General features: G+C 34.1%; 1 pseudogene; it reads right to left on the reverse strand.

Moving 5' to 3' along the window:
- Positions 1–47,141: 47,141 nt before the first annotated feature.
- On the reverse strand, positions 47,142–193,994 carry LOC149542167 (protein CTR9 homolog pseudogene; annotated as a pseudogene).
- Between the last annotated feature and the right edge of the window lie 94,364 nt (positions 193,995–288,358).

Raw genomic sequence — 288,358 nt, forward strand, 5'->3', positions numbered from 1 at the left:
TTTTGGCAGCCAAGGTTGGATTTATTGGTCTTTTCTTTTGGCTAAAAGGCTTGGCATCTAGTTTCAAAGGGATTTCATGTTGAAATAGATCTTCCCTATAGGCCTTTAGGTCATCATATGACCATGCAAACATAGGTCTATACTTCCTTAGCAGACCTATCAAACCCTGTCTTATCTTAGGAGACAATTTTTTACCAATATACACCTTCTTAGGGGTTTCCTTAGTTCCCAAATTTATCTCCTCCAAATCCTTAGCATTATATTCACTAGTATCCTTTTGAGATCTATCATGATTATCAAAGATAGTTTCTAGGACAACTAAACCTTTTGGTATTTTGTTTGTTTTCAATTGCACAACTTCTTGTCCAAAAATAGTGTCGCTTCCGTCTATGTTTTCTACATATGCTGCATAATCAATCTCTTGCCCTGATAACATATACTCACAATTCAAAAACCTTAAAATATCTTTATCATCCTCAAATACTTGTCAATTTTGGACATTTTCAAGCAGAAAGGGTCAGGTCTAAGCCTCAATTTTAGATATACAAACAAATGTGATATCATCAGGTTTTATGGCTATATTTTCTAGTAGATCAGCCATCTTATTATTAGATCCATCCTTCCAAATTATCCCAAATGCATCAAAGCACTCAATCATATCCCATACTACATTTCTATATTGTTTTAACCATTTATTCTTTAACACATAAATATTTCTCACCTGAGATACAACTAACTCAAAATCCCCTATCACATGTATACATTTTACCCCATGCTTATGAGCTAGTCTAAGTCCTAACAACAAAGCCTCATATTCTGCTATGTTATTAGTATAGGGGAAATTTAATGTGAAAGAAAATTTGTAGGTTACCCAAGCAGGAGAGATTAATAAAATACTTGCACTTGCTCCATCTTTACAATAAGCACCGTCAAAGAACATGGCCCATAAGTCACTTTTATCTATCTTTGTATCAACTTCCATCTCTATCTGAGATCTTTGCTTTCTTTTCTTTAGAGTTAAGGCCTTAGCTCTGAATGCATTGACACCTGTATCCACAAAATTTGTCATATCATCCTCAACTTCCTCTACTATCATATATATGTTTTTTGTCTCTCTACTGATCTTTACAAAATTTCCATCAATATTAAAAGTAGCAAATGATAAGTCACATTGTAAACTTCATCCCATGACAGCACTCCATTTTCTATATAATAACATGCCATATTGAGGATGTATGTCAACAAACAATACACTCATAGTGAGTTCTTTATTTGGACAAGCTGTCAATCTATAGGGTAGGGCACTAATAGTGCCTATGACTATAACTTCCCTCTTATCCATGGCACAACATCTTCCTTGAGTAATGTCAACCTTTAGACCTAATTCTTTCATTATTTCAAAAGGCATAATAGTACTAGAAGCACTAGAGTCAATCATACAATTCTTCAATGTCTTACCATTCACCAAAATGTCATTAATAGAGTTATGCTTAACAAAAATGGCTTAACATTTACCAAAAACATCTGAGGAATCTAAGACACAACCACTTCAGTGTCCTGTTCCTTCATCTTTTTCTTCTTTATTTTCTTAGGAACATGATTTTCATTACACTCCTAATTTTCTTTTACCTTAGTGTTCCCCAACCATGCTATGGATTTATCTCAATGCTCTGGGATTCTCAGTAATTCAGACAGAGGAACCTTAATATTAATCTGAGACAAAATAGTTACATATCTATACTAGAATTTGAAAGGTTATCATTCTTCATATTCCCTTTTTCATCATGCTTACCCAATGTAATCAATGGATTATGATGAATTTTATCATGATCAGTGACATTCTATGATACCTTTCCATCCCTTTTCTTGGAGATATCATTTGAGCACTCTGTACTCTCTGGGTTGCCCCCTTTCCTTGGTTCCCATTTTTTATTTGTAAACTTACCCTTCACAATAGGGGACTCTTTAGGTTTCACAATTTCCCCTTTCTTATGGTTAGCCCCCTTTATAAAAATACTAGCCACATTGTTTCCCTCACTTCCTTGAGCCATACTTCTAGTTTGAACCTCAGCCACCATATTAGCAGTGATTAGGTCAATTTCTTCCCAGAGGGCTTTCTCAGGGTCACTTCTTCCTTTGAACCTACCATGTTACACACATTATCATCAACATCACTTTCATCAGAAAATACTTGTTGCTGATTGACACCATGAAAATATCTATGATCATTTACATCTCTGTCACAACCTTCATTGTTAGAAAAATGTGACTCAAACATGTTACATCCTACATCATCATTGGTTTCCTCCTATTCTTGACATTCTTCCACTATGTTCTAATTTCAAGAAAGTGACAAAGCTACTACACAATATTCAAGGGCATGAGTTAGTTGACAAGTAGAACACCATATGGGTTCAGCAGTGAATTTAGGATCATCTACCAAATTTACAAATTTTTTGGATAAAGGATCAATGGTCACTTTGTTATTAGTGTTCTTGGGGGAAGGAATATTAGGCTAATCATCCTTCCAAGTAGTACCATAAGGGAAATTCTGCAATCTATTTTGCCTACTAAAATTTGATTGGTAAGGGACCCTATTTTTAGTGGGGTTCCTATCATTCTTTATCCGAGGAAGACTCAAACCTTTTATAGCATTTAAAATTTGACTCATTTTACTAGACTCTTACTTTTTCCCTCCAATAACCTTTTGTTCTTCCCTTTTATTTCCCTTATTTCCAAACAACCTACGATCATCTCTTTTTCTTTCTAATCTCCATAAAATCCTTAAGTTATTTTCTATATTAATAGCAATTCTGAAAGCATCTCTTAAAGTCCTAGGCTCCTTATCCCTAAGATGATATGCCATTTTACCATCAAAAGAATTTAGATAAATAATCAAACATACCTTGTCATCAATTTGCATGGCTTGCATCAGCTTGTACATCCTTTTCTAGAATCTAGTGTTAAATTCGGTGATAGATTCATTAGGCAACCTCCTAATATTATTGAACTCACTCAGAATATAACTCTAATTTTTCTTATCACCATATTGCTCTTTGAAACAATACTCAATATCTTTCCAATCAATAATAGATAATTCAAAGAGTCTCTTGAATCACTCTCTAGCATCTTTGGTTAGTGACTAAACAAACAACTTCATAATAACATCTTCAGCCTCAACCTCATAATCACTCATCATATCAAGAAAACTCCTCAAATGGTCCTCAAGAGATAGCATTATTTCCAGAAAATCTAAGCAATCTTTTTCTCATTTCTTGTGGTATATGATTAGGAAAACTAGGAATTCCATCAAAACATATATGCCTATATCCTTCTAAATGGACAGGTCTTCTTTGCAAATAAATCCTAGGATGGGAGGGGACATTTCCTTTGACATTATCATTAGCATTTCTAGTATTAGCATCACCATGAGATTTATTTTGATCTACCCTTTGTGAAATAGGAGATAAAAGAGGAAAAGGTACCTGAGAAGTATCATGATCTACCTTATTACATCCACCATCTACATTACCCTTAGGCATAGCTACAAATTGTTTCTTAGCAATTTCTAGGAACTTGATCTTATTCTTCATCTTAGCTATAGTGGCCTCATTTTTTGCAATCTCCAATTTCTTAGCTAAAGCATCTCTCTCTTTTCTTTTAATTTATAGCTCAATATCTAAAGGTGATAGAGAATCATGAATTTGGACAACTTGTATTGGTTCATTGATCCTAATTCTAGCTTCCTTCTATTTTCCTTTGTCCTTAGCCCCTACAACTAGTTCCACATTTTTTACTCTATTGTTATCAACTTCTAGAGTAGGGTAATTCTTGATTTTCTATACTATAGGTCCTTATAAGTTCATTTTCTGAGTTTCTAGAAATTTTTGTTCCTACCTCTTAAGTTGTTCAACTTGTCCTACAATCTTAGGCTGCCAGGCAGTAGTTGCTATCTCATTTTTCTTTTTTAGAGTAGCAATTCTCCTCACTAATTCTTGTTTTTCTTCATAATCACTTCTTCCCTCTCCTTCTGAAATCTCCTATTAATAGCTTCTTGCTTAGCAAGCTATGCTCTCAACATTTCATTCTCATCAGGATTAGGGATAGTGAATTTAGACCCAAATGTTTCCTCATTAAAAATTTCAGGCTCTAAGTGCCTAGGTCTAACCTTCTCAAGGGAATAATCTGACGTGAAAGGGTTTGTGCTATGCTAGCAGAGATTGTTGCTAGTCCTACCCTCTAGACTAAATATAGGTGGTTGCACAACCTTTTCCTAACATATCATTTAAGGGGTATTATAGAAATCATCAGCAGATAAAGTTGGATGAGATCTCAAAACTTTGGAGAAAGGCACTTTTTCAACAGCAGAATGGTGACCACTATTTTTATCTACTGCTTGTTCCTATGAATAGCTCCCCTTCTGCATCTAATTTCCCTTCATAGCCCAATTCTATCTTCCTCTAGGAGGGAGATTAGTTTGGAGTTTGATGGCTAGATTTTTCTTCACAATTTCCTGTGTATTTCTCTTATCCTCCATAATTTGGGACAACAATTTTCTTAATTTTGACACTAGTTAAAACCATTTGAGTTGCCACCCACTCTATCAGACTAGGAAAAGAACTAAACAAATAATAAATCTTTTAGTAACAATCTTGGGAAAAATGTATACCACTTCAAAATCCATGGGAAAATTCAGTATAAAAACCTGCAACTCTACCCAAGGGGACACAGATCTATAATAATTCACTATTTATGACAATACTAAGTGTAACTCCCTAGCAGAGTTGTCATTTTGTTGGTGTTTTAAAACTACTAAACAAAAAAATGTTCAATACCAGAATGATAACACTCATATGACCTAAGGATTAGCTAATTCTCATGATCAGCTACATGAGTAAACCATTTGGACTCAACTTCAACAAAATGAAAGGATGGTTTCCTACTCTTTTGGCTCTGCTAAACCAAGATGGGCGTACCTAGGGATAATTTTAATGTAAACTGCTATGTAGAGACTCTTTTAGTTTCATTCTGATTATCATCTATTACCCACTAACACATGTGGAGTTTACTTCAATTCTTTCAATATTTTCAAACTTGTATAAATCCCTTATTTGCAGATTTGGTCCTAACTCTCCTAATATTTACAAATATTCCTGGAAATAGAAGCTACCTAAGACTCAGAGAATAGATATAAATGAGTATTGACCAGCATTTATAACTTTAACAAAAGGGAATTATGATTTTGATTTTATAAATTGATTTGGTATGCAACAGAAGAATTCATCCTTCTTACTTCTAACTCATGAGACTAGTGCCTTATACATTGGGCAAAGAATTAACTATTGGTGGGAGATCTAATTCAGATAACTTGTAAATGAATTAATCAATTACAATCACCCATCTCCATTCTTATGAAATATCCCTTTATGAATCCACAAACCCTACTAATTTACTTAAGCATTTATATAATTTTTTGAATTAAGAGCAGCAATGAAATCAGTCTACAACGCATCCAAATTGCATTCAGCCAATTACACCTTATTTAAATGACTTCAAAGTATACAAACCCATAAACTAGAGACAAAAATTGATGACACAAATATAGTGTAAATACCCCTTTGTATTATCCTTTTCATATGACTAATACAATTACCAATAGAAAACCAATTGAAAGCCTAGAATAGATTGCTATTTCTATCATTCAATATGTTATCAAAAAGTACAATGGAAACAAACTCAAATAATCTACACTCTATTAGACTGATTGAATGCACTTTTCTTGAGGGAAAAGTGAAAACAAAAATTATACAAGTCTCGAACCCTCACAATGCCTTGAAAACTCATTTATATAGGTATTAGTTGCAACAAGCAAAGGGAAATTGTGATTGATAGGTGTCCTTTTACAAAAATAGGTATATCAACCTTTTACAAAATATTTGGACACCTTCATTGAAAAAGAAATAGAAAATAGTTGCAGATGATAGTTGGAGCATAAGATCTTCAATTTTGTCCTTTTCTCTAACTACTCCCTGATGGCAAAGCTTTGATTTCTGCGATTGCAGATGACAGTTGGAGCATAAGATGAATATTTCTCTTTTGGTGGGCCATTCACACTCCTTGACTATTGTTAATTCACTAACAATTTTCTGCCACCTGGCATTAATAATCACTTTCCCCTCTATGATAAACCTATTCATTTTAGTTTCAACTTTAAATAAGTATCAATTACTTCATTGAAAACACACTCATCAATATCTCCCGAGAAAATAGATGCCACCTATGGCAAGTCTACAATATGATCAAAAGAACTGGACCATTCATTGAAATTTTTTAGTTTTTGATCTAGACTAATAACAGAAAGAATTAAAGAATAAAAATCATTTGTTAATACTTTCATTTTACTTTGGATTAGTGCTAACTTCCCTATGAAAATTTGTAGTAGGTCTTTCACCTTATGCATGCCCTCCTTCATAGTAATAACTTTATCTGGGAGATCTAGCTTCTTGGCTAACAAAGGTATCAGTCTATCAAAGAATTGTATATACAACCCCCATTATTGAAAGATTGGCTCAAGCCACCCAATTTCATCCTTACATACCTACTCTAGAGATTGTAGATTTATGAATGTATTATAAGCATCTTGAGATATACTTTTTAAAATACTTATTCTATGGTTTAATACATTCATCAAAACATCTTTCTTAGGGGAACTGCCTGATTGAGAAAATCCTAATTCCATACTGACCATAGGCACTATCATTGTCACCCCTACAGGTATTTCTTCTATTTGGGCTTTTGCTTCTACACTGTGCCTTCTTTCTGCCTCTTTCCTTGGTGCATGTTTTTCTTCTACTGCTACTTTGAGTTGTTCTTTAAGGGATATTATTTTTGTTTCTAGCTTTTTAATTTTCTCCTCCAACTCTTCTATTCTTTGCTTCTATACATGGCTCATTTAGAGCTCTTCTTCATATATTTTCCTAATATCAAGGCACTCATTGCACATTGTAGCTAGCTTATCCTCAATTTCATCTACTTTCTCTTCATTCATAAGAGCAAAATGTTTAACCAAGCTAGAGATCTCTTTCCCAGTAGGACTCTCTAATGTGCACATAATCATATTGCCCTACGCAGTCTCCTCTATATCCACCATTTTGGGCTTTTTAGTGTCAGGGGCTACACTCCATACTACTAGGGTTTTTTTGTCTATATTAAACCCTAACCCTCTCTTAAAACCTTCACTACTAGTGGCTTCATAACTGATAGCCTTCTCTTGTCTTCTCATCTAATCCAGAACAAAGGCCCTCTTTATATCCCAATGTGGTATTAGAACCATACCACTCCTATGTACCAGCTCCTTGGCTTCTGCAGAGGGCATTGTTTCACTCTCAGGATCATAAGCCAATAGTTTTTCAACTAATTCCTTATTTTTCTCTAGATCCTCTCCTAGCATGAGATCCAATGTGAGCTCATTTTGTTTGATTTTATAAATAAAACTTTTAAACTCTGATGATTTAATGAAATCATCATCTTCCATGATCTTCTCAGATTGAATGAGCCTGTCGTCCAATCTCGATGTTGTAACGTGAAGATCAGTAGAGGCCTTCCTTGCTTCTATAGCCCTTTGGTGACAATAATTTTGCCTAATATCAAAAAAATATTCACTACTCCCTGACATTACATTTAGGGCTCTGCTTACCACCATTTTAGGGATGTGCATTGTTTTTTGTCTTTTATTTCCTTGTGGTACCCAAGTTTAAATGATGGTTACTCCTCTTCTAATTCAATCTCCAATTGTGTGTCTGGCTCAAGGGATTCTCTATTTATAATGGCTTCCTCTCCCTCTGGCTCATGTGACATTTGTGACATAATATAATCAAAATTATTCACCATTCTTCTCAAGTTATTAGGATATTGAATCTCTATATAAAAACCCTTAAAATCATGGTTTTTCCTCTTCAAAGCCTCCTCCTCTCTCCTTGTCTCCTTATATTTCCTTAATAACTCATCAGCCTCCCCTAGTGCTACTATGTTGGCAATTAAGTCCTATATAGGGATTGGCTTGCTTGGGGGTAGAATGTATCTCCTAATGGTCTTGACCTCATTGGTAATGTAATTTTCAAGGTCATACATCCAATAGGGCCAAGTAGCAAATTTATACTAGCCTAAATACTCACTTAACTCCTCAAATGCATTATTGCCTATTTCAAAATATCCTACTTTAAAGGTTCTACAAACAAAAGTAGGCTTGTGCAGAGGAGGGATCATTTCTTTATTCATCAAAAAAATTTCCAGAAGAATTCATAATGGCCAATCTAGGGGACAAATATTTAGGCAGAAGATGAGGAGGCTGCAGGCATGCAAACACTCTAACTAAAGTGTACTCCTTAAACAAAAAGATACTCCTCCAGTTATGATCTAGTTTGGTTTTTTCATCCAAGAATGAGGGCCTAAGAAAAACCTTCAAAAAAATTGGCACCCTAAAGAAAGTATGATCTAATTGGCTCATGATAACTGAACTAAATAAATTGGAAAATACAAGGGCATTTGAATAATAGAAATTCTTATGCCAAATACGAGTCCAAAATCACACGAGTAACAGACCAAATTCATCAAAAGTCTAATCAATGAATTCCTTGCTGATATATCCAATGTTGCTATATAGAATAAGGTGCATCAGCAATGAATAATGGAGGAATTTGAAGTCTTTCATTTCCCCCTTCTTAGCATCACAAATCTGCATGTGCATACTATCAATGATGAAGGCCACATAATCATACTCCTTATGTTGGAATGGGTCTTGTATATCACATGCCATAAGAAAAAGGGAACCATACACACAATCCTGTGCACCATCACTTCCCAACACTTTGTGCAACCCATACATTGTGTTTTTGAAATAATTCTTAAACCTACTCAAAGGTAGAAAATCCCCCACCTTTTTCAGAAGTAACCCTACCCTTTTCACCCTGTGAGGAATATGTGGTAGCATAACATTGTTCACAAAATAAGTTTTACTTCTCTCAAACTTTCCCTGCAAGTATGCAATGTCAATAGGTACATCCATTTGTCCCATTAATCCAAAGGCATCAACGAAAGAAGTTTTGTCTAATGTACATAATACACACCCATTATGCCTATGGAAAGTCCTAGTTACTAAATTGTAGGAGTTTATTAGGGCCTTTAACAAATCAACATCAATGAATACTTCTTGAAATATCAAATTTTCCATATTTTTGTTCCAAGGGTTACATACTAGCACATTCTCTTTTCTTTTCTGATAAAAATACATGAAAAGATCATAACCAATCACTTTAGGGCATTTAAAATCTCAAACAAAAACATATGGATCTCAAAAAATATCGTCATTTGCAGAAATTACATTTGATGACCCTAGAAGGAGTTTCAGCCAATCTTTTGCATGCTTGTTTGGCTTCCTGATCCTTGTCTTCTTCTCAGTTTGGCACATTCTCTTTTCTTTTTTGATAAAAATACATAAAAAGATCATAACCAGTCACTCTAGGGCATATAGCATGTCAAAAAAAAACATATGGGTCTCAAAAAATATGGTCATTTGCAAAAATTGCATTTGACGACCTTGGAAGGAGTTTCAGCCAATCTTCTGCATGCTTGTTTGGTTTCCTGATGCTTGTCTTCTTCTCAGTCTTAGCAGCAGATTTTTTCCTTTTTCCTTCAGGTGTGACCTCTACAACATCGTCACCCTTGTCTTTGACCTCAACTTCTTCTTCATGCATTTATTCAACTTCTTTGTCAACCATGTTTGTCTTCAAATTATATTTTGAAATCTTTTATAATAGTACAAAACACACAAAGCTCTAAAACTTTCAAATTTCAGAATAGAACAGAAACAAGCTTCTTCATAGTAGAAAATATACTGACATTCAATCAATCTTTTATGTTTCAATCATACATCTACCAGTGTTTTCAATAAATTTAGCATGCATGAGATTCAAAACTATTAACACAAGTTGTCATCAGGGTATATCAGTCACAAAATTTGATTTTGATGTACTTTTCATGTTGGAATATTCAAATATGGAAAGAATACTTATGAGAGGTGCGGGGGGTGGATCAGAAGTATCACACTTTAAGCAATAAAAATTTTAACTGAAAGTAAATTGCATGCATGAGGGGGGGGTGAATCAGAAGTATCACACTTTAAGTAATAAAACTTTTAAATGAAAGTAAATTGCATGCATGTAAACACATCAAGTAAACATGAAACTAATACGTGCATCATTAACACATAATACTAGAATTTGGCAACCCAAAAACCCTCTAGAAATAAGAAGGTAAAACTGGGGTGGGGATGATACCCACAAAAATCACTGCAATAATATTGTTCAACCACTTCTAATGGTCTACCCTGTTAAAGGCTTTACACTGTGTCAATAGTGACCTGGTTAAAGGATTTACAAACACTTAACATGAAGTGTCACCCTATTAAAGGATTTAATCACCTTTTGATAAGGATCTACAAATAGTTGTTAAGCCAACCTATCTACATAGGATTTCCTTTCTAATACAATGGTTAAAGAGTATTAGGTATTATAAACCTGATAGTTTGCAATCCTTGATTGCTAAATGCAGACACTTGTTCTGGCTTTATCTCTAATTTTGATCTTTTGAGATTGGATTTTTGTTCATCTCCTTTGCTTTGTTATGAACAACTGAATAATAAATTGGTACTCTTACTCTCTATATCTCCTTTTACTAAATTCCATTCTATTTTTCCCTTAACACTATTCTCCTTCTCTCATCCCTCTTAAAATGAAACTTTCATCTTCCTTAAAAGGACTTTGTAGACTTAGGGTTAGATATGGATCTACGATTCACATTGAATCTCAATTTCCTGCTCAATACTAATGCAGGCACATCTCATTACTAAATCATTTCAAAGGTCCAAGATTCTCCATATATTTTAAATGGTCAATTTTAATAATTTAGGATTATGTCTTAGTGGATAGAATTAGGTGTTTTATTAAATAAATGTTATAGTTTTTAGTCAGATATGTTAGAGAGTTAGAGGAAAGGCTTAATGATGTTAGTGTCGGTTTTAGAAAGGATAAAATTAGTAATAGAAATGCCATGTGGTCAATAATTAAAATAATCTCATTAGAAAGTTGGTGGCAATTTTAAGAGTGTTCATAATGACGAAAAAATGGCTATGGAATAAAAGAAACCGTTTCATATTCCTTCTATTTGGAGGAAAGTCGGTTCTTTAAAAAGCCAATCCTATTCTTAGCAGTTACAAGAATATCCATGATTGCTGCATGGTATTGATGGTAAAGCATCTTTCAGATTCCTATTCTTAGCAATTACAAGAATATCCATGATTGTTGCATGGTATTGATGGTAAAGCATCTTTCAGATTCCTATTCTTAGCAATTACAAGAATATCCATGATTGCTGCATGGTATTGATGGTAAAGCATCTTTTAGATTCCTATTCTTAGCAGTTACAAGAATATCCATGATTGCTACATGGTATTGATGGTAAAGCATCTTTCAGATTCCTATTCTTAGATGGAAAAGAAAACATTTTTATTACTACTAGACAGCAAGGCCAGTCAGACTTTGGTTATTAAAAAGCCAATCTTTTATGTTAAAAAAAGGATCCGAACTTGGGGAGGAATGGGAAGTTTTATGTCTCCTTTGGTCTCCTATATTTTTTTTTAAAGATTATGGTTCGACTGTTATGCTTCATATATTTCTTATGGCAATCAGTTTAGGGAATAACAATTGCAGAAAAATGTACTCTGATGCAGGGTCAATATCTCAGATTTGAACTGTTGGATTTCTCTCAAATTTTTATATGTTGTTTGAAACCTAGTTACACCAAATATCAATGGTTCGATTGAGTAAATCTTTTTTGGTTCAAAAGTTATTCATGTCTGAGTGCGGGTCTATCCGAAGGCAGCAAGAAGATATTTTGGGGGATTTTATTTTCAAAGTTTTGTTTATTGAAACTGATTTTAGTGGGTGATCCTGAAGGTTGTAGATGCCCCTTGAAGCAACTCAGTTGAGTGACTTATTCCTCCTAAGTTTTCCAAGGTGTGGCTCTACATCAAATACTTCCCTTTTTGCTGATTGGTTGCATGCCTTTCCAATTTTCCAATTGGTTGCATGTAGTTTGCATAGGAAGTGTAAAAGATTCATTCTTATCTCTAGATCTTTCAAGATTTACCTTGTGTCAGCTACAAAGATGGTTTACATCATAGTTTGTGCAATTACAAACTCTTATTTTGATATTCTGAGTTACTTGGCTCATGAAGCATTATTGATGCTCGACACATGTTGTTTCCTGGATAGCTCAACACCTAAACAAAACTATATTACTCAGAACCTTATGTTACTCAGCACTTAATATTACTCGGAACTTGATATCACTTGGCACTTGATATCACTCAACACTTGATATCACTCGACACTTGATATCACTCGGCATGTATAGTGAAAAATGGTTAAGTGTATTGACACTCAGCTGTCAAAATTATTCTTTAAACCAACACTTTTCAAAGCTTTATTTTACTTGGATATAGTGATTTTTTCTTTCTTTCTTACCTGGCATGACACATCAGCTATTTTCTCTCAAATGATTATCTTCGGTTCTTACATTGAGTCGAACCTTCAATCTTTGTAATGTAAAAAATACCCTAATCGTAAGAACATAATGATGCCTTGGCACTATTTTTAAAATCCATTTTACATTCTTACAATGCCTTTTACCCCATAGGATCTCAAACCTTTTCACTGCATAGTTCTTTTTTTACGATTCAACTTTTTGTCATATAAGCATAAAACCCTTATCCTAGCCTTCTTCAAATTTTATATTTATACACAACCCTTCACACCGTAGGATCATAAGATTTTTTACCATCTCCTTCAATCTCACAATTCATTACTCTTTGTATGAGCATAATAACCCTTGCTAAGGTTTTCCTATTTTCCCTTTACGCTCACACATCCTCGTACCGACGAAAACCTTGAAAATTTCTCCTATGCTGCTTTGCTTACTTCATTTCTTGAGACACCGTAAGACTTAAAATTTTATCTTGCGCTCCTATGCTCTTAACTTTACCCATACCATTGAATTACCTTATGGCTCTCTTTTATTAATTTGTTATGCCTTTATGAGTTCCCTTTACCTCGTATGCTTGAAGAACCTTCTCAACTGACATCTTGCTCTTACGTTTACCTTTTCTCATAAAAGCATAAAGCCTTCTCTTTTATCTTCCCTTACCATTTTACACTTACATGTTAAGACTAAACTCATAACCATAGAGACAAGATAAAATAGCCCTTCATTCATACGCTTACCTTACAAGGGTAAGGGCGTAATGACAAAAACTGCCCTTCTCAAATATCAATGACCTAGATTTGATCTCTGAAAATTTAAAAATAACATCACTGTTGATTTCGTGCACATGCAAAATTCATACCTTAAGTTATATGCCACACAGGCTGGGCCCATCCGATGTAGAGGTCGTGTCTTCACCTGATTCACCACACCAGGGCCCATTTGACACTTCAACAAGTCCCACTTGACACCTTACTGGTAGAAAAGGGCTTTATAGTTGTTCGTGAACTCAAAAGCATATGCACATAAACATATCTAAACATTACTTTCGTTCTTACGAAATGCTTTTACCCGTAGAATTGTAGCACCCTTCAAGCACCCTTTTAGATCAAGGTTCATGCCATGTCAGGGTATTATGCCCTTACACTATCCAATTAAACCTATATGCATAGATCATATCTCAATACCTCTCTGCCCCTTTGCTTAATCTGCTTACTAATAACCCCATAACAAGATTTTCCAAAGTGCAACAAACCTTTATGCTTCTTCTCTTATAAAACCATTCATATGATTGGGAAGCCTCTTGACACACCATTCTGCTATTATGAAAAACAAAAGCATATCCCTGTAGAACATGAAACTCTTTATACTACTACGCTGCATACTGAAACATGACCTCAGAAACAAAAGGGAAATGGTACTCCATTCTTACGTGGAACCCCACATTGTAAGATCATAAAGGATGGAATTTAAGCACTTTGCGAATCCTTTTCAAAAAATTGAAAGGAAACCTAGGTTTTTCGCATTTAGGGTAATTTCATGTTTGTGTTAAGGGACAAACCTTGATAATTTAATAGAGTTTGATAGCACATAAAACAGGGCATGAGTAGGGCAACCCTAAAATTTTTAAAAATATGAGGAATGAAAATCCTAACCTGCTTAATTCAAAAGCTTAAATGATTTTTTACCAAAATTTTCAAAGAATTTTCTATACTATGAAAAATCTGAGCAACAACTACTACTAAATCATCACCAAAAAAAACTCTTGGAATAATAAATTTTCCAATATTGAATTCCCTAACATTATTTAGAGGAGTGTCTAATTTACTTTCTACAAATTATTTCCAAAAAAGCTCTAACCCTCCAATAGACACTTCTTCATCCCTTAACTAGTTTGTTTTATCATAGAAACCCTCACCAACCAAAAATCTAGGGTTTTTTGGAATGAGCTCTCTGTTGCCAACTAATTCATTCATTGATTATGGTATTTGTTCAAGAAAATCATCATCAATCACTCTCTTTAGATAATCAAATTTTCCCAAAAAATCCTTTTGTAGAGGCATTTTTTCTAGTTTACTCTAGTACAATTATAATTTCTCAATTTTTTAGAAGTTCATATGACTTACCTACTTTTTCTTACATTTTCCTCTCTACAAATCACTATACAATGTATTGAAAACCTTGAAAAATTTTTCTCTTAGCCCTAGAAATCATTGTGCTATGCAAATTTCATAATCTTTTTACTCAATAATGGAGAATTGAGAATTTTATTACAGCATAAAGCTCACACAAAACAACATTGATAAAATTTAATGCTTCAATAGTCAGATTTTACATCGTGTCATGAAGTTTAAAACTTAATCATTGATTATGAAGAATTAGATGGCTTGATTTAAGCTCAAATGGCTACATTAACCATTTTTGGAAATTTCCATGTGTCAACATGGCACATTCCCAGATTTCATAATATTTGAGCACTTTCATGATGTGGTGAAGCGCTAATCGTTGATCTTCCAAAGATCGATGATTGCTAAAAAACCTTCAATCTTCATAATTTTGGCTTCAAAGTGACACACCCACTAGTAAAATCACTTTCTATCTTAGCAAATAGATAGATCATCTTACAATCATCATGTACCATGTCACTATGCTTTTCCACCTTGGTGTGACTAGGAAACCCTCTGAGTAACCGACCCCACTTGTCCACATTGCAAGCAAGTGCTTCCTCACATTAGTTAAAGTTTAGTCATTTTAATATTGTGGGGATGTACCTTTCATTTATCTTTGCAATATTCATGGAACACACATATCATTCCCTTTATGACCAAGTTAGCAAGAGCAACCAATGGAATGATGTATTTTATCTAGCGTGTTGGACAATTGCTAACTATTGATTGTACTATAACCCTTTTCAAACCATGGGTAGATGACCTCATCCAAGTACACATGGAAATTTGATGCTTCCCTACTTCATCTAAACTTTGAGTATGTTTATATTGTAGGAATGCACTATTTTTTGGTCTTCCAAAGATCGATGGTGCATATATCTCATGCTTTTAAAAATACTTCAACATCTCTTTTAACTGAGAGGCATGCCATCACTGAATACATGTGTTGTTAGGGTGCTTTATCACATTATTTAAACTTCACAAATATCCACCAAGTGGTAATACACCTATCGTTGATCTTCCCAAGATCAACAGTGCAATGATATAATACCGAAAGATGACCCCACTACTTAGCTTGACCAACAAATTTTCTTGAAATCCTTAATGTGCTCTGACAACTCTAAGAATGTTCTAACACCTCCATTTCTTTGTGGTACATTAAAAGGGTATCATCAAAAAAACCTACATGGAAAGTAGGTTCTTTTGTACATTTCATAAATGTTGAGAAACTCCATATTGTGGGCAAGAATTGTCCCTTGATCTTTAAAAGATCGGCCGTTATCAAACATAAACCTTGTAGTGGTTAAAATTCCTAGGGAAAATATTAAGGACATGATGAAGGTAAAACCATAGTTTAAAAAAAAAGGTTCACATCAAAGGATAATTGAATTTAAGAAGAGTAACTTAAAATTAATTATGAAAAAATGTAAGAGATAAAACCTTAGAGTAACAAGTTTCCCATGCCAAAATTTAAAACACTATTTTTCAAAATTTAAATAAAATCAAGGCACTTAATAATGGTGTCATGAATTTTTTAATAATTTTATCTAGGGTTTAGGACACCTCAAAAAATTTAGACTTAGGGCTATCAGTTTTCACTATAAGTGTAGCATAATTAGACAAGGTGAAAAACCAGGTCAACGGTATTGATATTTAGATTGTTAAGGATGTATGTGTTAGAAACAATAGTCCACCAAGATAACTCCAGGGGGGGGGTCATTAGTTATCCAACAATTAAAACATTTATCTTCCTTATATAAACTTAACCATTCAACCAAAGTAAAAGAGAACCATAATAAGATGCACATAGACAATTACACTAGATATGTTAACTAGGGAAACCCTTGATCAGAGGGAAAACCTCGATCAAAATGATGTCCACAAGATGATGTACTAATATAAATATTTGTTATTAGAGGATGGACCCTATTATGAGTCTATTAAAACATTTAGTACAAATGAGTCCCTATTAGGAGACTTTGAACCCTTGCTAGGAGATTTCAACCTTGTTAGGAGTTGTACTACAATGTATACAAGAAGAGCCCACTACCCAAACATGCAACTTCAACTACAAGAAGAGATCACTGCTCATACATAAAAATTACTATTATGTTCCTCTTTCCTCTATTCTATCAAATAAACCAATCATTGTCAGACCTTGTAGACCAAGTCGTGAACCTTGGATCCAAATATCAGACCTCAGACCACATAATAGAACCTCAAAAATGAAGCTTCCTTCACTTCTGGTCTTCTCTTCTCAACTTCGCATTATGCTCTCTTTTTTGCTTATAATCACTTCTCCATTTTACATATCCACACTAAATGATAAAGGGAAATGTCCTTCCTTTATACTAATTCTTTAAAAAAAATCATTGAGTTGGCTATTAGACCTTCTCAATTAATCAATTTAGGTCAACATTAAGAACACATTACACATAGTGATAACATTAATCTTTCACCCTGCAACTTGGATATCTTTTTGTATATGTATTATTATTATGAGTGAACTTAGCCATGTCATCATGAACATGTCTTCTTCATTACTCGACCTCAATTCTCATAATAACAAGTTTGCTAAGAGATATAACAAGTTTACCTAAACATGCCTCTGTAAACTCTATCTTAGAACAGACATAAAAAAAAACTAACATAACCTCTTCTGGACTTATCATTTCTTCATCCAATATTAACTATATATTTGGTTGTCAATATCTCAATGTTGTCAAACCTACCTTTGCTCCCAACTAAAAAATTCTTGCTAGCTAGGTATAATCATTTAGAGTGTCACTCACTTGCATTCAAAATTCTACAACTTATAACCTATGTTCAAAATGGCATGGGCTCAATGATTTACTAGAGAAATGAGCTCGGTCCCTTCTCTAGCACCTATGACTTATTAGATCGTAGTGAAAATCAAACCTTGCACACACTTTTCTCTTTCTTTTTTTGTTTATAACCCATTTTGGTCACAATTTAAACAAAAAAAAACTCATGCTAGTCATATTTTCAACCAACATCGGATCTTAAGAAACAAAAAAGTTAAAATCAAATGGAAAATGACATAAGTTTGAAAATTAACTCCAAATCTACTAGTGGGGAATAACCCCTAGCTTACCTTTTAGATACAAAAATGCATCCTTAGGTAAAGGCTTGGTGAATATATCTACAATTTGTTCTTTAGTATTCACATATTCTAATCTCACCTCTTTATCTTGCACTAATTGTCTCAGAAATTGATATTTTATTGCTAATTGTTTTATCTTGGTATGCATCATAAGGTTCTTTGATATATTAATTTACTAGTGTTATCATAGAAGATAACCACTAGATTCTTGATTTCTACCTTCATACCTACCAATAGTTGTTTGAAACAAATAATATTGGAACAAGTGACTATGGATACATCATAATCTAGTTCAATTTTAGATTGAGAGATGCAATTTTTCTTCTTACTTGTCCAAGACACTAATCTCTTACCAAAAAATAATACCACACCAGTGGTGCTCCTCCTATCATCAATGCTTCCTACCCAATATGCATCAGTGAAGGATTTCAAATCAAAGTTACCTACTTTCTTGTACCATAAGCCATAATCTTTAGTACCCTTTAGATACCTCATAATTCTCTTTATTTTCATCATATGATTTTCTTTTAGATTAGTTGAAAATCTTACCACCATAAGAACTCCAAGAAAGATATTAGGCCTAGTATGTACTACATACTAAAGTTTTCAAATCATAGATATATACATGTGGTCTAATCTACATCCTTGGAATTCCCATTTTTGGAAATCTTATGTCCAGTAGACATAGGTGTTCCAACCGGTCTTGAGTCCTCTACTCCAAACTTTGTTAGTATCTCATTGATATACTTTGATTAAGTAATATAGGTACCATCTTTCTTCTCTTGAATTTGGAAGCTAATAAATAATTTTATCTCTCCAAACATTGACATCTCAAATTCCTTACTCGTTTATTTAGAAAACCATTTACATAAGTCCTCATAACCAGTAAACATTATATCATCTAAAAATATTTTTTCTAGCAATATCTCCTTCTCTTGTCCTTCTTTGATGTAAAGGCTGTAGTTATTATTTGTCCTTTGAAAACCAATCTTCATCAAACAAATGTGAAGTCTTTCATACCAAGCTCTAAAATATTTATTAGGACATATAATGCTTTTTGTAGTTTATAGACCATATCCTTTTTGCTAGAATCTACTAAACCTTCAAGTTTCTCTATGTAGACTTCCTCTTCTAGAATTTCATTCAAGAATGAATATTTTACATGCATCTGATACACTTTAAATCATTTATGTGCAACATAAGCAAGTGAAGTCCCAACACCTCTTAATATTGCAATAGGAGTAAAGTTTTCACCATAATCAATTGTCATGCCCAAAATTTACAAGGAAAAAACACAACTATTTTATTTTTTATTTTTTTAAAGATAACTTAGTAAAAATAGTAAATTAGTTTATTTCATAATTATGAGTTTAGAATGTCTAACAACTATGATTATAAGGTTGCAACATGCTAACATGATAACCAAAGTAATCTTTAATCACGTTGGGTAAAAGTTCTATTCGAGATGTCATCATGAATCAAAAGACAATTTGATGATACAACATCAAGAGCTTGTGGAAGAAAAACTTGATTCTAGAATCCCCTTAGCACTAGCATTTGTTAGGGTTTTATAGGTTGTCACTTATCTTAGAATACTAGGTACCAATGTTTCTGTACTTGGATAGGTTCAAATGGGTGTACACGACAATACCAATAATGATGTCTAATCTCAATATCTGCATTTAAGGAATGGTCACTTGATAGAATAATAGGAAGGCGATGCAAGTGAATTCACCTCTTTTTTTCTTGATATAATTACTTATGTATACTAGTGTCCTAGGTGCTCACTAAATAATGTACATGTATGTCGTAACATTACAAAAGGGTGTTATGGTTCAAAATCATTAACTATTTGCACTCCTCAAGCTAACATATTACAAAATCTTTCTTTGAACAAGGGTTCTTAAAATGAATTAGATTAAATTGAGATATATAGGGAGCATTATGTATCCATACCCAACTCTAGATTTATTTAATTACATTTTTATTATATCATATATTTCTAGTATTTACAAATAAAAACCTTGCTTCATTTCCTTCCATCTAGATTTTGTATCTCTATATACAAAGCGATTTAATGCATGGATTCATACATCTTTAAAAGCACCTCTTAGCACATCCATAAGAAAAAATGCATAGATAGCTCACTAAGTAATATGTCATATGCATATGAAATTTTTACTAACATACATAGGTGTGAGACTAAATTAGACTCATTTGAAATATGTTACATATGTACCCTTCTAAAATTTACTTGACACTATAAACACTACCTAATATGATATGATCTCATTTCAACTAAATTATTTTGATTCTCTATAGAAAACACACACATATATATAATTTCCTACTAACTATCTATCAGCATAAATAAATTCGCATCTAGTATTATCTAACTATGAACTACCACTAATGATCCAAATTAAATAACAAGAAACTAACTTACCATCAATAGCTATGATTGATCGAACTATATTATATCTAAGTTAACAATTTACCCTTGAAATTCCCCAATCATTTTATATTACATACTATACTACTACTAAACAAACATTCTAAATTACTCATATTTTCCATATTACTAACAAATCTTAAATAATCGATTTATCATATACTATCCCCTTGCTATGTGGGTGAATGCACAAAGTTGGGTCACAATTTCGTGGAACTCAATTCCACAAAATAAGACCTCTTATGAAATGGGTAATTAATTTTAAAAAATGTGCACCCATTTAAAAAAAAATAGGCTTCCCGTTTTTTATTTTCAAAAAATGGGTGCCCATTTTTGAAAAATAAAAAATTTGAATTTTTTAGAAATGGATAGCCATTTTCTAAAAGTAAAAAATGGGTACACATTTTTAAAAAATTGGTTACCCATTTCTAAAAAAAATAAAAATTAATTTTTTAGGGGATTGTCAATATTGCTTTTAGTTTTTCAAAATGGGTACCCATATTTTGAATTTTAAACAATGGGTGCTTTTTTCTTACAGCATATGCCAACAATTTTTTTCTTGCCTCAGATTTTGGATCGAGATAGGCTTGGTGAGACCAAGCGTATGCCTTGACCTCTCAAGATTTGGCTAAAGAATTGAACTGGAAAATTCATACCTTGCCATAATATTTAGAGGGTCTTCCTAATCAAGTTCTTTTACAAAAAAAAAACCCATTAGAGATCTCATTGTTTTGATTTCAGAAACATAAATTTTATAGTGTTATGATTTTATTTACTATTTTTGTATTAATTTTAAATCAAAGGTGGTAACTAAATGTAAAATAAAAATCTCCACTAAAACTTTAATTTCTTTTTTATTTTCTCATTTAAAACATAATAATTTATATGTCATCAATCTACATTCTATTATTTTGAAGATTAAAAAACATTAAAAAGTGAAAAAAGTGAAATTTTGATAAAATTATGGTGTCTATACACAAGAGGTTTTGAAATTTACCTTAATAGCCAATTAAAAATTACTAATCAAAGAATTATTCAATTAAAATTAAGGAAAAATGTTAACATCAATCTTTGGTGTGTTAGGTAACCTAATTTAAAAGGATTCACAAAAAATCATTTATTTGTATCAAATTATGGTACACAAATAAATTACATATTCAAAAGTTATATTCTAAGCACTACAATTTTTATTACTAAATTTTTTTAATATTCAATCTCTAAATTAGTCAAATTTTGACATCAATTGACAATAAATTTCAAAAATAGGAAAAACAGTTCCACTTTTTGCCCAAAAGTGAGACCCAACTTCTTGCACTTACCGATGTAACCCATGTATAAAATCCACCTTCCATCAATTATTAAATTTACTAGATGACTTTATCAATCACAATCTTACCAACTTATTTACTAATTGTATGATGCCATGTACCTATACTCTTAAGTTGCCAAATATAAAAACATTAACTTAATATTTGTATATCTAAACACATACTAATTGTAATATTTACAATATATATCGTGTTACTTAATATATACCAACTAATAAATATACTATTCTAGCTATAACAAGAAAATTCATTTGATACTTATTTTACTATATTTAAAATTATCACGTGTCACTTTCTAACCTTAACTAAACCATTAACACCTAGCCAAACCAACTCCTAACTCCTAATGACATGACTCTCCTCTTCCCAAATACTACTATAGTCTAACTTGTAATTTAACCATGTAACAATGAAATAAATATATAATGATCCTAACTACACCCTCATTCACCACCTCCTAGCCATGTGTCCTTATGCTCCATCATATTCATGGACTAAATTACTTTTCCCTAAGCTTAATTTCTATTTACACACTCCTAAGTTCTTATTTCTTTTTAACTATCTAAACTTCCTCTCCATTTCTAAGCACCATTTTTATGTGCTACCTTCAAGGTCGCCACTCACTTGCTTAAGTGCATTTTGACATGTGGGGGCACTCCCAAGCCACTTCTTCCTAAGAAGATTGTGCATGCACTATTGTTTGCACTAAAACACAAGCGTCTTCTCCTCTATCTCTCATGCAAGTCATAGGAAAACATCAGCTTGGTTGGACTGTGTGATGGCGATGTGTGATGGGAGGTGTGGAAGGGACCACCAACCTAGAGGGGTTGTTGGAATAATGATACATTTGTCATTAGTTACAACACTTATTTGACTCTGAATGCTTACCGAGTTCATCACTCAATTTATAGTTCATATCGAGCATTCGTTGGTTACCAAGTATGTTCAGCAGTGTTTACCAAGTCAGGAAGGTAAACAAAGGTTTTAGTGTTTACCGAGTCAGAAAGGTAAACAAAGGTTTTAGTGTTTACCGAGTCAGAAAGGTAAACAAAGGTTTTGGTGTTTACCGAGTCAAGAAGGTAAACGAAGGTTTTAATGTTTACCGAGTCAGAAAGGTAAACGAAGGATTTAGTATTTACCGAGTCAGGAAGGTAAATGAAGGTTTCAGTGATTACCAAGATAGAAAGGTAAAAGAAGTATTCAGTGCTTACCAAGTGAATCGAAGGAGTTAGTTTCTATTGAGTGACACAATGTTTATCGAGTCACCAGTGGTTACCAAGTTCCAAGCTACTCAGAGTGATTAGTATGGACCAAGCCCCTACCTCTACCGAGTGCATGATGATGCCGTATAATGTAGTGGATGCCAAGTGTTAGAAGGTCACCGAGTGAGTTTGAGGAACCTGAGTTTTCTACTATCTGGCCGACTCAGTAATGTTTTGTCCACTTGTGTTTGGCCGACTTTGTTGCTGTAAATATTGGAATGGTATATATGTAATGTATTGTGCCATTTTCAATATAGAAATGAAAAAGAGAAGTAACAGTGAAGTAAGAGCGAATTGAAAGAGAATCAGTAGCGGAGTATTCAACAAGGTTATCAAGGAGCAGAAAAGATATATCCATCACATCAAGTGATCAATACATAAGATCTAATCAGCAAACTAGTTGCAAGAAGATCCACTGCTTCATCCTAATAGGTGAATCAGTTTTGTAAATCCTTTAACAGGGTAGACTTAACAGTCTTTTGTAAATCTCTTAACAGAGTGCATACTTCATTGTATGTTTGTAAATCCTCTAACAAGATGGATCTAGCAGTCCTACTTGCTCCTAACAGGGCAGATCACCAGAAGTGATCATTGTAAGCCTTAACTGGCCAACTTTATACTGCAGTATTGAAGTTTCATGGGCATCATCCCCACCCCAATTTTACTTTCAAATTGAAAGGTTTCTAGGTCACCAAATCAGTGTGTTAATCTTTTCATGCATACAGTAAAGTAGGTGAATGAATGGTGAATTTATTATACTGAATTGGTTTAAATTTTAAAGTTTACTGATTCATCCCTTCCCTCTTAGTAACCTTGTCTGAATATTTCCAACAATTGGTATCAAAGCTTTGTGGTTCTTAGGATAAAGCTTGACAGCTTGAGCGAAGATCAAGGACAATGGAGATATTTAGACTTGACAAAACTATTGAGAATGAGAAGCTAGATTTGGAGATGGCCATGTTTCAACTCAAAGAAGCAAAGGAACATCTTTCTCAATCCCTAAAAAGAAGAAAGAAACTTGCAAGACAAATAAATGACCATTTTTATGTTGAAGAAAGGATTGAAGATTTGTTACCATCAAGTAATTTAGAAGAAGCTGACAAAGCAATCAAAGAACTTTTAGAAAAGAATGGATCTCTGCAAGAAGAGGTAAGAAAGCTTAAAAGAGAGCAAGAAATACAGTCAATTAGGCTATGTGAAGTTTTGGAACAAAGAAACAAAGCACAAGAAGAAATGGAAGATAGAAGTCATGAAACTCAAAATCAATCCCTTGAACATGAAGATCTAGCAGATCAACTATACAATGCAAATGAAGAAATCAGGATTCTCAGAGCACAAAATGAAAGTCTACAGAATGACTTAAGAACTGAGAGACAAACCAATGAAATCCTGGAAAATGATCTAAAAATTGAAAAACAAGTCAATGAAAGGATGATGAAATCTCAAGCAGACATGAATCAATTGAATCAGCAAAATGAGCAAAATTTTTATAAGCAAAAGGGTAAAGCTGGTCTTGGATACAAGGAAGAAGGTGAATCTTCTGAACAAGTTACCCAAAGGAATCAAAGACCCACTTGTAATCATTGTGACAAGATAGGTCATACATCTTGTTGGTGTTTGAAAATGTTACCCATTTCCAATTACCCTAATGAGAACAAGATGCATCTAGGGGCAGCTAACTCCCATTATCAACACATCCATTCAGACACCAGGCTAACTATAAGGCATGACCCTTCTTCTACTTCAGGCTCTGCAAAACCTAGGCGGGTAGACCTGTAGATTCTTTATATGGTACCAATTGTAAAAGCATACACTGAATCTAATATGAAGCAGATAAAACCCTTATTTCTTCTATACTCAACCAAGAATCATAAGCATGAAATAGCTAAGAACATAACTCATGAAATTGGCAAGCTAAGTGTGGGTTAACATTGAGTAGCTCTCAACATAAAAGGGAAAATTGATTTAATATGTTGATAATAGCAAGACCCAAGTATGAACAACAGAACTTAATGATCCTATCTCTGACTAGTGCCTTATCTATTGGGCAATTAAATGAATCATAACCATACATCTCCTGGAAACCTCAAACGTAGCTCTACGTTAAGATCCTTGATCTATCTTTCACCTTGTGAATAGACATCTGCTACAGAATGAATCTCATACTCAGAAAATCCTATCATGAAATCTGCAAACCCTGTGACAAATATCAAGCAATTACATGGTTCTTTGTTCCATAAGCAAGACATTTTAACCACATACATTTCAAAATGTAATGCAACCTAATTCATGCTCTTTGATCACAAATTAGAAGAAATAACAGAGCCATAATCAAGAGACAAGATTCAAACTGAACTTCAAACTTTTGTTGCACTTTATTTGTTTTCCTTGAAATCAAATACATGAAATGTACAGAAAATAACTCATAGATCACCCAACAGAAAAGAACTATCTGTAAAACTTAAAATGTTGTTCAATACAAGAAGAAATGCTAAAGAATGGTTTCTCAGTGCAAAAACAGGAACCCTTACAAAGTATCAGAGAAAGAAAGATATAGAAGAGAAAGAATTCTCGGATCTGTTCTCAAGATGACAAGTGTCCACTTGAAATTCAATCCTCTCTAACTGAATAACTTCTTCCTTACATCTCCCATTTTGATTTGATTTTGTTTCATCATTAATCTATAACAAACTTGCAAAATATCCTTGCCTAATGATGAAAACCCTTTACTTGCCAAAATATCTGATTTCCCCATGAAAAAGCCAGTGAAAATGAGTTTTTACTGAGTAAATCAGAAAAAATTCAACCCTAACTACATTTCCATTGCCTTCTACTGATATTTAGGTCATTATCTTGACAAAAAACAAATCTGAACTTCCTGGTCTGAATATAATTGTAATTCAGGTACCTGATGGAAAACCTCGTGTAGCTCAAACTGACTGATACCTGTGCAAAAACTGACTCCAGAATCAGAAAGTTCGTCTTCTCCCGATTCTGGCGATATATAACACTTCATATTTTGGTTACCGGAAGCGCCTAAAATTGCCATTTGAAAAATGACTCCCCTGCTAAGAGTGTTCAGGTCTGTAACTTTGATTTGTTATAAAATTTTAAAAATTCTAAAGTATAAACTTTAGAAAATGTTTCTCTTTGCAAATTTTGAACGTGACCCACTGCCCAGAAAAGATAAAAAATTACCTTTTATTTTCTACAAATTTTTCCTTGCCCTTTTAATCTAGGGTCAAACTAACTTTGACCAGCTGCCACGTGTCATCTTTTAACTAGTTCGAGCTTTGCACAGCTGGGCGCCACATCATCATCTTGCTCGTTGTCATGTCATCTCCACATCACCCCTGCCACATCAGCCTCACTATCTCGCTATAGTTAACTGGCGAGCATTTTCGCATGGTGAGGTAACGATGGCCGCATGATCAAGACACGTGTCACAATCTCCTTTCCCAAATCCACCTCAGCACACATGCGTCTTTCCTCAAAATTCAACCTTTTTCATTTAGGGTCGGATTGGATGGTGAGCCCTACCACACGGGCTTGGCTTTCCAAAAGCCTTTTATCTTAAGACATTATGTTTATTGTTTAAAATTGTATTTAAACCATTTTGGAAGGCACCACATCCCTAATGTGGGATTAATCATGTTTTATCCGTATTTTATGCTGCTGCGTCTCCTTTATATCACGGCAGCTAGTGGCTTCAGAAGGAGTTTCGGTGCCAATTTCATACCCAGGTAAAGTATCTCATCCAGAGATAGAATCGGTACAGCGCGTCATCTTTGGCGAATTTCTGCTTTCAGACCTTGCACCGGACCTACCCTGCTACTGATGAATTTCGTTAATTTCCTGGGGTAGAGAAGAGTCAAAATTGCTTGTTTCATCCCCTATTCGGCCCAGTGGGTTAAGAAGAGACTGCTTGATAACTTTCAAAAACAAAGATGTCCCCTGATCGACATTGAAAATGGATTACCTTGATTCCAGAGCTCCTGTTAAAATAATGGCTCCACTCAATGTTTTTCTTTTTGATTTCAATTATGCTCTCCTACGTGAGAGTCCTTTGGTCTTTCTTCAAATGGTTGGCACCTTTTCATGCGTAATCTTCTTCATGTGTGTGTTGTTTGCTCTTCATGAAAACGTGGCTTGCTCTATTTTAATGGCGTGAGAGAGAGCATTTTTTCAACATTGCCCTTGCTTTAGCCGCCCACTTACCTTCTTGGTCTTGCTCTCTTGTTTGCATCTTGTGCTGGGTGAAAATCCTCAGTCGGATACTCCTTTTAGCTGCCTGCATGGATTTCTTTGTTATAAGACATTGTCATATTCAAGTGAAGATTCAATGTCCACTGCATGCTTCAAGCAATCGGCTGCTGCGAGAAACAATGATATTTCCAAACCTTGTGCTAAGGCAATCCTTCTAATAGGATGATGAAATTTGTTCATCACATAGGAATGAAACTGCTCTACCATCTTCACAACTTCACCCGAAAATTTCATAGCATTGCATAGTTGTAATATCTCTGGCTTTGTTCTCAAATGAATATTTTGATGCGGGAAAACTAACATACAGCCATCCCCACTTTCACGAGCTGTGAAACTTGTCATAGTTTTCAAACAAGTGTGCCACACCCCATCTAAGCATCTGTTGGCAAATAGTGGTATTAAAGTTCTCCAAATTGGTGTCATATTCAATGTCTAGTTTGGCAGCAATTAGAGATCTCTCCTCCACTATGTAAGGGGAATAAAATCGGAAACTTTAAGGAAATCAACTTTTGTATCAATGTGTGTTCTCTGTAAAGCCCACAGATCATTCAGTGGCATCCAATCACTATCAAATATCATAACAATTTTCCAAACAAGGGCCCCCTGGTTCTAAGCCAATATCTATGCAATCAGGCGAACTTAGTCGGGTCCCAAAGCGGGTCCGACTAGAAAAAAAAATTTATGTTCAAACAACTGATATTCTCAAACCGATCTGTTGACCTTTTAATATCCACTAGAATTGATTTCGATCATCAATTGATCATTAAAATCTTATTTTATCATTTTCTGCTGACTGTCAACTTTTGCGCCAAGAGGTCCGTTGACTGGCTTTGAAAATTGACCAAATCAACTGATCGGGCTCTGAAAACTAGCACACTGAATCTCTATTCCACACACTCTCAGCCTGTCGAATCTCATCTCATGACGAATTCAGGGTCAAAAGATATTCTTTGTCAAAGTTGCCTTCTCAGATTTACCTGCAAGAAAACATGTCAGAAAAACAACAAACAAGGTTCGGATTTGGCTTGGAAAACTGGGCAAATGAGCACATGGGGAGATGAAAACTGGGGCGCTAAAGCTCTTTCATGAGGTGAGTATGACTATGAAATTTTGGCTCATGACGAATAACCAGGGTGCAAATGGCGATCAGTCAAAATGGGCTACACAAAATTTTGCAAACTGGACATGCTGACAGAAAGCATTTTTGCGAATGGAAATGACTTGGAAAAGTGTGCAAATGGATTCGTCATGACTTGCAAACAGACACACCTGGCGTATTTTTGGAGGACAACACAGTGGTAGAATCCATTTGATATCACCAATCATGGATTAGGAGTTACAATCCCACGAACAAGGGTACTGATACATTTGCAAATGCTGACACTAGTAAAAAGTCATAAATTGCGTTTGGAATCGCGTTTGAAAACTGATCAAACGGATTTGTCAAGACCTAAAAATTTAAACATAGGAAGTCTCTGATGTCTACCATGCAATGCAACAAGAAATTTAGCATTTTAGTAAACTGGGTCAAAGTTATAGCACGTCAAACAGGGCTTCCCAGAAATGTGTGCAAAGTGCAAAAGCCTAAAAACAGTAACTGACCAACTTTGAGGGATTCAAAACCTAGTCAAACGGACTCGAAATGACTCGAAATCTGAAACATAGGTTTTTGGATATGGATATTAGGTACTCTCAAAATGGAAAGTTATGATACAATTTTGGACAAAAGATATTCGGGTTCAAACACAGCCTCCTGTCGCTGTTTGACACTAGGGCAGAATTGTAAATTTGACAAATGCTTGAAACAGGACTTTGCCAAAAGACTCAGAAAGTCAATCTAACTTTACGAAATTCTTAGGCATGCTGAATGGATGTGCCAGAAGTGTTAAACACCTTAGGGGTCTCAACTGGACAGCCAGGTACAACCAAGCACATGCATTTTAAAAGTGTTTAAGGGCCTGATTTTTCAATGGTGCTCAAAATCGGGAAGGCAATTTTGAGCGCCAACACATCTAACAAATGTTGGAGTAATGGTAAAGGTAAATTCAATGGCAAATGTTTCAATTGCAATCAACATGGTCACAAAGCCAATGAATGCAAGGAGAAACCAAAGTTTGAAGGCAAGTGTCACAAATGCAAGAAACAAGGACATAAGGCATCTAAATGTAGATCAAAATCACTCAATCCAGCAGAACAAATTGTCAAAGCAATATTTGGTTGGGATTACAATACTTGGTGTAGATGTCACTATTGTGGAGAATATGGACACATAGGAACAAACTGTAGAAGGCATCACCTAAGGAAGAAAGATACAACCATAAGATGCTATACTTGTACTGAAATTGGTCATATAGCCAAGAATTGCATGAATATAGGAAAGGTTGAAGATGAAAAGAAAACTAGAGCTGATAATATTCAAAAGCAAATAAAACAACAGTGGATTCCTAAGTCTACCGAGCAAGAAAATTCAAATGATGGAAATGTCACTCTAAGAATGGGTGACTCCACCATTCCTAATTAGACTTATCAAGAAGGATAAGGGACTACATCTTCAAGCCATATCCTAGGCAGTTCCAAAAAGAAGAAGTGGAAATGATAAATCAGTATTGCAGATACAAGTCATAATTCACAGTGTCACATTTACCGAGTAAGGTTGATTTTCAGACTTTACCGAGCTTGGTCAGGAAAATAAGAAAGGTTTTGTGTGTTCACCGAGTTGCAAGGTTTACCGAGTAAGTCGATGACTATTTATAAAACCCTAATTCTCAGCTACCTTTGTACCCAAGCATTAATGATAGGATTTTGATCAAAAGGGCAGAATTTGATCTCATTCTTCACCATGAATTCAGAATTCACAGAGCAAATATATTTTCAAGTGCATCCAAGCGAGTTCAAGTGATTTGAGGTGATTTTTCAGCAAAGAATTTGTGTTACAAAATCGTTCTCTCACCGAGCAGCAATGGCATCCGCAAGCACTAGTGGTAGTAAGGCAAAGAGAGGTTCTAAAATGCTTGTGAAGGGAGTCGAATGGGAGGCGCCCAATTTCAAAATTGTTCCTGCCATCACTAAATCACTCGACCCGCATGGAGCTTAATTGTAGATCCCTCCAAAGGTACTTCTTATCAATGATATTCATACTCATTTCAAGTGTACTGTGCAAGAAATAGGGACACTAGATATGGATAGTACTCTAGCTGAGTTATGCGTGGATGGAACCCTAAAACTTGAGTTTAAACATTTGGAAACCAAAGGTTTAACCCATATCCTGCATCTGCCAAGAAGTTTCCAAGTGAAATGGGTGAGATATATCTTAAGCCGTGTGCATAATGGACAATTATGGTTAGAGCAACCCATCCTCATAACAAAGAAGATGATCCACAAGATCACGAGTTTACCAATGTTGACCAAAGCCAAAACCACCAAAACCCTAGGTCGAGATGAACTTTAGAAATTAACTCAAGCCGAATGGGATGGCAGAGGATTAAAGCTCAACAATGTTTCAGATATAGAACTAAAATTTGGTATTTGTGTTATTGCATACAAACTGTATAGTTCCAGCAGGCTGAATAGTGTACCCTGTGAGGCTGTAGATTTGGCATATAAAATTGTAAAGAAAAATATGGAGTTTGACCTAGCTAATGTGCTATTAAAACAATTGAACAAAAACATGGATAACATAAGGACTGCAAAGAAAAACCCTTGTAAATTTGGCTCTTTGCTAGTTTGTTTATTTTTCTATGTATAGAAATTCTTTCCATCTAAGGGTGCAGTTGTATGGAGGAAAGATACTCCAATTTCGTATCAAATAAATGAATTCATAGCAGAAAAGGGTATGAATTTTGATAAGGTAATGGATAATTATTTTGAAGATTTCAAGGAAAGGATGAACAATAGGTTCAGGATACCTCCAAAACTTGTTGAAGAGTATAAGGATGATGTCTGTTTCATGGTTGACTGTGACAGAGTCTACATCCAAGCAGTTAAACCCCGAGTGGCATGGGTAAAACCATTGCCCTATGAGCTAAATATTGATGATGCTAGAGATATCATTGAGGCACTAGTAAATGAACCAGTGGATCCCAAGTTGCCTACATTTGGAACCTATGAAGAGGCAAAGGTTAGAATAGAGCTTGAAATCAAGCTTCCTTAAGAAATCTCTAAAGGTAGGAGAAAGATAGAAAAGCTAAAAGCTGATACTGGACCTCTCATGGTAATAGAAGGGAGAGGAGAAGATGAAGAAAGGTAAGAAGAAGAAGAAGAGCCTCAACGAAAGAAAGGTAAGGTGACTATCACCAAACCTACAAAGCAAACCACTACAGTATTTCCAGGAGAACAAGATAGGGAAAGAAGGAACCTGTATTTGTTAAGCCTCCACTCACCTTTGAAGCAAGACTAAAGCAATTAGATGAAGGAGGTAGCTTCACAAACTTCAAAGCATTAAAGTTCGAAACCAGAATAGAACAGGAGAAAATGCAGATTGAGGATCTAGTACTGAACAAAATGGGTAAATGGAAATAATCCCCAGACTAGATAGCCTCTCAGATCTCCAAAGAGCTATTGGAAAGATTATAACCAAGATGGGAAGCTGCAACCAAGACTGTCAAAGACATTTATGAGCAGACCCTGAGGAATCTCTTGCCAAGTCTCTCTAATGCTGAAGCAAAGAAATCACTGAAAGATCACGAAGGTAATATGATGATTAGATTCTACACTTGTTTGATACTTGTCAAAGACATTGAGCATGTAGTAAATGATGCAACAAACATATGGAAAAAATATCTATCATCTACACAAACCCAATGAGGATACTGTTGAAATCACAGACAATGATAGCAGTGATGATAATGATGATGATGATGAGGGTGATGACATTGAAGACATACCAGAAGACCTGCAATCATTAATGTTAGAAATTGAGGAAGAAGCTGAAAGAGAAATGGAGGAAGAAGCAACCTCTACTGGTGAGATTGTGAGCTCAATAGCCTCATCAATTGATCAATCGCCACCTGTCTCCTCTCAGCTCCAAGTTTGTGCAATGCAAGTGCCAAGCACTTCAACTACCGAGCTAGCAGTCACTTCTTCAGTTGTCAAGCTTCCAAGCACATCATCAGCCACTGAGTCATCCACTGCAGTAGTCACTTCACCGAGTGTATCTCTTCCACTTGCAGCTTGTACAGTAAGTCTTCCAAGTTTCTTACCAATTTTGTCTTCCTCAGCCACATTGGCCCCAGTTTTTGCTCCAGTCAGTTCTCCAACTGTAAATATACTTAGTATGTACATCATTTTTGAGTAGTACATTATTTTTGGGAAGTATATCAAGTTTTGATATAGCCAGCACTTCTCTTAGTTTACCTTTAGTTGGTCCCATTCCAGTTTTGACAGCTAGTCCAGCATCATCAACTATTGTTTCAATTTCAAAGGGAAAAGGTGTAGTCACTGCAGAAAAACCAAAGAGATACATGTTTTCCAGTAAGGCAGTAGATGAAGAAATAGATCTGGATAAGGACATTGTCATTCCTAAGATAGATCTAGATACTGCATCAGTTGATGAAATGAGAATGATCAGTTAGCTATTAGAGAAAAAGGCACGGCAAAAACAACTTAGGCATGAAAGAGACCAGGAATATAGCATTATTGAAAGTGCTAAAAATATAATAACAGAGGCTATAGGTGTTGAAGTAGATTCTACTCAACACATTTTGATTCAGTTGGAAGAGGCTGTATATAAATTCAATGAGGATACCTCTGGCCAATAAAAATTGATTGAAAAGGCAGAGAAGAAATTTGACAATAAGGTGCTTGAGCACATTGCTCAGCATATTGCATTAAAACAGGTATAATTGTCTACAATTCTGAGTAATTTTGAGAATTCTTTTAATAATGTAACTTCACTTTTTGGCAAACTTTGTGATGTTACCGAGTATACCAAAGAAATCAAAGAAAAGTTGAATAAAATTGATGCAGATATAAAGGTCAGTGCCCAAATGCTACAATCTGACCACAGTGCAAGTTCATCCCATCATTTGAGAATCAAATTTTTGTCAGAAAAATAGGCAGAATTGCTGAGAGAGGAAGCAAGGATCAGGTCTACTCTGATTGACATCCAGAATATGATCCTTCCTGTCATGAACATAATGCAGAAGCACATTGCATATTCAAAAACATTGATCCATGAAAATAATTTCTCTGTTGCAGACCATGTGATTGAACTTTCTGCAGAAGTTCAAGTAGTTCTCTCCACATGTAAAATCCTGCAAGACAATTGGGATAGAACTCTGCAACTAATTCTTCAGGTACATGCTGAGTTTATCACACATTTTGGTGTCTCCATGGAAATACATTCTTGATTCTTTGGCATTATTGTCAAAAAGGGGGAGAAAGCAATATATAGAGGAAAATAAGGAAATCAGACACAAAAGGGGAGAAGGTAATAAAGTAATAAAGAATAAAGTCATACAACTCATGTAAAAACATTGTGTATATTGTATGGGGGAGTTATATGTAAGGTAGCCCATGTATATTCAGCACACAGCACAACAGAATCAAAATAGTTTTGTCAGATCTTGTATATAAATTTTGGCTCATAAGTGTTTTTGTCACTAATGCTAAAGGGGGAGATTGTTGGAATAATGATACATTTTTCATTAGTTACAACACTTATTTGATTCTGAATGCTTACTGAGTTCATCACTTAGTTTACAGTTCATACCAAGCATTCGTTGGTTACCAAGTATGTTCAGCAGTGTTTACCGAGTCAGGAAGGTAAACAAAGGTTTTAGTGTTTATAGAGTCAAAAAGGTAAACAAAGGTTTTAGTGTTTACCGAGTTAGAAAGGTAAATGAAGGTTTTGGTGTTTGCTGAGTCAAGAAGGTAAACGAAGGTTTTAATGTTTACCAAGTCAAAAAGGTAAATGAAGGATTTAGTATTTACCGAGTCAGGAAGGTAAATGAAGGTTTTAGTGATTACCAAGACAGAAAGGTAAAAGAAGTATTCAGTGCTTACCAAGTGAATCAAAGGAGTTAGTTTCTATTGAGTGACACAATGTTTACCAAGTCACCAGTGGTTACCAAGTTCCAAGATACTCAGAGTGATTAGTATGGACCGAGCCCCTACCTCTACCAAGTGCATGATGATGCCATATAATGTAGTGGATGCCGAGTGTCAGAAGGTCACCGAGTGAGTTTGAGGAACCTGAGTTTTCTACTATCTGGTCGACTCAGTAATGTTTTATCCACTTGTGTTTGGCCGACCTTGTTGCTGTAAATATTGGAATGGTATATATGTAATGTATTGTGCCATTTTCAATATAGAAATGAAAAAGAGAAGTAACAGTGAAGTAAGAGCGAATTGAAAGAGAATCAGCAGCAGAGTATTCAACAAGGTTATCAAGGAGAAGAAAAGATATATCCATCACATCAAGTGATCAGTACATAAGATCTAATCAGCAAACCAGTTACAAGTAGATCCACTACTTCATCCTAACAAGTGAATCAGTTTTGTAAATCTTTTAATAGGGTTGACTTAATAGTCTTTTGTAAATCTCCTAACAGAGTGCATACTTCATTGTATGTTTGTAAATCCTCTAACAAGGTGGATCTAGCAGTCCTACTTGCTCCTAACAGGGAAGATCACCAGAAGTGATCATTGTAAGCCTTAACCGGCCAACTTTATACTACAGTATTGAAGTTTCGTGGGCATCATCCCCACCCCAGTTTTACTTTCAAATTGAAAGGTTTTTGGGTCACCAAATTAGTGTGTTAATCTTTTCATGCATACAGTAAAGTAGATGAATGAATGGTGAATTTATTATACTGAATTGGTTTAAATTTTAAAGTTTACTGATTCACCCCTCCCCTCTCAGTAACCTTGTTAGACCTGAATATTTCCAACAGGGGTCCCTTCCAAGCTTATATATATTTTTTTTTTTTTGAAATTCACTTTTGTATATAGGTTAGTCGAGGGTTTTTAGAACTTAAATGGGTTTGAAAAAAACATTATCATATTTGTTGAGTATCTAGCTAGGTGATGAGGACTCTTGGAATTTTTTAAATTTTTTTTTGAAAGTGCTGATGTGATCAAGGGTCACGTAAATCTCAAGGAGTGTTCACATGTATCTAATTGTTTTCTATTTGATCTCATAAGATATAAGACTTAAAATTTTCAATTATTTTACTGCTAGAAGATTATTAGGAATGTTCTTTGATTATTTTATTATTTTATAATTAGGGAGTGGATTATTTTCACTTCTCGTACATTTTCCAGAGAGTGCAAGTGCATGTACAGGCCTATTTCCTCTTGGTAGTTTATACTTTGTAACCTATTTTATTTAGATGAATATATAGTTTATATTGCTTTCATGTCTTTGGTCACAAGTTTGAGATGAAGGTTAGCACTAACTTCATATTAACATTTTTGACTAATGACATCAATAGAGTCACTCTTTGAATGCTATTGTGAATATTGGGACTATCTCATACTCATAGGGAATTCCAAATCCTATGTTGGAACATGGACCTACAAGGGATCAGATTGTTCACTTATTCACCATTATCATGGAGCTATTGGTACATTTTAGCATCATTTACAACATCATAAATTTATCAATATCTCATAATCAAAAAGGACATTGTTCAACATATACTTATTTACACTCTATTATTCACTGCATCTACAACACTATTTCAAATTACCAATTTTATTTCATACTAATACATGTTATAATTACACATACTTTCTTCACATTTTTTAAAATGAAGCCATTGTTTTCATTCCTATATAGCTTATGAACATAAAATAATTTTTTTGTTACATTAAAAACCCTATTCATAACATCACATAGCATCTTCCACCTTCACAATATTATATAATAGGATGCAAATATTTTATACCTTACATAAAACAAAAATGGAGATTTCCCCCACCCTAACATAGTATAAACTGAACTTTGACAGTGCTGCAAATGGAGGAATAGGAGCAGCCGGAGGAGTGCCATAGGATAGAAATGGTGATGTGATGTTGGTGTATGTAGGAAATCGTGGAAATGGAAGCAATAATTTGGCTAAACCCATGGCACTATTATGGGGCATTTAGCTAACTAGGGAAATGCAAATTAAGGAGTTAACAATCAAGGGGGACTCCAAATTAATCATTGACCTGGTTAAGGGAGTGGCCATACTAGGTTGGAATATTTGAAACACCATTATGGATATCAAGAAAGTCTTGAACGGAATGGAAAATGTCCACCTATAGCACATCTACAAGGAAGGAAACAAGGTGGCAAAAACAATGGCTACCATGGGGTTTAATGCAATGGTAATCACGTGCTGATGAATTGGGTTGATCTCAATGAAGATATTAAGTCATTGATAATCACGAAAAGATGTGGGAATAATATATGATGATGACTATAAATTTTAAAAGTAGGGCCAAATTTGGCAACATGGTGATAATGTTTGCTAAATTTAACAATAGCTTTTTGGAAATAATGGGAAGATGTGGTTGTACAAATAGTAATTAGAGTGATTATGAATTAAGAGAGATATGACCTCATAATTATGGTAAACCATTGCGAGTTTCAAATTGCTTCTCAATTGGAAGTATGAAAGATATCATTAATCAGGATGTTAGAAAACATCAGGGTGTGAAAATTATGATTTTATACATTCACGAATCCCATAATAATCTCACATGGGATTTTGGAGCTTATCAAGCACAGGTCTACAAATTTTATTTGCTCATTGTTAAAGGGTTTAAGGTGGAGAGTAATTGTCAAGAGATTGTTGTTGAGAAAGTTTAGATGCGTATTACTGAAGAAGGGGAGTAGGAAATTGGTGAAATAGAGATGGGTGGGGACTTGAATAGTTTGTAACCCACAAAAATGGAGAATTTTAAAGATAGGACGGCCACCTGGTTTCTTCTAAAGGAAGGGGTTTTTTCTCCCTACATGGAATCGATGGCAAGGTACGATGAAAACTATGTGCTCCAATTTGTTAATGGATGGAATGAGAGGAAGGTCACTATTAATGGTATCACATTCCAATTTACTAAGGAATTGATTGTCATGGTGACTGGCCTCTCAATGAAGGGGAAAAAATGGAGAAAGGTTACCAAAATTACTAATGAGGCTAGTATGAATAGCTTCTTCGCAGAAGGTGAGGAGCTGAGTCATCACAGACGAGGGTTTAAAAGAGACAAGCTATTTGCCCCATGGGATGATGCGTGTCTGGTTCTTATGAGGTATCTAACATTGGAGGGTAGGTTTGGTGTCTATTATTACTATCATTTCCCTTTGTTAAACAATTTTAGAAATAGGGATTTCATTTCTATCCCCTTTTATCTTCTGCATTCCCTTGAGGATATGGTTGGACATAGGCTTTGATCTGTATTCAAATGCTCTATGTCTAAACTTCTTACAATTATGACAATGTCCATCAAATCTTTGTGTTCTTGTAACTTCGGATCTGCAATCTTGTGTCATATGTCCTTGTATGTTGCACTTGTGATAGTAACTTTTTTTTTTTGGGTGTGTTTTTCTGATTGATTCTTCTACTCTTGCAAACATTAGCAGTATGCCCCCTTTTAGTAGGTTTAGAATTCTTACCTTTGTCACCTGTTTGTTCAATTCTCTTTGATGATTCTCCAATTTTAGTGCTATTTTATCCAAGTCCTGATGTATCATGGGTTGATCTTGGAAATTTCATCAATTGTTCAAAGTACTTGATGGCTTCACTTGATTTTTTTAGATTCTCTGTTGTCTCTTTTTCTCTGTTCAATTCATTTTTCAATTGTTCAGTCTGCATCTTCAAAGTAGAGATCTCAATATGTTTCATATTGAGTTCATGATAAAGATTCATCATTTGGGCGAGTATCCATTTGCATGTTTGTGATCCTTGTTAATTCAGTACATTTTACTTCAAGTCTGTTTGCAAGATTTCTTTTGTCATCTTCCATCATGACTTTATCCTCAACTACTCTTTTCTTTTGTTTAGTGATTTCACATAACATTATGGCCTGAGATTCATGTTCCATCTTGAGAGATCTTATCTCATCTATTTGAACTTTGTTTTTCTCCATCAATTCTGCTATTGCTGCATCAAACTCTTTAGTTTGTCCATTGGTACACAGTTTTGTGGTATCAATCTCCTTATAGTTTATATCATTTTCAGCTATAGCTATATCCTTTCTTCTCTTCAAGGATTTTTTTAATTCCTCCCTTGCTTCCTCTACTTTGTGTAGAGCCAATTGTACATCAATCACTTGATTGTCAATAATCTTCCCAAGTTTGAAGACTTCCATCTTTAGATCTTTTTCTCCAAGTTATTAGACTTTTCTTGTGAGAACCTTGAAGCTCTGATACCAATTATTGGAATATTCACATAGGAATAATACTTCTAAGAAGTGGCAGGGGGGGGGGGAGGGGGTGAATCAGAAGTACTATTCTTTGACCATTAAAACTTTTCTTTAACTAAAAGTAAATTGCATGCATATAAACATATCAAACAGTTATGAAAAACACATAAACATCACCACATAACACTTGAGATTTTGGTAACCTAGAAACCCTCCAAGAATAAGAAGGTAAAACTAGGGTGGGGATGATACCCACAAAAATTACTGCAGCAATAAGGTTTAACCACTTCTAATGGTCTGCCTTGTTAAAGGTCTGCCCTGTTAGAAGCTTTACACTGTATCAGTAGTGACTTGATTAAAGGATTTCAAACACTTAACAAGAAGTGTTACCCTGCTAAAGGATTTCATCACCTATTTATAGGATTTACAAAATAGCTACTAAGCTAACCTATTACCATAGGATTTTCTTTCTAATACAATTGTTGGAGAGTATTAGGTATAATAAACCTAATAACTTACAATCCTTTGATTGCTGAATACAGGCACTTGTTTTGCTTTTTCTAATCTTGATCCTCTATGATCTGATGCTCTTCACTCCGAGAATTAGTTTTCCTTGCACACCCTCATCCATCCACCATAGGGTTCATTGTGATTTTTTCTTCCTTATAAAGACATTCAAAGACTTAGGGTTAGGTATGGATCTATGATCCATATTGAATTGCTATTTCTTGCTTATTCCTTGCACATTTAGAATTGGCAGCATGCCTTCTCCATTTTTCTTATTAGCTACATGTTGATTGCATAGAAAATACAAAAGATTCGATCTTTATCTTTTAATCCTTTGAGATTGATCATATGTCGGCCATAAAATGATTTACATCTAAATTTGTAATGTTACAAACTCATGTGTGCATTTTGTGTTGCTCGGCACTTACTGGTCTCTAATGCTTGGCACTTATATTAAACTAGCTTACTCAACACTTGTTGTATTTCTATATTGCTCGACATCATCTATGACTCGACACTCAAATGTCACTTGGCACATTATCATGCTTAGTACCTAATCTTCACTCGGCACCTAAAGGCTACTTGGCACTTGAAGATCACTCGGCATCTAAAGGCTTCCCTAACTCAGCTCATGTTGTGGCTTGACATACATGGTGTACTCGGCTCCAATGTAGAATGTGATTAAGTGTGTTGGCACCCAAGTGTCAAAACCATTTTGAGACTAACAGTAACAATGGTAATCACTACATTACAACACAATCTTTATGCTACCATTGCAACTCCTTGAGCATGGTTACCAGCTAAGAGCTAGTAACTCCTCCCTTTTTTTCAACAAAATCTTGACCCCTATTTTCTAGCTCAACTTGGGTTTTACTCTTTGCACGTGTAGAATAAAATCTCATTTGGAGAGAAGAATGGAGAGAATAAGATTTGTTCTAAGTCAAATTCAACCATATAAATTCATCCTGCTAGTTTGAAACCAATCCATTAACTCTAAGCAGAGATGAAAAAGATGAAGCTTGTCTTTTAAACATATTGGGTTGGTTTTCTTTTCTTTCCTTTTCTTTAGGTTTTCAATTACCCTAATGAGAAAAAAACACATCTAGGGGCAGCTAACTCCCATTTTCAACATGCCCATTCAAACACCAGGCCAAATATGAGGCATGACGCTTCTTCTTCTTCAAGCTCTGCAAAACCTAGGCAAGCAAACCTCTTTAGATCTGACATATGGAACCAATGTAATAAACATAATTAGGATCTATGATAGTAGATGAAACCCCTAATTCTTCTATGCTTAGCTAGGAGATCACAAGCATGAAATAGCTAAGAACATGAGTCATGAAACTGGAAAGCTAAGTGCAGGTTTTACTTTGAATACCTTTCAACATAAAATGAAAATGATTTAAAAGATTGATGAAAACATGCAAGATATAAATCTAGTCATTCATTTTCCCATTGATGATTTGCATTGTGTTGAAATCATGATGAATCAGGAAGAGGAAAGGAATTTATCTCAGTATGAGGATGAAGAACCTAGAAGTGATGTATCAAGTGATAAAGATGAAATTGTTAACCCGACATATTGTGAAGAAGCATCATGTGAAGACAATGGTGAGACTTGTTGCTCAAGTCAAGAAGAGGATTGTGATTGGGAAGAAAAAAGTAATGATGAAAGTGAGTACTCTTTTTCTAGTAAAGGTATGAATATTATTTCTAAATCTGAAAGTGAGTGTCCATTTTAGAATTCTGTAAATTAGTTTGAGATTGAAAGTTATGAAGAAAATGTGTCTACACAATATGAAGACAAAGAGGTTATCCATAGAGACATATTACCTAATTGTGTAGAAGAATGTCTTGAGGATGAGTGTAGTGATGATTAGTACATGATTGATCCTAAGATTAATGCATCAGCACCTATTGGTAACATAAGTTATGATTTTCTTGCAAGACATTTGAATTACCTATATGGAGACAATGAAAGTAACTTTGATTTATATTCTACATGCTTCATTGACAGAGTGGATGTTGAGTCTTCATATGATTCTGATTTTTCTTCTTCATTTGTTGAAAGTATCCATGACACTGATGTTAGAAATGGTTTTAAAGTTTTCACTAATCTGTTATATGGTGAGGAGTTTGATGTTGATCAAAACATCACTTGTCCTAATGTCTATGAAGGCACTTTGCATGGAATTATCAATCCTCTTTTTGAAGAGCACATGGACAGTTCAGATTTAGCAGAGAATAAATTTAATGATGATACTTTGTCTTACTACTGTAAGAGGTTAGACTATTCTTCTTCCAAATATGACATTGAATATGATCATGATATTGCATTTGAATATGATAACAAGGTGTTTGATGAGACGGTAATTGAAAATCTGCCTATACCTTGCAATGATTTTTATGATGAATATTTTAATGTGATGACTACTCCACTTGCTGATTTCAAAAAATCATTCAAAGATCCCAGATTAGTTTTAGATTCTGATGTGGATGACATATGTGAGTATCAGTTCGATTTTTCATTTGATTCCTATCTGGTTATACAAAAGGATACACATTTTGAAGGTATGAGTGGTCTTTTTCCCCAAGTTGAATATGAAGCATTCATATTCAAGAATGATAGCATCCATGAGCCATTAAATGAAGAGAGTTTTCAGTTTTAGTCTGATATGTTTAAGCATGCTGATCAGTATTTTCATAATGAGCTATGGTTGAAGATGAAGTAAGTTTTTATATGCATTATGAAAGTAAGAGTGATGATTTTGTTTTGCCAAGTGATTTGTTATATGATGATAATATGATTGGTGAAACGGATAGGAGAATAAATTTCAGTTTACCTCATGAAATTTTAGATGAAAATCATGTTTATGATAGAGGTAAACAATTTTGTTGAAGTTTAGTGGCCCGAGGCCATCGTGTGTACATAATCTTGGTAGTTGTAGTAGTTTCCTAGTTTTAAATAAAGTTGTTCGAGAGGAAGCTTTTGAAGTCAAGTGTGTGGTTTGCTTCTCCCATAGATCTAAAATCTTTCCATGCCCACAAGGGGCATGCATCCCTAGATAGATTCATTGTTGGTGCTCAAAATTGTAGTCCAAATTTTGAGCACTTTTGAGAAAATTTAAGCCTCATAAATGCATGTGTACCTGATTGTACTTGATCATACCTTTGAGGCCCCTAAGGTGTTTAATGTTTCTAACACCCTTCATTCAGTGTGTTTAAGTGTTCCGTGGGGATAATTTGTTGTTCTGAGCCATTCTGTAAAGTCTTGTTTTGAGCAAATCCCAAATTTTCATTTTACCCTAAGTGTCAAACAATGACAGGAGCATGTGTTTGCCATTGAATATCTCACATCCAAAAAGGTTTTGCGAATTTCCAATTTGGGAGTGCCTAGTGTCCATACCTAAGAACATATGTTTCAGATTTTGAGTTGTTTTGAGTCCATCTGACTAGGTTTTGAATCCCTCAAAGTTGGTCAGTTACTATTTTCATGCTTTTGCAAGTTACACATTTCTAGGAAGCCCTGTTTGACATGTTATAAATTTTGACCAGTTGACCTAAATGCTTAAATTCCTTTTACGTTATATTCTAGAGGTCAGAGACTTATTATGTTTCAAGTTTCAGCTTATGACAAATCCATTTGATAAGTTTTCAAACGTGATTCCAAATGGAATTTCTAAAGTTTTACTAGTGTTAGTATTTGCAGATTGATTGGAACCCCTATTCATGACATCATATCTCCTGATTCATGATAGGTGAGATTGAATGGTTTGTTTCCCTATGTTCTATACTAAAAATACTCCAAGTGTGCCAGTTTTTAAGTCTTGACGAATCTGTTTGCACACTTTTCCAGGTCATTCCATTTGCAAAAAATCATTATCTTGTCATTGTTTCTTGTCTGCAAATCCAAGTACCCTACTTTGAACGTCTGCCATTTGCACCCAGTTATTCATTATGAGCCTAAATTGTAGATCCAGAATGTCCTCATGATAGAGAATGAGTTCTCCAATTTTTGTTTCCCCATGTGCTCATTTGCCCAGTTTTCAAAGCCAAATCGAAACCCAACTTATTTCTTTCTAACGTGTTTACTTGCAGGTAGTTCTGAAAGGTCAAATTTGACAATGAATATATTTTGACCATGAACTCATCATGAGATGAGACCTGACTGAGTGAAAGTATATAAAACAGAGATTCAGTGTGTCAGGTTTCAGAGTCTGGTCAGTAATCCGGGTCAGTTTTTAAGGCAAGTCAACGGACCTCCTGGCACAAAGTTGACAATTTGCAAGAAAGGATAAAATGAGTTTCAAATGCTAATTCAGTGATCGAATTTTTTTTGAATCAATATCAGGTAGTGAATGGGTCAGTTTTACAATTCAGGTGTTTAGAAGAATTTTTTTTTTTTTTAGTCGGACCCACTTTGGGGCCCGACTAAACTTCTCTAGACCATGAGTTGAGGGGGTGTCAGATATGAAACTTGGAGTGCACTATCTTCTTATCAACATATTTATATTCTGGAAATGGAATGAAGAGGTGTTTCAATTTGTATTGCAAATGTCAAGTTTTGAGAAACTTCAAGATGTTGTTCTTGCGTCATTATAAGCAATGCATAAACAATGGATAGATGCTATGAATATGTTTAAAAGAAAAGCTTCATCTTTTTCATCTTTTCTTAGAGTCACTAGTGGATTTAACCCTAAATGGCAACCAAAATTTGTGACCAAGTTTTTAAAATGCTTTGGTTGGTCACGTTATAAAGCAATTTTTTTTTTTTTTTTTAATAACTAGCCTGTGTTGGTCGCAATTGTGACAAATTACTTTGGTTGGAATTGCGACCAAAATGGCAGCATAAAAGAAAAAGAAAAAGGCAAAAATGTAATTCACATTTCATTTGCGCTGGAGTCTGCGTCAACATTTGCACGAAAAGGGCATAAGGGCACAAGGGCACAAGGGCACGGGTGCATTAAACTTTGTTGCAAGTTATTGCTATGTATTGATCATTCATGTTATGGGCATTTTTGCTCTTCTCTTTGACTTCCCATTTAGAAAAGGTGTTTAAACTTTTTGTCGGCTACTCTTTGCTACGGAAATGCCTCCCCTAGCTAGCTTGTTTCTCCCTTTCAATGCCTGCTACATTCTTAACGCGGCTTCTCTTTGTTGGCACCTTGAAATCTCCCACAATGGCCATAGCTTTCTATCACTTGCATGAATTTCTTCATTGGCCTACTCTCTGTCTTTAATCTATGCGTGAGATGGGAACCTCTTCAATAAGCTTCATCTCTATTTGTTGTATGGGTAGCTTTCACTACATTTCTCTTGTATTTAGCTGCTCGTCTGCTCCTTTAATCAACTTTGAGTGTAGCTGGGTGCACTTAGCAATTGAGGCATTTTCTAAGGACATAAAATTAAGACCCCACTAAACACCCACAGTTTGTGTTATTAACATGGACTTGGAAAAAATAAAATCCCATCAATGCACTCAAACTCCTAAATTTATGAAAAAGGAATTAAGGAGCATTTATGTTGTGTTTTTTCAACCCTAAATGAATCATTTTCACCATTCAATATTTTGGAATATGAAAACTTCAAATACAAAGAGCCTCTCCTTAGGGTTTGAACATAATCACTGATTCTTTTACTGAGCCTTCATGCCGTTTCCTAGAATTTTTTTTGGATGATTTTGCCACTATTTTTTAGAGCTTTTCGCCATATTCTCCATAATTTTTATATGAAGGTAACTATGTTTGAGTAATGAGAATATGGTATCCTGTTACTTTCAGACCTTTATAATAACAAACCCCTTATCATCTTCCTGTAGCATTTCATTTTTATGTTTGGAGTAGAATCCGCGGCTTTTCCTACTAAACATTTGGGCATTCTTCACCATTTTAAAGGTATATAGTGGGTTATTTCCTCCATAGAAAAAGTTATGTCTTTCCTTTCTATTCTTTGCATATAATTCTTCCATCTTCATTGTAGGAGTTGGAAGAAAATCATGGGGTTCTGAAAATTTGTTATTATTGTTGAACCTAACTTTTTTTTCCTATAGAAGATTTCAATTTGTAACTCACATGCAAGTATCTCAAATGTTAGAAATCAAGTTTCATTTTCTTAGAGACTTCTCACTAGATATTTTTGTTGGCATTTCATGAGTATAGCTATTTAGGTCTGGTTACTATCATGTATGTCTGCAAGTGTTTGAAAACTCATACACTTTTTTTTTTAGTTATTCATGTAATATCTCCAATATGTGGTTCTCTTTTACTTCTTCTCCTATATTTTAGACCCCGTTCTTGTAGGATTGCACTTTGAAACAAGACTTCGACTTATCTCTATGAGTGACAAAAAAAAATGAAATCTACATGAACAAAATTTCTTTCATTCTTGCTACGATCGTGCACATAGAAGCTTAAACTCCTTCTAATCTTGCCTTCTTTCTGTTGTATAAAATCGGAATGTATATATGTTGCTTAATTGTTAGAATTAAATCTTCTGTTGAAGCTCTAACTCATACATTGTGTTAAAAATCTTTTGTCTTGCTGATTCAGAACTTTGGATTCATAGAATTTTTTTTATGAAACTAATTAGATGGAAGCAATTGAAAACTTTTGAAGAGTATGAATATGTTTACATTTTTATTCTGCAATGCATTTGGTGATTCTTGTGGATCACCATGAAAAGTGCTGGTATGAAAATTGTAATTTTTAATTTATTTTTTCAGTCTTATTCTATTATGGTATGATTAATATCGCTACAATTGATGAATTAGATAAAAGTCTTGTAGGTTCAAACTGTATGTACTAATTTGATCAAAGTTTAGTTTCTATTTATATCTACCGATTTATCACATCAAGAAAAAGTGCTTGAAAAAATAGATTATGGTCTTCTTCCTTTGAAATGGATGTCATTTGAATTGACACTGAGTTTCTTATCAAACACAATTGGCTACTTTGCATAATTCACACTAATAGAAACAACAACACCAACTACTTGTTACTCTGATAAAAAGATAAAGCATATACATTGAAGTACGCAAAAAATGATAAAAAAAAAAAGGACAAGTATAGGCTGCCATAAAAACAATAAATAGAAAAAATGTAAAGATGCCCTACAAATGATTCGTTTGAGGCTTTTTGAATAGATCTCATTTAATTACGTCAAACAGATTTGGAGGGGACAAAGCATATTTGATTGACTAAACTTTGAGGTATCTTATCCATCGTCATCGTATGCATCATCTTATCTTGGAATCTGTTAGGTTAAACCTCAATAAAATAGATAATCTATTTTCAATTGTGTGTTCTTCTAATCTAGAATCTGATAGGAAGATAAAGCATATACATTGAAGAACACAGAAAATGTTCTAGAATAAGGACAAGAATAGGTTGCCCATATAAAACAATAAATGGAAAAAAAGAAAAGATTCCATACAGATGATTCAATTGATGTTTTTGACTTGGAACAATGTCAAATAGATTCGAAAGGGACAAGGCATGTTTGATTGACTAAATGTTTAGGTAGCTTATCCATCATCACTCTATGCATCATCTTCTCTTGGAATCTATTTAGTTAATCCTCAGGAAGCCTAGAAATCATCATCAAAAGTATTTTCTTCTCTCAAACTCTATTTCTATAAGGGTTCTTCATCTTCAGGATTAGTGTATGCACGTCTCCTTCGTGATTTTGCTGAAACTAGAGAATTTGTCTCACCATCATTAGAGTCTTCTAGACCTACACCTGCAAGAAGATCTTGGGCATTTTTCGTATCAGCTTCTGCCTTATCACTCATATAATTTGCCTCATTTTCCATGGCAATATCAGGTTCCTCCATATTAGAATCATAAGCCTTGTGATCCTTATCCTTCTTCTTTTTCTTCTTTTCCTTCTTTCTTTTCTTTTCAAACTGACCAGCCTCATAATCATCATCATCCCTGTCCTTACACTCACTCTTCCATAATTCTTTCACACGTTCAAATTGCTCCTCTTGTTGCATCACCCACCACAATTCTTCTTCTTTCTTTCTCCTTTCCATTTTGCCTCATCAGCTAGGACAAGTTGGCATGTTACTTCTAGCTTTTGACGGCTTTGCTAGTCTTCGCGTTCTGTTGCTTCTCTATGAACTTTGATAGTATCAAGCAAGTGTTTACAGTAGTCCACATGCAAATCTATCTTCTTCTCATCAAAGCCATGTGTATGAGGGCTTGGCACTACTGATAGTTGTCTAAACATATGGAGTGCATTCTTTAATTCAGACACTGCTTGATGAACCTCATCAGTAGTATGTTTTTTCTTTTGAAGTGTTGAACTTGAAAACTTCTGCATGGAAACACCAACATCAAAGCGTAACATGTAATTTGAGGGTGCCAAATGTATTTCTCTTAATAATGTTCTTTTACAATCTTGCCACTGTTCTGCTTCATAATGTGATCAAGCTAAATATAATAAATTTGGGTGTCAGTGCCAAAATAGAATTTCCTCAAACAATTTTGATACATTTTCACTGCAAGCCCAAACTGTCCTTGTGCAAAGTAAACATGTGCTAGATTCACCCACACATTAGGCATCTGAACAAAGATTTTTCCTACTGTAGCTTCTTGAACCTGTGTGAAAATTTCCTTTGCAATATCAAAATGACACCTTTCGGCTAGCACAATGCCTGCCCCATTTGCAGCATAGACATTTCTAGGTCTCTAAGCCAACACTTTACAATACAGTTCCCTAGCCTTATCAAGATGTATTCCCTCCGCATCTGGATCCTTCTTCTCATTGTGTGAAGCTACAAAATAATTCTAATTTCCAAGAGAATTAATGTCAGCATAAGCATCCATACCATCTAATACATTTTGTGCAGCTTTAATTGTTTCTTTTTCTTTAAACCAGTCATCTATTTTCAGTTCCAGGTTTCCAAGCATGGTAATAGCATTTACTGAGGTTTTATCCACCTTAAGTGCCTCCCCAATCAATTCTAGGCTTAGTTGGATCTCATTTCAAGCCTGGGCCATGGCTGCAAGTCATAGATATGCATCCACATAATCAGGAAACTTGAACAATATTAGCCTGTACAAAAGATTTTCTTTTTCAGTGTCATGTAGATGTGGCAAGATTAAATAGTATGGTCTAATGATTTGAGAGAAAGAGTTGAGAGACAGATGGAGAGAGAGACAATACAAGTGATAGAAAGACTCCTAGATAATATTCTTGAGGACAATGTGTATTATAGTCCTTACCATGTTTTCCTTTGATCTACCAAAAGGATGGTGGCATCCTACAAATGGAATGGCTCTTTCTACAACTTTTATTATCTCTCTCTCCATTTGTCTATCCATTCTTTCTCTCAGATCATCTGACCAACATTCCCAAATCAAATCTTGACCCTATTTAGTGGATTCAGAGCATAAACTTCAAATGCTTCTCCTATCAAATATGTAGATTTCACAATAGCTAAGAAACATAATTGTAGGCATCATGGTCACATTTTTTTGGAAACGTAATTGGGTTGTGTACCCAAGCAATGCAAAGGAACTTCCACACCTTTGATTCCAAGTCTAATTCATCTGTAAGAATGATCGCTTGCCAACAGTTGCCGAATACATCTGTAGCTAATGAATACAAGGTCCTCCAACAAATGTATTCAACAACTATTGGCAGGCAATCATTCCTAGCTAATGAATACAAGGTCCTCCCACAAATCTTTTTAATAGATATTGGCAAGTGATCATTCCTAGTTGCTTTTGTTTTATAAGGTTTGTCTCAATCCTAATAGGTTGTAGTTTCATTTTCTAGATGCACTTCGTCGCTTGGGTATACAACTCAATTACATTGATTCCAAAAAAATGTGACCATGATGCTTACAATTATATTTCTTAGTTGTTGTGTCCTAAGATCTCTTATGACCCTTTACAACCATTTACGATCCCTAAGAATAAATCTTAGAGATCTTAAGATGTCGTAAAGGGTCATAAGAGACTCCTAGGAGGGGCCATGACGAGCTTCCACCTTCTTGTGGTTGGCCCTATTAAGTAGAGAATGCTATAGTTTTCACAAAACAAAGAGAAGCTCAATAATTTAAGGTCTTAGTCCATAGACAAATTAAATTAGACTTATTATCCAAAACACATAAAAAACATGCACATAAACATGATAGGCACTAAATAGAAATAGTTGGAAGAGAATTAAAAAAAAGATTAAGGATTATGTTATTTTAAGAAATATTTAAATAACAATTATAAATTGAGTTAAATCAATAACTATTCATTTCTAGCTTTTCCAATATAAATATAAATATTTAATTTTAAAAAATAAATTGTTGACTCTAAACCAACAAAAGAGTAAGTTTAAAGAACAATATTAGTTTTACAAATTTTAAAAGCGATACTGATTAAGTGACACTAGAATAAGTAACATATGTACAAGATGTCATAACCGACATCTATCTAAGTAACATTTATTTGCATAGGTGACATTTTCATAACCTCATCAGCAGTACATTTTTGCTTTTGAAGTGTTGAAGTTGAAAACTTCTGAATGGCAACACCAACATGAAAGCGTAACATGTAATTTGAGGGTGCCAAATAGTAGTAGCGGCCAGCAATTTCATAATCACCTTTGCTATGATAAGATCATGCAAGATTACAATATGAATGAGATTTCATGAGAGAGTGGTCTGTCAAAACAAGAGCTATCTCAGTCAACTGTTCATTTGGATCTCCACATTGCTAATCACTTGGATCAATGCTTTTCTCTTTCTTCAAAAAATAGGTTTGGTCCCAGAGTTCAGCAAGTCAAGAAAGTGAACCATTTAGGTTAGTGTCTCCCCTCCCAAATGATTTCCTCAAAATCAATATAGATGGGTTTTGAAGGAGTAATCCACGTCCAATAGGAATGGGTGGTACTAGTAGTGGAACTTTAAGCCTTGTTTAGTTTTTCTTTTCTACTTCATTAAGTACTCATTCTAAAAATTAGATGGAAGCTTGGGCTATTGTCTATACCCTTGAGAAAGCCTATGTATCGATCTGGAAAATGATTTTTGCAAGATGTACTATGATTCTTGTCACCCTTCTGAATAATGGAAATTTTCTAGATTGCTCTTGGAGGCTAGCCTTGGTGGCTATGCTGATGTACAATTTAATATGTTTGAGAATGAATATGAACCTTTTTGTTAATATGATTCTAGATGTTAAGTAGTTAGCTATAGATGCACCCTTATGTGTGATCTTTTTTCTTAAATCAATATAAAAAGGTGTGGCCCCTTAGGCCACAATTTACGTGGAAATGAAAAAATGTAAAATAAACATAGATATGAGATAAGAAAAATAATAAACAATGGAATAATAACAAAAGAAATAGCCATTGCTAAAGTTTACCCTTCTCATACTTTGTCACTTGCATAAGCTCAAAAAAAGAGATGATATAAGCCCTAGAAAAGACATAGCTGTTGAACCTAGGAATTCTCATAAAACTTTTTAATGTGGAAATTGTTTCTGATCATGCATCTGAAAAATAAGTCTCGCCATAGATTTTTCTTAAAATCACAGTCAATGAATTTAAGGCCCCAATAACATTTGTTTTTGTTCAAAAGTGGCACCATACTAGACTATTTGCAAACAACCATGCAGATAGGCATTCTATAGATAGACTTGGGAACATCTTGCCAAGTCTTCAGTACATAATAAAGCAACTAAATTTCATAAATTGTTTTTTTGATAGTCGATTTGTTTAAATATTGCCCATCAAAAATTACTTAGTACATCTCATCTTTTTTTTGCATAGGAGCTTGTAGTTCTGAAGAATCTGATAGTGAAGAATTTGAAGAAGATGTTGTAGGAAAGGTATATTTGGTGTTCTTTTTTAAGTGAAAATGTGATTGGAAATTTTGTATATTGTCATATTTCACTTGCAGAAAGGTCAAATTGTAAATAGAGGTGAAGTTGTATGGATTTAAGTTTCTTCTTCATTATTTATAATGCTCTCGATTCCTCCTTTGTAGCTGTAAAAATACTTTTTTTAATGAATTTATGTGTTAAAATACTTGTTTTAATGTTGTGTGTTTATGAATTTTATGTGTTAATGAATGTTATCATGTGATTATAATGATTGAATGTTCTATTTCAAAAATGGATGAATTGAATGTTATTAAATGTTAATGGGGAATTTAGAGTGATGTTGGGGGGGGGGGGAGGGGTCAAATGAGCTTCCACCTTCACGTGGTTGGCCCTGTTAAGTAGAGAATATTTAACTATTCTCGAAACCAAGTGAAGCTCAAAATTTAAAGATAAGCTTATAGTTAATAGTGACAGCCAATTAGCAAGTCAAAATAAAGTTCTTCGTTACAGGTACCTTTTTAGTTTTTAAAGCACGATATCATGTTTTAATATTGTATAGTTTTTTTCTCTCAAGTTAAAGTATTCTTTTACTATAACAACATAATTTATGACCATTTTAGTAACTATTCTAACATCTCTTTATGACAAATCCTGTTTCTCAAATGTTGAGCATGGCTACAATTGTGCAATTGGCATTTCAGAGTATTGGTGTGGTTTATGGGGACATAGGAACATCACCACTTTATGTGTATGTGAGTACTTTTCCTGATGGCATCAAACATCCTGATGATGTTCTTGGGGCTTTTTCTTTGATCATATATTCTCTCACTCTTTTGCCCCTCATCAAATATGTCTTCATTGTATTGTGGGCCAATGATAATTGAGATGGTAAGATTATAACAACTCTAGTTTCACTTTGTTTTTAGGTCAAAGTTTGATCTTTTTGATCTAAAAACATGTGTTCTAAGTTTAAAGGGACGGTTTCTTTTGCAGGTGGAATATTTTCTCTTTATTCTTTGATTTGCCACCATGCAAATGTCAGCATGATACCCAATCGCCAGGAAGAAGATAGGAAACTCTCCTCATATACACTTGAAGTTGCAGGTATACAACCCAATAGAGCCATTAGGATAAAGGAAGCTCTTGAACAAAGTAACTTTGCCAAGAGATGTTTTTTAATACTAGCCCTTGTGGGGACTTGTATGGTTATAGGAGATGGCATCCTCATCCCTTGTATCTCTGGTACATATTATTGTTTTTACAATATGTAATGCTTTTTGTTGTTATTTTTCAATATATTGTATGCTTGTTATATCAATGTTTCAATAGTGTGATCTATTATCATATGTTAGAAATCAAATGATCTCAAAGTCTACTTAATTCACAATAAATCCCTTAGATTGTACAAAATTTGTTAACTTTTCCCTTTCATTTGTTCAAGTAGTTTCACTAACACTTAATTTGTTGATATATCTTAGTTCTTTCAACAGTGGAGGGAATAAAAAGGGTGGACAAGTTGCTCAACCAAGGTGAGTTTTTGGCATTTTCTCACATTATAATATTTGAGATGGGTAGGAAGGTTATGGTGAGCAGAAAACATGAACACGAAATTAGATTGATAAACTAATGACATTTCATTCTTTGTCCTATTCCTCAATTTCATGCTTGGGTTTTATAACCCCAATTGATCTTCCTTAAAACATTATTCCATTTCTTTTATGAATTTTGAAGTCAGGAATCTCTGAAATTGTAATGACTTTGCAAGGTATCCCAGCAAATCTCAAATTCACATTCTTTTTTTTTCTATCTTAAAGTCTTGCCTGTAGGAAATTGTGATCTTGTGTTGAATACACATGTTAACTTGCGAATTTATCTGAATTTCTCTTTGGACCTACTTTTGGTGTAATCTTAGAACCCATATTGTTGTACTCAAATTTGGAAGGTGCACTGGAGATGGCATAGTTGTGAAATGCCTGTGTTTGGAAAGCTGTTTGGTTTTTATCTTGATTGATGAATAGTTTGTTGTCATTATGTGGATAATGGCTTTGGTTATGGGCAACTTATCTTTCCAAAAGCTGTCATACCTAATGACCTAAGAACATACTAAAATTTTGACATGTTATATATGATTTGGAGGAGGAAGAAGTACAAACGATTCAAAAGTTTGTCTAGAATGAGAGTGTAGTGTGCTTCCATAGTTTTCATCTGTCTTATTTTTGTATATTGGAATGACTTGAATATTTTTAAATGCAGGAAGAACTGTGCCAAAAAGAACATAAAAACTGGGATGAATTTCAAAGATTGCTGGAGGATCATAAAGCAACTGGCCTGCTTATAGCAAAGACACACTTCATTTGAAGCAGGCTCTTTGCTTTATGATCCTCTAGTTCTTTGATAAAGCAACGAACTGGAGGATCATAAAGCAAAGCGCCTACTTCAAATACATTTGGTTCACCACCCAAGGATTTTTTTGAAGATGTTGTAGAAGGGATGAAAAAGCAGGTAAGAAAGTTGCATATATTTTAATAATTTGATTGCAGGATTTAATTGCACTTTCACAATCAGGCTTGCAATCATTATTACTCAAGGCAATGTATGTCTGATTCCTTTGATGTAACCATTTTTTGAATATGTATCTTTGGCAGTACTAGGAGGACAAATCAAACATAAAAGATGCTATGAAGTCAGGAAAGGTGTGCCTTTTGTGCTTTAATATTTTCCATTGGATGTAAAATATATTATAATCTTTTTGATGTAATGATTGTAGCTCGCAGTAACATCAGCATGGACTCTTGACAAGTTTGAAGCCTCCATTGGGGAACTATATGAATTGGCTACTGCATCTGAAACAAATCTTAAGTTTTGTTCTAGTTACATTTTTAGATTTTTTGTCTCAGCTACAGAAGACTTCACAATAAAAGTATTTGATATCTGCATTTGAACAATGTTGTTACATATTGTTATGTTCCTAGTAACTACTATTTATACAAACAAGGATCTTATCCTTATGTTCCATATGACTCTGGTTCCTAACTGATTCGATCATTGCATCAACTATATTATGTTTTGACTCATTTGCACTGGTAAGTAGTTGCTGGAAGTTAATCGCTATCACAAATGCATTAGTCTGTTCTCATTAGTGGATAATGGATTTTTATTAGGTTAAACTGAAGCAATTGCAAATGTTGAAAGCAATGCAAGTTTTTTTGGGATATATGATTTTGTTAGGTCTTACTGACATCCTGTGTATTGCTTACAGCTTGTGTTTGAAGAAGTGATTGAACAAGTAAAGGAAAAGGAAGATAAAGAAGCAAAAAGGAGGGAAAGGCTGGCAAATGATTTCATGGCTTTGCTTTATTCTCTGAAGGTTTACATTATTCATTTTGGAAAAAATCCTTCTAATGCAGTCTCTTTTTCCTCTACTACTTTTACACCTAGAGTAAAATTTCACAGAGTTTTGTACATTAAAAATCCTGAATATGAATGAATTTCTATTCTTATCATAAATGAATTTCTATCTATGTAACAATAAATTAGTTATATATTGTTTTTCCATTTTAGGAAATCATTGCTTCCTCAGAATGGGAGGATTGCACACCTTTTCTCAAAGATGTGGAAGCATACAGGTAAAAGAGCCACTATCAGGAATTAATCTTATTGTGAGTAATTAAAGGTAGTTATCATGTACCTTACACTTGTAGTAGCTATAAATATAATGGATATGAATATTCAAAGCAATTAGTGATGAAAGCTTCTATTGGGAGATATTTGATAAGTACATTGCAAATCTTCACGAAAAATTTAAGGAAAACAAGCACAAACGAGATGAAGAAGAGCTACATGACCTGATTATCATTTCCACTTTCATATCTAATTTTTTCAAGATCTAATTGTTGCTTAAATACCTTTTGAAAGCATATTTGGGTGAGTGTTGTACTGAGAATGCAAATTAGACCTCCTTATGAAGATAATTGTATTACTAACAAGTTATTTTAACTACTTTTACAAACTAGCTATTAGAAGTTAAATTGCTGCAAACTAGCCTTTATCAAGATCTGATATGACCTAGATGAGATGAGTTAGGGTTAATAGACTAACCAACATGAAAGGTCATTCCATGAGTGCATCACCTAGATCCAATGAGTGCTAAGTGTTCCATTTATTCTCATGAGAGATGGATTCATGTTGAATCACTACTCATGAAACATGGGTCATCGAGTTTGACTCAAAAATCACACAGTTAAATCCTGATATTCACATCACAATTTGACTAGCTGTGGAAATCATCTCCTACTTATCAATTGATGAGCTTAAGGGGCTTTCTAATGAATGGTTCATAAGGCACAACACTTGGTGAAGGTTTTGCAAATGGGGTTGCAAGCTTTGGGTTTAACTGTGGAGGAAACTCCGTAGTTAAGCGCGCTCAGGCTGGAGTAGTACTGGGATGGGTGACCTCCCGGGAAGTCCCGGTGCTTCACCCCTGTGAGCATCACCTAGATCCAATGAGTGCTAAGTGTTCCATTTATTCTCATGAGAGATGGATTCATGTTGAATCACTACTCATGAAACATGGGTCATCGAGTTTGACTCAAAAATCACACAGTTAAATCCTGATATTCACATCACAATTTGACTAGCTGTGGAAATCATCTCCTACTTATCAATTGATGAGCTTAAGGGGCTTTCTAATGAATGGTTCATAAGGCACAACACTTGGTGAAGGTTTTGCAAATGGGGTTGCAAGCTTTGGGTTTAACTGTGGAGGAAACTCCGTAGTTAAGCGCGCTCAGGCTGGAGTAGTACTGGGATGGGTGACCTCCCGGGAAGTCCCGGTGCTTCACCCCTGTGAGCATCACCTAGATCCAATGAGTGCTAAGTGTTCCATTTATTCTCATGAGAGATGGATTCATGTTGAATCACTACTCATGAAACATGGGTCATCGAGTTTGACTCAAAAATCACACAGTTAAATCCTGATATTCACATCACAATTTGACTAGCTGTGGAAATCATCTCCTACTTATCAATTGATGAGCTTAAGGGGCTTTCTAATGAATGGTTCATAAGGCACAACACTTGGTGAAGGTTTTGCAAATGGGGTTGCAAGCTTTGGGTTTAACTGTGGAGGAAACTCCGTAGTTAAGCGCGCTCAGGCTGGAGTAGTACTGGGATGGGTGACCTCCCGGGAAGTCCCGGTGCTTCACCCCTGTGAGCATCACCTAGATCCAATGAGTGCTAATTGTTCCATTTATTCTCATGAGAGATGGATTCATGTTGAATCACTACTCATGAAACATGGGTCATCGAGTTTGACTCAAAAATCACACAGTTAAATCCTGATATTCACATCACAATTTGACTAGCTGTGGAAATCATCTCCTACTTATCAATTGATGAGCTTAAGGGGCTTTCTAATGAATGGTTCATAAGGCACAACACTTGGTGAAGGTTTTGCAAATGGGGTTGCAAGCTTTGGGTTTAACTGTGGAGGAAACTCCGTAGTTAAGCGCGCTCAGGCTGGAGTAGTACTGGGATGGGTGACCTCCCGGGAAGTCCCGGTGCTTCACCCCTGTGAGCATCACCTAGATCCAATGAGTGCTAAGTGTTCCATTTATTCTCATGAGAGATGGATTCATGTTGAATCACTACTCATGAAACATGGGTCATCGAGTTTGACTCAAAAATCACACAGTTAAATCCTGATATTCACATCACAATTTGACTAGCTGTGGAAATCATCTCCTACTTATCAATTGATGAGCTTAAGGGGCTTTCTAATGAATGGTTCATAAGGCACAACACTTGGTGAAGGTTTTGCAAATGGGGTTGCAAGCTTTGGGTTTAACTGTGGAGGAAACTCCGTAGTTAAGCGCGCTCAGGCTAGAGTAGTACTGGGATGGGTGACCTCCCGGGAAGTCCCGGTGCTTCACCCCTGTGAGCATCACCTAGATCCAATGAGTGCTAATTGTTCCATTTATTCTCATGAGAGATGGATTCATGTTGAATCACTACTCATGAAACATGGGTCATCGAGTTTGACTCAAAAATCACATAGTTAAATCCTGATATTCACATCACAATTTGACTAGCTGTGGAAATCATCTCCTACTTATCAGGTCATTCCATGTTGAACTAGAAAACAATAATTTTAAAATTTAATATGAGAGGCACCCACCAGATAAGATTTGGATGTTTTCTACAAGCACAACTCTTAACTATGAAATTGTTATAATATAATGTGTTAAGATTTGGATGCCTTAGTTCAATTTCCTCTTGGTAGAGTTTCAAACATTAGCTCAATGCAATCCTTTTGGTTTAAAATTTGACAAAAAAAGTTTCTTAAAATTCTTATAAATGAAAAGAAGTTTGTAAAAGAAGCCCTCATATTTCCATACAGTGAAATTTCTTTTTAATTACAAATTACATTAATTGAAATTGTGAACTTCACTGTACTATGACCATTTCTGCCACTTAGGATAGCCCATACATTGCAACCAATCTTTTTCTTGTATTTGCTGCTTAAGTAGTTCACCACCAACAATTTTTCTCTTCAGTTTTGCTACTATTAAGTTAATCCATATGACTAATTTATTTTATCCGAGCTTCTCTTCAAGGCTCTCATACATGAGGAAAATGGGGCAAAATTAGTGCCTTGGTTGTATTGATGTTTTCACATATTATTCACCAGACCTGATTAGAACTAACCTATGAGAACTTTCTACAGCAGCAACTTTAGTAAGCACATTATTTGTGGAGTAGATACAAGGTTCTGTCTCTAGCATTGAATGCCTCGTAGATGGAGAAGAAGTCTAGTGCCAAGGTTTGTACATTCCATAGAGATTTTTTCTATCTTGATCACATGGCACCATCATTTTTTTGTTTGAGGTATAATACAAAATGGCAACGTACAAAATGTAAGGTTGCTCAATCAAATTATATTAAGTTCCTCATTTGCAAGAATAATTTAAACAATTAATACTACAATATATTGCATTATTATTGATCAGTTTTGGAAGATGATGAAAGAATTTTAGGATAAGCAATCCATGGTTCAGAACATTTTGTTGTGCCATCATAAAAAAATCAACTCTTCAATGGGCAAGTGAACTACAACAGTTGTCATCCTGACTATAATGATTACAAATATATGTATACATTATGGTTAACTTCAACAAAATTCATTCTATTGGCACAAGATTCATATACATCGGCCATTTGTGAAGCAAACATTAGCCCAAAATAGTTGGAACACAGTCATCAATGTTAAAGCCAAAAGAAATACAAAAGTTGTCAACAACACTCTTGACATTCTCTATGTATATCCTAAACAAATGTGCTATCATCAAATGCACTTAATGATGATGTCAGCCATTCCAATATGCATGCAGCTTTAATGTTAAATGAAGATAATTCTAATGCAACAATCAATCATTCTAGCGATTCTTTTGGCCACAACTTCTTCCAAGCTAAAATCTCTTCCTTTGTAATTAACTTCCGAATGCCTCCATAAAATTCTTCAACCTCACCTCCTACTTCATGATGATGTTTCCTATTGATTGGAGCATGTCTCCATCGAGAACCAGAGGTATATTGATGAAGAGATATTGAATCTTATTAATATAACAACTAACTTGATAGCATTAATATACATTATGGATGAAGAGATATTGAATCTTATTATGGACCTTATCCTTGGTGGCTATGAAATGACATCTAACTTGATAGCATTAATTTTGAAGTTTTTAACTGAATGCCCTAAGGCATTGGAGCATTATTAAAGAAAACATCAAGGGATAATATTTTAATTGTGGATATTTGTAAATTATGTTGGTTTTAGACAGTTATAGTTATAGTTATATATGCACTCTTATGATGATGTGATTGGGACTCTAAGTTTTTTTGTCACGTTTATCTATTTGAAAAATAGATGGAATTATTGGATTTCATTCCTAATAAATAATTATTTCCTAATTTTATTCTTCCTTGCAGGAACCAAAATTTAGACGTGCTTTGCCAATTATTGCAAAGCCTTTGCTCTCATAGGAGCCTTCTAAACTCCACAAAATTTGAGTTGTAAAGCATAATTTCTTAGTGGAAATAGGATATTGTGCACATTTCTTCCTCCTTCCCATTGTTTTGTATAAAATAAATCATTTGACAAATGAAACAATGGTGTGGAGCAAGAAATGTGCATGATACCTTGACTCTCATGCATCAAGCAATTACGCTTTATAATCAAGTTTTGTGTAGTTTTGAATGCTCCTATGAGAGCAAAGCTTTAAAAAAACATGGGACAACGCATCTCAATTGTGACATATGTTGGTCTCAATTGCGACCAATCTTCATTGCAATTGAGACACCAAACTGGCACCATTTGCATTATGAGTATGGCTCCGACATCGAAAGCTAAAGGTTTGTCATCAGAATTCCAACTCAAAATTGGACAAGTTTATGTCGAAATTGGGAAAATAACAGTTTAGGATGGATAGAGAAATGGACGAAATTTGTGTCGGTAAATCGATGTTTATGTAGTCAAAATTCTGACGCGCAATGAATGTGGCAAAAAATCGACCAAATTTGTCTGACGATGACTTTGGTGGCTTTAGTGACCAACTTGTGTTGAAATTGAGACCTTTTCGCATCACAAATTAGGCCTAAATTTACTAGTGAGTTAACGGATTGGTTTCAAACTAGTAGGATTAATTTATATGCTTGAATTCAACTTAGAAAAAATCTTATTCTCTCCATTCTTCTCTCCAAATGAGATTTTATTCTACACGTGCAAAGAGTAAAACCCAAGTTGAGCTAGAAAATAGGGTTCAAAATTTTGTTTAAAAAAAGGGAGTTACTAGCTCTTAGTTGGTAACCATGCTCAAGGAGTTGCAATGGTAGCATAAAGACTATGTTGTAATGTAGTGATTACAATTGTTACTACTCTTGAAATGAAGTGAAAATCAGTAAAATGGCATGGAGCAATTGTAGTTCTTATTGGAGATTGACATGATGAAGCTTGAGCATATGTTAAACATCAAAGTAAAAATAAAGAATGCACACACCCCCAGGTGTCGGCATGTATAAAGAAGTAGAGTAGCTGGCTAGTAAAGAGGGTCTTCCATGTTTTAAGAAAAGAACTCCACATCCAAAGTCCCCAAGGAAAGGAAGTTGTTCACAAAGGAGAGTCACGTGAAGGATGAAGAAAAGGGGTTTGCCAGGAAGTGAAGCCATAGATGTTGAACAAACATAAGACATCTAAGGAAACACAAATGTTAAAAGGAGTAGCCCACATTTTGCAAAAAGAGAGAACTTGTGTGAGGACAGGGGAGGCATGAAGAACAAGCAGATTAGACATTAGAAAAGATGCCAGTTAAGAGAAAATAAGAAACTCCATGCTATTAAAGAAGATAGTCCATGCTAAAACAATGAAAGATGCCTTACAAGGAAGAACAAAGGATAGCCCCACTCAAAAGCTCAGGCATCATGTGGATGGCAGCTCTACATCTGAGAACAGAGGTAAATCGATAAAGAGGTGAATAGGATAGCATCTCTAGGTTCTTGGCAAGAGGGGTCAATGTCAATTATCCCACATTCCTCCGAGGGTTACTTTTCATATTGTTTAAATGCCATTGCAAACATACCCTTAGTTGTCTCGAAGAAAGGCCTTTCTTAAAAGGTAAAGCTCTGTGGTGGGTCCTAATACACATGTGATGACAGCCAGTAGACATGGAGAAAGTAAGAGTTTTAAACAAGCAAACAACTGTGATGATGTGGTAGAATCAAAGGAAGGACCACAGGATTGTGCCATGTGGCACATCTTGTGGTCCTTACTTTCTCGCATTATCAAGTTGCTCACTGGTTAAAACCACACATGGTAGCGGGCCTGCCTAGTAATGATGTGGCAGATGCATGTTCAAGCAACCAATCAGACAGTGATATGTGGCATCAGAGGAACAAGTTTGGATGTAAGGCATAGGATGCTGCCACGTCGCAGATCCTACGGTGCCCACATTCTCACAAAAAGAAGATGCAAGGAAGATAAATAATCTGGGAAAGAAAGATTGCGACATGTGGCATGAGTCCCAATGGTGCTGATGTGGTATCTAATGTAGAGGTGGACCAATCAAATAGCACCACATGGCATCGGTCAAATAGAGGGTTGACCACATATTGGAAGGATGAGAAAAAGGTTGAAGAGTAAAAAATAATAATATTTTATTATTTTCTTAGAGAAATGAAGTCACGTTCAAAATTTTAAATTTTAAAAGGGCTTTATAATAAAGTTTGAACTTTAGAAATTTTATTTTTTTGAATTTTCAAAGGTGCATCAGACCTGAACTTTTATAGGCAGAAGAGCATTTATCAAATTTAGATTTTGGGCATTTCCTGAAGGCTAGATATGTGCTCCAATATACCATTGGAACCAAGAAGAGCTGAATTTTCTATTTCTGGAGTCATATTCTACATAGGTGTTCACCAATTTGTGCTATAGGCCATTTTGTGGAATCTAGGATATTGGGAGTAGAATATGCAAAACTCTTCATTGATCATTAAGAGTAGTTAAAAGATAGATGTGGAGGCTTGTTGAATCTTGGGTATGGAGGAAAGCTAATCCAAAAATTTTATTTTTCCTTTGAGGTCTTATAACTAATTTTCACCTTTCACTTTGAGTTAAATTTTGACATCAGAAGTCAGTTACCTTTCCAAATCAAAATATCCAAGATTCTTTATGCCTTTGAGAGCAAAAATGATGAGATTTGATTTTCAATTAGAAGGAGAAGTTAGAGAGAAGTTTTTGATCTTCTTGGGAAGGATTTCCAAAGGGATAGATGTCAGTCATAATTTCAATCCGGGAATTGTCTTCTCCATATTTATTATTTCTTCTTCTCTGAAAAGGGGTTGTTGGTTGGTTTTCTATTTCTAGTTCTTAGAGCTCTGCTCAGGCTGTGAAACACACACACCCATCATTTCTCTATTGTATTGAATAGAATTTCATGTTTTATGTAGATAGTTCTATTCTATTAGATAATTTATGAGTTAGTTTCTATACATCTCTCATGTATTCATTTTCAAGGAGAATGAATAAATCAAGTAAAGGTTTCCAAATTCAATTTGAATCTTGTCTCCTATTTATGGATCTGTATGGTTTTCTAGTCTATGATCAAAGACCATAGATTAGGTTGCATTCCATTTAGGAATGTATTTGATTGAAATATCTTGCTGATGGAACAAAGACCCATGTAATTGGTTGGTGTTTATCAAAGATTTTACAGATTTCATGAAAGGATTGTTTGAGTATTAGATTCATTTTTGATGCAGATTGTCTATTCACAAGGTGAAAGATAGATCAAGGATCTTGATGTAGGGATTATGTCATAGATTTCAATGAGATGTACGATTGAAATTCATTTAATTACCCAATAGATAAGGTATTGATCACAGATAGGATCATTAAATTTTGTTGCTCATACTTGGGTCTTGCTGTCATCAATCTTTTAAATCATTTTCATTTTATGTTGAAAGGTATTCAAAGTAAAACCTACACTTAGCTTTCCAATTTCATGAGTCATGTTCTTAGCTATTTCATGCTTGTGATCTCTTGGCTAAGCATAGAAGAATTAGGGGTTTCATTTGCTATCATAGATCCTGATTATATTTATTACATTGGCTCCATATGTCAGATCTAAAGAGGTTCACCCACCTAGGTTTTGCAGAGCCTGAAGAAGAAGAAGTGTCATGCCTTATAGTTGGCATGGTGTTTGAATGGGCATGTTGAAAATGGGAGTTAGCTGCCCCAAGATGTGTTTTGTTCTCATCAAGGTAATTGAAAACTTGTAACGTTTTCAAACACCAACACACAAGATTGTATTGTGACTCACATAAGAGAATTTTGCAATATAAGTTGATAGTATTTCGTGTCCCATCATAGAATTCACATATTAAAAAAGGTATTAAAAATATATGATCCAATGTTGAAATTTTATTAGACTTAATTTTAGTACCCATAAAGCATACTATGAGAAACAAGGCAATAAACTCCATTTAGGAACCAAGTGTTATAGTTGCATATCCACTCTCTAGAAAATGTATGAGAAAAAAACAATTAAATCCTCTTGCCATTACAGGTCAATAAAATAATGGGTCTTAAATAAGATAATAATAACTTGAAAACTATAGAATAAAAATAAATAATTTACAAACTACCCCCATTAATAAGATGTCAGTTTGAGCTATGATTATGATAGGACCTTGTAATAAAAAAAAAATCAATATAAATATACTCTTTTAAGAGGTGACAGGGGTATTGACTATTTTCTACTCCTTAAAATATATATAATAAAATGGGAGGTGGTCCCACCACCCCACTCATCCTATAAATACTATCACGCTTAGGAGGAGTAAAGGACTGAGTTTTGGTAAATAATAAACAAGCCATACATGGTATTTCCTTAAGCCCAAACATGAAATCTATATTTGCCCTTGCCATAATGTTACTAGGCAACCTGTCTTGGGCTAGCCAAAAAGGTAGATTTGATGACTCATCATAAGCATAGTATGTTGTCACATAAACTTAGCAAAAAAATTAAAAATATATAATAATTTAATAGTAAGAAGCCAAGGGAGACTCCCAAGACCGAGAACCTTGGAAGCCTCTTGAATCTTTCCTAAATCTCCCCCCCATCCACTCACGTGGGGCTGCCTTGGGTTTGTATAAACAAAGATTGCTTCTTTTTGAATAAAAATAGTTTTACCTTTCTAAACCAATTCATGCAGCAAATTTGCACCAAGCAAATTTTTCAGCCCATGTCACTTGGGCCTAGGAAGGAGGTAGGAAAAGTTAGTGGGAAGCCTTGGGAATGGGAATTAGGCACTAGATTTGGAAGGGAAGAGGTAGTATGGTGTTGGGTAGAATTAAGGGTTGAGTTTAGTAAGATATTTAGTGATAAAATTTAGTATAGTTCAGATTTAAAATAAGCTAGATTAATTTCATGTGTAGGTAAAATGTAGGTGCCTAGGGGTAGTTAAAAAATTATGGATGTTATATTTTAATTATTCTTTTAATTATTTTTATATTGAAGAGGTACAAGTTGGGTAAGATCTTAAGTAAGAATAATATCTTGTGTGGATTTAGGATTAGTGCTTTGGATAAGTTAATGTAGAGTGTTAGGGTGGAATTAGATGTAATAGATGGTGATAAAAAGAGAGAGTAGATAATTAGTAGTTACTATGATGTGTGTGTGTGTGTGTGTGTGTGTGTGTGTGTGTGTGTGTGTGTGTGTGTGTGTATGTGTGTCATTTAAGGTGTTATGCAAAGCAAAAGAGATATATACTTATCATTTTTTAATTTATCATATAAATTAAAAATAAAATAAATTATATATATATATATATATAGTGTTTTAAGAAATAAGATATGTCGATAATATATGAACCTTCCATGGCTAATAAAATGTAGGTTAAATTTATATGTATGTATGTTTCATTTAAGGTGTTATGCAAAGCAAAAGAGATATATACTTATCATTTTTTTAATTTATCATATAAATTAAAAATAAAATAAATTTTATATATAGTGTTTTAAGAAATAAGATATGTCAATAATATATGAACCTTCCATGCCTAATAAAATGTGGGTTAAATTTTGTAGATGAAAGTGGTAAAAATTATGAGACATATGTAGGCTTAGTTTAGTTCTCTAGGAGGGTTACTGCACACAATATTAATTATTTCTTTAAGAAATTAAAATATTTAAAAAAAAAAAAACTATAATAGTAATAATGATTTACTATTAAATGAGTTCATAAATGTGTATTTGTATTGTGTAGTGCATAGGTCACACACATCTAATTATGCAGCTTAAGGAGCTATATGAACAAGTAAATGAAAACTTAGCCTGTAAATAATCATTCTATAAATAATAATGACCAAGAATAATAATAATTTAATAATAATAAATAAATAAATAAATAGCAGTAGATTGTAGAATGAAATTGATTGAAAGGTAGATAATATTAATAATTCTAGAAGTAGAGATAGTTAGGATTAAGTAGATTATGATACATGTATATGTCTATATTTTAGTGGACCTTAGTAATTACTATTCAAGAATCTTACTCAAGCTCCTCATATTGATATACAAATATCATCTAATATAAATGTGAGTATATCTAGGGGGTCATGGTTGCATGTGTACAGTTAGAAATTACATTGATAAAATACTCAACCAAGGATTTAGATACATACCTAGATATAATCCTTCTTAAGTCAGAGACCCTTAGTTATCTATAATGTTCCACAACTAATATTGTGGTGTACAATATTAAGTAGATTACAGCTAAAAACTTTAATTTATGAAGCATTAGAAAATGAATGATAAACCTACTATTACTTACCTAAAGTTGGTGAAATTAGTAAGTTAGTAGAATGATTGTCAATGTACAAACTTATCCCCTCTAGGAATAGATTCAAAGATACCATATGAGACTTACCCCATTTTCATGATCATATTCAATGTAAGAGTTGGATGGTTCAGTGGTGTATTGACAAGTCCCTTGCCATCTTGATATATATATATATATATATATATATAAGATGATTATAATTCTCGAAGGGAAGTCAATCAATGGCCGATGAGTCCTTGAAAACTTGATAGCTGCACTTTTAGTCGTGCCAATTAGACTTATAAGAAAACCTTACCCTAATGCCAATATAACTCCTTAACAAATTTTCATTGTTAATGGAGAATCTCTCTCAGGTATATTTAAATGTTGTCAACAAAAGAAAAAAAAATTCTAGTTTTGTTTTGCCCTATAAGTTTGGGCATGATAGTGAAGACATGAAGGTGGACTCAGTAGAGATTTTCTATTATGCAAGGTATAAGTAAAGATCTTATATTCTACAATAGAAAAGGAAGTCGTATGATATGTGAACTATTGTACAAATTATGTGAAATTTATGCAAGCCCTATGTTTTATGATACCTAATGTATGATCAAAAGAAGTGTGATTTATAGTAGTGAGAAATTATTGTATGTATATCTACTCTTGTGAAGAACTAAATTGTATAATTGCATGTTAGGGTAGTGGGCTCTTCTTGCATACATTTCATTTGATCTATCAACTCCTAACACTATTGAAACCACTCCGAATAGGGTTGAGACTTCTAACAAGGCATAATCATCTAGCAAGGACTTGAGACATTATATGTATTTCATAAACTCTTTATAGGATCAATATCCTTAACATGATTCTATTGTTTAGTGAATCATGTAGTGGGTATCATCCCCACCAAGATTTTCCCTTGGCTAGGGTCTCCCTAGCTAACAAATAATACTGTGATTAATAAGGGAAAAGTTCTTTATATGCATGGTTTTATTAAATGTTCATCATTGTTGGTTTACTTTCAAATGCAAGTTATGAAGTAATTAACAATATTCATTATGGTAAAAGTTTTGTAGAATATTGATTCACCCTCCTCTCAGCATTATCTATTTATAACAATTGGTATTGGATCTTAGTTACTTTGAAGAGGTTTAACTTAAGTAAGATCCTTGTTAATATGGAACAATTGAAGAAAAATCTCAATGAAGTTGTTAAACTAATTTTCCTTCTTACTAAAGAAATAGATAACATGAAAGATAGGAATGAAGATGCAAAAGTTTACATTGACTAGAACTGAAGGATAAGATTGATGATATAAAATCTAGAAAAAAATTGATTATATGGAATAGTGAAAATGATGAAGTAGAAAATCATAAGAAAGAAAATGAGATCTTAAAACATGAGTTGATAATTTCTAAACTTAAGTTGAGTCTTAAGTCTAATGACAGTAAAAGTGAGTCTAATCTAAAATCTAAGAATGCAGACCTTAGATCCCATTTGAGTCAAGTGACATCTAAACTAGATTCTACTAAGATAGAAAATGCTAAGTTGGAGAAGTACAACACTATTATGAAAGGATAGATGACACAAGCCAAGCAATAGTTAGAGAAACCTTACACAAGTTCTAATAATATTGATGAACATATATTTTACCAGAGACTATTTTATAACAAGAAAGGTCTTGGATACCTTATTGGAGGAAAATTAGTAAAGAAAGTTGATATTAGGAAATAACCAAATCATATTGTAGAAATGCCTAAGGAAACTAATTAGAATATGATCTAGTCATCTAAAGAAGCTGAGATAGTTGGTTTGTTTGAGAAATCTAATGAACCTAAGAGAACAGAGCAAGTTGATCATCCTAAGGAAGAAGATTCACCCAAGGAAGTTAGAGGTGAATTCAGAGGTAGATATTTCATATGTAATAAAGTTGGACATATGACGAGAGAGTGTACAAGTATTTTAAACCTATTACTAATTTATATTGTTATAATTGTGATGGTTATGAAAATAAAGCAATAGAATATAACAAACCTAAATTTGATGGTAATAATGGGAATAGTAGAGTGTTTAGGAATACCAACCTTGTAGGTAATGAAAGAGGTAGATTCCAATCATGAAAGGAAATAGATTGTATGTTACAAGTGTATCAATCCTTAACATATTGCAAGGAATTCTAGAGCACTTGAGAATCAAAATGGAACCAACTAGAGGAGAAATGCACATGTAGGCTAGTTATGCAATAACTTTGGACACACACCATCATTTCGTAGAATGGATAGAAGGAACTTTAAGAGGAATCCTAATAATAGGAGGAACAACAATAGGAATGGTAGAAGAAGTGAGAATGAAAATGACAATAGTTAGAAGGAAGAAATTAAGGAACATGTTGATGAATTCAAGGAAGAATTTATGAATTCTTATAATCCAAAGAACTCTTGTATATTTTTGGAAGACAAATTCTTTGATGAATCTAAAGGGCATTTGAAGTCACAGATTTCTTGTGACTCATCCTACCTAAATTAAGTTATACTTGTAGTAGTAGAGTATCAATGGGATAGAATAAATGTTAGAAAGAGAGTTTGTAGTTGTGCAGTTAAGAGAAGGTAAAGGACATAGAGAGGAAGTTATGGTCAAGTACACGAGACTAGATATAATTACATTGATAAGCTATTGAGAAATCAAGCATACTGGTAAACAAAGATAGTATTTAAATTTGTGGTAGGTACACATTTAATGTGTAGTGCAATTTGAAATGATTAGAGAATTACAAACTAGATTGTGTGTACATTTATTCATGTGAAGTGTCTTGAGTGAATTGAAGAGCTTTTACATCAAATTGAAGTGCGAAGAGAAGTGTCTAAAGTAGAAACTTTTAGAAACCTTTAGTCATGATTTTAAGGTATTTTGTGAAGTTTGAATCCATTTTTTAGTGTCTATAGCTATAATTCAATGGCTAGTTAGAATGTATATGATGTAAGTGATAGACCATGATATGTATTCAATAAAAATCTATTTGTTTCACTTTTGGATGACCTATTGGGATTATTTGTTCTTGTGTTGGAGAATGTATTACATGTTGAGCATATTAGAAGTTATATCCACTATGAGATTGAGAGCATATGTGATGCAACAATTCCTAAGGAATTGGGAACCATGTGTAATAGTTACCTAACTTTGAAATCCATGTATGTGAACCAAAGTGAGTTGAATTTAGTGAAGTATATGTTCTATACAAAGTTTGATAATCATGATTAGACTTGAATTATTCTAGGTAGGGTACATGTTGATATGTTATGAATAAGTGATGTGTTGACTGTTATTGATAATGAACCTAATTCATAAGGTCACATATTGACTAATGAGGGATACAATAGTGTTAATGTGAAAAATGTCAAGAATATGGTGGAGACAAACTTGAATACAAGGTTTGACAAAAGAAAGATGAAGGTGGACTCCATTCAACACAAATGAGTAAAGCTACTAAGCAATATATTAAGGTACAAGTTCAACCATGGATGAATGGTTAACTTAGTACTAGCTAGATTTTTGCATGAAGCCTACATAATGGTAGTACAAGAAATAAATGTTAATCTATGTGAGATTATCAAATTGCAATTGTTGGATAACATTGGAAAGTTGAAGAAAACAAAGAGTACAATTTTTGAATTTGAGTCCCTATTGACGCATTTATTTTTCTATGCTATAAAGAAGTTTCTTAGAATGAAAAATTGGGATAGCAACAAGTGTACAATGAAGATAGTGACTCAATGCTATAGATCAAAGCTAGAGAATATAATAGATGATGACATTGGGGAAATGATGAAGAGTTTCTAGTTAGGATTAAAATAGAGGCATAGAATACCTTCATCTATGGTAGAGAAATATAAGGACAAAATATGCTTTATTGGAGACATATAATGCCTATATGGAAGATATGGTACGAAAGGTTAGATTTATAGAAACCATAGAATATGAGATGATTTTTGTGCTCATAGAAGGGTATGCATAGATCACACTCCAATTAGAAAAGGAAATAGAATGCCCTCGATGGAGAAAATATGAGGAGAACATAAGAATGGATAAATCAGAACTACACAACAAGGAGAGAAAGAAGAAAGTAGATAAAGTAATTGATTCCATCCTTAAGAAATCAATAATGACCCAAGAATAATTCAATTAGGTAAAAGGCATATCACTAGAGATGAAGGAAAGTGGATAGTCTAAAGTTACACCAATAACCCCAATTATTGTTGTAGGACCTTCAAAATATGTAACCATTACAAAATAAAGAACACAAGTACCTTATGTTGTAGTTTCACAAGTGCAACTAATGAGGACAAGAAGTGAGTAGCCAAGAAGGGAACACAAGGTGGAAGCACCTATTACACAAAGAAAATTAGAGAGATTGGTGAATGTAAAGTAAGAACCTACACCATTACCAAAGAAAAGGGTCAAGTAGACCACTAGTGGACCTGACAAAAGAAGGAAAATGATGCAAGTAAGAAAATATAAGATTAATGAAGATGAAGCTAAAGATAGGATAGTAGTGCAAGATGCACGGGAAGGAAAAACATGTTGGAATTCTTTTCAAAATAACTGAGAGTGGGTGTAAATCTATTATTCAAGGTCTAGATGTACAAATTAAAACTTTTCACAATTTAGTGAACCCTTAAAACTCTCTCAACCATGCATGCATTCATTGTGTGTTAACCTAAATTGATATGTTACTATAATATTAACATGCATAGCATAAAACACAACATATCCATCAGTACACTTGACATAATGATTTAACATGGAAACACAATTTGGAATAAACCACCAGTAATGTGCTTCTCCTTTTTCACTCTTCTAAAGTGATGTCCTATTAAAGGCCAACCCTATTAAAGGTTACAACACATACTGTTAAATGTGACTTGGTTAAGGAATTTCAATCAACCTATTAAAAGTGAGCCTTGTTAGAGGACTTTAGGCCATTCACTTGGAATGCCACCCTATTAAAGGATTTTCTAATGATTGTTAAGTCAATTTTTCTCCAAAGGATATACCCTAATCTAATACAATTTTTAGAAAGTAACAATAGAGTTTTGATCTGATACAACTTACAACTTTACTTGTAGATTATAGATCACTATTTAATCCTTAACTCTAATTTTCTTCCAATCTTTGTAGATCTGACAACTTGTTCACCCTTTAAGCATTCATCCTTTTGAAGCCTTTTTACTTAGTTTTCCTTTACAGACTTCTTCTATTGGGTCACTTGATAAAGCAAACCCTCTTCCTTCTCCTTGTTAGATTTGCATTTCCAAAACTCTTTGACCTCAATCCAACATTGCCTCATGACTAGACATCCCTACATATAGGAAATTAGAACTCTTTTCCCACTCATTATCCATCTCAAAATCTGTGATTTTTGATGGATTAGGTAGGATACAATGTATCTACCCCATATCTTGTCTTCTTTAGAAATTTCTCCTAGAATTCACTTTAATTTGACTCCAAAATGGTTTACATAAGATTTTGTGCCTCTAGCTTATCAATCTTATCTTCCTCTTGATTCACAAGTTGCAAGAAAAAAAAATTTGTTGGCTTTTAATTGGAAAATCTTTGACCTTTTTCATAATGCAATATCTTGGCATTATCAATTTACTAATTGTCAGCACATACTATGTTACTCGAAATCTACTATAAAATCACTCAGCTTATACTAACTTGCTTGGCATCCACTATAAATTTCTTTCACTCGATTTCAACTAACTTTTTGGTTGGCTTGCACTAAGTTTGCTCGGCACCTTCTACCAACTTGGTCACGCTTAGCAAATGAACTTTGTCCAATCTTTTTCTTCTAAACTTTATTAGTGCAGCCAACCATTTCACAACCTCAAAGTAGATCATAAATACATTATGTTATCATAGTCTTAACTAATTCTTACACTTCAATACATAATCATAACTCAACCTTTCCTCTAGGAACTTTTGTTACATCTTGTTGATCAAATCCTCCTCATCAATCAACTAAGTGATAGTGCTTGAAACGTATAAGCAATTATCTTACCAACATGTAGTAGGTTTGATGTCAGTGACAAAATAATGGTTTATCTTCAATAGTTCTCTTACTCAAATGACCTTTTGAATCATATATCAACAATCTCCCTCTTTGGAATTGATGGCAAACCAAACTAATCAACCAGTCAAACAAATGATGAACACATTACTCTATCAAACTAACTAGGTTAAAATAGTAAGGCAATACCAAAAATAAATCTTGTGAATAACACTTCTCCCTCTATCAACAACTCCTTCTTAGGTTACAAAATATAACTCAAGACTTCTCCCTCTGAGTTCCTTCTTATCTAATTTTCTTCTGTCATAGACCAATAGAATATATGAATATCTCCCTTTTTCTTTCTACTTTCTCCCTCTTTATTGCTTTTAGTCTTTTGTTCTTCTAATGATGAACTCTTCTTTCCCCCTTGATTATCTACTTTAATCATCCCTCTCTTGATCAAGATCAGTTTACTATACATTCTCCCTCTTTGACAATAATGCCAAAGATAAATACTCAACACTTGACATCTTTTTATATCAGATATAAGCTTTTGTAGGATCTTCAATTTTACTCCCTATGTCACCTTACTTATGACTGATTTGAGATTCCAACTCTTGTGATTACTTTAGGCAATTTCCTTAAGTAAGATCAACTACACAAATTTTTATGAAATGAATATTAGCTTGTTTGATGTAGGGTACTCCCTCTATCTTTTACACAAACTTTGATAGGGGTATGACCCCTAATTTACCCCTCATATACTCATAAGCATCCTTAGGTAATGCTTTGGTGAAGATATCAACAATTTTCTCCTTTGTTTTTAATATATTCTATCTTCACCTCTTTGTCTTGAATGAACTCCCTTACATAATGATACTTTATTGCAATATACTTTTTTATTGTATTCATTATAGGATTATTTGATATGTTTATAGCACTTGTATTATCACAATAAAGTGTCAATGGTTTATTGATTTCTTCCTTCATTCCCTTTAGTAACTATTTGATCCATATAATGCTTGTGCAATTGATAGCAGTAGAAACATACTCTACTTTAGCAGTAGATTGGGAAGTAGAACTCTACTTCTTGCTTGTCCATGTAACAAGTGTTCTACCTAAGAAAATGCACCTCCACTAGTGCTTTTTTTTTCATCAATATTTCTTGCACAATCAACATTAGTGTAGGCTTTCAGTTCAAACTTTTCATTCTTCTTATAGTATAAAGCATACTCTAGTGTTCCTTTCAAGTATCTCATTATTCTTTTCATAGCCATCAAATGATTCTCTCTAGGATTAGTAGAGAATCTAGCAACTATCCCCACAACTAATGCAATATCAGGTCTACTATGTACTACATATTGTAATTTACCAATCATTATTCTATATAATTTTTGATTGACCTCAACTGAATCATCATTCTTTGATAGCTTTAATGTTGTTACCATAGGTGTACTTACTAATTTTGAATTGTCAAGTCCAAATTTCTTCAATATCTCCTTGACATAATTTGATTGAGTGATATATACACCATATTTCATTTGATAGAGTTGTAATCCTACAAAGAATTTGATTTAACCAAATCTTGACATTTCAAACTCCTATTTGATCTGATTTGCAAAATATTTACATAGAGCGTCCTGTCCTCCAAATATGATGTCATCAACAAATATTTCAAATAATAGTATACCTTTTTCTTGGTCTATCTTCATATACAAATTTATGTTATCATCTGTCCTTTCAAATCTAATCTTAACAAGATAAGTTTGAAGTCTATCATACCATGGTCTTGGTGCTTATTTCAATCCATATAGGGCTTTGTCTAGTTTACATACCATGTCTTTTATTGTTTCTTTCCACAAATCCTTTTGTCTATTCTATGTAGACCTCTTCTTCTAATATGCCATTCAAAAAAGTAGACTTAACATCCATCTGATAGACTTTAAAACCTTTGTATGCAGCATTAATAATTATAATTCATACTCCTTCCATTCTTGCAATAGGGGAAAATGTTTGACCATAGTCAATTCCTTCTTCTTATGCATAGCCTTTGTAAAGTAGTCTTGCTTTCTTTCTTGTCACTTCACCATTCCCATCTAGCTTGTTCCTGAATACCCATTTTGTGCCAATCATATTCTTGTCTTCTAGTCTAGGAACTAGGATCCAAGTCTTGTTCTTTTCTATCTACAGAATTTCCTCTTCCATAGCCTTGTACCATTCATCATCTTCTAATTCATCTCTTACTATCTTAGGTTCCTTCATGCTTAAAAAAAATGCTTCACCTCTTAACCTATTTCTTATCATTGGCCTTACATCTTTGTCTCCAATGATTTGATCTATAGGATGGTGGATTTTGACATATTTGGATAACCTTGGCTCAGTTCTTGTGGCTACATTCTATCCCTCAACTTCAATATCACTATGTGCATCTATGTTAGGTGTTTCAACATCTCTTTCATGTGTGCTAATCTCAGAGTCAGATTGTGTGTTCTCCTCATTCTGTAGGTTGACATCTCAATGCAACTCAACATTCAGAGGATGTGACTTGATAGTTGTTGAAACTTGTTTTGACTTGTTGCATGATTTGCAGTATCTTCTTTAGTAGGCATTCCTTCATAATAGTATGAAAATGTCTTGTAATCTTCTAATTCTCTTGTTGTTTCAGCCTCATGTGCTTTTGTAAACTCATCAAAATTTACATTTGCACTTTCCACAATTTTATTAGTGTTAGTAATTAAACACTTGTAAGCTTTACTTCTTGTGGAGTAACCAAGGAATATACTTTCTTCCCTCTTTACATCAAGCTTTCCACTCCTAACATCTTTAAGAATATAGCATTTTCTTCCAAATACCTTAAATATTTCACATTAGGTGGATGATCATACCATAGTTCAAAATGTGTTCAATGTGTACCTTTCTTTACTTACACATGGTTCAAAGTTTATACTATAGTACTCACAAATTCTCTCTAGTATTTTAGAGCAACATTTTTCTCCATCATGAGTATTCTAGCATAGTCCATTATTGACCTGTTTCTTCTTTCAACAATTCCATTTTGTGGAGGGGTCCTATGTGCTAATGTCTATCTCTTGATACCTCTATCAACACAAAACATCTCAAATTTATGTGAAGTGAATTCACCTCCTCTGTCTAATCTCAAACATTTCAAGCTCTTATCTTTTTCTTTCTCAAGTCCTACCAAGTGCCATTTAAACATTTGAAAAGCATCTAATTTTTGTTTTAGAAACATGACTATCATCATCCTAGAGTAATCATCAACAAGTAGCATTATACACCTATCTCCTTTGTAGCTTTACACTTCAATAGGTCCACACAAGTCAGTATAAACAATTTCAACTATTTCCTTAGAGGTATAGGCTTTAATTTTAAAGCTTGACTTTGTCGTCTTGCCTAGCTAACATTGTTTGCACATTACATTTTTTGGTTTCTTCAACCTAGGCAAACCTCTAACTCTTTTCATGTTATCAATACTAATCAGATTATCAAAGTTAACATGACATAATCTCTTGTTCCAAAGCCATACATCATCAAATTTTGCAATAAGACAAGTAGCATCTTCTATATCCAAATAGAATAGTTTATTGCTCGTTTGATAACCTTTTCCAATAAAGTTTCCATTTGGATCATATATCTTGACTGATTTGTTTTCAAACTCAACTTTGCACCCCAAATTATTCAATTGTGGCACACATAACAAGTTATAATTCAATCCTTCAACATAATAAACATTATCACATGAAATCTTGTCTATGATTTTGACAGATCCTTTTGTTGGCATAAAGTTATTTGCCATTAGTGACAATACTCACAGTTCAGACCGAGTAATATAGTGAAGACTGAATGATGGCAACACAGTTCAAATTGAGCACTGGGAACACAGTTCAAACTGAGCACTGAAGACACAGTTCAAACCGAGCATTAAAGATGCACTCAGTTTTAATTGAGTGAAGTTGCACCTAGTGTCAACCGAGTAAAGATGCACTCAGTATTAACTGAGTGAAGATTGCACTTAGTGTCAACTGAGTAAAGATGCACTCAGTATTAACTGAGTGAAGTTGCACTTAGTGTCAACCGAGTAAAGATGCACTCAATATTAACTGAGTGAGGAAGCACTTAGTGATAACCGAGCTTAGGAGGTTAACGAAGAAGTTAGTTTCTACCGAGTGACACTATATCTATCGAGTCACCAATGGTTACCGAGTTCCAAGAAATGTTGTATGACTAGCATGAACCAAGCCCCTACCTCTATCAAGTGCATGACAATGCCGAGTAATGCAGTGGATGTCATATATCAAAAGGTCATCAAGTCTATCTAAAGAACTCCAGTTTATTTTACTATTTGGCCAACTCAGTTATATTTTGTTTACTTGTGTTTGGTTGACCTTGCATGAATAATTATTGGAATGGTATATATATGTAATGTATTATATCATTCAACATAGAAGAAAAAGAGATACAAGAGATAGATAGATACAAGAAAGACATACAAGATATAGAATATTCCAAAAGGAGGGACATAAGATATGATATGTGAATTCATTAGCAGAAAAGAATACTCAGCAAGGTCTACCAAGAGCAGAAATGATTTAATCAATCATAGAAGGTGATCTATAATAAAGAACTCAGTCAAGTTCTAAGTTGATCTATTGGTTCATCCTAACAGGTGAATCATTTTTGTAAATCCTTTAATAGGGTAGACTTAACCGTCTTTATTCAAATCTCCTAACAGAGTGCATACTTATCAAGTATGTTTGTAAATCCTCTAACAAGGTGGATCTAGCAATCCTCTGTGCTCCTAACAGGGCAGATCACCAAAAATGATCATTGTAAGCCTTAACCGGCCAACTTCATACTGCAGTAATGAAGCTTTGTGGGTATCATTCCCACCGCAGTTTTACTTTCTGTTTGGAAGGTTTCTGGGTCACCAAATCTCTGTGCATATATGGTTTAAATGTTTAAGTGTTCTTTTATGCAGTAGACTAGATGAGTAAAAGTTATATATGGTTATTCTGAATTGACTTAAAATTTTTATGGTTACTGATTCACCCCTCCCCTCTCAGTAACCTATTATATCTTGAATATTTCCAACAATTGGTATTAGAGCCTTTTGGTTCTTAGGAAAAAGTTTGATAGCTTGAGCAAAGATCTAAGTTATGGAGATATTCAGACTGGAAAAAGTTATTGAAAATGAAAAGTTAGATCTAGAAATGGCCATGGCTCAACTCAAAGAAGCAAAGGAGCATCTTTCTCAATCCCTAAAATGAAGAAAGGAACTTGCAAGACAAATGAATGACCATCACTATGCTGAAGAAAAGATTGAAGATTTGTTACCATCAAGTAGTTTAGAAGAAGCTGACAAAGCAATCAAAGAACTTCTAGAAAAGAATGGATCTCTGCAAGAAGAGGTAAGAAAGCTTAAAAGAGAGCAAGAAATACAGTCAATTAGGCTATGTGAAGTTTTGGAACAAAGAAACAAAGCACAAGAAGAATTGGAAGATAAAAGCCATAATCAATCCCATCAGCATGAAGACCTTATAGATCAACTCTCTAATGCAAATGAAGAAATCAGGATTCTCAGAGTACAAAATGAAAGTCTATAGAATGATTTAAGAACTGAGAGACAAATCAATGAAATCTTGGAAATTGATCTAATCTCTAAAAGGCAAGTCAATGAAAGAATGATGAAATCCCAAGCAGATATGAATCAATTAAATCAACAAAATGAGGAAAATCTTTATAGATATAAAGGTAAAGCTGGTCTTGGATACAAAGAAGAAGGTGAATCCTCCTAACAAGGTGAACAAAGGAATAAAAAACCCACTTGTAATCACTGTGGCAAGTTAGGTCATACATCAAACAAATGCTGGAGCAATGGAAAAGAAAAATTCAATGGTAAATGCTTCAATTGCAATCAGCATGATCACAAAGCAAATGAGTGCAAGGAAAAACAAAAATTTGAAGGCAACTGTCACAAATACAAAAAACATGGTCACAGGGCATTCCAATGCAGATCCAAATCATTCAATCCAGCTAAACAACTTGTCAAAGCCATATTTGGATGGGACTACAACACCTGGTGTAGATGTCACTATTGTGGAGAATATGGACATACTGGCATAAATTGTGCAAGACATCACCTAAGGAAGAAGGACACTACTATAAGGTGCTACACATGTAGAGAACTTGGTCATATAGCTAGAAATTGCATGAATATAGAAAGAACTGAAGATGAGAAGAAAATCAAAGTAGACAACATTCGGAAGCAAATGAAGCAACAATGGATTCCAAAATCTACTGAACAAGATAAGTCAAGCAATGGCAATATCACTCAAGAAAGTATGGAACTGCATCCTCCAATAATTATCCTAAACAATTCTACAAGAAGAAAGATGATCAGAACAATATTTAGATACACTTTGATCCTAGTCTTAACCGATTTCGATCAGGTGCAATAAAGTTTCATTTACTGAGTTATATCAACCGAGCAAGGTAGATTCATGAGCTCACCAAGTTAGGTCGGTACATCAATTTTTTCTCTTGGTTACCGAGTTGATAATATCTACTGAGCAAGTGGATGACAACCTATCATTTCATCTACCATTGTACCAAGCATTTATGATGAATGTTTTGTCAAAAAGGACAAAAATTTGATCTCATTCTTCACTACAAACTTTGAGCTAAGTTATCTTCTATGATTTTAGAGCAAGCTTAAAGTAATTTTGAGCAAATTTTAAAGGGCGGAAGAATTTTTTCAGAATTTCTCTTCACTTATCGAGCAACAATGGCATCTGGAAGTAGCAGCTCCAAGGCAAAGAGAGGCTTAGAAATACTGGTTAAAGGTGTGGAATGGAAGGCGTTGAACTTCAAATTGGCACCAGCAATTACAGAATCACTTGACCCTAATGGTGCTCAGTCTCAAATTCCTCCAAAGGTACTCCTTATAAATGACATTCGCTCTCATTTCAAATGTTCCATTCAAGAACTTGGAAACCTAGAAATTGATAATGCCCTAGGAGAAATGAGCGTAGATGGAAATTTTAAACTCGAGCATAAGCATCTTGAAACAAAAGGGTTAACCCACATTTCACATTTGCCAAGAAATTTTCAAATTAAATGGGTTAGGTATGTACTCAGTTGAGTTTACAACGGGCAATTGTGGTTAGAACAAGCAGTGCTTATCACAAAGAAAACGATTAACAAGATTACTGGCCTTCCCATATTGAGCAAAGCTAAGACTACCAAAACCCTAGGTTGGGAAGAATTGCAAAGGCTAACCCAAGAAGAATGGGATGGTAGAGGACTTAAGATCAGTACAATAGTTGATGCTGAATTAAGATTTGGTATTCACGTCATTACTCATAAAATTTATAGTTCCAGCTGTCCAAATAGTGTACCTTGTGAAGCAGTAGATTTAGCATATAAGGTAGTAAAGAAGAATGTTGAGTTTGATCTATGTGAATTGCTTTTGTCTCAATTTAAAAAAAATATGGAAAGCATAAGGACTTCAAAGAACAATTCCTGCAAATTTGGTTCACTTTTGATCTGTTTATTTTTCTATGTTCAAAAGTATTTTCCATCAAAAGGATCAATAGTATGGAGAAAAGATATTCCCGTTCTTTATCAAATAAATGAGTTCATTATAGAGTTAGGTGAAAATTTTGACAGTGTTTTGGATAATTACTTTGAAGATTTTAAGGAAAGAATGAACAATAGGTTTCGGATTCCACCTAAACTGGTTGAGGAATATAAAGATGATGTATGCTTTATGGTAGATTGTGACAAAGTATACATATAGGTAGTTAGGCCCCAAGTTACATGGGTGAAACCTCTTCCTTATGAGGTTAATATTGATGAAACCAGAGATATCATAGAAGCACTGGTGAATGAACCAGTAGACCCAAAGCAACCAGTCTTTGGAACTTATGATGAAGCTAAAGCTAGAATTGAGCTTTCAATCAAAATCCCTCAGGTCATTAGCAAAGGAAAGAGGAAGATTGCAAAGCTAAAAATAGAACTTGAACCTTTGATGATTACTGAAGGGAAAGGAGAAGATGATGAAGAAGAAGAGCAAACCAAGTCAGAAAAAGAAGAGGAGCCTCAACGGAAGAAAGGTAAGGTGATTATCACCAAACCTAAAAAGCAAGCTATTGCAGTCTTCTCTAGGAGAACAAGATAGGGGAAGAAGGAACCTATATTTTTCAAGCCTCCACTAACATTTGAGGCAAGGTTGAAGCAATTAGAAGAAGGTACTAGCTTCACAAACTTCAAAACATTGAAGTTAGAGACAAGAAAAAGACAGGAGAAAATGTAGATTGAGGAGTTGGTATTGAATTAAATGGGAAGATGGAAATACTCTCTGAACGAGATTGCCTCTTAGATCCCTAAAGAACTATTGGAGAGGTTGCAACCAAGATGGAAAATTGCAACCAAAACTATCAAAGATATCTTTGAGCAAACCCTAAAAAATCTCTTGTCGAGTCTCACTGATACAGAAGTGAAGAAATCACTGAAAGATCATGAAGGTAATATGATGATTAGATTCCACACTTGTTTGATACTAATCAATGATATTGAGCATGTTGTCAATGATGCAAAAAACATGTGGAAACATGTCTATCATCTACATAAATCCAATGAGGATATTGTTGAAGTCAAGGGCAATGACAGTAGTGATGATGATGATATTGAAGATATTCTAGGGGAACTGCATTCAATGATGATAAATATGGAGGAAGAAGACAAGGAAGATGAAATGGAGGAAGAAGACAAGGAAGATTGAATAGAGGAAGAAGAAGCTAAACAAGCCAAGGAGGAAGATGATCCTATAAAAATTGCAGCCAAAGTCATTGCATCTCTTCCTCACTCTCCACCTAAAGTAGCTACATCAACTGTAGAGATAGCCTCTACTAGTGAGATTGTGTGCACAACAGCTTCATCAATTGCTCAATCTTCACATGTCTCCTCTCAGCTCTGGGCACCATCTATGCTAGTGTCTACCACTTCATCAACTGAGTTGTAGCCATCTTCATTGATAGAGGCATCATCAACTACAGTAGTAAGTTCATCAGGCATATCAACTTCTACTGTAGAGTGTACATTAAGTGTACCCACTGGTACTTCAATTTTGACAACTTCATCTACTCCAATTTTTGCATCTGTTAGTTCTTCCATACCAACCTATACATCAATCTTGGGAAGAACATCAATTTTTTATACTATTAGCACTTCTCTCAGTTTTCCTCTAGCTAGTCCTATTCCAATTTTGTCAGCCAGTCCAGCCTCATCAACTATTGTTTCAGATTCAAAGGGAAGAGATGAAGTAACTATAGGAAAAGCAAAAAGATACATGATTTCCAACAAGGCAGTGGATGAGGAAATAGATTTGGATAGGGACATTATCATTCCTAAGATAGATCTAAATAATGCATCAGTTGATGAAATGAGAATGATCAATCAGCTATTAGATCAGAAGGCAAGGCAAAAACAACTAAGGCATGAGAGAGACCAGGAATATAGTATTATTGAAAGTTCTAAGAATATTCTAAGAAAAGCTATTGGTGTTGAAGTAGATTCTACTCAACACATTTTGAATCAGTTAGAAGAGGCTATATATAAATTCAATGAGGATACCTCCGGCCAAGAAAAATTGATTGAAAAGGCAGAGAAGAAATTTGACAATAAGGTGCTTGAGCACATTGCTCAGCATATTGCATTAAAATAGGTAGAACTGTCTACAATTTTGAGTAATTTTGAACATTCTTTTAACAATGTAACTTCACTTTTTGGCAAACTTTGTGATGTTACCGAATACACTAAGGAAACCAAAGAAAAGTTGAATAAAATTGATGAGGATATGAAGGTTAGTGCACAAATGTTGCAGCTTGACCACAGTTCAAGTTCATCCCATCATCTCAGAATAAGATTTTTGTCAGAGAAATAGGTAGAATTGTTGAGAGAGGAAGCAAGGATTAGGTGTACTCTGATTGACATCCAAAATATGATCCTTCCTATTATGGACACAATGCAGAAGCATATTGCCCATTCCAAAACATTGATTCATGACAAAAACTTCTCAATTGTAGATCATATGATTGAAGTCTCAGCAAAAGTTCAAATAGCACTCTCCACCAGAAAACTTTTGGAAGAAAATTGGGATAAGACATTGGCTCTTATTCTCAAGGTACATTCTAAGTTTATCTCTCATTTTGGACTCTGTGTGTAAATACATATTGTTTAATTTGGCATTATTGTCAAAAAGGGGGAGATAGCGCACTCCAAGAGATAAAGAAATAATTGTGCAAGAAATATGTCTAATGACTTGTAAATACTATGCATATTGTATGGGGGAGATACATGTAAGAAAAATATGTGTAAATAAGACTTGCAAAGAGCAATTTTGAAAATTCAGAACTGTATATTTTTTTTTTTGCACGTAAACTTTGAATCATAATTGTTTTTGTCACTAATGCCAAAGGGGGAGATTGTTGGCATAAAGTTATTTTCCATTAGTGATAATACTCACAGTTCAAACTGAGTAATACAGTGCAAACTGAATGATGGCAACACAGTTCAAACCAAGCACTAGAAACACAGTTCAAACCGAGCACTGAAGACACTATTCAAATCGAGCATTAAAGATGCACTTAGTTTTAACCAAGTGAAGTTGCACTTAGTGTCAAACAAGTAAAGATGCACTCAGTATTAACCAAGTGAATATTGCACTTAGTGTCAACTGAGTAAAGATGCACTCAGTATTAACCGAGTGAAGTTGCACTTAGCGTCAACTGAGTAAAGATGCACTCAGTATTAACCGAGTGAGGAAGCACTTAGTGATAACCGAGATCAAGAGGTTAATGAAGAAGTTATTTTCTACTGAGTGACACTATATCTACTGCATCACCAATGGTTTCCGAGTTCCAAGCAATGTTGTATGACTAGTATGAACTGAGCCCCTACCTCTATCGAGTGTATGACAATGCCGAGTAATATAGTGGATGCCGCGTATCAAAAGGTCATCAAGTCTGTCTAAAGAACCTGAGTTTATTTTACTATTTGGTTGACTTAGTTATATGTTCTTTACTTCTGTTTGGCTAACCTTGCATGAATAATTATTGGAATGGTATATATATGTAATGTATTATATCATTCAACATAGAAAAAAAAGAGATACAAGAGATAGATAGATACAAGAAAGACATACAAGATATAGAATATTGCAAAAAGGAGGGACATAAGATATGATATGTGAATTCATCAGTAGAAAAGAATACTCAGCAAGGTCTACTAGGAGCAGAAATGATTTTATCAATCACAGAAGTTGATCTACAATAAAGAACTCAGTCAAGTTGTAAGTTGATCTGTTGGTTCATCCTAACAGGTGAATCATTTTTGTAAATCCTTTAATAGGGTAGACTTAACCGTCTTTATTCAAATCTCCTAATAGAGTGCATACTTATAAAGTATGTTTGTAAATCCTCTAACAAGGTGGATCTAGCAATCCTCTATGCTCCTAACAGGGTAGATCACCAGAAGTGATCATTGTAAGCCTTAACTGGCCAACTTCATACTGTAGTAACGAAGCTTTGTGGGTATCATCCCCACCCCAGTTTTACTTTCTATTTGGAAGTTTTCTGGGTCAACAAATCTCTGTGCATATATGGTTTAAATGTTTAAGTGTTCTTTTATGCAGCAGGCTAGATGAGTAAAAGTTGTATATGGTTATTTTGAATTGACTTAAAAGTTTTATGGTTACTGATTCACCCCTCCCCTCTCAGTAACTTATTATATCTTGAATATTTCCAACACCTTTTCCTTTTATTAAACATGGTGCATGATTACCAAATCTTACACTATTTCCATCACAAAAAGTTAAGGTAATGAACTTACTCTTGTCTCTAGTCATGTGACATGAGCATCCACTGGCAATGATCCATTTGTCATTCTTGTTCACACAAGTCATAAGTGCAGTACTTAGCTTCATTGTTAATTGATTCATCCTTCATTATAACTTATACCACTTCATCATCATTGTCATCATAGTCATGTTCATCAACAATGTAGCATGAATTTTTTCCTTTATCTTTGTAGTCTCTTCCATCATCTTCTATTCTATTTTTGTCCTTGTTCCCTTCTCTAAAATTCTTCCTTTGTGTACATTTTTTTATGATATGGCTTACTTCATTGCAATTAAAACAAATGATAGGTAGCTTACCTTTGAATTTTCCTTTTCCTTTGCAAAATCTTCTGGCTAGCAGTGTGTCCAATTGTTCAATGTCTTCCCCATCTCTACTATTGTCTCTGGATGCATACTTTATCTTTCTTTTCTTCTTCTTTGGCCTTACCTCCTCAAAATCCTTCAATAACACTTTTTCTTTGAAAGCTGATTCAATACTTTTTGGTCTATAGTTGTCAAAGTTAGATAACTTTAAAGTGGTGAGTCTTCCTACCAAACCTTCAAGGGTTAGATCATTTCCTAACATATATCTTAACTCTTGGATTTTAGAAATCTAATGGCATACATAGGCAAAAATGTTCTCAAGATTTTACTTAGCATATTATCATCATCTATTTTATCAGTAGCACCTTTTAGTGCACTAACAAATTCATTTGTTCTAGCAACACATTGACCAATATTTTCATCTTCTTCCATTCTCATGTCATAAAACTTACCTCTTATGCTCTCTAACTTGGCTCTTTGAACATTTTTGTCTCCTGCCAAGATAGTGTCTAGGGCATCCCACATTTGCTTTGCAGTTTTAAGGCCTTTGATATCATCAAACTCAACATAGCTTAGGGAAGAGGGAATCTCTAACATCGCCTGATTATGCTCTTTTTTTCCTCCAAATCTTCACTAGTTAGAGCTCTTGCTGGATCAACATGTTCTACTGTAATGCAACTTTGTGCATAATTTACATTTCATCCAAGGTGTAGCTTCATCAAACTTTTCCATGTAGAAAATTATCTCTGTTGAGATTGGGTACTTCTCTTTTTGACATCCTGATCTTTATGCTTTTAATACCTTGAAACTAATCATCTTAGGTAATTGCGCTCTAATACCAATTATTGGAATTATTTTTAGAATAACTTAGAAGGGGGATGAATTAGTTATTCAAGGTCCAGATGTACAAATTAAAACTTTTCACAATTCAGTGAACCCTTAAAACTCTCTCAAACATGCATGCAATCATTATGTGTTAACCTAAACTGATATGTTACTATAACATTAACATGTAGAGCATAAAATACAACATATTTGTTAGACTAAGAATGGTTTTGACACTTGAGTGCCAACACACTTAACCACTTTTTACATTAAAGCCGAGTACACTATGTATGCCAAGCCATAGGTTGTGTCGAGTCAGGAAAGCCATCAGGTGTCGAGCGATCTTCAGGTGCCTAGTAGCCTTCAAGTGCCGAGTGAAGATCAAGTCTCAAGTGACTACATATTTTGAGTCATAAACAATGTCGAGCAAGATAGGAATGATACAGGAGACAAGTTACAGAAGGTGTCAAGAATTAGGAAGTAGTAAGTCCGAAGTAACTCAAAATTAGCATATGAGTTTGTAACTTCACAAACTCAGATGTAAACCATTTTCATGGCCAACATATGATGAATCTCGAAGGATTTAAGTGATAAGATCAAATCATTTAAATTTCCTATGTAATCTACATGTAGCCAATAAGGAAAATGGAGAAGGCATGCAACCAATGATAGAAGTATAAGGAATGAGTAGAAACAGAGATTCAATATGGATCGTAGATCCACATCTAATCCTAAGTCTTCAAATGTCTTTATAAGGAAGACCAAGTCTCATTTTATGAAGAGGGACAAAGGTGTGGAAGGAAAAATATTTTCAGAGTGAAGTATAAAAAGACTTAGAGGAAGAGATCAACAGAAAAATATTCAGTTAATCAGAACAAAAGTAGTGGATACAAATGAATATCAGATCTCAAAGGATCAAGATCATAAGTAAATAGATCAACAATCAAGAATTGTAAGCTATTAGGTTTATTATATCTAATACTCTTTAGCCATTGTATTAGAAAGGAAATCTTATGATGATAAATTAGCTTAATAGCTATTTTCTAGATCTGTTAAATAGGTGATTAAATCCTTTTACAGGGTAGCACTTCATGTAAAGTGTTTGTAAATCCTCTAACTAGGTCATTATTGATATAGTGTAAAGCCTTTAATAGGGCAAGCCTTTAACAGGGCAGACCATTAGAAGGGGTTAAACATTATCACTACAGTAATTTTTGTGGGTATCATCCCCACCCCAATTTTACCTTCTTCCTGGAGGGTTTTTAGGTTACCAAAATCTCAAGTGTTATGTGGTGATGCATACTTGTTTCTCATGATTTCTTAATGTTTATATGCATGGATGTTCATTTCAAAGATATGTTATTAAGGACTTAAGATAGGTTAAAAGCTAGTACTTCTGATTCACACCCCCCCCCCCCCCCCCCAAATCTCTTAGAAGCATTCTTTCCAATAAGATATTATAAAAATTGGTATCAGAGCAGTAGTTCTCTGAAGAAGGAGCCAACAACTTCGAGGAAAAGATCTAAAGATGGAAGTTTTCAAACTTGGAAAGATCATTAAGAACCAGGTGATAGATGTGCATCTCACTCTACAAAAAGTGGAGGAAGCTAGACTACAATTAAGAAAATCATTGAAAATGAGAAAGGAGATAGCCATAGCTTAAAATGATATACACTACAAGGAAATTGATATCACACAAGTGTTTTCCAATGGAGATACTAAATAATTTGATGTAGCAATAGCAGAACTGATGGAGAAAAACAAAGTTCAAGAATAAGAGATAAGATCTCTCAAGATGGAACATGAATCATAGGCCATAATGTTATGTGAAATCACTAAACAAAAGAAAAGAACAGTCGAGGATAGAGTCATGATGGAAGATGACAAAAGGAATCTTGCAAACAGACTAGAAGAAAAATGTACTGAATTAACAAGGATCTCAAACATGCAGATGGATACACTTTCCCAATAATGAACCTTCATCATGAACTTAATATGAAAGATATTGAGATCTCTACTTTGAGGATGCAGAATAAACAACTAGAGAATGAATTGAACAAAGAAAAAGAAATGGCAGAGAATCAAAACAAGTCAAGCGAAGCCATAAAGTACTTTGAACAGTTGCTAAAATCCCCAAGATCTACCCAAGATACATCAGGACTTGGATACAACAGCACTAAAGTTGGTGAATCATCAAAGAGTGTTCAGAAAAGAAGTGACAAAGGTAAGGATTCTAAACCCATTTGTCATTACTATAATAAAAAGGGACATACTACTAATATTTATAGGAGTAGAAGATTCAATCAGAAAAAAACACCCAAGAGCAAGAATTACTATCACAAGTGCAACATGCAAGGACATATGACACAAGATTGTAGATCCAAAGTCCCAAGGACACAAAGATTTAATGGAAATTGTCATAATTGAAAGAAATATGGACATAGGGTATTTGAATGCAGATCAAAGCCTCTGTGGACAGAAAATCAACCAGCAAAAGAGAATGAAGGTCACTATCACTAGGATTATAACACCAAGTACAGTTGTCACTATTGTTAAGAGTATGGACATATACCCTAGAATTGCATAAGAACACATTTCAATGGGAACTATAAAAGATGGTTGATCCAGAATACTTCCTTCAGTTGCTTGAAAATTGGACGTGTTAGCAGAAACTATCCAACAAAGGCCAAGGCACCTAAGACTGAAGTAAATAAGGCCAAAGAAAATATTGATGTGGAACACATAAGAACAAACATGAGGAAGACATGGCAGAAAAAGGATGGATCAAGTACATCCTATGAAATGGTCACTTCAACATGAGGTGAAGTGATCATTTCTTATCTAACTAATCATAAGATAAGCCTATAGGGCTGATACATAAGGAAGTATCAAACATCAGCCCTAAACCATGAAGAAGCACTACAAAGTATAAATTTGCATGAGAAAAGGTGCTAAGACTAAACTTGAAAGATGATACCGAGTTGTCTTTGGATGACAAATTTTTAAAAAAATAAGTAGATGTCGAGTAAGTATAGTTCTCAAGTGGATGCCAAGTTGAAAAAAATTTGGAAGCCGAGTGATAGGTGCAGGTACTAAAATGCATTAAATCAAAGTTTCTTTTGTCACTTAAAAGTAAAAATTGATTCATTTTTGAGACATTCAAATGAAGAGCGATTACCTTGAGCACAATTGAGTGATTTTCAAGCTTTCAACCAGTGATTCAACATCTACTCAAGCAACCTAAGCATTTATCTAGGTATTTTCCTCAGGTGTCAAGTTTTATAGTTTGAGAAGTTTGCTTTAATTGTTAAACCATAGTTTAGATATAAATGGCGTCTAGTTCAAAAATGACCCAAGAGATAGTGAGCCATGAGATTCAACGTGTCAGCAACAAGGTTAAGAAACTTGAGTTTAGACCTATACCAGAAGTTGCATACAAAAATGATCCCACTGGTGCCCTATCTGTCGTCCTTGAAAAAGTCGTTATGGTTTAGGATGTGCGAAAGTTCTATAATTGTAAAATAGGAGCCATAGGATATTTGGACATCTTTAATGCCTATAAAGAACTCTCTGAAAATGGTATCCTAAAAGATGAGTTTTTTGTTATAGAAAAGAAGGGTTTAACCAAAGCCCTATTTATTTCAATCGTATTCGAAAATGAGTGGATACGCATAATACTCAATAGAATCCATGATGGATCACTCTAGTTAGAACAAGAACTAGTCAAAATTACTAAGAAAATGGTTCATAGGGTTACAGGTTTTCCAACCCTAGATCGGCCAAAGACATTAACAAGTCAAAAGAAGGAGACAATTGAGAAGAACACAGGTGCAAAATGGAACAATAGAGGCATGACTATAGACACCATAACTGATCCCCTTCTAGAATTTTCTATAAGGATCATATCACATAAGTTTTATCAATCCAATAGGTTAAATAGTGTACCCTACATAGCACAGCTCTTGTTGCAACAAATCAATGAAAATCTCAAAGCTATTAGAAAGTCCAAGGGAGCATAGTGTAAATTTGGTTCAGTGTTGGTTTGTATGTTCTTCTATGCAATGAAGGAATTCCCTTCATTTGGAAAAATTAATTGGAATTAGAATAGAACCATTGTTTAACATTATTAGATTTCCACAATCCATTTGTAAATAATTGGTCTTCTGGATTTGATTGTGTGCGCTTTGTTTACCATCAACGTTTCGAATCATACTACATGATCCATCATCAGGATGAGAAAGAGCAGGAGTAGAGATATTGCAAACTGTGCCTTCCTCTAGAGGTATAAAAATAGCATGGGAGAGCACATAAATTCGTACAAAGAACAAAGGGGTTTGTATGTTCTTCTATGCAATGAAGGAATTCCCTTCATTTGGAAAAGTTAATTGGAATTAGAATAGAACCATTTTTTAACATTATTAGATTTCCACAATCCATTTGTAAATAATTGGTCTTCTAGATTTGATTGTGTGCGCTTTGTTTACCATCAACATTTTGAATCATACTACATGATCCATCATCAAGATGAGAAAGAGAAGGAGTAGAGATATTGCAAACTGTGCCTTCCTCTAGAGGTATAAAAATAGCATGGGAGAGCATGTAAATTTGTGCAAAGAACAAAGGGGTTTGTATGTTCTTCTATGCAATGAAGGAATTCCCTTCATTTGGAAAAATTAATTGGAATTAGAATAGAACCATTGTTTAACATTATGAGATTTCCACAATCCATTTGTAAATAATTGGTCTTCTGGATTTGATTGTGTGCGCTTTGTTTACCATCAACGTTTCGAATCATACTACATGATCCATCATCAGGATGAGAAAGAGCAGGAGTAGAGATATTGCAAACTGTGCCTTCCTCTAGAGGTATAAAAATAGCATGGGAGAGCACATAAATTCGTACAAAGAACAAAGGGGTTTGTATGTTCTTCTATGCAATGAAGGAATTCCCTTCATTTGGAAAAGTTAATTGGAATTAGAATAGAGCCATTGTTTAACATTATCAGATTTCCATAATCCATTTGTAAATAATTGGTCTTCTAGATTTGATTGTGTGCGCTTTGTTTACCATCAACATTTCGAATCATACTACATGATCCATCATCAGGATGAGAAAGAGTAGGAGTAGAGATATTGCAAACTGTGCCTTCCTCTAGAGGTATAAAAACAGCATGGGAGAGCACGTAAATTCGTGCAAAGAACAAAGGAGTATAACATAATGAAATAAATGAGACAAGAAGAGCATAAAGAAATTAAAACTATAGAATTTAAAACAAAAGAATGGCAATAAAATAAAAAATAAAAGAAAGTCCAAACCAAAAAAGACATAAACCACAAGCACTAAGAGTAAGAAAAAAGAATTAAACAAAAGTGAGCAAGTATATATATATATATATATATATATATATATATACATATATATATATATATTAATAAATATATTAATAAATATATTTATATATACTTATATAGAGCATATAAATATATAAAGATATATATTAATATATATAAAAACACAAAAACAACCAAGGAAGCCTATGTAAAAAATAAACAAATAAAAAATTAAATAACACGAGAAATAAAATTTAATTTTTTTTATATAAAAATAAAAATATAAAAATAAAAAATTGAAAAATAAAAATTAAATACCAAGAATGAAAAAAACAAATAAAAATAAAACATAAGAGTATATATAAATACATGAATGCACCTATATAGGCAAGTATACATGCGGATATATATATATATATATATATATATATATATATATATATATATATATATATATATATATATATTTATTTATATTCATACAAGAATGGATCTATATATATATATGTATATATATGTATATATATATATATATATTAATAAATATATTTATATATACTTATATAGAGTATATAAATATATAAAGATATATATTAATATATCTTTATTAATATATATAAAAACACAAAAACAACCAAGGAAGCCTATGTAAAAAATAAACAAATAAAAAATAAAAAACCAAAAATGAAAAAAACAAATAAAAATAAAACATAAGAGTATATAAAAATACATGAATGAACCTATATAGGAAAGTATACATGCGGATATATATATATATATAAAATACAAGCCGCAAAATACAAAAGGAAACAACAACAACAAGAAACCGCCAAGTCAAAAGAGGAAAGAAAAAGAACCTAGAAGACCATCATAACAAAGACCAGACCCAAACAACTCAAGGCTAGAATCATTGTTGATCAAATTAATGATTTCATTGCACAAATGGGAGATAGCTTTGATGATCAAATGTCTATCTATTTTGAGGATTTTAAAAATGCAATGAAGAAAAGAATGAGAATACCAGTTTCACTAGTAGAAAAACACGTAAATGACATAAGTTTTCTTGTTGATATTGATTATACTTACATTCAAGCATTCTTTTCAAGAACAAGATGGATTAGACCATTGGGACATGAGCTTGATGTTGAGAAAGCTTCTACATCCATCACAACATTACTTGCAGAGGAAATGGACAAATCTACCAAGGCATTTGGAACATTTGACACTGTCAAATCAAGAGTTGTTACAAAACTCAAGACATCCCTTGTAGTCAAGAAGAAGGACAAGCTGGTAAAGCAGATAAAGAAGAAATTTGGTGTTGAAGAATATAGTGTAGTAGGTGAAGTAGAATAGATTAGTGAAGGAGAAGAAGAAGGTGAGCTAGAAAAAAAGCCACTTGAAGAGAAAGATGAGAGTGCCAAGGAAGAAAAAACCAAGAAGGTACCCATAAAATGTAGAGTCATCAAAAGAAAGATAGAGACACCGCCTACTTCTCAACCTTCACCAAAGAAATTTTTCATGCAAACACCCAAGAAGCCAACAACCAGAGCTACAAGAAGGGCCTCTACCCAAAAGGCCAAAGAGGAAGCCACAAAGAAGAAGAACACAAAGGCACATGAAGAGCCAAAGAAAAGGAAAAGATATGTGGCCCAACCTGATACTGATGAAGAAGATCAGACTAAAAGGGTAAGTCATCCTCCTAAATCTTCAATTGATATATTATGTGAGAAGATTAGGAATGGAGACTTAAGTGAAATGGAAAAAGATTGATTTCAATAAGTTCAGTAGAGAGGAGAAAAATAGCATAGAAGAATCAGTCTATGCATTAATGGTATAGTTCAAGTATACACCTCTTGAACTAGATGGACAATTGCCAAAGGAATTTTCTAAAACTATAGAAGACAGATGGCATTTCTATCTAATGATGGAGAAAGAGATGAGGGAATCAACCCTAGCAAACCTACTGCCTAATTTAACAAAGGAACAGGTAACTCAAGCAGTCAAAAGGCATAGTAAAAGGTTTACACCTAAATATAGGGCATTCTCCATCCTACAAAACAAAATTGAAGAAGTTGTATAGAGAACTAAAAGAGTTTGGAAAAACTTATACAAGATAATTGAAGATCTCCTTGAAGAGGTACACAAAGAGGAAGCTACTGCTAAACCTGAAGAAAAAAGGAAGAGGAGAGAAGAGAAGATGGAAGAAGAGAAAAAGGTTGAAGAATAGGAAAACAAGAAAGAAAGAGAGGAGGAAGGAAAAGATGAAGACAAAGGTACTAATGAACAACAAAGTGTGCAAGACACACAACTTTCACCTCCTACCTTGCCTCACTCTACTACCACACCTGCAGAGATCATAAAGATTAAGGATGTTGTTGACACCACATGTCAAAACATCAATCCATTAACTATAGAGGATCTTACTAAGACCCTTGACCAAACAAATCTACAAGCACAACTGTGTACGAGTCCTATATTGGTCAGTGTGGATAATCTTCAAAAGTCAGTAGACAAACTCAAAGAAGCCAAGGTGTCACCACAAGAACCACCTCAAACCATTCAAACTACTGGGCTTACATTTCTACCACCTCCATCACCACCAAGAATAGCCACTCAAGCTCATCAGGAGCCGAGTGCAACAATAGAGGTAGTCACAGGGATAACACGTTAGACAGTGAGTACACCTCAAACATCAGTGACACAAGAAGAAGCCAAGCAAGAAGAAGAGGACAACAAAGAAACACAAGATAAAGAGGAGTCTGCAATACAATCCTTGGTTGAATTACCAAAAATAGGAACTCCCACCAAACCCAATCATAAGTTGAGTACTGAAACAATGACCCTACATGTCAGTACACCAAGTTCAAGTTCTATTAGGGTAGCTAGGACCATTCAATATGGTATTCCTGAGCTTGATGAAGAAATTAAAATACCCTATTATGATTCAAGCACTCTAAATGAGGAAAAGATGAATGAAATATAGAGTGCATTGGATAAGAGAAGGAGGCAAGAGGCAATGAATGGGATAAAATATATATTCATGGATGCTTTTAGTCTTCAACCTCTAGATGCAAATAGGCCAATACTTGAGCAACTCTCTGATATAGTTGACCAAGTGAATAATGAAGACCATGATACTAATGTTAAACTAATGGAATGGTTAGAAAAGAAGTTTGTAGAGAAAGTCATCTAGAAAATAGCTAATAATATAATTTTAGGACAAGTTCGCCTACCTAAGAAATTGGAAAATGTAAAGAGTGTATCAGGGAACATATTTTTCCTTTATAGCAAATTGTGTGATTTTTCTAGGTTCGCACAAGAAATAAATCCAAAATTTTTGAACCTTGAGAGTAAATTAAAGCTCTCCAGCATGAAACTACCCTCAAATCCTACACAGAGTGAAAAGCAATTTTCTCAAACACTTCACACTCAGAGGGAATTAGCTGCATTATCAATAGAAGAGGCCACAATCAAAGAAAAGCTGATGCAAATCCAAGCCTCCACCACTCCTCACTTGGAAGTATTACCCAAGGAGCAAATGTCTATAGAAATAGTTCTAAAGAAGGATCTAAATATTTCTACACATGAAGGACTTGTTTATCTAGCAATAGAGCTTGCAATCCAACAAAAGTCATTAGATATTGCCTTAAAGAACTGGGATGTAGCTCTCCAAATACTCCTCGAGGTAAATAAGACATTTTTGGCCAAGCATGGCATTACTATTTAGGACCCTTTGACATCCGTATCAAAAAGGGGAAGATAATATTGTGAAGATATATTAAAGAGAACATTAGACATAATAGCACAAGACATCAGAATTCACATGATAATGCATGATCAACTCAGGGTAAGTTATAATAATTTTTGAGGTATATATTGTAAGTTACAACATTTTGATCCAAGTTTTTTTTTAAAAGCTCTATATATACATCAAGCAGATTAGTGAACGTACTCATAAGATCAGATAAATAATGCTTAGTTAATTATTTTTGACACTCATGTCAAATGGGGAAATTTTTAGACTAAGAATGGTTTTGACACTTGAGTTCCAACACACTTAACCACTTTCTACATTGAAGCCAATTACACTATGTATGCTGAGCCATAGGTTGTGCTGAGTCAGGAAAGCCATCAGGTGCCAAGTGATCTTTAGGTTCTGAGCAACCTTCAGGTGCTGAGTCAAGATCAAGTGCCGAGTGACTACAGGTGCTGAGTCATAAACAATGCTGAGCAAGATAGGCATGATACAGGAGTCAAGTCATAGAAGGTGTCAAGCATTAGGAAGCAATAAGTGTTGAGTAACTCAGAATTAGCATATGAGTTTGTAACTTCACAAACTCAAATGTAAACCATTTTCATGGCTGACATATGATGAATCTTGAAGGATTTAAGTGATAAGATCAAATAATTTAAATTTCCTATGCAATCTACATGTAGCCAATAAGAAAAATGAAGAAGGCATGCAAACAATGATAGAAGTATAAGGAATGAGTAGAAATAGAGATTCAATATGGATTGTAGATCCACATCTAACCCTAAGTCTTCGAATTTCTTTATAAGGAAGACTAAGTCTCATTGTATGAAGAGGGACAAAGGTGTGGAAGGTAAAATATTTTTCAAAGTGAAGTATAAAAAGACTTAGAGGAAGAGATCAACAAAAATATATTTAGTTAATCAAAACAAAAGTAGTGGATACAAACAAGTATCAAATCTTAGAGGATCAAGATCAAAAGAAAGTAGATCAAGTGCCTGTATTTAGCAATCAAGGATTGTAAGTTATTAGGTTTATTATATCTAATACTCTTTAGCCATTGTATTAGAAAGAAAATCCTATGATGATAGGTTAGCTTAACAACTATTTTGTAGATCCTTTAAACAGGTGATTAAATCCTTTGATAGGGTAGCACTTCATGTAAAGTATTTTTAAATCCTCTAACTAGGTCACTATTAATACAGTGTAAAGCCTTTAACAGGGTAGACTATCAGAAGTGGTTAAACATTATTGTTGTAATAATTTTTGTGGGTATCATCCCCACCCCAATTTTACCTTCTTCTTGGAGGTTTTTTAGGTTACCAAAATCTCAAGTGTTATGTGGTGATGCATAGTTGTTTCTCATGATTGCTTAATGTTTATATGCATGCATGTTCATTTCAAAGATATGTTATTAAGGATTTAAAATAGGTCAAAAGATAGTACTTCTAATTCACACCCCCCCCACCCCCCCTCTTAGAAGCATTCTTTCCAATAAGATATTATAACAATATCCATTAGTACACTTGACACAATGATTTAATGTGGAAACCCAATTTGGGAAAAACAACCAGTAACGTGCTATTCCTTTTTCACTCTTCTGAAGTGATGCCCTATTAAAGACCAACCTTGTTAAAGGTTACAACATACACTATTAAATGTGACCTAATTAAGGGATTTCAATCACCCTATTAAAAGTGAACCTTGTTAGAGGACTTTAGGCCATTCACTTGGACTGCCACCATGTTAAAGGATTTTCCAATGACTATTGAGTCAACCTTTCTCCAAAGGATTTACCCTATTCTGATACAATTTTCAAGAGTTTTGATCTGATACAACTCACAACCTTACTTGCAAATTAAAAATCACTATTCAATCCTTAGTTATGCTTGGCTTCCAATCTTTGCAACTCTAACAGCTTATTCACCCTTTAAGTATTCATTCATTTTAGGCCTTCTTTCTTAGTTTGCCATTGCAAACTTCTTCTCTTGGGTCACTTGATGAAGTGAATCCTCTTCCTTCTCCTTGTTATTTTTTCACTTCCAAAAATTTATAACCTTAATCCAACATTCCTTCATGACCAAACATCCCTACATATAGGAAATTAGAACTCTTTTCCTACTCATAATCCATCTCAAAAATTAGGGTTTTTGATGGATTAGGTAGGATACAATGTATCTACCCCATATCTTGTCTTCTATAGAAACTTCTCCTAGAATCCACTTGAATTCAACTCCAAAATAGTTTACATAAGATTCTGTGCCTCTACCTTATCAATCTTATCTTCCTCTTGATTCACAAGTTCCAATAAAATAAACTTCTCTACTTTTAATTGGCGAATCTTCGATCTTTTTCATAATGCAGTAGCTCTACATTATCAATTTACTGATGCCCAACACATACTATATTACTTATCATCTACTATAAAATCACTTGGCTTCTACTAACTTGTTTCACATCCACTAGAAATTTCTTTCACTCGTGACACCTTCTATCAACTTGGTCAAGCTTAGCAAATGAACTTTGTCCAATCTTTTTCTTCTAAACTTTCTAAATGTAGCCAACCATTTTGCAACCTCAAAGGAGATCATCAATACATTATTTTATCATAATCTTAACTAATTCTTACACTTCAATACATAATCGTAACACAGTCTTTCCTCTAGGTGCTTTTGTTACATCTTGTTGATCAAATCCTTCTTATCAATCAACAAAGTGATAGTGCTTGAAACATATAAGCAATTGTCTTACTAGCGTGTAGCATGTTTGACATTAGTAACAAAACAATGATTGAAAACACTTCTTCAATAGTTCTCTTACTCAAATGATCTTTTCAATCATATATCAACAAAATAATAGTTGGAAGGAGATTATGGAAACCTAAGGTAGAAAACCTAACCATGCAAATAATTAATGATGACAATTTTGTACAGTTATATAAGTATTATTATTTGTATAGTAATATGGATAGAAGGGAGCTAGAAATTGCATGTGTGAGAAACATGATTTTTAGGTATTAGAAGTTTGAGAATATTTATAACAAGATCCCTGAAGACCTATACAATAGGCTAATAAGTAGGAAGAAGAGAGTATTGAAAGAAGATTTAAATACGAGGATCTCAAAGATAATAAATTGTGTGAGGTTGATTCTAAGGAGTTAGATAGAATTTTAAAGGGTATTGAGTCCTTGTTAAGGAAAAAAAGAAGAACAATTATTCTAATGGGAGAAAATTATGAGGATATAATGAAACCAATAGTGGATGTAATTGTGAAATTCATGACCTCAGTACCAAAGGTGATTACATAGTCAAATCCTACAATCTAGTGTATGTGCAAGTTAGTACACCTTCTAGTAATGAGTACGAAGCAAAGGAGACACATTAAGAACTCTAACAACTATATATTATTATAGGTATTGAATCCATACAAGTGGATAGCACAAATCCTTTTGTAGGATATAGAGAAAATATTGTTGGCAATATCAATAATATTATAGCATATTCTAGCTTTGATGATGATAAGTAAGAAGAAAAGAAGAAATAGGAAGAGAAAAGGAAAGAAGAAGAGGACAAGAAGAAAGAAGAAAGAAATAGAAAGGATAGTAGATGAAAAGGGAATAAATGAAAAGGAAGAGAAGAAAAGGAAAGTAGAAGAAAAGGAGAAAAAGAAAAAGGAAGAATAAGAAAAGAGAAAGAAAAGAAGAATAAATAAGAGGAAAGGAAGAAAGTTAAAGAAAATGCAAGGAAAGAAGAGAGATTGCAACAAGAGAAGAAGGCAGAAAAAGAAGAAGTTACGCTTATTCCTATAGTAACTCTAATAGTAGTAGCAACAACAATAGTATTTATACCATGAGATGATGAAGATCAGAAACGATTGATGAGCTCACTAAGCAAGTTATTTGAAAAGAATAAATTAGTAAAGACTTTGGAGAAGACACTTACTGAAGTCTTGGAGAGAATGTACAAGATAGTTACTACAACTCTAGTAAATCCAAACATGTAGGTAAAGGCCAAAGTGTTGGTGAAAACCTTTGATGAGGAATTCACAATTTTAGTAGAAGTAGCTTTAGCACAAGCACATGCAAAACATGATGCAACACTATTTGATGTAGTATGAAGCAATGTGAGAAATGACTTAAAGGCACTCAATGGAAACATAAAGGAATTAAGAAAACTCATTGATGAAGGGAAAAGGTTGTATGGAAAGTGTTCATTGTCATACAAGTACCCGATAGAATTCGAGAATTAAATAAAAGTTAATTGAGTGAACTTGAATCACTCAATGTGAGGTTACAACTCCTAGAGAGCATAATTGAATACTGTTGTACTAAAGTGAAGAAGATTCATAGTGTGATTAAAAGATTGGAATCTAACAACGAGAAGGAAGCAAAGAGATTCTCTAGTCTTAGAGAAAATTTTTCAGCAAAGATTAAAATTTTGTAGAGGCAATTGGTTGATTGTCTTGCAACAAAGACTTCCTATGAAAAATTTGCCTATACTAAATTGAGCACAGTTGAAGTGGCATCTTATGCACTATGTACACTAATCATTATTTCTAATATAGTGAAGGAGAAATGGAAGAAGGAAGTGGAAGGATTGAAACTTGTATACATAGATTTCTTTTGCAAAATATCAAGTTAATTAGCAACAGGCAAAATTAGCAATAGGCGACCCAATTTTGTTGAGAGTTTTTGACACCATTTCCATTGATGTCAAAGGGGGAGTAATATGTAAAGAAAAATTGTATAGTTGTAAATTATATATGTATGGGGGATTACACTTATTTATAAATGTAAAGGAATGATAAGGAATCTAATGATCCATCAAAACATAAACAAAATTGTTATATTTTGAAGGCAATATTGTATAGTTACTTTTATTTGTTTTGATTCTGAATGACATCATTTTGGGACTTAGCCAATTTTTGAAATGTTGCCATCAATGCCAAAGGGGGAGATTGTTAGAAATATGGTCAAGTAGATGTCTTGATAGTTTTCATTTATGGCAACATGTATTCAACATTTTATTTAGGCATTTAGATTTAGAAAATTGTCTAAGTCTTAGACAAGTTGTAGCATTATAGAGGGAAATGAGATGTGAACAGATGACTCATTGAGAGTTAGTTTATGCACAGTTAAGGAAATTTCTATTACAATGTCATGATGACATGTGAAACTATAGATATTTGTATGAACTATATAATGTGAGTTAAATTTGAAATACTAGTGTAGGTATTTAACAGAGTAGAAAAGAGAATAGTAGTAATCAGAGTTGTATAGATTAAGGAATTATTTTAGTAACAAAATATTAACTATGGCATAATGAGATGATGATGTGGATATTATTCCATAAGTTATTTTCTATTATGTCAAGAATGTGAAGACATGAAGGTGAACAGAGTAGAGATTTTCTATTATATAAGGTATAAGTAAACATCTTATCTTGTGCAATACAAGAGGAAGTTGTATGATATGCAAAATATTGTACAACCTTTCTAAAGGTTATGTGAGCTTTATATGATGTGAGATGTTATGTATGATTAACGTGAAAATTAAAATAGTAAGAAATTATCATATGCATATCTACTCTTGTGAAGAATTGAATTGTATAACTACACGTTAGGGTAGTGGGCTCTTTTTGCACACATTATATTTGATCTATCAAATCCTAATAGGGTTGAAATAACTACTAACAAGGACTTGAGAAACTATATGTATTTCATATTAGAGATAACTTTAAGAAAAACCCCTTTGGAAAAATGTATAAATTTATGGTGAATCAAACATTATTTGAGGGGACAAATTAATTTCACTTGCTGAAGTTTTTTCTTTCAACTAGGAATTTTTTAAATTTTATTAGCGGTTTTTTTTTCAATCGCATGAAAATTCTATAAAATTCTTAGGAATCTTATATTATTTAATAAAATCATTGATAGAGGTACACATACCTAGAAACCATGCTTTTATTGTTATTATTATATAGAGCTAGATGAATTATAAAACTTGAACCTTAAACTTAGCCCAATTTTATATTTACAATTTCCCTCCAAATTATTGAATAGTGGTTTAGGTGTACAACCCCTATTATTTAAAATTTTTGGATGGTCCTAAATCAATGGCTTATATCCTATTTCAGGCTAAACATTTAAAAGAATACCAATTTTTAAGGAAAGTCCCAAAAATAAAGACACGTGTCTCCAATCAAATCTATTTTGGGCCAAAGTGAGAAAGGATAAAATTTTTCAAGGAAAGTCTTTAGGATAGAGACATATGTCAAATCTACTAATTAACCTATAACCTAACTTAAATTAATATCAAATATTGGCGAATATGACAAACACTTAAGAACAACCTTATAAAGTATAGGTGAAAATATATATAATTTACCACATGGAAAAATTAGATTCCATTGGAAAAGTCATCAGTAAAAACCAAATACTTATGTATTATTATTCGCAATTGACCTAAGCATGAGATATATTTTTTGTAAATTGAAGGCAACATGGCTACCCTAAAACTACAAAAAGTTAGCCAAATTTGGTGTCTCTTATGAGTGAGATTAGCAAATTGGTAAATATTAGCCACTAAATTTATCCTTGTTTCATAGATGCCTAAAAGGATTAATATCCTTAATATGATCCTATTTTTTATTGAATAATCTAGTGTGTATCATCACCACTAGAGTTTTCCCTTGGCTAGGGTTTCCCTAGTTAACAAATAATGGTGTTATGATTTCTCTATGTTCACAGTTATATTTACTATTCATCATTGTTGGTTTACTTTCATATGAAAGTTATAAGGTAACCAAAATCATTTAGTTATGGGAAAATGTTTTTAGAATACTGATTCACACCCCCCTCTCATTGTTATCTATTTCTAACAATCTCATCTCTTGAAGTTATTTCAAATATATATATGATAGGCTAAATTAGGAAGAGGGGAGGGTTGAATCAGTATCCAATAAAACTTAATATTTAATCCTTCATGTGTATTTTGATCTAATTACATGCATGAAAAACTAAAATCATTTTCACATAATATGGTGACCTAGAAACCTTCGAAATAGAAAGTTTAAATAAGGTGGGAATGATACTCACAAGCTTTATCACTACAATATAAAGTTGTCCTATTAAGGTTTGTAATGATCACTTTTGATGATCTGCCCTATTAGGAGCAATAAGGAGTACTAGGTCCACCTTGCAAAAATATTTACAAACATACAATGAAGTATGCACTCAATAAAGAGATTTACAAAAGACTGTTATGTCTACCTTGTGAAAGGATTTAACTATTCCACCTATTAGAATGAACTAGTGGCTGATCTCTGATCTACAACTTGGTTTACTGAATGAGATTTCTTTGAGTGTAATGATCACCTTGTTGTGATAGATAAATATTTTCTAATCCTTATACTAGTGTGGCCTTTTACTTTGCACTTTTTCTCTTTTCTTCTTGTTTCATATATCTCCTCATCATATATGGATGTGATACAATACATTACATATATACCAATCCAATTTACAAATAATCAAAGTCAGGTATAGTACAAGTTTACACAAAATATGCAAAGTCTACCCAACTATAGGAACTTAGGTTATGAAGACTAGCTTGGTAAGGTTCTAATACTTGGCATCCATTATTAATGCTTGACATCATCATGCATTTGGTAGATGTAGATTCTTGGTCCATACTGATCACTTCCAAGTAGTTTGAACTTAGTTTGCACTAGTGACTTAAAGAATACTATGAGACTCAACATATAAATTAAATCACTTTATTCATACTACATATCTCGGTCAATGCTATGACTACAAGCTCAATATAAACTAAATCACTTAGTTGATATTGTGTGGCTTGGTCAACACTAGATTCACATCACTATATCTGTGAACTTAGTAACCATTGTATAATTTGGCTTGCACTAAGAAACATGGAAAACACTGAGAAGCTTGGTTTACAATGATAATCACCATCCTAGTAGAAACTACTTGACACAAATTGAATACTATTTCTTGAATTTTATATCAAGTGTAGAACTTAGTAGAGTCTAAATTACACTATTAACTATACAATAAGCTTGGTAGATACTTACTATCTGAATTAGTGTGTGTCACTAATAAAAAACTTAACTAAAATGTCAACAATCTCCCCCTTTGGAATTAGTGAAAAAAACACTTATCAGTCAAAACTAAATTCTCAAAAAGTTCCAAAAACAATCTTTATTCTTCATTCTTGTCTTGAACTCAGCAGAGTACTTTATTTTTGAGATTTTTCAAAAATTTCTTTTGTAAGAGATTTTTCAAAAATATCTATACATACATACATGCATACATACATACATACATATATAATATGATGGTGCTCCCCCATACATATATTCAATGTACTTTAAATATCATATACATCCTTCTTCCCCTTTTTGACATAAATGCCAAAGGTTTATTTTATATAGTAATGACAAAATGTTACAAGAAATCAAAATTTACCTTTAAAATTAGTGCCATTGTCTTGTCCCAATTTTCTTGCAACACCTTGCTTGTGTGCAATGCAATTTGCACTTCTACTAATAGTTCTATCATGTGGTAAAAAATAGAGAACTTGTTATCATGGATGAGTATTTTAGCATGTGCAATATGTTTCTACAATGCATCCATTTTTGGGAGAATCATGCCTTGTATATCTACAAGTGTAGCTCAAGTATCTTGGCTTCCTCCCTTAGTAATTTTGCTTGCATATTAGTTAGAAATCTACTCTTTTTATAGTGAGCAGAACTATAACTTAGATTAAGTTACAACTATTGTGCACTTCTCTTTAGATATTCATCAACTTTGGAGAGTTTTTCTCTAATTTCCTGAGTGACAATTGATGTGTCATAGAGTTTACCGAATAAAAAAGTTACATTGTTGCAAGAGGTCTCCAATGAGCTTAGAACAGTAGACAAGTCTATTTGATGTATGTCAATATTTTGTGCTACTAGCTCCAATACTTTATTTTCAAATTTGTTCTTTGCTATCTGCCACAATTTCTCTTGTCTAGTCAAATCTTTGTTGAATTTATGAACCACTTCTACTAACTAAGACAAAATTGTTTTAGAAGTGTTAACCTTAATGTTGAGTGCCTCTGCAAGAATGTTCTTTACATCTTCAAGGACTTCAAATTATTTATTCATTTCCTCTCTAAGACTTTACTACTTAACCTTCTTCTGTAGTAGCTCTCCAACTATATGTATCTAATCAAGATTTAGATTGGAGGTACTCGAATTTAGGATAACTATATCTACATCTAGACCAATTGTGTCTTCCTTATTCTTGCCTTTGCTAGGCATTATAGTACTTTGTTGAGGCTTGGTCTCAACCATCTTCATACTTATTATTTTCATGCTTGGAATAGAAACAATGGTAGAAATAGTAGGATTGGTAGAAAAAGTAGATACTTTACTTATTAAAGAAATACCTTATGTGACCAAAATTGATGGTGGAGGAACTACTGACTGCTGGGTAGATGAAGTGCTTGTCACTTATGTCAATAAAATAATGAGATGAATAGGTGTAGAGATTGGTTGAGTTCTTGGGTTTACAATCTTTGACACAACCAACTTAGTAGTAGCTTTCTTTGAGCTTGATGTCTTCAATGTTTCACTCAAAGAATGAGGAAGTGAGGCTATGACCACTGTTATAATCTTCTCAAGGTTTGTCTCCTCAATGTTCTAAACCTTAGGGAGATATTCCTCAGTAGCTTCACATTCCTATTCTTGTTCATCATCATCTATATTGTCATAAAGTGTTACCTCTTCATCAACAATTTCCTCTTCCTTGTCACTGACATTAACAAAAAAATCACTCTTCTTATGAAAATCATAAATGTTTTCCTATGTGTTGATGACATTCCTTACCACATGTTTAATGTCATTAATCAATATCAAACAAGTGTTAAACCTCAAAGTAAGTTTTTCTTCATTCTTCTTTATGGATTATTTCACCTCTTTATCACTTAGACTCAGCATGAGTTGCCTCAGAGTCTGCTCATAAATGTCTTCTATAGTTTTCCTTGTATGCTCCCATCTTGGCTTAATTTTCTCCATTAACTCATTGGGAATCCATTGTGCAAGTTGACTTGGAAAGTATTTCCATTTTTCTAGCTTAGACATGACCATGTCTTCAACTTGCTACTTCTCCTCTATAGTTATAGTTTCATATCTTAATGCTTTGAAATTTTCTATGCCAACATCAAAATCAATTTCTTTCAAGCATTTCTGAAAGGTGGGTGGAGGCTTCTCAAAAATTATATCCTCTAATTCTTCACCCAATTTTAGTTACTTTCTAGATATCCTCCTTGTAAACACACTAGTAGATGCTTTTATAGGTTTGGTTATAATAACTTTAGCTTTCTTCTTTATAGACTCTTAATCTTCTGACTTCTTTTCATCTTCTACATCTTCTTCTTCTATGTCATCTCCTTTTGCTTCTATCAATAGGAGAGTGGAGTTGGTTTGTTTCAATTTTTCTATCCTCTTTTTCCCTTTGTTGACCACCTGAGGGAGTTTTATCTCAAGTTCAATTCCTACTTTAGCTTCCTGCCAAAATATGTAGCTTTTGGATCAATTGGCTCATTTAAAAATGCTTCAATAATATCCTTGGTTTCATCAATATTATCCTCATAACCTAGAGGTTTGACCCATACAATTCTTGCTCTTACTACTTGTATATACACTTTATCACAATTAGCCATGAAACAAATATCATTTTTGTAATCTTCTACAAGTTTCTTTCATAGCCTAAATTTTTTATTCATGTTGTCCTTAAATTCATCAAAATAGTTGTCCATGATACTAGCATGGTTTTCTCCAATTTCTAATACTCATTTATTTGATAAAGAATAGGTTCATCTTTTCTCCATACAACTGTACCTTTAGATGGGAAGAACTTCTACATAAAGAAAAATAAATAAGTTAAGAGTAAACCAAACATAAAAGGGTTAGTCTTTGAAGTTCTTATGCTTTCCATATTCATGTTGATCTAGTTCAACATCAACTTAGCAAGGTCAAATGGCATGTTCTTCTTGACCACTTTGAATGCAAGATCCACTGCTTCACAAAATACATGGTTTAGATGACTTCAGTTGTATATCTTATGTGCAATTAAATGTATACCAAGCTTCAACTCCATATCAATTACACAACTGACCTTCATACCCCTTCCATTCCATTTGGCAAGGGTTTTCTTCTCCAATTCAACCTAGCTTAGGGTTTTAGTCATTTTAGCCTCCACTAGCATTGGAAGACAAGTGATCCTATGGATCATTTTCTTTATTATGGGAATAGGATGCTCCAATCATATGTTCCTAATATGCACATGCCTAAGGATAGACCTTATCCATTTAATCTGAAAATCTTGAGGCATGTGTGGAATGTGAGTCAAACGCTTCACTTCAAGGTGTTGATGCTTCATTTTTAACACACCATTCACACACAATTTCTCCAACATTTCATCCATTTCCAAGGCTCCTATATCTTGAATAGAACATAAAAAATTTGGGTTAATATCATTTATCAAAAGTATTTTTGATGGAATAGATAATATTATGCTCTACTAGGATCAAGGGTTTCTGCATTAGTTGGACTAAGCTTAAAATCAAGTGCATTACATTCACTGCCTTGAACCAACATCTCTAACCCTTTCTTTGTCTTGCTATTGGAGGATGACATTGCTTGGTAAGCTTTTGAAAATACATGGAAATATTCAATAGTAATTCACATAGATCACTTGGATGCACTAAAATCATTCTACATAAATAGCTCTTGAAAATTCATTGTATTAAATGAATGAGATTTGACCTTTTTATTAGATTTTGCCTTTCAATCACCATAAATTCACTATGATCATTTGGTTGATGACAACCTTCCTTCCACTTGGCTCAAATTAAATGCTCAATAGGAAAATTAATGACTCAATGTCCACACAATAGTTTAGCAATTCTTGACCTTGCTTGGTAGGGTCGTACAACCTAACCTTGCTCTATAATGACTAGAATTTCTCAAATGCTCAAAGATCCCTTTGCATCTTGCATGTTGATTTGGATCTTTCCTTCTAGATGACTAGACCTAATGTAAGATTTCTACTTTAGAATCCTAGCTCTAGTTTTTCTTGTGAGAGATCAAGTGGAAATGTTTGAGTCACTTAATTCTTGATTGACATGTTCTTCATTGCTCAAACTTGCATTCTTAGAGGATTTTGGAATTCATTATTGTCTCATCTACTTTCTAATGTTTTCATCCTTGGCTTTCTTTTCATCTTCAATTTTTCTAGTATTCATACATTTCTTGGCAAGATGACCAAGTTCTATACAAATAAAACATCTCCTAGTTGTGTCTCTTGTCCTCATGTGATGTTTTATAGAGTTCATTCCGATGTGTCCAAATTCTCCACAATAATGACATCTACACCAAGTGTTGTAGGCCCAACCAAATATAGCTTTTACAATCTATTCTATTGGATTCAATATCTTATTTTTGCATTCATAGGAATTGTGCCCATTCTTCTTTCATTTGTGACATTTTCCCTCAAATTTAGGTTTCTCTCTACATTCATTTTCTCTATAACCATGTTGATTACAATCGTAGCATTTTCCATTGAATTTAGCTTTTCCATTACTCCAAAATTTGTTTGATGCATGATATTTCTTACCACAATGATTGCAAGTAGGTCTTTGATTCTTTTGAGCTCCCTTCTTGAAATATTCAACTTCTTCTATATATCCAATTCTTGATTTTCTATTTTGTTTATATTGGCTTTGCTCATTCAATTCATTCATGTCTACTTGAGATTTTATCATCCTCTCAGTGGTTTGTTTTTCAATGTTTAGATTATTCTGCAATCTTTCATTCTCTAATCTTAGATTCATTATTTATCCATTTCCATTAGTAAGCTAATCAATGAAATATATCTATTGAAGGGATAGATGTCAAATTTAATTATTTTGTCCTTCTAACTCTTCTCTTATCTTTTTTTTCTCTACCATGACTTCACACAATCTTTCTGACTGAATTTCTTGCTCTCTTTTTAACTTTCCTACTTCTTCTTGAAGTGTGTCATTATTTTCTAATAGCTCTCTAATTGCCTCATTTTCTTTATCTAAATTACTTTCTAAATGGATTTCTTCAATTCTTTCTTCAATGTAGAGATTGTCATTCATCTGAATTGTAAATTTTTTTTCTTTATTTCAAGGACCAAGAGAGTTGCAACTTTTCTTTCTTGAGTTTCCCAATAGCTAGTTACTTAGAGGAGAGGGGTGAATTTGTAACCAATACAACTTAATAATTAATCTTCATGTGTATTCTGATCTAATTGCATGCATGAAAAATTGAAATCATCAAAAAATTCATAACACTTTGACACACAATACAGTGACCCAGAAACCATCAAAATAGAAAGTAAAAATAAGGTGGGGATGATACCCACATGCTTTAGTACGATAGTATAAAGTTGGCCTATTAAGGGTTACAATGATCACTTATGATTATTTGTTAGAGCAATAAGGACTGCTAGGTCTACCTTGCAAAAGGATTTACAAACATACAATGAAGTATGCACTCAGTAAAGAGATTTAAAAATGACTATTAAGTCTACCTTGTGAAATGATTTAACTATTCCACCTATTGGAATGAAGCGATACCTGATCTACAACTTGGTTTTCTAAATGAGATTCCTTTGAGTAGAATGATCACCTTGTTGTGATAGATAAATCTTTGTTGCTCCTTATACTATTGCAGCCTTTTATTTTGCACTTCTATTCTTTTTTGATTCCTTCATATATCTCCTCATAATATATGGATGTGATATAATATATCTACTCAGGTTCTAAAGACTAGCTCAGTGAGGTTTGGATACTCATAATCAACTGTCAATGATCGATATCATCATGCATAGATGTAGAAGCTTGGTCAATACTAATCACTTCCAAGTATTATGAACTTAGTCTACATTGGTGACTTGATAAATATTGTGAAACTCAACATATAAACTAAATCACTTGATTCATACTACATAGCTTAGTCAATGCTATCACTACGGACTTGGAATAAACTAACTTACTTGGTTGACACTATGTGGCTTGGTCAACACTAGATTCACACCACTATAACTGGAAACCCGATAACCACTGTAGAAGTTGATTTGCACTGAGAAACTTGGTAAATACTAAGAGGCTTAGTTTACACTTATAATCACCATCTTGGTAGAAGTTTCTTGGTGCAAACTGAATACTATTCCTTGAATTCAATAGAAATTGTAGAACTCAGTAGAGTCTAAATTACACTCTAAATTATACAATAATCTTAGTAGATACTTAATATCTAAGTAAGTGTATGTCACCAATAAAAAAACTTGACTACAATGTCAATAGATCTACATATAGTCTAATTGCATAAATAGGAAGAAGGGTTTTGAGTACCTTTTTCACCACTATTCTGTCACTAATTTCCCCTCTAGAGGCTCTGGATGTACTTACACTTGCTTTTTTTGGATATAATTTTTCTATTGTGTGTTGTCTTTGATGTCACAAAAATTTCATATCAGTCATCAGATAGAGTCTACCAAGCTTAGAAGGTTGGCAAGGAAAAGGATAGTGTCTACTGAGCTTAGAAGGTCAGCAAGGCAAAGGACAGAGTCCACCAAGCTCAGATGGTTAGTGAGGCAAAAGGATAGAATCTACCAAGCCTAGAAGGTTAGTAAATAAAATTTGTAGTGTCTAATGAGTAAATAGTTCTTACCGAGCTCACTTGATCATCAAAGGAAATGTGCCAGAAATAGTTCTTAACGAGCTCACTTGGTCATCAAAGGAAATGTGGTAGAAGCAGTTCTTACCAAGCTCTCATGAAGGAATTCAGTTCTTATTGAATAAACTCAAAAGCTAAAGGATTTTAAAGATATTGTAATGTTAATCGAGTCAAGAAGGTTAACTTAGGAAATTTTGGGAAGTAGTATTTACTAAGCAGGGTCAGCCAGTAAAGGATTTCATTATTTTATGAAATAATGTTTATTTGTTTAGAGTAATATTTGTAGCCTACTGATGTATGTTTTATTGGTAAATGTAACATGTAAATGGGCTGACTTGATAATCTGAATGGTATAATTAAGAGGTCAAGTTGTGAATTCTAAGTATGTGATGTAGAATTAATTTGATATGAAGACTCATTATTGTGGAAGCAAATTTGAAGGATGATCAGAGATCATTGAGTAGCAGAAAAGCTTTATTTGATCAAGGAGGATCTAATGATGCTGAACAGAGACCTATAGTCAGCAAATTTAGTTGCATCTTGTTTAGGTCAATTGATTGTTTCTTTCTAACCATTGTAGCAGTGATTTCAAATCTCTTAATAGAGTTGGTTTAATAGCCATTTTGTAAATCCTCTAACAAGGTGACAATTCAGTTGAATTTTTCTAAAAACCTCTACCAAGGCCACTCCTAATAGGGTGATTAAATCCTCTAATAGGGTCACACCTAACAGTGTGTATTGTAACCTTTAACAAGGTAGGCTCCTAATAGGGATCACTTCAAAAGAGTGAAAAATTGGTGACTAGTTACTTGGTGGTTTTTTCCATATTGGGTATTCATGTTAAATCTGGTGTCTTTTGTGTTCATTTTGTTTTCAGTTACATGCATGCTTGAAGATAAGTAATAGTTCAATTTACCGAGTTACAACATTTTTTTATTGAGTATCAGTAGTAACTAGATCTTCAAGACATCTAAAGGATCTATGGATTAATTTTTGTTAGTAACTGATTCACCCCCCCACCCCCCCCCCCCCCCCCCCCCCCCCCCCCCTCTCAGTTACTCTATCTTTAATCCCAATAATTGGTATCAGAGCTTTTGGTGGTTATAGGAAAAGATTTTAGGGATCTAAGCTAAAGATCAGGATGTCTTACAAAAGGGAAATTCCAAAACTTAATAGGGACAACTTCTCAGCATGGCAAGGATTAATGAGGCTTCATCTGGCTTCTATTTGTGATGCAAGGCTAAAATACCTCGATGAAAAATATGAAGAACCTTTTGGTACATTATCTATCAATGATATTGTTGAAAAGAAGACTCACAACAACATGATGATATATATAGCATCTTCTCTAAGTTATGAAGAATTTGATGACATCAAGGATTGCAAAACTACCTTGGAAATATGGAACAAGGTGAAAGAGATCTATGGAGGAGATGATAATTTGAGAAGAGCTAGAGTAGAAAGTTTGAGAGGACAGTTTGATCAAATGAGGATGAGAGAGGATGAAAACATTGCAAAGTATGTTAAAAGAGTTAAAGCATGTGTTAGTGCAATCAAAGCATCTGGAGGAGATATAAATGATGAGATAGTTATAAGTAAAGTTCTTAGAACTCTACTTCTCATTTATACAATCAGCTTCTCTGCAATTCAAGAAAGAAGATGTGAGGAAAATCATAAAATAAATTTAGAGGCCATAGTTGGAAGATTGACTACATTTGAGCTAGACAACTATGACAATTATGTTCCAGCTGCCAAGAACATTGAATCAACATTTGAAGCTAAGCTTTCACTCAAAGAAAAAGGGAAAAAGATGAAGTATCCACAATCTAACAGTGATGAAGAATCAGAAAAAATTTTAGATAGTAATCTTGAGGTGGTTGAAGCTCTACTAGCAAGAAAATACTCAAGAGGCAAAGGGAAATACAAAGGTAAGGTTCCTTTAATATCCTTTTCTTGTGAAAAAATTGGACATATTGCTACTAGCTGCCCAAATAAGTAGAACAAGGATGAGAAGAAAGGTCACAAGTACAATGGCAAGAAAGACTTCAAATCATTTAAGGATAAAGGTAAGAAAACATGTTTCATGGCTAAAGATTATAATTATTCTGATGATGAAGAAGAAGATGAAATTGTCTACATTCTTGTGAAAGATGAGTCTGATACTGATGAAGAAATGGCACTCATTTCTCATATGAGAAGAAATGATACATGGATCATAGATAGTGGTTGTTCTCATCACATGACTGGTGATAAAATTAAGTTTGAATACTTTGAAGACTATGATGGTGGTAGTATAAGATTTGGTAACAATGAACCTTGTTGTATAAGAGGAAAAGGAAGAATCTCACTAACCAAGGAACTTGTATGTGATAATGCATATTGGGTAGAAGGACTAAAGCATAATTTATTTAGTGTGGCATAGCTACTCAATAATGGATTCAAAGTGAAATTTATGCATAGAAAAGAGAGATTGCTAGATGGAAAAGAAAAGCTGATTGGATTAGACACTCAAACAAAAGGTAACTTATTTTATCTTGAACTTGGTGAATGTTCATGTTTCATTGCTCAAATTGAAGAAAGTTAGTTATGGCATAGGAGGTTATGTCATGTAAACATTGACAACTTAATAAAGATCAGTAAATTCAGGAAAGTAAGAGGTATTCCTAACATAAAGAAACTTGAGGTTGGTCTATGCAAGAACTGTCAAATTGGTAAAATGGGAAAGAATAGTTTTAACAGCAAGAACTATCAGGCTAAAGAAGTTCTAGAAATTGTGAATACTAATTTGTGTGGACCTATTAGCACTGAAATTTATGCTGGTGAAAAATTCTTCATTCTGTTTGTTGATGATTATTCAAGAATGATGACTCTCATGTACCTAAGAGAGAAATTAGAAGCATTTGAAAAGTTCAAATGGTATTTGGCCAGAGTAGAAAAAGAAACAAGCAAAAGACTGAAATGCTTAAGGTCTGACAAAGCTAATGAACTCATTTCACTTGAGTTCAATAACTTTTTCATTAAAAGGGGAATCAAAAGATAGGTTTTAACACCTGAAACTCCAGAACAAAATGGAATAGCAGAAAGAAGGAATAGATCTAACATGGATTGTGCAATAACCTTAATGATTGAGAAAGGCATTTCCATCAAATACTAGAAGGAAGCTATCTGCACTATAGTTCATACCTTGAATTGAGTACAGCTGAAAAATGACTCATTCAAAACACCCTATGAGTTATGGTATGGCTACAAACCCAATGTAAGTTATCTAAAAGTATTTGGAAGAAAATGTTACATTTCGAAAGAATCTAGAAAAGGTAAATTTGATGTAAAAAGTGATGAAGGAATTTTTTTGGGATACTCTTGCAAAAGAAAAGCATATAGATGTTTGAACATATCTACTCACAAAGTCATAGAAAGTGCACATGTGAAAGTTGATGAGTTTGCAGAAAGAACAGAAGAAGAAAGCAAAAAGGAACCTAAAGACTACACAAGATTTGATTACATTGAACCTAATACAATGCCAATTATAGCTATTAATTAGTAATCCTCAACTCTAGAGTCTTCATTAACCGAGTCATAAGAAGTTCAAACCAAGTCAGTACCTATCGAGCTGCAAGAACCCGAGTTGCAAATAGAAGCTACTGTGTTAGCATTTACCGAGCTTGAGCAACTAGAATCAAAACCAAAAGTTGAGACACAAAAGGATAAAAATGCAAGTCATTCAAAAGGAAAGAAGCTCATGTTAGCCAAGTATGTCAGAAGGCATCATGCCCTAGATCAAATCATTGGAGATAAATCAGAATGAACAATGACAAAAATTAAGTTGAAAGGCAGTTGTTTACTTGCTGATTTTGAACCTAGAAATGTCAAAGATGCACTAGACAATGAAAGTTGGATTGAAGCTATGAATGAAGAGATAGAAAAGATAGAGAAAAATAAAACATGGACTCTTGTACCTAGACCCAAAGACAAAAATGTGATTGGAACAAAGTGGGTATTCAGAAACAAACTAAATGAAGGTGGTAAGGTATCAAGGAACAAAGCTAAACTGGTATGCAAAGGATACTCTCAAGAAGAAGCTGTAGACTATGGAGAGACTTTTTCTCCTATTGCAAGATTAGAAGGTGTCAGAACCTTACTTGCATATGTTGCATTTAAAGGATTCAAAGTTTATCAGATGGATGTCAAGTTAGCATTTCTCAATAGCATATTGGATGAAGAGGTTTACATTAAACAACCTGAAGGTTTTGTTGATCCAGACAAGAAGGACTTGGTTTGAAAATAGCATAAAGCATTATATGGTCTGAAACAAGCCCCTAGAGCATGGTATGAAAGATTGCATAACTATCTTATTCAAACTAGTTTTCAAAGAACTAATGACAATAGTAGTTTTTGCATAAAGGAAGGACCAAATAATAGGATTGTTTTGGCACAAATATTTGTAGATGATACTTTTTTCACAAGAAATGATGATAGGAATTTGAAATGTCAATGTTTGGTGAAATCAAATTCTTTGTTGGTCTTCAAATTCAATAGAGTAAGAATGGCATCTACATCACTCAATCTAAATACATCAAGGAGATACTAAAAAGGTTTTTTATGGAAGACTGTAAACCAATTGGGACTCATATGTGTACTAGATTAAAATTGACCAAGCATGATGAATCAAAAGAAATGGATTAGACATTGTATAGATCTATGATTGGAAAGTTGCAATATGCAGTGTACACAAGACCAGACATTGCCCTTGCAGTAGGAATTGTAGCAAGATTCTCAACAAAACCAAAAGAAAATCACATGATGGCAATCAAAAGGATCATGAGATACCTAAAAGGAACTAAAGATTATGGATTATGGTATAAACTTGGAGGAAATCTAGATTTAAAGGTGTTAACTAATGTAGATTGGGTAGGAAATATTGATGATAGAAAGAGCACAAGTGGAGGAGCTTTCTTTCTTGAAAAAAAAAGTTGGTTTCTTGGACAAGTAAAAAGCAGAAGTGTACATCTCAATCCATAGTAGAGGCTAAATATGTTGCAACAGTAGTAAACTGCTCAAACATATTGTGTGGTTGAAATAATTATTGGAAGGTATGAAGCAAGAAATCAAAGAACCTATTGTTATGTTTTGTGATAAAAAAAGTGCAATTAACATCTCCAAGAATCCAGTGATGCATTAAAAAACCAAGCATATTTCCATAAAGTATCACTTTGTTAGAGAATTAGTTCAAGAAAAGGAAATAAGATTGGAATATGTCCATACAAAGGAAAAAAATGTTGACATATTCACAGATCCTTTTCCTAAGGATGCATTCTTGTATCTAAGAAGTAAGTTAGGGGTCATTCCCTGATCTTAAGCTCACTAAAATACAATTATAGTGATGCATCAACAAGAACAGAATTGAAGATCTATTAGTTGATATAGCAAACCAATGAAGACATTGCATATGAATCAGTACATTAGGTACAATGCTATTCAGTTGTTTTGAGTTGTCTTTGACATGTGTTGTCAAAGAGGGAGAGTATACTATCGTATCTTTCTGAAATTTACAAAATAATAAGAGTTTGTGTAAGGAGAGATTATTATGAAAGAGGGAGTTTGTTGTATTTAAAGAAGAAAGTGAATTATTCTATCAGTAAAAGACTTGTTTTCAAATTTTATTCTACTATGACATGTTGTGTTGCCATCAATTCCAAAGAGCGAGATGTTTGGATACAATTGTTCAATTGTGTGTTGTCTTTGATGTCACACAAATCTCATATCAGCCATAAGATGTAGTTTACCAAGCTCAGAAGGTTAGCAAGGCAAAGGACAATGTCTATCAAGCTCAGAAGGTTAGCAAGGAAAAGGACAAAGTCCACTAAGCTCAGATGGTTAGCAAGGAAAAAGGATAGAATCTACTAAGCCCAAAAGGTTAGTAAAGAAAACTTGTAGTATCTACCAAGTAAACAGTTCTTATCGAGCTCACTTGGTCATCAAAGAAAATGTGCCAAAAATAGTTCTTACCGAGCTCACTTGGTCATCAAAGGAAATGTTGTAGAAGCAATTCTTACCAAGCTCTCAAGAAGGAACTCAGTTCTTACCAAATAAACTTGGCAACCAAAGGATTTTATAGATATTGCAATGTTACTTGAGTCAAGAAGGTTAACTTAGGAAATTTATGGAAGTATTATTTACTGAGCAGGGTTAGCCAGTAAAGGATTTTATTTTTTTATGAAACAACATTTATTTGTTTGGAGTAATATTTGTAGCCGACTGATGTATGGTTTATTGGTAAATGTAACATGTAAATGGGCTTACTTGACAATCTGAATGGTATAATTAAGAGGTCAAGTTGAAAATTCTAAGTATGTGATGTGGAATTAATGTGATATGAAGACTGATTATTATTGAAGCAAATTTGAAGGATGATCAGAGATCATTAAGGAGCAACAAAGCTATATTTGATCAAGGAGGATCTAATGATGCTAAACAGAGACCTATAGTCAAAAAATTTAGTTGCATTTGGTTTAGGTCAATTCATTGTTTCCTTCTAACCATTGTAGTAGTGATTTCAAATCTCTTAATAGAGTTGGTTTAACAACCATTTTGTAAATCCTCTAACAAGGTGACAATTTAGTTGAATTGTTCTAAAGACCTCTTGCAAGGCCACTCCTAACAAGGTGATTAAATCCTCTAAGAGGGTCACACCTAATAGTGTGTATTGTAACCTTTAACAGGGTAGGCTCCTAATAGGGATCACTTCAGAAGAGTAAAAAATTGGTGACTATTTACTTGGTGGTTTTTCCCATATTGGGTTTCCATGTTAAATCTAGTGTCTCTTGTGTTCATTTTGTTTTTAGTTACATGCATGCTTGAAGATAAGTAATAGTTTAATTTACCAAGTTATAGCATTTTTTTACCGAGTATCAGTAGTAACTAGATCTTCAAGACATCTAAAAGATCTATGGATTAATTTTTGTTAGTAGCTAATTCACCCTCACCTCTCAGTTACTCTATCTTTAATCCCAACAGCTTTGAGTCTTTCAACATATTTTGTGATGTTTTCGTCCTCTCTCATTTTCATCTGATCAAACTAGCCTCTAAATTTCTTTTCTTTTCCTCTCCTAACATTGTCATCTACTCCATAGATATCCTTCAATTTGACCCACATGTCATGAGTAGTAGCACAATCTTTGACCTCATAAAATTTAGCATAATTGAGACTAGATGAAATTTCAATCATGATGATCTTATGGCTCTTCTTTTGAGAAATCTCTTCCACACACAAAGTTCTAGTAGGATCTTTATAATTTGCATTCAAATATTTGAAACTTGAGTCACTAATGGTTTCCAAATGTAGCTTCATAATTTCCTTCCATGCCTTGAAGTTATCTTTGTTCAACTTGGGAATCTTTCTTCTAGAAGTCATCTCAATCTTTAGCTTAGGTCCTTGAAACCTTCTCTGCAAGCACCAAAATCTCTAAAACCAATTGTTCAAAATATAAGAGGAGTAACTAAGAGTGGAGGGATGCATCAATTACCAAAACAATACATCCCTGATCCCTTAGATGTCAATACAAGTTAAAACACAAACTTTGCTAAGATTGAATTCTATTGTAACTTAGTTAACACACAGGTAGTCTATTAACACTAGCAATTATTGTTGATTGGCAAGAACTAAAATATCAACAATAAATTGGTAATTTTTGAACATTAATATATTAATATATTAAGTGTGATTATCCTTAATTAACTTAGTTGCATACACACTAAAGAAATAACATGAACACAAGTTACACCAATATTAAAGTGGAAAACTAATTTGAGAAAAACCACCAATTGCAACTAGCTAATATTTTTCACTCTTTTGAAGAAAGCCCTATTAGGAGAAAACCTTTTTAAAATATTTAATCACCCTATTAGGAGTGTCCTTGTTAGATATCTTTAGACACTTCAATCTAGAAATGTCACCCTATTAGAGGATTTACAAATAGTTATTAGGCTAACTCTGTTAAGAGACTTTATTAACCGGTACAATGGTTAGAGAGTAATAATGACTTGAATTGATTTATGATGCAACTTTCTTTGCTAATTCAAATTTCAATTTTATCTTTGATACTTAATCCTTCTTGATCATATAAATCTTTGCATCCCAACAAGGATATTTTGCTTATCCTTCCAATTTTCATCCTCTAAGAATCTTCTTATCTTCACACTCATATACATTTAATCCCTTAAGATGACCTTATATTTATATCATATACATCATCAATTCAGCCTGAATACAACTTTAAAAAATTAATATTCATCCCTTTAGTCACCCAAAACCAATGAAAAAATTCATTAAACTCAATATACAAAAACAAGAAAATCCTTTGTTAGTCGATCTTTCTTGATAGACACTAACCCAAAATATATTTTCCTATGTTAACCAAGTGATCTCGGTTAACATTGTAACTTTGTAAACTTCCTTTGGTAGCTGAGTGAACTCGATTAGCACTGGTTCCCTACCAACATTACATTGTCTCTTGAGTGAACTTGATAAACACTATCTTATATCAATACTCTTTATAAATTGAGTGAGCTTGATTAACACATGTTACTTTCCATATTTCCTTTTTCTCCCAAGTGAACTTGGTAGATGTTGTCATCTTAAATTAGAAAACACTAGAAGGCTTGATAGACATAGGAAACTATCTTCATCAACCAAGTGATCTCAATATATACTCACTGGTGAATATATGACATTTTGTGTAACATCAAAGACAACACACAAATGAACAATTGTTTTCAGCAAGTTGTATTATATTATTTGAATTTGGTAAGGTCTTAACAATCTTGTATGAAATTTTTATTTACATTCATGAAATTTTGAGTCATTTATAATGTCCAATCTCCTTGTTAAAAATTCTAGGTTTGGTGTGCTTATCATGTCATATTTTCCTGTATTGCTAAATCATTTTTGTATTGAGTAAGGATTTTGATATGATTTCATCCAACCCATTTATTTTTTTAATTCTCTCTTCCTCTTCTTTATTAAGTTGAATTCTAATGTCTATTTCCATCTTGAAATTTTTATACTTAAACTCGATATGTATAACTATTTTTTTAGGTCATAAACTAGTTCATATGGAGAAAAATTGGTAGTTTATTTCCACGTTGTCTTATAGGTCCATACTGCTTCATCTAACTAGTCTAACCCATCCTACTTATTTGATGAAATTTATTTGGTCAAAATATTTTCAAGTTCCTAGTTTGTCACATCTACCTAACCATTAGTTTTAGCATGGTAGGGAGATGATTTATTGTGGATTATATGACATTTGTTCATAAATGCACCCATCATATTTGATACAACTTGAGAACCTTTTTAAAAAATAATAACTCTTCATGAATTAAACCTTTAGAATATATATTTGTTAAGAAAATATATAATTCCATCCTCTTGAACCACTACAAGTTCTTTCACTTCTACCCATTTGGTTATATAGTTTGTGGTCATCAAGATATGTTGATTTCATCTAGAGTGTGGATCTATTGGTCCTATGAGGTCAATATCCCATTTTTCACATGGATCCAAAGCCATCTGAGTCTGAAAAAAATCTACATTTTTGAAGTAGGTCAACCCATCCACTAAGGTTGATCAAATTGCTTCACACATAATGAGACATCCTTGGTCAAGGTTGGTGTGAACTATCCCAATGGAAAAATATTTTTAAGATTTTTTATTACCAAAAAATGGTCTACCTCCAAAGCCTTCTAACAAGAATAAATAATATAATATCATTTATTCTATTAAGCATATCAATGAAGAACATGATCAGGATAGTGGTTAAATAATAGTACCTCTACACATACATATGTGGAGCTTTGGTGAATTAACTTATTTTTCTACAATGGTGTAAAATGAGTTGAAAGTCTCCATGTCATGAAATCATTTTAAGATCTGTGAACCATGGAGAATGTTTGGAAATGGAAAAAAATTTCCATCGAGAAAGGCATCATTAACTAGTTCATGTGTTCCCTACAAAATAATATCTAATAGGTTATCTACAACAACATTATCTATTCTTTCTTTATTAATGATTCTTATATGAAATTCCTAAAATAAAAAGTCATCCAATAATCCTACCTCCAATAACTTCCTTGTTCATCATATATCTTATAGAAAAATGGTCAATGTGTATAATTTTTTTTAATCCTATTATATAATGCTTGAACTTAATAATAGCATATACTACAACAAGAAATTTATTTGTAGTTGGGGTCGTAAATTACTCAGCAATACTTAAGTTTTTCTAATGTAATATGTCACACATGTAGATTACCTTTCTCATTCTCTTCTCCCAAAAAGATCTTATTGCATAATTTGATGCATTCGTATGAATATCAAATGGTTCATTCCAATTTGGTTCTTTAATAACTTGACTCATTGCTAAAGATTCTTCAACTTTTTCAAAAGCATTTTGACAAGCCTCTGTCCATTCAAAAACTGATTTTTTCTTTAACAAATTATATTGAGGGCCAACCTTTTTTTTGAATCATTCTATAAATCATATATATTATCCTTCATGTCCTAGGAAACTTCTTACATTAGTATGATAAGTAAGTGTGACAATTTTTTGGAATATTTCTATCCTACCATGCTCAAATTATATCTCTTCCTTTGACATATGATGTTCTATACATTCTTGTGTCATCAAAGACCACTTCTCATGCTTAAGAGATAATCTATGATGCTCACATTTTTGTAATAATTTCTCCATACTTCCCAGGTTTCCTCAAAATTCTCACCATGGATTATGAGATCATCCATTTAAATTTCAACACAAGAATCTTTTAGGTATGCACAAATTGCAAGAACTACCCTTTGAAATGTGGCTAATGAATTGCACATCCCAAATGGCTGAACTCTATAATCATACATACCCTAGTGGTACATAAATTTAGTTTTATCTTGATATTTCAGAGCTATCTATATCTTATCATAGCCAACCAACCCATCAAAAAATGAAACTTAATTACTAGCAACAAGATTATCAAAAAATTGGTTAATGAAAGGTAATGTAAAGTAATCCTTTCTAGTAGTGTTTTAAATCTCTCTATAATCAACACATACTCTACATGTCTCATTCTTCTTAGGAACAATAACTAGTAGGAAGACCCATTGGGTATTAGATATTGGATAAATAAATCCTACTTTTAGTAACTTTTCAATTTCTTGTTTAACCAATTCCCACAAGGTTTGATCTATCCTTTTCTATCCTTGTTCTATTGGTTTAACATCCCCATTGTAAATATGATGTATACAAAAATAAGGATATATGCCACACATATCCTTATAATCACAAGCAAAGAGATGATTATGTTTTGTCAATAATTGTTAAAGCTTTTTATCTTGAGTCCAGGTCAATGATGAGTTTACAATAAGAGGTTTTTCCTTTGGTTTAAAATTTATGTTGTCCCTTTGTTATCATCTTAAACCTCCTTCATGGGTTTTGGACATAATAACCCGGCCAAAAAAACCCTGGACACAATAACCCTACCATAGTAACCCAAGGACACAATAACCCAAGGTCGCAATAACCCATGTTCAAAATAACCCATGGACAAAATAACCCATAATCATTCTAGATCAAGTTAGTATGCTTAAAAAGGGATTTTGAGGGCCCATAGAGGATATTTATGTCATTTTTAGACCATATATCCATTATATACCCCTAAAATAGCGTTAAAACATCTTTAATATGCTTAAATAACTTATAAAATGGTAAATAATTATAAATATAAAGACATATTAGTGGAATAAGCTAAATAAGAGTTATTATGAGAAGATGTAAGTCAAAAGGCATTATGAAGAGGCATTAAGAGGATATATAAAGTGGTAAAATTAAGAGCTTAGAGAAGTAAAGGAAGGAAGAAGGGGAGTAGAATGAAGAGTGTGTAGAGTGATAAGAAAAAGAGAAATCAAAATTCATCAAAAAAAATATTTTTTAATATAATTTTTAAAACATTATATTAAACTTTTCTAGGGGTTTCTATAAAGTATAAAAAAATTAATATACTTTTAAGGAATCAAGAAATTCTTCATAATTATTAATATATACAATGCCTCTTCAATTTTTAACAAGTCAAAAAAATAAGAAATTACTCATTTTAAATGGTTACACATATTTGTTTCATCAAGAAGGTGTCAATAAAATGATCTAGCATTGTGTAGAATATTTTACAAATAAATGTTCAAGTCAGTGCTATACTACAACACAAATAGAATTTGGTGATGTGATTAGCAGTATAGGACATAGTCATGCTCCAAAAATTGAGATGATAACTATCAAACAAAAGTTGAATGAAATGAAAGACATGGCGTGCTTGACTCAAGACTCTACAAGAAATATCATTTCTACTACATGTTCTAATATTTCATTACTAGTAGTAGGAGCAATACCATCAACCAATGCATTATCATAAATGATTCAAAGGAAATGAATAAGATTTGAAGCACCACCACCAAATCCTCAGACATCAAGAGATCTTATCTTACAGATTGAATGTACAATTACCAATAGAGGGGAAAAGCTTCTTTATCATGATAGTAATGATGAGAATCATTTTTTAATATTCACCAACACACAAAATTTGCAACTACTAAAAGAATCTAAAAATTGGTTTAGTGATGGTATATTTAAAACAATACCAAGTATTTTTTAGTAGTTGTACACAATTCATGGCTTGAAAAATTGATGTAATATTTCAACTGGTCTATATTCTTATGATCAACAAAACAAGATCTAGTTATATAGAAGTACTTGTAAAATTAAAACAACTACAACTTGATCTAAACCCAAAAACTATACTTATTGATTTTGAATTAGGTTTCGAGGGAGCTATTTCTAAATTTTTTCCAAATATCACTATTTGAGAATGTCTTTTCCATTTCTCTCAGTGCTTGTGGAGGAAAGTTCAAGAAGTAGGTCTACAAACACATTATAGTGTCAATGAAGTATTTTCATTTGAGATCAACAAACTGGTTACATTAGCTTTTGTGCCTCAAATATATATAATCAATGCATTTGAAATACTTCTACAATCTCCTTATTATATAGAACATGAGGTGACTTTGCAACCCATAATTGATTATTTTCAAGACACATGGATTGGAAGACTAACTAGAAGGGGAAATAGATGGTCACCCAAGTTTCCAATCACAGTGTGGAACTACTATTCAACTATTCAAGATGATCTTCCCAAAACTAATAATTCTATTGAGGGATGGCATAGAGGATCTAGTGAATCACTTCAATCATCATATAGCTCAATCTGGAGATTCATCAAAGTAGTGAAAAAAGAATAGGGTCACCAAGAGAGTAAAATAGTTGGTGGTTTTGACAATAGTAATATTTTAGATTATATAAGAGGCATTGCTCATAATTTGACACTTTAATTGGAAATTTGAATAATTTTTTTTCTTTGGAATATACTTGTAAGTTACAAATTTTGGTTTCCTTTCTCTATAATCTTATGGGGTTATTTTTTCCATGGGTTATTTTGAGTCCAGGTTAGTTTGGATTGGGTTATTATGACCCTAGGTTATTTTTTCCTTGGATTATTATGGCTAGGTTATTTTGTCCAAGGTTATTTTGGCTGAATTATTATGTCTTGTAATCAAGTCTACCTTGTGAAATGTTTTTGACTAGTACACCTATTAGGATGAAATAGCAGATCTCTAACTTACAACTAGATTTTTGATAGAGATTCCTTGAATGTACTGATCACCTTTCAATGATGAATATGTCACTACTACTACTCTTTTGATATGGTCTTCACAATTTACTCTTTATCTACTACTTAGCTTCAACAATTCACATTCACATTCTTACATGTTCATTATCATCCATATGGATGTGATACAATGCATTACATATATATACCAATTTATATTAAAAAATTACAAAGTCAACCATCATACAAGTTAGCACAAATATTACAAAGTCAGCCCAAATGAAGACACTTGAGTTCTAAAGACTAACTTGGTGAAGTTTTGATACTTAGCACCCGCTATCATTACTCATCATCATCATGCACTTAGTAGATGTAGAGGCTCGATCCATACTGATCACTTCAAAGTAGTTTTAAACTCAATCTACACTGGTGACTTGATAGATACTATGTAACTTGACATAAACTAAATTGCTCGGTAAACACATAAGATCAGTTTACACTAGCTTCGAATTACATGAAGTACAAACTCAATAGAAACTACAATGCTCAGTAACCACTAAACTGCTCGAGTTGAACTGCTAGACAATCTATTTGGTTTGAACTGATGGGCTTCACACTAACTAAATATACTTGGTAACCACTAAAATGCTCAATAGCTACTAGAATTAGTCCAAAAAACTCAATAGCACTTGCAGAGCTCAATAGCCATAAAAAATCTAAATAATTATATGTCACTAATAACAAACTTGAATGATATGTCAACAATCTTCCCCTTTGGCATTAGTGACAAAACCACTTTTCAACCAAAATCTTATATACATCACCTTGTGATACAAGCTCGGTAGAATATATTCTTTTGAGATTTTTCAAAATTTATCTTTGTAAGGTATATTGTATATCATATATTATATACATTCTTCTCATAACATGTTTCTCCCCCATACTATGTGTCTCTATATATAGCATACCGTCTGTCTCAATAATAATCTCCCCCTTTTTGACATTAATGCCAAAGATTTATTCAAAACTTATCCACATGGAGACACCAATACAAGATAAAAAATAAAAAATGTACCTTAACAATAAGTACCAGGGTTGTATCCCAATTTTCTTGTAAAATCTTGCATGTATGTAGAGCAATGTATACTTCTACAGAGACTACTATCATGTGATCTACAATAGAGAAGTTATTGTCATGGATCAAGGTTTTTGAGTAAACAATATGTTTCTCCATTGTATACATGATAGGAAGGATCATATTTTAAATATCAATCAGTGATGACTGGATCGTTGCTTCTTCTCTTAACAACTCTGCCTCCATGTCTAACAAAAATATGATCTTCATGTGATGTGTAGAGCTTGAACTATGGTTAAGTTGCAACTGCTAAGCATTAGCTTTCAAATCATCATCAATTTTTGATAGTTTTCTCTTTATTTCATTTGTGAACTAGAAAACATCATACAAATTCACAAAAAGTGATCTCACATTGGTGCAAGATGATTCAAGATTTTTCAAAATTGACAAAAGCTCAACTTGATGAATAGCAATTTTCTGAGCAATGTACTCAAGGACTTTATTGTCAAATTTCTTTTCAGCTTTCTCAATAACTTATACTATCCACTAGTGTCCTTATTGAACTTTTGGACTACTTTTTCTAATTGCAACAAAATAGGTTGAGAAGAATCTACCTCAATTCCTATTGCCTCAAACAAAATGTTTTTGGCATCATCTATATTTTTATACTCTCTATCTCTTTCTTCTCTCAATTTATGTTGTTTTGCCTTCTTCTGCAAAAGTTCACCAACTATGTGCATATGGTCCAAAATAAGATTATCAATTTCCCATTTGGGAATTTCTATTTTCTCATCTAAGTCTATGTTTTCCTCTATCTCCTTTCCTCTACTCAAAAATCTTGTACTCAATTGAGACTTAGGTTCAACTATTCTTGTACTTAATGCCTTTGTATTTGGGATGGAAACAATTATAGATATACTGGGACTTGTAGTGAAAATTAACATAGTATTAACTGATGGAATACTAATAGGAATGCTTGTTGAATCTAACACTAAATAAGTCAAAACTGAAGTACTTACTACTGCAAAGCTCAAAATTTTAGAAGACATTGTATTCATGAATGATGACTTAGTAACTAAAGAAGTGAAAGGTTGCATCTTTGTAGATGAAGTGAAAGTCACTTCTCCTATAGATACATTGAGATGAGTGGGGGCGAAGAGTGATTGGACATTTGAAGTGTCTATGGTTATCACAATCAAACTTGCTGAAGCTATCTCTGAGCTTGATATAGTTACTAGTTTGCTTGGAGAGTTAGGAAGTGAGGAAATGACTGTAGCTACTATCTTCATTGAGTAAGTCTCCTCATCATCTTCTTTATCTTCCTTGGTAGATTACTCCTCTTTATCTTATTCATCTTCCTTATTGTCAAAATGTGTGGGCTTGTTATAAGTTTCTTCTTCTTCATCATCATTGTCATCATCATTATCCTTAACATCTATTGGGAAGTCAATTGGTTTATGCAGATGATAAACATTCTTCCGCATGCTTCTGGAATTCTTAACTACATGCTCTATATCTTTGATCAAAATTTAACATGTATTAAACCTAAGAGTCAATTTTATCTTCATTTTTCTTCAAAGACTCTTTTACCTCAGCATCTGTCATGCTTGGTAGCAATTGCCTTAGGGTTTGTGCATAAATTTCTTTTATTGTTTGCATTGCAAAGTCCCATCTTGGCTATGTTTTCTCTAATAATTCATTAGAGATTTGAGGGGCTATTTGATCTAGTGAATACTTCCATTTTCCATTTTGGACAACACTAGTTCTTCAACCTATTTCTTCTATGCCTCTATCCTAGTTTCATACTTTTGATATGTGATTTGATATCCTATTTGGGACTGTATACGATCTCCTCAGCGTGGTGGGAGTCAGCCATTTAGGTTCCATATGCTCGGGTGGTAGTGGTTTTTACTCTTACCATTGAGATCCATCCATAGTCACCATGGCTACAGTATTCCTTGTTGGCATTTACTTTCATTCTATCTATAAATCATTTTGATGGATGGTTATACTTTATGATGGATGTTTATATCTTTTATGATGGATGGATATATCATGTATGGTCGATGATTTCATTTATTTTATTGTACTTGTATTGTGGATCCAAAGAGGATGATGTATTTCTCTTCCTACACATGTATATTCTTTTAAGCCTTTCATACCCTGTGACATGTACATTGGATGATTGAGCATTTTGAATTTAATTTCCCAAGAGGCATTTGAAACAAATGTATATTATTTATATGGATAGTGGATTTTTTCTTATTCTTTCATATGAATGTGGTAGTTATTAGACCTAGTATTAATTAAATCTAAATATATCTCAACGTCTTGGGATCCTTAAGGAATGTAACTTGTTATGTATGCTTTTAGTTGATTGCATGCTATTTCTTCCACTACTATGTGTTTGATGTGTATGATTTATCTTCCTTGTTTCAAAAAAAATAAAAATTCTTGGCAAACCTAGTAAAACTTTAAGTTAATTCTTTTGGATCCCTTGGAAAGGTGTTACATTTGGAGGATTCACCTTCTTCTTTTTATCCAATTCTTGGTTTACCCTTTTGTCTATAGAGATTCTACTCATTCAGTTGAACCATGTCTAATTGAGATTTCATCATTTTTTCACTGATTTGATTTTTAGTGTTTAGGTCATTTTTCAATCTTTCACTAATTGGATTTTAAAACCTCATCTCATTTCTTATTCCTTCATTGATTTGTCTTTCCAAATTTAGATTATTTCTTAATCTTTCATTGATCTGGCTTTGGCTCATGATTTCTTCATTTGCATTGGACATTTGATCCATAAGATTTGCATGCTAAAGGGTTTGGTTTTGGATCTCATTCTTTCTTCCATCCATTTCTTCTTTTATCTTTTTCCTTTGTTCCAGTATTTCACATAGCCTCACTAACTAAATTTCTTGTTCCCTTTTGAGCTTTCTTACTTCTTGCAGAGAATAATTCTTCTCTAGGAGTTATTTGATTTCATCATTTTATTCATCTAAATTGTTTGAAGGGAAAATTTCTTCAATTTTTTCTTCAATATAGAGATGTTCATTCATTTGATTTGCAAGGTCCTCTCTTATTTTCAAAGATTGGGAAAGTTTCTCCTTAGCTTTCTTGAGTTGTGCAATGGCCATTTCAAGATCCAACTTTTCATTGTCAATTACCTTATCAAGTTTGAATATCTCCATATCCTTGATCTTTTCTCAAGCTATTAAACTTTCTCTTGAGAACCAAAAAGCTTTGATACCAATTGTTAGAAATATTCAAGACTATGCTAAGTTACTAAGAGGGGAAGGGTGAATTAGTAACTTCTAAAATTTCTACACCAATTCTAATTTTGAATCCAATAAATAATTTGACAATTAAGTTATCACATCTAATTTAATTGCATTCATGTGAAACTAAAAAATATAAAAGCATCCACAACACTTGAACACAATGATTTGGTAACCCATAAACCTTCCAAATAGAAAGTAAAACTAGGGTAGGGATGAAACCCACAAAACTTCAATACTGTAGCATAAAGTTGGCCTGTTAAGAATTACACTGATCACTTCTGATGATCTACCCTATTAGGAGCAATTAGGATAGTTAGTTCCACCTTCTTAGAGGTTTTACAAACACATAATGCATTATGCAGTCTATTAAGAGATTTAAGAAAGACTATTAAGTCTACCTTGTGAAAGCATTTTGACTAGTTCACCTATTAGGATGAAATAGTAGATCTTTGACTTACAAAAAGATTGCTGATAGAAATTCCTTGAATGTACTGATCACCTTTCTATGATGAATATATTTCTACTTTTTCTCTTTTGATATGGCCTTTACAATTTACCTTTTATATACTACTTAGCTTCAACTATTCACATTCGCATTCTTACATGCTCATTATCATCCATATGGATGTGTTACAATACATTACATATATATACCAATTCAAATTACAAAATTACAAAGTTGGCCATCATACAAGTTAACACCAATATTACAACGTTGGCCCAAATGAAGACACTCAGATTCTGAAGACTGACTTGGTAAAATTTTGATACTTGGCACCCACTATCATTACTCAACATCATCATGCACTTAGTAGATGTAGAGGCTCAGTCCATACTAATTATTTTAAAGTAGTCTTGAACTTAGTTTGCACTAGTGACTCAGTAGATACTATATAACTTGACATAAACTAAATCACTGAATAAACACATAAGATCAATTTACACTAGCTTTGTATTACATGAATTGCAAACTCAGTAGAAATTGCAATACTTAGTAGAAACTACAATGTTGGGTAACCACTAAACTACTTGGGTTGAACTACTAAACTAAATCTACTTAGTTTGAATAGTAGGACTTCACAATAGCTAAATATACTTGGTAACCACTTAAATACTCAGTAGCGACTGGAATTAGTGTAGAAAACTTGGTAGCAACTGTAGAGCTCAGTGGCTACTAAATTACATGGTAAACATTGTAGACTATTCAATGAGCTTGGTAGCCATACAAAATCTAAATAAGTTTGTGTCACTAATAATAAAATTGACTAATATGTCAATAAGTTGGGCAAAGTTCATTTTCTAATAGGTTGATAGAAGGTGCCGAGAAAAGTTAGTGCAAGCTAAGAAAAAAGCTAGTTCGAGTCGAGTGAAAGTAATTTCTAGTGGATGTTGAGTAAATTAGTAGGTGCCAAGAAAGATAGTAGAAGCTAAGTGATTTTCAATTGATGTCAAGCACCAGGAAAATCTAGTTGATGCTGAGTGATTTTACAGTTGATGTTGAGTAACACAGTTTGTGCTGAGCATCAGTAAATTGATAATGCCAAGCTACTACATTATGAAAAAGATTGAAGATTTGCCAAATAAAAGCCAACAAGATTATTTTCTCAAAACTTGTGAATCGGGAGGAAGATAAGATTGATGAGTTCAAGGAAATGAATCTTATGTAAACCATTTTGGAAGTGAATTCAAGTGGATTCTAGGAGAATTTTTTTAGAAAAGACAAGATAAGGGGTAGATACATTGTATTTACCTAATCCATTGAAAACCCTAATTTTTAAGATGGATAATGAGCAAGAAAAGACTTCTAATTCCCTATATGTAGAGATGTCTAGTCATGAAGCAAAGTTAGATGAAGGTTAGAGAGTTTTGGATGCAAAATATCTAACAAGGAGAAGGAAAGGGTTTGCTTCATCAAGTGACCCAAGAGAAGAAGTCTACAATGGAAAACTAAGTAAGAAGGCCTAAAAAGGATGAATTCTTGAATGGTGAACAAGTTGTCAGAGCTATAAAGATTGAAATTCAAGCAAAGTTGAGGATTGAATAGTGATCTATAATCTAGAAGTAAGGTTGTAAGTTGTATCAGATCAAAACTCTAATGTTACTTTCTAACAATTTTATCACATTAGGGAAAATCCTTTGGAGAAAGGTAGAATTAATAGTCATTGGAAAGTCCTTTAACTAGGTGTCATTTCAAGTGAATGGCCTAAAGTCCTCTAACAAGGCTCACTTTTAACAGGGTGGTTGAAATCCCTTAACTGGGTCACATTTAATAGTGCATGTTATAACCTTTAATAGGGTTGGCATTTAACAAGGCATTACTTCAAAAGAGTGGAAAAGGAGTAGCATGTTACTGGTGGCTTTTCCCAAATTGGGTTTCCACGTTAAATCATTGTGTCAAGTTTACTAATGGATATGTTGTGTTTTATGCTTTACATTTTTGCATGTTAATGTTATAGTAATATATCAATTTTCGTTAACACACTATGAATGCATGCATGGTTAAGAATTTTATATGGGTTCATTGAATTTTGAAAAGTTTTATATGTACATCTAGATCTTGAATAACTAATTCACCCACCACTTTCAGTTATTCTAAGAGAATTCTAACAATAAAATGAGCCATTTTAGAAAATCTATCCACAACAACAAGTATGGAATCATACCCCTTTGTTGTTTTTGGAAAACCAAGAACAAAATCTATACTGCTATCACTCCAAGGTTTCTTAGGAATAGAAATAGGTGTATACAATCTAGTATTTTGACTTACTCCTTTTGCAACTTGAGAAACCCCACAACTCTGCACAATTTTCTAAACATCCTTATACATGTGTGGTCAATAATACTTCTATTTTAGCAAACTCAATGTCTTATCAATTCCAAATGTATAGCCAATCCACCACTATGCTTTTCCTTAATCAAATTCAACCTCATAGAACTTCCAAGGATACACAATTGAATACCTTTGAATAACATACTTTTTTGAATGAAATATTCATTATACTTACTTATGTGATCTATTAGATTTGGTGCTCTGCACTCTCTCCATACCTCAAAAAAATCAAGATCAATGTCATACAACTCTTTCATTTCATCAAACCCAAGAACTTCAACATTCATCTCTATTAAAAAAGAATGTCTTCTAATCAATGCATCAAGAACTCTATTAGTAACTCCATTCTTATGCTTAATCACAAATGTAAAACTTTGCAAATACTCAACCCACTTCATATGTCTCTAATTTAATTCGTGTTGACTTCCCAAGTACTGTAAAGCTTTATGATTAGTATAAAACACAAACTCCTTAGGAATCAAATAATATCTCCACTTCTTCAATGCTTGAACAATAGCATAAAATTCATGATCATACACAAAATAATTCCTTTTAGCATCATTCAACTTCTCACTAAAGAAAGCAACGGGTTTACCTTCTTGACTTAATACAGCTCCTATTGCACTGCCACTTGCATCACATTCAACTTGAAATACCTTATTGAAATTAGGCAAAGCCAATACAAGTAATTTAGCAACCTTTTTTTAAAAATTTTCAAAACTCATGCCAATATAGGAAATTCAACACCCTTTTGTTTTAAAGTTTCAAAACTCATATAAGCTCCATGTGTCCACTTGAATTCCTTTTGATCTGCTCTTGTTGTCTTGGTCATAGCATTACAAATAATATTGAAATTCTTTATAAACGTTTTGTAAAAACTAGCCAAACCATGAAATGATCTTACCTCACCCACATTCCTAGGTGTAGGCCATTCCAATATTGCTTTAACCTTTTCTGGATCCATCCTCAAACCAACAATTGAAATAATAAATCCCAAATACACAATCCCCTCTTGCATAAAAGAACACCTTTTTATATTAATCAACAACTTCTCCTCTTTCAATCTCTAAAATAATTGCCTAACATGCTCAAGATGTTCTTCCTTAGTCTTGTTGAATATTTGAATATCATCTAAATAAAAAATCACAAACTTACCCAAGAATTTTTTAGAACTTCATTCATCAACCCCATGAAATTACTATGTGCATTAGTCAAACTAAAAGCCATAACTAACCATTCATACAAACCATCTTTTATCTTGAAAGAAATCTTCCATTCATTGCCTTCCCTAATTTTGATATGATGATAGCCACTCTTCAAATCAATCTTCATAAAATACTTTTCTCCACTCAAACAATCCATTATGTTATCCATCCTTAGCATAGGAAACCTATACTTCATTGAGATCTTGTTAATAGCTATGGAATTAGTACACATTCTCCATTCTCCATTTTTCTTTGGTGCTAATATAATAGGTACAAGACATGGACCCAAAACTTCTCGAGTAAACCCTTCTCTAGTAATTTATTCACTTACCTATTAAGTTCTTCATTCTCTATAGGTGTCAATCTATATGGTTCTTTGTTTGGAAAACTAACCCTAATAATCAAATCCATATAATGAAATATACTTCTTACTCATGATAAACCATCAAGAATATCTTCAGCAACAATCTCTTTATACTTATTCAACAATTTTGTATTATCCTCTGGTACTCGACTACCACTATCTACTACTTGGCCATTACTACCAACACTTGGTCCTCTAGGAACTACATCAAAATAGACTTGATTCTTCTTTGCTTCTTTTTCAAATTGTTTCCCATTAACCATGCAAACTTTAATTGCATCAAAATTAACCTCATTTGGACTTTCAATCAAAGGCAACAAAATTTGTTTCTTCCCATTTACCCAAAGAGTATATCAATTCAATCTGCCATCATGTACAACATTCCAAGGTCTACCCAAAAAAATATGATAACAATCCATAGGGATAATATCACACAATACTTCATCAAAGTAATGTCCAATCTTGAAGTTCACAACACATGGTTCACTTACCAATATCTTATGCTCATATTTGATCCAAGAAACATGATAGGGTTTGGGATGTTTCACCCTTTGCAACTAAAACTTTATAACTAGCTCCTTTGATGCCAAATTTGTAGAACTTACACTATCAATGATAACCTTGCAACATTTTTCAGCCATCTTATATCTATTATTGAAAAGACTTCTTCTAAGAATATATTCCTCATCACTTCCCTTATTACATAAGGTTCTTATCACCATTAGATTTTCTCCAGCCTCAAGTCCACTTGGTGAACTCTCAATATCCTCTTAAATCACAACATTTCTATTATTTTGCCCAATTTTTGAAGATTTGCATTCAAAGGATCTATGCCCCTCTTTACCACATTTGGAACAATTACTATAGAAACCACCTATGGAATAATAACTACCTCTTCCTTGGTAAGAACCAATACCTCCTTGATATGAACTACCACCTTTCCACTCTATCTTGTCTTTGACATCATTCTTCCATTCAAATTTTCATTTATCTTCCACAGAACTATTAGATATACAACCTTCACCATAAGATCTACCTCTACCTCTTTGGAATCTACCACCTCTACGTCTTTGTCTTTGTTCATGCTTCTTTATCAAGATTTCCATAGCTTTCAATGCATATTAATATGCTTCTTCCACACTTTCCAATTTCACAAAATTTATTTCATCTTGAATTCTACATCTCAATCCATTTATGTACCTTGCAATTTTCTCAACATCATGATCCACATGTCTAGATCTAATGTCCAATCTATAGAATTCCTCAATATACTTTTCCATAGTTATGTCTTTTTGCTTCAAATTTTGCATCTTTCTCAACAAGCTAACTTGGCAATCAGTAGGAAGCAAATTTATATTTACCTTGCTCACTATTTTTGACTAATTCTTGATCTTCTCCTTATCTATGCTTTGTCTATTAGTTTGCAAATGCTCCCACCATAGGTAAGCATGACCTTTCAGCCCAGTAACCACAATAATCACCTTCTTATTTTCAAGATTGTTTTCATACTCAAAGAACTTCTCCATATCAGAGATCCAATCCAACATGGCATTGGTTACCAAATTTCCATCATATGAAACAACTTCTACATCAAGCTTCGAATGTGCCCTAGAAAATAGGCTTAGCAATCTTTACTCATCTTGATCTTCTTCTAGTTCTAGATTAGATTTTAGTGCTACTACTTCATCATCACTCACATCCTCAAGATGTGCTCCTCTCCTTTAGGCTATCTCCACAACATCTAATCTAGCTACAATTTTCCTCAATTGATCCACTATAGAATTATCAACATTTCCTCTACCATGAACCATGTTTACAAATCTGGTTCCTACAACATCATAACCCTCTACAAGTTATAGGTCAAATCCACAGATCTACAAGCCTACAACAAAATTTTAATCAAGGTTATACATGATCTAATCTCCACAAGGACAAACATTAAGCTTTGATACCACCTAACCCAATGAGGGAATGGAAATAACTAGGGTCAAAGGCACACCCAGCAATCCTAACCAACCTTACAATGTTAACGCAATGAAAGAAAACACACAAAGAGAACAACACCACAAAGAGAGAACAATATTCTTTATTGATTCATGAAATAATCAGCACATACACCTAGCTATAAGGCCTTTTGGGTTATGACCAAATACAAGTATACATTCAATAACAAAGATCTAGCATCAAATTTTCATCTCTAAACATGTATGCAACAAACTTTCTAAATTTTCACATTCTGATCTTAACTCCTTCTAATGTGTCTAACTCTAAGCCTAAATACTCTATTTATACTTGCCAAAATGGCTTACAAATCATTTTAGAACATTACATAATAGCAAGGCTGACCCAATAACAGTCTAGAAAAATCACAAGATAAGATAGCATAAATGTCACGAATGAAATAAATCTCATAATTTAGCTCACATATAAATCATGTCCAAAAAGCTAACACTTGGCATAAATAGGATAACTCGGCACATGAAGAGTCACTTGGTATACACTAGGTAACTTGGTGCATGAAGAGCAACTCAACACACACACTACAGAGATGTGATAACACATGAACCCAAGTGGTAACATGATGTGCGATAACCTGAACTTAGCTTAAACTACAAAATTATTGGCACTGTGCAATTGCTACAACTTGACAATGTTTGAAACTTGACAACAACTAGAAAAATGGGCAAAAAAATGAGAGCAGAATAACACATCAAAATAGGATTCTCTTACATCACTTATCCATTGGTAAAGAGAAAATCACACCAACAAAATTAGATCTATTAAATTGCCTTACAATTGAAACTATCAACAGTTAACTCTAAATTCTCTTATTATGAATATCCTCCCATACACTTCAAAAACCTATGAATTCAATGAAAGAATTTATTGAACTCTTTAAATTAAGAGAAATCAATAAACATGCATACAACCTATCCAAGTTGCATTGAAATGAAAGAATGTTATTCATTCATTCTCAAATCTTCAGATATATGAAATAGGAGATAAAATTTAGAGTCATAGATGTTCATAGAACTTCTCTTTGTGCTTATTTTCCTTGAAAACAATACATCATTGGCATCACATTTGAAATAACCCAAGACTAAACACTTAGTCCTTCCATGTTATCTTTACTCTTAGACATGCAAAGATAAATCCATCAAAAATTCACACAGAGACTACTAGACTAACTTAAAAAAATATCCTAAGACTCAAAATTATATAGAATTTAGACCTCTTCTCTAGTCTTGGGATCTCATTTATATAGCATGAGATGTAACAAGCTTTAGTCTTATAGAAGAATGGTAGCTATCCTTGAGATAGAAAGATATTACAAACTAAAAGGTTTTTCTCATAATAAGGCAAAAAATTGTTCATATTTTTCTTGCAATTCTAATTTTTGTCTTTTCTCCTTTTTGATAGTCACTAATATGAGGTTAGTTGTTTCAACATTGAATTTTGTGGCCTCATCATTTGGCTCATATCTTCTACCCTGTTAACAATCAAATTTCTAACCAATCTAGTATCACCAAATTGAGAAAAATTGGCCCTAGATCCTCTTTTTAGAAACTAAATTGCTAAAATAGCATGATCTTCACTAAGCTTAGCACCTCTAAGTTCTCATTTCACTTTTTCTTTAGCATTTAGCTTCTTGGTGATAGTATTAAAAACCATGGCATCTAAAACATCCCAATTTGGAAAAAGTAGGAGGACTCTAGATAATGTAACCATTCTTTTTCCTTCTTTCAGAGTCAAAATTTTAGATATTTGCATCATTTCATCCTTTATTTCATCTTGTATAAATTCATCCTCCTTTTTTGGATGCTTGTTCTTCCTCTTGTCATATATTTCTTCAAAATTTTCAATATTAGTTCTCCAAGAAAATTTGTAGAAAGATCTTGATTTGACAAAATTCTCATCTGATAGAAATTCATGATTGACTTGTTATACTATAGTGTCTAATTCTTTCCCTCTATAATTAGGAATAGTTAGTTCAAGGCAACACATGGGAGGTTGCTAAGGATTTCCTTCCTCTAATTCTATAGTAGTAATGAACAATCCCCCTTTAGATCCTAATGTTCAATTTTCTCTCTAGTAAGTTGTTCCTTTCCTATGTGCAAGGGAGATTGAGAAGACATATAATCTTCTACTTGTGACATCTACTTCTCTTCTATCTTATACCTCTTAGGCCTTTCTCCCAAAATAACACTAGTTGATCCAACTTTTCTTTCCTATATCATCTGAATACTCTCTATTTCTGATTATGTTATAACCATACTTCTTTTGGATAACCAATTATCTCGATCCTATTGCAGGAGTAAAAGACAACTTCTTCATTACTTCCCTTCCTTTGTTAGGATAAGTATTGATGAGAAGAGACTTCTTTTCATTCATTGCATCCATGATCTCTGAGAAGGTGACCATCAGTTTTCTTACTCTATCTGTTGATGTATTTGCATCTTTTAATGGACTATAATATTTCTCAAAATAATTAATGAATTCTAGAACCTAAGAATAGACTCTCCACTTTCCTTTCTTTATTTCTTGTTCTTGGAAATAAAATTAATTCCTTATTACATCCTCAGGGAAATAGAATTGATTCTTATGAGCACTAGTCCTAGCCCTATGTCTGAATATCTCAAAGAATCCCTCACTATCATTAAATATAGCATTCAAGACTACCATTTTGTATGGGTCTAGAAACATGTACAAAAATAATCAACCACCCTTTGTGATTATAAATTGATGAGCTACTATTCAAGATGGGAAAATAGAGCCTCTTGATCTATGAGTTAGTTCTATTTCTTCCAAACCACCTAGTTGCCACAACATTTCAGCTATTCCTACCTTAATAAGTACCTAGTAGGGAAGCACATGTGGAGTTACTTGGAATCCATATACTCTAAATATTTTTGACACTGGATATGGTATAATATCTACCCAATTATAAGAAGCTTTCAAATTTGTAGCATTATCCATAGGCCTAATGAAGTCCAGCAATGCCTTAGGTATCCTGGGATTTTCTTTCAATAACAAGCTCCTTAGTCTAGATGCAAAATATATATTAAATCTTAAAAAACTTGCCTCCTTTGCATCCCAAGTTATATTTGCACTCCATTATTGGATTGGTAGAGATTGTCCATCATGTTCTCTTGTTTGGCCCCCTTATACATAAACATGTGAATTAACAAAGAGTAAAAACCAAAAGTTTTCTCAATTTTCCCTTTAGCAATTCCAATCAAACCTACATGAATTTCTTTTGCTAGAAAATATGTGAAATAAAAAATAATATCCAATCCAAAGGAAGAAATTTGCACCATCATATACATAAAATTTATTGGCATAAATTCTTGTTCATCTTCACCGAAAATCTCTCTCTCTCTCTCTCTCTCTCTCCCCTCCCCCCCCCCCCCCCCCTCTCTCTCTCTCTCTCACACACACACACACACACACACACACACATATTGATGAATTGTTTCTTAAAAGTCTCTTTGGTTGAAGTTGTGACAAAAGTTAGATTTCCAATTATGGCCAAGTTTCCTCTCAATGCTCCCTGCCTAATTTGATCCTTGTAGGATAGATATTCTTTTTCCAATCCCTAAAAATCAATAAACTTGTGATAATTAGTTGTAGGATCCATTCCAAAGAGTCCTTGAATTTCTTTAGTAATAATATTCAACATGAATTTCCCATTTATTCCCCTCACCATCCTAACTATCGGAGCATAATTTTGGGATACAATAGTCAAGAGATCTGAATCCATGAATACTCTAGGAACTACTAACTTGCCTAGGTCAAAATTCTTGATATTTCCATGGGGGGAAAATAACTTATGCTCTAAAAACCATTTTATGAATAATTGCGACCCCATTTTAGAAGTCCTAGCTTCCCAAATCCAATTCCCTTTGTCAAATAGACCATCTACAACTCAAAGCCTAGGATTTACGAGAACTAATTTATTCATCTAGATAGCCTCATTGGTAGGTTCACTTAATTTTTATAAAATATCATCATGAATATATCTATTGGCATATTCAACCTTCCTATAATAACCCTTCTTTAGAAACAAATTGAAATGATAATGAGGAAATTACTACAATTCTTTAATTATATGTAGATGAAGATACTTGGCCTTTTTTCTTCTTCTCCAAACTTTGCAATGGATTATTGATACAGAAAATTTAATAGCTTAACAAGGAAAACTACTAGGATTTTCAATAGGTCCAAGCTCTAGGAATTTAGAAAATCTATTTGTAGGATAAAATTCTCAACCTTCTCCATTACAGTCCTTGTATTAGCTTGCACAAGAAGCTTTTAATTTCCATAAATGACTTTTAGAGAAGAAATAGAGTGGCATTCACTTTTGAGTTTGAAAATGGGTAGCCGATTTACAAAAATTTGACGATAAAAAAATAAAACATAATCTAACTCAACTTCAAACTTCCAATCTAGTTGTCAACCCAATTAAAACTTGATAGATGTACCTTTCTCCACCTTGTTGGAAACTTGTGTATGACTCATACATGTAACTAGACATGTGTTATCTCTCACTATGTCTCTATAGATAAAAATTCAATAGTTTCTCTTAGCAACATAACGACAACCTTTGATCCATTGTGTATTTGACAATAAAGGATAATTCTTTTTAAAAACTTTGAAAGTGGGCCACTATACTACATGTCAATCTCTCACTATGTTTCCAATGATAAACAGCATGCAACCTCCCTTGGTGAAAACATGACATCCATTAATTAAAATTTAATCATAACATAACAACCATATTATAACATGGATGGGCTCGGCGGACCCATGTGTTCATGTCACTATGTCACCAAGGGTAAAAACCATGTAACTTTTTATGGGAACAAAGTGACCTCTGTCGATCTTGAAAATATCTGATGATGCAAACCAAACATTTTTCCTTCATAAAGGTTTACCTCCATGGCAAATGAAAATGTGATAGCTAGAAACTCATTGATGACTAGATCCTATGGCCACTTTCTACAAGGGTTGGTCCACCATATTCCATGTGTCATGCTCTTGCTATGTCAAAAAGGATAAAGAATGAGCAATTCTAGATAACGATATAGTGACAACTCAAGATTTAATTTGAGATCAATGGTGGACATAAGTACATTGAGAGACTAGCCTTCTATTAGAAAGCACAAATAGGACACCTATAGTTGTCATCTCATTCTAACATACCCATTAGCCACAAGGAAAAATGACCCATGTAACCAAACATACTTGTGTCACTATGTCATAAGAATAAAGAACAAGCAACATTTATTAGTGATATAATATGCTTTGTTGATCTACCATTTGATCTATGGTGATGATTGTGCTTTTCAAACCTTGCCTTCTTACTAGGTCCTATAGATAGATGTGACCTTGTTGGTATGTCACCAAGGATAGAAACCTTGCAACTTTCTTTAGTGATAAAGTGACAACCCTTGATCTTAAGGAAGATCAAGGACCATCATGATTTGCTTGATTTTCACACATAACATGTAACCCACATAATATTAAAAACAAAAGATTGGGTTATAATTGCGGATGAAGACTTAAATTAATGTAAAGTAACTTAGTAAATTTAAAGGGGTGCCTGAGAAAAAATAAAAAGGGTTTTCAAAAGATTTTTAGAAATTTCTTGAGCATTTCCTCAAAATTCATACCATGTAAACCTAGCTTAAGGATAATTTGGGGCAAAATTTAAAATTTGAACAACACAAAATTAAGGATTATTTAGGGAAAACAAAGATTCAAAATCACACAACTCCAACCTTTAACCTAAACTATATTTTCACTAGAATATTTCAGATATTTTTAATACGTGAAAAACTAGGCCAACAGTGGCTCTTTCTAGGGATGATGGATGACTTGAATCCATGCAATAATGTAGAATGTTTAGTAGAAGAAGACCACATACATGAAACACAAAATGAAAACTTATTTAGAGATTAGTAAAGAAATACAAACATTGTACAAGGTCTTTACGAAGACTCACAAGAATTTATAGAATATATAGAAACTTCCAAGGAACCCTAAACTACTATTCATGGAAAAACCAAGTATTTTTAGGAAAAATACCTCTTCAAAAACTATCCATGAACTAGTAGTTCAAAAATATCACCTGATAATTCTTTCAAAATTTATGAATCCTATCCCCATGTAGATTGAACTAAATAAGGACCAAGGCATATAGGATCAAATTTTTCATGTTTTTCTCTATCTTCAATCTAATCTTTCCATGTCATAACTAGGTCTTCAGGTCCAAACTTTTTAACTAGTTTCTTTGTATCATACAATGGCTTGATCTCTAACTGTAACTTTTCATTCTTGATAAAGGGTTTTTTTACGGTCTCTATTAGTCCTACTAACTCATCCATTATTTCTTGCATATCATTAATCAAATATTCATTATACATCTAAATGTAGTTGTATAGGCCTATTAAATTGTTTTGAGGGATTCTAGCCTAGATTCCACATACAAGACCAAAAGGTGCAACACCTATTACTTTCTTCTTTGTTACCCTATTATCCCAAACTGCCAATTGTAACCTAGTATCCCATGCTTTTTGTTCTCATCCAAAGTTCTTTTTATGACTTTTAATAAGCTCTTATTGGTAGATTCAGCCTATCCATTCCCTTGCGGATGATAAGGTGAGGATGTTTATCTAGTTATGCCATATTTATCACAAAATTCAACAAATTCTTCTAATCTAAGGAACATTGCATTATCAAGCACAATCCTTTGAGGGAATCCAAACATTTTTATAATATTTTAAAAAAGGAAATTATTAACTACATTGTTTGTAGCTTTTCTTGTAGGAATGGCTTCCATCCATTTTGTAAACTAATCTATAGCTACTAGGATCCAAGAGTAACTAACACTTGACTTGGGGGAGATCTCACTTATGAAGTCCATATCCCATTGCTAAAAAGGTGGTTCAATTTCAACTTGTTTCAAAGGGGTATTTCTAGAAAACTTTAACTTACCTACAAACCTTTGACACACATCACATTTTCTGATAAGTAGTTGTGCATCTTTGAAAAGAGTAGGCCACCAAAATCCATCTTTCATTGTCTTGTGAGAAGTAGTCTTAGCCATATAATGTCATCCACATAATCATGAATACATATCATTTAATATCTCCTCAAATTTTTCTTGATCAATGCACTTCAATAATATTAGACTTCAAAATTTCTCCACCACAGACTACTATTAGCAATGATGTACCTAATTGCATGCAATTTTGTGCCTCTCTTTTTATTTTATGTTAGGTGGGGTGGGGTTTCCAATTTTTGTAAGTAGAATATAACATTTGTATCACTCATAATGATACATATCACAAATGCCTAACCTTAAATATTCTACTACCATGCTTATTTGGTTAGCATCCAAGTTTGAATGAACCATTAATTTTTCTAATCATTGACCCCTTATTAATTTGGTAATTTGGATGTCAATATTAAACTCATGGATTATGTTAATCCACCTACACCTCCTACCTAATAAATCCTACTAAGAGAAAATATCCTTAATAGCTACACTTGGTACAAATGCTATAACAATGGCACCTACAAGATAACATCTGAAGGATTTGACAACTTTTACTAAAGCATAAGCCTACCTTTTATTTATATCATATTTTAACTGTGTAGGCTGAAGAGACTTACTAAAAAAAGCAATGGGTTGTACATATCCTTCCTCATTTTTCTGCAATAGGATTGTGCTATAGTATGAAAGGAAGCAAAGGAAAAAAAATGCATTCTCTTTGCATAATCTAGAGCCCTAAGGACTGGTGCATTTTTAATGGTAGTTTCAATTTCCTAAAATTCTTTTGAAGGCTCACTATTGTAACTAAAAACAACTCATTTCTTGAGAATTTTAGATATTTGCCTGCTCATTTTAGTGAAATTAGTAACAAATATTCTTAGAAAATTTACATGCCTAAAAAATGATTGTATTCCTTTTACATTTTTTATCTTGGGAGCTTTATCAATTGTAACCACTCTTTCAAGGTCAATCTTTACCTCATCTTCTAAAACTATGTGACACAATAGCTTTCCTTCTATAACTCCAAATATCCAGTTCCTTGGGTTTAGAGAGATTACATATTCTAAAGCTTTAATAAAAATCTTTTCCAAGTGTTTACAGTGGCCCTCGATTTTTTTTGAATATTTTGTACAATCATCTTGGTACACTACCATAAACTTATGAATGTATTCATGGAAAGATACATCCATAGCCTTTTGAAAAGATAACCAAAGAGCATTCTCAATAAACATATGTGCCTTACAGTGTAGTAAAGGTTATTTTAAACAACTCTATTTCATTCACAAGAACTTGGTTGTAACTTGAAAATCCATCCATCATGGACAATAATTCTAAACAAGTCATCATTGCATCATGACATCCATATTAGGAAAACTATAGTTATCTTTTAGAGAAGAAATATTTAATTTTTTGAAATCAACACAAAGCCTTATATCTCCATTTTTCTTCTTGGCAGGAACTAAGTTTGATACCCAAGTAGAATGTCTAATTTGTTTAATTATTCCTCCATCCCTTAGCTTCATTAGTTCTTCTTGTATTTTGGGAGCTAAGGTGGGGTTTACAGTCCTTTATTTTTGTCTGAAAAGTTTGACATTGTCCTTAAGTAGTATGACATGTTGAAACAAGTCTTTTCTAAAGGCTTTGAGGTCATCACATGACCTTCCAAAGACATCTCTATATTTTCTTTAAGTAGATCAATTAGAGGATTCCTAATTTTAGCAGATAAATTTTTACAAATATATGCTTTCTTTGGAGCTTCAGAGCTACCAAGATTTATTTCTTCAAGCTATTGTGGCTTATGATCCTTGATCTTTGACTTTGCTCTATCTTGGTTTTCAAACATGCTTTATAAAACTACCAATCCCTTGGGTACTTTTTTTGTTTTTAATTGCAAAATTTTTTGGCCAAAGATTGTCTATTGGTCATTTGTTGTCTTAATTAAAGTACTGTAGTCAAGTTCTTGACCATGATATTTTTCTTCTTTTGACAAGAAATTCATAATATCTTTATCATCATCAAAAACTTGCCAGCATTCTATATTATTATAAATTAATGGGCTATGTTGTACTTCAATATGTAATATACCAGTAAACAATATATCTTTAGGATTAATGGCTACATTTTCTAACAAAATGAAAATCTTGTTATTACTTCTTTCCATCCAAGAGATTCCAAAGGCATCAAACAATTCAATTTGGTCCTATATAGTACTCTTGTACTACTTTAACCTTTTATTCTTGGATGCATGCATCTCTCTTACTTCAAAGACTACTAACTCAAAATCACTGATAACATGCAACTTGATTAGATGAAATTATTAATCCCAATAAGAGTGCTTCATATTTAGCTATGCTATTGGTACATGAAAAATTTACTATAAATGAATATCCAAAATTATTCTTCTCTACAGATACAAAAACTACCCCAACTCATGAACCTTCCCTAGAGCTTGCCCCATCAAAGTAAATGGTCAACAATATCTTTGAATCCATGCAATATTCTACAACATGTGCAATTATCGATGCAAGATTCTCAACTTCTTGAATAATCAATTCTGTTCTAAATGCATTTACATTAGTGTCCACAAAACAAATAGAATCCTTCTCAATATTATCCCAAAAAGTATGGTTAACCCTTGGATCCCTGTCAAATTTGATAGCATTATCACCTATATAAAATGAGGCATAGGACAAGTCACATTGTAGGCCACCTCCCATTGCAACACTCTACTTTCTAGATGTTAGCATTCCATAGTGAGGAGGAATATCAACTATAAGAACTAACATGGTTAGCTCTACATTAGGATAAGAAACTAGTTTGAAAGGTAACACATTAATGGTACCTATAATAGGCACTTCTCTTGCATCCATGGCCCTACACCTATCTTTTTTGGTGTCTACTTCTAAACCTAGGGCTTCCATGACTTTAAAAGGCATTATGGTGTTCTAGGTTCCTAAATCTATCATGCTATCTTTTAGAGTTCTACCTTTTATAATTAGATTGAGGGAAAAAGGATCAATATCCTACAAATAGGATACAAATGAATTATCTAAAAACATTTGAGAAATTTTAGACATAAAACGAATATCCTCTACTACAATAGGGGTTTTTTGTATGGGCTTTTGTTCAACAATATTGATGTTACCTATCCCATTCAACCATGACAAAGCCTTATTCTTATGATCCTCTATTTTAAAAAATTCAAATAAAGAAACTTTTACAATTATTTGAGACAACACAAATTAGCTTGCTATCACAAAGTACAAATGGGACATGGAAAACTATCATCTCATTCTAACATACCCATTAGCTACAAGGAAAAATGACCCACATAACTATGTGTCATCATGTCAACATGGAACTAAGAATAAAGAACAAGGAACTTTCCTTGGTGATATAATAACCTTCATTGATCTACCATCTAATCTATGGTGACAATCTTTCTTTTGAAACCTTCCCTTCTTACTAGGTCCCATAGATAAATGTCACCTTGTCACTGTGTCACCAAGGATAAAAAGCTTGGTTGATTTTCACACACAAAATGTAACCTGCATAATATGAAAAACAAAAGCTTAGGTTATAATTGTAGATTGAGACTTAAAGTAAGGTACAGTAACCCAACAAAATTTAAAGGGGTTCCTAGGAAAAACTAAAAAGGGTTTTCAAAAGATTTTTAGAAATTTCATGTGCATTTCTTCAAAATGCATACCGTGTAAACCTAGCTTAAGGATAATTTGGGGTAAAATTTAATATTTGAACAACAATAAAAAATTAGAGATTAATTAGGGAAAAAAAAGATGCAAAACTACACAACCCCAACCATGAATGTAAACTGGATTTTCACTAGAATCTTTTAGAGATTTCTAATACATGAAAAATGAGGCCAACATGCACGAGTAAATATCTTGTCTAGAATTGGAAGATGGTCTTGATAGGTATGACACTTTGCTAGAATTTCATCTACATAATCCTCCATAAATGTGTGCATCATGTCATCAAATATTGAGGTCATAGCTCATTGATATGTAGCTCCTGCATTCTTCAGGCTAAAGGGAATGACATTCCAATAGAATGTTCCCCATGCACAAGTGAAGTTTTCTTTCTCTGAGTCTCATGTGTTATCCTAATTTTGTTATCACTAGAGAAACATATTTTAAGAGAGAACATAGAAAGTCTTATTGTTAAGTCTACAATGACATCAATTCTTGGTAAGGAAAAGTCATCTTTGGGACACAACCATGGAAATTAATGTAGATCTATATAATTCCACTCTTCTTTAAAATAGGCACAATGTTTGACATTCATGAAGCATAGGCCAATGATCAGATGAAGTTGGTATGAAGTAACTTCTCAATCTCTATTTTGACTAATAGTTTTATATGCAAATATATTTTTCTATGTTTTTCTTTGTCTAGTTTAGCCTCTAGAGAAATAATGAGGCAAGGAAGAATCAAATTAGGATCTAAACTTGGTATGTCATCATAGGACCATGTAAAATTTATTTTCCTTTTCTTGGAGAAGTGAATGAATTCACTTCTTTCAAATGAAGTTAATGACTATTCTAAGTGAATAATTATAGGTTTTTCTTCTATCCCAATATTGACTTTCTCAGTTTTCTCTAATAGAATATATGATCTCTCTTCTAAATACCTAGGTAAGAATCAACTATTTCATTATTAGGTGCCACAATCTAGTTCATCATCACCAAGTGATGGGAGATCATGTGGTTTTTCTATAGCTTCTTCCAAACTATTTTAGTGGGAATTGACTCTATGTAGTGAAGAGGCGTTTGAACTAGAAACATATTCTTGTGTTGTGGAAATTCTCTATGTAGAAATGTGAATTATATCACATTATTTATCATGACTGAATTCCTTAGATAAAGAATCAAATTTTCACTTGGTGGAATCATCGTCATCTTTATTATTACTGGCATTCATAAATGGTTCTTTTGCAAAGTGTAGATTAGGGACAAATAATTTTAGACTCTTTCCATTTGATGCCCTTTGATCTATGATGTTCTTATCTTGTTTTGAATAGCCTACTCTTGTCTCCAACTTATTGTCCTTGAATTGTACTCCTGGTAGTTCAATAATATATGTTCCTCTTCACAAGGACCTTCACCTAGATAACACATTTTCTTCATTAAGTCATAACCCTTGGTAAAAAGGTGCAATGAATATTGACATTTTGTATCCTTTTGTTTGCCTCTTCCTTGATTTGAAAAGATATCTTACTTTCTTTAACAAAATGTTCATTCTAGGGTCTAGGAAGAGAATATGAAGTTGGTTTCCCATGATGTTTAGGAGATATTAGTAGGTCAAATAGATAAATTGAATACTCACTTACCCCTTTGAGTTGAATTTTGAACTTTTATTCAAAATCTTTCATTAAATAACTCATTTTTTCATGAGGTTTTTTTTTGGATTCTTTTGGAGGAAGAGGTGATGGGATGGAAGAAATAGAATAACTCACTCTCTTTTGTTTTTGAGTCTATGTGGAAAAGTAGTTATTGTATTGACCACTAGAGGTTGAAACCTCTTCTAGTATAGACTAGTGGGCATTGCTTATCATAATGGTGATCGATTTCTTGCCTATTATGAAGGACAAAGGAATTGCAATATTGTGTATAGTTTAGGTCCCCGGGTATGGTTACCTCTTGACCCATAAATGGAAATTTCAAAAATTCATGATAAGTATAGGGAAATTATTACATTTCATGGATGCATGGTCAATCTAATGAGATGTTGTAAGTTAACTTTAGGTCCAAGACTTGACCAACAATTTCTTTCATGACCATGCCAACTCTTATTGGAAAAATGACCATGTCCTTAGAGGATCTTTCCTCATCATCGTAAGCATTAATTAGATGTTTTTTCTTGGGGTTGAAGACATCTTCTACACATCCTAGTACGTTTACAATATTTAATGTGTAAATTTTTTAACTTTCTCTACCATCAACCAAAGCTCTATTTACTCTATTTTTGTGTACAAAGACTTCAATATGTAATGGGGAGTTTTGTGGATGGGTGTTGGACATGTGATCTTGTGCTAAGAAGGATACATAGTGGGGTGTAATGAAGTTTTTTTACCATATTTTGGAACCTATTTACATCAAGATCATTTGGCACTAAGGCTTTGGTTAGGATCTCTTTGTGCTCTAATAACATTTGTAGCAATTCAAATATGGAGATATGGGTGGGAGTTTTGAATAGCTAATTAATGAAACTATATTTTGAAATGGTACTACTTGTGGTTGTTGAATCTTAGCTAGTGGCTACCCTTAACAAGACAACTTTAGAGGCTAGAGCTTGGGTGATAGTATTCAAGGGTTGTTTCATGTGTTTATCTTTGAAAATGATAATGTTGATGACATCATGAAAGTGAGAGATCATGTTGATTATATTATCATAATTGTGAGCATAATTGATCTTGTCAATGGAAAATTTTTCTTATTTATTTTTGGAGGATTCAACCTTTTCATGGCTCATGAAGGGATTTTTAAAGGTTGTATACTTCTCATTGGTAAAAAGAGTTTGAAATTTGATGGCTTTGTTTTCAATCAATTTTCGAATGGTTTTGTTAAGGGCATAGCAGTAATTTGTGAGGTTCCCCTAGTTTTGATGATGAGTGCCAAAAAAAATCATTCCACCACAATGTTGACTTTTGTTTAATAGGGATTGTTGGAGTTGAGGAAAGCCAACTCCGAAGATGCCAAGATCACCTAAATGCGAAACCTATCAAAGAGAAGCCATAGAAGGGGAGGAGCATGGAGCACGGGCAAAGCCTTAAACGGACATGAGAGACACCATGAATGCAAACACAAGAAGAAATGTATTTACAGTAAGAAATGATGTGATGTTGTTGTGATAATACAAAGAGGAGAGCTTGAATATAAAGAGCTCATGGAAGCTTGTAGAACAAGCTGGAAAGTGGTAGAAGATAAGTGTGACAACTAGAAGGGAACAAACTCCCGTGTTGTCAACAACTAACCACTACATGCATTAAATATGAAATATTAAATAAATGCATGACCTAAGTAAGCTTAAGCAATAGAATAAATAATTAAATATTAATTATTTACTCTAACACCCCCCCTTAAGTGCAACTTAGGGAAATGCCTTAAGCTCACAAAGCTAAGATGAATGCATAATGGGTCTCGGCAATGTGGCCATGTTAGGTACCCATGTACAATGCAAGAAGAAATGCAACCTCTGTAAGTGAGGAAAGAGAGAAAACCACATGGGAAAAACCCTCCCCCAAAAAGAGGTAAGAACCTAGTGAAGAATAGAAGAAGTCTCCAACTAGGTAAATTGTCCCCTAAAATAGGAACAAGGAATGATCATGAAGAAGCAGCATCACTGAAGCATGAAGAAGCCGCAAAATTTGCCAAACTGCTGATCTGAAGAACCTCCATGGAAGAAGAAGGCACGAACTGAGCATGTCTATATGGTAGATGATCCATCTCACCGAAATGCATAGGTAGCCAACCACTGCAATCGCCTTGTATATAGGATCAACCACTGAATACATAGTTCACACTATCGAACCATCAAACCATGGATGCATTAAAACACAGCATAACCCCCCTTAATCCAAACAGGGTGTGATGACAGGCAACTGAGAAGGTGAGAAAAAATCTCCTGTAAATGAACCAAGAACGAGGAGAGAGGAAAAGAGGTAAAGACACCGATAAAGACACGGTCTAACTGACTCTGCATGAGGCTAATGTTGTGGAAGGGACACTCACTTGACAAAGGGAGAATGCCTAAAATAGCAAACAAAGATCCCCCCATGGTGCTTTATGAAATAGTGCAAGTACAACTGACTCAAAACAACGTTCATGACACCCAAAATGCAAAAGTGACAGTGTATCTCAGTGTGAAATAGAAAGTGCTTCAAAATGATAGCTAAAATGATCAGAACTAAAAAAGAGCTGCAACAAAAGAAAGTACAGCAAAAAAGAAAGCAAACCATGCCAAGAAAATGATCCTCGAGCCTAAAACAGTCAAAATATCCACCATATAGCTAAAATGCCAAAACTATGATAGAAAGAGTAGAGGCCAAAAATGAAGAAAAAGGACTATATTTCTGAAAAGAACACAGAACTAGCTTTCCAAAAATATAAAGTTTTCAAAAAATTGACATGGGACGCAAAAGATATTCATGCCGGAGTCAAAAATAGGACTTCGGACTTCAACAAAAAAAAAGGGCAACAAAAATGCATCAAAACCAAAAAATACCTACACCAATGTCTCTGTCTCAGAACCAACTTTTTGACGCTTCTTTTGGATTGGAAAAATACCTCCGTATGCAAAAGTTATGGCCAAAAAATGAAAGGTAGGTATAAAATCAAATCAGGAGAGTGCAAGCAAGGATGATGACACATGATGACATCATGCTGACGTTAGCAGAACGCCGATTAAAATTGACGGCCTGTCAGACGTCGCTGCAAAAAAGGATGCCACGTGGCAGTACGGATGATGTGGCAGGTTACGTGGCAGTGTCCACATGGCAAAGTGCCATGTGGCACCCAGGCCACGTGTCACCGCCACAGCTGCTGACGCGGCGCTGAGTGTGCAGATCGGTGGCGGGCGGAGAGGACGGAGAAGACCAACCGGCAGAGGAGATGGCGCAAAGGGAGGCGCCGACCAGCCGCGGCGGCCGATGGGTGGCCCATCGGCGGCGGCTGGTGGGGAGGAGAAAATAGGAGGTGTCGCTGGATGAGCGGACCGCGGGCGGCCCCGCTGTGGCGCGCAAGCGCTGCTGCGGTGGTGCGGCCCGAAAATATTTTTTTTAAATTTTTTTTTTTTGATGCCGAAATCGTCCGTACGATCCGTACGGAAGCCCTGCAACCAAAAAATAATTTGCCTCCCAGAGCTCTGTCTCCAAAATTGAAAAGCTTTATATGAATCCTGACTGCAAACGGCCTTCCGGATCCAATGGTGATGTCCGTTTGGGCTGAAAGTGCTCCAAAAATTCACTGACCCCATGATTTGAAGAAAAAATGCACAAACAAACTAGGGTTTGTGACTTCAAATCATAGCTTCAAAATTTCTTCAACGAAGCAGCAGCAGGAAGGCTCTGATACCATGTTGGAGTTGAGGAAAGCCAACTTCAAAGACGCCAAGATCACCTGCATGCGAAACCTGTCAAAGAGAAGCCATAGAAGGGGAGGAGCATGGAGCATGGGCAAAGCCCTAAACGGACATGAGAGACACCATGAATGCAAACACAAGAAGAAATGTATTTACAGTAAGAAATGATGTGATGTTGTTGTGATAATACAAAGAGGAGAGCTCGAATATAAAGAGCTCATGGAAGCTTGTAGAACAAGTTGGAAAGTGGTAGAAGATAAGTGTGACAACTAGAAGGGAACAAACTCCCATGTTGTCAACAACTAACCACTACATGCATTAAATATGAAATATTAAATAAATGCATGACCTAAGTAAGCTTAAGCAATAGAATAAATAATTAAATATTAATTATTTACTCTAACAGGGATTAGCTTCTAGTAATATGATAAGCTCATTAGCTAAGAGTGTTTACAAGGTTCTTTCATAAGTTTCACCTATAGGATTGTATACTCTAGGTGGGTGGGCAGACTTATACCCTTTTGGTGGCAGGGCTTTGTTGTATGCCACCTATTGATTGTAAGTAGTTTGTGTTATAGTAGTAGCTGTGTTTCATTAGTAGAACAGATGAGCATTATCTTGCTTTAGTGGGTTTTGATGAGTAGGTACATTGGTCTTGTTGACATTTGTATATTATTGATTTTGATAGGGGTAATCCTATGTTTCGATGTTATTTTCTTCTACCATTCCATCATTTACCATGTTTTTTTTGTTATATTTCCACCATAATTTTTTTTTATCATTCAATCGATTAGATGAGTGTGGTTGTTGTGAAGAAATATTAGTGAAACCTTTGCCATCTTTTAATAGTTTAATGATATCATTTCTTAGTAAGGTTTCTTCAACCTTGGTTAAAAATTTTAATGTTGTTTTAAAATCCTTTGGACCTTGAAGTTGCATCCAATAATTCATAGGTTTTGAGAGGCTATTGAAAAATATATCATTTTATTTATTTAGTTGGGATGTCTCAAAGATATTTGGAAAAAGTATGATACCATCTCTGTAAGAGAATTTTAATAGATTTTCTTAGAAGTTGTCTTGTGTTGTGTAAAATGATCATGGTGACTTCTCTCTTGATGTTATAGGAGTATTGTGCAATGATGATGGAGATAAGCTTTTCACATGATCTAATACTCATGGAGATTCATTAGGACTACTCAATGGCTTGTCCTCCAAAACTTTTAGGGAATAGGTCCATAAGATATTTTGTGTCCTACACAAATTTAATACTTAAAGTATAAAACTGGTGAAGATGGTCCTAGGGATCGGATGTACAAAAAATTTGTTATTTTTTGGTATTTGCATATTTTTGGGGAAAAGGTGTCAATCTAAAACTTCTATCAAAGGGAAGCTCTCTAGACTTAATTTAGCTAGATGGAGTTTCTCTCTTTTCATCTTTTCCATTTCTATTTGTAGGTCTTGGAGTTTTTGGGTAATGACCTCGAAGGGTGAATCTTCTTGATTCCTTTTGAGGTTGGATATTTCAAAATCAAAAACTAATTTTGCACCTTGTTGTGCCAGAGATAGAAACTAACACTCTTTATGTCATTCTAATAGTTCATCCATTATGTCAACAAGTTTTTAGTTTTGTTGGAAGTCTTCAATCTTCAACTCAACATTATTATCATCCTAGATTTTGGATGAACCCATTTTGTCAGTGAGTCTTGTATTCTATTGTTTGGAAAAAGGGGATTCTTTGGCAATGGTGGTGAATCAGTAGTTAATCGGTACTATGGGATTAATAGTGTTTAAAGATTGTGCAGATTTTGTGGATTCTTTTAATATTCTTGCACTTACTCATATAGGCAGTCTATTCAATTCCTTTTGTTGACTACTTACACTGGTTTTGTGTAGTGGCATGAGATGTAAATGAAAACCTTTTAATCTTCATAGACTTTCATGATGCGAGGATGATTTTAAGAACAAGTTATAATAAAGTATCAAGCTCTCTTTTGAACATGTTTTAGCAATGCCAATGGTGATAGGATCTAGCTCCATTAAGTTAGGTGATGAAAGGATTTGTGTGTCCTTACCTTTTTCACTTGATGTATGATGCTAGAATAATGATGTTGGTTGGATAAAATCCTTTAGGTAGGATCAATTAAGTGGCCAGAATATGGGAAATTACTTTCTTGATCTTAAAGATATTAGTTTTTTCCAAAGTTCCTTGGGCTTACAAAGTATTAATGGAGGAAAAGGGTATTAACAAATGCTCTCTATTTTGGGTTATTTTGTGCACAAATAGCCACTATTTTACAAAATCTCTCAAATGTGCAATGGAAAGGCTTGTATTCACTGTTTAACTATTTAAATACACCATTTCATTATGTACCAAGCATTGTTCTATAGTGCAAAAGTGTTGTTTTAAATGCAAATGCATTATTTAAGGTTCCACATGTATTAAAATAGTAAACATAAGCAATGCTCAAGGTTTTAAATGTGTATGCATTAGTATGCATGAGACTCAACAATGCAAGATGTTTACTCATGAGTATGCATGAGACTAAAGATAAGAATATGAAAATGCTAAGTATGTGTATGCATGAGACTCAAAAATGCTAAATAATGCTAAACAAATGTTAAAATGATGCTAAAATGACACGAAATCTCTATAGAATTGACGCTAAATAGATGATCAAAATGGTAGCTCTAATACACCTATAGTATACACTACTATATTTGGACCCTAATTGCAATAGAAGGCCATCACAATTATGATGGTTGATTGTCACCCAACTGACATTACCAAGAATTTTCTCCCATCAGATAGGCGTCAAACTTTTGATGTCACCAATTACAATGACAAGCTTGTCCATCACAACTTGGTAGAAGGCAAGGCCAAGAGATCATTGCCACATTGTTGTAATTGCAATAGGTCTCTTGGTTGTTGTTGACCTACTGTTATGTCAAGTCTGCAATAAAATAATGTTACACACAAAATGTATGTTGAATCCATGCCTTCTTGTATGGAGAAATAATCTTGATGTTGGGCTTCTTATCCACAGTAATATAAAAAGGAAATGGAAAGGAAACACTATGTGTGAAATGCTTGAGCAAAAGTAGTATCAATCAAACAACTTAGAAGAATGTCAAACATAATCTCCATGAGAGGAGCTAAAGAGGAAACTACATGTGTGATAAACATAGTAAAATGTATTTGCAACAAAGAACTTTTTTTTAACATGCTCCTTAGATGTTTTCCTTGTGGTATCATTTAATGTTTTTTATGTCTCATGTATTGACACATGATGAAATATTATGTTGTATTTACTTATCTACACATCTCCCAAGAGATTTACCACACCCTTTTATTGCTTAAAATTGCTCTATAAGGTCCTTTCAATATGGTGCAAAATCATTCATGTAGCACAAATCTCCTCCTTCTGAAGCACACTCCATTTTTTATCCCTTAAGTCTACCTAATATTACAAACATCCTCAATTGAAAAAGGTATACTTTAACTAGTTTCTTCTAAATATATTTGTCTTTTATTATCTTTTTCTAATAGCTGACTTCAATGGGGGATGATATTTCTACTCTGCTTGTTGGTGTTTCAATGGGGAATGTATGTCTTCCTTTCTTGTCTCTTGCTCGGGGGTTCCTTTTTCTCATATGGTTTTGGTTGAAACATTTATTGGTGTAGTTGTCCCTATAGTTGCTAATATCTAAACTTTGAAAGCATATATATTCAATCTGTAAATTAGTATGTTGTGACAAGGCTCATTTAATAGAACACAAATCAAACTATTATTCAACTGAGGTTAATTGAAATTAGATCACAAAAATTAATCAGAATGAAATACTCTTATTTCAGTACTTAGCCAATAGAGACAGTGGTATCCCAAGGACTAAAAATATCTAAATTATCATATGGAAAGGGGACAAGTACAATTTTGTGCCTCTTTTCTTCAAGCTTATACATATATTTTGTACTAAAGTTAAATATTTTCTAAAAATTAGTCATCTATTATAAGATATTAAAAAGACATATTAATTATATAACACATAACTAAATCTTCTTTACATCTCATACTCTAGTTATTAATTTCAATAAAAGTATATCCATGAAAGACACTATGATACCAAATATTTATAGTTTCCCAAGTAAAATTATTTTACTTCCATGCTTATGATAATCACACCTACTTGTATCCATACTTCATTTTGTTGAAAGGTTATTTCTTCCTCACATAGGTAGATATATTTATTGTTGATTTGTTCATTATTAGTTGTAAATGACTAATATAGTCATGCATGTGGTTAAGAAGATTACATAGAACTCCACAAAATTTGTTAGAAAAGGAATGATTGTCAATGCTCTAATACTAAATTTCTTAGAACTATTTTTATCTAAACTCTACACACTTTACCACTTTTTAAAAAAAAATCCACACCATTTTACTTAGTTGTTGACTCAAACTACTTGAGTGGACAATGAGATATATTTCATACTATACACAACTCGGTCTAATTTTCATTCTTTAATTTTTCTATATGATGTCATGACATGAGAAAAATCCTTGAAAATCATGGAAAAATTGACCAGTATATTTTAAAACTATAGCACTGGGTCTACTAAATATGGTTCTATAGTAGTAGAAAAAAATACAATCCTCTATAGTTTTCAAATCTGAACATGCCATGCTATCTAAGAATGGAGCTTCAGTCACATTTAATATTTAGAGAAACCCCATAAATGTACTTTGGGAGGGGATCAAAATATTACCGATTGCTATCCTTTATTTGTAATCATATGTTCAAGTATAAATGATCAACTATTGCTAGTGGGTGTTCATTTATATTGGGAATGACATTTCTTTCCATTTTTCATGTTTGCACAAGTTTGTTATATCTTTATGTTGAATAGTCATGTTTTAGTGATCAATAGTCTTTAATGTGTTTTCAGCTCTATTATGGAAGTTTTATATATAGCAGAATGGTTATTCTAAATATATAAGTACTCCAAAATATGTTATGAAAATAAAAAGTTCAATTTCATTAAGAAATTTTTAAGATTATGTAATCGAAAAGAAAACTCTTGGTCCCATGAGACATTTGCAGTTAGAGAGGTGTAGATATTTCTCTAAAAAAAAATTTGATCATAGTTTTGTCATTTGTTTGGGTCATACATTGTGTTTATTTTCATGCATTTGTTTTCTTATACACTGTGATCAAATTACATGCATTTTAGTTATGGTGATTTAATGGCCAACTTTCTCCAATTGCTATATGCTATTGGCAAAATGTGATTTTCATGGATACAACATCCTCATTCAAGGCTATATGGTCATCATAGTTTTACAAAAATTAGCAATCATGCCTCTTACAAATGTGATTGATCTATGCCTAGTAAATATTTTTAGGAAAGTATGGCTTTAAAGCTCTTTTGTTTCAAATTGTCTTCATTTTTTGCTTGCAATAGAGATAATAACTACATTTATCTCTTTGTTGTGACTACTACATACATGATTATAGTATTGTTACACAATTTTTAGTAGGGAAAATCTATTAATAAAATTGAATATTATATATATATATATAAGTACAAAATGTTTTTGGTCTATTGAATATAGTTAATGTAATCCTTTGTTTGAAATTTTTCTTCCTTCTCTGATTCTTTGAAGGATAATCACTTATTGAGTTTGTGAAAAAAAATTCTAGATAAAGCTAGATAAATATTCTCTAGAGATGTTTAAAATGATGTTCTACTTATATAGATTATATTTCATCCTTTTAATTGTCATTTTTTTCCTAGTTATATAATATAAACACTAGTTATAGCCTTTTATTGATTAAAAAATCTTCATTACTTCATGAAGGTGACAAGATATAAAAGAAATTGTGATCTTGGCAAGAACATGGGTTGTGAATAAGGAAGCACACACAATATTAATGCAGATCTATTAGAAAAGATAATGTGTAGAATTATTAAGGCTTCTATGGACATATTTATGAGTATATAGAGGACAATGCAAATTTACAAAGAATTTTGAAGAGAGTATTGTGAGAAGCTTCTATAGAGGATTCATGAGACTTGAAATAAGTTTGGGGGAAAAAAATTTGTCATTATAATAGGAATTTGAGGAAGAGAGATCATGGAGAATAGATTATCCATCGTCTATAGGAGAAGCAACATTTCAGACAATTTCATGGCACCTCTTTAGGATTGTATCTAAACAAGTTGAACTTTGTGTTGGTCTGATTTTCACTATGCAGAGGTTAAGGGAAAATCTTCTAAAAAATCATTTAAGTCTTGAAATTTTGAAAGTTAGGGTTTTGTTCATTTTGTTTTTCAAATCATTAGGTTGCCCTAGTTTTAGAATACCCTGAAAGTTATTTTTAGAAAAAAAATTTCAATGTATATTTTTCCCTAAGGGAGGGCTTGCATAAGCATGAGGTCATTATAATTATGTTTAATCCTATGTGACTATGCTTAGCATACAAATTGCTTAATCATTCTATTAACAATTACCTCTGATGACGCAAAGTCTTTTTAATCCTTGATCCTATTCAGATCAATGACTATCACATGCCCACAATTTCAAGATGCAAGGTATTCAAATAATGTGGGTATGTGACTTGGTGACACATAGACTTTACATTCCTAAATTCCAGAGAATCATAAATTGTCAGGAACTTTTGTAGTTTTGTCAATACTTTTGCACACATCCTAATTTTCCCACGATATCATTGGTGGATTTGCCAGTAGAGATATGTAGTTTATCACCAAGAAATGTCAGCCATTGATTTCATCTTAATCAAGGGCTAGTGCTTTCTCGCAAGAAGGTGATGCTCATAAGATAAATAATGCGAGGAAGTGAAAGTTGGACAAGTGGCACGGTCTGACAAAATGGGCCTACTATTCTCAAGAATAAAAAATAATAATGGTGAGATGTCCTCTGTGGTCTGTGTCAGATGATTTGGAATAGGTGGAGGAACATCACTCATCACTATTAGCCAATATGCTACTCAAACGAAAAAGTTTCTATAACCGTTGATCTATCAGAGATCAAAGGCCAGTGCATGCTCATAGTTTGAAACTGCAAGTCAAATAAGAAAAGCAGGAATGTGCCTTTGCAATGCTTGTCACAGTGGGGCCAGACTATGGAAAAATGCAGAAGTCATGCGATAGGATCTACTAATTATGCTTAGTTGGAGCTACTTATGATGTGGGCCAAAAATGTGACAGAAATCAATACAATAGTTAGAACATGCTGGTTAAAAGTAGTCATGTCATTGGCCCAAGTGGGTAATGCGAGCATAAAATGAAGAGTTGTTTCTAATCATTGATCCTTATCCTGATCAACGAAAGGCACTTCCCTGCATTTTGAATTTGAGTGAAGTTTAAACAAAGAAAGAATGTGTCTTGCAGAAAGGTGTCCATGGTGATGTCAACAATTTTTGCTTGGATGCCTTGTAGGGTAGAATTAGTATCGTTGTTGATCTTTCAAAGATCAACAATTGGTACAAGCCCACAATTTGAAGATGCTCATTAGATAAAGAAAGCAAGAATGTGCTAGCATGACACGTGGACTAAATGATGCATAGTACTTGCTCGCTCTGAAGAAGATATGTGATCTACTAGCATGGAATTTTGTCAGATGACATGAGCTCATATGGTGGTTTCTTATTGATCAGTACAACTAACTAGTTTTTATTAGAAAATGGATTAATCTAATCGTTGATCTTGTCTTGATCAACGAACGATGCTTCCCCGCAATTCTAAGATGCAAGGAATTTAAGTAATGTAGGGAAGTAGATTTGTGAGATGTAGCATTGTTTTAAAAGTTGTAAAGCTTGTTACCTTTTAAATCAAAACCGTTTGATCTGGTAAAATCTATGGATGAGATTCAAACTTGAGTGCAAATTGCAAGTAGTGGTTACTAAGAGTAAATATGATTCAGACCTTGTGCATGTGATTTTAATGTATGAGAAGAGCCCATGATTTCACCATTAATGAACCACCAAAGAACAGAGAGAACATAAGGGCATACAAAAATTTTGGAGCTAGGGCATGAAAATTCTTGTTTAACACTCCAGTAAAATTGCAGAAGATATCACATAGTGTAGAAGTGTGAATTCTGGCAGGTAAGTACTCTGTGACTTTCTAAGTAAATTTAAAGTATCTGTTGTTGTGAAATTCCTAGGGTTCATTCAAAATGCCTCCCCAAAAAAGTTCACTGGGTGAACAGATTATTTGAAATGTTCTATGCATGATGACTTTCTTGAACAATTCCCCTTATTAGCGCATGAAATAACTAAGGGGAGGGAACTCATTCTAAAACATCCCAAAGTAGTTGTAGCAAAAGGTTTTTATGATAAAGCTAATTGGGTAAGAGATGCCCAGGTTTCCATGGGCGGTCTAGAGTTGTTTGAAAAATGGTTTTCAGAGTGAAAACTGGACACTCCTATGAGTAATGTTTGGGAGTTTGATATTGGTAAATTAATAGTCCCCACAGTTTTCTTTGATAGTGATTTATTGATGGACTTGGCAAAGAAATATGATCCTATTATGGGATGGGTAAAAAATCATTATGGAGTCAATCATTTTAGGGTTTTCCTTGAGCTGTTCAGTGAGGTTTTCAACCTTAACCCTAACCACACTATGCATGAAATCATTGATATGGATGATTTACAAGCCAAATATGATGCACAAAAAATTTACCTAAGAATAGGGCCACTACAAGAGCATGCTGCTAAAATTGGCACTTTGCCTGTGATTACAGCCAGTACCCCAGAGCCATTGTTGAGAAGCCATTTCAACTTGAGAGCTCAAGCACTATATTTTTCTCTTTGCAAGATTTTTGGGATAGATGAAGGTGATCAAATTCTAGGTTCTATTGTCCTTATAATGGCTCAAACCCTGCAATTTGGAATGAGTACCATTCTAGATTTTTCCACTTTTCTAGCAAAATAAATTCACAATGGTTTGGTCAGAATAGCAAAAGGAAAAGTGAACAAACCATTATGTTGGTATTCATTTCTGATGCATGTATGCTTGTACAAGGGATACACTTTCTTCTCCAAGGGTATGGAGTTGGAAACAACCAAGGATGGAGAGAGGAATCTAGTGCAGTTGTGGAGTGTGGATATGACTTCAGAATCCATAGATGCTAGTTATGTAAGATTTGACAGATATTTCGCATCTAGGTTGAGATTGCTTTTGAGAGGTGATAGCCCCAAAATTTGACAAGCATTGTTGGAATTGGTTAGACCTAAAGACCGTGCACAAGGACTGTTGGTTAGTCATAATTGGGGGGATATAATCCCTTATAATGTTTCAACTATGATAAGGGTATATGGTTTTGTAGGAAAGCCACATGTGTTTCCTTTTCATGTGCCCTTGAAGATAGGGATTTCTGAGCTCTTATGGTAGATAGGTACTATAGATGAGAGAGAATTGATTAATAAGGGAATTTTCTTTCCAATTGTTACTATAGTGCATGATTTTGTCTTTGTCAGAAAAGGGTGGAAGCACTTGAATTTTTTTTTGGATAGATATAACATGGCAGAGTCTCACACCAGATTCTATAACCTTTTAAAAGAAAGGGTGAGAGATTCTCATATGGTACATCAAGTTTACTATCCAGAAGATATAGTCAGAAATATCTTCACATTACAAGAACAAGAATTGAGAAAAGAGAAATGGATAATTTTTAGTAAGACCTTGGAATTCATTAATGCTTTTAAACCCCAGTATGACCCATTGAAAGATAAGAAATAGTGGGGAGCTAAAATACAAGCACTAATGAACAATTTTTCCATAACAATTCAAACCATGAATGAAAAGAAAGCTATGTATGTTGAGACACATCCAGACAAGGCTATAGAAGTACAAAGAGAGAATAAGTAGTAGAAATGTGGTAGCTCTTGGCCAATATACATTGTAGAAAAGGGTAGGTTATGTCATGATTCAAAATGTGCAACAAGCACCCCCTCATCAGAAGCCAAGGTCAAGAAGTCCATCTGCAGCCAGCTCTCCAAAAAGGAAAAAATTAGAGTACGGGTCTTCTTCTTCTCAAGAGGAACAATACTCCCCAAGCCAGTCCCCAATCTAGATAGATGATGAAGCATCTCTAAGGGAACATCTCAGACAAATGATGGAGAAGGGGATGTGATTGTCACTTCTATAGACCTAGATGTTGGACAGCCACAAGAACCTCCTACACCTTCCTTGGACCTAACCATTGCTGATTACCAAGGTAAGGAAATTGACCCAATAGTTGCCCAGGCTTCTAAAAGATTTATTAATGATGAAAATTTTGTAAGATCTAGGGCTTTTGTTCAGTTTTTGTGGAGATTAAATATGGGAAATTTTGAGAAATCCTGTGAGAAAATCAAGGCTAAGCAACTAGATAAACCTGACCCAGTTATTAAGGGAGAGGTGAAATCAAAATTTTTGAATGATTTTTCCCAGTTTACTCTTGAACCTAGGAGGAAAATAGTTAGATAGTCAGGAGTCCTCCTTCTGCCAGAATGGGATATAGAAAATGCTATTGTTTTTGATTTAGTTAAGGAAGTAGAAGGATGTTCAACTAAAAACTGCTAAAGAAATATTATAGGCTCATAGAGGAGTAAAATTTAGTGATGACCACCAAGCCCTTGTTATATGGTCCATGGAAAAGAGGGAAAATACTAGGATGCATGAGTTTCCCACTACAGAGCATATTAGTACATTGATAGTATACAGGCCTGGTGAAGTGAGTAGTAAGAAAATAATGGAAATGGCCTCAGAAGTGCTAAAATTTGGTGGTGTTGTATCTGGCCAAGAAGAAGATATATTTATCCAACTCAATGCTAGCTTTGAAGAAGTTTTGAAAGCATATCAGGAAAGGGGTGTACAAATATAGTCACTAGAAAACAAAGTGTCTCAAATGGAGAAGGTATTGGGGAAAAGAAAAATGGGAGAAACTAGCAAACCCAGGATTGCCTACCCCCCAAGGCCACCTATTGAACCCTTCAAGTATACTCCAATAGTTGAGATACCTGATACTCTAGAAAGACCTCAGTTCTATACTGCAGATGATTTTGAAGAACAGAAGAATAAGTTGTATGCCATGCATGTAGAGCTTAACAATTAGCATGAAGAAAAATTGAGGCACGGTATTATGTATTTAATAGACAGAATAGAGTGGCCCACATTCTTTCATCAATTGTCAAAGATTTCAGCAATCAGGGATGAATTAAAGAAAAATGAAGATATATTCAAACCAATTGTACAGAAGTGGATAGAGAGGTGCTCAAATATCACTACTATGTGTATATCTATTATTCATTTAACATATCATCAGATAGAAGGAATTTTTGACTTACTAAATAAGTTGTAGGATTTTGATGATAAACAAGATTATTTCTATAGAAGATTAACCAATTGCCTTTCCAAGTATTTTGAAAAAGAATTTGATGTATTCCCTTGTGCTCTAAAGTCAGTTGATAAAATAAAAGAAAAGGAAGAATGGAAGAAGGAGCTAGATGAAGCTTTTTGTGAGAGAATAAATAGGGTTATAAATGAAGCTGGCCATCTATTGTGGGCAATAAAAAATGAGGAGTTGGTTAAAGTGCAGATATTTTTCAACTCTATCCGAAAAGAATTGGTTAATATGGAGACAATTGCAAATTCCCTTTTAACTGTACAAAGAGAAGTTTTGAGTTTTGATTGGCCAGATGATGTTGTCTATAATAAGTGGAAGGACAAATTCATGTCTACAGAGTAGATGTTAGAAGATGATGAGGTAGAAGATCATGCAAATGTAACTATTACTTTAACAATCAATGAAAAAGACAGAGAAAATCCCCAAGTTAAAGTAAACTTACAGATAAATGAAGGAGACACATCACTTTCAAGCCTCATGGCCACTTATTCCAAAAAATTAGATAGATAAAAGAATCAAATCATTATCCCAATTCTAGAGGATGTAATAGAAAGGGCCCACAAAAGGAATGTTTGATGTAAAACTTTTTCTGTTACTTACATTTTTGTCATCTTGTGATAAGTGTATCCAAATTTTTCTTGTAAAAGACACCTGTCACTTTCTCTTAGCCTGAAGCTTGTTGCATCTCACACTATTTAAGTGAGATTCCAAGGCAAAAGAATGGTCTGAATTCTATTTTTCTAAGTGATATGCTTAGTCTATCTTTGGTACAAATTTTTGAAAGCAAGTTTATGATGTATGTTCTCTGTCAATTCTCTAAGAATACATGAATATAGAATGAGCTATGTTTCTTTCTAAAGGTCATTTTGAGTCTATTGTAAAGGGTATATAATTTTCAAAGAAAATGAAAACAAATTGTAAACTATCCCCATATCAATTCTTTCTTAATCTTGTCTCCTTTTAATTACTTGGGTATCTTGATATTGTATAAGTAAAGGCTTGTGCAATTGAAAGCAATCTAGTTAGGTTGTATATCAGTTTATCACTGTTGTTAATTCAATGGATTAAGTAAAAGCTTTGGTGAATGTGATAAGGTTGCTTTAGTAGTTGAAAGGGTTTTGAATGATAAATTCTCATAAGAATTTCTGATAAAATTTGTTGTAAGGCAAAATATTAGATCTATAAATTTGTAATAGACTCTATGCTCCAATGGATTAGGCACTGATCAAATTTGACCCAGCTGAAAGAGGAACATGTCACAAATGGTTATCAAAAATACAAAATTAAATCAATTTTACTTTTATTTCCTATAGATCTTCAAGGTTTGCCAGTACTTGTCTGAATGGAATGTTTTAGCTTTAGTTAGCCACTATAGATTGGGAACATCTTTAGATCTATTGAAGAATTTTTGGCCATATCTGTTATATGGGATGTGTTTATCAAGTTATCAAGAATTGTGTATGTATTTGAGGATTTGAGATGAGAATCAGACTGAAACTAAAAATAATCCTCATACATTTTTCCCAGTCTTGAATCATCCCTAAGTATACACACCTTGGTTTTGCAGAGCCAGAAGAGTAGAAAACCACTCTTGGTTTTGTTGAAGTTGGGCCCATATGCTTTGCACATGCAATTGTTAACAAGAATTGGCTAGTCTTTAGATTGTATGAGTACTATCATCTTGGTATTAAGCAATTAATTTCTTAGTAGTTTTAGTTCATTTTAAGACTCCAACACTTTGCGCTATATTGAGCAACTCTACATATTAGTGGATATAAGACTAATTTCATGTGTCATTTAAAAGCATGTGCATTTAAGAAAGGAAATGACCTATTACATTTTTTACATTTTTTACAAATTGCACTAGACATTCTTCAATTATAGCATAAATAGACGTGTTCAGTTCTTTTATATCATCACTAAGTTTGGAAGCCTCCAAGTACAATGCATGCTCTTGTGCAAATTCCTTAGCAGACCAAAAATGACACCAACCATTGCTACAAAAGAATGCGATTTTGGTTGTTCTACAATGATAGCAGAAATTTCAATGATATTAATCTGCATTTGACATTACTGCACAACATTCTTGTGATCAAGATGTTTAATGGGCATGAATAATATCAAATTAGTAGAATGTGCTACAAATTGACTAGCATAAAAGCATTAAATTTAATAAAATATTGAAATGAAAAAGATGAACTTGACATTTGGAAATAGTAACTAAAATATTCATGCATAAATTATAATTTAAACAACGTATTTTGAAAGTAAAATTCAAAATTCAAATTAGTAGATATCATTTATAAACCTAGTTAGAGATACAACCAATGAGGTTTGACTTTTGCATATTGTTATTTGTAACAAGTATTATATATTGTGAAATTATAAATGTTACCTACTTTCTCCATTAACTGTTGCATGTCATATACATGTTATGATCCTCTACTTCCTCCCTATAATATTATTCAACATATGAAAACACTAAAAAGAAATAATGAGAATAGTCTATCAATCAATGTATACTTTAGAATGATCTAATATTATTTGTTTCCACTATTCAAATTCTTCCTCATGTCTCCCAATTTATGAAAAGAGTTATCAAATGAATTCAAACATGATTGCAGATAAATAAAAACAAAAGAATACTTTAGAGAGGAATAATTTTAGGCAATCACATAGAAATCCATTCTTAGGAAAACTTCATACACTACAACTAAATTTCACATATAAATGATTTTGACAATGGCATCCTTTTGCATTACCTGAAACCAAGAGATTGACACAGTTAGTTGTCATGTAATCATAGGTTAATGTTGAGCTTCACTTAGTTTTGAGAATAGTTTAATATTTTCTACAAATTAGAGCCAACCATGTGAAGTTGGAAGCTCATCCCCCACCCCAACATTTGGATTCCCCGTTAACATCCAAAATTCATTCATTGTATTAATAAAATGTAACATTCATGAATTATCACATGATAAAATTTATTAACACATTATTTTCATTAGAACATTCACATTAACATTGAAACATAAGGTTCATTAGAACATGAACATGAACATTCAATAGAACATAAATAAAACATCTATACATAAACATCAATCATTATCAAATAAGTTACATAAGTTCACATGAGGATTATTTTTCTCTCTCTTTTTTTTCCCCTTTTTTTGTCCTTCCCTATATTTTTGCAAAGGAATATCTAGGACCACATCATCTTGCCCACTCATTGGCTTGGATCCCAATGCCCTCATTAGGAACAACCTCTAGATCCCCTGCAACTGCAATACAAGATGTTTTCTTAATCCAAACACATATTATAGTTAAATTTCTATTACTACACAAAATTCAATTTAAAATGTTTACTTGTATTAATAATTTTGAAATAAGAAATTGAATAGAAAATGTTTACCTATATATACATTGATATTATTCTTCATCCATCTCATCACCATGATGATTTTCATCATCGACATTATCACTGCCACTATTCTGCTTGTTTTCATGGTCATCATCATCATTGCCATTGACATCATCATCATCACCATCATCAATAGTAGCATCATTTTCTTTAGGAGCATCATCTACTAACTTTTAATCATGGTTCACATCTTCCTCTTCCTCTATATCTTCTTCTTCCATCACATTATCCTTTATCAAACATCCTCTTGGATCATGTCTAACAACAAATGACCACCCTAGTTTATGTGAAACATCTTAGTAAAATACCTTCTCACATTGACTTGGAAGAACATACGGCTTATCCCTAACTGGCTCAAACAACCTTATATTAATCATTGGAAATCCATTCTCATGATCAATAATAGTTCTATTAGGATCATTTTGATTGGATCATAGTCTCTACCATTAGATGAAAAATATAAATAATTTGAAGGAACTAAAGTCACAATCTCATATATCAACCTAAATGCTATAGTATTGATTTTGAGATTGTCGAGGATGTAAGTCATTTCTAGATGAAATATTAGTCACCTGGAAGATTATACTTATCCCAAGATCACAAGTTCTCTTCTTGTCATCTAAATCTTTGATTAAAAACTTATAACCATTTTAGAACATTGTCTTGTGGTGTTTCACCTACAATAATTTAAAACATGTATAAATTATTCCATCACGAGTTCAAAAACATATGGCTGACTAACAGACTTATAATAACATGGAGATCTCTTAAACCATATGCTAAATCCATTTCCTTTTGTGTGACATTGGAATCTCAATTAAAATGAAATTCTCTAACCAATGAAGACATAGATTTTCATTTTAATCCTTGACTAGAATGTTGACATTGTTCAATCCACACCATCATCCAATCTTGATTTCTTCCAATAAACAAATGTATTGCATCCCACTCATTAGAAGCTATAAAAAATTAAATAGATGACTTTGAACATATTTATTTTGAAGATTTTAAGAATTAATTAACTACAATAACATCACAAAATTTATTACCTTTTAATTTCCTAAATCTACCTTTCCCCACCAAGTACTCCCCTTCAAAATTTGTAATGGAGTTGAGATCCCAAATGTAATCTAAATGGGTATTTTTTGTAATATTAGGAAGATATTGAGTGACATACACCGTCATTTAGTATGCCATATATCCCTCAATCATAGAATCCTCAAGATGTGCTCTTTGTCAAACCAAACCCTTCAAAAATTTCAAGTGTCTCTCAACCATCTATACTAACCTAGGTTGTACAAGTCCACACAATTAAATCTCCTCAAATTGGTGTATAAGGTAGTGTTCTTGTGCATTGAAGATTTTGAATGTAAACAATTTTGCATTTCACACATTAGTATACAATTCTTTTCTTTCAATATTTTTTATATTTTTTAGAGATTTTTTTAGATGACAACCACTTACAAGGGATTCAAGACATAGAAACATATAAATATGAGGCTTTACAATAAATTACTTATTTTATATATTGAAGAAATATCATTACTTACCACATGCATTTTCCAAGATCATATATCACTTGTCTTATAATAATGTCAAAGTTGTTTGAGATTGATAGGGGTATCACATACTGTAACAATTATCAACTAATCATTTCACTCTTTTCTATTATAATATAATAAAAATTGAATTTGGTTTCATAGATATATTATAAATACAAAATGTCATAAATTACCTTGACGAAGGTATGACAATCATGGGTTTCTAGCCTTGCGATAAATTCAATTTTCTTTGATATAAAATTTCTTATATTCACAGCAAATCCTATAGGAAATCTCATATTTTGCATGATTTATTTTATTGAATTACTTTTCTACTCCATTAATAACCAAGGAAGGGAACTTGCATTAATTCAATCTCCACTATTATTTGATTCAATGATATTTTTTATTGCATGATTGGAATCATGAATATCACTACAAATATTGGCAAGTTTTTCTTTTTAATGCCTTCCATTCAATATTTTCCATAGTGTCTTCGTTACATTCTTTCCAATATGCATGGTATGAAATAAATGCACAATTTTTAGCTAATTGTAGTAGGATAGCCTACTAAATTCACTAAGATAAAATTTTAGTCACTTTGGAAGGTGGTCAGTACTAATGGCTTGATGACCTCAAATTCTATTGTGTTCCAGCTACCATAAGTAAGGTATCAGTCTTCATGCCTTTGATGTAGTCTCTTCTTTCCCATTGAAGAGATTTTTTTGACATTTCAATACTTATGTTTTTTTTTGTGGAGAAAGTTCCTATTCTCATCAAACACTTTCTTTCTTAAACTTTTGGAATCATGAGGCTTCATCATTGGACCATACATTGTACATGCAAATGTTCCCTTTGTTTGAAGGCCTACAAGATAATGATAAAATTAGATTATTATGTTCATTTTTGGAATTAGTATTATTGTGTACAACTAGATTTTAATATAACAAACCTAAGAAATGTGTCAACCTTGGGGCATCATGAATTGTCCACAAGCATTGCATGAAATTGAAATTGTTATTTTCCAATTGGTCTAGAGATATTATACATAGTGAAACCATTCTATAACACTAGCAACTTGTTGATAAGAGTTGCATTATATACATTCATATCTCTCACTTGGTACTTACCTAGTTGAATGAACAACATTAGATAATTATTGTGGTCATTTCACTCCAAGACTTATAATTGCATGTAGGTAACAATAAAATAATTAAATACTTGGAACAATCATTGCCAACATAATGTTCTTGCTCTTTATTGACATTCATGGGCGAAGGTTGTTGTCACTTAAAAAGGCTAGACCGAGTTAATGGATCACATCTCTCCATATGGATTGACATCATCAGTTGCTAGAGAAAGCTTGAGATATTGAGGTTCTTATTTAAAGTGTGTTCACTTTTCCTCTATTTTCTTAAATGATGAACCATCCACAGGAATTTGAATAATGTCATCTTGACTTTTATTATGTGCATGGTATTCAATAAATTATGCCAAGCTATTGCACATGAATAATCTTTTAAGAAGCAAAATAATGGGGATGTAATGAACCACATTTCAAGACACATTTTCTCCACTTGATCATCTCAATATTTTCTTGTATGGCATTTGGGGCATTTTGTTACATCTTCATGATCTTTATGATAAATTATATGATGTTGAGGATAAGCATCTATTTGTTGATACTCCAATCCAATATGTTTCATAGTGGCACATAATTCTCAATACAAGGGAGGGAAAATATTTTATGGTGGTATATAATTGTTACCTATCAATCTACGAAAAAACAAATTATTCATTAGTATTGATGTAGGAGCATCTAGTGGTGTAAAGGCAATCCTATCTCACCCAAAATATGCTTAGAGATAGTTTCTATTTAATGTGTTTTTATTTCTAGATACCCATTTGGGTCAAATAAAGGTTGCAACTCTCACAGTTCCACTATTAGTTTTTTGGGTTAGAGTTTTTAAGCACCTTGGGATATGTGTAAATGCAGACAATGGGTTATTTTTTAATAGAGCCAAAATTATGATGAGTTAGAGGGTGTAAGTTGGAGGGATGATTATACATGTAATTTAAAACACTCCCAAAAAAAGAATCATGTCAAAAGGCTTTATGGTTAGAAATTTATTACAATTTTAATTTTCCTAGAGACCTCCTAAGAGCACTTCAAAGTAAGATATGGGGCACTAAATGGCCTCATACAGGGCCAAAAAATGGGGGATGAAAAAATCTAGTCCATAGGGTTGTAGAGCACTTCAAGAGCTTTTTGAAAGTGTAAATGATTCATCAATTGGATTCACGATTCAAAAGTTAAGCCTCCCGGAAGTTGGACTACCATTTTTGGATTCTTCTAATTTTACACTAACTTCTAACATGACTTCTGGAACCTTCTATTTTGGTGGTGTATGCCAACTAGCATATTCTAGAATGTATTCCTAACCCTAAATGAATTGGGGTCTATTTAAGAACATTTCTGGCATTGTAAAGGCAGTTCTCAGTGGAGTTAGAGAGAGGGTACTGTGTGGAGGATTTCTTTCTCCATAGTCATACTATTGTAAGCCCATAGGGCATTTTTATTGATAATAATATTTTCCTTTTCATGTGTGTTCATTCTAGTATTTGGCTATGTCTCCATCAGGTATAAACCATATTAATGGTACATATTACACCTTTTATAGACTATAATGACATATATCATAAACCTTAGCATATGTGACATTGTTAAATAAGATAAATCATTCATAACCTTCAAATTCACCAACAACAATACAAAAGATAGAAGGGTTGATTCAGATCCTTTGTAGCAGGTCATGTTTTTCTACTTAGGTAGAGGTATATCATGGATGACCTAATGTCATCATCATCACCATCATCATCATTAACAGCAGGAGTAGCAACGACACTACTACCAAATGTGTCATGGATCAGTACATTTGTACCATCATCTACAATTGTGTTTGTTGGCACATGACTGTCATATTCCATGGGATCATGATCTTCTCCTTCGGTACTCACACCTCCATGTTTCTCCATAGTTATACCTCCATGTTCCTACATATTCACACCTTAATGTTCCTCCAAGATGTTTTGATCCATATCATGTACTACCGGGGGCTAGGGAGATTGACCTATATAAAAATGATGATAATCAAATCCCTATTCTATGGTTCATATGTATATTATTTGTGAAAAGAATATAACAAAAAACTTACCAATAGATGATAATCAAACCCCCCTTCAGTGTTACCATTCTTCGAATAATGTCTCTTCGTTGTTTTTATTTTGATTCTTCTTGTATTTAAGTCGTTATAATGCTTGCAAGGACAATAAATTTATCATCACCTACTCTTTAAAAGTTAGACAATAATCTAGCAATTATCTCCTTATTTTGATCAAACTCCCTTATATTATTTGACATGATCCTTCTTCACAATATATTTGCACATATGGTTTTGAAAGAAACATTTGATGTAACTAATGTGTATATCTACAAAAATATTGGACATTTTTTACTTAATGTTTATATCAACATGTATGGTTCCAAAAGAAAAATTTTGTGTAATTAATGTGTATATCTACAAAAATATTGAACATGTACTTAATGTGTATATCATCACATATGGTTTTGAAAGAAACATTTGGTGTAAGTAATATATATATATCTGCAAAAATATTGGACATGTTGTACTGAACATTTACATCTTCTCATACAGTTTTGAAAGAAAAATTTGGTGTAATTAGTGTGTATATCTACAAAAATATTGGACATGTTGTAGTTCATGTTTATATCTGCACATATAGTTTTGCAAGAAACATTTGGTGTAATTAATGTGTATATTGGTAACAATATTAGACATGGTACAATTAATGTTTATATCTACACATATGGTTTTGAAAGAAACATTTGGTGTTGAAATAGTACATAAAGTTTTACAAAATTATTGCTTTAACATAAAATGCACTTGAATAACTATTAGGTTACAATCAAGAACATGATGTTGAAAAAGTAAAGAAAGTGCTTGACATGAGAGGTCTGCAAGTGAGGGTGTTGACCAATCTTGAAAGCATAAATGTTGAAATGAAAGCTATTAAGGATCAAACATGTATTGCAAAGTTACAACACAATGTGGAGTTGAAAGCTATAAAGGATCAAACACCTAGGCCCATTTTCCTCTATTCACTTCCTCTTCAATCCTCTTGTTTGTAACTCCTTATCACTCCCTCCATTCTTCTTCTTATTTTCTTGAATACTCAGGGAGTTGTTTGCATGATTCCTCATCAATTCATATTTCAATCAAATTCCTTTTTCCTTCAACTTAACCTTCTATTGGTTGATCTATGTGCATGTAAATGGTGTTAACTATGAGTCATTACTGTGTCAAAACATCATCTTTATTTGACCAAAATATAGCAGCAATTATATTCTTTTTTGTTCTATCATGATCACCTTGGAAATAGCATCTACATTTTATTAAACTAGCATATCCTAATATCTTAAATGCTAGTTTCTTAGATTTTTTTGTTTCAAAAATTTTTGATGGTTTTTGTGTATGTTCTTTATCTTCTTTCTCCTTTAAATTTAATATATTAAGGTATGAGGATTTTTCATGATCACCTTGGAATTTATCATGTATTTCATCTACATTTTCTTTTCCATTACTTAAAAGAGTGTTTCAAGGTTGAAAACCACTTCAAAATCCTTTGCATGGTTCAAAGGTAATGTCATCATGGAATGGGCCTCATGATTATGGCATTTACACAAAGTAGAACTTTTTTTATTGAACTCCTTTCACTCAACTCTTCACTGAAGTTATTCTTCCAACAATGAGAATAGATGCTACAAATTCCTAGGAGCCAAGGTACCCTGAACCTATGCTACATTTTTTTGAGACATGGGAGAAGTTACTACTAGATTTAGTACTTCATAACATTTTGGATCATATAGTGCTGCCCAAATTAACAACACAAATAGATACTTTGGATCCTTGTAGGGAGACTATGCCAATACATGCATGACTACATCCTTTGTTTTCATTGTTAAGCCAGCATATTGAACCCTTATATCCAACCATTCATTATAAGTTGGGGAATTTACTTCATGCCTGGCATGCAAGTGATGCATCAACATATACAATTTAATCCCCTTGAAAATATGTATTTGATCTTACTAGCTAGGAACAACTACTTGTTTAATTTATTTTCAATTTAAAAATTATTTCTTCATCTTCAAGTAACCTAAATCCTTGGTTCTCCTAGCTATATTATTTCTCTATTGTTATATATTCTATAGTAGATTTTCAATATCTTTCTCCATGTTTTAATTATGTATAATAAATCCCATATCATCTTTGGATAACACTAAGAAAAGTGGTTGCAAATATATGAATAAAGAACTTAAAAAGGATTTCAATTAAATAAATAATTTGTGTGTCTGATGCTATTTAATGAAATACTAAACCACCCAATAATCATATATTTATATTGATCAAAGTATGCATAGAGTAAGATCTTGGTACATAAAATTTCAGCAAAAAATAGAGGGAACAAAATTCAAATAGGGTGTCACATAGTATCTAACTATAACTATGAATTAAATATAATAGATCATTACTTGTATTTTGTTAGTCCACATAAAAATCAATAACCTTTTTTTTACTATACAAACTTTTGATTAGTCAATAATATTTTCCTTTTTTTTTTCTTTGGGAAGTAATCGCCTTGAATTGTGCATACCATTTTTTCTATCCAAGTAGTATTAGGACTAGCACAAATAGCTCCTAGAATTGTTGTTCATAGACCCAATGGATATTCATGCACACCCAATTTTGAAAGTTTCTACCATTAGATCTCTTTATTTTAGATAATCATATAAGAATTTGGGTTATTATGCTCAACCCATTAGCACTCTAAGCCTTATCTTATCTCATATGTTAGCCAAGTACATTATATTTCTCCTTCGATTAAATCAACAAAAGGCCTTAATCCTCACATGCCTTTCAAGAATCAATTACAATCAGCATTGAGATCATTCCAATTCTTTTCATTAATGGTGTAATTTAGTTTTTATGATTACAAAGGAAACTGTTCAAGTGGATGTGTTTCTTGTTAGAGAAAAAAATTAATTTAATTTCATTTATTAAATTACATTTTCTTACTTATCAAAATTTCACTTTATGCACATTTGCATTCAAATTTAACAATTAAATAGTAATTAATAAATGGCTTTTACCTTTTAGGTTACCCTTTTCGAGTTTCAATCTCCTACTATAAGGATAGATTGCTTAAAAGTGTGTATATATATATATATATATAATTTGCATATTTTTAGAGCAAACCCTTGCCTCTTCTTGTCTTTTTCTTCTTTGTTATACATTTTCTACATGCAAGTATTTGACGGCTTTGTAGATTTGTTTTACATATTGCTCAAATCCTTCATGGTATCAGAGCCACATCTATTGTAGCTTGTTTAGTATTTGGAAAGAAAGGAAAAGGAGGGTTTGACAGATCAGATTTTTAGTTTTTAAGGTATTTCTTGAGAAAATAGGGGGTCACATAGTTTTGGAGCATCTTGATTCCAAACAGACCTCACAAATGGATTTAGAAGGTGTCAAAACTCCTATTTTCATATAAATTTTATCCGTTTTGGATAAAGTTCATCTGAAAGGCAAAAAAATAATTTAGAAAGCCATACAACCTCCTACACACACTTCAAAATGAATTTTTTTTAATGAAAACCAGTCTATAGGCCATTTTTCTAGCCCACTAACCCTTTTCCTAGCATGAAAAAATCTATTTCCAATAGCAAGGAATCTTTGCAACACCACTACCAACTTCCAGCACCCATCAATAGTTTCTCAGCCTAGAATTTCATTTTTCCTGCTAGCAAATTTTGTCAGCACTAGCATCTTTTTCCCAACTGCCATCTATTTTATTCAATAGCTACCACTTGCAACCACCAATTTTTCACTGCCATGTTGCTTCTATAGTCATTTTTTTGGCCATGCTGCCACCTACAGCCACTACTGCTCAACCACTTCTTGGCACTACCACCCTTTGCCACCTCTTTTCCCCCACTCACATGGCTGCCTCTACACCTACCATGTGGCACTAATGCTATGTCATCTCTACAATGTGTTAGGTGCCATGTCAATAGTCAAACATCAACTGCCATAAGGATACCACATGGCACTATCATGTGTCATTCTACATGGTAGTCATTTTATTTTGTGATGGCCCCCAAGCCATCAATTATAAATTAGTGAAATGCTAATGTTAGCATGACACTAGCTCTACATCATCCCTCTTGCATGCCCTTCAGGTCCTTTTTTCACCCACTATTAGTTTTTTGGCCATATCTTGAGCATACGAGGTTCCTTTTTGGATCCAAATGAAGTACTAAAAGGATGGCTTTGAGGCAAAGAGAATGGCATAGGAATTTTTGATTTTTAATGTAGTTTTCTTGCCTATTTGGGTAGTCAAATTTAGATGTTCTATTATTTACTCTAGATAGCATATCTTGAGCATCCCAACTCCATTTTTCAAAAACATAATATTTTTTGAAAACTTATTCAGTATTCTTTCTAGAAATACTAGTTTGTCTTTTAGATTTTGTGCAAAGCTCTTTCTATTATGGTTTTTCATTATTTCACTATGGTGGATATCTTGGGTGTTTTAGGTTTGAGGATCATTTTTGTGTCATGGGATTTCTTCTTTTAGGCCTTACTATCTATTGTAACAACTCTTTCACCTTTCTAATCATTGTTGATATCATTTGTAAGTATGTTTATACAAGCACACTAGGATAAAGTAAATTGCCTATGTATTTTCATTTTAGTTATTTGTCTTGTTTTTCCTTTTGATTCGAGCAGTGTCATCTAATGACACTCATGTAGATTATTATTTTCAAAAGATCTTTCATGTCTTGTGCTTTATTATACATGCACTAATTTGATAAAGTTTCATGGGGGTTTGATGATTTCTCTTTTTCTTTTTTTTCATTCCTTTTTCTAGTGAGTGTTCCCTCCATGACATTATCCTCATGATTTTTCTGAGATTGATCACCTCAATACACACATATCTACTATTTTGTGCACCTTGATCATTGCTTCCTTACCTGCAATTATTTTAGCCCACTTTTCTAGTTTCCCATCACCTCACCCTTGTTTCATTATGGGGTTCTCCTATTATTTCTCACACTTCCATGGTATGATTGATTAGCTCTTCAGGAATTGGTGTTTCATGCAATCTGTATCTTAAAATTTAGTTGTTTGCCTTTATTTGTCTCCTAATTTGATGTAGAATATAGTCTTCTCTACTTGGTTAGGTTCTATTTCAAAGGAGGTTCTACAGATCAATAGTTTCTTTTCAACAAAGTTTGCGACTTCTTCATGTTCCATTGATGTTTCTTCATCATCACTCTTTGTTCCTATTTTTCATAACATTGCTCTAGTTGGAGGCTTCTGCAAACCTTCACTAGGTTTTAGGTATCTCTTTTTGAAGTAGAGTTTTTTCCACTAATTTTTCTCTATTTCTCCATTTCATTGAGATTTGGTTGTGATTGGGTACCTCATCAAGCCTTATTGCTGAGACATAAGTTTACTTTCAACATTTCATTATAGATTTCTTACTCTCTTTGTACTATTTGTAGCTGCATTGTTGCTCATCTTAAAGCGAGGTGCCACAGAAAAAGGTTAATTATTTTAATTTATTAAACTAAATTTTCTCCCTTCTTAAGATTTCAATTTATGCACTTTTGCATTCACATTTAATAATTGAATAGTAATTATTAAATGGCTTTTACCTTTTAGGTTATCCTTTCTACCTTTTAGCTTGACCTTTTTGGGTTTTGGTCTCCTAATATAAGGATAGATCATTTTTAAGTATCTTATATCTTTTCTTTTTACAAGAATACAATTTGCATATTTTTAGAGAAAATCCTTGCCTCTCCTTATCTTTTTCTTCTCTATGACAAGTTTTCTATATTAAAGCATTTAAGGGCTTTGTGGATCTATTTTTTGTATTTCTCAAATCCTTCATAGTATCAAAGCTAGATTTGTTATAGCTTGTTTAGTATTTAGATAAAAAGGAGAAATAGGGTTTGGCAAATCATATTTGAAGTTTTTTGGGTATTTCTTGAGAAAATTAGGCGTTCACTAATTTTTTGACCAGTTTGAGGCTTAAAAACCCTAATGGATGGATTTAGAACGTGTTAAAACCCCTATTTAAATACAAAGCTTGTCCATATTAGAGAACATTGATCTGGGAGGAAAAAAAAAATCTCAGAGGTTGTATAGCTTCCTACATGCACTTTGAGTTGATAAATTTTTTAAATAATTGAAAACTAGGCAGAAAACATTTTTCCATCATGTTGAACCTTTTTCCAACATTGTAGAATCTATTTCTAGTGACAAGGCACCTTTTTGTTACCACTGCCAACTTTCGATGCTCGACAATAGTTTGTTGGCCCTGGCTATCATTTCTAGTGCCAACTGATTTTCTCTATGTCAGCATATTTTTCTTGGCCACCATCTAATTTATCCAGCCATTACCACCTATGCTTAACATCTTGCTGCTGCCTTGCTACCCCTATGGCCACTATTTTGGTTGCACCACTACCTATGGCCAATAATGCTCCACCATCTACTAGCATCATCTCTCTTTGGCCTATTAGGATTAAACCTTAGATAGAAATAATAATTACATAGAAATATAACCAATATAAAAAAATAATTAAGTGCGTAGAAGAGAACACAAGACACCAAGATTTAATGTGGTCCACCCAAACCCTAGACTATGTCCACCAAATGGAAAGTTCAATATTATTATGATCTAGTTATTATAACTTCATTACAATATGCAATCTGTTATAGCTCAATACAACCACAAGAAGTAATTTTTGCATCACACCTTTTGAAAAATCCCTAACCCTAAGCCTTTTTATACAAGCTTTTTGCCAATTAAAAAACTAGGCCTAGAATAATAGAAAAATAGTATCCAATGCCTTTCACAATATAAGGATATTTTTGGCTTTGGGGTTTCTGCCCCCCAAAACCCCCATGGGGCATTAACTTCGACCCCATCCTATACTGTGATAGGGAGTACACTTGGGGTACTACCTTTGGACCTTGCAAGTGTGTTTCCTGTTGACCCCATCTTAGGGGTGTTACCCCCATGATCTCATAGAAATAATATGGGGGGAAAATTGTGTTGAATAAAATTCCAAGTTTGATTAGGCTCCACATCATAGCAATCTCCCACTTAGAGACTAATCAGGCTCTACAAAAATAATTGCGCACTTGGAGACTAATCATAGCACTACTAAGCATGTAGCTCCCACTGGAATATCAAACCATCCTCGACTCTATTGTTCTTTTATCTTATTCAGTCTAGAAGACCAACCAAATCTAAAGAGGATTTTAGCTTGTCCCTTGTTACTACCTTAGAAAACATATTAGTTAGATTATCATTTGTATGTATCTTCTTTAGCTTTAATTGTCTATCATCTAAAATTGACCAAATGAAATGGTACAACAACTATATGTGTTTTGTCTTTGAATGTAGAGTAAAATTCTTTGCAAGATGAATGACACTATGACTATCTATAAAAAAATAATAATGCCTCTAAGGGTGTCCCATTTATTTCAAGAATAACTAAAGCCATATCATCTCCTTGGTTGCCTCTTTAGCAACAACATACTCTACCTCTATAGTGGATAAAGCATTAACCTTCTACAACCTAGAAACCCACCTCATTGGTGCACCACCAACAATAAATACATAACCTATAGTCCTCTACCTAGTATTAATATCTCCAACCAAATCCGAGTTAACAAAACCCTATAAAGTAGTAGTAAAGCCTCCAAAGTGTAAAAAATTATTGGATGTTCCTCTCAAATATCTAAGAATCCATTTAACTGCATTGAAATGCTCAATTCCTATATGACTTATATACCTGTTAACGACTCCCACTACATGTGCAGTATCTGGCATTATACATACCATGGCATACATCAAGCTTCCTATAGCTCAAGCATGGGATACCTTGGACATATTATCCTCTGTTTCTTATGTCTTGGGACACATTTCCTTAGTCAGCTTCAAATGACTAGGTAAAGCTATGTTGACAACTTTAGCATTCTCGATAGAGAAATGTTGCAATACCTTCTCAACATAATCAGCCTAAGATAGCATCAATTTCTTGATCTTCCCATCTCTACAAATCTTCATACCAAGAATTTATTTTGTAGCCCCCAAATCCTTCATAGAAAATGCATGTGCTAATTGGTCTTTTATCCCTTTAATGTGATTCATGTTAGACCCATCTACAAGCATATCATCAACATATAAACATAAAATAATATAGCTATCATCATGTAACATCTTAAAATAAACACAATGATCTAAATGACACCTACTATATCCATAGTCATGGAGAAAATTGTCAAATTGATACCATTGCTGAGGTGCTTACTTCAAGCCATAAAAACATTTTTTCAATCTACACACTTAGTTCTCCTTACCTTTGAGCTTAAATCCCTATGGATGTGCCATAAATATCTCTTCATCTAAATCATCTCAACAAAATCAATGCCCTTTTCCTATCCAAATCATTTTACAACTAGCCTAGCTTTAACTCTTTTCTTACCTCCATCATCTTCTTTCAACCTATAAACCCATTTATTCTATAAATCCATTTTACCTCTAGGAATCTTACATAAATACCATGTTTTATTTTTTAGCAAAGACTTGATTTCTTCTTTCATTGCAGACTCCCACTAAATCTTTGTATCCACCTACACAATTTCGTTATAAAATTTAGGTTCATGACCATCGATAAGTATAATAGAATATAAGAAAGGAGAAAATCTTTTTGGAGGTCTATGTACCGTTACTGACCATCTAACATTCATTGGGGTGTATGGTATTTGTTGTTACAGTTGTTGCAGATCATGAGAAATTGATGGAACACTAGTTTTTGGAGTATTATCCATCACTACATAATCATCTCCTTTCTTCTCATGTTGTTTCAATAGATATTTGTACACCACTTTCTTATTGAATATGATATTCCTACTTCTTACCAATTTATGATATTCATAATTCCAAATCCTATAACCAAATTCATTAATGCTATATCCAAAAAATACACATTTTTTTGACTTATCTTCCAACTTGGTTTTATTATCAAAATCTATATGAGCAAATGCTTTAGAACTGAAGGTTTTGAGAAAAGAATAACTCACATTTTTACAAGTCCATGCTTCCTCTAGCATACCACAAACCAAAGGAGTAGAGGGACCTCTATTAATCAAATATATATTAGTATTAATAGCCTTTGCCCACATGTTTAAGGGTAACCCAACATGCAACCTCATGCTCCTTGTACACTTCTTTATAGTCTTGTTCATGAATTTAGTCACTCCATTTTCCTATGGAGTCCTTGGAACAAATTTTTAGTTACAAATACCATTATTGGAGTAATAATCTTCAAATTCATGACTATAATACTCAATACCATTATCAAATTTGAGATATTTTAATTTCCTACCAGTCTCATTTTCATTTCTCAAAAATTTGAAATACATCATTTTTTTGTCTAAGGAAATAAACCCATAATTTTCTGGTTGCATCATCAATAAATATAATATATAATAATGAGAGCCACTTAGGTAAGATACCTGAGGTGGCCCCCATACATCTGTATGCATAAGCTCTAATTTATCCCTTTTATTTTTCTTCCCACTCTTCACAAAACTCAATCTCTTTTATTTTCTATACACATAACTTTCATAGAAATCTATATTAACACATTTTAGACCTAGTAAAACTTTTTTTGAATGAAGTACTTTCATACCTTTCTCACTCATGTGTCTGTGTCTATTGTGCTATAATGCTATATCAAAATCTATAACATCTAATTGTTCTCCCTACTCAACTGCAATAATTGTTCTTGAACATTAATTTTTCTCTAAAAAAATCAAAGTAGAAGGAATAATATGATCTCCACAATAATATAAAGTGCCTACTTTCACACCTTTTTTCTACTATAAGGGAAATTTTTGAAACCTTCTAATTTTTATCATTAAAAGTAACTACACAACCCTCATTACCAAGTTTCCCTATTGAAATTAAATTCCTACTTAGCCTTGGAATATGTATTACCTCATGTAGCAGCTAGTGATTCTCATTGACAATTTAATCTTAACTTTTCATTTTCCAACAATCTAATAAGGTTCATTATCCCCCAAATAAACAAGTCCAAAATCCTCTTGGACATAATCAATAAAATAACATCTATGAGGTGTAGCATGAAATGAAGCACCGGAATATAAAAACCATGAATAATCAATACTTTCTAAAGAAAGAAGCAAAGCACCATCTTCAAATTTTCTACCACATTCTCCTCCTTGTTCCTTTCTAGTTTATCTCCTTCACTATTCTTTTGAGTCCAAAAAACTTTCTTCTTATGCCCTATTTTACCACAGTACCAACAATCTCTTAGTTCTCTAGATAGAACCTCTGTCCTTTTGACTTTCCTCTTGATTTCCCATGATTTTTGGAGTTATTTCCTCTCTTAGTCATTATGCCTCTGCTTTGTGCATTCAAACCACTTTCTGATATAGATCCACCTGAGGATTTTAGATGAGTTTCCTCACTCAAAATAACACTGGTCACATAATCATATTTTAGGATATTATATCTAAAAACAAAATTACTCATAGCCATTACCAAGCCATTCTAGCTTTTAGGCAAAGAACACAAAATCAAGGGACCCCTAATTTCTTCATCAAAATTAATACCCACAGAAGATAATTGAGTAGGAATAGTATTAAACTCATTTACATTATCTACAATAGATCCACCTTTTTCATCTTCATATTAAATAAATTCTTCATGAGACATACTTTATTTGAAGCAGAGGGCTTTTCATACAATTTTTCTAGGGTTTCATTCAATTCTCTTGTCATCTTCACTTTTGTAATGTTAAATGTCACTGATGGTGCTAAATATAATTGAATGCTTCCAAGTGTCTTTCTATCTAAAATCTTTCATTCCTCATTTGTCATAATTCTTTGGTATTTAATTTTTCCTTCTAATGGCTTCAATAAATCCTTTTGATAGAGGTAGTCCTCCATTTACATCTTCCACAATTAAAAATTCTACCCATTAAACTTGTCAACCCAAAGCTTGCCCTCCTCTACTATCTCTCTCACTCAATCATGATATTGTCCTATATAGGATCACTTTAAAAAATTGGCAATGGCCTAGCTAAAAAAAATGATGACCAACCTAGCTCTAAAACCACTTGTTAGGATTAAACCTTAGATAGAAATACCAATTATATGCAAAAATAACTAGTATCAGAAAATAATAAAATGCATAGAAGAGAACACAAGATACCAAGATTTAATGTGGTTCATCGAAACCTTGGGCTATGCCCACCAAATAACAAGTCCAATATTTTCATTGTAGTGCCTCTCCCATTTGACATCCAAAAGTCATCCTCATGGATGCAACCTTATTGATCTTTAGTTGTGATGGATCATGATTGTGAACATGAGTGGTCTACACCATAGACGTGATTTGATGTATGTTTCTATATCAGTTGCTTTGATTATGCTTATAGTTGATTTATGAGATTATGATGTGATTTTTGGTTCACTGAGGTTTGTGTCAGTGGTTACTAGGATCGATGTGGTATGATGAGGTTGTTTCCTGATTACCTTGAGATGTGTGTAGAGATTGCACTATGTACTATTACCATGTTGCATTGCATTAGGTTCTTGTAGCAGTGGTTAGTCATGTTTATGACTGTGGTTGATTATGTGTTTTAAGTGCCTTTTCATATTGTTTAAAAAATCATTATTAAATGCTTAATATTAGAATGGATTGTCTTTAATGGGTTCATTGGTTATGTACTTTGGATATTTACTTTGTTATATTTTGAGTTGAGAGATATTTTATTATTTATGTTATGCTTTACTTTTGATATGACCTAAGGGTCAGATGTTATACCTTGATTTTAGTATCATAGATGTTAGACTACTATGTTGTTTAGTTGATCATTTTACATGATGATCCCATTTTGAGATGATAGTGTGTTTTATAATGATATCTGGTTATCTGGCATACCTCTGATTATGTTATATGATGAATTTAATGCTATGGTTATTTACTTCATTCCTGTGTTGTTATGCTTTATCTGAATGTGAGTGATGCAAATAGATTATTTTGATATAATTAAATAAATAGTTAAATTAGGTGATTTAATGCATTTATTTCTTCATCTATGTTATTATATGCAATTGTGCTTGATCGTGTTGTTTAGTGTGTAGGGTTTATATCCCTGGTAGTTGCACATGAAGCTAGCGATTCAACCATTCATATTTTACCAATATTGTCCATGTATAGTTGGCATATCCTTAATTAAATGTTTAAATTAAACCTTTTAGTGATTATTAAATCTGAAATCATTTGCATTATGTGATAAGACCAATGACCGTGTCTGTGCATTTAGAGTTTCACATTGTCATGGAAGTTGTTTAGGAGATTTCTGTCCTTTTGGATTTTCAGGCTTTTTAATTGATTTATTTTAATTTCTAGCATCTTTTCCATAGATGAATTCCTATTACTAGGAATAATGTGTTTTTGTTTGGGTCAATTCAGGGTTTAACTAGGTTTGTTGGTTATTTTCCCTAATCAATTATTCACTAAAAAGTGAAGAAATATCCAAAAAGGAATTTATTTCCTCACTTCTCACTTTTGAATTAGAAAGTTGGAGAGTAAAACCCAAAATTCTCTTTATGAGGATTTATTGTTTTGTTCGTTGTGGGAGCTACGGGCATGGAATTTTTGTGACGTTGAGCTCATTGGATCTAGCTTGGGGAAACCTTGGATTGCCATGATTTTTAGCTACTTTTGTGGGCTATTTATTTTATGGGACAAATTCTTGTTTTGCGCTTTTGGTTGTGTGGTAGGGCTTTTCTATTTTATGGTTTTGGCTTTGTTTCTACTTCTATTTTTTGTATATGTTTGTTTGGAGGCTGAGAACTAGTGTTCCCCTTTGTTTCTATATGCTAGTTCTACCCAGTTGGGCGTGTACGAACATTTCCCTATTTTTGGGGTTGAGGGTTTGGGGTTTTGCATTTTTATGCTTGCCATTTTTGCATACGGTGTCTGAACTTGTTTATTTTTGGAATTTTGGGGTTTTTTGGTAAAATGGGTTTTAATTTCAAAGTTTACCAAATTTTGGGGTTTTTGTCTCATTTTGCATGCTGCCCTATTTTCTCCAATTTTCTTGGCACAATGTGGGTAGTGGACCTAGATGATCCATTTGGATATTAGTCAAACCACTATTCCACTTTTGTGTTTGCATTAGGATGCATGTCACATCCATACTCCTAACATTGTGTTCTGTTGAGTGATTATATGCCTAGTTTTATTGTTTCTTTTAGATTGTTGCTTTTGTTTCATGGACACTAGGATTCATGTAGAATATGTGCTCCTAGATTAAGGTCAGTTGAGTGAGTTCATGATGTTTGGTCTTATTGCATCATTGGGATTTGTGTAGAATCCATGCTCCTAGATTGAGGTTGGTCGAGTGATTTCATGATGTATGGTCTTATTGGTTATTGGGATTCATGTAGAATCCATCCTCCAATTTTTTTTTTGGTTGAGTGATCTTTTTCTTTGTGTTCTCATCTAGTCCTTGTGTTATGATCTTCATGATGGTGGTGTGCCACACATGAGTATGTGCATGTACATTTTTTGGGTGACTTGTGAGGCCCAATCTTTCATGGTACTTTCAGAAGTTATGATCATTGGGGTTGGGATGGTAGTATGCATGCCCATGGGCACTTGTCATAGGATGAGCATGGGTAGGGTAAGGTAGCATATGAAGGGGACTTCTATCTTGGGGCCTAGTGACCTTAGTTCCATAGGATTGGCAAAGGAAGTTTTAATTAAGTGATAACTAAAGAAAATGTGTGAATGATAATAAAACTTAAGATAGTGAAAATTTTCTATGCATTGGACTTCAAGCGAGTACCTTGAATGAGTCTTTGTATTCATAGTATGCCCTCCAAGTGAATACCTTGAGAGTGTTTCAACATGTGATTTGAGCTTGGGCTTTTGGATGCCAAGTGACTCTAGATGATGTCAGCCCCTACTTAGTAGCCTATTGATTTTCTCACTAGGACTTGTACTTCTTGCATTGTCTTAGGTTCTTGGTTATAGTCATCATACTATCTGGCATGAGTGTTAGCCATGGATGTTTTTGTGTGTTTGTGTTTGGATCATTATCTCCATCAGCATAGTGGGTGTGGATTTATAGGTGCCACATGGTTGGGAGGCATAGCCACCTATAACACTCATAGGGACTGGTGTGTAGAGATAGTCTTTTATCCTAATGCAACTGTTACTAGATGTTTTCACTTGGTACATCGAATTCTAGAGTATGCTTTCTTGTGATTTATGCTTTCATTGTAATGCTTGCATATCATGTTTAGATGATGTTATTTTATTTTATGCATTCCCATATTATGATGTTTAGCATATGTTTAGATGATGTGAATTGCTTTGTTAGTATATCTATTACTTATTGATGATTAGCATGTGATAGGAGATGTTATCTACTTGTAGGATTATCTTATGCTTTTCTACTAGCATGTTAGATTTCCTTATGCTTATATTGTAGCATGTTTTAGTAGTGATGTCCCTATTACAATAGTATCGATGATCTATTTGGTGGCTTGGGATTTTATGCACAGAGGATGGCTAGGATCCACGATAGTCTTATGTTGCTATTGATGGTTTGGAGGAATTGCATACTTAGTTTGGTTATTTTGTTCATTAGAAGATTAATTCTTTTATTGTGATGTTTACTCTAGTATTTATCCCTTCACTACTTGTTAGATGGTTAGATGTATATTACATCTTCTAGTAGTGTGTTTGAGTGTTCATGCATTGAATTGTGGATCTGGTACTCCCCGGTGTGGAAGTTCTGAACTTAGTTTTAGTCTATTGTTTATCTTTAAGTGTTTCTTAGTTTCCTGTGTGACTATTTATCAGCATGGTGTGATACAATATTATATCACATTCCCATTGAAATTGTATCATGTGTCCTCTAATTCTATTGCATGCATCTTGGAGAGATATCATGCAATACTTTCTACTATCTTACCTCCTTGTAAGAACTCTTGTACAATACCCTTAAAGTATCACATGCATCCGAGAGAAGTATCACCCAGTCCCTGAAAGTGTCACCCTCCTTCTTTTAGAATGTTGTGTGATACTTTTTAGTTTTGTATTAAAGTATCGCTTGTTTTTTTGGTAAAAACCTATGTAGGCAGGTAGTGAGCACTTTCTGGTTTGATCTAAAATTTTTGGGAGTTGTTTGGGGTACCCTCTTGGGCATTCTTCAATCCTTTGGATTCACATTTTTTTTTTGTAATGTTCCAATTCAGATTCAGTTATGCATCTCTAGTTGTCAGTCATTTTCTTCGGTAGTGGCATTTGGAGATTCGTTGGTTGCTCAGACTTTTGGTGAACTCTTCCATTGTGATCTGTGTGATCCCTCTATGATGTTGTCATGTGTATTGATACTTGTAAAAAAAAATTTATCTTGTCTTGAATTGAATTCTTGTTCCAAGGATCTCTAGGTAGGGCATTGCATCTGGTATCAAAGCCCATGTTCAAACATTGGGATCTCTATGCTTATGTTGCCTAGATAGTTGTTGTTGTGTTGGTTGAGTTTGAGTGTCTTGGTGAAGAGCTCATGATCTTTTGTTGCTTCAGTGTCTACTTGGGATGGACTTCCTTATCTAGTCGATGCAACTAGATCTATTGAGGAGAAGGAAGTGTGTCTTCCCTTATTTTGTAGATGGTATTGATGTGCCTTTATTTTATTGGTTGTGTGTGTGACCTTTCTGGATGGAACCACTAATTAGTTTCCATGTGTTGGCTTTGAGTGTCTCTTTTGTTTCTCCTTGTGGAGATAGGTGCATTGTTTCCCTATTTTCTCCTAATTTCAAGTTATAAATGAATCTTATTTATGATTTTGTGCTATGTCATTATACTAATGAAATGGTTCTTTTCATTGAGAATTGAGTGTTATTGTGAATCATTGCAAAGAAGTAGGTTTGCATTATATCCTTGGGTTAATGAATTAAGTCCCTAATCTAATTGCTTCTTAAGCTTATGTAAATTTTATTAAATTGATGAATATATAAATATTGCATTGCATGGAAAAATAATTAAGGAAATTTTTTTCGTTTGCATATGCATGAGGCTATTGATGGTATAATTCTTGATGTGTTTGAGTGTGTTCTCTAACGTTGCTAGGATGATGTATTCCTTAGCATTGTGTGGTGGTTTATCCCTCTTGTGTGACTATACTCAGTCATCACCTGTAATGTGAATTGTCTGATGCCTTATTTTATTTGGTTGGAGGTACTTTCCTCATGTTTTTGGGCTAGCATTGGTTTTCAGTATTTTCCTCTCTTGGAATAGTCATCAAATTTTATCTATCGCTCTCTTTGTGGTAGTTGTCACACTTGAATTATTGTTGAAATGAGCTCTTTTTTATTTTTACTGATGGAATTGACAATTCCTCCCATTTGGGATTTTTTATTATGTTTCATGATGACTATTCTGGATGTGTTTTACTGTTGCACTGTTGTGTTATGTGACTCTATCATGTTCATCTTGAACCCCTAGTAGTACGTATAAGGGATAATATCATGGAGAACATGCTAGTGTGTCTTTGATAGATTTAAAGTTGTTAATGTAATTAGATGGTTTAAAAGATGAGTAAATGTAATGTTATTCTTGAAAGAAATTGAATGATATGTACTTGTTTTATGGTGACTCTTAAACCCTTGCTTTGAAAACCTTTGAGTTTCATTGTGCATTAGTTCTTATGTTATTTTGAATTAATGAAATTATGAAAGATAAGAAATGATGGTTTTAGTGTGTGAACTACCTTTCATTCCATGTCTTATGATTGTATTGGGCATGTGTGTCCTTGAGTGGTTTTGGATGTTTTATCCATCACTTGTCTTGGTAATCGAGAATATTATTGTTGCCTATGTGGGTTTGTTTTGAGTGGTGACTCAAACTATTAGATCTTAGGACTCTCAAAGCTCCTTCATGTTGTAGTCCTTGTTGATATCTTTTCAACACTTTTTGGAAGGAGTTGATCAAAGTTTGGATGTGGAAGTTATGGTCTCTAAAGGGACGGCAATTTTTGTGCTGATTTGAAATTTTGCACAAGAAACTAGTTCATTGCACTTTCTCGCCTAGTTTACTGAGAAACTTCACGTGAGATTGTGATAACAAAAAGTTTCACCTAGGGAAAAAGAAGTAACTCTTTCAAACTTTTGGAGTTGTTGATCGATGTTTTGAGTACCTTTTTTGAGTAGAGGCCAATTCAATCATGACATATCATATTTATGGCCATTGGAGAAGTTTCCCTCTTCATGTTATTCATAATGGAAGAGTTATCTAGTCTTCATAATCTACTAGGTACTTGTTGGAGTTCATGCTTGGGTTGTGTATTTCTTATTGCACTGACCCACCCTTGTGAGGTGAAGTGTAGTTTGTGAGCATTCCTTGTTTGATGTTGATGTTTCCTTGTCATTGGGAGTGACTCAAGTCTTTGATGAGTTTAGATCTACCTTTTGGATGTTGACCTTGGCACATCTCTATATTCCTTTCTCTCTTGAGAATGTAGGCTAGCATGGTTACGCCACTAGCTCAGTTAGGGTTTTCGTGTGATTATGTTGATGGTTGGTGAAATTTCAAGTTCCCTAACACGTCTTGGGCTGATTTAGTGTAGAGATTGAGAGAGAGACTCCCTCTGAGTCCTAATACTCTATAATCTCTTTCTTTCTAACCTTTTATCTTTTAGAGGATTGTCTCAGTCAAGTTTCTCTTTGAGCATTGAGGCTAGAGATTGAGTTTAGTGGTAGGTTGGGTGTGGTATTCCCAATATGGTGCTAGAGGTACATGGTATCATTGGGCACTTGTTACCATGTTATGAGTTGGTATGTAAATACTATGTGATTGTGTCCATTGAAAGAAGTCTTTACAACCTTGTGGAAAGGTGATACCTTGTCTGGTTGGGTTGTGTAACCCTAGTTCCCAGTGGTAGTTGAGCTTTTGTACCTTGGAGAGGCATTGTGCTCCTATGCTTGGTGGTGAGTAGTCTTTTAGAATGTATAATTCTGTTGGTAAACTATCATCCACTTTGTTCTAAGGGTGAGTTTACGTGGATTTCATAATGATCATGTGTAACATGATAGTACTCTTGGGAATTTGGGATGGTTATTCCCAATGATTCTAACTCTTGTTGGAAGTGTGTAATGTGTTGACCTAGTTTTTTGGTCATGTGGTAGGGGCATTTTTAGTTGGGGCACCTATTGACATGGTAGAGTGGGTTTTTTCTTGCCTTGTATTGCTAACATTATGGCTAGATGGGTTTTTCCTAGCACATAGAAGGTTCCTTGTTGGAGGACATTATGTTAGTGTGATACATTTCTCTCATGGTTGACGTATTTGGGCGCTGATGTGATGGTTTGAGAATGTTGGAGTCAGTGAGTCATTCCTTTTGTTTGATCTTGATTATGTTCTAGTGTGTTTTGGTTTCTATTCTTGGATTGTAGGGTTTCAGGAGTAAGCCTAGTCTTTGGGGGGGATGATGTAGTGCCTCTCCCATTTGACTTCCATAAGTTATCCTCATGGATGCAACCTTGTTGGTATTTAGTTGTGATGGATCATGATTGTGACCATGAGTGGTCTACACTATAGAGGTGATTTGATATATGTTTCTGTATCAGTTTCTTTGATTATGCTTATGGCTGATTTATGAGATTATGATGTGATTTTTGGTTCAATGAGGTTTGTGTTAGTGGTTTCCAAGATTGATGTGGTATCATGAGGTTGTTCTGTGATTACCCTAAGATGTGTGAGAGAGATTGCACTGTGTACTATTACCATGTCGCGCTGCATTAGGTTCTTGTAGCAGTGGTTAGTCATGTTTATGACTATGGTTGCTTATGTGTTTTAAGTTCCTTTTCATGTTGTTTAAATAACCATTATTAAATTCTTAATATTAGAATGGATTTTACTTAATGGGTTCATTGGTTATATGCTTCAAATATTTACCTTGTTATATTTTTAGCCGAGAGATATTTTATTACTTATGTTATGCTTTACTTTTGAGATGACCTGAGGGTCAGATGTTATACCTTGATTTTAGTATTATAGATGTTAGACTACTATGATATTTAGTTGATCATTTTTCATGATGATGCCATTTTGAGATGACAATGTGTTTTATGATGATATCTAGTTATCTGTTATTTGGACATACCTTTAATTAATCTATATGATGGATTTAATGCTATGGTTATTTACTTCATTCTTGCATTGTTATGCTTTATGTGAAAGTGAGTGATGTAAATAGATTATTTATATAATTAAATAAATGGTTAAATTAGGTTATTTAATGCATTTATTACTTCAGCTATGTTATTATATGCAATTGCACTTGATCATGTTGTTTAGTGTGTAGGATTAATATCCCTAGCAGTGGCACATGGAGTTAGTGATTTAGCCATTCATATTTTACCAATGTCATCCATGTATGGTCAATGTATCCTTAATTAAATTTTTAAATTAAACCTTTTGGTGAATATTAAATCCAAACTCATTTGTATTATGTGATTAGACTAGTGAGTGTGACTGTGTATTTAGAGTTTCACATTGTTGCGAAAGTTATTTAGGAAATTTTTGTATTTTTGAGTTATCAGGCTTTTCAATTCATTTATTTTAATTTCTAGTAGTTTTTCCATAGATCAATTTCTATTTCTAGGAATAACATATTTTTGTTTGGGCTGATTTGGGGTTTAACTAGCTTAGCTAGTTATTTGCCCTAATCGATTATTCACTCACAAGTGAATATAAATATCCAAAAAGGAATTTAATTCCTCACTTCTCACTTTTGAATTAAAAAGTTGGAGAGTAAAACCTAGAATTATCTTCATGAGGATTTACTATTTTTGTTGTTGTGGGAGCTATGGGCATGGGATCATCATGAGGTTGAGCTCGTTGGATCTAGCTCAAGGAGACTTTGGATTGCCACCATTTTTAGTTGCTTCTACAAGCTATTTAGTTTATGGTTTAGAATCTTATTTTTCCCTTTTGGCTATGAGGTAGGGCTTTCCTATTTTATGGTTTTGGTTGTGTTTTTGCTTCTATTTTTTGTAGCCATTTATTTGGAGGCTAAGATGTAGTGTTCCCCTTCATTTTTGTATGCTAGTTCTACTTGGTTGGGCATGTATAGACATTTTCCTATTTTTTGGGATGAGGGTTTGGGGTTTTGCACCATTATGCTGGCCATTTTTGCATGTGGTGTCTGAACTTGTTTATTTTTTGGATTTTTGGAGTTTTGATACCCAAAGGTCAAATGGTTTTTAATTTCAAAGTTTTTGAAATTTTTGTGTTTTTGCATCATTTTGTGTGCAACCATATTTTCTTAGGTTTTCTTGGCTCAATGTGGGTCATGGACCTAGATGATCCATGTGGATATCAATCATACCACTATTTCATGTTTGTGTTTGCATTGGGATGCATGTCACATCCGTACTCTTGATGTTTTGTTTGGTTGAGTGATTTTATACCTAGTTTTATTATTTCTTTTAGACCTTTGCTTTTGTTTTGTGGACACTAGGATTCATGTAGAATTCATGCTCCTGGATTGAGGTTAGTTGAGTGAGTTCATGATGTTTGGTCTTATTGCATCATTTGGATTCATGTAGAATCCATGCTCCTTGATTAAGGCTAGTTGAGTGATTTCATGATGTATGGTTTTATTAGTTCTTGGGATTCATGTAGAATCCATCCTCCCGAGTTGTTTTTGGTTGAGTGATCTTTTTCTTTGTGTTCTCATTAAATCCTTTTGTTATGATCTCCATGATGGTGATGCACCACACATGAATATGTGCACGTACTATTTTTGGGTGACTTGCAAGGCCGGATCTTCCATGGTACTTCTAGAAGTTATGATCATTGGGGTTTGGGTGGGATTATGTATGCCCATGGAAACTTGTCAGAGGATGAGCATGGGTAGGGTAGGGTAGCATATGGAGGAGGCTTCTATCATGTAGCCTAGTGACCTCAATCCCATAAGGTTGGCAGAGGAACTTTTATTTAAGTGAAAACTAAATAAAATGTGTGAATGACAATAAAACTTAAGATAATGAAAAAGTTCTATGTGTTGGCCTTCAAGGGAGTACCTTGAGTGAGTATCTACATTCGTGTGATGGCCTCTAAGGGAGTACCTTGAGAGTGTTTCCACATGTGATCTAAGCTTGTGCTTTTGGATGCCAAGTGACTCTCCTTGATGTCAGCCCCTACTTAGTAGCATATTGATTGTCTCACTAGGACTTGTACTTCTTGCATTGTCTTAGGTTCTTGGTTTCAATCATCATACTATTTGGTGTGAGTGTTAGCCATGGATGTTGTTTTTTTGTGTTTGTGGTTGGATCATTATCTCCATCAGCATGGTGGGTGTGGACCTATAGGTGCCATGTGGTTGGGAGGAGTAGCTACCTATACCACTGCTAGGGATCAATGTACAGAGATGGTCTTTTATCCTAGTGCGACTGTTACTGGATATTTTCACTTGGTACTTCAAATTTTGAAGTATGCTTTCTTGTGATTTATGCTTTCATTGGAATTCTTGGATATCATATTTGGATGATGTTATTTTATTGGATGCATTCCTATATTATGATTTTTAGCATATATTTAGATGATGTGAATAGCTTTGATGGTATATATATTGCTTATTGATGATTAGCATGTGATAGGAGATGTTATATACTTGTAGGATTATCTTACGTTTTTCTACTAGCATGTTAGATTTTCTTATGCTTATATTGTAGCATGTTTTAGTAGTGATGTCCCTATTACAATAGTACTAATGATTTGATCGGTCCCTTGGGATGTTATGCATGGGGGATTGCTAGGATCCACGATAGTCTTATGATGCTATTGACAATTAGGAGGAACTGTGTTCTTAGTTTGGTTATTTTGTTCATTGTGAGATTAATTTTGTTATTGTAGTGTTGCTTTCATACACTACGATGTTTATTCCAGTATTTATCACTTCACTACTTGTTAGATGGTTAGATATAGATTATGTCTTTCAATAGTGTGTTTGAGTGTTCACACCTCAAATTATGGATCTAGTACTCCCTAGTGTGGAGATTCTGAACTCAGTTTTGGTCTATTATTTTTCTTTAAGTGTTTCTTAGTTTCTTGGGTGACCATTTATCAACATGGTGTGATACAATATTGTATCACATGCCCATTGAAATTGTATCATGTGTCCCCTGATTCTATTGCATGCCTCTTAAAGTATCACATGTCTTTGAGAGAAGTATCACCCAGTCCTTGAAAGTGTCACCCTCCTTTAGGAATTTCATGCAATACTTTCTAGTGTTGTATTAAATTATCATCTAGTTTTTTGCAAAAACCTGTGTGGGTGGGTAGTGAGAACCTTTCAATTTGATCTAAGCTTTTTGGGAGTTTTTTCGAGTACCCTCTTAGGCATTCTTCAATCCTTTGGAGTTGCATTTTGTATTCATAATGTTTTGGTTCAAATTTAGCTATGCATCTCTAGTTGTGAGTCATCTTGTTCGGTAGTGACATTTGGAGATTTGTTGATTGCTTGGATTGTTTGTGAAGTCTTCCATTGTGATCTATGTGATCCCTGTATGATGTTGTCATGTGCATTCATACTTGTAATTTTTTTTATCTTGGCTCGAATTGAATCTTTGTTCCAAGGATCTTCGAACAAGGCATTACAATTATGATCTAGTGATTATAACCTAATTAGAATCCATAATCCCTTATAGCTCAATACTGCCACAAGAAGCAATTTTTGCATCACTCCTTATGAAAAATCCCTAAACCTAAGCCTTTTTATACAATCTTTTTGCCACTTACAAAATTAAGGCCATAATAATAGAAAAGTTGTAGCCAATTCCTTTTATAATATAAAGTCCCCATAGGAGTGTTGCCCCTTAACTCCATTTTGGGGGCACTTCCCCCAAACCCCCATAGAAATAATATGTGGAGAAAATTGCATTGAATAAAGATCCAAGTCTGATTAGGCTCCACATCACAACATGGCTAGCTCTATTCCCCCACTCACATGGCTACCTCTACACCTGCTATTTGGTACTTATGCCACACTAGCTCTAGTACATGTTAGTGCACATCAGTAGCCAGTCCGCCATTGCCACATGGATGCCATGTCATAGTTTTTTTTTTGCGAGGACCCCTAGGCCATCAATTTTGAAGTAGTAAAATGTTGATGTCAGCATAATGTCACCATTGCATCATCCCTCTTGCATGCTCTTTAAGACCTTTTTTTGAACTACTATTGGGTTTTTGGCTGAATATTGAGCATAAAGGGGTTATCTAAAAGAAGCATTGAAAAACTAGTTTTGAGACGAAGATAATTTAGAAGGAATTTTTGGTTTTTCATGTAGTTTGGTTGCATGTTTGGTAAATTAAAGGTGGATATTCTATTTTTCATTCTAGAGGGCATATCTTCAGCATCCCAACTCCATTTTTTGAAAACATTATAGTTTTGGAAAGTGTGTTTAGTACTCTTTCTAGAAGTATAGATTTGTTTTCTAGATTGTGCTCCAAGCTATTTCAATTATGGTTTTTTCTTTATTACACTATGGTGGATATCTTGGGTGTTTCAAGTCTAGGGATCATTTTCATGGCATGGGATTTGTTCTTTTGGGTTGTACTATCTATTATAATAGCTCTTTTCCCTTTCAAATCATTGTTGATATCATTTGTAAGCATGTTTATGCAAATACACTAGGATAAAGTGTGATACTACATTTGTATTTTTTTTTCCAGTTGTTTGCCTTATTTTGCCTTCTAATTTGAGTAGTGTTATCCTAGGACACTCATGCAGATTATTGTTTTCTCACAATATTTCATGTCTTGTGCTTTATTGTACATGAACTACTCTAAGAAAGTGCCATGGGGGGTTGGTTTTTTTCCATCTTCCTTTATCCAGTGGGTGTCCCTTCTGCAACATTAGCCACACAATGTGTCTAAGATTGGTCACCTCAGTACACACATATCTACTATTTTGTGCTTCTTGATCATGGTTTCTTAACATGCAATTCTTTTGGCCTACTATTCTAGCTTTCTATCACCTCACTTTTGTATACATTATAGTGGGTTCTTTCGATTGATCAACTCTTTAGGCTTTATTGTTTCATGCCATCTATATGTTCAAATTTAGTTGTTTGCCTTTATTTGCCTCCTAATTCAATGTAGAATATAGTCTTCTCTACCTAGTTAGGTTCTATTTTAGAGGATTTTATATAGATTAGTAGGTTCTTTTTGAAAGAGTTTGCAAGTTATTCATACTCCACTTATGTTTCTTCATGATCACTCTTTGTTCTTATTTTATGTAATATTCTTCTAGTTGGAGGCTTTTGTAGTGCTTCACTAGGTGTCTAGCTATCACTTTTTGGAGTAGAGTTTTTCCCACTTAGTTTTCTCTATTTCTCCATTTCATAGAGATTTGGTTGTGATTGGTTACCTCATCAGGCCTTGTTGCTAAGAGACAAGTTTTCTTTCAGCATTACATTGTAGTTTCCTTGCTCTTTTTGTATTATTTGCAGCTACATTGTTTCTCATCTTAAAGGGGAGTTTTAAAGTAAAAGGTTAATTTAATTTATTAAATTACCTTTTTTTCCTTCTTAATATTATAGTTTATGCACTTGCATTCACATTTAATAATTAAATAGCAATTATTAAATGGTTGTTACCATTTACGTTACCCTTTGTACCTTTCAAATTATGCTCTTTAGGTTTCTTTCTCCTACTATAATGATAGATCATTTGTAAGTATCATATATCTTTTCTTTTTTGAAGAATACAATTTGCATATTTTTAGAGCAAACCATTACCTATTCTTGTCTCTCTCTTTTTTATGATAAGTTTTTTGCAAGTAGGTATTCAAGGGCTTTGTTGATTTGTTTTGTGTATTGCTCTAATCCTTCATAGTATCAAAGCCATATCTGTTGTAGCTTGTATAGTATTTGGAGGAAAATGAGAAAAAGCATTTGGTAGATCAAATTTGGAGTTTTTTAATGTATCTCTTGAGAAAATAGGGGGTTCACTTATTTTTGGTATAGTTTGAGGCCAAAAAAACATCACAGATGGATCCAGAAGGTGTCAAAACCCCTATTTCCATATAAAGTTTGCACATATTAGACAACATTGATTCGGGAGGAAAAAAATTTGCCCAGAAGATGATATGGCCTTCTACACACACTCTGAGCTGATAATTTTTTTAAAAGATTGAAAACTAAGTAGTAGACCATCTTTTTGTCCTACTAACCTTTTTTTGGTGCTGTAGAATTTTTTTGTGGTTGTAGGATACCTTTTCAACACCACTACCAACTTTTGACACCCGACAATAGTTTTGTAGCCCCTAGTTGTCATTTCTAGTGCCAACAAATTTTTTCAGCATTGACATCTTTTTCCTAGCCTCGATCTATTTTATCTAGCCATCTCCACCTACAACCACCATCTTATCACTACCGTGACACCCATTTGGCCACTATTTTGGTTGTGCCACCACCTGTAGCCAATGTTGCTCCACTACCTACTAATGTCACTGCCCTCTAATCACCTCTGTTCCTCTACTCACCTGGTTGCATCTGCATCTGCACCTGCCATGTGCCAATTATGCCACACCAACTCTACCACATGTTAGGTGCCACATCAACAGTTAGGCCATCACTATGACCTTAATGCCATGTGGTAGTTTTCTCTGTTTGTGATGACCCCCGGGTTGTCAATTTTAAAGTAGTAAAATATGGATGTTAACATGACATTAGTACTCCATCATCCTTCATGTATGCCCTTCAAGTCTTTTTTCGACCCACTATTGGTTTTGTGGTTGTATCTTGAGCATATGGGGGATTTTTTCTAATCCAAAATAAGTATCAAAAAGATAGTTCCAAAATTGAGATAATGGAGTAGGAAGTTTTTTTTTTTTTTTTTTAGTTTGGTTGCCTATTTGGGTAGTCTAAGGTAGATACTTTGTTTTTCACTCTAGAGGGCATGTCTTAAGCATTACAACTTCATTTTTCAAAAATGTTATATTTTTGGAAAGCTTGTTTAGTACTCTTTCTAGAAATGTTAGTTTATCTTCCACATTCTTCTCCAAGATCTTTTTGTTATATATTTTTCTTTGTTGTGCTATGGTGGATATCTTGAGTGTTTTAGGTCTAGATATCATTTTTGTGGTATGGTATTTCTTCTTTTGGGATTTACTATATGTTGTGATAGCTCTTTTCCCTTTCTAATCATTATTGATATCATTTGTAACTATATTTATGCAAATTCCATGAGATAAAGTGTCATACTACATTTGTATTTTTGTTTCAGTTATTCTCCTTGTTTTGCCTTCTAATTTGTGCAGTGCCATCTAAGGAAACTCATGTAGATTATTTTTTTCTCAGGATCTCCCATGTCTTGTTCTTTATTGTACATGCACTACTTTGATAAAGTTTCATGGGGGGTTTAATTTTTTTCCTTTGTTTTCCATCTTCCTTTGTTTAGTGAGTGTCCCTTCCATGACATTAGCCTCATGATGTGTCTGAAATTGATCACCTTAGTACACACAAATGTATTATTTTGTGCATCTTGATCATGGTTTCTTAACATGCAGTTATTTTGGCCCACTTTTCTAGTTGCTTGTCACCTCGCCCCTATCTTAATTAGGGGGTTTCTTCTATTTTTTGTCATAATTCCTTGGTTCTATTAATAAACTCTTCAAGATTTGGTGTTTCATACCATCTATATCTTTGAGTTCAGGTTTTTTCCTTTGTTTGCCTCCCAATTTGATGTAGATTATAGTCTTCTCTACCTAGTTAAGCTCTATTTCAGAGCAGGTTCTACATATCAATAGTTTCTTTTTGATAGATTTTGTGACTTCTTCATGGTTCACTGATGTTTCTTCATGATCCTTCTTTGTTCCTATTTTCTAGAACATTCCTCTAGCTAGAGGCTTCTAGAGTGCTTCATAGGTTTTTAGCTATCTCCTTTTGGAGTAGAGTTTTTCCCAAAGGGTTTTCTCTATTTCTACATTTCATAGAGATTTGGTTGTGATTTGATACCTCATTAGGCCTTGTTGTCAAGACCTAAGTTTTCTTTCAGCATTGCATTGTAGTTTCTATACTCTTTCTACATTGTTTATAGCTGCATTATTGCTCATCTTAATGGGGGATGTTATAGACAAGGGTTTATTTCATTTTATTTATTAAGTTATCTTTTCTCCCTTCTTAAAATTTCATTTTATATATTTTTGCATTCACATTTAACAATTAAATATTAATTATTAAATGGCTTTTATCTTTTAGGTTACCCTTTTCAAGTTTTGATCTACTACTATAAGGATAGGTCTTTTGTAAGTATGTTATATCTTTTCTTTTCTTGAGAATATAGTTTCCATATTTTTAGAGCAAACCCTTACCTCTTCTTGTTTTTATCTTCTTTGTGACAAGTTTTCTAGATGTAGGTATTCAAGGGCTTTGTAGATTTGTTTTGTGTATTTCTCAAATCCTTCATTTCTTGATCAACATCATTAGGCTAGTGAGTAAAAACTCATCCATACACTAAAAATAGTCAAGGAAATCAAAGGCTTAAAAAAATAAAAAGAATGAAGTATATCTTAGAACTAGAAGATCACCTAGCATTTGGCGGAGCTAAGAAAATAGTTTATAGTTGATAAAATTGAACTAATATTTCATAGATCATGCATTCAAATCTATTTCCTTTTCTATTCAAAAAAATAGGAAGAATTTGTATAGTAAAACAATTATTCTTTGTATTTTATGTATTTTTAATATTTTCTATGATATGTTTTTATAAAATTTCTTGCAAAATTTACATATTTTTTGTGGTCTACATTATTTTTGTGTAGGACCTTGAGATAAGTGACTTAGCATGAGTTAAGTGACTTTTATTGTTTTATTATTTGGATTTTGGAATATGTATGCAACTAGATCACTTTTTCTATTGTGTAGATGATATGTAATAAGCAACTTTAAAAGGATCTCTCTAAATATACAAAGAGATATAAGTTTAGAAAGAAATATAAAGACTTACCTATTTAGAAGGAAAGGAAAATAATATTTACATGTGTACATCTTCTCTCCCTAGAAGAAAATTATAGAGCAAGGGCATATAAATCAAAAGGGAATGAGACAAAAATGAAATTGAAGAGAAAGGCATGACATGATAATGAAATTGAAGAGCAAGGGAAAGACATGACAATGAAATCATAGAGCAAGGGCATGACATGACAATGAAATCTCAAAGCAAGGGCAAGGCAACAAAAATGCAAATATCACAAAGGCACAACAACCAAATGAACTAATAAGAAGGTGTTGGAAATATAGATGGAGTAACTAAGAGGGGGGGTGAATTAGTTACCACAAAAACAAATCCATAGATCCCTTAGATGTCTAATAAACTAGTTACTATTGTCACTCAGTAAACATATAGAAAAATGATGTAACTCGATAGATGTAGTGTATGTTAACTTATTACTGATCTTTAAGCATTCACAATGATTAACATGCAACCATAAAATAAAAAACATGAACACATGAGACACTAGATTTAATGTGGAAACTCAATATGGGAAAAACCACCAAGTAACTAACTATTGATCTTCACTCTTTTAAAGTGAGCCCTATTAGGAGCCAACTTGGTTAAGGGTTACAAAACACATTGTTAGGTGTGACCTTGTTAAAGGATTTAATCACCCTATAAGGAGTGGCCTTGCTAGAGGTCCTTAGAACAATTCAAAAGAACTATCACCTTGTTAGAAGATTTACAAGATGGCTTTTGAACCAACTCTATTAAGAGATTTAGAAATCAATGCTACAATGGTGAGAAAGTAGAAATGAATAGACTTGAAAGAGATGCAACTATATTGCTGATACAAATCTCTATTCTACTTCAATAGATCCTCTCGGATTGAATATATCTTAGCTACTCCTCAAGGATATCTAACCATCCTTCAAAGTTCTCTCACACTTTCTTCTTCAATCAATACACTAGCATGCTCACTAATTACTCTTGAATTCTCAGTTTGACCTTTTATTTATACCTTAAAAATTATCAAGTCAACTCATTTACAACTTACAGTTACCAATAATCATTACATTAGTTAGATATAATCATTAAATGAAATAATTAAACTTTATTTCCCAAAACAATGAAATCCTTCATTGACCGACCCTACTCGGTAAACATTGTCCCTGAGCTAATTTCATGTGTTAAACAATAGAAGCTCTATTAACACTATGAGCTTTGCAAAATCCTCTAGAGAACGAGTGAACTCAATAAACACTAACTTTCCTTCATTAAGCTTGCGAGCTTAGTTAACACTAACTTCTATAGCAAAATCCTTTGCTGCTTGAGTGAGCTTAGTAGAAATTATTTCCACGGAGTAATTTCCAGGAATGCTCAGTAGACACTAAAATTTTCTTTGTTAACCAATTGATCTTGGTAGAGAATGACTAATAACTGATATGACATTTGAATAACATCAAAGACACCACACAATTGGTCAATTGTATCCAACAATCTCCCTCTTTGGCATTGATGGCAACACAACATGTCATAGCAGAATAAAATTTGGAAATAAGTCTTTCTTTGATAGAAATTTTCTCCCTCTTAGATTTTATGCCACAAACTTCTCTAATGTAGTAATCTCCATGTATGAAGGAATTACATAGCTTCTTTTCAAAACAACAAACTCTCCATAAACAAATTCAAATTTTAGAAAGATATGATAGTAAACTCACCTTCTTTGACAAGACATGCCAAAGAGACTAGATATCAAATAAGTAACAATGTACCTTAAATACTAATTCATATGCAATGTTCCCATGACTAGGCTACATCAACTGATAGATCTTCAACTTGGTACCTATTGATGCATCACAAAAACTTTATTTTAGTGAGCTTCAAATAAGGGAATGACCCTTAACTTACCTCTTAGATACAAGAATGCATCCTTAGGTAATGAGTTAATGAATATGTCAACAATCTATTCCTTTGTATGGACATATTCCAATCTAATCTCCTTATCCTACACCAATTCTCTTACAAAGTGATACATTTTTGCAATGTGCTTAGTTTTGGAAAGCATCACTGGATTCTTTGATATGTTAATTGTACTTGTATTATCACAAAACATAATAACTAGTTCCTTGATCTCAACCTTCATGCCTTCCTATAACTACTTAAACCAAATAATATTAGAATAATTTACTGCTACTGCAACATACTCTACCTTTGCTATAGATTGGGACGTGCAATTTTTCTCTTTGCTTGTCCAAGATACCAATGTTTTGCCAAGAAAGAATACTCCTCTACTTGTATTCTTTCTATCATCCAGATTACCAACCCAATCAGCATTAGTGAATACTTTTAGGTCCAAATTTCCTCCAAGTTTATACCATAGACCATAATCTTCAGTTCCTTTCAAGTATCTCAAGATCTTTTTGATTGCCATCATATGATTTTTTCTTGGTTTTTCTAAAAATCTTGCTACTATACCAACTACAAGAGCAATATCAAGTCTTCTATACTATAACTTTCCAATCATTGATCTATACAAGGTCTGATCTACCTCTTTTTATTCATCATCTTTAGTAAGCTTTAATCCAATACACATGGGTGTTCCAAATAGTTTACAATCTTCCATACCAAACTTCTTGAGTATCTCCTTGATGTATTTAAGGTGAGTAATGTAGATACTATTCTTTCTCTACTAAATCTAAAGACCATCAAAGAATTTAATCTCTCCAAACATAGACATTTCAAAATCCCTATTAATTTGTTCTGAAAAATCTTTGCATAGATCATCATTTCCTGTAAACAAAGTATCATCCACAAATATTCCTACTAAAAAAATCATGTTATCTAGTCCTTCCTTAATGTACAAGCTATTGTTATCATTAGTTCTCTAGAAAATAATCTGAATAAGGTAGTTATGCAATTTTTCATACCATGCTCTAGGGGCTTGTTTCAGACCATACAATGCTTTGTATAATTTGAAAACCATGTCTTTTCTATCTTGATCAACAATATCTTTAGGTTGCTCAATGTAGACTTCCTAATCAAGAATAAAATTGAGAAATGTTAATTTGACATCCATCTGATATACCTTAAATCTTTTGTATGTAGCATATGCAAATAAGGTCCTAACACTTTCGAATCTTGCAACAGGAGCAAAAGTCTCTCCATAATCAATTCCTTCATCTTAAGAGTAGCCTGTACATAACAATCTAGCTTTTTTTCTTGATACCTTACCATCTTCATTCAACTTATTCCTGAATACCCATTTTTTCCCAATCACATTTTTATCTCTAGGCCTAGGTACAAAAATCCATGTTTTGTTCTTCTCTATTTTCTCTATCTTGTCATTCATAGCCTCAATCCAACTGTCATTTTCTAATGCATCTTTGAAATTTCTAGGTTCAAAATCAACATGTAAACAAGTATCTTTTAGCTTACTTCTTATCATAGTACCTTCTGATTTGTCTCCAATAATCTAATCTAGTGTCTGATGTCTCCTGAAATACTTGGCCAATATAGGTTCCTTGCCTCTTGATTGAGTTCCACTTTCTTCATTTTGAGTTTCAATTTCTAGCTCTAGTTGATCTGACTATAGCTCTGGTCCTTCAAACAAGGTAGGCATTAGCTTGATAGCTTTCAACTATGACTTGGGTCTATGTGACTCAGTTGGAACTTATTACAACTTGGTGATTGAGGAAGATTCAAGAGAAAAAGCCACTTGATTGAAAAATGTATCTGGAAATGTATTAGGTCAATGAAAACAAATTTCCTGTAATCTTCTAGTTCCTTTTCGCTTTCTTCTTTAGTCCTTTCTACAAACTCATCAATTTTCACATGTGCACTTTCTATGATTTTGTGAGTAGACAAATTCATACATATATATGCCTTACTCTTGCAAGACTATCCCAAAAATATACCCTCATCACACTTCACATCAAATTTACCTTTTTTAGATTCATTCAAGATGTAACATTTACTTCCAAATACTTTTAGGTAACTTACATTGGGTTTATAGCCATACAATAACTCATAGAGAGTTTTGAATGAGTCCTTCTTTAGTTGTACTCGATTCAAGGTTTGTACCTCCTTTCAGCTTGATAGATTTTTCTAGGATAGTTGTAATCTATCAAGCTATCAGCTATTCCATACAAATCTATCAAGCTAATGTCCTCCTTTCAGCTATTCCATTTTTTTTGATATTTCTAGGATCTGATACCTATCTTTTTATTCCTCTTTCAATGCAAAAGTTATTGAAATCATGGGAGATGAATTCACCAACTCTGTATGATCTCAAAGATTTTAGTCTTTTTCTTATTTCCTTTTCTACTTTGGCCAAATACCATTTGAATTTCTCAAATGCTTCTGACTTCTCCCTTAAATAATAATAGTCATCATTCTAGTGTAATCATCAACAAAAAGAATAAAGAACTTTTCTCTAGTATAGCTCTCAATTCAAATAGGTCCACACAAATTAGTATGCACAATTTCCAAAATATCTTCAGACTGGTAGTTTTTACTTTTAAAGCTAGTCTTTCCTATCTTACCAATCTGGCAATTCTGTCATAGACCAACATCAGGTTTCTTTATACTAGGAATGCCTCTTACTTTTGTGAATTCGTAGGTACTCTAATTGCATAAAAGGGAAGCAATGTTCTAAGAAATTTACTTACAAATGTTTTCTCTTTGATGTCTCCTCCAGAAGTTTTGATTGCACTGACACTTTCTTTGACTCTCTCAACATATTTGGCAATGTTTTCATCCTCTCTCATTCTCATTTGATCAAATTTTCCTCTTAGACTTTCTGATTTGGCTCTTCTCACATTGTCATCAACTCCATAGATATTTTTTAGCTTGTTCCACATTTCAAAGGTAGTTTTGCAGTCCTTCATATCATCAAACTCTTCATAGCTTAGGGTAGATGCCATGTCTATGATCATGGTATTATGAGTCTTCTTTTTAGCAATGTCATTAATAGATAATGTACCAAAAGGAGTTGTGTATTCTTCATCAAGGTATTTCAATCTTGTATCTCCAATGGAAGCCAGATAAAGTCTCATCAATCCCTGTCATGTTAAAAAGTTATCCCTATTAAACCTTGGAATTTTTCTCTTGTAAGACATCCTAGTCTTTAGCTTAGGTCCTTGAAACCCTTCCTGCAAGCACCAAAAGATCAGATACCAATTGTTGGAAATATAGATGGAGTAACTGAGAGGGGGGGCAAATTAGATACCACAAAAAAAAATCCACAGATTTCTTAGATGTCTGATAAAATAGTTACTACTGTCACTCGATAAATATACAAAAAAATGTTGTAACTCAGTAGATGTAGTGTATGTTAACTTAATACTAATCTTTAAGAATTCATGTTGATTAACATGCAACCATAAATGAAATAACATGAACACATGAGACACTAGATTTAACATGGAAACCCAATATGGGAAAAACTACCAAGTAACTAGCTATTGATTTTCACTCTTCTAAAGTGAGCCCTATTAGGAGCCAACTTGGTTAAGGGTTACAAAACACACTATTAGGTGTGACCTTGTTAAAGGATTTAATCACCATGTAAGGAGTGGCCTTGCTAGAGGTCTTTAGAACAATTCAAAAGAACTATCACCTTATTAGAGGATTTACAAAATGGCTATTAAACCAACTCTATTAAGAGTTATAGAAATCACTACTAAAATAGTGAGAAAGTAACAATGAATAGACCTAAATGAGATGCAACCAAATTTTTGATACATATCTCTCTTTTGCTTTAATAGATCCTCTCTAATCAAATATATCTGTGTTGCTCCTCAAGGATATCTAACCATCCTTCAAAGTTCACTCACACTTTCTTCTTCAATCAACACACTTTCATGCTCGCTCATTACTCTTGAATTCTTAACTTGACCTTTTATTTATACCTTACAAATTGTCAAGTTGGCTCATTTACAACTTACAATTACCAATAATCATTACATCAAATGGATACAATCATTACATTAAACAATTAAACTTTATTTCCCAAAATAATTAAATCCTTCATTGGCTGACCCTACTCAGTAAACATTGTCCCTGAACTAATTTCTTGTGTTAACTAACAAAAGCTTAGTTAACACTACAAACTCTACAAAATCTTTTGGCGACCGAGTGAACTTGGTAAACAATAACTTTTCTTTGTTAACCTTGTGAGCTCAATTAACACTGACTTCTGCCACAATATCCTTTGATGCCCAAGTTAGCTCAGTAGAAACTATTTCCACAGAGTAATTTCTAGGAATGCTTAGTAGACATTAAAATTTTCTTTGCTAACCAACTGAGTTTGGTAGACACTGACTAATAACTAATTTGACATTTGTGTAACATCAAAGACAACACACAATTGGTCAATTGTATCCAACAAAAGGGCCACAATAACATTCATAGAACTCCACCTCTTTCGTGTACAACTCTCCACAATCAAAATCAAATGAAAAATTATTGTCGTAGTTTCTTTTCTTTTTTTAATTCTTGCAAGGACATCACAATTATAATTCTAACATTGGTATTTCAACAATGTTGGGAACAATTGTAAAAATAAAATAAAAATCACTACAAATTACATCACCATCCTAAATTGCTGTCATAATTTGACCCCAAATATTGTAGTGATAAATGCATAAAACATGGGTCCTTTTGCTCTTAATTGTCCCTTCTATTTATAGGATTTTAGAAGGGGGTTGGGGTAAAGGTTAGGGTTTTACCTTTCACTTAGGCTAAGAGTGGAATTGAAAATATCTAACAAAAACCTGAGATGAACAAACAAACAGACTTGGTTTGTGAGGATACACATGGATTTTCATTTTTTTTAATTCCCAAAAGAGTGGATTTCACTTATGAGAAGATAAATTATTTTTGTTGATTTATTAATGTTGCATTTATTTTCAACTTTTTTCTTTACCTTTTTTGTTTATATTTTATTTTATGATTTTATAAACTAGATTTCCTATTTTTAAAAGTGAGTTTGGTCTTTTTGAATTTGATCAACGTTTTAGGTGATTAATTAACTAACCAATCAAATGACGTGGTTTTATAATTGATTTGAAAAATGTCCATTATTTTCCTCATTTATCTAATTTTTCCTTTAATTTTGATCGAAATTTACATTCTTTTAGGTTTTTGCCAATTTTATGATGTCTACAATATTTATTATCAAACTTTATTAATAATATAAATTACATTAATCTAAAATATACTAGTAAATTACTAGGGTTTAAGGAATTGCTAGTTTTCTATGTTGATATATGTTGTTGTAAGGTTAATAGTCAATAAAACAAACCTTTTCTAAATTATATGAAATATGTTCCTTGGACTATAGTTGTACCTATATGAAAAATTAAACTCCAACCTGAGATATATGTACATATATAGATAGAATATTTTTATTTTATATAAAGCCATTAAGACTTCATTATATTAAAATTAATAATAGTATTTAATGAAATAAAAAAAATGGAGTTGGAGCTTACTAACTAGAACAATATACAATAGGGGCATTCTATAAGCCTTGATACTCACTAGAAAAATCTTGCATGGAGTAATGTGTGTGTGTGTGTGTGTGTGTGTGTGTGTGTGTGTGTGTGTGTGTGTGTGTGTGTGTGTGTGTGTACACTAACAACTCGTAAGTTAGACATTTGACCTCAACATTTTTGAATGAAGGAGATAGAAAATTGGACATTGAGCACTTCACAAACTAGTGGACAAAAATGTATTAAGTACTTGACAAGCTAGGGTACAAAATGTATTAAGTACTTGATAAACTAGTGGACAAAATGAATTATATTTTGTCCATACTTTTTTGGCTATAAATATGCAAAAAAAAAATCCATAATAGATTCAAATACAACTAGTTGATAAAATCTATGTGATACATTCAAAGATGATCTTGGAACTATAATTAGAATATGTAACCTTATTGAATTTACAAGAACCTCATTATGATATTATTCCATTATGTTCATTTCATTTTATGCTTCTTCTGTAGGTTAAAAATGTCCAATATTCCAGATTACGAAGGCACTAGTTCATTATGGGTTGGAAGCATCATAGGAATCTTCATCTTTAAATTATTTCTCTACACCTATGTCTTTTGAGATAAAATAAGGATGTTTGTTGCATCTAAAGATGAAGCTTTAAGAATTTATCATAATGTTCTTAAAACCCCTTGATTTTATATATAAAAAAAAAAAAAGGGCTTTATTCTTTGGTATTAATCCCCATTTCTAGATTATTCAAATGATGATTGGGTCTTGTACATATCAATTAGCCTTGTTGCACCCATTGAACTATTCAAAAAATCATTTAGCTTGACATGATCATATTCTATGAAAATTTTATTATTGAAATAAATATGATTACAAAATTTATCATATGTATAGTACAAAATTACTATTCAATCCATAAACAAAATACATCTATAAAGAATGAAATGAGTAATACACAACTTATACAATTTAGTATTGATTATATATACCACAAATAGATATCGAACTCTACAATTTTAAGAGCAATGCCCTATTTTTATACCATGCCCCATGTTGAAAAGTGATCAATGCTCAATATCTTGAAAAAATGAATCTCAAAATATCAATCTACAATCCCAATCATCAAATTCATCCTTGTCTTCTAGCAAAATTATTTCCAAAAGAAAAATAAATAAATAGTAACAAACTTGGACAATTTTTTTATTATTATTCCACTATTGTAAAACATACTAATGAGATATTTTTGGTATAAACTAGTATTCACTACTTAACTAATGTTATAATAGGCATAGCTTTGTTCGCATCTACATCAACAATGATGTCCCTTTGGTGTTCAATAGGAAAGAAGTAATAATGGATGATGAGATTGTTTCTACTATAACAACACCAATCATGTTGTCATCTGAATGATCTCTCATACTTAAAAAAGAGAGGAACAACCAATAATGAGAGTAAGACTCCTTACAATTAGTTCACAAAAAACTTGTGCTCCAATTGACTATATTTTGATGAATTGACATGTATGTCCTTGCTAATATAAATGACTTACATTACATATAACTTATGTATAGTTTGATAATACAATATGACATTCTTCTTTCTTATATTAGACCAATTCTATGGCATTGTTACAACACACCAGAGCTGTTGGATATAATTATCTAATTGTGTGTTGTCTTTGATGTCACACAAATGTAATATCAATTGTCAATTAGTGCTTATGAAGCTCACTTGGTCAGCAAGATAGTTTTTCATGTCTACTGAGTGTTACTAAAGTTTACTATGTGAAGATAGTATCTATCAAACTCACTCAGGCATTAAAGGAAATTATGGTAGAAAATAGTGTTAACAAATTTCTCATGGTCAATAAAGGAAAGTTGGACAGAGTTAGTGCTAACTGATCTCATTCAGTTACCAAAGGATTTTTGCAAGTTTGTAGTATTAACTAAGCTTCTATTGGTTAACATAGGAAATCATCTCAGAACTAGTGTTTACCGAGTAGGGTCAGTTAATAAAGGATTTTTTTTGTTTTGGCATGAGAAGCTTAATTATTTTAAGTATTGGTTCTATATGACTATGGTAATGATTAGTGGCCATTCTAAATTGTATTGAGCCAACTTGAAAATCTAGATGATATAAATATAAGGTCAAGTTGTGGTTTTCTTGTGTGTGCAATTGTGTTGATTGAATTGAGAAAGAAAAGAGTCAAAGTGAACTTGAAGGATAAGAAAGTACCCTTGTGGAGAAAAAAGTAATATTCGATTAGAAAGGATCAAGTTTAAGCAGAAAAAAGATTTGGATTGAGCAATTCAATTGCATCACAGTTAGGTCATTTCATTGTTACTTTCTAACCATTATAGCAGTGATCTAAAATGTTTTAATAGAGTTAGTTTAATAGCTAGTTGCAAATCCGTTGATAAGGTGGCAATTCCATTGAATTATTTCAAGACCTCTCACAAGGCCACTCCTAATAGGGTATAAAATCCTCTAAAAATATCATAGATAATGGTGTGTTTTGTAACCTTTAACAATGTTGGCTCCTAACAAGGCTCAGTTCAGAAGAGTGAAAAAAAGTAACTAGTTACATTGGTGGTTTTTCCCATATTGGTTTTCCACATTAAATCCAGTGTCTCATGTGTTCATGCTTGCAAATTAATTAATTTTAATGTTTTAAGAATTTCTAAAAGTAAATCACACTCTACATTTACCGAGTCACAACATTTTCTATATGTTTACCAAGTAACAACAACAATCAATTTTATCTGTATACTTTTATTGATATCTAAGGGATCTATGATTTATTTTAGTGGTAACTAATTCAAACCCCCCCCACCCCCCTCAGTTACTCCTTCTATATTTCCAACAATTGGTATCAGGGCTTTTGGTGCTTGTAGGAAAGGTTTCAAGGACCTATGCTAAAGATCAAGATGTCTTACAAGAGAGAGATTCAAAACCTAATTAGAGACAAATTTTTAGCATGGCAGGGACTCATGAGACTTCATCTAGCCACCATTAGTGATTTAGTCTTGAAATACCTTGATGAAGAATACAAAACTCTTACTGGCATATTATTTGTTGAAGACCTTGTTGAGAAAAAGAATCATAACATCATGATGATTGATATTGCATTTGCTCTCAGTTATGATGAATTTGATAAGATCAAAGACTAAAAAACTTTTTTTGATATGTGGAACAAGCTAAAGGACATCTATGGTGGTGATGACAATGTAAGGAGAGCCAAAGCAGAAACCCTTAGAGGAAAGTTTGATCAGATGAGAATGAGAGAAGATGAAAATGTTTCCGAACATGTGGAAAGAATCAAAGCTAGTGTCAGTGCAATCAGAGCTTGTAGAGGAGAAATCAAGGAAGAAAATATTGTAAGTAAAGTTCATAGAACATTGATTCCTATCTATGGAATTAGAGTATCTACTATTCAAGAAAAGAGATGTGACCCAAATCACAAGTTAAGTTTGGATGCCTTAGTAAGAAGATTAACAACCCTTGAGGTAGACAACTTTTACAATTATGTTCTAGCTTCCAAAAATGTTGAGTTTGCATTTGAAGCTAAAATTTCACTCAAAGAGAAAGGAATGAAAATAAAGGAAATTCAATTAGAAAGTGAAGAGGAAATAGAAGAGAGTTCTAAAATTTATCTTGAAGTTGCTGAAGCTTTACTTGCAAAGAAATATTCTAGAGGTAGAGGAAAATACAAAGGTAAAGTTCCCCTAATCTATTTTTCATGTGAAGAAATTGGTCATATTGCTACCAAGTACGCAAACAAAGAGAGCAAGGATGAGAAGAAGAGTCATAAGTACAATGGCAAAAAGGATTTCAAAAATCACAAATCATACAAGGATAAAGGTAAGAAGACTTATTTTATGGCTAAAGATTCTAATAATAGTGAAGATTAAATAATATACATTGTTGTAAAAGATGAATATGATGAAGAAGAAGATAAGATGGCACTTATCTCTCATGTTATTAAAAATTATATGTAGATCATAGATAGTGGATGTTCACATTATATGACTAGAGATAGAAAAAAATTTGAACACTTTGAACACTATGATGAAGGTAGTGTAAGGTTTGGAAACAATGACCCTTGTTGCATAAAAGGGACAGGCTGAATCTTGTTAACCAATGAAGTTGTATGTGACAATGCTTATTAGGTTGAAGGACTAAAACATAATCTACTAAGTGTGGCATAGCTAATCAACATTGGATTCAAGGTAGAATTCATTCATGGAAAGGCAAGATTGCTGGATGAAAAAGGTAATTTGATTGGATCAAGCAAATAGATAAGAGGTAACCTATTTTATCTCGATCCTAGTAATTGCTCATGTTTTATTGCTCAAATGGAAGAAAGTTGGTTATGGCACAAAAGACTTTGTCATGTAAACTTTGATAATATTGTCAAGATAAGTAAATTCAAAAAAGTAAGAGGTATCCCTAGTTTGAAGAAACTAGATGTTGGTTTATGCAAAAATTGTCAGATTGGCAAAATTAGAAAGACTAGTTTTAAGAGCAAAAACTATCAATCTAAAGATGTCTTGGAAATTGTACATATTGACCTATGTGGACCCATTGGAATTGAAAGTTATAGTGGAGAAAAAATCCTTATTCTTTTTGTTGATGAATACTCTAGAATGATGGTTGTTATGTATCTTAGAGAAAAGTTAAAAGCGTTTGCAAAATTCAAATGGTATCTAGCAAGAGTAGAAAAAGAAATAGGAAATATATTAAAATTCTTAAGATCAAACAGAGGTGGTGAATTCATCTCCAATGAATTCAATAACTTTTTCATTGAAAGAGGAATTAAAAGATAGGTATCAACACCGAGTACTCCTGTGAAGAATGGAATAGCTGGAAGAAGAAACATATTCATCATGGATTCTACAAAGACTCTAATGATTGAAAAGAATGTTGCTATCAAATACTGGAAGGAAGCCATCAACATTGTAGTCCATACTTTGAACCAAGTTCAGTTAAAGTACTCACACAAAACTCCCTATAAATTATGGTATGGCTACAAACCCAATGTAAGTTACCTAAAAGTATTTCATAGTAAATGTTATATCTTGAAAGAGCCTAGAAAATTCAAGTTTGATGTGAAAGGTGATGAAGGTATATTTTTGGGATACTCTTGTAAAAGAAAAGCATATAAATGCTTGAATTTGTCTACTCACAAAATCATAGAAAGTGCACATGTGAGAATTGATGAGTTTGTAGAACAGACTAAAGAAGAAAGCAAAAGGGAACTAGAAGATTACAAAAGATTTGTTTACTTCAAACCTAATGTATTGCTAGGCACATATAACAATAAGGAGACTTCACCTCCTGAGCCTTCCTCAGCTACCAAGTTACAAGAAGTACAAACTGAGTCACAAGGACCCGAGTCACATTCTGAGGCTACCAAGTCAATGCCTACTGAGTCTAAATGAGTTGAGCTAGAAGTTTAGATTCAAAATAAAGATAGTGGAATTCATTCAAAAGGAAAGAACCTATATTGACCAAATATGTTAGAAGGCATCATGCATCTAATCAGATTATTGGAGATAAATTAGAAGGTACTATGACAAGAAGTAAGCTAAAAGGTTCATGTTTGCATGTTGAATTTGAACATATAAGTGTTAAAGATGCATTTGAAAATGAAATTTGGATTGAGGAAATGAAGAAAGAAATAGAACTGATATAAAAGAATAAAACTTGGACCCTTCTACCTAGAACTAAAGATAAAAATGTGATTGGAACAAAATGGGTATTCAAGAATAAGTTGAATGAAGATGGTAAAGTATCAAGAAAAAAAGCAAGATTGTTATATAAAGGCTACTCTCAAGAAGAAGGAATTGATTATGGTGAAACATTCACCCCTATTGCAAGATTGGAAGGTGTTAGGACCTTACTTGCATATGCAACACACAAAGGACTCAAATTATATTGGATGGATGTCAAATTTGAATTTCTTAATGGTATTCTTGATGAAGAAGTGTATATTGAACAACTAGAAGGTTTTGTTGATCTAGACAAAAGGGACATGACCTACAAATTACACAAAGGATTGTATGGTCTGAAACAAGATCCTAGAGTATGGTATGAAAGGTTACATAACTACCTTATATAGATTGGTTTTCAAAGAACTAATGATAACAATAGTTTGTATATCAAGGAAGGACCAGATAAAAATATTGTATTGGGAGAGATATTTGTGGATGATATTCTATTTATAGGGAATGATGATCTATGTAAATAATTTTCAAAAACAAGTGAACAAAGAGTTTGAAATGCCCATGTTTTGTGAGATAAAACTCTTTGTTGGATTATAGATACAACAGAACAAGAATGGTATCTACATTACTCAATCTAAATATATCAAGGAGATACTCAAGAAGTTTGGAATGGAAGATTGAAAACTAGTTGGAACCCCCATGTGTATTGGACTAGAGCTTACAAAAGATAATGACTCCAAAGAAGTAGATCAAACCTTATATAGATTAATGATTGGGAAATTATAGTGTGTAGTTCATGCAAGACCTAACATTACCTTAGTAGTTTGAATAGTGGGAAGATTCTTGGAAAAACCTAGAGAAAATCACATGATGACAATTAAAAGAATATTGAGGTATTTGAAAGGCACTGAAGAATATGGTTTATGGTACAAACTTGGAGGAAACCTAGACCTAAAGGTATTCACTAATGATGATTGGGTAGGAAATATTGATGATAGAAAAAGCACAAGTGGTGGAGCATTCTTTCTTGGTAAAAGGTTGGTATCTTGGACAAGAAAGAAGAAAAACTACACATCCCAATACCATGGAAAAAGTAAAATATATTGGAGCAGCAATAAATTGTTCTAACATTGTTTGGTTTAAACAATTGTTGGAAGGCATGAAGGTTGAGATCAAAGAACTAGTCATCATGTTTTTTTATAACACTAGCACAATTAATATATAAAAGAACCTAGTGATGTATTCCAAAACTAAGAACATAAGTATAAAATATCATTTTGTCAGAAATTTGGTGTAGGAAAAAGAAATTAGATTGGAATCTGTTCATACAAAGGAACAAATTATGGACATATTCACCAGGCCATTACCTAAGGATGCATTCTTGTATCTAAGAGGTAAGCTAGGGGTCATTCTCCTATCTGAGGCTCACTAAATGAAGTTTTAGTGATGCATCAATAGGAACCAAGTTGAAGATCAATGAGTTGATGCAACATAATCAAGGGAAGAGTGCATATGAATTAGTACACAAGGTAAATTTATATAAATTTGATATGTGTTTTCTTTTTCATATGTTGTCAAAGAGGGATAAGATTACTATCATATCCTTCTAAAATTTATTTTTGTCATTTCAAGAGGGAGAAGTTAGTAACTCCTTCATAGACAAAGATTACTGCATGAAAGAAGAAGTTCTTTTTGTGAAAAATCTAAGAGGGAGAAACTTTCTGTCAGAGAAAGTATTGTTCTCATATTTCATTGTGCTATGACATGTTGTGTCACCATCAATGCCAAAGAGGGAGATTTTTGGATACAATTGTCTATTCTGTGTTGTCTTTGATGTCACACAAATGTCACATCTATTGGTAGTTAGTGCTTAATAATCTCACTTGGTCAAAAAGATAGTTTTTTGTGTCTACTGAGTGTTCCTAAAGTTTACTCTATGAAGATAGTATCTATTGAGCTCACTCGAGCATCAAAGGAAATTATGTTAGAAAATAGTGTTAATTGAGTTCTCATAGTTAACAAAAGAAAGTTGGACAGAGTTAGTGCTAATTGAGCTCACTCAATTACCAAAGGACTTGTGCAAGCTCACAATGTTAACCAAGTTTCTATTAGTTAACACATGGAATCATCTTAAAACCAGTGTTTACTAAGCAAAGTTGGCTAGTAAAGGATTTTGTTGTTTTGGCATGAGAATCTTAATTATTTTAAGTATTGGTTCTAGCCAACTATGGTAATTATTAGTAGTCATTTTGAAATGTCCCCTTTTCTGATTTGATATGGTATTTCACACCTCTAATCAAATTTTCAAAATCAAACAACTACTATCACAAAGATCCACCAAACTTCTCAAGAAACCCCAAATTGGGTATGCTAGAAATTGTGCCAAAAGCTTCACAACTTCACCTATTATTAATAAATCTGAAAATGGATATTTTTACAGAAATTTCAGCAGCATAATAGCCTACAAAATGAAATTTCCAGATCTATATAGCCTTTACACAGAAGCTCAAAAATGTAGGACCAAAACTATGCTCATCGGGTTCCCGAAATAGCACAAAATATGCCCAAAAACACCACAAAAACACTAATAATCTATCTCAAAAGTTTAATCATGTCCCAATATATATATTCAGGTCTATTTTAACATTTAAAAGTCTAATATACAGAAAAAACCAAAACTGATATGAAATGCTCAACTGAAAACACCAAACTCATGCAAAAAACACACCCAAAAACTCCCAAATCTACACTGTTCAGCACAAAGGCAAACTCTGTATGAGCATGCACATGGAATGGCTTCAAACTCCCATCCTTAGCCTTCTTGGAAACCTACAAACTCCCGTTCTTGGGTCTCCCTAGAAACCTGCAAACTCCCGTTCTTGGGTCTCCTTCTCCACAGGTTTGGCAGCCTCTGAAGAATAACAAAGAATGAGCAAAAATCAAGTTCTGGAATCTACCCAAAATGCCTCCAAACCCCCTTAAAAGAGGGCATAAATTTAACTCACATCCAAGAGAGGTTAATGAAACATATTTTAATAATAATTTTCATTTATTAGTCCAACGGTTTCCAAAGATTAACCCCCTTTTTCTGAAACTTCACTTTCTTGGGCCTGGCTTGCCTTAGCAAAGATTATTATTTTTTAATTATTTGAAAAGGGGACATGACAAGTCCTCCCCTCCCAAAAATTGCTTGTCCTCAAGCAATGGCTGAACAATAAACCAATCAATCCACCTGGATCCCAAATGTAGTCATGAACTATACTACTACCAATTAACTCAGGCTCCTACAATATCCTCTGCAATATGACCAAGAGGAATCCATAATCAAACTGACAATTATAGCTCAACCAAACTCCAAAATCAGAACTTCCATAGTTAGAAACCCACGAGACACAAACTCTTAGAACATCAAAACCCAAGTAAAGTGGACTACCAACATAGTAAATACCATCAACGCATTCCACTGGCCTATATAGAATGTACAATCCAACTCTGCAACAATGGTGAATGCTCTCAAATGAAACTATACCAAGTATGGAGAATCCACACACTGTACAACTCCTGCAGTCAACACAACTCTGTAGATCATTAGCCACTGTCTCATAACCATAACTCCCATGCACCCCTAATGGTGAAAAACCATCACAAGATAAACAACAAGAAATGGAACCCAAACCTAATTTTCCCACCATCAACTCCTCAACACAAGGATCAATTGCTAACTGATGTACATACCCTGCAATATAATGTTGATTAAAAAAACCAACCTCATTCAACAACTCACCATGAACAAGTGATATAACCCACTGTGACTGATCACTAGCTAAATCAGGGGATGTCATAGCCAAAGGAGTAGAATCAATAACAACACCTACTGAAGCATCACTCCAAAACTCCTACTCTAAGTCATGTATTATCAAGCTATCAACTGCAGGACCTATCGCCATGTCGTGACAATCACAACTCTCATCCCGAGGCATCAAACTATTCCATGAATAATGATAAGCACTAGGAACCAAAGTACATCTCTGTATCATAATCTCATCAACATGGTCATCAGAGGTAAATTGATGAGCGTACCTCATAGTGTAATGCCGATAGAATTTTCCAATCTCAGTCAGTGGCTCAGACTGTAATCTAGATGTAACTAACTGCAATTGATCATTAACCATGTTGGAACTGACTCCTACCTCTGAAGATATCACCAAGGGAGTAGTATTACTAGCAGGAACCATGCCAACTGCTGACTCACCAACATCACACATGATCTTTGATACATCTCTAGTCTCCGTGCCATCAGTACTAGAGGCCACCACCATGTCAAGCATACAACAATCTGCCACAACACCCAACTCAACTAAACTTGACTCTAGTGGGAATGAACCTGATATGCCAATGTTAGTATCAAGGATGGATGCATCCACATCTCCATTGTCTCTAACAATCTCGGCCATGGACATCCTCGAATCACCAAACACCACAGCTTGTGACTGTATAGAATTAGGTAAAGACTGTAGTCACTCTAACTCCATGGTCACCTTAGCCAAATGAAACTGTGACTCCTTGAAAGCCAACTGTGTACTCTCAAGAATCTCAGAAGTCACCTCAAGTTGCTTAGTAAGCTCACTCACCTCATCTTCCTTGGCCAACAATGCATCATATGCTGTACTGCCCCACTCCATAAGATAATCTCTATCAGCTACCAACTGCATATAATTCTGTCTCAAAATCCGAATAGCTTCCCATAAAGAGTGGATCTCTGTCAAGGAAAGATAAATGCCTTCCTGCTCATCACTAGTAGGAGAACCCCATCCATAAACTGCTAACAACTGACGAGCAGCATCGAAATGCTGGCAAGTGATAGCAATGTCTCAGTCACTAACTCTCAACTGATTAGACACATGATGGCACTGGCTTGACTGTCTCCTACAAACCTCCTCTGATGCACTGTCTAAAGGAGTATCCTCAAAGTTACTAGTCTCTAGAGTATTACCATCCATATCCTATGAATCAAATCTAAAGCTCATATATTGAGTATCAAAAACATTAGCATTGCTGTCCAACTCCTCTATACCCAAGGAAACTAAGTCTTCAAAACTACCCACTGCATCCTCCTATATGTCATCAATGCCAAAATGATCCTGGGACTCATCTGTACACACTGCCAAATATGAAAGATCATCAACACATTCCAGCAAGTATGGTCAACCAGATATACGAACAAAGCCCAAAATCGGTGTATAAAAACTAATACCAACATCAGACAAGATACTGGTACAAGAAAAGACAACACCATGTAATCTGCTAATCAAATCCATGATAGAACCCAAACAAACACTGCTACCAAAAAGTGTTAAAGATCTCCAGTCAACTGAATCCCAAACACCAATATAACAATCTCAAGTCCATATCCGTAAACTAGAATCAACTGGTAACTCAAGCAAACTCCTCACCTGAGTAATATGACCAATACCAACTAACTCCACATACTTGTCATGATGAGATAATGAAGTCACAATACTATCTTTGTTCACCTTCAGCTGGCTGGATAAATCATGTGAAGTACTACCAGCCTCAACCTCATGTGATGAAGCATCTAACTGTCCCTGGTACTCTTTCTTAGCAAAGTCATGAATGCTCAATGTCTGCTCATCTCTACCAGGTATCTCACCATCCTGCACAACAATATCCTCATAATCATCATCTGAACCCACTACACTGTAGTCACTGCCTGTTATAACTATACCATCCTGAATACCTGTGGCATCACCCTTTGACAACCTATAAACAATTGTCTCAATCTGAGTATCAAGTTGACCGTTACTATCAATCTATGTAATATCCTTTCCCACCACCTCCTATGGCAGAGTAGAATCAGAGACCTCTACCTGGCTATCAGCTAGTTTCTCAAACTCCTCATGCAACTTCTTGGGAATTGTGTCATCTGTCCTGTGAGAAAATATGCCAAATAGAAATCTAGTCAACTTATCCACCTTAGCTGGGTCAGATAACATGTCATTCATTATACGGTGGTGCTCAACCAACCGTTTAGACATGTCATGGCTTATTTTTATAAGTTTATCTCGAATGTCTAAATAACCATCCTTTCTACTATTTTGACTCTGGCTATCAATTGTCCAAGATCGTTCCCTCTGAGACTCTGTACTATACCTGTCCATTTTGGATAAGTAGAGTGTAACCCCAATAGGATATAACTTCTTCAAAAACCAAGAACTAACATGAAAATGATTAGAAGTAGCATGCAACCATAGATTTGGACATGCAACTGATTAGAAGCAACATGCAACCACCAAATTATGACATGCAAGATCTGGGTAGTTGTCAAAACTGACATGCAAACTTCTACAACCACCAAATTCACCAAGAACTAACATGAAAATGATTAGAAGTAGCATGAAACCATAGATTTGGACATGGAACTGATTAGAAGCAACATGCAACCACCAAATTATGACATATAAGCTCTGGGTAGTTGTCAAAACTGACATGCAAGATCTGGGTACTTGTCAAAACTGAAATGAAAACTTCTGTAACTTCTACAAACCCTCAAGCTGGCAAGATCATGGCTCTGATACCACTGAAATGTCCCCTTTTCTGATTTGATATGGTATTTCACACCTCTAATCAGATTTTCAAAATCAAACAACTGCTATCACAAAGATCCACCAAATTTCTCAAGAAACCCCAAATTGGGTATGCCAGAAATTGTGCCAAAAGCTTCACAGCTTTACCAATTATTAATAAATCTGAAAGTGGACATTTTTACAAAAATTTCAGCAGCATAACAGCCTACAGAAATGGTGCCAAAAGCTTCACAGCTTCACCTATTATTAATAAATCTTAAAATGGATATTTTTATAGAAATTTCAGCAGCATAACAGCCTACAAAATGACATTTCCAGATCTATATAGCCTTTACATAGCAGCTAGAAAATGTAGGACCAAAACTATGCTCATCGGGCTCCCGAAATAGCACAAAATATGCCCAGAAACACCACAAAAACACTAATAATCTATTTCAGAAGTTTAATGATGTCCCAATATATATATTCAGCTCTATTTTAACATTTAAAAGTCTGATATATAGCAGCAACCAAAACTGATATGAAATGCTCAACTGAAAACACCAAACTCATGCAAAAAACACACCCAAAAACCCCCAAATCTACACTGTTCAGCACAAAGGCAAACTCTGTATGAGCATGCACATGGAATGGCTTCAAACTCCCATCCTTAGCCTTCCTAGAAACTTGCAAAATCCCGTTCTTGGGTCTCCCTGGAAACCTGCAAACTCCCATTCTTGGGTCTCCTTCTCCACAGGTTTGGCAGCCTCTGAAGAATAACAAAGAATGAGCGAAAATCAAGTTCTGGAATCTGCCCAAAATGCCTCCAAACCCCCTTAAAAGAGGGCATAAATGTAACTCACGTCCAAGAGAGGTTAATGAAACATATTTTAATAATAATTTTCATTTATTAGTCCAACAGTTTCCAAAGATTAACCCTCTTTTTCCGAAACTTCACTTTCTTGGGCCTGGCCTGCCTTAGCAAAGATTATTATTTTTTAATTATTTGAAAAGGGGACATGACACATTCTAAATTGTATTGAGCCAACTTGACAATTTATATGATATAAATATAAGTTCAAGTTGTGTTTTTCAAGTGTGTGTAAGTGTGTTGATTGAATTGAGAAAGAAAATAGTGAGAGAAAAATTGAATAATAAGAAAGTATCCTTCTGGAGAAGAAAAGTAATATTTGATCAGAAAGGATCAAGTTTAAGTAGAACATAGATCTAGATTCAGCAATTCAGTTGCATCACAATCAAGTCATTTCATTATTGCTTTCTAACCATTGTAGCAGTGATCTAATATCTCTTAATAGGGTTGGCTTAATAGCTAGTTGTAAATCCTCTAACAAGGTGGCAATTCCATTGAATTATTTCAAGACCTCTCATAAGGTCACTTCTGAAAGTTGATTAAATCCTCTAACAAGGTCACATCTAACTGTGTGTTTTGTAACCTTTAATAGGGTTGGCTCCTAATAGGGCTTACTTCAGAAGAGTGAAAAATAGTAACCAATTACATTGGTGGTTTTTCCCATATTTTGTTTCCACATTAAATATGGTGTCTCATGCATTCATGCTTGCAAATTAATTACTATTAATGTTTTAAGAATTGCTAAAAGTAAATTACAGTTTGCATTTACTGAGTTACAACATTTTTTGTATGTTTACCAAGTAACAACAAAAATTAGTTTTATCAATTTACTTTTATTGAAATCTAAGGGATCTGGGATTTATTTTAGTGGTAATTGATTCACCACCCCCCTCCCCAGTTACTCCTATATTTCCAACAAGAGCATCACAAACTAATCAAATAAAATATAATCAAGATAATAATAATGATATGCAAAGATTTTTTTTTTTTTGGGAAATGGAAGTCCAAGTGTAGGTGGAGAAAATAAATTAATAGTAGAATCCCTTATCATTAGGAAACATTATGAAATATCAACAATTGACATATGTATTCACATTCATAGGACAACTACCACTTTCACTAACAGAATAAAAAATCATAAGACCGAGCTTATACTTCCAATGCGATACATGCTTTCCATTTACATGACTTCATTTGTATTACCACCAACACATGAAAAAATTCCATTTCCTTTTCCTTTGACATTGTTATTCTCTCTTATCTTCTCCCTATAAATATTGTATTAAATGTGAAGAAATGATAATCCAATCCTATTTATAGATAGCTTTAGCAATCATCCCAACCATTAGATTTATATTTAAAAATAGAGAAATTTGTCAATAGAATCCATCCTTATATTTTTTGGTTCCTCATTCCTCTTATAATTTTGAATCATGGGGAAAATTAAAATAAAGAAACAATAAATCCTACACATCCCTTTCTTGCATGTGTATTGAATGAAAAAAGGGAATAAATAATATTCCTATTTTGATGTGTTCGTAAAGAATTCAACTTCACAACATAAATTTTTGCTCAGCACAAGAAGGTTTGAGTGACCCTTTTCTTAGCACATAGTGGATGTCAAGTGACAAGATGTTGATGCCAAGTGAGTTGGCACATGAAGAAGTGAGTAAGTTTGGCACAAAGGTCAACTTGGGACAAGAAGATTCTCAGTGAGCTCTATCACCAAAGGGAGGGTGGAGCTTGGCACAGTGGTTGACGAGTGAACTTGGTCTCGAAAAGAAGGTTGATCTTAGTAAGCTTGACACCCAACCAACACTTAGGACCAAGAGATCTCAATCATCAAAGATACTAAGTGAACTTGATATGAATAATAGAAGAGAGAGCTTGGTTAAAGAGTGACCTAAGTGAGTTGTTTAACAAATTTATAGTATGAGCATTTCCACCATTAAAACATGTAGTGGATAACTTCAAAAAGTTGCAAGTATGAATATCTTAAGTGCAAAACATGTAATATTAAATAAAAAGTAAACAACAATACATCAAGTATGCTTTCTTTCTTGCTTTCTATTCAACTATGTTAAACTATTACAAAATCTAGGAGCATTTTGCTTCAACTAGAAAAATACTAAAAACTTTAACTGATAAAACTTAAACTTACAACACTAAGGACTACATACAATAATGCTTGGAGGAATCACTACTTCTTAGGGAAAAATAGAATGGACTTACAAAATGACAAGAAGATTCAACATGTGCCACTGTAAACACAAAAGTGAACCTTCTGCCTATCCTCTGATCTTTGTTCTAAGTATTCTTCCTCTACTCTAATCTATTGATTATCTTCCCTTTTTCTCACTCTAATCTAGTCTCCTCTTATCTTACTAATGGATTGAATGAATTAGATCCATTCCTTTGGTCCTTTAGCAAAAAATGGTTTTCCCTCTCATTTCAAATTGAAATTCACCTACCATGTTCAATTTGTTATGTGGATAGGTGGGGGTTTGGCTCTAGGGGTAATTGATCAAATTTAATAAATTTCTAACACTCCTTTGTCTCAAGCCAAATAAAACAAGGATCACTCCTTATCCAAATCAACTACACCAAGACTCTTTCCTAGGTGCACAAAAGTTCCAATGCCCAAAGGCTTTGTAAAAATGTATGCTAGCTGCTACTCAAACTTACAAAATTCCATCTTGATAATAGCATTCTCCACCAACTCTCCAATGAAGTGATATCTGATCTTAATGTGCTTGATTCTCCCATTGAAGACAAGATTATTAGACAGTGTAATTGAGGAGATGTTATCACAAAATATTTTGGTTCCATCATCTTTCCTTCCATTCAAATCTGTCAAGATTCTCCTTAATGAAATAGTTTGGCATGATGTTATATTTTTTGCTATGTATTTAACCTCTACTATAGATTAAGAATCAATAGTTACTTCTTGTATTCCCATGAAATTGCACCCAATCCAATATAAAACATGTATCTAGAAGTACTCTTCCTATCATCTAGACTTTTAGCCTAATCGCTATCAGTATAACTAACCAAATTAAAATCATTATCTATAGTATACAAAATCCCAAATCCCTTGGTACCATTCACATACCTTAGGATCCTCTTTCCCACTTACCAATGGGAATCCTTTCATTTTTCCATAAATCTAAAAATCAAGCTTACTACATGCATCATGTCAGGCCAAGTTGCTATCAAGTACATCAAGCTTCTAATCATAATCTTGTATAGTGTTGGATTTGTGCAGTTTTGCTGCAATCTTCCTTGCTCAATATCAAACCTATTATTGTTGGTGTTGGGGCTTCTTTACTATTCTATATTTTGAATCTCTCTAAGATCTACCTTACATATTTTTCTTGAGAGATGAAGATTCCATCATGCATTTGTTTTACTTCTATGCCTAGAAAGTACTTCAAGAGACCTAGATCTGTTATTTCAAATTCATTCTTCATGACTTCTTTGAACTCGCCAATTAAGAAATTATCATTTCTAGTGAAGATTATGTCATCAACATACAAGACAACAATCAACACTTTCCCATTTATTTTATTCATATAGAGAGTGGGGTCAACATCACTTTCACTAACATCATTTCTCATGAAATATGAGTCAATCCTATTGTACCATGCCCATGGAGCTTGTTTAAGCCCATATAGAGCTCTCTTCAATCTATACACATTATGTTCTTCACCTAGAACTTCATAACTAGGTGGTTGCGCCACATAAATAGACCATTCAAGAAGGTAGACTTTACATCTATTTGATATAACTTTGATTTGTGTTGGGCTGAAATTTCTATGATAGCATGCATGGTTTCCATTCTTACAATTGGGACATATGTCTCATCATAATCTCTTCTATACTACTACTTGTACCCCTTGACCACTAAACATGCTATGCCTATCTATTTTTCCTTCAGCATTGCACTTGGTCTTATAAACCCATTTTACTGCAATTTCTTATTTCTTGAGAGGCAATGTGGTTAACTCCCATGTCTTATTTCTTTCAATAGCATCTATTTCCTCATCCATGGCATTACACCATTTTTCTTCCTTCATAGCTTCCACAAAATAAATTGGATCACTATGAGAAAATAATGCAAAATTTTCACTCTCATCATAATCTTCCTCATATCTTTCTTCTTGGTATATCTTCATTATACTTTTAGTCTTTCTTGGCAATAGAGAGGCAAGAGTGGGATCTAAATTCTTAGTATTGCTATTGCTACTATTTTGTATAATAGCTCAGGGATTTCTTGAACTACTTTTAGCTATTGCTTGACATGTTTAGGGTTTCTTTCCTTTTTCCCTTTGTTTGCAATCCATATTTGCTACTCCATCTTCTTGCTCATCACCAATGTCTTCCTTTTCCTCATCAACACTTAAAATTTTTCTTGAAGTGCTAGATGATTCATCAATCGAGCCATCCCATGGCTGATTTTCAAGAAACTAAACATCACTTGAAATGATGATCTTGTTAGTGACTAGATTATACAATCTATAGGCCTTTGATTTTGACCTATAACCTATGAAGATATTGTGGAGCTATCATTTTGCACAATTCTTAACAGTAGGAATCCTTTCGAACTCCTCTACTAAAAAGCTAATCAAAGGATCAACTCCAAGGTTCTAAGAAATCTTGTGACCTACTAGAATTTTCTCAAATGAAGATAAATGTGAATGTTCATGCAAAGGCATTTCCTAGTTCTAAAACAATTTGGATAAGATGTATGATCTACTTGTTGTCTCAAAAAGAATAACCAGGTAAAGGGGAATATATTTTTTGTATTTTAAGTTTTTAAGATGAATGCAATCTAACAATGTAACTATATGAATTTTTAATTTAGGCAAGGGGTTAGTAAAGAAAATAATAGAGATAGGATGACAAGAAATTTAAGAAAATAATATGAAAGTAAATCCTAATAGACATAAAGTATGAAAACATGTCTGCAAGTTAAGCTTTTGAAAAGATCGATAGGTAACCATTGAAAATAGGGGTAGTGCTTCCTTAATTCCACTAATACAATCATCGATGGTAATTCAGTAACCATAAGATGTTTCACTTTGCATCAAATTGCAAGGCCATGGAAAGTGCATTCATGTGAGATGAAAATTTATGTAGGAACAATATGATGATCTCTTCCCAAATGAAGTATGTCAGTGGAATTTGTAAACACATAGAAAACACCAAAATTGAAAGATTGCACAACGAGAAATAATGCAATAAACTTTTGGCTCAATTACATTAAATGAACATATATCCACAAAATATAACACACTTAGGAATGAATCACTACACTTCAAATGTGAACACCAAAAGCATACATTATTGCAAAATAATGGTGGCCTTGATTACATATTACATTCTGATATTTATAAAAAATCTTCTCCTCAATTTATGTTGATAGTGAGAAATATATTTATGCAATCATATGCTTCTAAACTAATAAAAAAATCTATTTATGTACAAACTAACTATCTAAGTGGTGCTAAGTAGGACTCCATTCATTTTATATAATTAATTGGATGCATGAGCCATTACATGTAATAATAAGAGAAAGCATGAAAGAATAAGAAAGAGAAAGTGTTTAGATGATGTAGAAGTGATTAGAAGTGGGAAAAATAGAAGCTCCTTCTTCACTAGGCTTCTTTAGGATTTAAATTGATACCAAAATGCATTTTTGATGCATGAAAAGCTCTAAATTTAGAACTGGTAATTAGCTATTGGTACACCTTTGAACTCCTCAAAATATTTCATGAAACTATTGAAAAAGCCCACTTGCTCACCAGTGCACTTGGCATAGCTACGCAACAACACACCTCAGAAGCAAGCTCCAAAGAAAGAAAAATTTCACTGAGTGTTAAAATCAAAATTTTGGCCCTTGCATTTTGTTCCCCTTTATACTAGAGCTACGCCTACGTATTTTCTCTTGAATTTCTCAATGATCTTAGTGAATTGAGCCACATCTAAAAAATATAAGGCTTCATATTTGTCTTTCACCTTCTCCCTATAGTTTTCAATTTCAATACGAGTCTCTGCAAAATCTCCAAGTTTTAAATCTAGTTCCAGTAAAGCCTCTTCCATTCTAAATGATTTCCTAATGCCATCATCATTGGAAGCTTCTTCTAAAGTTCTCTAGAATTTCTCCACTACTACCTCTACAGCTATTAACTTGTCCCACATATCATTTACAAAAATATCTAAACAAGCATCACTATAATTCTTCTCTACTTCCAAAATTTACTCTTAGGCTTGGTCCTTGAACCTATGAATCTCTGCATGTAATGTCTCCATTACTTTATTCCCATTTGGAATCTTTTCAATCCAATCATCAATCTTATCTTACTCCTCAAACGTATATACACCCATTAGTATCTGATACCTTTGGCCTTTAATTTCCTATAATGCTTGCAAATCTTTGCCCCAAGTATGTATCTCATCCATTAGACAAAAATCTTGATTCAAAATGGAAATTGGCCTATCCACATTCTCCTACATAACATGTAATAGCTTTAGATTTTTTTGAATGATTTGTACACACTTTTCCTTAAAAACTTCTTGCCATTACTGACTAACTCTCAAAAATGGGTCCAATTGTACTACACCCCTATCTTTTCTCTTAATTATTGCATTCAAAGTGTCTTCGAGGTTTGTGGGATCCAAGGGGCCGATAAATTTTCATAAATATCCCTTTAGGATTTCATTTTCCCTTTGAAGTGTTGTTAAATCCACCCCATCTTGTTTAAAGGTCTAGAATATCTCTTGTTGGCTCCTGATTTAACACTTTTACAAATGACCAAGAAACCAGACAAATGCATGTAAGGCTAGCAAAATCCTATGATGGATGCACTCGAATGTAGTCTTGGGCCAACTATAAGGCATAACTCCTTCTTCACTTCAGGCTCTACAAGACCTAGGTGGGTTAACCTTGAGGTTCTGAAATATGGTACCAATGCATTTAAAACATAAATTTGAACCTAATTATGTAGATAAAACCATTATATCTCCTAATAACTCATAAAATGACACAAATCTACAGTAGTTAAATGCAAATCTATGAATCTCATAAGTTGAGTGAGGGTTAATTTCATTTCAACCCACTATCAAACATGAAATACTAAAATGATTTTGATTAATAATGATTTTTCCAAATAACCTTCATATCAGCTTGCATCTGATTTAGTGATCAGTGCCTTATCCATTGAAACATAGAGTCATTACCAATAGGATGACCTAACTAGATTGCAATACAATCAAGTTTGTCAACTGAAATCCCCAAATCCCATAATTATGCTATATCCCCTTCATGCACCTAGAAGCCCTACCAGAATGATGGACCATTTACTTGATTGCTTGAGTCAAAAGCAACAAAGATCTGACATACAACTCATCCAAGCTACCTTAAATCAAATGAACATTATCCATTTAATCCCAAAGTTAATAAGACATGAAGAATCAGGAGACAGAATTAGAGAACACAGGTAACTCATGTAAATCTTCTTTTGTATTTATCCTTGGAAATACCAAATACACAAACTAGTAACACTAAATGAAACTCAAGATACTTCACATAATCTAGCATCAATTTCTAGTACTTTAGAATGATAATACGTGACATGAAATGAAAATCTTCACATAAACAGGTGTCTAGCCTTCATTGCTAGTGCTCAACTCAGTACACAAGAAGCAAAACCATCTACAACCTTGGTTTCAATAGTAAGATTGGAACCTTGCTGGTATTACCCAGAGAAAACTGCCAACAACTTCAAATGAAAGAAAGAAAGAATGATATAGGAAAGAGAGAATTCTTGGATTTGATCTCAGAGTGACATGTATCCATTTAGAATTCCATCTCCTATAACTGAATAACCTCTCTCTACCTTCTCCCATTTATATTTGATTTGGTTTCATCATTATCCTATAACTGATTTGCAAAATATCTCTTGTTGAATGATGAAATCCTTTGTTTGCTAAAATATCTGATTTGCCTAAAGAATGCTGATGAAATTGAGGTTTTACTAAGTGAATTTGATTAGAATTCAACTTTTACTGCATTTTCACTTCCTTTTAGCCACATTCAGGTCATTACCTTACTAGAAAACACAATTGAACTTTGATATCTGAATATGGTTGCCTATTAGGAATCTGAGAGAAAACCTCAAATAACATGAACATACTACTTCCTATGTGAAAACTAACCTCAAAATTGGAAAGTTCATCTTCTCCAAATTTTGGCGATATATAATATCACTATATTTGCTTACCAGGAACCTCCAGAATCTCAATTTGAAAAAATATCCCCCCTTGCTATAAATATCTAATCTGCACTTAATTTTAAAAAATTTGAAATTTTTTTAAAGTTTGACTTTAGATTTAATGCCTCTTTGAATTTAAAATCTAGACATGACATGCTTTTTGAAAAATAATTTAAAATTATTTTAAAAACTCCTCAAATTTTTTCTTAATCCTTCAAATTTGTGGTCAACCCAAGTTTGACTGGTGCCATGTGTTCATCCATGATTGGCTCGCCTGACTACCACATCATCACCCTGATCCTAAGATCCACGTCACTATGCATAGGACTTGCTGGCACATGGTGATATCTCGCATTTCACAATTCTTAACTACCCTGCAACTTTTTAATGAGGAATTGCACCCACCATCAGATCTGTCATGTGGCAGCATCCTGTGCATCCATTGTTTGATCTTCTATCTGGTGCCACATCATCTCTAAGTGGGACCCACTACCACTTGTCCAAATTATGCATTCTCACATTGCTTAAATAGTGAGCATTTTGGTTTTGCGGGTATGCCCCTACCGCATGATCTTCCATGTTTCAAAATCTTGTGCCTTGGTCACCACATCATTATGTGCACAAGTTTGTTCAAAATTGTGCATTTAATCAGTCTGGTTGATGTCATCCATGGGGACCCCACCTCGGTGATGACTTTTTAAAAGAATCTATCTTTAAGACAACAAGCATTGGGTGTGCAATCATATTTAAAGTATAAAAAATGCCTCTACCCACTCAATGTGGGATCAAATTGCTTATGGCTTTCTCAATTTCTCGCACTTTTCTCTAATGGGTTTCTTCTCACAAAAGTCTTCCTTATCTATTCTCTGTATCATCGAACTTCTTCTTCACTTTCTTTATAGCTTGGAGTACAAAACCATGATAGCTTATAGTCGAAGAAAATCATAAATAGCTATACAATCCATTTTTACACATCCAGGCATGACTACATAGGGTAATTCATTCAGAAACCTGTGTAGTTAAAAGCCAACTAGTCCTAAAAAATGTGAATCTGTGAGAGTGTGCATGGCAAGTCAGCCCATGAGTAAAGTAAAAAATAACTTGCAATGAGAATTGAGGGATTTAAAAGTGCATCTATACCAATGTGCAAAAGCATGACATATAAACAAATAAATGGCAGCTTTTTCATTGAAATGAATGTGTGGGTTGTATTTCCTTGAATGTTGCATAGGTTTCTTTCATGCCCTATGGCTTTTAGCTCCTTTATTGCATGGGGTTTCCTACCTTCATGCATAGATTTCCTTTTATATTGCATGTGTGGGCAATATCCTTGACTGGCGTGGGATGGCTTTGAATAAATCTCTATTTGTGTGGGGTCTCCTATTTGTGGGAATTGATTTCTTTAGTGTGTGTGCTCCTTTTTTATATGTTTCCCTCCAATGACTTCGACTTTCTTTCTTTGCCTTTGGTAGGTGCTAATTACTTGGTGTTCATTTCTTGCCCAAGTTGTGGGCTTTGCTCCTTCAGTTGTATGCCTTGAGAAAGGCTTTTTCTTTAACCTAAAAATCTGTATGACCCATTCCCTACCACTTCTCCATCTAACTAGTGTGTTCCTCTTTTAAGCTTTGATTAAGTTGAATGTGGGAATCCCCTTGAATACACTTCCATTTGAAATGGCCATCTCCCCTTGATTTGCTTCAAACCACGACTTCTACCTTCGTCGGGTTCCTTTTCAACTAGCGGTATTCTTCTATCAATGCATGAGCTGCTTCTTTTTATCACTCCCTGGTTTCCTTCTACTTCTCTGTTGGTGTCAAGTGTTGTTCTTTGAAGAGACCCTTGCTTCATGCATGGGCTATATCCATTTCTGATGTAGAGTTTTTTTTGTAAAAAATTGTGGACCTCAAGGCCATTGGACTGCCCCTTCATGCTTCCTGGATGTTGAAGATAGCACTAGACAATAGCCTCCTTGCTCTAAACATGGGTCCCCAATGCAAAGTCATTGGTTCCTCCAAATAAAATGTGGAGCCCCCTACGAAATGTTAGCTTCCATTTGAATGTCAATCTCGGGTTCTAAATTGTGATCAACACTAAATCTATGAAAGGGGTGGCCTGGGGTTGGGATTTTGATGCAAAGATGCAAAAATCTCTATGAAGGTTCCCATTAATAGTTGTTACCCATGTATGCTTCATCAAACCAACATTGTTCACCAAGACATGAAGTGGCTAGCTCTTTGATATAAAACTAGATGCAAAAGCTTTGACGTCCTACAATGAGGATAGATCACAAATCTCGAGATGAACATTTTAACTACCTGTATTTGACCTTATCTGTGATATGGCTTCCTCTATTGATGTTGCAGGCTACTCCCTCTAAAAGTAGAAATCTATCCTTGCTTTTGTACTCAATATTAGTATACACTTCTCATGATGCTAAAGAATCATTTGGAGGTGCTTTGTTTGAATACTTCTTTAGAGTGGGAACCCTTTAAATTTTTTTATAAACCCACACCTTAACTTTGATCATGAGAGTTAGCTCTAAGTCTCCTCTAAATATAGTCATTTGAGAAAGATTCTGAGCTCTTACTGCAATTAGTAATGATACTAGACTTTCAACAATTGAAATCTCTGCCTATGCTCTCTTAGAAAACCTTTTTAGAAGAGACATTTTATGGAATATATCTGAGCTTGCTAGTCTAGGTAGTCTCAGTTGGAGAAAAACAACATAATGTTTCATATCGTGCTCTTTTGTCTGATTGGAAATCACATCTACCTAATCATCTTTTGTTCCTTCATCGGGATCTTTTATCACTGATTGAGCACCTGTGATTAAATATAGGCGTTGATTCACTTTATCTCCCTTCTTCCCTACTCCATGTTTCTTTATCTACATGTTGCCTCTGCTCTAGATGTCACCTCAAACTGACTGGAATCCACTTTGACCACTGATTGATCATTAAAACTATTTTGAAATCATTTCCACACCACTATGAAATTTGTGTCAGGAGGCTCGTTGGTTAGCTTTAAAAATCATCATAAACACCTGGCTGAGCTCCAAAACTTAGGATCTCTATTCTCTTTGAAACATTCAATAGGCCTACCAAATCTTGTTACATGACAACATCGAGGTCAAAAGATATTGACCTCTGAAGTTGCCCACTTCAAATCTCCTGCAAATGAACATGTTAGAAAGCTAGAAATTGTGTTTGGTTTTGGCCTTGAAAATTGGGCAAATGAGCACTTGAGGTTCTAAAAATTGGGCCATGAGTACTTTGTCATGAGGATAATATTGTTCTATGATTTGGGCTCATGAAAAATCATGGGGCGCATTTGGAGAGCATCTGAAGTTGGCAACTTGGATTTGCAAGATAGAGGTCATTAGTAAAATAACAATTTTTGCAAATGAAATGACCTTGGAAAAGTGTACAGATAGATTCGTCATGACTTAAAAACTGACACACTTGGGGTATTTTTAGAGGACAACATAGGGGTATAATCCATTTTATTTCAACTATCATAGATTGGGAGTTATAACACCATGAACAGGGGTACTAATCAGTCTACAAATACTGACACCAGTAAAAAGATAGAAATTGTGTTTGGTATCACATTTGAAAACTGATCAAATAGATTCGTCATAAATTGAAACTTGAAACATAATAATTTTTTGACATCTAAAATACAAAATAGAAAGAATTTCAACATTTTTTTCAACTGGTCAAAAGTTATAACATGTCAAATAGGGCTTCCCAGAATTGTGTGCAATGTGCATTAGTATGAAAACAATAAACTACCAAGTTTGATGGATTCAAAGCCTCATCAAATGAACTCAAAATGGATTGAAATTTGAAACATAGGTTCTCTAGTATGGAAATTGAATACTCCCAAAGTGGTGAATAATGAAACAATTTTGGGTGCGAGATATTCAATTGCAAACACTGCCTTCTATCAATGTTTGACACAGGTGAAAATGCAGATTTGACAAATGCTCAAAATGAGACTTCACGAAATGGCTTGAAATGTCAATTTATCATCATGAAACACATAGAAACACTAAATGAAATGTGTTAGAAACATTAAACACCTCAAGGGCCTCAAAGGTAAAGTTGGGTACATAGCCATTTAAAAGCATTTATAGGGCTCAAATTTCTCAATAGTACTCAAAATTAGGAAGGCAATTTTGAGTCCCAACAGTGGCTCTGTCTAGGGATGCATGTACCTTATGGGCATGGTGAGATTTTAGATCTTTGGGGGAAGAAGACCACACACCTGACCTCAAAAACTTCTCTCGAACAACTTTATTGAAAATAGGAAAGAACTACAACTACTATGTAGAAACGATGGCCCTGAGCAATCGAAAAGTTTTTCAAAACTCCTTGCCTCTATCATACACCTGATTTTCATCACCATTCTCCTAAGGTAAACTAAAATTCTCATTCCCATTTGTTTCACCCAGCACACCAAAATTTGTGATCAGCTCATTAGGCAAAACAAAACTATCATCATCTTCATAGTGCATATAAAAATCAGACATACTTTTTTCATCTTGCTTACTATGAAAAAATGAATGAGCATGATCATAACATTTGACATTAAATTGAAACTGATCAATACTAATTGAATCATGGATTCCTTCAATTAAAAACAAAAAAGCTTGATACTCTACTCCATTCAACAAGTTACATGAGTCAAATTGTAACTCACCTTGTGCCTCCGGCTTTGAAGAGTATGTAGAATCTAATTTCTCCTTATTTACAACATCAGTACCCCACAAATCAGATTTAACATATGCTACATCTTCTTCACATTCCAACAAATGATTAGATCCCAAATCATAAGAATTATCATGAAATTGCATGTTCACCATATGCTGATCCGTATCAAAATTTTCTTCAAATAGCTCACTAGGATAAACCATTTCATTAGTATTTCTTTTCTCATCACATGAGCTATCTAAATTTATCTCATTCTTATGAAAATGAGAAAACCATGAACAACCAATAGACCTTATCCTTACATTTTCATTCTCAACATAGAAGTCGTCATGTGTATTAATGTATGAACTACCATCACATAGACCTCAGAAACTTGATATAGCATACTCTGAAGCTACATCTTCTTTAGCATCAAATTTAGGGGAAATGACTTCACTCTATGAAATTGAAAAATGTGGCAAAGCACAAGAATCCTTAGATAGATTAACATACCTTTCAAAATTATGAGCCAACAAATCAGAAATCTCATCAACACTTAAAAAGACCTCATCCCTAATTTATTTTCCTTGGCTATGATCATTATCTGGATAACTTGACACATTGTTAACAATAGGCTCATTAGTAATATATTTTGAAAAATTAGAACTCTAATCATCACATAAATCTTCTTCCTTAGACAACACCTCAACAATCGATATCATAACACATTCACACTCATCACTAGAAGAAAGACTATCACTATTGTTACATTTTTCCTCTTCTTAACAATCATCACCATAAAAAGATGAATCCACATTATGCCTATTATCAAATTGCTGATTATTGTCCTCTAATTCATAAAACTGAGACTCCTCATATTAATTATCACTTTCAATAGATTCATTACATTTGTTAACATTAGACTCATTAGCCTTCAAAGCACTTTCAACCTCCATGATAAAATCTTGGATTTCATAAATCTTATCTAAACTTATCTTGGCTAGCCAATCAACCAAATTTGGCATAAAAACTTCTAAGAGTACCATTGACCATGAAGACTCCTTAGGTCTAACAAAACTTATCAAGATTCATAACTACTGATTTGAACTTCATATAAATTTCAAATCCACTAAGATCCTTAATATTACCAATTGTACTTCTTCACATTAAGACAGTCTTATCATGAATCTTTCTTTTCAATCTAGCAATATTTGCACAAACACTTTCAATAGTTGGTACATCACTTTTAGACCTAGACTCAGAATCCATTTTATAAACTTTTAAAACTCTTACCTCTTTTTCTTAGTGTTGAAACCACTAGATGGACGCAACCATTTTGTTCATTCAATTTTCATGAGAGACAAATATATGAAAATTGAAATACCTTTATGTGTTGTTGTCTAAAACTTCAGATCTACTAATTTGTATAGGTGTAAGCATGAAACCTTTCACACCATAGATAGAATCCTTTGTAGTGTCGTGACCTCCTTGAAGAGGAAAATGGAATCACAATAGTGACTCACCTTATTGAAATTAGTTACTTCAGCAGATACAAACAATCACATAAAATATTAATAAAGAACTTGTACTTCCTATTTCCCAACAAACTAGATCTACCCACAAATATTGAAAGCCTCTGATATTTAAAACAAGTCATGCACTGGTATAGGGATTTACTTCAGAGTTGCCATTCACACTTAGTGAGAAAAGATTTGAAATTTTTTTACCACCTGTAGATTCTGAACTAGACTTTCAATATGAAAAACTTGTCGATCACTAACACCTTGGAAAGAGGATACACTTCATTTTCAGATTCTTGGCTCTGAATTTACAGAAGTATTTTCAAAACCAAAACTGACTGAATTGAGTGAAAATAAAACCTAGTAGAAACACAATCTACACTCAATCCTTCAAATATACTACTATCTAAACAAAGAATCACTGGGGTTCATGATATTTGAGTAAGAAAATTGAAAAACAAATCAATTAACTTACTGCTGCAATCTTTTCACACACTTGTCCTACTGTATTGAATCTACTTTTAAATTCTCAAGGTTTGTCTATCCTACAAATTCAATACAACTCCATAGTAGAGTCACCATTTTTTTGGCTCCTGATTTAATAGTTTTACAAACCACCAAAAAACCAAAAAAATGCATCTAACACTACAAACTTCCTATGATGGATGCACTTGAATGCAGTCTTGGGCCAACTATAAGACATAACTCCTTCTTCACTTCAAGCTCTACAAGACCTAGGCGAGTTAAGCTTCAGGTTCTAAGATATGGTACCAGTGCATTTAAAACATAAATCTAAATCTAATTATGCAAATAAAACAATTATATCTCCTAATAACTCATAAAATGACACAGATCTATAGTAGCTAAATGTAAATTTTTGAATCTCATAAGTTGAGTGAGGGTTAATTTCTTTTCAGCCCACTATGAAACATGAAATACTAAAATGATTTTGATTAATAATGATTTGTGCAAATAACCTGCATATCAGCTTGCAACTAATTTAGTGATCAGTGCCTTATCCATTGAAACATAGAGTCATTACCAATAGGATGACCTAACTAGATTGCATTACAATCAAGTTTGTCAACTGAAATCCCCAAATCCCATACTTATGTAATATTCCCTTCATGCACCCAGAAACCCTACCAGAACGATGAAGCATTTACTTGACTACTTGAGTCAAAAGCAACAAAGATCTGACATACAACTCATCCAACCTACCTTAAATCAAATGAACATTATCTATTTAATCACAAAGTTAATAACACATGAAGAATTAGAAGATAGAATTAGAGAACATAGATAAATCATGTAAATCTTCTTTTTTATTTATCCTTGGAAAGACCAAATACACAAACTAGTAACACAAAATGAAACTCAAGATACTTCACATAATCTAGCAACAATTTCTAGTATCTTAGAATGACTATACATGACATGAAATGAAAATCTACACATAAACAGGTGTCTGGCCTTCACTACTAGAGATCAACTCAATAGAAAGGAAGAAAAACCATCTACAACCCTAGTTTCAACAGTAGAACTAGAACCCTCCTGGTATTACCCAGACCAAACTACCAACAACTTCAAATGAAAGAAAGAAAGAATGATATAGGAAAGAGAGAATTCTTCGATCTAGTCTCAGAGTGACATGTGTCCACTAGAATTCCATCTCCTACAACTGAATAACCTCTCTCTACCTTGTCCCATTTATATTTTATTTGGTTTCATCATTATCCTATAATTGATTTGCAAAATATCTCTTGATGAATGATGAATTCCTTTGTTAGCTAAAATATATGATTTTCCTAAAGAATGCTAACAAAATTGATTTTTTACTGAGTCAATCTGATTAGAATTTGACCTTAACTGCATTTTCACTTCCTTTTAGCCACATTCAGGTCATTACCTTACTAGAAAACACAACTAAACTTTGATACCTGAATGTGGTTGCCTATTAGGAATCTAAGAGAAAACCTCTAATAACATGAACACACTGCTTCTTGTGTGAAAGCTAACCTCATAATCAAAAATTTCATCTTCTCCCAATTTCGGTGATATATAATATCGCTACATTGCTTACGAGGAACCTCCAAAATCTCAATTTCAAATATATCCCCCCTTGCTATAAATGTCTAATCTTCACTTAATTTTCAAAAATTTTAAAATTTTCTAAAGTTTGACTTAGTATTGAATGTCTCTTTGAATTTAAAATCTGGACGTGACATGCTTTTTGAAAAACAATTTAAAATTATTTTTAAAACTCCTCAAAAACTTTCTCTATCATACAAATCTATGGTCAACCGAAGTTTGACTGGTGCCATGTGTCGATCCATGATTGGCCTGCCTGACTGCCACATCACCACCCTACTCCTAAACACCACATCATCATGTGTAGGACTCACTACCACATGGCGGTGTCTCGCATTTCTGTAATTCTTAACTACCCTGCAACTTTGTAATGCGGGCTTTCACCCACTGTCGGATCTGCCATGTGGTAGCATCCTATGCATCTACTATTCAATCTTCTGTTTGGCACCATGTCTATTTTGAGTGGGACCCATTGCCACTTGTCCAAATTTAGCATTCCCACATTGCTTAAATAGTGAGCATTTTTGTTTTCTGAGTATGGCCCTACCACACAATCTTCCACATGTCAAAATCTTGTGAATTGGTTGCCACATCATCATGTGCATAGGGTTGTTCAAAATTGTGCATTTAATCACTCTAGCTGACATCATCCACAGGGACCCAACCTAGGTGCTACCTTTCCAAAAGTGTATTTCTTTAAGATAGCAAGCATTGGGTGTGCAATCATATTTAAAGTATAATAAATGCCTTCGCCCACTCAATGTGGGATCAACTTTCTTATGGCTTTCTCAATTTCCTGCACTTTTCTTTTTTGGGTTTCTTCTCACAAAGGTCTTCCTTATCTATTATCTATATCCTCAAACTTCTTCTTCACTTTCTTTATAGCTTGGAGTGAAAAACCATGATAGTTTATAGCCGAAGAAAACCACAAATAGCTATACAATCCATTTTCTACACATCCAAGCTTGACTCCCCAAGGTAATTCGTTTAGAAACTCATGTAGATAAAAGCCAACAACTCCTAAAATATGTGAATCTGTGAGAGTGTGCATGGTGAGGCAGCCCATCTGTAAATTAAAAAATAACCTACAATGGGAATTGAGGGATTTAAAAGTCCGTCTATACCAATGTGCAAAAGTGTGAGATATAAATAGATAAATGGAAGCCTTTTCATTGAAATGAATGCGTGGAATGTATTTCCTTCAATGTTGCATAGGTTTCTTTCATGCCCTACAGTTTTTAGCTCCTTCACTCCATGGGGTTTCCTGCCTTCATGCGCTAATTTCCTCTTATATTGCATGTGTGGGAAATATCCTTGAATGGCGTGGGATGGCTTTGAATAAATCTCTATTTGTGTGGGGTCTCCTATTTGTGGGAGTTGATTGCTTCAGCGTGCTTGTTCCTTTTTGATATGTTTCCCTCCAATGACTACCACTTTCTTTTGTTGCCTTCGGTAGGTGCTCATTTCTTGCCCAAGTTGTGGGCTTTTCTCCTTCAGTCGTATGCCTTGAGAAAGGCTTTTTCTTCAACTTGCAAATCTATATGACCCATTCCCTACTACTTCTCCATCTAACTTGTGTGTTCCTCTTTTAAGCTTTGAATGCGTTGAATGTGGGAATCCCCTTGAATACACTACCATTTGAAATGGCCATCTCCCCTAGATTTGCTTCAAACCACGACTTCTACCTTTTTCGGGTTCCTTTTCAACTGGGGGTTTTCTTCTATCAATGCATGATCTACTTCTTTTTATCACTCCCTGGTTTCATGCAACTTCTCTGTTGGTGTCAAGTGTTCTTCTTTGAAGAGACCCCTACTTCATGCATGGGCTATATCCATTTCTAATGTAGATTTTTGCTTGTAAAAAATTGTGGACCTCCAAGCCATTGCACTACCCCTTCATGCTTCCTGGATGTTGAAGGTAGCACTATGCAATGGCCTCCTTTTTGTAAACATGGGTCCCCAATGCAAAGTTGTGGGTTACTCTAAATAAAATGTGGAGCCCCCTATGATATGTTAGCTTCCATTTTAATGTCAATCTCAGGTTCTAAATTGTGATCAGCACTGAATCTATGAAAGGGGCAGCCCAAGGTTGGGATTCTGATGCAAAGATGCAAAAATATCTATGAAGGTTCCCATCAATAGTTTTTGCCCGTGTATGCTCCATCAAATTGGCATTCTTCACCAAGACATGAAGTGGCTAGCTCTTTGATATAAAACTAGATGCAAAATCTTTGAGGTCCTTCAATGAGGATAGATCACAAATCTCAAGATGAACATTTTCACTACCTGTCTTTGACCTTATTTGTGGCATGGCTTCCTCTATTGATGTTGCAGGCTACTCCCTCTACAAGCATTCATCTATCCTTGCTTTTGTACTCAATATCAATCTTCACTTCTCGTGATGCTAAATAATCATTTGGAGCTGCTTTGTTTGAATATTTCTTTAGAGTGGGAACCCTTTCTTGAATTTTTTTATAAATCCACACCTTAACTTTGACCATGAGATTCAACTCCAAGTCTCCTCTAAATATAGTCATTGGAGAAAGATTTTGAGCTCTTACTACACTTAGTAATGATACTAGACTTTCAACAATTGAAATCCCTACTTGTGCTCTCTTAGAAAACCTTTTTAGAAGAGAGACATTTTATGGAATATATCTGAGCTTGCTAGTCGAGGTAGTCTCAGTTGGAGAACAACAACATAAAGTTTCATACCATGGTATTTCATCTAATTGGCAATCACATCTACTTGATCATCTTTTGTTCCTTGATTGGGATCTTTAATCATTGATCGAGCACGTGTGGTTAAATATAGGCGTTGATTCACTTTATCTCCCTTCTTCCCTGCTCCATGTTTCTTTATCTATGGGTTTCCTCTGCTCTATACATCACCTCAAACTGACTGGAATCCACTTTGACTACTGATTGATCATTAAAAATCTTTTAAAATCATTTCCATACCATTGTGAAATTTGTGTCAGCAGGCTCATTGCCTGGCTTTAAAAACCTTCATAAACACCTGGTAGGGCTCTAAAACTTAGGATCTCTATTCTCTCTGACACATTCAATAGGCCTTCCAAATCTCATTGCATGAAAACATCAGGGTCAAAAGTTATTGACCTCTGAAGTTGCCCACTTAAAATCACTTGCAGATGAACATGTTAGAAAGCTAGAAATTGTGTTTGGTTTTGGCCTTGAAAACTGGGCAAATGGGCACTTGAGGTTCTAAAAATTGGGGCATGGGTACTTGGTCATGAGGAGAATATGATTTTATGATTTGCACTCATGAAAAATAATGAGGCACATTTGGTAAGCATTTGAAGTTGGCAACTTAGATTTGCAGGATAGAGGTCATCAGTAAAATAACAATTTTTGCAAATGAAATGACCTTGGAAAAGTGTGCAGATGGATTTTTCATGACTAAAAAATGGACACACTTAGGTTATTTTTAGAGTACAACATAGGGGTACAATCCATTCAATTTCATCTATCATAGATTAGGAGTTATAACACCACAAATAGGGGTACTAATCAATCTACAAATACTAACTCCAATAAAAAGATAGAAATTGCGTTTTGAATCATGTTTGAAAACTGATCAAACGGATTCTTCATAAGCTAAAACTTGAAAAATAACAAGTTTTTGATGTATAAAATACAATGCAAAAAGAATTTCAACATTTTTGTCAACTGGTCAAAAGTTATAGCACGTCAAATAGGGCTTCCCAGAATTGTGTGCAATGTGCATCCGTATGAAAATAGTAAACTACCAACTTTGAGGGATTCAAAACCTAGTCAAAAAAACTTGAAATGACTTGAAATTTGAAACATAGGTAATCTAGTATGGACACTAAATAATCTCAAAGTGGTGAATCATGAAAAAATTTTGGGTGCGAGATATTCAGTTGCAAACACAACCTTCTGTCGCTGATTGACACTTAGGTGAAAATGCAGATTTGACAAATGCTCAAAATGAGACTTCACGAAATGGCTCAAAATGTCAATTTATCATCATGAAACACATAGATGCACTAAGTGAAATGTGTTAGAAACATTAAACACCTCAAGGGCCTCAAAGGTATAGCTTCGCACGTAGACATTTAAAAGCATTTATAGGGCTCAAATTTATCAATGGTACTCAAAATTGGGAAGGCAATTTTGAGTCCCAATACCTCCTTCATTCCTATTGAAACCATTAGCTTAGTGGTATCCAAGGTAGGCTTCCCAAGCATGACCTCCCTAATCTAATAATCTTTTGGTGTCAATTGTTCAACATTTGAATGCGGAGGAGGGATAGCCAAATTAGAAAATAAATCTTGGCTCTAACCACTCATAATGAAGGCTAATGCATATGCATCTCTTGGAGGTGATTTATGATTCCTTAAGACTTTAATTAATTCCATTTTATCCTCCTCAGTGGTGAATTTCTACCTTTTATTTCTTATTACTTCTTTCCTCGGCCACCTTGGGATATATTGTACAAGGGATTTACCTTTGGAGGATGAAGGAGATTGCTCAATTATACTCTTTCCCTTATCACTCCTTTCTAGAGTCTTCTCCTTCTATGAAAGATCTACACTTGGAGTCTTTGTATCTGTAGAGTCCATAGTCCTCACCTCGATATCTTGAGAAGTTTACTGAGGCTATTCATTTATCTTCCTTTCTTTCAACACTTCCTCGACATATACCAATTCTAGATCTTCCTCTGGTCTAGCTTGTACCTATTCTTCTTCTATACCTAGAGGAAGAGGAGTAATTGAACCTCTATCAACAGAAAATCTAACATGATGTGAGGATGATGTAATTTTTGTATGGCCTTGTATCTGAGGTGTTAACTAACTCCAATCCTCCTACTAAGGTTGATTATTTGGAGTGTCTACTATCTTGTCTCCCACTAATTTAGTAGCCGCTAGTATAAAATCTAAATCTAAAATCTAAAAGATATCAGTGCCTTCCACATCTTGCTCATCTATTCATTGTTGCATATCATCTTCTTATGTTGTAGTTTGAATGGATTTTTTAGGAATAGATGAAGGTTTGATGGTGGAGCTTCTTTTCCTTGTTGTAGACTAGATTTAGGGGTTGATGGGAAAGGAATCACTTTCCTATTGACCTTTTCTCTCCTTTTCTCCAAAGTCTTAATCTTTCTTCTCTTCTTAGGCATGGAGGGGGAAGCTTGTACCTACTGCCGAGGTATTTCTTGTGCTTTGGTTTCATTTTCTCCTTGATGATGTTCAACTAGTGGCACTTGAGGATTGTCTTGGGTCTCTATACCTTCAACCTTTTCTAACCCTTGCACATTTTCTTCTCCAAAATGTATAGGTGCCTAAATTTCTCCCTCCTCTATCTTGGATCATTGAGGAGAATTATTCTTCCTTTTTCCTTTACCTTAAGCTTTCCAAGCCCTATAATATCACATTGGACTATCAAGTTGGTGCACCATTTCTAGTCTCACCAGTGACTCGGCGATGAATGTAGTCACTGTGACTTTTTCTCCTCAACCTTTAGCTAGTTATGCTTGAGCATGAAAATTCATTGTCTCAAGAATTGGATCAAGTTTCAAAGGTCTCTTGATCTAATCATTTGTCAATTTAATGGCGTGCCTTACTTTGTGATTAATGTCTTATTTTTCTTATTTTTCAATCTTGGCATTCATTATAGGTCGATCACTAATCTTATCTCTATTGAATAATGGATTGAGATGATTTTATGTATCTTGTTACATGATCTTCAGTGTGTTTTTGATCTTCAAGGCACTCTCTGGTAGATACCGAGTCATCCTATAATAGTCCCTTATGTAGACATCATATTCATCTATGGTATTCATCTAGTGATCTTCAAGGGCATCTTCATGCTGAAATGTTTTACTCACTAAGTATAGCACTCTTCTAATGTTATCAAAATAGGGCCGAGGGGAACTATACTCATCCAAGGGATATTGATCCCATTCACACTCAAAAGATGGAATATCTTACCTCCAATCCATCCTAAAAGGTCATATAGCCATAGGCCACATCTAACATATTTTGTGTTGCTTTCTAACTCCATTATATGTAGACAAGATTTATTGAGAGATCTCTAAGAGAACAAGTCTATCAATGGGATACCTAGGGAGCTTCTTCAAGTTGAGTTGTACCCAACATCATCAAATATGTAAATGTTTGATACTAAATATAATAAGATTCAACTGTTGATACCCTTACATCTACATCCACTGACATCCTCTTCACATAATCTCCCTCTATAAACCAAATTATCATGAATGTGAAATAATCGTTTACAAATCCTATATTCTTTGCATTTCTCTAAAAGCTTCCTCTTTACTAGATAATGATACAAAATGTAAGGCCATGCATTTTCATCCTTCATGCTACTATTCTTATAGAGGCCTAGATAATCCATCACCCTTGTGGATAACTAGTACACCAAGTATGATGTTGTGTAGAATTTTATTTTATTCTTTACCACTATCAGTTGCTCACCCAAGTTCTTGCTAAGGATGGAGACCCATTCTAGTGGCATCTTTTCCATCTTGACGATCTCAATAAAATGCACCATCCAAATGTTCAAATTCTCTTATGCTGGAAAACCCATGAGTCTACTCAAGAGTATGATCGAGTATCCAATATCTTCTTTCATGTACCCCCATGTTATATCCACTTTGTTGGTGTTTTAAAACTACTAACCAACAAAACACTCAATACCAAAATGATATCACTCATACAATCTAAAGACTAGCCAATTCTCATTAACAATTGTATGTGCAAACTATTTAGGCCCAACTTCAACAAAACCAATGGTGGTTTTCTACTCTTCAAGCTCTACAAAACCAGGGTGGGTATACCTAGGGATGATTCAAGACTAGGAAACATTCTATGAGGATTATTTTAGTTTCATTCTAATTCTCACCTCAAATCCTCAAATACATTCATAATTGATAATAATTTTCTAAACACATCCCATATAATATATTTGGACAAAATTCTTTTATAGATCTGCAGGAGTTCTGAGCAATAGTGGCTAATTAAAGCTAAAACATTCCATGCAAACAAGTTCTAGCCAACTTTGAAGATCTACAAAAAATAGAAGTAAAATTGATTATAATTCTGCATTTGAAAACCATTTATGACACATTTCTCTTCTAGCTGAATCAATTTGACCAATGCCTAATCCATTGGGGTTCAGAGTCTACTAAAAATTCTTAGATCTAATTTGATGGCTTACAACAAATTTTATCAGCAATTCTTATCAGAATTCATCATTCAAAAAATCCTTTCCACTACTATAGAATCCTTATCAAATTCATCAAAGCTTTTACTTAATCCATTGAACTAATAGCAGTGATGAACAAATATAAAACCTAACTGGATTGTATTCAATTGCACAAGCCTTTACTCATACAATATCAAGATAACAATGTAATCAAAAGGAGAAAAGATTCAAAAAGAACTAATATGGGGACAACTCATAATTTGTATTCATTTTCTTTAAAAATTGTATACATTTATAGTAAAATCATAATGAACTTATGAAGAAACACTGAGATCATTCTATTATTCATGTATTCTGAAGAGCTAATAGAGAAAATACATCACAAACTTGCTCCAAACAATGGACCAAAAATAAACTAAGTAGATCACTTAGAAAAATAGAATTCGGACCCTTTTTTAGCCTTGGAATCTCACTTATATAGTGTGAGATGCAACAAGCTTTAGGCTAAGAGAAAATGACAGGTGTCCTTTACAAAAAATATTTACACACACCTACCAAAAAATGACAAAAATTTGGGTAACAGAAGATGTCCAAATCAAAACATTCTTTTTGTGGGTCAGCTTCTATCACATCTTTTAACACTTTTGAGTTGGCTACTATTCTGATCCTTCTTTATAGGCAACAGCCAAAAATGTGGGTAACAGAAGATGTCCAAATCAAAACATTATTTTTGTGGGTAACAGAAGATGTCCAAATCAAAACATTCTTTTTGTGGGTCAGCTTCTATCACATCTTTTAACACTTTTGAGTTGGCTACTATTCTGATCCTTCTTTATAGGCAACAACCAAACTAGCCAATAATGAAGCTTTTTCTAAGGATGGCACACTAGTCTCCAGTTGTGGGATTTCACCATTTTTACCCTATATGGTAGGAGTAATTTCTACCTTTGTCTTTTCTTTGGTTGTATCAACATCCTATGGGACTGGGCCTACAACTGAAGGTGACTAATTATTTTTTTCTTCTTCTTCTAGTTGGGTTTGTGTAGTGATGGTGTCAATGATTTGGATCTCTTCATCCTACATCTCATCACTTTTAGTTTCATCTTCATCAAACTATTCACCAAAAGCTATTTCTAGCATCCACATGTGAAAAAGTGTGTCATCTGGCCAATTGATTAGGAAAATATCCCTCTGCCTTTTTAGCTCATACTCATCTTCATTATTAATAGCAACAAATTCTTGTTTTAAAGAATCAAAGAATATTTGGGCTTTCACCATTTCTTCTATTGTGGTGGCCCATCATGCATGCCTTGCTTCATTTATAACTTGATTCATTCTTAAATAGAATAAATCATCAAGTTCCTTTGCCCATTCATCTTTGTTTTTTAAATTATTTTTCTTATCTAGGGCATGAGGAAACAAACTGAATTATTGGCTCCTGTATTTGTTCAAGTAGCCTACTATTATTCTTTGTAAATGAATCCTTTTGTTGTCAAAATCAGCATGATCAGAAACAATATCAAAAGTTTTTTTCAATTTGATCACAAGAATTATTTATGACAAAGAAACACAAAAATGTTACTTCATTCTCCCTTCTTACCCATTTATTCACAATATGTTATAAAGCCTCATCATTGGCTTTCAAATCCTCCTAGATACCGATTACCCTAGCCAACTGATCATGAATTAGTGACCATTCAACTTTGACCCCTAAATATGTGAGAGCTTTTCTTAGTTTATCTTCATATTTGAACTCCAATTCTACATGTAAGGCCCATAGTTTACTTTTTTCTTCTTCAAAATCCTCATACAATGTTTCCCAGTCTTGAATCATCCCTGGGTATACCCACCCTAGTTTTGCAAAGCTTGAAGAGTAGAAAACCACCCTCGGTTTTGTTGAAGTTGGGCCCAAATGATTTTCACATACAATTGTTAATGAGAATTGGATAGTCTTTAGATTGTATAAATGATATCATTTTGGTATTGAGCATTTTGGTTCTTAGTAGTTTTAAAACACCAACAAAATTTGTCATGTCACTATCGAAAAAGTGGTGATGTAATAGAAAGTTCTCAAAGGTGGGCCCCGAATGAGTGACATGATCAAGCTGAGTTGTGTAGATCAAATTACATGGTGGCAGGCTACTAAGAATCTATAAGCCAAATTTTTTTGATTCATCAGAACTTGCCATATCGCTAGCCGGATAGTTGGTATTTTTGTCGGTAGTGATGTAGCAACCTGCCTGAAAGTCATGAATGTAGTAAGGCCAAAAAGAAAATGTGATGTCACTAAGAGATTAAATAAATATGTGTGTGCCAGCATGTTGAGCTAGCTCAGCGATAGCAGTATCCTGGATCCACATCCCATCTATAAAACTTGCGAAGAATTCTGATTGTTAGATTAAACTAGGATCAACGGCCAGCACTATCTCACTATGGAAAAGTGCTCAAAAGTTATGAATAGTGAGTTAGCAAGTTGGGGCCCACCACTATTGCAGTAATGTGTTATCCACAAGATCAAGTATGGATCAACGATGCTCCTTAACTTGCTATGGAAAGATATGAAAAGATTATGTATAGAGAGTTAGCGAGTGAGGGACCCACCATTGTTTTCTTAAAATTTGTTTCAAATATCTACCACACGATCAAAGAAAAATGAGTGGTTATTGCTAGCTCACTATGGAAAGGTGCTCAAAAGTTATGTATAGTGAGTTAGCGAGTTGATGACACGTGTCCCTGGTCATCCATGGGTCCAATTTGAAATACCAGCCTTGAAGGAAAGGTATAGATTGAGGTAGTTTATTGGTTTGGCTTCTAGTGTGCTAAGAAGAACATTGAGTCGGCCTAGTTTTCATTCTTGGATCATAGGATTTTTCAAGGATCAATGGAAAAAACTTTAAAGAAAGTGCGATGCTACTCTATTTTTCTATTCTACACATTTATGATGAATGAAAGCTTCGCATGTGGGAGAAATAGAGTATAATAAAAAAGATTTTCATTCATTCCAACCCCATGCAAACAAAGATTTCATGCTAAGTAGAAGAACCTGTTGATCACATTGTGTTAAGCATGGTAAAGATGTGAAGCAATTCCTCATATGTTCGAAAGCAACTGTAGAAGTTTAAAGAGAAATAAGTCTGGCAAGTCAAGTAAGTACTCATATATAACCTCTATGACATTCCAATTCCTTTTATTATGATCAAGATGCCTCCTATGAAAGAATTCTTTGGGAAAGTTAATTATATGGATAGGAATGTCCAAAATGATTTGTTGGAATTACTCCTAGAATCCACTATAAAGCCTGCACAAATTAAAAGGTTTATTTCCTTAAACCCTAGGCTAAAAATTTTTGATGGCTTATATATCAAGGGGAACTAGGTTAGGGATGCAATAACTACTCAAATTAGCCTTGTTTTGTTTAAAAAGTGGTTTTCAGAAAGGAAGTTGTTTTCCCCTCATGCTAATATCTGGAATTTTGATTTGGGAAAGCTAGTAGTTCCAAGTATTTTCATGCATTATGATTTGCTAGAAGCCATTGCCAAGAATTATGATCAAGCTATTAGGGTTGTGAAAAGAAATGATGGTGTGCCTCTGGTCTCAATTAGCTCTGAAGAAATTAGAGAGGTTTTTCACTTAGAACCATTGTCAGATTACCATGTGCCAATCAATTTGCCAAAATTAGAGAATTAATACAAAATAAAGAGAGATGTAATTAGGGGAGGTGCACTGAGGGCACACATTGGTGTTGGAAATGATCATATATAAATAGTAATGGAAGTCATGGAACTGGCAAAGAATGTTCTCAATCATTGTTTTGTCATTGATGTCAAACTTGCTACTTGCAAGAATGACAATTTCTTTAGTGATCCAAACACTATCAAATGGTTGATTGACAAGGAGGAGGCAATCAATAAGATGTAACCAGAACACCTAGAGAAGGGTTGAAGTTATGATGTTCTCTAAGACACAAAAAATGGGCACACTAAAACATATCAAAGATGCAAGGTTTTAGCTAAGTCATTTACAAAACCAAACTAAGTTCATTAGACGAGAGAGTTGAGCAAGCTAGTAAGTGCCGAATATATTCCTAGTTGAAGTCGAGCAAGTTCAACTTTAGTAAGTGTCGAGTGAACTTCAGGATTCCTAGTTGAAGCTAAGAAAGTTCAACTTCAATAAGTGCCGAGTGAACTTGAAGTGCCGAGCAGAAATAAGTGCTGAGTAGAAACAAGTCCCGAGTAGAAACAAGTGTGGAGCAAAAACAAGTGCCGAGAAAAAACAAGTGCCAAGCAGAAACAAGTGCTGAGTAACATAGAAATGCCAAGCATCAGTAAACCAATAGTGCTGAGCTACTGCATTATTTCAAAAATTGAAGATTCATCAGATCTCAGCCAACAAGATTGTTATCTTGAATTCTATGAATTAAATAGAAGATAAGAGTGATGAGCTGGTGGCACAGAACACCACGTAGAATGGTTTTGGAGAATACAACTGGACTATAGATGAAGTTTCTAGAAAAGAGAAAGATATGGGGTAGATACATTATATCCTACCTAATCCATATGAAACCCTAAAGTTGGAGAGGGAGAATCGAGTGGCAAAGGCAATCCAAATTTCTATTTAAGGAATAACAAGATCATGAAGCTAAGAGAGGAGAGAGGAAAAGCATGAAAGCATAAAGTGCTAAGGAGTAAAAGGAATAGTTACTCTGCTTGAATAGATGTCCAAAAATATGATTGCATTAGTATCATGAGTAAGAAGACTCAAGGAGATGAAGCTTGAGATGACAAGCTGTCAGAGTTGAAGTGATTAAAGCCAAGAAAAGGATTGAGCTGAAATGTGATCTGAAATTTGCAAGATATGTTATAAGTTGTACCAGATCAAAAAGCCATTATTATTATTTTCTAGCAATTGTAACAGTTAGTTTAAATCATATGGACTTAGGTTTGTTTAATAGCCATGTTGCAAATCCTTTAACAGGGTGACATTCCAAGTGAATGTTTTAAAGTCCTTTGATCAGGCCCATTCCTAACAATATGGTGAAATCCTCTAACAAGGTCACATTTAATAGTGTGTTGTAAGCCTTTAACAGGGCATCACTTTAGAAGAGTGAAAATCAAGTAGCATGTTACTGGTGGTTTTTCCTAAATTGGGTTTGTACGTAAATCATTGTGTCATGTGTTGATCTTGCATGTTTTATCTTTGCATGTTGATTTACTATAATTTGCTAAGGATGATTGATTTAAGCTTGGATGGATAAAAAGTTTATGGATTCACTATAATTTGTGAAAAAGTATTATTAGGGCATTTAGACCTTGAATAACTGATTCACCCCCCTTCCCCCCCCACCTCCCCCCCCCCCCCCCCTTAGTTATTCTAAAGAATTCTAACAATTGGTATCAGAGCTAAATTGCTGATTTAGTTTAAAGGGACTAGAAGCAAAAAAGATGAGAATGCCTAGGAGAGAAGTCCCCAAGCTCAACAAAGACAACTTTGTTGCATGGAAAATTTTGATGAAGGTACATCTTGGATCCATAGGAGATTATATCCAAAATTTAATTGTTACTGAACATGTTGATCCAACTATTACTCTTACTATAGAAGATTTGGAAAACAAACAGGAACACAATCAGACAATGTTGGAGATTGCTTCTACACTCAACTATGCTGAATTTGATGATATCAAAGGATGTGACACTGCATTCAAAATGTGTAAAGTACTATCAGACATCTATGGAGGAGATCAATATGTCCAAAGAGGAAAAAGAGAAAGCCTCAGAGGAAAGTTTGATGATATGAAAATGGAGGAAAGTGAGAATGTTTCTCAGTATGGCGCAAGAATAAAGGAAGTGGTAAGTGCAATAAGATGTTTGAGTGGTCAATTGAATGAAGATATTGTTAATAGTAAGTTATTAAAAACCTTTCTCCCTATCTATGCTATTAGAGAATTAGCAATACAAGAACTAAGATGTGTACCAGGAAACAATCAAAGTTTTGAAGGAATAGTGGGTAGACTAACTACATTTGAGTTATCTAACTTTGATAACTATAGACCTAAGAATGTTGAATCTGCTTTCAAAGTCAAGCTATCATTAAAATATGCCAAAAAGGTAAAATCAAAGAAAGAAAGAAAAATGAAATATGTATCCAGTGATAGTAGCGCTGATGAGGAAGATGTGGAACAATTGGAAGCATTGCTAGCTAGAAGATTTCACAGAGGCAAAGGAAAATTCAAAGGTAAGATGCCTATCATTTGTTTCAATTACAATGAAGTAGGACATATTTTTGAAAGGTGTACATAGAAAAAGGATTACAAGGAAGGCAAAAAATATAAATATAGAAGAGAAGATGATAAGAAAGATTACAGAGACAAAGGCAAGAAGTGTTATATTGCTGAAGAGAATTTTGATGATAATGATGATGAAGTTGTTTATGTAGCCATGAAGGATCAGTCTGATGAAGATGAACCTATAGCACTGGCAACATGTATGAACAAAAATGATAGATGGATCATAGACAGTGGATGCTCACATCACATGACAGGAGACAAAAGTAAGTTTGTTAACTTTACTCAGTATGATGGAAACAGTGTTAGATTTCCTAATGATGCTCCATGTCAAATAAAAGGAAAAGGCTCCATTAAGCTTACAGAAAAAATTTCATGTGATAATGCATACTATGTTGAAGGATTAAACTACAATTTGCTGAGTGTCTCACAGTTAAGCAATGTAGGATGCAAAGTAGAATTTGGAAACAAAACTACAAAAATCTATGATACTGATGGAAAATTGATAGGAAAAGGAGATCAAATGAGAAGTAATCTATTTTACCTTGATATGGATGATGTTTCTTGTTTTGTTGCAAAATTTGATGATGAATGGTTATGGCATAGAAGGCTATGTCATGTCAACTTTGACAATGTAGTCAATATTAGTAAAATGAAGAACGTTAGAGGTTTACCTAAATTAAAAAGACTTGACAATATCATGTGCAAACAATGTCAGCTAGGAAAGATGACAAAGTCAAGTTTCAAAAGCAAAAACTATACATCTAAAGAAGTACTTGAGTTAGTTCATACTAACTTATGTGGTCCAATGGAAGTACAAAGCTACAAAGGAGATAAATACATAATGTTGTTTTTTGATGACTATTCTAGGATGATGACTGTTATGTTCTTAAAGAAAAAATATGATGCTTTTCAAATGTTTAAGTGGTATGTGGCTAGAGTTGAAAAGGAAATAGGAAAAAGTTTGAAATGCTTGACATCAGATAGAGGTGGTGAATTCACATTAAACAAATTCGAGATATTTTGTAATGACAAAGGAATCAAAAGACAAACGTTAGCTCCTAGAACTCCCCCATAGAATGGAATTGATGAGAGAAGAAATAGATCTTTGATTGACTATGCTAGAACATTAATGATGGACAAGACTATTGCTCTAAAATATTGGAGAGAAGTTGTAAGTGTAGCTATTCATATACTGAACTATGTACAAGTCAAGAAAGGCACAAATACAACACCTTCTGAATTATGGTATGGTCACTCACCAAATGTAAAACATTTCAAAGTATTTGGTTGCAAATGCTTTATCATTAAAGATGCTAGAAATGGGAAATTTGAATCAAAAAGTGATGAAGGTGTATTCCTTGGTTACTCCACTAGAAGTAAAGCATATAAGTGTTTGAATACTAACACTAACAAAATTGTGGAAAGTGCAAATGTAAACTTTGATGAACATACAGAAGTCCAAACTAAAGAACCAAAGAGAATGAATGAATATAGAACCTTTGTGTATTCTTATGAAGGAATGCTTGTTGACGAGGATGCTATCAATCAAATTGAAATTCAATAACAAATTTTAATTTCAGCTGAGTCACAACTAGCGAATGCTAAGTTACACTCAGAAGACGAGTTATAGAATGAAGAAAATGCACAATCTGATCCTGAAGTCAGTACACCTGAAATAGATGAAGAACAACCTGACAACAAAGTGCATAGTGACCTTGAATTTGAAAGATCAAACATGCAAACAAGGATAGAACCAAGATTATCCAAATATGTAAAAAGACATCACCCTACTAAACAGATAATTGGTGAAAAATATGCAACACCAATGACAAGGAATAGACTAAGACATGAATCATGTCTGATCAGCAAATCTAAACCTAAGATAGGATATGGTGCATTACAAGATGATGACTGGTATAAAGCTATGGAAGAAGAGATTGATCAAATAAAAAAGAATAAAACCTGGAGTTTTTTTCCTAGACCAGTTGACAAGAATGTGATTGGCACCAAGTGGGTATTCAAAAACAAGCTAGATGAGAATGGTGAGATTAATAGAAACAAAGCTAGACTAGTATGCAAGGGTTATGCTCAAGAAGAAGGATTAGACTATGGGGAAACATTTTCTCCTGTTGCTAGAATGGAAGGAGTAAGAACTTTACTTGCATATGCTGCATATAAAGGTTTTAAAGTCTATCAGATGGATGTAAAGTATGCCTTTTTAAATGGTATACTAGAAGAAGAAGTCTATATTGAACAACTAGAGGGATTTGTTGATGAGAACAATAGGGATATGGTTTGTAAATTACATAAAGCACTCTATGGTCTGAAACAAGCACCCAGAGCATGGTATGAGAGACTTCACAAGAATCTAGTATAAATAGGATTTGAAAGAACTGATGATAACAGCAACATGTACATCAAATCAGAAGAAGGTAATGATATTATTGTATCTGAGATCTTTGTGGATGACATATTTTTTGGAGGAAAGGAAGTGCTTTGAAAAGGCTTTGCTGACAAAATGAAACATGAGTTTGAGATGTCTATGTTTGGAAAGATCAAATTCTTTGTTGGATTGCAAGTACATTAGCTAAAACATGGTATATTTGTGACACAATCAAAATACATCAAAGAGATACTTAAAACATTTTGATTGGAGGAGTCCAAACCAGTCAATACACCAATGGCAATAGGAAATAAGCTATCCAAAACTAATGTATTAGCTAAAGTAAATCAAACAATGTACAGATCCATGATTGGAAAACTACAATATGTTGTACATGGCAGACTAGACATAGCATTAGCAGTTGGAATAGTAGCTAGATTCTCTGCTAATACCAAAGAAAATCATCTCATAGCAGTAAAAAGAATAATAAGGTATCTCAAAGGAACTAATAACTTTAGTCTATATTACAAAAAGAATGAGAAGTTTGAACTCAATGCATATACAGATGCAGATTGGGGAGGCAACATTGATGACAAAAAAAGCACAAGTGGAGGTGCATTATTTTTAGGTAAAAGGCTAGTTACTTGGATTAGCAAGAAAAAAACATGTGCATCATAGTCCAATGTAGAATCAGAATATGTGGTAGCAGCAGTCAATTGCACAAACATTGTGTGGCTCACACATCTATTGAAAGGAATGAAAGAAGAAGTAACTAAACCTATGATATATCATTATGATAATACAAGTGCTATAAACATATCCAAAAATCCAGTAATGCATGCAAAAACCAAGCATATTGCAATCAAGTATCACTATGTCAGAGAATTGGTAGAAGAAAAACAAGTAAAGTTGGAGTATATTCATACAAAAGAACAAACTCCAGATATCTTCACAAAACCATTTCCCAAGGATGCTTATGAATAAGTTAAAGACAAGTTGGGGGTAATGGCCCTAACTCAAGTAGTATAAAACAACAAGGAAGCTGCCCTGCATCAACAGGAACAAATCATTAAAATATCAGAAGAATGATGCAGAGGATGATAGCAAGAGAAAAAACTCCAAATTAGTCACAAGCATGGTGACAGAGGGAGAAAATAGGAGATGCAAAGCTTATACTCCGTATGTTAAAGATGCTACATCTTTGGCATTTACGTCAAATAGGGAGAAATATGCAAAAAATTGATCAATATATAAGAAAGAGGGAGATATATGAGATCAATAGTAAGGATGCAACAGTCAAGATAATGCATACAATCTTGGTGGTAATTAAGTTGATCAATTGATTAGTTTGATTTTCCATCAATGCCAAAGAGGGAGATTGTTGGAAATGATAATATATAAATAGTAATGGAAGTAATGGAACTGGTAAAGAATGTTCTCAATCATTGTTTTGTCATTGATGTCAAACTTGCTACATGCAGGAATGACAATTGCTTTAGTGATCCAAAAACTATCAAATGGTTGATTGAGAAGGAGGAGGCAATCAATAAGATGTAACCAGAACACCTAGAGAAAGGTTGAAGTTATGATGTTCTCTAAGACACAAGAAAATGGGCACACTAAAACATATCAAAGATGCAAGGTTTTAGCTAAGTCATTTGCAAAGTCGAACTAAGTTCATTAGAGAGAGAGAGAGCCGAGCAAGCTAGTAAGTGCCAAATAGATTCCTAGTTGAAGCCGAGCAAGTTCAACTTTAGTAAGTGCCAAGTGAACTTCAGGCGCCAAGCATAAATAAGTTTCGAGCAGAAATGAGTGCTGAGTAGAAATAAGTGTTGAGCAGACACAAGTGCCAAGAAGAAACAAGTGCCAAGCAGAAATAAGTGCCAAGCAAAAACAAGTGCCAAGAAAAAACAAGTGCCAAGCAGAAACAAGTGTTGAGTAACACAGAGATTCCAACCATTAGTAAACCAATAGTGTCGAGTTGCTACATTATTTCAAAAATTGAAGATTTGTCAAATCTGAGCCGACAAGGTTGTTATCTTGAATTTTGTGAATTAAATAGAAGATAAGAGCGATGAGCTGGTGGCACAGAACACCACATAGAACATTTTTGGAGAATACAACTGGACTCTAGATGAAGTTTCTAAAAAAGAGAAAGATATGCGGTAGATACATTATATCCTACCTAATCTATATGAAACCCTAAATTTGGAGAGGGAGAATCGAGTGGCAAAGGGAATCCAAATTTCTATTTAAGGAATAACAAGGTCATGAAGCTAAGAGAGAAGAGAGGAAAAGCATGAAAGCATAAAGTGTTGAAGGAAGTGCTAAGGAGTAAAAAGCACAGTTACTCTACTTCAACACATGACCACAGATATGATTGCATTGGTATCATGAGTAAGAAGACTCAAGGAGATGAAGCTTGAGATGACAAGCTGTCAGAGCTGAAGTGATTAAAGCCAAGCAAAGGATTGAGCTAAAATGTGATTTGAAATCTACAAGATATGTTGTAAGTTGTATGAGATCAAAAGGCCATTATTGTTACTTTCTAGCAATTGTAACAGTTAGTTTAAATCCTATGGACTTAGTTTGGTTTAATAGCCATGTCACAAATCCTTTAACAGGGTGACATTCCAAGTGAATGTTCTAAAGTCCTTTGATCAGGCCCATTCATAAGAGTATGGTGAAATCCTCTAACAAGGTCACATTTAACAATGTGTTGTAAGCCTTTAACAGGATAGGCCTTTAACAGGGTAACACTTTAGAAGAGTGAAAATCAAGTAGCATGTTACTAGTGGTTTTTTCCAAATTGGATTTCCACGTAAATCATTGTGTCATGTATTGATCTTGCATGTTTTATCTCTGCATGTTGATTTACTGTAATTTGCTAAGGATGATTGATTTAAGCTTGGATGGATGAAAAGTTTATGGATTCACTATAATTTTTGAAAAAGTATTATTAAGGCATTTGGACCTTGAATAACTTATTCACCCCCACCCTCCCTCTTAGTTATTCTAAAGAATTCTAACAATTGGTACTATAGGAACTCTGCTAGTAATTACTACAGCCTCTAGAGAACCTTTCAAGAAGAGTCTTTTCACTTCCTAGGCTGTAGAGATATACATGACCTTGTACCATGTTTTTGGTGAAGATGAGCAAGATTTCATGCCCATTGGCCTTATGTATATGATGGTTCAAATTGCTTCTTTTAGTGTAGATGTTATCTTTGATTTTACTTCCTTTTTGGCTAAAGAAATTCACATTGGATTAGTTGGAATTGCAAAGGGCAAAGTGGAGAAAACTTTTTTCCACTATTCTCTATTAATGCATATGTTCTTGTTCAAGGGGGTGACATATTTTGGTAATGAGATGGAATTGAATAGAGAGGAAAATGGGGAAATATTGCCAGTCCAGTTATGGAGCGCAGATATGACTTGGGATGCAAATAATGCCATTTTTGTCAAGTTTGATAGATATTTTGCTTCTAAGTTGAGATGCCTCATATTGAGTGACAATCCCAAAATCCCTAAGGTACTAATGAGTCTCATCAGGCCTATGGATAGCCCCCATAATTTGAAAGTTTCACATAATTGGGGAGATATCATCCCTTACTCTATTTCTACTATTTTCAGAATTTATGGTTTTAAAGGGAGTCCTCATGTCTTGCCTTACCAAGTACCTTTTAAGGTAGGAATGGCTGAAGTTTTGTTGCAACTAGGAGGAGTAGAAGAAATTTTTTTGTTGAAGAGGAAACTAGGGTCAATTTTCCCTACCTGCACGGTGGCCCATCAATTTTTGATTACAAAAGGGGGTTGGCTCTTTTTGATTAAAATTTTGGAATAGTATATGATGGCTGTATCTCATCCCCATTTTTGTGATTTTGAGGGATTTTTCAATCAGACCTTGAGGCATAGAATTAAGCTAGGATAGGTCAAACTATAATGATCCCATCTTTTAGCCTTCATGTTCTCCAAAGTCTAAGTGGAGGATAAGAATAAATTAAATTAATTTCTTATAAAGTCATTCAATTTAAAGGTGACTTTGTATTTAATTAATTTAATTATTAATTAAAAGGGAGTAGCTTCTAGGGCATGTATTAATTATTGGAAGGACGAAAGCCTCTTGATTTAATTAATTATTGCTAGGGAGGGATTTCTAGAGAATGCATTAATTATTGGAAGGAGGAAGCTTCTAGCTCTTGCAATTAATTAATGTTTTAGTTCCTTCTAGAAGGATGAAGAAAAGGATAAATAGGGCTAAAAGTCTCATTGTTGAGCATGGGATTATTGTATCGGATGATTGTGAATTGCATTTGATAAGAGTTTGGATGTGTGAATCACATATCTTTCTTGGCATTAGAGGACATTCATCCTCTCTTGTAACATTCTAGATGTCATTCCCTTAGGGTTTAGCCTTTGGAATACATCTCTTTGTACTTGATTGCAGCATTTTTAGAATTAATATAATTTTAGTAGTTGGTTCAGCTTTTTGGCATTCTTGGGTGTCCATTACAGTGGTATCAGAGCTCATTCCAAGGGCCCATTATAAGTCTTGCCATCTTGTGGAGATCATATAGATAGCCGGATAAAGGGAAAAGTGTTTGAAAAAATGTATATTAGTCCAAATCAAGATGTGATGTTCAAACAATTATTGGGTACATTGGAGAAGGGGCAATTTATGCAACAGGAGCAGAATAAGATGCTACATGAGCAGAATAGGCGAATGGATATGATGTTACAACTTATGGCTAGAAAGATGGGCATCAACATTGATGATTTGTATGTTACTCCAGAGTAGAAGGTAGTTGATTCCTCAGGTGGGATCAAGACATGTATAGAGCCAGCCAGCTATGATGTTGGTGATGTGGGTATTTCAGCAGAGTCAGTAGAGACATGCGTGCAAAGAAATTCCTTTCAGCAAATTGGTTTAGTTTTTTGGGACATGTAGGGGTGACCATTATAGTGGCATTAGAGCTCATTCCAAGGGCCCATTATAAGTCTTGCCATCCTGTGGAGATCATATAGATAGCCAGATAAAGGGAAAATTGTTTGAAAAAATGTATATTAGTCCAGATCAAGATGTGATGTTCAAACAATTATTGGGTACATTGGAGAAGGGGCAATGTATGCAACAGGAGCAGAATAGAATGCTACAGGAGTAGAATAGGTGAATGGATATGATGTTGCAACTTATGGCTAGAAAGATGGGCATCAACATTGACAATTTGTATGTTGCTCTAGAGTAGAAGGTAGTTGATTCCTCAGGTGGGATCAAGACATGTATAAAGCCAGCCAACTATGATGTTGGTGATGTGGGTATTTCAGCAGAGTCAGTAGAGACATGCATGGAAAGAAGGTAGTTGATTCCTTAGGTGGGATCAAGACATGTATAGAGCTAGCCAGCTATGATGTTGGTGATGTGGGTATTTCAGCAGAGTTAGTAGAGACATGCGTGCAAAGTTTGGAGACCACATATGAAGCTTTGTTAGGAGATGGTGCTGCAGTAATAGTGGGATTAGGAGAACATGAGGATACTATCATATCAATAGCCACTTCTATGTCAGTTGAAGCATCCAATGAGGAGTTTAATGGTATAAATGCAGTGGTTGATGTATTTTCTAATGAAGCCACACATGTTGATGATTATGAGTTTTCATCAACTACAAATTCGGTTCAATTTTTTGTTGCAGCAGTTAATGTTGTTCCTATGTCCATATATTTCAATGCGGCAACACCTATTGTTGATATAGTTAGCATGAGTACATATGGTTCACCTACAACTACATCTTTTTCAATGCATGATGGTGATAATATGCATTCTAGTCTAGTATATATTATGTGGATGGATAAAGGGAAGAAGATGTTTCATAGATCTTCTATGGAGTTGCCTTATGGTGACATTCTAACTTCATCAGCACAAGTTTTGAATGGTAGGCTATAGGGTTTGGTCCTGATGATGCGGGTTTGCAGTTGGTTTAACTTCCATATGGATATCACATATTGGGATACAGGTGGAGGTTGGAATCCATTATGTTACTTAATTGCTTGAGGACAAGCAATTTCAAGGAGGGCGGATTTGTAATGATCCCATCTTTTGGCCTTCACATTCTCCAAAGTCTAAGTGTAGGATAATAAGAAATTAAAAATCTTTGCATGCATGTCTCTACTAACTCTGCTGAAATACCCACATCACCAGCATCATAGCTGGCTAGCTCTATACATGTCTTGATCCCACCTGAGGAATCAACTACCTTCTACTTTGGAGCAACATACAAATCCTCAATGTTGATGCCCATCTTTCTAGCCATAAGTTGCAACATCATATCCATTCACCTATTCTACTCCTGTAGCATCCTATTCTGCTCCTGTTGCATACATTGCCCCTTCTCCAATGTACCCAATAACTATTTGAACATCACATCTTGATTTGGACTAATATACATTTTTTCAAACACTTTCTACCCTAGAGGAGTCTTCTCAATGAGGTATGATGAATGTATAATTTTAGAGGCTTTGTTCACATGTTCCTTGTACCATCTCTTAGCTTGGTGATAAGTCAATTGGATAAAATGATCTGCCCTTGGTAGATGGAATACCTTCTCTATGTTGTTTGGTCAAAAATCCAAAATGATCTCTCAAGTTATGCTATTGATGACCCTTTCTTTGTGAACATATCTCTTTGCTAATGTCATGATTAGTTTTAAAGATTGTACTGATACTAGATGTGACACTACGTTTACTAGTCTAGAGTGAATTAGAGAAAAACAATCTAAAATATTTTAGTCAATTTGTTACACAGTGTTAGGAATGCACCTAAATCTATCTGTCCTATCTTAGTGTCTTGGATCTCTGAGTACTCATCTTGAAATCATGATTTTCTCAGCACAACTTGGAACTTGAATACCACTAGCTTTGGAACCATCTTTACAGCAAGGGAGGTTGATGAAGATGCCATCAAATCTACACAAAAAGCATGTCTATTAGCTTGGAATTGAAGAAAAATGGATTAATGACACCCAAGTACTAACATGGATCAAAACCCTAAAAAATAGACCATAGTAAAACACCTTGAAACATGGTTTATAGTCCTAGAATGCAAATAATATGCACTCCTGGTGCAACTAATAGGTGTTCCTATTGTGCCTTTTGGTCATTCAAAAGTGTGGGGTGCATAGCAGTGCACCTCATGGGCCACACCCTCATATATCTTAGGCAAAATTTTATTTTCTCATTTAAGGTGTGCAGTAGCACACCTCATGAGGTGTGATAATACACACCCAAAATGGGGTTTTTACTTAGTTTTCAATGTTTCTATGCATTTGCAAAAAAAGGTGTGCAGTAGTGCACCTAATTAGGTGTGCTATCGTGTAACTAAATGTGGTTAATCTTTAACCTTTGCTTATGTGTTTTTGTAGTGTTAAGTAGGGAGGATGTGCACCTCAATAGGTGTGGGGGTTCGGTGTAATGGAACTCAGAGAAGAGAATAGGACAGGTGAGGAGAGTGGGAACCCCCTCAAGTTATATAGCCCCACACACTCTTGGTGATGTGCATCTTTGTAGGTGTGCTAATGCACAAATGCACATCACTAAGGGGTAGTGCCTTGACTTAAAACACTTTTTTGCACTAGTGCACATGGGGAGGTGTGTTGATGCACTAGATTTTTCCTATGAAAAATCAATTCTCTCAAAAAAATTGAATTTTTAGCTTCTCCATTTTCCAGTTGCGACCTGTACTTGACAAAATACCCTAAGAAAGTTTCAAACCCTAGACTAGGGTTCCAAAAAGCCAAAAAATAATGTAGGGAGTCCCCATTTCTAGTTGAAATGGGGTGTGCATTGTGAAACCACAATAAATAGCCCTGACAAAAGGAAGAAATGACAAAGGCATTTATTCATCAATAAACATTCCTATGATATGTATCCAACACCAACTGAATCATGAACATTCCAAGAATATTTCAAGTCACTTTGCAGTCAAGAGTTTTGAATCTCAAATCTCCAAGTTCAATGTGTGCTTAGTGTTTCATTTCCTTTGACATCTTAGGATGTAGTCTATCACAAATTTTTGACAACTTGGAAACAAGCTTCTACCCCCTTCTGGTTCATTCATCTAGAATCTTCTCAAAAATTGTTTATCAATCCTTTGTCTGACCAGATGAGAGAATCAGTTTTGAGGGCTCTTAGTGGGTTGTCACTTTTTCAATTGATGTCTTGAGAAATCTTTTGAATGTTTACTCCATGTAGCTCATAATTTCACCATTTGATTCTTCAATGAAGCTATTTTTTGGTATTGGAAAGCTTATTTAGAGAGCATATCCATATAATCTTATTACATTTCTCAGACTTTCTAGAATCCTTCATTCTTAATACCATTCTTTTCTATTTTTATTTTCTTTTTGTATGCTAACCATGCTTAGACAATGTGACCAAGACATTGGTGTTATTTCTTCGATTTGATCTTTTGTGAACATCCCTTACATTCATCTTTTAAGAAACTTTTAGAAACTCTCATGCCAAACAATGGTCTTAGCAATTCCTTCAAGAAGATCCTTCTATTTAAACTAGTGGGGTTTGGACTATCCATTGCTACCTTCAACTTTGGTTCAAAAACACATAAGATAATTGATCTTTAAATTTGAAAAGTGTTGAGAACTTGTCAATCCGCAACTCTAAATTCAATATTGAAAGTCCCCTACTACTGGGGTAAGTGCACAAAGTTGTGGTGCCAAAAGGGGGGTATAAGTGGACACCTTTTTCTGGAAATCAGAAAATTCTAGACTTCAACAAGAATTTGAAGATAGTTACTCTCAAAATTTTAAGATATGACAAAAAAAAAAGTCGTAGTCCTTTGAATCTAGTTTCTAAACTACTAATTTTTTTTCAAAATGGTTTAGCTTTAGGTCCTCAAAAAAGGGGGCCACAGAATGTGGTACTATTTATTCCAAAAAAACATAACATAGTACAAAGTGTGGCCCCCCTAAAATTTTAACTTTTTTTTTGAAATTCTTTAATCGCTCCAGTTAAAAGTTACCTAACACTATGTAGTTTATCCCAGATTTTTCGGGTAATTTTATAATGTGTATTTTTTTTTAATGAATTTTTTAATTAGACCCATCTCAAAAACATGAAATATCTGTGTGCTCCCCCTAGAAATGATTGAAAACTAATCTAAAATCAAAACTTCTTTTTTTCAAAGTGTGTAGAATGGAGTCTAGTTTCTAAAAACTAAGTTGTTACAAAATTCGATGAATGAGCTAAAATCTATAGCCCAATTAGTACATGGTGGTTTTTGACAAAAAATGAACATACATTCAAAAGAAATTATAGATGAATGACTTAAAATAGTTCAAATTAAAAATAAATTATATGGTTAGATAGCTAACACAGAGACCTATAATCTTATGTAACCTAATCTTATCGATACCCAACCACGAGGAATCTTGAAGGGGAGCACACAAGAAAAATTAATCATTTTTGGTATGTTTGCTGGAAAACATGTCTTACACCTATTTATAAACTCCAAACCTTTGGGTTGGATCTCCAAGGAAAAACCAAGCCTTAGGCTTGGTTTTAATGCAAAGCTTTGAATAGCATGTGCGCCCTATAGCGCGTACGTGCTATTAAAAGTCTATTGAATTTAATGTGCACGCACTATAGTGCGCACACACTATTGAGACCTAAATTGCAAACCAAAACCAAAAGAGAGCTACAGGGGTGGGGTGAGGGAATGGTTATTGTGTGTGTGAGAGAGATAGAGAGAAAGTAGGGGATGGGAGAGGGGAGAGAGGAAGTGAGAAAGAGTAGGGGTGGCAGAGAGATTATAGGATGGGAGATAGAGGAAATGTGAGAGAGTAGGGGTGGCAAAGAGAGTACAAGATGCAAGAGAGAGGAAGTGTGAGAGAGAGAGTAGAGGTGGAAAAGAGAGAGTACGGGATGGTGGAGAGAGATTGAAAGTAGGCGATGGGAGAGAGAGGAAGTGTGAGAGAGAGTACAAGTTGGGAGAGAGTGATTGAGAGTAGGGGATGGGGGAGAGAGAGAGTAGGTGGTGGGAGACGGAGTGGGAGAGGAAGAGCAAGAAATAGGAGGATGGGAGTGCATGTGTGTGAAAGAGAGAGTAGGGAATGGGAGAGGGAGAAGATAGAGTAGCTTGAGAGAGAGTAGGGGATGGAAGAGAGAGTAGGGGATGGAAGAGAGAGTAGGAAATGGGAGAGGGAGTGGGAGAGAGAGAGAGAGAGGGGGGATGGAAATGTGTGTAAGAGAGAAAGAGAGAGAGTGTGAAAATGTGAGAGAGGGTAAGGGGTAGCAGAGAGAGATTAGAAAGGAGAGAGAGAGAGAGAGAGAGAGAGAGAGAGAGAGAGAGAGAGAGAGAGAGAGGGAGAGAGAGAGAGAGTAGGAAGTGGGAGAGGGAGAGTGAGTGAGAGAAAAAGTAGAGGATGGGAGAGGAGAGAGCGGGGATGGGTGTGTGTGAAAGAGAGAGAGTAGGGAATGAGAGAGGGGGGAGAGAGATAGAGAGAGTAGGGGATGGGATAGAAAGAGAGTAGGCAATGGCAGAGGGAGTGGGAGAGGGAGAGAGAGGGTGGATGGAAGAGAAAGAGATTAGGCAATGGCAGAGAGAGTGGGAGAGGGAGAGAGAGGGGGGATGGAAGTGTGTGTAAGAGAGAAAGTAGGGGATGGGAGAGAGTGTGAGAATGTGAGAGAGAGTAGGGGTGGCAAAGAGAGAGAGAGTGAGAGTAGGGGATGGGAGAGAGAGGCAGAGAACGAGAGAGAGAGAGAGATAGTAGGGGATGGGAGAGGGAGTGGGAGGGAGAGAGAGAGGGGGGGAATGGAAGTGTGTAAGAGAGATAGAGTTGGGGATGGGAGAGAGTAGGCAATGGGAGAGGGAGTGTGTGAGAGAGAGAGGGGGGAAATGGGAATGTGTATAAGAGAGATAAGAGTAGGCGATGGGAGAGAGTGTGAGAGTTTGAGAGAGAGTAGGGGGTGGTAGAGAGAGCTTGTACAGGATGGGGGTGAGAGAGAGAGAGAGAGAGAGAGTAGGGGATGGGAGAGAGTGTGAGAGAGAGTAGGGGATGGAAGAGAGAGAGTGAGAGTAGGGGATGGGAGAGAGAAAGTAAAGAGGGAAATAGAGTACTTGAGAGAGAGAGAGATAGTAGGTGGTGCAAGAGGGAGTGGGAGAGGGAGAGAGAGGGGGGATGGGAGTGTGTGTGACAAATCTAGAGAGTAGGGGATGGGAGAGGAGAGAGAAGGGGGGGATGGGAGTGTGTGTCTATGAAAGAGAGAGTAGGGGATGGGAGAGGGGAGAGAGAGAGTAGGGGATGGGGGAGAGAAAGTAGGTAGTGGGAGAGGGAGTGGGAGAGGGAGAGAGAGAGAGGGGGAATGGGTATGTGTGTAAGAGAGACAGAGTAGGGGATGGGAGAGAGTGTGAGAGTGAGAGAGAGAGAGAGTAGGTGGTGGTGGAGAGAGCTCGTACAGGATGGGAGAGAGAGAGTGAGATTAGGGGATGGGAGTGTGAGAGAGAGTAGGGGATGGGAGAGAGAGAGAGAGTTAGAGTAAGGGATGGGATGGGAGAGAGAGAGAGAGAGAGTAGAGAGGGAGAGAGAGAACTTGAGAGAGAGAGATCTAGTAGGCGGTAGGAGAGGGAGAGGGAGAGAGATAGGGGGGATGGGAGTGTGCATGACAGATGTAGAGAGTAGGGGATGGGAGAGAAGAGAGTGGGGGGATAAGAGTGTGTGTGTCTGTGAAAGAGAGAGAGTAGGGGATGGGAGAGAGTGTGAGAGTGTGAGAGAGAGTAAGGGGTGGCAAAGAGAGAGTACGAGATGGGAGATACAAAGTGAAAGGATGGGAGAGAGTGAGAGAGAGAGTAGGGGGTGGTAGAGAGAGAGTACGGGATGGGAGAGATAGACTAAAAGGATGGGAGAGAGTGTGAGAGAGAGTTCGGAATGGGAGAGAGAGAGAGTAAGAGTAGGGGATGGGAGAGAGAGAGTAGAGAGGGAGAGAGAGAACTTGAGAGAGAGAGATAGTAGGTGACCTGGGAGAGGGAGTGGGAGAGGAGGAGAGAGAGGGATGGGAGTGCGTGTGACAAATCTAGAGAGTAGGGGATGGGAGAGAAGAGAGAGGGGGGATGGGAGTGTGTGTGTGTGTGTGTGTGTGTGTGTGTGTATCTGTAAAAGAGATAGAGTAGGGGATATGAGAGAGTGTGAGAGTGTGAGAGTAGGGGATATGAGAGAGTGTGAGAGTGTGAGAGAGAGTAGGGGGTGGCAAAGAGAGAGTACGAGATGGGAGAGACAAAGTGAAAGGATGGGAAAGACTGTGAGACAGAGTAGGAGGTGGCAGAGAGAGAGAGTACGAGATGAGAGAGACAGAGTGAAAGGATGAGAGAGAGTGTCAGAGAGAGTAGGGGATGGGAGAGAGTGTGAGAGAGAGTTGGGGATTGGAGAGAGAGAGAGAGTAAGAGTAGGGGATGGGAGAGAGAGAGAGAGAGTAGAGAGGGAGAGAGAGAACTTGAGAGAGAGAGAGAGAGATAGTAGGTGGTGGGAGAGGGAGTGGGAGAGGAGGAGAGAGAGGGATGGGAGTGCGTGTGAGTGATCTAGAGAGTAAGGGATGAGAGAGGGGAGAGAGAGAGGGGGATGGGAGAGGGGAGAGAGAGTAGCAGATTGGAGAGAGGGGTGGATGGGAGTGTGTGTAAGAGAGAGTAGGGGATGGGAGAGAGTGTGAGAGAGAGTAGGAGGTGGTAGAGAGAGAGAGAGTGAGAGTAGGGAATGGGAGAGTGAGAGAGAGAGAGAGAGAGAGTAGGGGATGGGAGAGAGTGTGAGAGAGTAGGGTGAGGGAGATAGAGAGAGGGGGATAGGAGTGCATATGAAAAATCTAGAGAGTAGGGGATGGGAGAGAAGAGAGAGGGGGGATGGGAGTGTGTGTGTGTGTGTTTGTTTATGAAAGAGAGAGAGTAGGGGATGGGAGAGAGTGTGAGAGTGTGAGAGAGAGTAGGGGGTGGCAAAGAGAGAGTACGAGATGGGAGAGATAGAGTGAAAGGATGGGAAAGAGTGTGAGAGAGAGTAGGAGGTGGCAGAGAGAGAGTACGAGATGAGAGAGACAAAGTGAAAGGATGAGAGAGAGTGTGAGAGAGATTTGGGGATTGGAGAGAGTGTGAGAGAGAGTTGGGGATTGGAGAGAGAGAGAGTAAGAGTAGGGGATGGGAGAGAGAGAGTAGAGAGGGAGAGAGAGAGAGATAGTAGGTGGTGGGAGAGGGGAGAGAGAGAGAGAGAGAGAGTAGCAGATGGGAGAGAGGGGCAGATGGGAGTGTGTGTAAGAGAGAGTAGGGGATGGGAGAGAGTGTGAGAGAGAGTAGGAGGTGGTAGAGAGAGAGAATGGGATGGGAGAGAGAGAGAGTGAGAGTAGGGGATGGGAGAGAGTGTGTGAGAGAGAGTAGGTGATGGGAGAGAGAGAGTAGAGAGTAGGGGATGGGAGAGAAGAGAGAGAGGGGGATGGGAGTGTGTATCTGTAAAAGAGAGAGTTTAGGGGATGGGAGAGAGAGAGTAGCAGATGTGAGAGTGTGAGAGAGAGTATGGAAATGGGGGAGAGAGAGAGAGAGAGAGAGAGAGAGAGAGAGAGAGAGAGAGAGAGAGAGAGAGAGAGAGAGAGAGAGAGAGAGAGTAAAAAGTGGGAGAGGGAGGATGGGAGTTTGTGTGAGAGATCTAAAGAGTAGGGGATGGGAGAGGAGAGAGGGTGAGAGAGATAGAGAGAGTAGACAATGGGAGAGGGAGAGTGAGAGAGAGTAAAGGATGGGAGAGGGGAGAGAGAGAGTGTGTAGGGGATGGGGAGGGGAGAGAGAGTAGGAAGAGAGAGAGAGTAGGGAGGGTGGAGAGTGATGTGTTCTCACATAGTGGATACGTGCTATAGCGCATACGTGCTATGTGAAATCACCTAAAAATGGTCAAAAACAACTTGGGGCCCATTTCATTCATTCTCTACTTTTGTTCTATTCTGCACTCTGTTATCTCGATAGAAATTGTGGGTTTCAACACAACAAACACTCTTTCAAGGTGGAAAACACTATTTCAAGCTAACGAACACTATTTCAAGGTGGCAAACACTTTTGGAAGCTAGCAAACACCAAATTCAATCATTGGATACACGATTTGAAGACTTTTTGAATATTCCTTGTATAGAAAAGGTCAGTGCAATCTATTTTAAATATTGTTTGTTGATATATAGATCCAAATTTGATTATAATTTGACATGTTGTTTAATATATAGTGAATTCATTGAAATTTGTATGTTTCAATGAAATGTTATTTCGAAATGGTTAGAAATTTCACAAGTCATTTTATATATATATTGTGTATTCATTCAAATAATTATAATTTTTATATGTATTTGAATAATTTGTAATTTACACATTTTAAGTAATTCAAATGTTTGAATAATTTGACATGTAGAAATCATCATCATGCCAAGGAAGAAACCAAAAAATCAAACAAATGAAGATAGGGAGAGAGATTTGCCAATGAAAAGAGATAAAATGAAATTACTACCTGAGCAAAGAAAATTGCAAAGCAATAATGAAGAATTGACTTTCAAAGAGGATCAAGAATCACCGGTACCAAGAAACAAAGAGGAAGAATTGGAAAGACAAAGAGAACGAATGAGACTATTATGCTCAAGAAGACAATTGAATTGTGAGGCTACACCATCTTCTAATGTTGGAGTCATATCGTCCGCTACACCATCTTCCAATGTTGAAGTCATATCGTCCTCTCATGTTGAAGAGACATCAATTTGTAGATCTAACGATATACAGACTCCATCATGTCATGTTGAAGTCACAACATCAACACATCAAGTAGGTGATATTCCATCTTTTGCATCTTATTGCCAAGGCACATCATCTTCGGTTCAAGGTACGCAATACAATCAACCTTATGTTGATGTTCAAAATGTTGAGAGAATTGAAGAGATTATAACACCTTCTAGAATTCATTTTAGAAGACCAAAATATTTGATTGATATTGATAGTAACATTTTGAAATCAATGCCTGACAAGATTAGCAAGCGTACTTGTCAAAGAAAAGTTAATCGTATGTCGAGATTATTTTTTGATGAATTAAATATTACAGGTCAATGCCAATTATTTGTTGAAATGATGAGGAATTTAAAATTTAGGCCTATCAAGAAGATTCTTGGGCTAAGAACGATGGATGATTCAAATGAAAAAAACATTGTAAAGAATCTAATGAATGCTTATGACGAAGTGGGTTCTAAATCATGCACCAAAGATAGTAATATTGCAATATGAGTACTTACATTGACAATAGTAAGTAGCCAAATGAAGAAAGCTCGACTCATGAAAAATACAAGAAAAACATTAAAAATTGGTAGAGGTACTCTAAGGAGAGCCATGCTAAGGTGTGAGAGATTGGAAGATCCAACAAAAAATGAGTTATGGACATTTAGCGGTAGACTACCGTGAAAGGATAAAGAAATTAGTGAAGCCTTGAAATCATTGATCGAAGATTTTTGGAAAAATAACACACGTGTTTTCCCTAGGCAAAGAGATGTTGTAAGAAGGAGGATATGTAGCCAAAATCGCGAGCCACATGCGAAATAGTTTTTAGATACAAGTCAGACACAATTTTTTGCAAAATTTATTGGTATGTATCCTCAAATTTGAATAAGTCAAAGATTTTTTGAGATGGGTAAACCTTTTTATGTGAAGATAAATCACACATGCACAACTTGTTTTTGTAGGATACATATTGAATTTTCTAACCATTTTGATGTTTTTAGGCATATATGCATAATTTTGCATTCTCAATTTGTTTTGCAGGATTGTGACATAAATGAGCCACCAAGATCTTCAAGGGAATTCATATCCAACATTTTTTGTGAAATAAGGGATGGCCAACAGTTTTACAAGACATCATGCTTGGATGGTACGTGCTTATTTTGTGGTTCTTGCAACTTTTATCAACTTGTCAACATATGGATAGTACACATGCAATTAGAAATGAAATAGTAGATTATGAAAAATTCAAGATAGTGACATATGCTCTAAAAGATGGGAAACATGGTAAAAGATGTGATTTAGTCATTGAAAAGATTCCAGTGTATGAGTTCATGAAGATTTTTCATGAAAACATTATTTACGAGTATGCAAGGCATACCCATAGAGCTCGATGGCTGGATTTGCAATTCAAGTTGTGCAAGGATACATTTCCACTGGATACCATTGTTTCAGTTGTAGATTTCACAGAGAACTACACACTACAACCACAAAATGAGGTGCAAGAAAAGTATTATACTTCTCAACAGGTTTCCATATTTGTTCACATAACATTCATGCATTCACCTACAAGTACAGAGGATGACAAAAAGATTTTGAGGGAGTACCATTTTTTACATCAGTGATGATCGATCACATTGTACAGAGTTCGTACATGGTTGTTTTTAACTATTTTATGGAGATTTTTCTAACAGGGGCATCACATATCATCAGGACATTATTTGGTCAGACAATTATGCATCTCAATTCAAGAATGCATGGATGTTCTATTAGTTGAGCAGGATGCACAAGTTGTGTAGAATTCAATACATATGGAATGTCACAAAGGCTGGTCATGGAAAGGGAGAGCACGATGGTGCAGGCGCATGCATCAAAAGAGCCTTAGCTCATGAAGAACTAAAGTACAAAGATGGAGCAATATTGATAGATGCAAAATCCATCATCCAGTGGTGTAACGCTACAATGGGTCCAGGTAAGGAAGGTGAGTCTACAGTTTGTAAATTTTTTTGGTTGATAGATAATACTAACATTGGACCATATAAGGATTGTTGCACACTAACAGGATCCAGTGAGTTGCACTCTTTTAGAAGCTCTGATGTAGGTTCATGGAGTATCCACACACGAAAAATGGCATGCTATTGTCCATCATGTGCAGAGGAAAATTGGAATGACTGTGAGTCGACTGAATGGGTGGACAAATGGGATATACGGATTTTGGACCCAATTGACACTTATCGTCCCCCACAAGCACTGGAATTGGTATAGATGGAATCATCTATTACTTTGACCGCTTGTCTGATCTAGTGCAACCTGGTAATATATATATTTATATATCTTTGTAATTTCAATATGTAACTTTATAACTTTTACGCAAGTATTTTTTGAATTAATGACCGCATTTTGTACATTTGTCGCTACATGCCATGTTTTTGTTGTTATTGCACCTAAAGATAGTGAAGAAGGGATAGATTATTATTTGTGTCGTTGTGTTCAACCCAAACAAAAATTGGATCACTCGGTTATAGATGGTGAAGGTTTAGAGTACCATGTCGGTGCAGTGGTTGTAATTGGCACATGGCTTAGATGATATTCTATGAAGAACCCTAACTTGTGGTTATTCGAGGATTGGAAAATACAGAGGAAGATTCTTCATTATTCAAATCTTGTTGTCACATCAAATATCCACTTGATAAAATATGGTGGAAAACCACATAATAAGAATCTTTGGAAAGTTCGCAAGTCAAACCACGAGGCAATACTTGAGACATTAAAATGTCGAGCAGATCCAATTGGCTCATTAGATTGAATACAGAGAGAGGGAGAGAGAGAAAGAGTGATTAACTAGATCCAAATACATTGTTTCAACCTCTTCCCCAAGACTATCCACATGACTAAGGTGGACCATATTGTTATGATGCATAAGTGATGAGATTTAGTTTAAATCATAGATTTTATGTTTTGATTTGTTTAGAATCTAGATTTTATGTTTTGATGTCTCCAATTTTTTTAAAGCTAGAACAATATTTTTCATATTTTCTTATTGTGACAATATTTTTCTTTCATTGCATGTTCTCTTGGATGACAGGAGGGAGAGAAGAAAAATAAGTAGATTTCCAAACAGCCAGCCACCCTTCTTCATGTAATTTATTCATTTAAGGTAAAAGTCCCATTTTCTTTGTTTGGCTTTGGTATTTGGTTATTTAAAGTCATTATTCTAGTTGGACCTTCGTATGTTTGAATTTGAGATTGTTTAGTGTCTATTTGTTATGATTATACTGAATTATTAATTCTATGATGTTTCTATTATTTAATTATTTAAAATAAATTAAAACTTTTTGTATAAAATTATTATTTTTTAATTCTATCTATTTGTTATGATTATTTCTATTATTTAAAATAAATTAATTCTATAATATCTCTATGATGAACTATTTATATTTCTAAACTTTACATATTTTAAATTAGATATCTCTCGACTTAATTTACCAAAAAAATTAATTAAAATTTTAGGTATGCTAGTAGTACACCATGACCAACAATCAAACTATTATAACAATAAAAATGCATTTAAATAGTAATGTAAGAATGGTTTAGTTCACATAAAAAATAAGTCTATCTTAGATATTCTAAATACATCACAAAACTTTATCGCTTCAAAAAAATTGGAATTTTTCCCATCTACTTGAGTTCCCATCAATTGTCCATAAAACTGGGAAAGGGAATAGGTGCTATGCTCCCAATCCCAACATCCTCCTATCCACTACTAGGAGATGTGTGTAATGTAGGATTCAGCTCCATTAACTTAGTCATTTTTTTCACTAGTTGATTGGGACTCTCACCATTTGTTGCCAACTATGGTGACAATGCTTGGGGTTACACTTATTAAGTAAGAATATTTCCTAATCTAGGGATTAGAGCATTGAACATATCAGAATGTGATTTATGCTATGGGAGAAGAGGTATATCAGAATATTTCCTTCATGTAAAGTGCATTAGCCTCAAATAACTTCTTAGTCTCTCTTGTTTCATAGAATTTTGTGTCCTTTTCTTTGGTAGCTATAGGAATCTACTGGGTAAACCACTATGTTGTTTTTTGTTTAGTGGCATGTAACGTATAGAATCAACATCTCCATCATAGTCATTTTGGGCCTAGGTATCAGAAAATTGTTAACTATTTATTTCATCATGGTTGCCACCATTTGCAAAGCATTAGATGACGTCCTTGGGGTCAACATGTGGTGGGGATGGAATTAAAAGGGAAACATTTTCATCCCCACAAGTATTTGGTTACCCAAGGTTTGTGACAACCTCCTACAACCAATGTGGTTGTGAATCTTGCATTAGCAAGCTTAATCTAATATCAATGTTTGTTGTATGCTCAAGGTTTTATCTCCTATAATAGTCCACTAGCTAGTTCAGGTTTTCTGGTTGGGTATTTTTAGTTGCAATTGTACCTAGTCCCTTCATATTTTGTCCATAACTCCTCAACAAAGTGTTAATTGGTTCATCTAATAAGCCATTGATTTTTAGGAAGGATTCAATAGTGATTTCCTCCCCCTTGCTTTACAACTCATCAATATTTGCATCATCTATAGTAGTTGTTTCTTCTGATCCACTACTTGTGGATTGTGGTTTAGATCCCTATTTTCCATCCTCATCAACAATGAAGCACTTTCTTGGGCCTATATCATTCACTAAAGCCTCCCTATTCAAAGACCATATACCTATCCTATGGAAACCACTCATTATATTATCGGGTGTAAGTGCCAAACTGGAGGCTTTGCTGGATAATATTCCTAACTCCTCATGACCAATATTGATTTGAGGGTTCCTAGCCAACCACACATTCCAAATATGTTTTAAGTAAGATTTTAATGGTGAGAAAAAACTAGCATCCAATGATTGACACCTATAGATGGTATGCGCTACAAGTGACACACAATCTATGCCCAACTTCTTTGCTTTATCAATTATTTTCCATGTCATATTGATTCCATGATCATCAAATACTAGAAGACACCTTTTTGAGAGAAACACCCCACATGGAATTGTTCTTACAAAGTGGTCTAGCCAATTCAAGAATAATTATTTCATCATCCATCCATGTACTTGGACTGCCATGCATGCCTTGAGATCATAATTGAAAATGTAGTTTTTTATATGTCTCTTAGCCTTGAACAAATAAAAATTGGAATTCTCTAACCAACAGTAATGTAAGGAGACCCACCCTATTAGTTTAGGACACTATGCCCAAACTAACCAATGACTTCTTCTGATCCTATAGGGTTTCTTCTTGACCCTATTCCAAAGAGGATATCTCCCAACTATCCCCTTCCCTAGGATCTATGCACACCAATTGACTATGTCAACTTCAATCACCCCAATATTCAAATGAAGGCATTTTCTCTCTACTAGGAAAAATTGGGCACAAACCCCAATGCAATATCTAGGGTTATTATATGGTCCTCAACATGATATTTCCAAACTCTCCTAATCATCACAAGACTCCACTCACCAACCCAAATCATAGATTTCCTTTTCTTTATTACTTGACCTACTAGGTCTAGAGCCCCAATTAGGCCAAAATTTTCAAACTCACTAGGTGCTCTTGCACCATTCTCCCCATGTGACAAAGAACTCATGGTGGATAAATTTGAAGGAATTTCGTAGGAATACCTTCTTTCCAAAATCACTCTCATCTATCCATGTTACTTCAGATTCTGGTTGATCCTTCCATTTGATAAGATGCTCCATACAGGTGCCATGACAAGTCTTCTTCTTGATTCTTGAATCCATAACCTTTTTAGCTTTTGGCTGAGATTATAATGGGATAGTGACTTCTTCAACCTTTGATTTTGTTTGTCCTTCTATGAATGTAGGCCCTTTATATTGAACTTAGTCCTTGACATTAAAGATAAGGTAAATTTCCAAGTTTGGTGGGAGTTCTATTTTGTCGGCATTAGAACCATAATTTGCAAGTACCTTACAAGGTCCTATCCTATGCATTTGTAGCTTGGTTGGAACACCCTATGCAAGTACCAAAACTTGTCCTTGGCATCATATCATGGCCTCAACACCTTGGATCATCTCAAAACATCTCATCTAACATGTTCCAACTCCTTGCACTCTCTCAGCAACTCATCTCTTACACTTTCTCAATTTTGCCTCTTCTAGGCTTGTTCCAACTAGCCCTTGCCAGTCACTAATTTGTTGTTTTCTCCAAAATTTTCCACAAAAATTCCTAAACTATTGGGTGATTAAAATACCCTTTTCCTCACTCTAAAATATACTCCAAAACCAACTACACTTGTTTTGTAAAATATCACTCAAAACTGGATATTTCAGTCTGCCAACTAGGCCTAGTTTGAGGCCATTTACAAAGCAACTCACAATCCCTTGAATTTTGGAAATCCCATGACCAAAAAAAGTCTTAAGACATGACTCAAATGCAAGGATTCTTCTATTTTTTGGGTCTCATGATCAACTTTACAATGGTTTTTACAAAACTCTCCTTTCTAGCCCCTTTACCCTAGGGCTTTCTAGAACTCTTACTTTGAAATGTCTCTAGAACCCAAAAATGGTTCAAACACCTTCACTTTGGTTATATTAGATGACTTCAAACATAAAATGCAACTCTTGTTTGGAGAAAACACTAAATCCAGCTTGGGAGCAATCACATACCCCTTTTTATGCACTCAAATTTTAGGGAAAACTATGCAAATACTTCTTAAATGGTTTCAACACTTGACTTTTCAGATGGAAATGGTTATTATAGACTCAAACCAACAAGAAAAATCCCAAACTTGAGGTTTCTCAACACTCAACAATCAAATTTCAAATATGTTACCAGCACTTACTACTAGGACAATTTCTAGTTTTAATGGTCAAACTCCCAAACCATACAAAGGACCCCCCACTATTTTTGCATTTTTAAAAACTCTTTTTGGAGACCTACAATAATCTCTCTCACTTTTTGGAGATCGCACTCCGTTTTCATTTTACGATGCCATCTCGGGTGATGCTGAAACTTGCAATGTCAGCTAGTACAAAGTTGCCAACTGCCAAATCTCTCTCACCTTTCCTCGTGGGATCAAACTGTCTGCTCTATTATCTGTACATGGCTAGGTAAACCCTATCCCCAACCTTTTCCTATCCCCTTCAGTGCTCAAACGTTCTCAGGCACACAAATCCAGAATGTCCCCAAGGGTCACTAAATGCTATAGGGTTGTGATCTTTGACGGGGCATATCTCAGAGCTCATGCAAGGTATGGATGCGATTCTAGTTCCTATAGGACCATGTTACGGAGACCTACAATAACATCTCTCACTTTTTGGAGATCACACTCCATTTTTGTTTTACAACGCCATCTCGGGTGATGCTGAAACTTGTAGTGTGGGCTAGTACAAAGTTGCCAACTGCCAAATCTCTCTCACCTTTCATTGTGGGATCGAACTATCTACTTTGTTAGCTTCGGGTGGCTGAGTAAACCCTATCCCCAATCTCATCCTATCCCCTTCACTGCTCAAACGTTCTCAAGCACGCCAATCCAGAATGTCCCCAAGGGTCACTAAATGCCATAGGGCTGCGATCTTTGACAGAGCATATCTCAGAGTTCATGTGAGGTATGGATGCAATTCTAGTTCCTACAGGACCATGTTGCAGAGACCTACAATAACCTCTCTCTCTTTTTGGAGATCAGATTCTATTTTCATTTTACAATGCCATCTCGGGTGATGCTGAAACTTGTAGTGTTGGCCAGTACAAAGTTGCCAACTGCCAAATCTCTCACATCTTTCATCATGGGATCAAACTGTCTGCTCCATTAGCTCCGGGTGGCCGGGTAAACCCTATCCCCAACCTTGTCTTGTCCCTTTCAATGCTTGAACGTTCTCAGGCATGCCGAACCCGAATGTCCCTAAGGGTCACTAAATGCCACAGGGCTGCGATCTTTGATGGGGCATATCTCAGAGCTCATGTGAGATATGGATGAGATTCCAATTCCTATAGGACCATGTTGTAGAGACCTACAATAATCTCTCTCACTTTTTGGAGATCACATTCTGTTTTCATTCTACAATGCCATCTCGGGTGATGTTGAAACTTGTAGTGTTGGCCAGTACAAAGTTGCCAACTGCCAAATCTCTCTCATCTTTCGTTGTGGGGTCAAACTGTCTCCTCCATTAGCTCCAAGTGGCTGGGTAAACCTTATCCCCAACCTCTTCCTATCCCCTTCAATGCTTGAACGTTCTCAGGCACGCCAAACCCGAATGTCCCTAAGGGTCACTAAATGCCACAGGCCTGCAATCTTTGATGGGGCATATCTCAAAGCTCGTGTGAGATATGGATGAGATTCCAATTCCTACAAGACTTTGTTTTAGAGGCCTACAATAACCTCTCTCACTTTTTGGAGATCACATTCTGTTTTCATTCTATAATGCCATCTCGGGTGATGCTGAAACTTGTAGTGTTGGCCTGTACAAAGTTGCCAACTGCCAAATCTCTGTCATCTTTCATCATGGGATCAAATTGTTTGCTCCATTAGCTTTGGGTGGCTGGGTAAACCCTATCCCCAACCTCTTCCTATTCCCTTCAGTGCTCGAACGTTCTTAGGCATGCTAAACCAGAATGTCCCTAAGGGTCACTAAATGCCATAGGGCTGCAATTTTTGATAGGGCATATCTCAGAGCTTGTGCAAGGTATGGATTCAATTCTAGTTCCTACAGGACCATGTTGTAGAGACCTACAATAACCTCTCTCACTTTTTGGAGATCACATTCCATTTTCATTTTACAATGCCATCTCGGGTGATGCTGAAACTTGTAGTGTTGGCCAGTACAAAGTTGCCAATTGCCAAATCTCTCTCATCTTTCATCATGGGATCAAACTGTCTACTCCATTAGCTTCAGGTGGCCGGGTAAACCCTATCCCCAACCTTGTCTTGTCCCCTTCAGTGCTCTAATGTTCTTAGGCACGCCGAACTAGAATGTCCCTAAGGGTCACTAAATGCCATAGGGCTGTGATCTTTGACAAGGTATATCTTGGAGCTCGTGCGAGATATGGATGAGATTCCAATTCCTACAGGACTATGTTTTAGAGACCTACAATAATCTCTCTCATTTTTTGGAGATCACATTTTTTTCATTCTACAATGCCATCTCGGGTGATGCTGAAACTTGTAGTGTTGGCCAGTACAAAGTTGCCAACTACCAAATCTCTCTCATCTTTCATCGTGGGATCAAACTATCTGCTCCATTAGCTCCAGGTGGCCAGGTAAACCCTATCCCCAACCTCTTCCTATCCCCTTTAGTGCTCAAACATTCTCAGGCACGCTCAACCAAAATGTCCCTAAGGGTCACTAAATGCCACAGGGCTGCGATCTTTGATGGGGCATATCTATGGGCTGTCAATACTTCGACTATACTTTAAGTCAACGATTATCAATATGTGAAAAAATGGAACTCGTTGTATTTTGAAGTACTGAGAAGATGGCCTTGCCCTTCTCCAGGAGTTTCAGAAATGGGAGACATTAGATAAGAGAGTGAAAATGTTACTATTGCTTCAATGCACATGACGCAATTGGAAATGAAAATTTTGATGGTAATCATTTTGTGATAAGGGAGAGACTAGGGATGATCATTGTTACTATCTCTTTAGTAGTGGAATTTTGTTTTCTCTTGAATTTGGTGGTGGGGCATTAGTGGTAAGTCTCCTTGGATATTCCTTCTTATGATGTTAGTGACAAGTGTTGCTCTTTGAAAACACTTGTACAATCTTTTTTAAATTATTAGATAAAAACAGAGAATTGTAAGTATTAAACATGATTAGCCTTTAGTTCCTAGAAGATCTTTATTTCCCCATCAATGCATTTAGAAAGTTAAGTTTTAAGAAGATCATAAATAGAAAAAATTAGAGAAGTGATTTAAACATTTATATTGATTGGAAACACGTGAGTCTTGAGTTTCCTCTACCTTTTAAATAATGCTCCTTAGCTAGCAGACCTAATTCCACATTCCATAAGACTGTCATTGCACTAAAGATTTAGGAAACCAACTGCTCTAAGATAAAGCTTCCCGGTCAATAATAATCTAGCCTATTGAGGAACATAATACTTCTCAATTAAACTTGTGTTAATTCAGTATTAATTTTGTAATTAACTACAATTTCAGTATCTGTGTATAGGGGGTGACTGAGAAAACTATTTGAGGTCCAATTTGAAAATATATTTGTAAGATCTCGACCAAGGTTCACAACTTCGATGATTAATACATTCATTCAAGCCAGAACCTTACTACAAAAAAATAATATATAAAAAAGGTAGTGAATAACGCCATGTCTAGATCCAAATCAACCAATGAAAGTCAAATTAGCATAATGTGAAACAACAATATATGCATTGAGTGGGTTTTCATAAAAAAGCTTCATAATAAAATTCATGTCTAGAATTAAAAGACCTTAAAGAACATTTATGCTTGTAACACAAATGGCCATTCAAAACTGAATATGATTACAATATGTGAAATAGCATTACAAGAACTTGTAATGCTCTTGTGAACATCGTGTTAATTCTTGTAAGAATCCCTAAGATGCTTGTTATACTCAAAATTTTGTTGAAATTGAATTAATTTTTATCCTGTCGGTTAATTGGCTTAGGGTGATATATGCTTCTTGGATGGAATAATGAGTTCGTGATTAACTTTGTATTAAGATTCAAAGCATCTTCTAGTTATTTGCACAGGAAATTTATAAATTACTTGCTAATGTCATATGGCTTGCTTGAGAAAGATGTTCATGTTCTTATTGATGGGTACTAATGACTATCCACATTTAGTTCTTCAATATCCTATTTGACAAGCTTTCCATAGACATTTCTTTGCCATACTAATTATTTTTGAAAACATATTTGAGTAGAAGGACTACAGTAGATACTACATGATGTTTTAACAAATAAAGTAATGGATTAAAGACTATTATTTCCAAGGTATTATGTCATAGTATTTTAATTTTAATGATCTTAGACTAATGATATTCTTGAAGGTAACTTCGACATGCAGCAAGAATGACAACCTACAGCCAAGGCTATATTGTGCCTACAACCAAAGCTATAAATGCTCATAGCCAAAGCCACTAGTGCACATAGCCAAATCCATGGATGCTTATAGCCAAAGTTACAAGTGTTCGCAGCCAAAGCCATGAGTACATGAAGTTGATGATCACAATTGTTTACAACTAGTCATCAAAAACAACTTCTTTGCAGTTTTTGAGAAATACTAATAAAGCAAAAAAGAACATCTACTAGTTGGTAGACATAATGGCAACTCTCTAGCAATTGAATTTAATTTCATACATGCACATATCTAATTTAATGTCATACATGAACATATCTAATTTAATGTCATACATGAACAAACATATAATATAAAATGATAACCAATAATGTCATATATGAACAAACATATCATATATTAACCAATAATGTCATACATCAAATATAGAATGTCATATGTACATCAAATGTGTATCAAATATGCCTCTCAGATGCTTATATATATACATGGGGAAGGAAACAAGTCTCTATATATATATGTATCAAATATCTCAACTACATCCTTTCCTTCCCACGAGGGGAAGGAAACAAGTCTCTCGACATCCTCTGCCATCGTGTGGAGGGAGACAGTGGAGATGATGGGGCACCTCCTGACACGCTCACTTGACCTCTTGTTGAGGCTCTTCTCCAGGTCCAATTGATACAAATAAATTAGATATGAATCAATATTTATTATTCGTTGAAATCAAATATATGTACTCACAAAATTAATTATTTTCTTACCGCCAACAAATAGTCACTCTGTGAGTCCACCTCAAATGCTCGTGGATGATCAGGCGTGACAAGACCCTAGAACAATTCAATAAATATAATCACTTATAAATAACATTAGGAATTTTGACATTAACTATTATAAACAACAACTAAAATGAAGAAAATTATTTCATACCTCCATCAGTGGCTGTGAGCTAGCCACAGCTGCGGCCACTCCACTATCAACAGACTGTCGCAAATGAGGAGGTGTGTCCGACATCATGAGCTGCATGTCATACAATACACATTATATCTAACATGAAACATGGAATAAATATAATCAAATGAATTAAATTAACATGAAACAACTATACCTGTGTGAAGCTCGTATGATGTCTCTGCTCTACGTCTGTGGTAAAGGTTGAGGGTCCTGTGGAGAACTGATGCACATGCATATTTTTTTTTGTCAATCCTTAATATGATTACATAATAAATATATGTATTAATTAAAATGATTAAATTGATACATACCTCAGGACTCGTCGAAGGGACAAAAAATGGGCCTGGAGGATCATTGCTAGGCCCAAGAACACTTTGACCCTAAATTTTGAACAATGTCAATAAATCCTAATTAATTAATCATTCACTATACATATGAAATGTGATCAAAATAGTAATTTACCTATGTGTCAATGCCAAATGTCTCTTTCAGGAACTGATCGATGACAAGCCCATCATCTGCACCATCTCCGACATGAGTGCCAAATGTGCATAGGGATCCGCATGAAGTGCACATGTGACCACAACGTATAGAAGGCTCCCCCTCAACTAATGGGCTCATGGAATGGATGAGGGTCTGCGTCAAAGCATTAATGGTCCCTAGAGTGTTGGCCTCTACATGTTCCTTCACAACTGAAAGAATAATCACATGCTCGCGTTGTGGATGGACCATGACTGCCCTAACTACATTAGGGTCACGACATGCTCCTAGCCTCTCAAATGATGACCCCCCACCTCTACCCTGGGAGTCTAACATATCAAAATAATTGGGGATCTCCCCAAGGACAAACTCACAATATAATTTCTTTAAAAAATACATGGGGACCTCGTGATTGTTGCAAGGAGGGGCATCAAAAACCATCCACCATCTATCCCAAAAATTATTTCTAATAGCATCATGTATGCACCAATGGATGGGGAATCATTTAGTACCCTCTCTAACAGTATTTTTCTCATCAGGTTTTCTAAATAATGCACATATACTACCTTTTGGTATTTCCTTTTTTCTAACATCTTCATATGATAATTTATTTGCATAAAATCTTTTTTGTTCATCCCTCTTAGCCCGCCAAATATCTAATTGACCACTAACTGAGGCTATCTGAGTGTTAATGGATTTGAAGGATGATGCCAATTGAGCCCTCATTGGATTGGTTTGTCCGAATTCTTTCAACCGAGCAATGATTCCTTCTAATTCAATTTCGCCTCTCTCTATTTCATTTCTTATATTTTCTTGTGTACCTGGTGGAGGTCTTGCAATTGGATTGGGTTGTGGAATTTGTTCTTCTTCTTGAGGAGGGTTTTGGTTTTGGGGTTCTTGAGGGTTTTGATGTTCTTGTGGATTTTCTGGTTGATTATGAACATTTCGTGATAAAAAATCAATTGAAATTCAAATAAATAAACAAATCTAAATGAAATTTGTAAAAACCCTACAAAAGAATATAAAAAACTTACAGAACAATATGAAAAATATATCAAACAATGCAAAGTTAGGTTTATATCACTTACAGCATCATCGTGGGTGCACTTGTGGTCTTGGATTTCATCGACGAGGAGGCATTTTGGCAAATGGTGGTGCAAATGTTGAGTCTTCAACTCGCGTACACACTGCTCGTTATAGGAGTAGAAGAAAATGTTGATGAAAATGATGGGCTGCAGGTTTGCAGCCCATCATTTATACTTTTTATTTTTTAAAAGTGCATACGCACTATAGCGCGCACATGCTATAGTCTTTTTAAAATAGGAAAAAAAAATTCACCTTTTTGGCACCACAACTCGGTGCATATACCCACTGCAAGTAACATCCATTCTTAGCTAGTATAAGAAACAAAATCATAAGAATGTTTTAACAAAGAAATACCTCTTCCCAAAAATTGGGACCAAAAGAATGGTTATAAGATACATCAAGATAAAATCTCAAGTGAACATATCCCCTATAATGATACAACTTTGAAAAAAAACACATGACTGAAAGAAAACATGCAAATAAAAAGAAACATACTTGCATAAATAAACGCACTTGCAGAAATGAAATCTCTTTTTTGTTATTTTTTTTTTTCAATGATCTTTTAGGCCTCAAAGTAATGCTTCAAAAAAATTCCATTGAATGGCAATAGAACTAAGTCCCCTTGTAAGGAACTCAACCTAAAAGTGTTTTGTCCTAGGATTTCAATGATATAATAAGGACCAATCCACAAGCGTTGAAACTTTTTGTGGCTTCCTATCTTTTCTTTTGCCTTATCCCAGAGTAGAACAAGGTTGGACATCATAAAAGACTTTATTGTGACCCTCTTATCAAACCACCTTTTGATGTCTGCTTGATATTTTTCCATATGCTCTAAAGGAGCTATCCATTTTTCATCAATCTCTAAAAGATTCATGATCTAATTTGTACTTTGTCAGCATCTTCAACATAACCACTCATGAATTTCAAAATAGGAAATCTGATGTTAAGTAGAAATACTAGCTCTTGTGCATAGACAAGTAGATATGGATATGTCCCCAAAGCATTTTTTACACTAACCCAGTATGTCCATAGTGCGTATTTTAGTTGTGTATGCCAATCATTAGGATTCTCATTCTAACAAACATATTATTATTGTGATCTTGTTCTTATTCATAGATTTGGGTACACTGTTTACTTATGGATAATAATTTGAAGAGAACTTGATAATAACCTCATTTTCTAGTGCCCATTAAGTTAGGAATACTGATACAAAAGTTGATCTGTTATCACACACTAGAGAGAACAACATCCCAAATCTAGTAACAATGTGTTCTTCCAAGAGTTTGTAACTACCTTAGTTGTATAATTTATGGATGTCTCTCCTTTTGTCTAGTGAGTATAGTAGTTAGTAGCTATGAGAATAAAAGTGTTCCTTGTTCATGATGGTGGATTCACTGGACCAATAAAATCTAGCCCCCACTTTGTGAAGGGGTGTATCTCAAACACTGGTTGTAATGACATTACAGGATGTCTCTCTCTATTAGCACTAGTTTGAAAAATATGACAAGTACACACATGCTCAAAGTATATTTAAATATCATAGGCTAGAAATAACCTAATCCTAAAGTCTTATAAGTCGTTGCTTCTACTGAACCATGCCCTATACCATACTTATCATGGAATTGTTCCAGAATTTCCTTTGCTTCCTCTCACCCCAAGCATTTTAGGTAAAAACCTTTCATAGTTATTTTTTAGTAACTTTATGTTATATAGAATGTAGGATTCACATTTTATTTTGAGTCCCTTATTCTATGACAAAACTTAGGCACAATTGCATACACCTTGCTCCTCAATATATAGTGAGAAAACTTATTTACTACTTTGATTAGAGAAAAAGACTATTTGTTAAGGTTAGAATAATTTAACTCAGCATTCTTTAGAGGGTAGCTCATGAAGGCAATGGGCCTTTCATCTTTATTTTCCTTCTTCTGGGTGAGGATCCCAACACATGAATGTCCTGAAGTAAAAGAGTATAGTTTGAAAAGTAGTCCATAGTTTGGACTTACCAGTATTGGGGCCATGGAAATGGCCACTTTTATATCCTCAAATTATTATTTGACCTCTAGTACCCATTCTTTCTTAGCTCCATTTTTGAGTAAATCATTAAGGGGATGCACTATTTCTGCAAACCCATTTATAAATTTTCACACAATGTTTATCTTCCCAAAGAAAGACTTCAATTATTTTCGACTGTAGGGAGAAAATTTCAACAAAATAGCTTCAAATCAATCAAGATCAATGGAGATTCTAGCTTTAGAGATAATATGTCCTAGGAGCTTCCCTTTGGTAACCTCAAACAAACATTTCTTGGGATTGGGGGATATGTCATATCTACGAAATCTATTGAATACCTATTTTAGATCAGCATTATGTGTGCTTCAATCCTTTGAAAAGATAGTTAGATCACCCATGTAGATACTATACACTTATTTATCAATCCCTTAAAAGCTTTGTGCATGGCTCGTTGAAATGTAGCTCCTATATTAATTAGTCTGAAAGGCATTCTTCTGTAGGCAAGAGTTCCCCATTTAGTTATGAATGCCATCTTCAGCCTATCTTCTTCATTGAACATGATTTTATTATATCCTAAATATCCATCCAAGAAATACATCATCTTCAAACCATTAACAATCTGTAGAACTTCATCTAGTGAAGGCAAAGGGTAATTTTCCTTTTGAGATGAGAGGTTCAAATTATGAAAATCCACACAAAGATGAATATCTCTAGTCTTTTTTCATACAAGAACCAAATTAGCCACCCATATAGAATGGTGAATGGGGATGATGATGTAGGCATCAAGAAACTTCTCAACTTCCTTCATTATCAATGGCTCAATGATAGGATTAACATGCCTTTATCTTTACTGGAAGGGATTTGCATCAGGTTTTAATGGAATGTCATGCATAATAATCTTGGGATCATATGTTTTTAGCTCCTCATAACTCCAAGTGATGACATCCTTATATTCTATAGTTGATTTGAGCATATCTTCCCTTTCTTATGCATTGCACACCTTTCTGATTCTTACCATTTTAGGATCTTCATTTGCACCCAAATTGTACAAATTGTATTCTTGGGTCCCTTTTTCATGGAGCATTATTCTCTTAAGTGATAATTAATCATGATCAAAAATAGATTCCAACTCAATCATTCCCTTAGTAAGAGTGTTAGTCTTCAAATTCAAGATCCTATCTTCATCTTTGAGTTGATCATCTTTAACTTTACTATCAGGGTTGTCATCAATTTCTTGTCCTTTGAAGTGGCCACTGCACATGATAAATTGAAGTATATGTTGATCATCCTAAAAAACTTGGAAGTTTCGAATGTTATTAGGGACAGATGGAGTAGCGACTAATTCAACTAAAAATCTTTACAAGTTCATTCTCTTGACAAGCTATAATGCACTAGTTGAAATAGTGAGGGCATCTTCTACCATATTTTTCATCCTCATAATAGATTTTATATTTAGATCTTGAAAATAATCCATTAAATCCGATATTCTCTTCATGTATGCAAGCAACCTCTTATCAAAGCAAGAATATACCAACTTTACTTGTCTTATAACCAATTGAGAATCTCCCTCAACTATGAGAGTTGTGATTCCTTTCTCCAATGTGAAAAGGAGTCTTCAGACCAATGCTTCATACTCTAGAACATTATTAGTACATCTAAACTATAATCAATATACTGCATAGAAAGACTTACCTTATGGATTGATCAACTCAATACTTGCACTGGCTCCTAATTTGTATTTGGAACAATCAAAGTGAAGTGTCTAGATTAGATTTCCTTTGGGTTTCCTAATCTTATGCTTATTCCTTTGTAGCTTTTCTTTCACTTGGGCTTGGGAGGATTATTTCTTTGAGACTCATTGTAATCTTTCATGGGGAGGACTTGATGATTCCTTATTGTTGTTCCTTGATACACGAAGTGTATTTTTTTCTTGTTTATCTTGGATTTCCCCTATCAATTCTACAATTTCATCCATTTTGGGTTTAGGATGGATGACTATCGAATTCCATCCTTGACCTTTAACATATTTCCTTCTTCTTTAAACTTTGATCATTCCAGATGGAGGAGAAGATAAGCCCCCACCATCTGAAGATGTATCGCTGCATGATACATCTAGATCTTCAATTTCCTCTTCAACCTTTTCCACAAATTCATATATGTTTATAAGATTTTTATTCTCTATGGGTTCATCTTTTGGATAGTTACTATTCTCTAGCCTCATCATCTGCTCTTGGCAAGATAAACATTCAAACTCTAAATGACTACCTCTATGCAATCAGCAAAATCCTTGAAGGAGGAGGATACTGGAGTCAACTTCTTCTCCTAAACCTTGTAAGTTAGCCATCATGATGTATATGAATTGCATTATGATCTCATCCTTTAGGGTTGAAATGTTGGATTCTACCTCTCGATTATCTAGATATTTTGATTGAAGTTATATCAAAATCCATCACCTTGTAGGAAACCAAATCTATTTGTAGGAATGCTACCTCATTGGGAGCATTATATTCTATAATCATTGTTCTTAACTTTGGCTCTGCATCTATCTTGATTCGATTATTCAACCATTTTCATAGTAATCACAATCACAACTAACTGAAATCTATAGAAAACCATCCTCTTAGGCATTTGGTCCATTCTTTTCTTAGGAGTAATTTGTATTTTTTTGGGATATCAACCACATGTATATCGATGATGTCTTGAATTTAGGGTTCTATCATCAACTATATCTTGAACATTTTTCAACACACCAATGACTTTCACCTCTATTTTACATAGTTGTACCACTATTCGGTTGGAGGGTTGAGGATTGACTCCTAACCTTTGTGCTATGGATAGTAGCACAATAATACAAGATGCTCCTAAATCAATTCGGTAATTATGGAGATTCTTCCCATATATCCTAATGCTAAGCAAAAACAAAGACACCTCAATCTTGTCTTTAAACATAGTTGGCATCACTTCTAAAGCTCTGATTCATTGAGACACTATATTTTGAGGAATAATACTCATTATGGGGTGTCTTTGTATGATCAAGGGTTTTCATTAGTGCCTCTCATTTCCAAGGATAGTTCTTCAACATGTCAAACATGGACATGTTGGCCTTTGTTCATTTCCAATCTTCCACCATGCTATACTTTTCAATAGACCAGGCTGGATTTTTCAAGATGCTTGGCATGGTTCCCTGATTTTGGTTTTTTTGTCCTCCATAAGGTGGTCTAATCAGTGTCGAATCATTGCTCACTCTCAAATTAGGAAGAGTTGGTTGTAATGCTGGCAAGATTCCATCTGTCATAGGTTCTTTTCAAATTTTCAGATTGTATGTATTTTGATTATCATTGCAAAAGGAAACCATCTCTTCTAGCTGAATGTCTAGTTCCTAATTGAATGGAAAAAAGAATTCTTCATTGGCTAGTTGCTCCACCTGTGTGTTTTGTGTAGAATCATAAGATTCTAGTAGCATAGCATTAAATTGTATAGGAGGAACATTGTCATAAACTTGTGAATTATGAGTCATGTCTTGATTTCCATCATAATATGAACCATCACTCTTAGATACATTTTGACCACCATCATACTAGTTGATACTAGCATATTGAACATTATTATTATTGTCATCTGCAAGAATGCTCCCATTATTTGGATGAGTGTTCCATTATCTATTCTATCTTTGGAAGCCATTGTTATGATCAAGAGGATTGAAAGTGTTTCCTCCATTGTTATTCTTGGCATTGTTGTTTCCAACATTCTTGTTCCTAGAGAAATTCTTATTGTAATTATGATTATAATTTTTGTTTTTGTAAGGTCTAGCATTGATTCTTTGGAAGTTGTTATTCTATCCTTGTAACAACCTTAAACATGTTAACTCATTATTCATTTGTGACATGGTCTTCTTCATTTGACCAATCTCAGAGGAAAAACTATTGTTTTCCTTAGCAGAAGCTATTTCTTTTTTGATCAAAGAAAGTGGCTTTTGGAGGTTCATATCCTAGATATGTTAAAGTGGGGTTTCACAAAATGGGTGTCTATTGTAATAGGACTAGAATTGGCTAGGCAATTTTGATGCTCTGATAGGATATGTTGGAATCATAGTAATAGCTTGAGCTATAAGCATCAATCCTCCATTAGGATTGGCTTTCTTTGTGGAGGTAATTACTTCTATGAAGACGTTGTCCAATATGTCGATATCTATTGTAGGAAGTCTTCTTAGAAAAATAGCGCTAAGATGGTCCATAACATTCAAATAAATTTGAATAAAGGCATCAACTAGTATTGTGTTTAGCATTTTTACCTTGTGGTATGCCATATGAAAGAGATGGTTGAAGTGCAAAACTATCTCTGATGGGTCCTTTTTGATTGATATGAATTGTTTCTGTATCATGACTGGATTGATGATAGTTTTGAGTTGTTCAAAGAAAAAAATTTCAAAAGTAACCTAGTCTCCAATACATCTTGGTGGCAAATTAATGTACCAAATAAAGGAAACTTCCCCAAAAGAGTAGAGAAATAAGTGAATAATGAAATTCTCATTAGCAATTTTCTTTCGGTTATAAATTTCCTTGAATACCTTGATGTGGTCTTCAATAGTTTGTGTCTCTCCATAGATGAAATTTGGGCAAAACTTCTTAGGATTCTTAGGAAGATCATTGAGTACATCTGTCAAGTTGATTGGTGAGTCTACAATATTTGCAAAAAATGCCATCAGAGGATTAGGTGGAATGTTAGGTGGTTTTTGTGGAGATGGAATGGAAGAAGATGAAAAAATGTTGAATGGAAGTGGTAGAATTTGGGGGATTCCTTTGCCACTGAAAAGCTTACAAAAATAGCTAAGATAAAGGAACTCATGTGCACTTGGTGAATATCTTAAAGCTTTTTGATATGGGGATGATGGATCAGAATCCTCCAGTTTGCATCAATTCTAAAAAAAGTGCACCTTTATAGAAGTATACTTTCTCACAAATAAGGTACACCTTAGACTTTGGTGCACCTGGGGCACCTATGCAACTAGTGCACTTGCACACCTGTGCAACTCAAAAACTTAGAAAATTGGAAAAAAATTTGAACCTATGAAAAAAATGTAGATTTTTGAAGTTTTGTATAGATTTTTGAAGTTTTTTAGTTTTTATTCTATTCAAAATGTTAATAGGCCCACCTTCTAGTGCCACTTCAGATGAGCTATCATTTTGCACAATGCTTAACGATAGGAATCCTTTCGAACTCCTCTCTTGAAAAGCTAATCTGAGCATCAATTCCAAGGTTCTTGATGATCTTGTTACCTAATAGAATCCACTTAGTTGAAGATAAATATGCATGTTCATGAGGAGGCCTTTGCTGGTTCTAAAGCAATTCAGATAAAATGTATGATCTGCTTGCTATCTCAAAAAGAATAACCACACAAAAGGGAATATATTTTTTGTATTTTTGGTTTTTAAGATGAAGGAAATCTATCAATGCAACTATATTAATTCCTAAGTTAACCAAGTGGTTAGTAAAGAAAATGACAGAGATAGGGTGACAAGAAATTTAAGCAAATAACATGAAAGAAAATCATAACAGACAAAAGCTATGGAAACAACAAGTCTCCAAGTTAAGCTTTCAAATAGATCAGTAGGTAACCAATGAAAATAGGAGCAATGCTTCCTTAATACCACTAATGCAATTATTGATGGGAATTTAGTAACCATAATATGTTTCACCTTTGATCAAATTGCAAGGCCACAGAAAGTGCACTCATGCTGGACGAAAAGTTATGCAAGAACAATATGATGATCTCTTCTCAAACAAGTACATTGGTGGAATTTCTAAACATGTAACAAACACTAGAATTAATAGATCACACAACTAGGAATAATGCAATATAATTTTGACTCAATTAAATTCCATGAACATACATCCACAAAATATAACACACTTAAAAAAGAATCGCTACACTCCAAATGCAAGCACCAAAAACATATATTATTGAAAAATAGTGGTGGCATTGATTATATATTACATTCCCATATTTATAAGAAATATTTTCCTCAATTTGTGTTAAAAGTGAGAGATATCTTTATGCAATCATATGATTCTAAACTAATAAAAAAAAATCTATTTATGTACAAATACACTATCTAATTGGTTCCAAGTAGGACTCCATCAATTTTATATCATTAATTGGATGCATAAGCCATTACATGTCATAAGACAAAGAAAGAATGAAAGAATAAGAAAGAGAAAGCCTTTAAATGATGTAGAAGTGACTCGAAGTGGAAAAAATAGAAGCTCCTTATTTACTAGGCATTTGCAAGAGTTAAACTATAGTCAGAGTGTGTTTTCGATGCATGGAAAGCTATAAATTTAGAACTAGTAGTTAATTATTAGTGCACCTCTAAATTCCTAAAAATACTCCATGAAACTACTAAAAAAGTGCACCTATGCACCAACACACCTATGCAATAGTGCACCTTAGAAGAAAGCTCCAAAAAAAGAAAAATTTCACTAGGTGTTAAAATCAAAATTCTAGCTTATGAGTGTTGTTCCCCTTTATACCAGAGCTACATCTGGGTTTTTGCCCATGAATTTCTCAATGATCTTAGTGACTTTAACTATATCTAGAAAATCTAAGGCTTCATAATTTTCTTTCACCTTCTACCTATAGTCACTAACTCTGATACAAGTCTCCACAAAATCTCCAAGTTTTACATCTAGTTCCAATAAAGCCTCATGTATTATAAATGCTTTCCCAATGTCATCATCATTGGTATCTTCTTCAAAAGTTCTCCAAAATTTCTCCACTACTACCTTTACTAGATTTCACTTGTCTCGCATATCATTCTCAAAAATATCTAAACAAGCATCACTATAATGCTTCTCAACTTCCAAAATTTGCTCTTGGGCTTGGTCCTTGAGCTTGTGAATCTCTACAAGTAATCTCTCCATTAATTTATTCCCATTTGCAATATTCTTGATCCAATCATCAATCTTATCTAATTCTTCAATTGTATATACACCCATTAGCATCTGATAACTTTGTTCTATAATTGCCTATAATGCTTGTAAATCCTTGCCCTAGGTATGTATCTCATCCATTAGACCAAAATCTTGATTCAAAATGGCTACAAGCCTATCCACATTCTCCTACATAATGTGTAATAGCTTAAGATTTCCTTGAATGATCTATACACCCTTTTCCTCAAAACTTTTTTGCCATTGCTAACAAGCTCTCAAAAATGGGTCCTACTATATTGCACCCCTATCTCTTCTCTCAATTTTTGTGTTCAAAGTGTCTTCAGAGTTTGTGGGATCCAAAGGCCATACAACTTTGCTTAAATATCCCTTTATGATTTCATTTTTCTATCGAAGTGTTATTATTTCTTCCTCATCTTGTTCCAAGCTCTAGAATACCTTCTTCATTCTTGTTGTAACCATTAGCTTGGTAGTATCCAAGGTAGGATTCCCAAGCATGACCTTCCTAATTTGATAATCTCATGGTGTTAGTTCTTCAACATTTGAATGTGGGGAGGGATAACAACATGAGCAAACAAGTCTTAGATCTGATCACTCATAATGAAGGCTAATGCCTATGAATCTCTTGGAGGTGATTCATGCTTCCTTAGGACTTCAATTAATTATGTTCTATCCTCCTCCTTAGTGGTGAATTGCTGCCTTTTTTTCTTATTACTTCTTTCCTCTACAACCTTGGGATATTTTGTATTAGGGATTTACCTTTAGAGGATCAAGGAGTTTTCTTAGCTATACTCTTCCCCTTATCACTCCTTTTTGGAGTCTACTCCTTCTATGAAAGATCTGCATTTAGAGTCTTTGTATTTGTAAAGTCCACAGTCCTCACCTCAGTATCTAGAGAAGTTTGCTAGGATTGTTCACTTATCTACCCTTCTTTTGACACTTCCTCAATAGATACATGTTCTGGGTCTTCCTCTTGTCTAGCTTGTGCCTATTCTTCTTCTGTGCCTAGAAGAAGAGGAGTTATAGAACCTTTATCCACAAAAAATGTAACATGATTTGGAGATGATGGAATCATTTTAGTTCCTTGTATCTGAGGTGGTAACTCAATCCAATTTCCTCCAACTAAGATTGATTAGTTGGAGTGTCTACTATCTTGTCTCCCACCAATTTAGTACCTATTGTCATAAAATCAATATTTGACATTTGAAAGATATCAATGCCTTATAAATACTACTTATCTATCCATCATTGCATCTCATCTTTTGATGTTGTAGTTTGAATGGATTGTTCAAAAATAGATGGAGGTGTGATGGTGGAGCTTCTTCTCCTTTCCAACTCTATAGATCTTGCAAGATGAGTCCTCTTGTTCAAAAGAAAGTGATACTCTTCATCTTCATCATCATCCTCTTCTTCTTCTTATAGAATAGGTTAAGGGATTGATGAGAAGGGAATCACTTTCCTATTGACCTTTT

The sequence above is a fragment of the Cupressus sempervirens genome, chromosome 8 (assembly GCF_028749045.1).
Source record: "Cupressus sempervirens isolate cs-2001-9-10 chromosome 8, ASM2874904v1, whole genome shotgun sequence".
NCBI lineage: Eukaryota > Viridiplantae > Streptophyta > Pinopsida > Cupressales > Cupressaceae > Cupressus > Cupressus sempervirens.